The following is a 235,094-nucleotide window of genomic DNA, read 5'->3' as shown; positions in this document are numbered from 1 at the left end:
GAAGCTGGATCACCCTGTGGTCTTCCTGCATGGTTATAGACGGCAATCCTTCCATGAGGTCTCTTGTATACAAGGTGATCGTTTGGCTGTAGCATCCATGAATGCTGTTTCCAATCACATATCTCCCATGATTAGAAGAGTAACTGTAAATTACCTCTGCCTGGGGCAGAAAAGGAAGGCTATTTTTACAGCCAGGGTTACCCAAACCACCTATACAACAAGGTCTGAAAAAAAGACCTAGACTTGATTCAAAGGACAGCAATTATGTTCTAGCAATTATGTTGGTTAGCTTTAAACTGACAGACACTGTTAGTAAAATCTGTGGTCAGCTATTTAGAGTAGAGGATTGAGCAATTTAGTCTTGCTTCACCATCAACAAATCCAATTATTTATTACGGTGACTCTTGTCAGGAATGAACTTATCGTAGCTTGCACTGGACTGTAAGCAATATGCACATGATGAACAGAGTATGATACCTTTCTTCTCTAACAGTTCTATTGATAATTTTTGGTTTAACATAGATTGCCAACATGGAAATTTTATTTTAAATAACTTATTTTCAAAGGAAAGCAAAAATTCTTTAAAATTAAAAAATCCACCCAAATATTTTGTCAAGTCAGGTTTTTTTAAAGCATGATAAATGTTAGTCCTTGTTGCTGTAAATTAATATACAAACAAACTACATGGAAGAGGAACCCATTAAGTAGATATAAAGAAGGTCTACAAATTTAAGCAGACAAAAGACAGGTCTATGAATTGCATGTATAAAAGAGCTGGTACTAATCCCACTTAAGATATAAAAAGTACTCGAACAGGTCAAAGCCCTACATAAACTAAGATATGCCACTTCTCATTTTGAGTTCTGAATAATAGAAACAATATTGCATATGGAAAGAACAAGGAGACGTTCTGAAACAAATGAACAGCAAACGAAAGCATGCGAGAAAACCAGAAGGACACCATTTTAAAGACTGTGGGAGTTCAAAGCAAATCAAGTCTCAGAAGTCAGGCCTAGGGGTCGGTTTGATTGAGAAGGAAAAAGTCAAAGGGTGAAATTCTGGGCCTATCAACTTCAGGAATTCACCTCTCCCTGGTGCCTTATTTTTCATGAAACCCTCTCAGAAGATTATAAAGTTTAATAAAACATAACGCATCTGTTCATGACTCTGATGTCTGACATCCTCAAAACCAATCTACAGTCATAGCATGGAGAGAGTTTCAAACTACTAAGAAAGCCAGACTAACAGCCCACTCTAGAATTCAAACCATTTGAATTGTGCTAGCACTGCTTTGCTTTAATTTATACTCTTTCCTTGGTTTTACAAAATTTGCTCATTACGGATGTATAATAAAAATAGAACTGTTAAAATCTTTGTTGAATACCAATTATTAAGTCCATCTGGCTTGACACAATAACTTTCACCTGGAACTGTCAAAAGTACTATGGGAGAAAGAAGGAAATTTTCATTTTGAGAAAAGGAAACAGTTTATCATTTAGAAACTTCAAAAATCCTAAGCTAAACTGTATCACCTTTCCTTTATCACTTCCTGGCACTGGTGTCACTTGAACAAATTCAGTGGATCGAAGTCAAAACCTACCAACATCAACAGAGATCCTCCTACTGACTTCAGCTGCTTCTAGATCAGCCCCAGGGGTTGACAGATGCCACAGCAAACTCCTTCACCATAATAGTACAGAAAAAATCTTGTAGCCATCTTCTTCAAAAAATAAATGTGGCACTGATCAGAAAGATAAAATTAGGAGGGAGGCAGGGTTCCCTATCCTTAGTTCAAAATTTAACAGCAGTGTCTAAGAAATTTTGAATAAAATTCAACATTTTCAATTTTATCACTGACTCTTGTTAGTAGAAAGACATGCTCTGCTGTGTTTTAACCTTCCTCAACTCTTCAAGTCACATTTATCAACTTGGATTCTGGATGACTATGTAACATCTGTGAAACTTATTTTATACATTGGTCATAGACAGAAATATGTTGGTGAGCAACTATAAAGAGAAAAGTAAAAATGCTCTTTGCAACTAAGAGTCATGTTTGAAACAGGGGCTATTGAACTGCCACTGCCTCCTAAGATGTTAGATAAAAAGCTGCATCTAACATTAGAGTTTCTATAATGAAAAATGATTTAAAAACTAAGTGGCAATCTTGTCAGGATTAAGTTAATTACTATCATCTAGAAGTAAGTTATTCACAGTCATCCAGAAATATGTTTCTGATGTGTCTGTAAATCAGTGCTACAATTTCTGTTACTCCAAAAAGATCAGCAATTTCATACTGCTGTCCTTCCAGTCTTCTGGTTAGTTATTACATATGCTGCCTACCATGCTCTCGGGTATTCACTCTCTACAACAGGTTCATTAAATGGATAAAGGCATTCACAGGAAAACTCTTCCCATGCCTAATTATTCAAGATCTGCATTATCTTCACCTCTCTCTTGTTTGTTTTGTATGCAGCTGCAGCCAGTTGTTTGTCAGGGACTCAGACTCCAGCAAACAATTCCCTCCAAGTCCACTTTTTGCCCATTAGGCTCATAATGAGCAACAACTCAAAACTCCTGCCAGCTGAGCTGCCAAGGGATTCCCTGCTGTTTCAAGGGTAAAGGTCAGATGAGCACGGCTTTGCTGATCAGCAGCAGCATGCCCACTGATTGGAGTGCAGGGTTTGGAGTCGACAATTGCTCGACCCTGATCCTCCCTTTATTTCTGAAAGCAAGCCTTAATAATATCAGTGGTCCAGCCCTCTGTGGGTTTTCCTGCCATAATGACCTTTCATTGCTCCTTTGCACAGGGCTGCTCCCTGGAATGACATCTGAAGCAACGTTAACTATACAGCAACCTGCAAATTTCTTATCCCAGTGACCAGGTCCATCAGAAAAAAAGCAACTGACAAGGTGATCATAATACCTACACCATCCCCAGCACCACGCTGTGCCTAGGTTAATCAGACCAGAAAAACAGGACATTATATTTTTCATGCATTTACATCTAACAGGATAAAACAGATGGACTTATTTTCCTGGATGTGATTATTATTTTCCTAATTATTATTTTCCTAATGTGATGCCAGTTGGAAAGAAATATCCCAAAACACACTAGACCCGGTAGGATTCACCTTCCATACATAGCTGTAACTAGTTGGAACACAAAGACCCAGTCCCTCTCTAAATGATGTTTCTTAAATAAATCCACTTTCTCTAAAAATCTATTGAAAGATTAAACTGAGCTTTAAAGAAGTAGGCTGCAATATAGCTGATTTGAAAGGCTAAAACTTTTCCCAACTGTTTCAAGTATGAGAAAATCCAACAGCACTCCATTTGCGATTCAAGCACTTGGTAAACATACTCCACAACTGTACCATGGCTGTGTGCCAACAAAATGGTGAGTCAGCAGGCAGGGTAGGGAATCAAGTGTCAAGAATGCATTTAACCCTCGCTCCAGAGAACACTTTTCATATGAACAGAATGAAAACGCTCCATAAAAAGAAAAAATTACTGGCATTTTTTCTCCATTAGTACATGCAACCATCTCAATTTTCCTCCAGCTTACAGAAGCTCTCAAATTTTAAATTAGGACAAACGCTTAAGAAAATAGCAGTCAGCAAACTGATGAAAAAGAGGCTCATAAACACATATCAGTCCAGTCCTATGGTCCTTACTCTGACAAAAATCCCACTGATAATCCTGGCATGGCTGAGTGCAGAAGGGTTTCATGAGAGCATAAGAATCGATAATACTAAGTACTTGCACAGATATAAAAAGGAGTACATTTTCCTAATGAAAATACAGTTCAAATGATCTGTCATATTCCCAAAGGAGTATCTGTGCATGCTACTTTGCTTCACAGTGTTCTTGTGGAGTGTTTGATGAAATCATGAGATTTCCTAAATCATTTTTAAATTAATCCCTCTTCAGAAATTCCCCACTGAAGCATCACTTTGCATGATCACCCTAGATATACTATTCAGGATAGCAAAAAAGGATTAAAAGATTGAAGGTTAAAAAGATTAAAAAAGATTTGAAAGAGGACCCAATCTTCCACCTGAAAATTTGAACACTCATTTACAAGGTTGTTAAACACTGCCAAACCAGAATGGCAGCATTTTATACCTACTTTCTTACTCACTCTTCACAGGTGTAAATAACCACATTGGACACCTGTGGAGGAGGGGAAAGGGGGAAAAAAAAAAAAAACAAACCAAAAAAACAACCCTCTAGTTATTACCTTCACAGTGTTAGTTAAGGGTAATTATAGATCAGCCGTGAACTTGTAGCTTACCCCTATTAATGAACAGATAGAGCTTCCAGTTAAAGGCTGAGAACAGCTAGCTCTGCCATACCTCACGCTGCTCAATCCTACAAACGCCTACACAAATGAGTAATTTTTTTCACACATCTTGCCCCACTGAACTCCGCAGCCAGAGCCATCTTCTACAGGAACTCAACTCACAGCCAGTAATGTCCATTTAATGTTGTTGTTTGTCCTGCCCTGGATTAAGTCCGGGTTGTGAAACAACAGAGATAAGAATTAGTTTGTACAGACATCTAATGTATGATGACCAGGGTGGAAATACTCATAGTTAGTTTCCCTGCACAGATCTATGAAAGAATTTTTCTCCCATCTAACAGTCCTTGTAAAGCCTAAGCCCAAAGTTTAGACAAAACCATCACTTACAGCATTAAGAGACAAGCCCTGCTAAACCCTGCTGGAGTGGTTGGAAAGACTTTTACCCCAGCCTTCAGCTCTGTCCTCCTGCCAGATGTTAGCAACTGTAGCAGGGGCTGCAGATTAGACAGCTGCATCTGCACCAAAGAAGGTAAATTTGAGCTATGAACTCAAATGGCTGACAAAAATCTAGGACGCTTGAAAGATGGCAACCTCCCACAGAGGAACACAGCAGCAGGAAGGAGGTTATTTCTTCAAACACCACATTCCCCTCCACCATGATCTTACAGACTGGAAATACAGAAGTATGACCGAAGAGTAACTTTGATGAGAAACCAATGTCACTCACTGTGAATGGTTCTGTCATGGCTCGCACTTGGCTTACACAAGTGTGAGAACAGAATCAAGTTCTGCAGAACTTCAGTTCTGAAAGCAAATTCCCCATGTATGCTGCTAGATTTCTCCATCTGAAATTCATAAAGAAAGACAAATGTAAAAGATTGTCAGCTTGCAGTATTAAGCTTGCAGTTTATGGAAGGAAATCATGACACATCTTTCCTGTATGCAGAAAGCTCTAAGTAATCTTCCATCATTATCCCAGTACTAATTCCCAGAAATCCTGCAGAGCTCCAGAACTCTCTAGAGCACTATTTCATATACCCAGCACTCCTCCATCAAAAACTGTCTAAAAAAAAAAAAAAAATCCAGTTACAAATAGAAAATTATTTGCCCATTTTTGCACTCCCATACCCAAACACTTTCTGGTCTTCTGTGTACATACCCAGGAAATGCTAACATCTACAGGTTATACCAGTTTACACTTCTTGCAACATTCTGAACAAATCAGGAGAGTAAGAGACCAAATGAAATGACACATGCAGTGGCACCACAAGACTAACACAATTGTTGATTTAGCAGCAGAAGAATCTGAATGCTTTACAGCTTGGTGGCTTGTTGTATGAAGGCTCTTCACCCAGATAAGAATGTGAATTATTGTTGAGAATTTTTTTTTATATAGTCTCTGCAATTTTTATGCAGAAAGTATAAACAAAGAGTGTTTTAAATCATTTCAGATACTCAGCACTAAATAAGTGGCTCACTTTCAAGAAACAACCAAGAAAAAACATTTCACAGCATGTCATATATTCCTTCAAATGGGAGTTACATTTCATCAGGATGGATGCTTAAGTGGAGTAAGTCTCAGTATGACTGTTTTCAGCAATAGTTATTAATTAAGTAGTAAAGTACTAATAAAATGTTTAGTCAGGTTGCATTTAAATAGCACTATTATGATATGCCATTACTAAAAAAGAGTGCAAAAACCATTCTGCAATAGACTGTATTCAGTTTTCATGCGCTGTGCAAATCATTTAAAACCAGAAAGGATTCCAATGTCCACTGTGCAGTGGCCAGCATACAAGCAAGCTATGAAACTTAGGCTCTAAGTCACAGAGGAGGGGCTTTTACTTAAAAGCGCGCTTTAAGTTTCTCTAACAGGAGCTACAGAAGTTAAAAGAAAAAAATTTTGAAAAATAATTTGAAATATCCAAAGTACTAAAAAAGACCACTACAAGCACAAAGACATGCCACCATAAATGGACTGAAATTACATCATAAATGAAAAAATAAATATTCATATTCTTAACACATACAGGAATAAATAAACACACAGCAGCAGTGAGGCCAGCAGCTCTTCTGCAGTGTCATAATGAAAAACCAGCACGAAAACAAGGAAGAGCCTGTCAGGAAGCACACAATACACACTGAACACACCATGGGTGACACAGCAGAAATCTGTCCCCAACAGTACACAGCAAAGGGTTAGGCATTCAATTCAAAACTGAACTTGGTTATCAAGAGGCACCAAAATGTTTTGCTGTGGCTGGGTACGGTGAGATAGGTATAATTCTGTGTGTGTAAGCAAAAAGTGCAGTAGGCAAAAGAAACTCAGCACAGCCAGGATGAATTTCAACCAAAAGAAAATTCAAATATTTAAAACTGAAAAATATGTCAACAAAGATGAAGGCACAGGGGAAGAAAGCATAAGGCTGAAGTTGAAATGCAGTCCCACAAAACTGCATCATAGCAGAAATTAAATAAAATGTACTGGAGAGAAAAATGTGTATAACTCAGGTATAATTTATATCATTATCTTTAGAAGATAACAACCAATAACACCAAGTACAGAGAAATTTTGATTTTCTAACAGCTCCTCTTCCTGATTACAGTAGTTCTGTTGTAGTTCTGTAGACTTGTGGTATAAATGCAGTAAGCAGCTGACGATCTAACATGTCCAAAGTTGCTTGCAGAATCTTTATATTATTATTATTATTCCTCAATAATAGCCATTGGTGTCTTTTAGTCTAAGTAACGATAGGCTGCTGCGAACATAAGCCCCAGTTCCAGAAAAGGTACTGTTTGTTCTTAAATCAAATCTAAGTAACATTCATATCATTACTATGATGACAAATAGTTTATAAATATACATAATAATTTTGAAAACTTAATTTTATTTTTACTCTGTATTAAACTAAAGCTTGGCAGGCCCTTCCAACCAAAATTATTTTATGATTTGCAAACTGACATGGTACATCTCTGCACCATTAAAACCCTCAGATTTCCTGAGGCCACAGTTCCACTTGTTTTTAAGGCAACCTGTGGAATGACTGTACTACACATCATGGCAGCAACGGGGCTCCTTCCAAGTCAAAGAAAACAGGGCATCTCTTCATGGGATTTTTTCAAAATTTGCAACAATGTAAATTAGGTACCAAATTTACATAGCTGCTTTTGAGAACCTGTCTTTTGTGTCTTCGCTGGCAGGCTTTCACTCAGTGTTTAGGCAAAGTCTTTGTTCACTTAGAATTGTGCCAATAATCCCTTTCAAAATACAAAAGTACCTGCTTTTGTGAGCACTGGCTGACTCCAGTATGTCCACTGAGGTAGCATTTTGAGCATGCGCTCAGTAACGTAGCTTTCAGACAGTCATATTCTTAACACATGTGTAACCGCCATATGTTTAAAAACATTTTCTTGAAAATAAGTCTTCATATCACCTTACAAAACAGAGGTGGGCTGAAATACTGGATTTGTGGAGGCTTGGATTATTTTTGCCTGTGTATTACTTGCATATGATCTACAAAAACACTAAATCACGGTTTTGGTTTTTTAATTAAAGCAGCTGACCACAGGTTATATGCATGAAAATAACTGTCTTTTTAATACAGGAGGAAGGTCTTGTTCATTTGACAAGAATGGTACATTTTTTAGAGATTCAAATTGTACCACGAGAAATATAGGTCATCTTCAACTGATATAAAAAGAATTATAACCAACCAAGAACAAAAAGCCAAACCCACATGCTTGGGGTGAGGTTCTCACCCTGTAAGTCAATTAATGCTCTAAAATGTTCTCATTTCTATTCTGCGAGACCTCCCAATTTTCACTGTGTAAAACCTGTGCTTTGAACATTAAGGAAGATGACATTTATATTATGGGAGTATGATTTGCAGCGGGTTAATGTTCTACTTTGTGAACAGATTACCAAGAAAGAACCTTCCCTTGTCATAAAAGGCACTTTTTTTCTTTGGATTCAGAAAGCTGATTTCACCATGTAACTGAGTCATTAAGGAGACTGCTGAGCAGCAGCACCAGCCAAGAAATAAAGATTAGATTGCATCTGTTGCCGCTCAATTCTGTACCTTGCTGTTGCTCAAACCCATTTGTACTTAGTTACCACACTCTATTCAGGACTCCCCTTGTACAGTATACACAGGAGCTTGTTTTCCAGATGCTGTGTTGATCCACAAAGCGACGCTGCTGAAGCAGAACAGGAACCTGATTCCCACCCTCCCAGACAAGTGCCCTGACCAGTAAATCACAGCAATATGCTTGCTCTCTCTCACTGGCCTACTGAACATTTAACTGCTCTTTGCAAAGTAGAACAGTTTCAATGGGAGGCACTGAGAAATCCCTCCTTCACTTCTAAGTATCCTGTTCATCATTCGGGATATACTTTTGGATGTTGCAGGAGGTAGATTCAAATCCATAAAGTAGATGAGGGCATTAAAACTACACCTCCCACGTTACATATTCTGGAAAAAAGCTATGATACTTGATAGAAGTAGAGAATATCTCTTCATTGGCCTTCTTATGTTTTTCTTGAGTTTTCCAGCTTAGTTATGGATCCTCTGTTCTAATCCACTTAGATACCTCGGCACCTAACTTACTGTGGATCACGTAAACCTAAAGATTCAGGCATTGCAATGCTGGCCAACATAAGATCTAAATTAACTATGCGTACATTTAGTCCACAGACTCAGTTCTTCAAGTTTTAAAGAAGGAAGCTTTGATTTGAGAGATTGTTGCAAGACAGGCCCCTAGAATCCTGAAGTTCATTTTCTGCAGAATTCTATGTTATATTTTTAGGAGAATTATGTCTTCCTTTATTTCATGTGGCATTATATATCCACTGCTTAGCGACAAAGCAGGATGTTACATGTCATGCAGCAGTGTAAGTTAAATTCAAGGAACCTTCCCAGACTCATCAGTAAATAACAATAAGTTATGTAATTAAAACCAAAACAGTAGGAGCATTACGATACTGCATTGTCACTACAAACTGACAAAAGGATCGTGATAATATGCATACACGCAGTCAGATATCAGACACAGTGCTCATACATATGTAGTATAGCCAAGCAAAACGGAAAACTTCTCTCACTTAAGAATTCATAAAACTGAACATAGAGTGGGCAAATTCACTGGTTCCAATGCGGGAGCAAGGTGATCAGTAACACCCAAATCCGTTTCCTTTATCTTTTTCTTTCCCAGTCTTTGATGTTGGTATTACAATAGAGATGAGATCCCAAACCCAGATTTGGCTCAGTTGCCAAGATGCTGTGGTAACACAGACAAAGACATAGCTCCTGTCCCAGCAGGAGGAAAATTCACCATCAGAAATGCAGAGTTATAAATACAGATACAATTAAATTTAATATTGACCTTGCTGTACTAAAATCAATGAGAGATTTTTCACCAACTTGAATGGAAATAGGATCAAGCCCAGAGATAGGAGATATGCCAGTTCTGCTCATCAGACTCTACCTAGCCTTTGCACAGTCTCATTTATTACAATCATCACATTAGAGGGAGGTCTTCAGGATCAATACAAAGCAGAAAGAGACACAGTAAGTTTGTATGAGATTTAAAAATAGGTTTTGAGGCTGGGGATCAAGAGACGATGAGACAAAAGACAAGTAGGAAGAGGCACAGGTTAGCAGCTGATACAAATCATTACAACTCCAAGAGAACTGTGAAACAACTTCATGAACACGGGGCTTAGAAACTAGCAGGGTAAGCACAAAAAATGAACAAGTTGAAAATGGGGCTTTACTAGAAGAAAAAAGCATGGCTGAATGCATTTTTTTATAAAGGTAATTAGGGGAAATAAAATGTTTCTCAAAATTGAGACTTGGAATTATTCAATGCATCTATGGATTTGTCGTCAGCCTGAATAGTGAAAGGTATTAGATAAGAGAGCTTTTAGTGATTTGAAGGGAAGTAGGAACTAGCCTAAACATGAGGGATGGAGTAATGCACTGATTAATTTACATAGTATTTCGAAGTCTGTAAACAACAATTGTTAAAATAACCACAGAAATGTAAGGATACTGAGAATTGAGTGTTCTCAGAGTGCACAATGACATTAACAAGCAAACAAGCAGTTAGTGGGTATCACATGATTGATTTTCGAGTTCATTGTTATGAACAACATATGATTCAAAAAATATAGATACTTCCACCATGACTGATAGCAAGACAAATGAATTAGAGACTGCAAGCCAAAGAGTCTATTTTATCTCCAGAGAAGGGTTGCTTAGTCATCTCTAGTCAACAGCCCCTTTTAAAAATACTGAAAGTCATTTTAAAACCCCAAGGAATGATGGAATTTAAATGATTTGTGAGGGTGGAAGACTGAGAGGTTTTCGTACAGGACCAGTCATTTACCAGAAAAATATCAGATGCTCTGCTGCATTGTTTAATCATATTTACAAGAAGTTTATTTTTTCCCCCAGATTAAACTCCAGCCAATACAGCTGAACTCAGACACATCACAGCAGATCATATTTGCTCTCCCTTCTTTGCAATATACGTTTGTTGCAATCTACTATTTACTTTTCTCATGGTCATATGTGCATTTCTAAATGAATCATTACATTAAAATCATTCAAATGAATCAGTTCGTACTTCAAATGAAGTTCAAATGAATTCAGATGAATCAGCCAGCTCATAGAGAGAAAACAAGTAGGTAGGTTAAGGTAGTAGGTTTCGCTATACAAAATCCAGGTTCAATTCTCTGCTGCAGCAAAACATTCAGTGACAGATGAACTGCTTTTGGTCTCAATCTGCAAAGGTATGTCAGTACTTTTCACTGAACTAGCCTAAACCAGATTGTATCAATGAAGCACCTCACTTCACCATCAGTTACCCCTCCCATCCACATTATCACACTAAACTCCAAAACGGCTCAACTGATCAAGTGAGACAATAAAAACATGGTTTTTTAAAAGCTCAGATACAAGAGGGGAATGGAGACATATTTTTGTTCTCTAAATGCGCACCACTCTATAGTTAAGTGTCTTTTTCTGAGATACTAAGGTTCCTCTGAAAAATAATCATCACCACACAGACTAACCATTCATCCACACGAGATAAACTCAAATTTCCAGCTGCACAGTTAAGTAAATGCAAAATAAAGTGACTAAGAAATTAGTCACTGAACAAGTATATTTGTAAATAAATAATACATATCACATGAATGGTGTCAACAAATCTCTCTTTGGAAATGGCATAACTCTATATGGACTGAGACCAGTGATAAAACATAGGCTAATTTCCACAGGTCAGGATTAGAGCCTTGGATATGCTACTGAGAACCTAGACATCTTAACTTGCACTGGACCAGACCCTCAGCACATATCAGTCATCTAATCTCTACAGGAAAACTACCAAGGATATACAGAAAGAAAAATTAAAAAGAAGTCCCAAAAGTCCTTTACTGTAAAGTCAGATACTATTTGTGGATGGTGGGTGAACCTCAGCATTTAGCTCCAATATAAGGCAGATAGCTGCAAGGGAGTACATATTTCCATCTGGGCACAACTCCAATTTTATATTAATAAACTGGCTCTTTTTTTTGTAAACAGAATCAATATCCTGTTTAAAAGTGATTCTCAGAAGAGCAGGAAATTAGAAAATATTAGTATTAAATTAATCAAAATTCTGTTCCTGAAATATTGTTACTGTTAGTGGATAAATTTCTTTTTGTTTTTTCAATGTATATATGCATGTACATTGAAAACATTACCGCAAACATATGAACTATGTGCTCATTTGAGATATACAAAAGCTACATATTTTCTTCTTAATGGTGATTCCATGAACACTAAATGAGTCCGATTTCTACTTTCAGGGATTATGAATTTAAAATATGATACAATTTTTTAGGTTGAATCATACAGAGTAAGTTTACTTTTGCTCTTTGGTATTTCTCAACAATATTGGATGTGCCTCTAAAAGTAAGGAGAAAGAAAAAGCATACGGGCAAGCAGAGATTTCCTAAAACATTTTATTATTGGCATGCCAAGTCCCCGTTTCCCTGTCCTTGTCAGGAAACTCCAGAGAATCAAATGACATCAGTTACATCACTGAAGGCATTCTAGACCTTGGCTTGCATTTTTACATAGCTAAGGAATTTCTAAGCTCTCTACAGTTTTAATTTTTGCAGAAGAGTAAAAACAGTTCCTAGTTTAGAAGAACTGTATCCAAGACAGAGAGACCCCTCCCTGGGGAAAGAACAAGGAAAGCAGGAACAAGGAGGGAGGCCACAAGAGTGAAAGGGGGTGAAGTTTTGGGGAACAAAATGTCCAAAGAGATCAGTAATGTTGTTTGGCTTGTGACCCTGATGAATATTAAAAACACTCAGAAATTATATGGTCTGAATGTAGATAAGAAGCTTGGACAGAAGAGACAAAAAGAAAGATGTTGCAGTCTTTCTCATAATCTAAAATCATACAAAATCATCTTTTAAGATGAGAAAAAAATCTGCTGAAAATAAGTTTATGAAACAGGCTTACTGTGCAAGTCTAAAGTTAACTACAGCATTCATTACCAAACACGCTTTAAAATACATCACACCCGGGGAAGGTTACTTTTAGAAGAAATAACTTACTCCATCTAGACTGTCATTCTAAACCTCAAAACTTCACTTCTTGCTGCATCAAGCTACTTTAACTTTTGAACTGAAGAGCTTCAGGTTTTTTGGTATGACCTATGAGGGAAGTTACATTTGAGAAGAACATACCTGAAAATCATCAATTGCATAAACCAAGCACTGAGTATCTCCAGAATTACTTGCAAGGCTGAAGTGCCATTTTATTTACTGAGCCTTTTCCCTTTTGTGTTTGCACATTCATGAACAGTAACTTTTTATGAGGTCTAATGGAATCCCAGTGTGAGAGTGCACAGTGACGCCTTTGAAGCAATAGGCAAACATTTTTAACTGTGAGCGTGCTAGATTAGCTGTAAACTTCACATCTACTGCCCTGCAGCTGAGATCACTGCTAACGGTCCGTAACTGTGGATTCCACAAGCTGGTGAGTGGGAGAGAGATATGACAGTTCATTCAATTACTCATTCATCCCAACGTACACTTGGTCTTTTCTTACAACATACATAATTCACATGGGGGAAAGAAAGTAAAGCTATTAACAGCCTTCAACATTTCTACGCTTCCAGTAACATATATTTCAACAACTTCAAATCATCCCTCTTCTCTCTGATACCTTTAAAAGCTTCAGGTGTTCATACCATCAAAACTGCATATATGTCTTCAAAACTGGGCACACGAATCTCCAAGTTTTAGTTTGCAGCTCCCAGCTTATACATGCAAGCAGAAATGTCCACAAATTAAAACATAAGGACTACAGATGCTCAACTGTACTTGCACATTTTGCAAGTGCACAAGTAAATGCAATTTGTTCCAGAAAAGGGAAACACACACTACAGACTGTCTGTTGAATATACGGCAAAGAAAACCATGGATCATGGACAAGGTTCTCTTCGATTGTATTCTACCTTTCATAAGTGTTTTAAAATAAACACTAAATAGTTCTTGCTTAATGCACCTTAAATATGCCTTTGGGATGCTCTGTGGACAACTGCGGAAAGTCACTAGTGCCACAATATACTCAATACCTTTGAAATATTAACTTCCATTAAAATATCATTATTTTCTATTGTTACATCTGTCAGCAATAATTGCCAAAGGACATTTGTATAGAAAAATTCCCTCCTCTGTGTCACTGAGGAGGCTTTAATACAGCTCTTCCATCAATGCTATACAGTGGCCACAGATACACTGTATTTTTTTTCTACAATCACAATCTACAGTAAAACTTCTGAGTGGGTAGAGAACTTGATGTTAAATAATAAAATGATAGGATGCCTGGTTATTCTTATGCACTGAAGAAAGTAGAGGGATATAAGCATAGTCAAAGCTTAAACTACACTGTCTTATTTTTTACACATATGCGGAGTCAACATGGTAGCATGTTTTATGTATGAGACTATGTACAACAACATATAACCACACAGATTTGGCAGTGAAGACTGGATTTTTCACATCCTGAAACAAAAATCAAACTTGCCTTCTACACTCCAAGCTAAAAGCACCTTTGTTTAAGCAGTTAAATGTTCTTGTTCCAGGGCCAGCTGCTAGAACGAGGCATGATCTCACAGAGCAAGCCTGCCTATTAAAGAGGTTTTATCACAAAAAGTAGTAAGAGGTTACACACGGTTACTCTGATTCCATTTAGGAACAGTACTCAGCCTGATTATTTGCTTTATACTTTAAGTCAACAAATCATTACACATGAATCCTAACAAAGCCTCTCTCACAAAAACATGCTTGGGTATTGCACGGCAGCAGCTCAGTAAGCTATAGCTATGCTACAGAAATCCTCCTGGCCTTGCAGCCCTACCAAGGTAAAGCCTAGCACGGCACCTCTACTTTCAGTCGATAATGTCTTTGCCAGACTTTAAACATTCATGCCAGTAGTCTGTCTAGATGGAGGAGAGCAGCAGATAAATAGGGAAGAGAACTAAAACACATTTGGCAGGATAAGACTTTGCAGGGGGAAGGGAAAGGAAAGAACTTGAGAGGTGCTACGCAAGGTGCCAGCAGAATCAGTATTTGGGGAAACATCCCATACATTATGTAGTATCATATGGCCCTAGATTATGTAATTCTGTATTATTCTTTTCCACACTCCCTACTGCTCAGGACAGATACATGCTGGGCTTGGTTTGTTTAGAGAAAAGGGCTCCCATGTTATTGCTGAAGTTCACAAGCACATTTGAAACAGAATGGCAGGCAGTGGGAAGAGACAGGCACGCAAAAAGAAGACAGTCTCATGTTAAGACACCTGAACATTGCATAGTGGAATGGGATTTAATCCCCATTTCTGCATTTCAACTTTCTCAGAGTTGGAAAATCTTTTGAATCAAACTTGTTCCACAGTTTCAGAGCTTCTGACTGGAGATCCTTGGGTACGACATTTCTCAATACCAACTAGCTGCAATGGAAGCTGTTCCCTGATCACGGAGTGTATGTGGTTGAAAGAAAGGTAACTTAGGTGCTAGGTGTCTCAATTTAGGCAACCAGCATTAGTATAAACTGTCATTCATTTTCCTTTGCTACAGTTCATTACCTGTAAAATGGAGATAGTACTCACACATCTCTCAGACTGTTTTGAAAAAAAATCATGATTACAGAACAAATATATTATACAAGAAAGCCTCTGAGGGAATTAATCTTCTTGTCTACATGGTTGAGTGTGAATGTTATGCATGAGTCACCTGGAAAATCAGAAAAGAACAAAATACCAAGCTTCTGGCCATTTTAACGTACAGGAAGTTCGTTCATGAATTTCACTCTTGAAATTGCTACCTTTCTAACAAATCTGACAATGTACTTTCAGCAATTTGCATAAGACATTTATGGAAGGGATACTGTACATTAAACTCAGCTGACATATAAACCTTCAATAAACTGGAAACAGGCAATCAAAGGTTCAGCTTTTTGATGGAGGCATGCACATACTGAAATTCACTTATTTTCTGAGCACAGCAAAATACGCTGCAGAGTATCTTACATAGCAGATCTTCTTCAGTGACACCACTTTTCTTAACAGAGCTTATTTTACTATTCCTCTCACTCCGGTACATGTGGAGCAAGAACTACAGATGAATTCTTGCTGTTACAGAGAAGAAATTAACCATGAAGCAACACTAAAAACTCAAAAAATAACTTGCTCTTTTTGAATTCCAGGTACTTTAGAAAACACACACACTACCGGATAAGCATGTATTTATTGCTGAAAGCCCTAGCTTCCTTACTACAGTCTTCATACATGGGCATTACCAGCATCTGCAAGAACAGTTCTGCTGAAAGGAGGAAGAAGACGCACAACATAGAACAGAAAAAGTACGCGCACTGCTTATGTACGTTAAAAAAACAGCTGTGAATGCATGCATTCATGTGCAAGGATTACTGTAGCAAAGCCTACAACCACAGATAAAATTAAACTGATTTTTTTTTAGCTTCCGTAGTCCTCATGTAATATAAGATTTTTACTTTCTCTTTCTGACATGCCCTAAAGCTTCCTGTATTCCAATCTCATAGTCTTTTCAGCAGTACTTAGAATGAACCCAGAGCCTCTTGTTACAGTCAGTTGCACTTCATCAGATCTACTAGGAGGCACCAATAGTCAAACAGATATACTGAGAAGAACCTGAGCTGTTTGTAGCATTTGCAAGATCACAAATGCAGCTCAGTTTACATTTCACTTATTTCGTTCTTTACTTTTTACTTCAGAATTTGAGAGGTGGGGTAGATGAGAATGATGTTACAGAAGATAGTTTATTTGAGAGTAACTACAGTACTTTGTCATAAAATTTTTTATACAACAAAAGCCAAAGCACATCTTATAAAAAAAATTTTTTTGTTTCTTACAGTAAGAAACAATACTAGATTTTTACCAGTCTGTATCACCTGCCAAAACCAACACTAATCTATCCAAGCACATTGACACTCAATATCCTTTTCCAGGTGTGAGTGAACACAGCAGGAAGCTGAGATCGCATCAATTTCTCAGACTAGGTGTCTTAGTTTTAAAACCAATACATGAGCCCAGCTAAGACTTTGTCATTTTCATGGCATGAACAAAGCACGAAGCTCAAATACAATACTTGGATTGGCTATTTCTCCTCTCACAAACTGTTCAAATAACATTTTTCTGGTTGGATGTTTTTTTAATGTAGATATTTGCAAGTTGTTTAGTTTATCATGGCTGCAAGAAAGACAGATGTATTCATGGCATCAAATATTGTAAGGAATATTATTCAGAACAAGATCCCCAAGCTGTACATTATATACCATGATCTACTAAAATCAATGGAGCTGTGATAATCTCCATCCATGGAGAATCCTGCTCATTATAAACTTGTACTGAAATATTTTTTCCTGGTCATGATACAAATATCAAATCTAGGATGCTTTCACTTTGAAGGTCCTCTAGTGTGCACTACACTGTGGAAGGTACTGAACCCTACAAAAAACAAAGCAGCCAGATGAAATAGCGTCTCTAATTTCAGAACACGCAGCTGATTTTTATCACATTTCAATAACGCTTCTAATCTCCCATCATAAAATACAAACCAGCTCTCTGAAAGGCTAAATAACCAACTTCAGCTGCTATGATCTGCAGAAAAAACTCCGCTTTAGTAAAAGATACTTGCTTCCATAATTTTTAATACATCAGTTTCTGCTGTACTAGATAGTACTTTATCCAAGTTTTAATTTCCAAGCTCTGTGCTGTTGACATTTTACAGTATTTTCTGAAAAAGAAAATCAAGAACAAAACAATGACAACAAAGAGGATGATGAAGATCAAGATCTAAGAAAATCTATAAATTTTTTTACCTGCCTTAAGTGTGTTTTATGTTGTGTGTACTGAACTCTTGCAATGACAGTTTTCATAAGAATTTTCATAACAGACTGGCTACTGGTTTGCCATCTAACAGGATCAAGCATTCAAAGTTTAAGAAATACACGCTATACACCTACAGCCCATAAAGCATAAAGGAACATGCTTCATTTATTACTGTTTAAGGACGTTGCTCCTAATCTTTAAAAATGGAACAAGTTTGCTCTGCGTGAAACTGTCACAGGTCTGATGGGGATGCCCAGACAGCTGTTGAACAACTGCCACTCCAGAGCAGAGGCAAACAGTAGCTTCACTTAGCTTCTGGTTGAATGGTGTGAGCACTGTGGAGAGACTTAGCATTCATCCATATCCAGGTTTCCTCCAAAACCTCGTGTGGGAGGACTGGATAAAAAGAAATAAGAGCTTATGCTTTGTTATAATTTGAATTCACCTTTCCTGTCAAAACAATCCCATGGATTCTTAATCAATGCCTGATTAAAAATTAAGGACACTCTATTGGCAATACCACAAAACACAACCTCTGCTACCAGCTCTTCTCTGCTTTATCTTACTGCAGATCCTCAGTAGCCTTGATCAAGAGATGGGAAGAAAAGGAAGTTGGGGCTAATAATTCCTGTAGAAATCAGTCATTCAACTAAAGGGAAAAAAGAAAATAAAGAGCAATATAGTCTCAAAATTTTCTTGCAACTATGAAGTAAGATCTCTGCCAATCCCTTAACTGACAGTATGTTCAAGTATATTTTCCTGAGACATGTCATAGCAAAACTTCCTTGTGCTTTGTATTCCAATGAACTAAAATAGTGTATCTGCCAAACAGGAACAGATAAGAGATAATAAGAAATTAACATGTAGAGCTTTCAGCACCAAATGGATATCTAAGGGTTTTGCATGCAGCCATCTATTTTACTAGATTCTTATTTCAACTCTGCAGAGAGAAGAAATTAAGGGTGTGGACAAACACCCACCTTGCAAGTAGTTGTGTTGGTGGAAAAGGTTTATCCTCAGATGTCCATCACCAACTCAGATGTAGAGGAACTGCCCCTTCAGAGCAGCTCCTAGCTCTTCACTTTAACTGGTACCAAAACCACTTCAGCCAAAACAAACTAGATTAGCATAGACCTGCCTCTTAATACTGTTAGAAAAATTTAGACTGATGAGAGCTGGCAATGCATCCCCTGCCCTTCCCCCTCCCATCCACTTATCCTCTCCCTCATGCAAGCAACAGCACTTAACTGACCCCTTTAGGCATCACAGGATGCTAAATAGACAAATAATGACTTTTTATTGAACGGGGGAAAAACTGGGGGAAGGGGGAAAGCAGGAAGGCCCTCTTCAGCTGCAATCTTGGTGTATCCTAGATTAAAGTAACCAGGAAGCCATGGCTTTATCTTTAGTATATAAATGGGAGACAGAAGGAAGGTTAATTTATTTCACTTGATGAGAAATACGATGTTTCCTCTTCAACAGATAACATACAGAAGTAATGGCCCAGAAAAAAGTAAACTAAGTATGTTGCAATACAGTTTTAAACCATCCCACGTCTTCCTCTCTTTTAGGATCCAGATCTCCTATCCTTCTCATGAAAAGAAAATCTTTTACTGTGCAACCATTTAGAAAGACTATTCAGATTGTTTTACTTTACGTTTTCCAAACCTGAAACACCAGAATGAATAATTACAAGAGTGTTCACCCTTGCCATTAGTTTTAGAGCCCTCTAGGGCAAGCTGTTTAATTCTTGTCTTCAAGGCTAAAAACTATTTTTCCTTCTCAAGAAGCAGTTCAGAGAATGGCATGGGTTTGATCAAGAAAGATTTGAAATACAGAATAAAAAGAATCCTTCATTATGGGCAGATGCTAGGAATCTCTTCCCCCCACCTCTTTTTTCTGTCTTTGAGGAAGACAAATTGCTAAAAGTTTAGACATATAAAAAAATAACAGCAGCATCAATTTTGAGGCAATGTATATTTCAGCAGACAGCACATCAGTCAGTTTGGTTTATAGAACCTGAGAAATGATGTTTTAACTTTTACTATTGCTTCTGTCAGTGTAGAAAAAATGTAGTTTCTCTGCTTTGGAGTACAACAGATAATACTGTCATGTTCAAAATTATACTTATTGCTCATGTATATAATAACTACAACATTTGTCCTGAATTTAATTTAATGTCTGTGTTCCAGTGTTTGCTTGGTTAAAAAAAAAAAGAAAAAAAAACATTGTGAGAGTGCATGTGTGTTCATGTATGTAAGAGCATTTTTTAATGTGCAGTGTCTAATTTGTGGAAGCAAAACAACAAAAAAAGGTAAAACTGCTGCGTATTTTAGGGAAGGTAATTCAACAGCACTATAATATTAACCTAAAAGCCAATTACACCTTAGCTATGGCAACTGCGTTTCTGCAACACAATGGCAACAAGCTCAGACCAAAACTTTCAGAACTCTTCAACTTCCTCCTGCCCACTGCTTGGATAACAATCTCACCAAGCAGCATTGGTCTTTTTTCGCAAAATTAACATGGTTTAATGCATTCTGAGTAAATCTTGCAATGATGAATTTAACCCATTCACTAAAACTGCTCTGCACAGAACACTCCAAGATTATCTTTTCTTACAGAAGATAACGCCTGAGCAATCATCTTTGTAACAGTCCACGATGGCAAAAACATCAGGTGTGACACAAGTAGTACTGATGTGAACCAAGAAGGGATGGCTGACCACTTCCATGTCGTGGTTTAACCCCAGCCAGCAACTAAACACCACGCAGCCGCTCACTCACTCCCCCCCACCCAGTGGGATGGGGGAGAAAATCGGGAGAAGAAGCAAAACCCGTGGGTTGAGATAAGAACGGTTTAATAGAACAGAAAAGAAGAAACTAATAATGATAATGATAACACTAATAAAATGACAACAGCAATAATGAAAGGATTGGAATGTACAAATGATACGCAGTGCAATTGCTCACCACCCGCCGACCGACACCCAGCCAGTCCCCCGAGCGGCGAATCCCTGCCCCCCACTTCCCCGTTTCTGTACTGGATGGGACGTCACATGGTATGGAATACACCGTTGGCCAGTTTGGGTCAGGTGCCCTGGCTGTGTCCTGTGCCAACTTCTTGTGCCCCTCCAGCTTTCTCACTGGCTGGGCATGAGAAGCTGAAAAATCCTTGACATTAGTCTAAACACTACTGAGCAACAACTGAAAACATCAGTGTTATCAACATTCTTCGCTCTGAACTCAAAACATAGCACTGTACCAGCTACTAGGAAGACAGTTAACTCTATCCCAGCTGAAACCAGGACAGTATCCACCCCTTATTCTATACCATTGACGTCATGCACAGTTCCCATACCTTTAGTTACATCCTGATCAATCATCACTTTTCCATCCCTTTAAGACATATGAGCAATGATATATATATATATGTATACACACACAGAGATATCATTCCTTTAGTTCATGGGTCATGTTCATAAAATGTTCATTGAGTTCATTTAGTTTCCGACTCTGGGCTCCATCTGTCATACCAGTCTTTCTGGGCAGGAGGGATGGTGCAAAGTCCTCTCAGTCGGTAGAGCAGAATTGGGCTTCAGTGCAGTGTGACAAGCAGGTGACATTTGGCGCAGCAGGAGGATGGTGTGCACCGTTGGATTGTTGCATGCTGGAGTCAGTTCTGGTTCCATCACTACTGCGCTTTGCTCAGTTTTATCACAGTTCTTTTCTTGCTTGATCTAAGTGATTCTTACTATAGTACTATGGATATAGCACATAATTATAGTAAGGATAATATACAGTAGCAGGGTTATATAGCAACTAATATACAGTTTAATTCTGGCTGTTCTCACCTAAAATTAAATCCCCTTGAGGCACACATCGGACTTCCCCATCTTTTCGCATCACCCACCAAGTGCACCCAGGCCCTTGAGCAAAAGCAATCCCACGAATGGGTTTACCTTTGCCTGAGGCAGGAGTAACCCAGACTGTCTTCCCTAACATATTTTTTATGTGCACTACAGGGACTTTATCCCCTTCTACAGTATGTAAAAATTCCGACTGGGCAGGGCCACCCCGATTGGCAGATCCTCTGGTGTTGACTAACCAGGTGGCTTTTGCTAAATGTGTATCCCAATGTTTGAAAGTTCCACCCCCCATTGCTCTCAATGTAGTCTTTAACAGTCCATTGTATCGCTCAATTTTCCCAGAGGCTGGTGCATGATAGGGGATATGATACACCCACTCAATGCCATGCTCTTTGGCCCAGGTGTCTATGAGGTTGTTTCGGAAATGAGTCCCGTTGTCTGACTCAATTCGTTCTGGGGTGCCATGTCGCCACAAGACTTGCTTTTCTAGGCCCAGGATAGTGTTCCGGGCGGTGGCATGGGGCACAGAATATGTTTCCAGCCATCCAGTGGTTGCTTCCACCATCGTGAGCACATAGCGCTTGCCTTGGCGAGTTTGTGGGAGTGTGATATAGTCAATCTGCCAGGCTTCTCCATATTTATATTTCAGCCATCGCCCTCCATACCACAGGGGCTTTAACCGCTTGGCTTGCTTAATTGCAGCACATGTTTCACATTCATGGATAACCTGTGCAATAGTGTCCATGGTCAAGTCCACCCCTCGGTCACGAGCCCATCTATATGTTGCATCTCTTCCCTGATGGCCTGAAGCATCATGGGCCCACCGAGCCATAAATAGCTCACCCTTATGTTGCCAGTCCAGGTCCACCTGAGCCACTTCAATCTTGGCAGCCTGATCCACCTGTTGGTTGTTTTGATGTTCTTCAGTGGCCCGACTCTTGGGTATGTGAGCATCTACGTGACGTACTTTTACAACCAGATTCTCTAGCCGGGATGCAATATCTTGCCACAGTGCGGCAGCCCAGATGGGTTTACCTCTGCGCTGCCAGTTGCTCTGCTTCCATTGCTGTAGCCAGCCCCACAGGGCATTTGCCACCATCCATGAGTCAGTATAGAGATAGAGCACTGGCCACTTTTCTCTTTCAGCAATATCTAATGCTAGCTGGATGGCTTTCACCTCTGCAAACTGACTCGATTCACCTTCTCCTTCAGCAGTTTCTGCAACTTGTCGTGTAGGACTCCATACGGCAGCTTTCCACCTCCGATGCTTTCCCACGATGCGACAGGATCCGTCAGTGAACAGGGCATATTGCCTCTCATTTTCTGGCAGTTTATTATACAGCGGGGCCTCTTCAGCACGTGCCACCTCCTCCTCTGGCGACATTCCAAAATCTTTGCCTTCTGGCCAGTCCGTGATCACTTCCAAAATTCCTGGGCGACTGGGGTTTCCTATGCGAGCCCGTTGTGTGATCAGTGCAATCCACTTACTCCACGTGGCATCAGTCGCGTGATGTGTAGAGGAGACCCTCCCTTTGAACATCCAGCCCAGCACTGGCAGTCGGGGTGCTAAGAGGAGCTGTGTTTCAGTACCAACAACTTCTGAGGCAGCTTGAACTCCTTCATATGCTGCCAATATCTCCTTTTCAGTTGGAGTATAGCGAGCCTCGGATCCTCTGTATCCCCGACTCCAAAAGCCCAGGGGTCGGCCTCGGGTCTCCCCAGGTGCTTTCTGCCAGAGGCTCCAGGTAGGGCCATTCTCCCCAGCTGCAGTATAGAGCACATTTTTAACATCTTGTCCTGTCCGGACTGGTCCAAGGGCTACTGCGTGAACAATCTCCCGTTTAATTTGTTCAAAGGCTTGTTGTTGCTCAGGGCCCCATTGAAAATCATTCTTCTTTCGGGTCACTTGATAGAGAGGGCTTACAATCAGACTGTAATTTGGAATATGCATTCTCCAAAACCCCACGACACCTAAGAAGGCCTGTGTTTCCTTTTTATTAGTTGGTGGAGACATAGCTGCTATTTTGTTAATCACATCCATTGGGATCTGACGACGCCCATCTTGCCATTTTATTCCTAAAAACTGGATCTCCCGTGCAGGTCCCTTGACCTTACCTTCTTTTATGGCAAAACCGGCTTTCAGAAGGATTTGGATTATTTTCTTCCCTTTCTCAAAGACTTCTTCTGCCGTGTTGCCCCATACGATGATGTCATCAATGTATTGCAGGTGTTCCGGAGCTTCACCTTTTTCCAGTGCAGTCTGGATTAGTCCATGGCAAATGGTGGGGCTGTGTTTCCACCCCTGGGGCAGTCGATTCCAAGTGTACTGGACACCCCTCCAAGTAAAGGCAAATTGTGGACGACACTCTGCTGCCAGAGGGATTGAGAAAAACGCATTAGCAATGTCAATTGTAGCATACCACTTGGCTGCCTTTGACTCTAGTTCGTATTGAAGTTCTAGCATATCTGGAACGGCAGCACTCAGCGGTGGCGTAACTTCATTCAGGCCGCGATAGTCAACTGTTAGTCTCCACTCCCCATTAGACTTTCGCACGGGCCATATGGGACTATTAAAAGGTGAGCGAGTTTTGCTGATCACTCCTTGGCTCTCCAGTTGGCGAATCAACTTGTGGATGGGAATCAGAGAGTCTCGGTTGGTGCGATATTGCCGCCGGTGCACCGTCGTGGTAGCAATTGGTACTTGTTGTTCTTCAACCCTCAGCAACCCCACAATCGAAGGGTCTTGAGAGAGACCAGGCAGGGTAGACAGCTGTTCCGTGCCCTCCGTCTCCAAGGCAGCTATACCAAAAGCCCATCGATACCCCTTTGGGTCCTTAAAATACCCTCTCCTGAGATAGTCTATGCCAAGGATGCACGGAGCCTCTGGACCAGTCACAATGGGGTGTTTCTGCCATTCATTCCCAGTTAGGCTTACTTCAGCTTCCAATACAGTTAACTCTTGGGATCCCCCTGTCACACCAGAAATAGAAATGGGTTCTGCCCCTTCATAACTTGATGGCATTAAAGTACACTGTGCGCCGGTGTCTACTAGAGCCTTATACTCCTGTGGGTCTAACGTGCCAGGCCATCGAATCCACACAGTCCAATAGACCCGGTTATCCCTTTCCTCCACCTGGCTGGAGGCAGGGCCCCTCTAATTCTGGTCAGAGTATCCAGTATTCACTTCTCGTAAAATTGGCTCAGAAGTCCCTTCAAGAGGATCAGAAATAAGATCAGCCCTTCTACTCTGTTTGGAAACCGGAGCGGCATTTTTCCTGGTAGAATCCCCTTTTGTGGTGTTTTTTCCTCGCAGCTCACGTACCCGTGCATTTAGGACCGAGGTAGGTTTTCCATCCCATTTCCTCATGTCCTCTCCATGATCACATAAGTAAAACCACAGGGCACCTCGCGGTGTGTACCTTCTATATTCTTTCTCTTGGGCAGAGGAGCGCTCACTCCTAATAGCTGAGACATTGGTCCTTACAGGTGGGCAACAGGACATCTCCTCTTTGAATTGCTGGAAATCCTCGGACAGCTTCTCCACAGCCAAAATGCAGGCTTGTAGGGAGGAGGAGAGATTCTCTTCGTATTGACGGAGTTGGCGAGCCACTTCATCCACTGTCGGTGCCTCTTCGTCTTTCCAGGTCATTATTGCCAGTGAGTTGGCATAGGACGATGGTGCGCTCCGTACAAACTTCCGCCACATGGGTCGTGTGCATTGGACTTCGTCTGGATCTTTGGGTAATTGTGGGTTGTCCGGATCATGATGAATTGTCTCTAGCACAGCTAATTCCCTCAGATATTGGATACCTTTTTCCATGGTTGTCCACTTGCTTGATTGACATATAACATCTTCCTTAAAGGGGTACCTTTCCTTCACACTTGACAGGAGTCGCCTCCAGAGGCTGATGGCTTGTGTCCCTTTTCCAATTGCCTTGTCAATGCCACCTTCCCTGGCAAGCGATCCCAGCTGCTTGGCTTCCCTACCTTCTAATTCCAAGCTATTAGCCCCATTGTCCCAGCATCGGAGGAGCCAGGTGATAATATGCTCACCTATACGGTGGCCAAAATCTTTTCGCATATCCCGCAGCTCACTCAAGGATAGGGACCGGGTTATTACCTCTGGTTCTGCCTCTTCCTCCTGTTCCCGTGATGACCCTGGTTCGCCTTCATCCTTCGCTAAGCGAACTGATTTTTTTGTATATTTCTTTTTCTGTACGGGGGCAACTGATACTGGTGCAGGTTGGTCCACTGGTTCAGTTGCAGTACCGCTCGCCGGGTCTTGGATAACCGCAGTGTCTGTTGCCAAGGTTTGGGTAGCTGCTGTGCTCGTTGCTGGGGCTGGAGGGACCTCAGTGCCCGTTGCCGAGGTTTGGGTAGCTGCCGTGCTCATTGCCGAGGCTGGAGGGGCTGCAGTGCCTGTCGCTGAGGTTTGGATAGCCACAGTGCTCATCGTTTTGTTGTTAGGTCCAGAGACCTTCTCTTCCCCTTGAGGGTACTGAGTGGTGTCGAACAGGGCTCGATAGGCATGGGCCAGGCCCCAGCACGTTGCAGTAATTTGTATCTCTCTGGAGCTGCCGGGGTGACAGCATACCTTTTCCAAATATTTTACTAGTTCTTCTGGATTCTGCACTTGTTCAGGGGTGAATTTCCAAAACACTGGAGGTGCCCACTTTTCTAGGTACTTGCCCATACTACCCCACACACCCTGCCACTCATAATTATCCAGCCTTGGGGCAGATCTCTGGGTGATTTTCTTAAATAGTTGTTTAACCTTAAATGAGAGCTGAACCACATTCAGAAGCATGCTAATTCCTAGCAGTAGGGCTAGGACCGTGCTGGTCCCAACATCCCAAGAGTATTCAAATTTTTCAAAATTCTCAAACATCATTGTAACTGGACTGAAGGAGAAAGGAGAGGGGAAGAAAGGTATCCCACCCATAGACTGGTTTTCCAAGGAGGAAAGGTAAATGGTATAATTATTAATAGTTTCCCACAGATGGCTTCCACAGTATAAAGGTGACAATGCTGGGTGCAAGTACCGGATTAATCCCACAGCCGACGACTTTATCATACCATAAACCAGTGTTATACAATACATCAAAGCGAAAACCTTAATCCACCTCCCACGGATGATAAGCAGCAGAAGAGGGACTACATACAGCAAGCGAGGTGATACATAACAGAACTTTAAAAACCAGAGCAACAACTCTAAGAACACATAAATCAACATAATGACCAGCAACTATTAGACCGATATAATGAATGCTTATAACAAATTTGTTTTAACAAGCTCTGGTCAGGTTTGTCGTTATCTCAACCCTTCGTGCCCCACGTTGGGCGCCAAAAAGGACTGTCGTGGTTTAACCCCAGCCAGCAACTAAACACCACGCAGCCGCTCACTCACTCCCCCCCACCCAGTGGGATGGGGGAGAAAATCGGGAGAAGAAGCAAAACCCGTGGGTTGAGATAAGAACGGTTTAATAGAACAGAAAAGAAGAAACTAATAATGATAATGATAACACTAATAAAATGACAACAGCAATAATGAAAGGATTGGAATGTACAAATGATACGCAGTGCAATTGCTCACCACCCGCCGACCGACACCCAGCCAGTCCCCCGAGCGGCGAATCCCTGCCCCCCACTTCCCCGTTTCTGTACTGGATGGGACGTCACATGGTATGGAATACACCGTTGGCCAGTTTGGGTCAGGTGCCCTGGCTGTGTCCTGTGCCAACTTCTTGTGCCCCTCCAGCTTTCTCACTGGCTGGGCATGAGAAGCTGAAAAATCCTTGACATTAGTCTAAACACTACTGAGCAACAACTGAAAACATCAGTGTTATCAACATTCTTCGCTCTGAACTCAAAACATAGCACTGTACCAGCTACTAGGAAGACAGTTAACTCTATCCCAGCTGAAACCAGGACATTCCACAATAAAATGGTATGTGGAGGTGAATCCTCCATACAGGCCATCCTCGTCAGCCTCTTGTATAGCTGTGGCAATTTAGACTAGCAAATAAAGCATTGTATGAGGTCTGTCATGCAGTGTGGTCTACACACAGTGCAAGACAGTACTTTCCCTCCCACCGTACCTGGAATCCAAGCTCTTCTTATTCCAGCACGAACATTAACCTTTTCCTGTGGGACCACATACCCGGAAAGCTTAACTCTGTGTCCTAACTCCTAATTTACCATTCCAGAAACGTTACTTCATTCCCACTCTTTGAAAGTTGGCTAGCTAATAAAATATTGTGACAAAATATTATTATTAAGCCAGAAATACATTATTCAGCCAGACTAACAATACCTTGAAAGAACATGTACAAATAGCAGTACAGCAGGATCAATAACATCCAGAGGACAAGAGGAGAACAAATCCCTGAGGGTTAGTCTGTTCGAGCTAACTGACAATCAACAGAGACTAGATACAACATGTATCCCTGGCAGACTAGGCACTTCACAAATACAGTGCACTGGAACAACATACTCTTTGACCTTAATGGAAGTAACCCCCTTTAAACAACACTCACTGCCCCAAAAATCCCTGCTGTAGACAGTCTCACAAATTATCGACCCTATTCCATCTGTTTGAAAAATTATAAAAAATACTCATATTTTCACATGCTTCCTTATTCCTCTGCCTTGTCTACTTTATTGTAAGCTCTTCAGGGCAGAAGCTAGGTTTTTTAATGCTGCAATAAAAAGTACTAATCCAAATATGGCTTTGAGCACTACTTTAGTTTCAAAACAGTAAAGGTCTTCATCCAAACATTGCTTGCTTCATCAAGAAAAAAATGCAGTATCTAGAAGCTACTCCTTTTCTGCTTCTTTGCTGTAAGATTACTAAATCTTTCACTGGGTTCATCACTAAAACATGTATCTGATGAAAAGAGGACCCCTAATAAGACTTCTTCAAGATGCTACTCTTTCCTACACTTCTATCACTTTCTGTTGCTGACTCTTCCTTGCTTTGCTGACTCCTCCTAATTTCCTTCTGTGTGTGTGCATGCTTACATGTGCATGTGCACATTTCCTCCTCTACTCTTGAGTTCTTCAAAGCCACTGGTGTTTACACCAGAGCAAGTACAGTGCTCATGATCAACACACAAAAGCAATAAGGGAAACAAGACAGACAATCTGACTTAGACTGGCTGTGAAATGATATCAGTTCAGTGGTTCAAATCAGCATCAGCCATTCTCAGTCACTGGCCCCTGCCAGCAGTGAGAGTCGTACTGTAGTTCTACAGAACAAATCAATCCCTTCCCCCTCTGCAAGATATCCCTCCCTGGCCTCCAGCTGCCAGATGGAAGTGACAGCCAAGGGTCAGATCTTCCTTTGTTACCAAGATGCAGTTATTGATCTGTGTCCCCCCAAAGCACAGAACTCCAGCTCAACCTCAGCTCTCGGACCACAAGCTGTTATACGTCCTGGGGCAAACAAAACATTGAAGCGTCATAACTGAGACCACAGTGCACAATATTCCCTTTCTCTTTACTCCCCCAGCTGGTTTCTTACATTTACTAATGGATAACTCTGCACAGGAGCCTTTATACCATGGCTGTGAGATTCAGACCAAGCCGAGAGGAGGCAAGATGTGAGATGATAAGGTGGCAAGGCATTTCTTCATTTCTTTAGCTCTCCCAGGCCCCTTATTATTGCTGGGACGTAACATTATCTCTCTTCATATCGTGGCTGGTCCTGATCTTATATTTTAACACCAAAACTCTCAAATTCTGCACTACTGTCCCAAAGAACAGGCAACTATAGAGAACAGCAGAGAAGAAAGAGCCTGGGCTAAATAGTACAAATGAGAAAAAACACTGAAAGTGCCTGTATCCTCATTCTGATCTGCTTTTCCTGCTTCTCCATGATTATGGGCCACATTCTTTGTTGGTGTGAACCAACACAGGTTACAACTGCTTACACAGGGGTGGCATCACAAACCTTGTAAACACCCATGTCCCTAGAAGGAATCTGCATCCTCCAACACAATGCCATTGCCACCATCTCCTCAGATATGCTGTGTGAGCACTGCCCAAATGTTTCAGCCAAATCTGAGAGGCACAAGAAACAGCTGTGGAAGAGTTCTCTAATTTGACAGAAACAGGTTGCAGAGCAGCTCCACTGGCAGGGTTGGAAGATGTCTACAAACTACTGGAAACCACAGAGAGACATCTTTGCCAGATTCAGCTGTAGTCTGCACCCATCTCTACCTTCCCATCATTATCCACCAGGTCAGTACCCTCCAGCAAAGGCAGATTAACACCATTAGTAGAATTGCTTAGGGAGCATTCGCACAGCTTCTGTTGCAATACAGAAACCTCTCGCAGAGATAAGTTTCTGGGGGCAGCAGACTCTCCCACCAGCTCAGCGATCTGCAAAAATGAGCTTCAGTTTATGGCCCAAGAACCTCTGAAGTACATGACATGATATAAAAGTGGAAACAGCTGTAGTGTGGATGGAGGAATTACACAGCTGCTCTTGCCTATGTGATGAGGTTGTGGGATAGCATATCAGGCAATGCAAACTAGAGGCAGAGGCAACCCTCTTAGCCCTTCACCCCATCTCAATAAATCTGTCCCTGTGAAAGCAACCTTTCTGATTTAGTGACATTCTACCTGTACTTTGCACAGGTACAAACTGCTGGACAACTAATTAACGAAGGCCTTTAACTGCAGCCTGAGCAAGCGCTACTGGTGCCATGACTCAGTGCCATTCTCTGCCATTTCTTGAAACTGCCTAGTCACAAAAGCAGTCCCTGTGTCCCAAAACCTGCCTGGATCAGCAGTTATTCTTCTGATTGGATGAGTTATAATGAGAAAGGGTATTTTCAGAACAGTTTTAAGTACGCATACGTGCTAACCACTGCCAGTAAGAAAAATCATAAAAACCTTGAAGAATGGTACAGACTTTCCAGGCATGTAATATCCAGTTGTCTCTATGAGGCAACAACAGCTACAGCAGTGAATGCTGAGAAGCCTCCACTGTCATTTCAAATATTGTCTTATTTTAATACAATCTTGCTTTTATTTTCACACAGAATCCAGCCTCTTTCCTGCACCAGTAATTTTATGCCTTCTAGAATGCAGTACTGTAAGAAACACTCAACGTTGTGATGAGCACAAGCCCTATTTCAAAGAACTGGTGATGACATGATATTGTCAGCACCAGTTTTAATATCCATTTAGCTTGGATGCTGAACAGAGCAGGGGACCTTCCCCACAGATGTACAGAAATAAAAGGCCTCTGTCCTCTCCAGTAACAATACCAACATACATATTAAAAGAGTTTAAAAGAAAAAGTAAGCTGTATTTCAGAAAAGTCTATGCAAATGGAAAATCAGGTACATTGTTATAAGTATCAGGTAGCCTTTTACACGGTATGACAGAAGATGCTGGTGTGTCCAAGTCACTCTGATTCCCATCTTTTGTGCATGTTCCATGCAGGCAAGCCACTGCCTTGCAGTCCCACTGTCTTCCACATGAATTCACAGGAATCTGATGACACAGAAAAGTTTGCAGCTGGTTTTGGTGGTAAACTCCCTCCCTGAACATCCACATACAACACTCCATGCACATGCTCCTCAATGCTGTCCACAGTGACCCTCCCCCCAGGAGCATTCAAATCTAAAAGCTGCATGGCAGAACAGTAGCATAGCATGAGGTGAGACAGTAAATGTGATTCTTGCCAGCATTCAGTAACACACCAAGTGGAATCATTTGCTTCAGCAGCTTTTAGATTCAACCTAGTTAAATTCATAATATTTAAGTGCACAAGCCTCTCTCCGTTTTCCTTTTTAAGACTAGAAAATGAGGTTATAGTGGACAGCTTAGGTATCTTGTGTCTGCAGATGAAGTGGATGCTTCTGTGCGGTTTGCACTACCAATTAACTTTCCCAAGTAATGAGGTATGATCCCCCCTGAGAAAGCCTGCTTCATCTGTGATATACTCCCTGCAGAAATGTAGAAACCTACCAGCCTAAGTTCAGATTCATGAGATTTTTTTTTTTTTTTTAAATATTCTTTGAGAAGCTACAGGAATGAAAATTTGACATGGGAGCCCTTCTATTGTTTTCCTCTCTGGGACAAATACTATATAATCAGTGAAGAGTATTTTAACACTAAGAAAGGTAACAATATTTTATAATCAGTGCCCATATAAAGCTATGTGTATTAAAAAAATTCAGCCAATCTCTGTAGAAAACAATGAAGATAAATGACTGTTGTGAATTAGTTTAGGGCTGCTACTATAAGACGTCTCAGTTTCTCAAATATTATAGGTGGTGAAATTTATGATTTACTCTGGCTTTTATTCACTGCCACTGTAATAAAAAACCCCAACGATTTGGCAGCAATATAAATGGTTTCCCATCAACATGAATAGTGTCAGTCTGTGGACCTGTATCTGTTTTCACTTGAGCTCAAGTAAATCAGAAGTTAACCACTTAACATGAATTACACTGATACAAGTTTAAGAATGAAGGAATCAGACCTAGACATTGATTCTGCGTGCCCTTTGCTAATGAAACCAGCTCTGCTATTGTTTATACCCTAACTGAATGCTATCACAATCATTTGGATACAATAAACAGCTCTTGCAGATGGCTGACTGCTAAAGAGGAGAAAAAAAAAGAGGTGTACTAAAAGGCTTTGATAACAACACATCAACTTCATAAACTTGTGTCCTGCAGTAATACAAATGAACATTCAGCAGACCACAAGCAACAAAGGAAAACGTGGATGACTTCATCAGCCATTAAGTCTGCTGTGCCTTGATCTAACAGCATGATTCAAAATTAAAATCAAGGAAATTTGTCAACATGCATTTCCTCAGCTCAGAAGAATCCTCAATTGTGGTGGCTTTTACTCTGCATCCATGTGGGAGTGTCAAACAAACCATGAATGGGGAGGATACTGAGCAGAGTGTGGCTGTATTTTACCAATTCCAAGTCAATAAAACCAGTCCTTTTGTGGCAGAGGCTTAGTCCATATCAGTTTTACTTTATGCTAGGGCCTGGAACTGATACATGCCATCACACTCTAGGGCAGAAAGGAAAATAAGCAGTTTCATCTCTTCCTCCTGCACCCAGACCTTCCAGGCTTGTTCAAAACACAGCAGAGCAAGGCCCTGCGAATCTAAGTCACAGTGGTCCTGAGGAGTGAAATTCAGAGTGCCTTTCTGTGGCTGTGGAAAGTTGTTCTTCAGCAATGGGAGTTACATGGAGAACCAAGAACAGATTAGATGAATATTCATTATTCAAAAGTAGGATTAAGAATAAAATGATGGTTTGAGGATGTAATTTATGAGACAGAATGACACAATCCCATACCATTTAAAGAGTGCCTTCTCAAACTGCCCCCGTACTTTCACACCCACACTTTTTCCCTTCCCTTAAATGTTAAAGAGCTGGGGAAGAGGCCTAGTGCACAGAAACTGCATATGGATACATACCCATTTTTTCATGTATTTGTGAAAAAAAGCTGAGCTCTGGAATATGCAGAAAAAAAATTGCACACAGAAAAAAATATTTCAAGGCATATTTTACTCCTCTAGTCAATAAGTATTTCTAAGTCATACACGGGGCAACATTTAATTTTTCTGCTCTGGAATCTTCTCATATAAATACAGAGCCAGTTTTCAATACTGATAAGGGTACTTCACACCCCTCTTTACTAGCTTCACATTTTGCTTTATCAATGAATTTACTTTTCAGTAATTAATGTGTTGAAATGTTATTTTTAAAAACTTCTGATTTTAATCTTATGAACTGCAACATACCCCAAGATCTTTTTTCTACTTCCATCCTCAAAAAATCTACTTTTTGGCAGGTGTTAAGGCAGCAAGTGTTTCTATAAACTGCAAGTGCAAATACGTCTCATAAAATGTGTTGCAAACAGAGAATTGAGGGGACATTTAAGAAAACACAACAGAACAAAGCAGTGACATGGATTACAGGGAAGATTTGTTTTACACATCAGTATTTAAAAACAGTTTCTTTCTGGCCAAAACACTATTTTTTCAGAGCGCTCTGCTGAATAGTGTAAGAGGGAAGTCTCTTTGTACTCACAGTTTTCTGGCTTTTATGGGTCTCAGTTTAACAGAAAATTTAAGGATTTAAAAAAAAAAAATAATCGACAAACAGAGAAGCGAAGAAAGAAACCAAATGAAAGCATGTGAAGTAACTCAAAGCACTCTACCCATGGCTGGTAATCCCCACTTTATAGATATGGGAAAAGATGCAAAGAAATGGAGTTAGCCTGCCTAAACTCACATCCAAAGTCAGTGGGACAGTCAGGAACAGAACCCTATTTCTACCTCCTAGCTTAAGCACCAAGCTACAGTTCTTAGAAATGGAAAAAAAATATTCACAAAAAGCATAGTCCTATAAAAGAGAGGGTAGGAGAGAACCGTCTCATTGAGGTAAATACTTGTTTGTGGAGATTACTGCCTGTCTCACCAACACCCTAGTGACCACCCTGTCTGCACCCCTAATTAGGGCAAGCCCCTCTGTAGCTGCATGAGGTCATGTTTTTCTTTCAAGCAGCAGTAAATTACCATGCTCGTTATCACTCCTCTACACAGATTCCCTCAAAAATTAGATTATCTCCAGGGCATCCTTTGCTATTTTGTCATTTTCAGTATCACTCTCACTATAGCAGGAAAAAAAGCCAAAAAAAAAAGAAAAAGAAAATCAGCATTTAGGGTTTGAGAAACAAAGATATTCATGTATTGGGCGGGGGGGGGGGGAAGAGTGAAAGAAGCAGATCATCCTGGAACTGCCAATTTTCTGTATCCTTTGAGGATTAGATCCAAGCTTATAATTTCAGTGAGCAATTATCTAAATAGAAATGCTCTAATTGCACTAGGATTGTGTTTTCTCTGGAGTGTTATTTCTTTCAAGTATCCTGCTGTTTATTTATATTCAGCTAAATAAAAGGTATGCTGAGCTACCCAGCGATTTACACTGCAGTAGGGATGTTACCATTGGTACACAGGAGATTGCTGGTATAACACAGAAAACCCTCTAGGCTGTTCTAACTTACTAGAACTAAGCCCATTCCAGTCTCTGTCTTATAAACTCACAGTTTAATAAAGAAAACAAAGCAATTCTTCCTGGATGATTGTCAATGAACTGCTTTGTTGCCTCTGGAATCACTGCCAGCTCAGGGAGAAGTAAGGAAAAAATTAGGCATGATGCACAACTACCCAAGGAAAACAGCTTACCCAGCTTGGTACCCCACGTGTCTGGAAGCAGCAAATGTATTACGGGAGAGACTGTCATGGAGGCAAAACACAGCCACACACATTGTTCTTTCAGTACTGATAGTAGTTTACGCTGATGATTTCAACATGCCTTGACGGCTGCTAGAATCAATATTACAGATACACTGGGAAGGAGAACAGCACTAAGACAAACAGCCAAGACACAAAAGACCTAACACTTGCTTATTAAAGTTTCGTACCCAGTAAGAGCAGAAAGGTTATAGGGGTTGGCCTGTATCATTATGCACCTTACGCACCATTGCACAAGAAAAGTTCTGTCTATCTTAAAGGTTAATAAGTCTGTAAGATGTGCACACATTTGAGGGGAATGCAAAAACTCTCCTTCACAGGGAATTGTGATTGTCTAAAGAGGGTTCCTATTCCTCCTTTTCCAAAATTATAGCAAAATGTCAGAAGGAAAAGCAGCAAGAGGAAACTCAAAGATAGCTGCATTCTGCTTGAAAAACAAAATGGATCACATTAGTCTAGAAAGTCTTAGTGGCAACATCGCAATGTGGTATATAATTCTTAAAGAGTCAGGCAACAGAGGAAGTTTGCTATTGCACATATTCACATCAAAAGCTACTTAATATGTGTTTATTTATTTTTATATACAGTAATGGAGATACAGGAAAAGGGGAAAGAGCCAAAACTAAGACAGTTTAGAAAAGGATAAAATTCAGGAGAATGCATGAAAATTATACATTTCAGGGACACTAAGTATCAAATCAGGAATAATTCCCTAGAAACGTCACTGCTTTTTCCAAATTCCAATCAAAAGTAACTGCTTTATGTTAACAGTAAAGAAACAATGAATAGTATGTTCCTCCTCTTCTTAATGTGCCATCATTAATGGAGAACTTGACAGGAGCAGTTAAGTGAAGAGGATCTTTATCTGCTTTAATTTTATTTCTGTGTGGAATAAATTGTACAATTCAGTTTAACTATTTTCAAAAAGGACGACAACTTCTCGAATCATGGCTCAGTTCTCATTTCAAACCCAAAAAGCATGACAAATAGGAGTTTGTGTACAAGCCTAACTTTTGTACCAAATTTTACCATGCAAAACATGCACAGAGTACCTGTTGGTGAGCCACAGGCATCTGTGACACAGGTCTCAAGAATAAAACACAAAAATATGGTAACTAGCAACTGAAACCATAACAGCCAATAAATTCCAATCCCTGACAGGGGCTGAAAAACACACATTTCAGAAATACACCTACTTAAAGCTAATTTTCTATGCTGCCATGAACATTACCAGCAGAGAAACAGTATCTACTCGCCTGTCCTTTAACAATGAGGATAATGACTGGGAGGAAAATAAACATGATAATTTCTTGTCCAAAGCTGTCACTCAAATTGATGTAGCAACTGAATTTTTCCACAGCTGAATTAAAGTAGACGTATACCTGTTAATTTTATTGCTTTTCTCTACTTATCCAACTGAAGTGAGAACCTTTAGAGCCTGGGACATCCAACAACAGAACAGAAAAGTCCTACTTATGTATATGCAAAACATGAATTAGCGGCAAAAAAAGGGTCTGCAGAAATAGACCAGATTCAGAACTACTCTTGAGGGAAAAGTCTTACTTAACCAACTGGAAGTTTTTCTGGAGCAGTGGCTTTTTATCCTTTAAGTCCATGCTTCACTTCAGTCACTTAAGAAATATTATTGCCTCCCAATATTACAAAATTTTCACACATAAAATTTTCTAAGAAGGACAAATAAGTCTTTGCTGCCTTCTCGTTCAAGTTTACTCCCTCAGAGCCATGAGCTCAAGGATGCAAGATCTCCATGCAGAAGCAGAAATCCACAATATTAATTACATTTTTTTTCTCCCCAAAAGGGTCTAAAGAGTGGAAAAAGAGCAAGGGAGTGCCATGCAGATTATAAAGGGTCCTGGACAGCAGAGGACTCAAGAATCCCAGACCAGTCTCCAGCTCTTCCATGCCCCACTTCAGCTGAAAGGGCAAGAATGTGCCAGCGAAGAACTCGGTGTTTAGAACAACACACAGATTTTGGGGGCTACCTTTTGCAAGTCCTGCCTGTTCACCATTGTTTTTGTTCTTGCTCCAGAGGAGTTCCAAAACAGTACTCAAAACCAATGCTTTCATGGCATTTTAATGACACTGGGATCCCCAGTCCTTTGAAGAAAACCAGGTTCTCTTTATGTGCTCAGAGGTTCATGCATGTCTGTCTTCATGTACTGATCTTTTATTATTTTTATACAGGTATCATGATATTCAGTGGTGGAAAGAAAGCTTTTCTGAAATGTAAATTCATACCTTGTTCTGTCTTCCACAAAATGAATTTTTTTACCACCTAGTTTGCAAAATGTGATTACACAATTGCTCTTGCAAATTACAGCAATCATTCAGATTTCCAGAACCCAAGTCTATTCAGGAAAACCAGATTTAGAATTGAAAACCTGAAGGATACACAATATAGCAGCACCTTAAATTCTAAACAAAGTTGGTAGCAAACCATAAAATTCTAGCAATATTTTTCATCATTTATTCCTACCATATAGCAAAGACAAAGGACAACTTTTATTTGATCACAAAGGCCTCAGTATTTATTATTTATTCTCTATTCTCTATTAAATTCAATTATGTTGCTATCACTGCCAGTAAGTCTTTCTCTGGTAGATTCATTCAGTTAGCCACACTGTGTTTCAGCAGAGCAAGGATTTTAGGACTGCTTTATTAACTGAATCTGTGAATTGAATGTGTCCTGGCATCATCTTACAGTTGGCTACTAAGCTGTTTGTTAATATACTATTGAAATGATTGGAATGGTAATAACCTATCATAGACATAATACTGCCAAGTTACCTGATTTCAAGATAAGCTTCTTGACCCACTAGTTTCATTGAATAAAAGTTAGAAATTTTCTGGCTAGGATGGGAAATAAGTTTTGAGATTCCTGATTTTAAGACAAAATATGAAGAACAGTTTTCTCCGCAATTCAAGGAAGAGGCAGTATCTTGAAGGCTCTCAGTTTCCAAGATACTTAACGAACAACCTCTGGATTCTGAAGCCACAGGTTGTATCTCACGCTTAAATTCTACTTCATCTCTGGTTCATTATCTCCAGCTCAGTGGAAGACAGTTACATAGCTTTCTGTGTTATTACTGGTTGCAGTAGCATTGTATTTCTATTTATTATTAGCATAGTATTCTCTCACCACACATTCTTTTCTAGCTGCTTCAATGCTGCTGACTTTCTTAAATATATTCTTTGAACTGTGCTCCCAATTTCCTGTGAATAAGACTTTCTCTTATTTGCAGCTGTCTCCTAAGATAGCCTTCTCTTTCTCATACATATTCAAATATCAAATGGAATTTGTATTTTTCCTGTATCTTATTAATTTTTTGGATACTAATAAAAAAAATCAAGATTTTTAAAGCAAAAACCGAAGCAGTGTTCCAGTCATATTCCTCACATATACCAGAAACAGTGGATCAGCTGCCTTCCTGGTGGCATTTCACCTAGAGTTTAATTTGATAACACTGGTTAATACAACCCAACAGACAGGCACCAGCCCCTTTTCACACAGAACAAACCCAATCTATTCTGTTAGTGTCCAAGAAACAGACAAGCTTGAATAGTTATACCATCATAAGAAATTATTCATCATCTGTGTTTATAAATACTCCCTCTACTTATGGACAAATATTTTCAAGCCCATTCAGTGCACTAGCTACCTTAATGAATCAAAGATACAGGGATGCAAACTGTTCTCACAACCTTTTTTTCACTATCGGTCATGACCTTTCATCCACAGCAGGCCGAATGCATGTGTGCAAAAGCAAGCAGTGTATTCCCATTTTATTGTCACATTTTATGCTCTACAGCAATAGTAGTTTTTCATTTAATTCAAAGAAAATATCTGAAGCCATCACTGGCTCCATGAACTGTTCTTCTCTAACATAAATGAATGTAATTATCATGCTGTCTCTGAATTCCATGTTTTTCATATTACTTTTCTCCTGTCTTAACCCACTCTCTAAGTGAAGATGTTTAATTGCAAATGCAGACGTAGCTATACTCAGTTGGCACTTAAGGCTTTAGAAACAAGTAAAGCACCAGGTTTGAAAACGTTACCAGTTTGGAACTGTTTGCAAAGTTTATGAAAAGCACGCCAAAAAGAGATACAGAAATTCACAGAAATAATTGAAAGGCTATACTAAATGTATGCACTGTGTACCACAAAGCCAAGAAGACAGTATCAAATGGGTTTGCATTAAACAAGGGGGAAGAAAAAACTTCAGGAAAAACAGAACAACAATGGCATCATTTAGCATACTTGTACTTGGGTCAGCTCCAGCTGATTGTTTTGGAAAGGATTCTGCTCAAAGTGAAAGGTGAATGGAGGAAGGGAGATCAGGAAGGAGGGGGGCGTTTGTCATTAAAAAAAAAAAAATAGGAGAATGCCATGAGTAGTGAATGTATTATGTTGCAGTAAACACTCCAAATATTCAAAAAAATACTATAGCAGTATCTTCATTCCCTTGATTGTTATTAAGTAGAAAGCAAACAAATGCTTCTTTGCAGAAACGGAGTTTGGAGCTCTGCCAGCAATGGTCACATCTAACACACATTATTTATGACTGTATAAAGTGCAAGAATATTAGTCATTTAATGAACAGCTGGAGGATGTCTGTTACAAGACATGAAATGATCATAACTTGTTAAAGGTAAAGAAGGTTAAAAATGGGAATTTCTTCACTCAGGAAGCTGTTGTGAGTGCAGAACTGTCTCCACCTCAGGTCTACAGAAATGCATTTTTTACCTTCTGCTAAAACAGCTGTCACAGACATCACTGATGGACTTTTTAAATTCAGGACCTAACATTGTCTTCTTATCATCTCTTACAAACCCCCATCAAAATCTTTGACATCACAAATTACCCATCTCTCACTAAAACTTCAGTTTGGTGCAAAGTTGTATACCCAGTGGGCTTCCTCCCTGCCTTTCTTCTCAGAGCTACATTCAGTAGTCTCCTCTTCCTCCTCCTCCCTTCATACACTGTGGACATTTTCCAAGGGGCTCTTCTCACCCTACTACTTTTTCACGTTTTCTATTTTTACCCTTCTGTTGACCTCATTCACTCATGGGGCTCTCCTCAAGCAGCGACTGACAACCCTCAAATACTCCTCTTTTGCATATCTCTACCCTGCCACCTTTCTCTTCTCTCACAGATTCTGCAATACTAAATATAACAATAGAATTACACGTTTATCCCACCTAACCTCATTCCAACCATTGCCTTTCTCTCCAAAAGGAATCTTTTACCCAACTGCCGATGAAGATTTTGAGACAGAGCAGCCATAAGATATATATTTTTCCTTTATTTATACCTCACTTATTTTTCTTTTTTTATCATTTATTCTGATATTTAAAAATGCATGTTAAAGGGAAAAAAAGAGCTCTCCGAGAAGGAGAAATTATCTTTGGATCTGTATTCAAATAAGGAGATGAAACAGGACACAAAGAAACATTATCTTTTTCATTGTTGTTCAGAAGATACCTGAAATTTCATGAAATATGGAGCTATTTATATATGGAATTTAATTACATAAAGTGTTCCATACCTCTGCCACTGAATTTTGTGAAGCAGCATGGGTTACAGGGTTTGTCACTTCTTTTTTTTAAATGGTTTTACATTATTTTTGCCTCTTTGAAAGCAGCTCCCCATTTTCCTAAAGAACGGCTGTTTCTAGCCATCAGACTCTGTTACAACAAACTGACCATGCCTGGCTAACTACTTGCTCAATCTATTTATTCAGTTTCCAACACAACACAGCCCAGCCCAGCACAGTATATCTGGCATCACGTATCATACATATCGTGCAAAAATTTCTCTCAAGCATAATCATGGGTCTTAAAACTGAAACTTTGCCACACAATGACAAGGTCTCCACATTACCAGAATTACATTCCCTCCTCCTCCACCCCCATCCAACTCCTCATCAGTCTCTAGCATGACTCAACCCAGTTGAAAGGCAGTAGGCTTACAAGTTATTTCATTTCTTTCAAGCGAGATACATCATATGGAGGAAATAAATAAAATGTTTTACAAAAGTTATTTTCAGTGCCTGGTCCCTGGTGGATAATAGGGTCTACCTGGTTTCATCAGCTACTTCTAACTGGGAATTTTTCTACATTAGTTTTGGCTTACCCACAATGATATGTTACCATTTTGAAGCCAACCCTATGATGGCAGCAGAACCATGCCCAGTAGAACATCAACATTTCCTTCTAACTCTTTAAGCTGACAAACATATTTTGGAACTATTCCTGTTGTTACAATTACTGCCTTATCTCCAAGTCTGCGGACAGGATAAAAACTGCCTTTGCACAAATGCATTTTCCTAAGGTCCTGTGCTGAGGGCCATCTTTTACTCACCAAAACCCCAGACTTCAGCTAGACTCTGAGGTTTTCAACACATTTTTAACAATTTCACTTCCAAATAGTAGGCAGCTTATTGGCTAGCCATGAGATGTTTATGTATATGCTCTTCTTTGTATCCCTCTCACTGGCCTATTGTTAGTGTGGTAAACTGTGTTAAAATTTATACAAAACAAAAGGGGGAAAAAAACAAAATTACTGTCATGTATCATCCTGAGGAAAATGAAGTTAAAGTATCTTATTTTCAGTAGTCATGAAGGATTGAAACCAGAAGCAAACATTTATCTGGATGTTGCAGAAACTGATACATCATTATGATTGCAGCTTCTTTTTTTTTTTTTTCCAAGAGTTCCATGGTGTTAAAATTTTAAGGATGAATTATGCCAAGTTTTGAGTATCCCCTGCTAGCTGCTACTTGACCTTACTTCTAGTCAAATTACTTGAACTGATAGCTGTCAGCACTGTGCAGAATTAAGAGCCCTCTTGGAAAAGCATCCCCAAACCTATGAAAATAACTGCAAAAGAATCAAATGGGGCAGGTGTGAAAAAAGAGCAATGAGGGCTAACAGAGGAGAAATGGTTCATTCAACTGAAAGGGGCCAGGTAGTAGCTGAAATTTCAGTATTATAAATAGGACATTATGTAGCTGAACTAAAAATAGGAGGTTTATTTTTACTTAATGTTCCTCACTGCTGGCTGCTGACCTAGAGAAAGAGGACTCAGAAAGGAGAATTAAACAATTCCCCACAACCATGCAAAACAAAACTGCTAGCCTGGCTACAGTGTCTATTTGTAAACTAAGAATACCATTCTTTAAGCCAATTTCAAAAGATATCTAATTGAAAGAACTCCCTAATGTTGCTGTGAAAAGAATGTAATAGAATACAACAATTTCTGCAGAAAACCAATGGCAATTACAAATTCCCTGTCTACATACTTGCTTATAACAGAAAATCGCTAGTGTATCTAATCTGATTCCTTCATGCACTTTATATGTATGCAACTGTTGTCCTATGCTGTAAGCAGTCTCTGCTCAACAGTAATAATATGTTATCATTCCAGTACTCGGTTTCAAGTCAAGACTGAGGGGCCCAGCATAGGTTTGGAGGAAAATGCTCTGCCAACCTGCCACCTGTCAACCGTCTCGGGGTAGCATCTTGTGTTCTTCCCTTTCCTAAGGACCAATTTTACACTTAAACTGAGAATCCTAATTTAGCTATGGTAAAATGGCAGCTTATATGGCCAGCTGCTAAGGTGGCATTCATACTTTGTTTCGTTAAAAAAAAAAAAAGATGAAACTAGCACAAGCCTAAACCACCAAATTTGGATTTAGTTTCAAGCCCACACATCTAATCCTCAGGACAAAACAGACTTGAAACCATGGTTTTGGTTCTGCTTACAAAGATAAGAGGAAGCTGTAAAATAAAAACAGATCTGAATCTGAACTTAAATTCACAGATGTTTAAGTCCATGGCTTTTTTTTTTGGCCCATCACTAGCTAAAATCTAAGTGTCTCAATAGACTTGAGGTTTCCCCAGGCTATTTTTGGCTATATCTGCTAAATACTGGATCTTTGTAATGTACCGTCGACCCCGAGGGGCTATGTTGAAGCATTTATTCATCACCACTTTCGCAGGAAGCTGAAACGAAGATGAGAATATGGTGATTTAACTTTGGAGAGTAAGCTGTAATTACTTAAAAGTTTATGGCAACAACAAAAATAACTTGCATTACTTGTCATTGCTGGTCAAGCTGAAATAAAGGTATTTATTATAAAAAATTATTACCATTATTTAAGGAAAAATACTTAGCATCTGTGTAATCTGTATGCAAATCTGCTAGCCAGTCATGCTTTCTCTTGGGCTGAAAAATGGCAAATTCCTTATTTTTATAAATTTCCTGTATTTGTACACCATTCGCATCCTTCATTAGTATTAGGAATCTGATTTGTTTGACTCAGAACATAATTCTGCACTTAGCTTAAATAATTCTAAAATGCAGGTTAGCAGAGAGGCAGATGATAATTCAAAACTTCTTGCTGCTTCTAAGCTGTTTTAGCTTCTCTCACTGTAAAAGCCAAGTCAAACACACCTAAATTAAAATACCTACTTGCAGTGTCTCAAAAGACAACAGAAAGATTAATGTATTTTGTTTTCCCTCTTGATTTTAGGTAATATTTTTTCACTTTTCATATGCTGAATCAAAACCCCCAAATAAAAGTAAACGCCATCACTAAGGTTGCACTGTTCTCTTACTGCTAGATACTTTCAATACAGCAGGCAGCTTCAGAGGAAAACAAGAACCATACACCTTCCATATTTGAAATGTTGGCTAAATTTGCCATTTCCTTTCTTTCACTGTTGTACTAATTTTTATACATTTATACATAAATATATATATGCACGTACACACACAACACCACTTCAAATGTAGCTTTGGATGCTACTAATAGTTTCAACAAACCCACATTGCTGCCTTTACTTTCTCCTCCTCCCCTTCCCTACTAACTCGCTCACATAAAGCAGACAAGAATTGCTATGCAACCTCTGGACCCCTCTTGGCTCTAAATGGAAGGCAACACAACAACTAAGGAAAGGACACACCAGGTTCACATGACCTGCGCTTGCCAGGCATGACCTACATCTCTTAAGCACCATTTCTGGTGTAAGGATGTGAGGAAACTTCAACTTAGGAGCACCAGAATACACTAAAACTGGCCTGTTGATCTATAACCACAAACAATGCAAGCCCCGTCAAGCCACAAATAAAAGTCCCTATGAATAATGTCCAAAGTTCTTCCCCAGATATTCAACATATTAAACCAGAGATATTTTCATGTGGACAAGGTTCCCTGCCTGCCATTCTGCTCAAAGGGAGAATTCTCACTTTATTTGCCAGTATGGCCTTTCTGCTTCCCAGTGTAACTTATAGTACACAACTTCTGTATGCAGTATCTTCTAACACATGGTAAGACCAAACAAACAATTTGAGATAACATTACAGCATCTCCAGCGAGTATTGGACACTAGAATTGGTTTCCACTTGATGCACCACTCCCTGCCATAATATGCAACTTCCCAACTAGGAGATTTAGTTCAACTATGTCATTTTCTCCCTCACGTTGAACATAGCCCCAAGCACAGAAACAGAAGCCCTTGAACATAAGCCCAGCACAGAAAAATTCGAGGGAGAATGTTTTGCCCTTGTTATAACTAGAAGATGATTTAAGAGTTTCCATTTTGAATACCAAGAAGCTCCAGAGGAAAGTTTCACGTTTCGTTGTTGCTACCCCTCTTTATCCTTCATGCTATCTATTCTTGGCCATCCTGCAAAACAGAACCAACAGCAGCACAGCTGCATCAGACTAAGGGCAAATTGGCTTTCTGAAGAAACTTCTAGTATTTAAATCTTTTCCTCACACCGAATATCGTAACTCCAACCAGCCTCTTCTATTTTCCTAGTCAAAATAAACAAACTCTCTTATCACAAAACAGCATCTCAAAACCCATTCTCCATAGCTGCCATCTGCTAGCTGTATGACAGTGAACAGGGACCAAGTTTTGGATGGTTTGCTGTCACATATCACACACTTGTATAGCCACCTAAATGAAGCCACCGTGGACCAATTATGAAAGATCTGTTATTCCATTTGGAATTACTCATTTGGGGATTTGATTTTTGATTTGTTTTCCTCTGAGGTTTTTTGGAAGCACTAGTGGGATGAAGTTTAAATTAAATTGGGACCATCAGCATCCCAAAGACAACTATTCAGTAGCACACATTTAATATTGATTTAATATGATTATGTGGGCTGCTTGTAACCGCAGCTAACTAACACCACTTATACGCAAAATACTTTATATATTCATTACCAGCAATGTTAGAATATAAAGCAACCCAAAATACAGCAAAATAATCCACACAAATATTTAGCTCTGAAAGCTACAGAAAAGTGTAAGAATTAAAAGCTGGAGTTTTCAATTCACAAAGACAGCTCAGGTGGATTGTTTCGTGAATCACGCACACAAATCTGAGGTACCACTGGATAAATACGGTATTATAGAATATACAAAGCAAGTGACAAACCAACCACTACGCTACCCAAAATGAATCACTAATAAAATAAACTGCAACAATGCCAGTTGTCTTTGAGGATGACCTTATATTCCTGGCTGCTTCCAGAGCCAGGTGCATCAGCCAGTTCAAATATCCTGCTGAAATTTGGAAAACAGGAATGCCTGTATTAGGGCACATCATTGCTGTTTCTAAAATACCTATTACAGCTATAACTACAAATCCACGGGGTGCAAAAGAGTGAGGTGTAGTCTTCTAATCCTACCAAACATCGCAGAGAGGATTGTTGACAGTATCAGTGCCGTTCCCTGCTGTGAGTTGTGGTCACACGTGAGGCCCTGTGCTAGGGCCCTGCTCAAAGCTGCACACAGCAAAGTCCAACCAAGTTTGCTTATTTCAACAGTGCTGTCCTGAGTACATCGACTTAATTAAAAAAAAAAAAAAAAAAATTGGGCGATAAATAAAGTAGGACTGCGCAAGAGAATTTGGCATCGGCAAGTGATCGATAGCATCCCTAGAGTGTTCCAGGGCACGGGGACCGTCTGTGAGAACTTTGGGCCCGAAGGACCCACCGCGGGAAGAGCGCGTGGGTGTCATTTTACCTGAGGCGCAGACCATGGTTGGGCCACGCAGCCTCCAGGGAGCGACGGCCACCACGCCAGCACCCAGCCCTTCTGAGGACTGAGGCCGTTCCTCAGCCCAGCGCCCAGCACCTGGGCACAGCCGGGTTGCCACGGTGGCCAACGGCCAGGAAAAGGGAGAGGGGGCCAGCACCCCCTCAGGGCCCCTCCAAGATGGCGGCCCGTCCGCACGGAGCTCCTCCCGCGCTCGGCGGGAAGGCCGCTGCCTCCCGGCGGGACGGCGCGGCCGCTGGGCGGCGCTGGCGGCGGGGAGCGGGGAGCGGGGAGCGGGAAGCGGGGCGGGCGCCACAGGAGGCCGGACCGGTCCGGGGGCCGTTCCCGTGGCCGCGGAGCCTGGCGAGGTTCCCGGCTGCCGGGCGGCGAAGGGGAGGCGGCGCTGCCGGCCGAGGCGGTGAGCGAGCAGCGCCGAGCACTGGCGGCTCGCCCTGAAGCGGTGCCAGGAGGCGGGGAAGGCCGCCCTGTGGAGCTCTGTACCGAGCGGCGGCCGCTGGGAGACCCGGCCGGTGGGGGTTGTTAGCGTGACAGCGAGCAGTTCGGCGAGGGCGCAGGGAAGATACCTAAAAAATTCCCAATATTCCTCCTTAGGCGCTGGGAAGGGAGGGTTTACCCGCGGCGTGGCCGTGTGCTGCCGCCCGCCTGGGAGGAACAGCGGTCGTCGCTGGGGTTCGCAGTGCGAAAGATCGCTTTGGAAATAACGGCGTAATTTAACAAAAAACAACAAAAAAAGAGCCCATGATCCAAGCGTGGGGAATAACCACTTCTGCCTAGTGCTGGAGGAGAAATTAGCTTAATGCTTCACGTATTTACTTACAGTCAAAATAATCTAGCCCTAGGTTGCTGGCAGCAAAGGTCAAGACCAGTTTTTCATCAAGGGTTTTGTAAAATTACAGTATTGCCATTAGACCACTGATTTCTTGCTAACGACACACAGATTTTGTAACCTGTTCTTTCAGCACCTTAATGTTGGGGAAGAGATGGTCGTATCTGGGTTCCTTTAATGTAACTTAGTTACACACATCTGTATTCTTTACAGCGTTTGACGTTTTTCCCAAGCCCAAACAAATCACCAGACTCTGGATGGCTGATGTCTGTACTGGGGATGAGTTCTGTCAAGCCATCAGTAAGATCTTTTCCAGGTAATGAATGCCCCAAAAGATCTTTCTGCACGGTTACCTTTTTGAAATGTAGCTTGTTTTATCTAGGGGTCTACATAAAAAATAATAAAAGTCTCACCGGTTAAAGTGATAGCTCCATATCAAAGTTCCCAGCCTTTAAAATGTCACTAAATCATTCAAAAGAGTAATTTTAAAGCATGACAGTTCACAAGAACCATTTTTAGGCTAAATATCTATTTTGTTCCCATTGATACATTTTTTGGTGCACAGCAATTTAAACAGGTTTGGGGAACCTCATGTGAATTTAGTTTTCACTTTGAAAGTTTTTATTGGTACACCATTTACCACAAAGCAGGTTCTGTTGATTAGCAGCATGGTTACCACTGAGCCTCAGTTATACCAAATATCTGTTTACCTTGAGTGATGCAAACACCCCTACAAAACAGGCCAGACTATTAACTTCATCAGGTTCCTCCTGTTATGCCAAGCAGAATTAGAATCGGCAAATTACAAGTGAAAGGCTCTGTAAAATAAACAGAGAATCTAATGGGACCACTAAGATTTGCTATGATACTCCATTTTAGTGAATGTTAATAAAATTGAATGTGTAACTTAAGTCTACACCCCTGAAATCCATTATGTTGTCCAGGTAGAGAATCCCCTTTGCTTAAGCACAAGTGTTAATAATTCATTTTTAATTAAACTGTCAGAGTCTGATATCATAGTTTTCCTCTTGTTCATGTCATTTTAGGTATTCCACAGAAATGTGTTTTCACTTATATTAGAAAGATTTTATGTTAGATGTCATGCACTCTTTTAAAGCCCAGGCAGTGGCAATATTAAGAAATGCCTGACTGTTGAAGGCACTTTACTTCTGTGGTGGTGATGTGGTTTAACCTGGCAGGCAGCTGAACACCACACAGCCATTTACTCTCTCCCCCGCAGTGGGATGGGGGAGAGAATTGGAAAAAAGGTAAAATTCGTGGGCTGAGATAAAGACAGTTTAGCAGGACAGAAAAGGAAGGGAAACTAATAATGATAAAAGAATATACAAAACAAGCGGGCTGCCACTCCCCAGCCAACTCCCCCCAGCTTTATATGCTGAGCATGACATCATATGGTCTGGAATATCCCTTGGGTCAGTTTGGGTCAGCTGTCCTGGTTGTGTCCCCTCCCAGCTTCTTGTGCCCCCCCAGCCTACTCGCTGGTGGGGTGAGAAGCAGAAAAGGCCTTGGCTCTGTGTAAGCACTGCCCAGCAACAACTAAAACATCAGTGTGTTATCAACATTATTCTCATCCTAAATCCAAAACACAGCACTGTACCAGCTACTAGGAAGAAAATTAACTCTATCCCAGCGGAAACCAGGACAGGCGTAGAGCTTTAGCAAAGTGTATAACACATCGGCAATATTCATTACAATGATTCACAATTACAGTAGGCATAACTAAATTTTCAGCTGCATATTTTACCAGTAGTTATTCATATTAATCATTCCTGTGGAGGAATGTACCAAGACTACATTTCTTACAGGTTTTTTTTTGAGTACACCCTGATATTCAGGAAGTTATGCACGCCTATAAAAATTCACAGTCAGCTTATCCCTGTGTTTGTGAGCAATTACTGCAACTGTTTGAATAAGCAGCGTATCAGCTGAGAATCAGATGGGAAAAAATAAGTGGCTAGAACACTCACAGGACTAGAGTCCTCACCCAAATTGTACAAATAGTCAGCTCAATTGAATCGAGGTTTTACTGCAAGGTCTAGAAACAACACGTAGACTGTATCTGCAACAAATGCCTCTGCTATAATTCCTTTAGGGTGTTACCAACTAGAGTGTATGTAGTGGGTTGACCCTGGCTGGACACCAGGTGCCCACCAAAGCCGCTCTGTCACTCTCCCCACCCCCCATCAGCTGGACAGGGGAGAGAAAATAAAATGAAAGGCTCATGGGTCGAGATAAGGACAGGGAGAGATCACTCAACCAATTACCATCACAGGCAAAACAGACTCGACATGGGGAAATTAGCTTAATTTATTACCAATCAAATCAGAGTAGGATAATGAGAAATAAAAACTAAATCTTAAAAACACCTTCTTCCTGGCCTCAACTTTACTCCCGATTTTCTCTCCTTCCTCCCCCCCAGCAGCACAGGAGGACAGGGAATGGGGGTTGGGGTCAGTTTATCACACCTTGTCTCTGCCGCTCCTTCCTCCTCAGGGGCAGGACTCCTCACACTCTTCCCCTGCTCCAGCATGGGGTCCCTTCCATGGGAGACAGTCCTCCATGACCTTCTCCAACATGGGTCCTTCCCCGGGCTGCAGTCCTTCAGGCACAGACTGCTCCAGCGTGGGTCCCCCGTGGGGTCACAAGTCGTGCCAGGAACCTGCTCCAGCGCGGGCTTCCCACGGGGCCACAGCCTCCTTCAGGCATCCCCCTGCTCCGGCGTGGGGTCCTCCCAGGGCTGCAGGTGGAGATCTGCTCCACTGTGGACCTCCCTGGGCTGCAGGGGGACAGCCTGCCATCTCACCATGGTCTTCCCCACGGGCTGCAGGGGAATCTCTGCTCTGGCGCCTGGAGCACCTCCTTCCCCTCCTTCTTCACTGACCTGGGGGTCTGCAGGGCTGTTTCTCTCACATACTCTCACTCCTCTCTCCAGCTGCAGTTTTTTTGTTCCACAGCAACTTTTTCCTCTTCTTAAATCTGTTATCCCAGACATGCTACCACCATCACTGATGGACTTGGGCTTGGCCTTGGCCAGTGGCGGGTCCATCTTGGAGCCGGCTGCCATTGGCTCTGTCAGACACTGGGGAAGCTTCTAGCAGCTTCTCACAGAAGCCACCCCTGTAGCCGCCCAGCTACCAAAACCTTGCCCACAAACCCAATACAGTGTAACAGGGAAAGACAAAGAGTATATTCATAGTATATTAACACTCAGCGCTGTAGCTTAACAGCAATACCAGATTCAAATCCTATATAAAGAACCATGCAGATATGGCATGTTTTGGCCTGTTGATGCCCAAAAGTCCAAAAACGAGGCAAAAGAGATGCAGGCCATTCATGAGATGAGACATAAAATAGTATTAAAAAAATAGTACATGAAAGCCAGTCATAGCTTTTTATCAACTTAATTATTAAACTAACTGCAAGAAAGTACAGATGAAGGTGAAATTGGATAAAGACTAGACAGCGGTTTCTGACGATACTGAATTCTTACCTCCCTCAGTGTGGAGCGCACAAACACACATGCAATAGCTGCAGCTTATGCTCTGGTATTGTGCTTGTGGGGCAAAGCTATGTTGCACCAGGGCACTCACTGCAGCTTAAGGGTGTCCTAGGTTAATTTATGGAAAGCAGCCACTGAGCAGTCACTGGAATATATTTCTCAGTAATTTCCCCTGACAGACAACTAATGTTTCGAACTATTCCTAGTAGAATTGAGCACCAGTACAAGTGATCTTTGCAGGCAGAGCTTAACACCAGAGCAAGAACTAGCCCTGCTGTACTTACATTACACTGCCGCTATTCAGCAGAATATCTTTCCTTCTACTGAAAAAAAAAAAAAAAAAAAAAAAAAGGAAAACAAGATTGCAGCATTTCATTTTCCAGCAAGAGAAGGTACACGACCGATAGTGTTACCAGGTGTTTCTGGTAGAGCTGGAGGGATTTTGCTGGGTAGTTATCACTCCCTTGCTCTGTACTCCTCCTGTCCGTGTACTCTAGACTTTTGTTGCACTTGAATACGGAAAAACCTCACTGCTATGGCTAGGTCTGTAATATAGCTGCCATTTGCCCTTTTTGTTATTTCCCCCTTCTTCACCTTTCCCACATGAAGTGCCCAAGAGCTTCTCTCACATGATGCAAGACAAAATTCCATCAAATTTCTTTTTTTCTTCTCTCTCAAACCTGCTCTTTCAGAAAGAACAATGGGAAAAATGCTTTTATACACAAATGACATTACAATAAAGTGTCTTCAAAGTCCTTATAGACAAGGTTTATTTCACCCAACGTCCCCTACTCACCACTCAGCTCACTTCAGTAAACAAAAAAATGCATTTACCATTTCACCCTTACTTTCTTTTTCTGTCAGATAAATCGTAAGTATTATTACCCTAGTGTTTCTCAGCTTCAAATTAGCAACATAACCCCTCTCAAAAAAAAAAAGGAACAAAACCACAGGAATCAATGGGTGATCTCATATCCCACTACTGGCGGGCAATTAGCAAAGAGAAACAGAAGGATGAACATGATCATACTTTCACTAGGTAAACAAAGTATCTGTAAAATAGATTTATTGCTAAACGTAGTTCAAAGTATCCATAGAAATTGTGCATGCCATTTGGTCTTTCATTCATTAAGCACACTGATCTTTGAAAACATGATTCTGACTAATGAGCTGTGTTAAGTGGCTCTTGGATTCTTATTTTGTTGCTATTCTAGTGAAAGATCTGGACTCACAGAAGCTGTTGAAAGAAAGAAAAGCTTCAGTGCTTCTGTACTCAGATAACAGCTTCTCAACCTAATCTCTAGGACAATTCTCTATTTATTTATTTACTTAAAGATTACAAGCATCACCAAATCCTATTTAAGAGCTTGCCTGAAGTAGATTTTGTCATCACAAATTGAAGGAGGATCAAGGATGCAGAGTTCCCAGCTAGGGAACTTCACTACAAAGTACTTCAAAAGTATTCTGAAGAGTAACAATAAAAAGACTGCACCACTTCCAACCACTCAAGTATTTAATTCAAATAATACATAATTTCCTTGTTCTAAGAAAGCAGACAGCATGTCAAAAGATGCAGAAACAATTGCTTCAGTTTTTCTTGGAACTTTCACTGAAAACATTTGTGGTTAAGTTTTAGCAATTTAACTGGGTCCATCCAGCTATTGAAAAATAAGTAAAATTATTCTATATAATTAATCTTTCAAAATAGATCACAAAATACAGCTGTCTTCCAAAACCAGGTGCATGTATTAATTTCAAGATTGAGTGTCAACAATGGTTCTTAAAACAAACTGTAGAATTCATTGTAGAATAGGCACCCTCTTTTTCAAAAGGTTTCAAGATACTTAGTATATTTGGCTCAATAAAATTTATTTTTTTAAAATAGTCTTTTGTTGCTAGGCAGAACAGAAAAGTCATTTAAAAATAAGCTGCATCCAGCAGACACCCAGAGAAGCAGCTCCATCACTGCACAAACCAACATATGTTTTAATATCAAATCTTCTGAATTCAGAGACTTGTTGAGGACTTTCTGCAGTTTGATAGCAAATAAACAGCTCTTGTAGGCTAACGAGGCAACTTGGCTAATACAATACTAGTTGACTTGCCTAACTGAAAGTCAAGTTATACTTTATTTCACTTCAATGTGAGTTTTCCTTCAAGAGCAATAGTCATAACTTGACTTCATGTTTGTACCAGAATTCGTGGAAGAACTACTTAGCTTGTATTTTTCACAGCACTCGTCTTCTAAAAATCACTCAGCACACATTGATTGTGCTCAACAAAAATCAAGGCAAAGCTTTGTAAATCCCTGGAAATGTTCCATTCTGAATTTCTAAAGCCACTTGCTTTGGGTATGATGAACAAATTGTCTTACAACAGTCTACACTGTACATATGGTTGGCAGGAAGGATTTTTAATCTTCTCAGTGGAAGATGGTAGTTTCATCATTTTTGCTCCAATAAAAATACTAGAACTCCCATTATTACTTGATAGGCAATTTCCAATTTCAAGCCACATCTGTTTAAAATTTCTTTTTGTTAATTCATTTAAGCAGTGTTATCACAACATTACAGAGAGTGATGGAAAAAGTCATTCAGTGTTTTGCGAGAAAAAGAACAAAACCAAAAAAACCCAAGATATGAAAGAGAAACTGCTAAACACAAAGAAATACATGCAACTCAACACAAGATAGGGAATATAGCAGCCTTGAATACATAATACTCCACACACACTGACTCCTCATTACTTAACAATCATAACAAAACTATGCCAGAACAAAGACCTGCCACAAGAGTTTTCTTTTAGAGGTCAAAAATTAAGTTGTGAGTGATCATTTATTATTTTTTTTTTTTCCCCACACTGTTTGCCTTGCTGGGAATGAGTATGTATGTATTAGGTGTGTTTATTTTTTCACGATTTCACAAACCACAGGCTGAGCATTGGTGATGGGAAAGAAGTAGTCTGTCAGCTTTCAGCAGCTGAGTGTCCCTATTGAGATGCAGCTGTCCAACTACAGCACAGCTCACTTCTCTGAGTTTTTGTGAGCATCGATTAGCCTCCGTCGCATCGCCCGGTTCCTGGCCCTGTTTTCTTCATACTGGAAGACAGATAAGGAAATTAATAGATCAACTGTTATCATTAAATGGATAAGTCAAATTTAAAAGCGTAGAGCATTTATTACTCAGAAACAGAAACAGTATCTTTGACAGATGCATTAGAAATACAGTTCTTGTTAATATCTATATATTGGTTCATTTTTACTTTGAAATTAACATTTATTTGATTAAAATACATGTTTCCAAGTTTGAGGTTATTAAGCTAAAGAGTATTAGAACATTCTAATAAAGAAGATTCAGTTAATCTTATGGAGAAACTTAATTATACAGCCATCTTACGTACGACAGCTACACTTCACACATGAGCTACGAAAAATATTGCATTGGTGCTATTCTAGAGCACAGGTCAGGCTCTTTTCCTTTTAAAAGATACTGATTAATGTAAGCGTGTCTGCCTTCTGAAACATGAATTTGTCATCACAGACTTGGTCTATTTTTGATCCTGGTCATTAATTATGTGCACAGATAAAGTAATATACCAAGATGAAAGGAACAAAGGCAAATTTGGGTTTAATAAGGGTAAGGCATTTTAGGGTTTTTTATGGTTTAAAAAAGAAACACAACAGAGATGGGACTCCAGTGTAAAATGGAATCAAGAAAGCCTTCACAGTTTAGATAACATGCATAAGACAACCGTGCTTTCAAGTATGCCCCTGCACTAGCAAAAGCCTGAAGACTGAAGAGCCTGTCTTTCATTGCAGCCAAAAAGGAAACCTTTTCATGGCTAAAAGAAATGAAAAATTAAAAATAAAGTATGATTTGATATATATTTCATGAGAAGCAACTTATTCTTGGCCTTAAGTTAGCCCATATATTTGTTCATTTTTTTAGTAATTCATATCAAGAATAAAACCCAAGTAACACACAAATACTCAAATCTCTATATAATATAATAAACTGTTAAGGAGATTGATTTTGGAAAGGATTTGCATTTTTCACTCATTGTACTGATTGGTCTATAACTGAAATAATGGCCCAAAACATTATTTAACATTTACAGAATGCTTAACTTTTTCCCATGCCAATATTTATTTTTTCAATAACCCATCCATGTTTTTACTTAGAACGAGAACAACGGATCTTCAAAAGCTACATCTGTACCTATTCCATACTTGTGAACAGTCTTTCAGGGGCTTCCTAGTAATGGCATATCAATGTAGCCATATTTTAAGAAGGCAAACAAATATAGCCATCAAGAACTCCTTTTAATGTAAAGGCTTCAATGAAACAAAGAAAAATAAGATTACCTGGAAAGAAACTTTCCTTCATTATTTTCCAGATCTGTGCTACAGTTTTTACAAGGGGAAAAAAAAAAAAAGGTATTTGGCACAAGCAGATGAAATTAATTCCCATAGACTGACAGAGGGAAAAGAGGGGGCCCAAACTGTTCTGGCTATCATGCACTTCCAAGTTTCCATTTTTAGACCCAATTGTGAAATTTATGTCAAAATTAATAAGTACAATTTCAAGTTAAAAGATGTGTGAAAAGTTCATTTATGTGTTCTGTCATGTAGGCATAACAACCACAAATATAAAGACCAGTTGATACTCTTCTGAAAATGTGCCCGCTAGCTAGTTAATCTACTTAAACTCCGAGAGTCTTCCATTCCTTCATATCTGCAGATGTAGTACAGCAATGAGTAGGTCCTAAGCAGCAATATTTTCATTTAGGGCCTAACTCAGCAACTCATCAAGTAGTTTCAGTCAGTATAACTGACTTTAGTAATAAGTGTTACTCATGCAGAAGTGACCATTACTACTTTATAGTCTATTCTCTGTGAACACCACTACTTAAAAAAAAAATTAAGAAAAAATCAGAAGCAATCTGTGAAATGTCAGTTCCTATTTGCAATATTTGTTTGGTTAAAATGTGTTTGCCTATTTTTGTATATCCAAAAATAGACTATGCCATTTGTTAAAGCCAGATTTTACCTCACAAATCTATCAAAAAAAGTTTAAATTTGGTATCAAATGCCCACTCCAGAATGTGCTTATATTTCAAGGCCTATTTATTGATTTGTACTACTTAATAAAAAGCAACTCTGTTTCTGTCCTATGGACTTTTTTTTAATTAAGCATTTAACTCGTAGTAAATTTGTTTCTTACCTCTTTCTTTAAGCACTTCCGCATCTCACGGTCAATATCATTGCAATGGCCAAAAAATTTCAAAATGTTGTGCTGGTTAAGTTAGGGAGAGAAAAAAAAATTTACAATTCAAAGGTTTCTTCCTTGGAAGCTCTAAATTTCTTAGAAGTCACTTGCATTTTGCAACATATCCTGGTCTTCTTTTCCTTTTCTCTTTTTGTGAAAAATGATACTTTGTAACTTTTTCACTGAGTAGGTAGAAGTTAGAGCTACTCCTGAACCTCATTTGAACCACCCCTGCCTTGCTGAAAGTTGAAGGTACTCACCATGTCATATAATCAGACTAAAATAGGATACCTAAGCTGAAGCTATGAAGTCAAAATGTAGAACATTTTCTTGATCTAGGAAATCGGTTTTACAAATTTCACTCACGCTAGCTTGAGTCATGTACAAAAAATGAATATTCTGAACTCCAGTTTGTGATATAGAAAGATGTAGGGAGATCTACGGGCATCCTGGAGGCAATGTCTTCTGTGCTTTAGTTTTCATTATTTCTTCATGACCTAGAGAGGCAAAGGACTTGATGCTCCATCATCCCTACCACATGAAGAATGAGTTGTTGGTCCAGAAGATGCAGGCACTAAGCTTAAGTGACTGAAATGTTAGAACCAGTATAAAAAATGGGCGATTAAGTTTCTCCAGATCTTGAGGTTAATAAATAAGATGCATTTACCATCTTTATGACACAGCTCAACTATGGGCTTTATGCATTCTTAAGTGTTACTTAGTTTCTGAAAAACTGCAGGCATTGTCCTCAGGAAGGCATTCCCCACCTAACCTGATGACATCCACCATAAAAATCTGTCCTTTTAGCCAGGATTTCCTGAAGTGATTTCATATTATCAGCCATCAAATCACTCTCAGAATGCATTCTTCTAAAAGGACTACTTTTTCAGAGTGATGCTTGTTACCATGGGACAGAATCTCATAGCAGAATCTGGTAGCAGAGTATCCAAGCAATTCAGAAGACCTGAAGGTGTGGAGCTTTTAGTAGATATTTACAGCTATCCAATCAATAGAGACAATTCGATCAATCTTTTAGAGAACTAATGAATTTAAAAAAAAAAAGACCATGAAGAACAAAACAAGCAAAACAGATGAAAATGAAGTCACTTCCGTATTTCAGAGGGAAACCTATGCGCATTTCTGTAGCTGATGAGCAGCCAGATGGATTTATACAAGTAATACAGGAACACTATTAAAAATTCAAACAGTGGACAAGATTTCAACCAATAGAACATTACTGAATGTAGGAGTGGGTTAATAAAGATTATGACAATTAACTATAGCAGTGCTACAATTAGCTTGTTTATACCTCTCTGCTTTATAAAGGGCATCAGATGACACTCTGAAGCAGTTTCATGCGATAAATGGTCACTTTACTGCAAGCTTATCTTGCTTTTACAACACTTTCATTTTAGCTAATACAGATTTAGTTTTGTATTCTATGCCCATACCCGCATGTTAAACTTCAAAGTGAGCGCTCACATTTCAAACTCCACTCTTACTACTGCATACAGTGAGTTGAATCTATATTTCTTTAGCCAGATTCCTAAGCTGTCAACTTTTTGGTTCAGATTATGAGAAAAAAAGAATCAGTTTCTCAAAAATAGCTATTATGCCTATTACAGTGATATCGTTGCAAGACAACGCGCATTTCTTTCAGCTGCCACCTATGAAAATAAGTCTTTTTAAAACACACACTTGGCACCACAAGTGGAGTTGTTAAAAAAAAAAAAAAAAAAAAATCAAAATAATGACACCAAATAGGAATCCCATTAACCTCTCCTCACCAGATGCAAAACTTGATATAATGAGCAGGTTCTAGATTAGGAATAAAGTAAATCAAACTGACTTTTGTGAAAATGCACACACAGGACACCCAATTAAAAAATAATGCTTTTCATCCCTCAGGAATATTAATTTAAATTGTAGATGAAGGTTCTTAGAACATTTTGGCATTATAACAAAACAGCAGGTAGTCACTGATAACTGATAAAGATCACCAACTTTTCAGATTTCAGTGACTTCAATTTTAAAAGAGTATTTCAGTACATTCCCCTTGAATTTTAAATGAAAAGGTATTGCTTCCTTTCAGCTGAGCGTGAAAGAAGCCATCCTCACCCTTTCTGCTCTGAGACTGCTAGCACAAATACCATCTCATCGTTGCACAAGACAGACAAAAGTAATTCCTCTTCATGTAAACATCAACTTCAAACAAAACCAAGAGAATATAATCCTGTGCATGACTGTATTATTGCTGCTCCTAGTCCCTTCGTAAGTCAAATAAGCAACAGAGTCCTTTGAATCACTTGCTGCCAAGGAATTCAAGTACACCTTTTAGTTCCAGTTCCCTCTCAAACTCAAGGTAGTCTAATAAGCTACATTATACAAAAAGCCTATGATATGTGTATATTAACATTCATTTTTATTAAAAAAAACCCAACCAAACAAAAAACACAGACACCCCAAAAATACAGTCAACCATTACTTTCAAGTAGTAAATGAGTATTTCTGGATTCTCTAGTCAAAGCATAGAAAGCCCAACTATGTATGTACCAAAAAGCAGGACAAATCTGAGTGTATTTTCTTTCCTGATTGGATTTGTTTTCACAATTATGAAAAACTAATGACAACATTTTAATTTTATATTGCCTATAGAAGTTTTGTTCTTCTCTTAACTGATAGTCATTTTATTTGGCAATCCTTTTGATACTATAGTAGTTAATGTACAAGGAGAGTCTTCTCACTTAATTCTAGCTACTGAATACTTTAATTCTAGCTACAGTACCACATTAAAGTTGTTTAAAAAAAAGTCAACTAACAAAAAAAAAAAGAAAGTCTCTACAATCTCTCAAATTACCTAAAGCATTTTTAAGCAAATTAAAATTTTAGAACTCAGAAGAAATGCGTAACTCTTGCACTTAACACAACTTTTAATTTTGAAGCTTGGGGATGTTCTGCACAAGAACTTTGTATCTTAGGTTTAAAAAATTTAGACAGTGCATAGGAACAGACAGGCAATGGTATGGGAAGTACCACCTATGAGATGGCATCAACAGATTCCAGTGGGCTTACATTTCAAGATATTGCACTACAAGTGCCAACAAAAACCAATTAAATGTTGCTGAACAAACCCAGTACAGTGTACTCATTGAAAGTGAATTTTAGTATTAAAACTCTGCTCCCTTCATTGTTGTAATTTAGAAATCATAAGAAAGTGTGGTACCGCAAAAGTTTTTTTATATGTTAGTTTAGCTACTTTAAAATCTGCAAAAATGTTGTTATATCTCTTTCATGCAAAATGTCTTCTCACACATTTTGTGTATTATCAGCCTTGTTTTTCTTTCTGTAGTGACTTTTGCAAAGAAAAATTTAGAATTCTGCTCAAAACTGTAAAGCTAACATATGTATTGTCTTAGAATTTATGTGTAACTAACTGCATTGCAAAAAAAGTATAAACAACACATCTGAACATGGAGGTGAAAATATTGTAGATTGCATGTAATGGTGTAAACCATTGTTTTCACATTCATATTCAACATTTAAATATATTTTTGTCTCAGTGGAAACTACGAAATTGAACTTTTTATGCACTAATACAGAAATATATCTGTACAGAACATCTACTTAGAGTATACAAGAGAACTGGGAAAATAATTCACAATATTACAACAATGCTGCAGATAGCTTTCATTGCAGGGGCTGACTCTTGTACATCTAGAGGTTTACTACAGAGCAAATTGAAAAAAAGACTTTTAAATGAATGACATGAAGATTCCATCTTCCTGAAGCAATGAAGAGCCTTGAGAAGCCTGAAGACAATTTGGCATTTCACATTCTTGGGTAGGTGCCTATTAAGAACATGGAAGTCAAACAGCAATGCACATTTAGCTCTCCAAGCATTGAATGTAAGGCATGCTGCATGTCCGGATCCCCATCAACACATCTGCTTATAAACAGACTGAAGCATCTGCCCAGTGGACAGCTGGAATATGGAAATGCTGTGAGCATACAAAAGAGGGCATTTGAAGTTGCTTTTTTTATTGTTTTTTGAGGGGCACACAGTACTAAAAGGTGCAGAATTTATTTCAGTTCTTAAAATAGGTCCATTCTTGTCCAGATGTAGCACAGGAAATTTTAAGGCATGTTTTATTTCGTAAAGAAATCACTGGCAAAATTTTACACACAGTCATCAGATACCTCTTCAGTGAAAACGTACTAGCTACATGTCATGGCTGCTCTGCCTAGAGGAGGTTTTTCTCTCTATGATCATATAATATTCTCACTAATTTATCTGACACTCATTCCCCCAAACCACCCACTCTTTACTCTGCTCAAAACTCCTTACCTCCTTGTGACACTTCTTGAGCAGACTGATAACTAGGTTACACTCTTCGGTGTGCAGATGCGGAGACAGGTCTGGATGCATCTTTAGTTAGGGATAATTTTAGTAGTACAAGGACAAGAGTCTCAGAAAACTTCCACCTGCCAACATTAAAATATGAAAGTATAACTAGAAAGTTTGAGTTATCCACTTAAGATATTATCACACAATATTGTTTTAATAAAAAATATTTTAGATCAAAATGCAGATTAGTATGTATAAGTTATATTACACAGTTAAAGTAATTAAAACCAGCACATGTCTGTTCTTCTACACAGCCCAAATGTTAAAAGTTAACTAGAAGTTTATATTTTTTGCTATCATGGACATAGGCATGCATCTGAGATTTTAATTTTCAGGGACTCCCTAGTAGCATTAATCTTTCTTGAACTGCAGATTATCTTTTCACCTTCCTACTTCGGTTTTCTTCTTTCTAGCTTTAAAAAAGCTAAGTATATGTAATTTTCTTTCTACCTTCTACAAAGATGGATCAGAACAGGAAGCACAATGATATTTCATTATAGCACTCTGAGAATGGACAACTTTTTTAGTTACCTACATGCTTTTTAAAAAATCCTGATCCAAAGCATTGATGATGCTTTAAAAACCAGTAGTTAATCAGAACAGTAATGATTTTTTTTAATTTTGCCCAATTGGAATGTCCCTTCTTGCAACTTCACATTGTTGCCTCTTTCACTTTCACTGTGCTCCTCTGAAAAGCATCTGGATCTGTCTTCACGAATCACCTACTCCCTCAGATAGTGGAAGACAGCATTTTAGGTTTCCCTCGAGTCTTCTCTTTTGACCGCTAAAGCAGCCTAGCTCCCTTCACCTTGCTGCATATGCCAGCTGTTCCACCCTTATTTTCTCCTTTGCTGGACTCGTTTTTTTATCATCTCTGTTAGACTGTGGGACCCAAAGATGAACATAGTATTTCAGATGTGGCCTCAAGACTGCCAAGAAGAGAGGAGTAATAATAACTTCCCTTAACCTGCTAGCTACACTTCTAACGCAACCCAGTATGCTGTTAGCCTTTGTTGCCGCAAGGGTGCGCTGCTAAATCACGTTTTAACTTCATGTCAACCAAGAGCCCCAGGTCCTTTTCTGCAGGATTCGTGGGGCAGGAGCAAGCTTCATTCTAGAGGTAATTTCTTATATTGCCTCCCATTTGAAAAAGCAATATTCCCAGAAGTAATTTTCAAGATCTTTTCTTGAAAAGGAAGAAAGCATCATATGACAGAGGCTGAAATAAGATGACATATTTGCTGTTGAAGATCACTTCACCAGGGAGGGAAGAAGAAAAGTCCAGTTCATACCAAGACAAATGGTCTCATCTTGACAAAATTCTACTTATATGACCCATACTGCCACTGAATTAAAGAGATGCCTTTGTTTGTTTGTTTACTTACTATTTTCTCATTGCCCCTCCTCCCAAAGAGATGACCTTTCTAGCTGCAATAGATCAGGCAAATACCACTACAACTTGTACTGAGTAGCCATCACTGTTTTAACGCTCCAGCTAAATAGACAAGCTAAATACTAGCAGCCAGTGGTCAGATTTTACAATTGCAAAATCCCAATATTCAGCTGCAGTGCTGGCAGCTATAATCTATACTGCTATTCCTAGAATACTGTATTGGGTTTGTGTGGCAAGGTTTTGGTAGTGGGGGGCGGCCACAGGGGTGGCTTCTGTGAGAAGCTGATAGAATCTTCCCCAGTGTCTGACAGAGCCAATGCCAGCCGGCTCCAAGATGGACCCGCCGCTGGCCAAGGCCAAGCCCATCAGCGACAGTGGTAGTGCCTCTGGGATAACAGATTTAAGAAGAGGAAAAAGTTGCTGTGGAACAAAAAAACTGCAGCTGGAGAGAGGAGTGAGAGTATGTGAGAGAAACAGCCCTGCAGACCCCCAGGTCAGTGAAGAAGGAGGGGAAGGAGGTGCTCCAGGCACCAGAGCAGAGATTCCCCTGCAACCCGTGGGGAAGACCATGGTGAGACAGGCTGTCTCCCTGCAGCCCATGGAGGTCCATGGTGGAGCAGATCTCCACCTGCAGCCCATGGAGGATCCCATGCCGGCGCAGTTGGATGCCCCCGAATATGGCTGTGATGCCATGGGAAAGCCCGTGCTGGAGCAGTCTGTGCCTGAAGGACTGCAGCCTGTGGGAAGGACTCACGCTGGAGAAGTTCGTGGAGGACTGTCTCCCATGGGAGGGACCCCAAGCTGGAGCAGGGGAAAAGTGTGAGGAGTCCTCCCTTGAGGAGGAAGGAGTGGCAGAAACAATGCGTGATGAACTGACTGCAACGCCCATTCCCCGTCCTCCTGTGCTGCTGGGGGGGAAGAGGGAGAGAAAATCGGGAGTAAAGTTGAGCCCAAGAAGAAGGCAGGGGTGGGGGGAAGGTATTTTTAAGATTTAGTTTTTATTTCTCATTATCCTACTCTGATTTGATAGAAAATATATTAAATTAATTTTTTTCCCCCCAAGTTGAATCTGCTTTGCCTGTGACAAACAGTAATTGGCGAGTGATCTCTCCCTGTCCTTATCTCGACCCACGAGCCTTTCGTTATATTTTCTCTCCCCTGTCCAGCTGCTAGTGGGGAGAGTGATAGAGCAGCTTTGGTGGGCACCTGGCATCCAGCCAGGGTCCACCCAGCACAAATACTCAAGTAATATATTTGGCTTGAAGAGGTATGTACACTAATTTACCCAATATTTCCCATCATGTGTTCAGCTTAACAAGAGTTAAATTCCCACAAGCAAACTTAATTTTAAAAATCTAAACAGATTTAAAAGCCTCTCAAGACCCATGAGAATATGTTCCACATAGTGTTGCAAACATATGTAGTAATTTCTTTCAAAAATCTTCCCCCATACTATCTGGTAGTCTAATATTACACTACATATACTCTAAGCACAGAAGTTGGAAACTGTACAAGTTGCTTAAGCATTCTATTCAACAAATTAACAAATGAACCTTTAGAAATATGACAGCAGGAGCACGACTGTAACAGCAAAGTGATTAAGAACCCTGCTGTGTTATTGCCACCAGCTTTTGATTGCATGCCACACAAAGTCAACGTTTTGAATTTATCAGTAGATTTTTGATAGCACTAGAGTTAGTGTTCCCTTGAGAGAGTGACGTGCTCAATGACTGTGCATTACTTTAACATGTGTGAACCCAGCTGATTATTAAATCTCTTCATCATTCAGCCTCCGACTGCTCTTCTAAAACTGTCATCTGAGCTGGCTGTCTTGCTTTCTCCTTCCGAGACCAGTGCCTTAGTGAAATAGGTAGCATGCACATCAGCACAGGCCAGAAAGTCAAAGGGAGCTATTCAAGGAAAGATTCATTATTTCTAAACTAAGATTAGTAATCACTGCCATTGTTTACAAAATTATTCTCATATAAAGTGGATGAAAGCTACCAATGCCACAAATAGATAGGTGACAGTGCATTTCATCAATTAAAAGCCTTCTAACAACTCAAATGAATTTTGCAATGGCACCTCTTGCAGGACAGATGCTACAAATCAGAGGTCCTAACTGTCACACCAGTTCATAGATCAGTACTCCTGAAATTCATTTTCAAATAACATTGAATATTAAAATCTTTCAAGTTCAGTTACCAGATACGGTACTCAGTTCATACAGGCTACGATGGATTAAAGTAACAAAACATCTTACAGTGGTCATGGAAGGCTTAACTAGAGCCTTTAAGTACTTTCGATGTTCATGACTGAACAGTGTTATCAGTGCTCAATATTATATTTATGCTTAGGAGCGTCAGTGATCTATACATTAGCAGAGAAAGCTAAAATATTTTTGCTGGAGGGGAATGACTCTGACAGATGAAAGTTTCAAGAGTAACAAAAACATGTATGAAAAAAGGATAGGATGGTTTCCTTAGTTTCCTTTTAATAATGTTCCAATCTAAAATAAAGATAGCAAGTTACCATCTCACCAGAATTTAAGTCCGCAGTGACAGAATTCTATATAGGTGGTGGCTCATAAGGAATCTAAGTATGAAAATATACTGGGGGGGGGGGGGGGGAATCACAGAAAAAAATTGGGAATAAGCAATATAAATTGCTCTGAGAAAACTACTAACAGAAATGCTGGATAAAGAACATCAAGGTAAACATGCAATTGCTGTATAAAAAATACTAGCAGTAAAGTAGAAGAACAGTACCAAGAAAATACAGGAATTGCTTTAGGAGGAAAAATGGACTGCAAAATCCTAAGCAAACATTAATATCTGAAATGAATATTTAGAGAGAAGTATTTAGATGAACTCTTTACATACAGGCACTGACATTTCACTGGGTTGCATAAAAATGGTCTGCCCTTTAATGTGTTTTATATGAGATTTTGAATTATGCGCAGTTTTTCCTTCCTTGTTAAAAATTACACTACATATATATCTAAATGATTTGGTTGAAATGCCTTAAGAACTAACTGCAAATTTCTATAAACTGTTAGCCTCTGAAGGTCAAAGACATGGATAAAGATGATTGATCTTTCAACTTCCTTAACTAGTTTCTAAATCTACGCTATCATTCAGGGAAAAGAAGAATTAAGAAATTGTCTCATTTGAGTATCATGTTCTGTGTAGTTTATCTTAAGGTGGGGAAAATAGGGGATGTTCTAGCTTTATGGTTTCCAATATAAACCTTTTTTTTTTTTTAAATCAAAAGCCTAAACTTAGCAATTCTCTGACAATAATACTGAATTTCCAACACTAATATTTCAGTTTAGAAAAATAATACTTGTAAGATAATTCCTTGCATAAGCAATCCTGAACACTAAGCATATCAAATTGCTAAAGGTTTCCTAACAGGAATCAACATATAAGTTATCGAAAAGTGATACTCATTCCTAATCTAAAAGCTGATCTATACACGTTCAATACATTAAATATTTAATATTAATGCGCAAAAGGAACCTACACATATGATGGAATTCACAATAAAACTGCAGATACCTAGCAAGTACACAGAAACCAAAAGGCTGTCCCAAAAGAGCAGACAAGAACACTATGCATTTCCTTCACACTCCTGCTAGACACCAAAATCTAGGATAAGGTGCTTGTTTCTCTCCATGTGCTAGTCTCTCCTCCTGACAACCTTATGGCAAATAGCAGTAAAAGGACCTAGCTCTGTGGAGAAATAAGTGGTTTGGTACATTCCCACTTCTTTCCCAAAGGAAGCATGAGATCAGCATGTCAGGAATCGAGGGAATTTCCTTTCTTCTTTTCTCAAAATCTCCCATAAATATGAACTAACCAGTTCCCTGATGCAGAAGGAAAACTAAATTAGGTTGCTTTAGTCTCACTGATTAGCTTAATGCTTAATATTTCCATGTTTGGGGGACAACAATGAAAGAAAGATTTAAATCTAGGTAATTGTTTTCCTAAGATGCTTTTTCCATATTTCATTAAAACATGTCAGAAGACTATTTCTTAGACCAAGTTTTGCTATTTTTTTCATTTTAAAAGTTGCACACAAAAGTAATTCAATTTTTTCAAGTTTCTAAAGTCAATAGTTAAAAAAAAAATTCACAGATTGCTCAGAAAAATGACTTCTTAAAGCAAAATGCAAATCCTTGTGTACCAACCCTGAAGATGAAAAATTGCATCTGAGCATCTACATTGCTAATCATTAAGCTCCTTAACCAGAAACACAGAGCTTTCTACAGTACAGAACACACACATTTGCTGCAAACACTCAAACAAGGCGGCAGCATGACCGTGCAAACGAGAACATGTACTAACAGCGGGGGAAGGGCGAACAGAGCTGCAAATTCCTATAAAGCCACTGTATCACTTCACCACGTGTAACATCTAGTTTTGCACTTCATTTCACTGTCTAATCTGAGTAAGACCAGACATTTTGGTTTTAAGTTCTCAGTTACATAGTATTGTTCTGTTTGGCTTTGGAGAAAAACACTTACAAACCAACCAGCTCTTTGTTTACTCAAATCATGGGTGTTTTCTGTAACATAATACAAAGTTTTAGCATAAAAAGAGATTCAGCTCCACACCTAACTGGTAGGTGTTACCTAAAGATATCATTCATGTCACTTCAGCAGAACTTCTGCATTCCTAGTATTATCTTTCATACATAATTTATAAATATTTCTGATAACAGCTTAGAATACTCAGAAGATCAGTCGTTCAGTGAAATGAGAAATCACAGTTGATGAAGGCCATTTAAAAAACCTAGGGAACTCTGAACGAAGGACTCTGTTTCTAGCTTTCAGCAACATGGTTAACATCTTCCAGATCAGGATATTAAAGTATCATTCTATGCTGCTGTCCTTGAGGTTGTGATTAGGCACACTGAGAATGACCCCTCGCTTCCCAATGTTTCCAAGAAATTTAGCCAGACACCTTCACTTCAATAAACCAAGTTTAGCTAAATCTTATAAAAATTAGTCACAACCTCTTGAATCTCAGTCTTCAAAACTATGCATTACTTTTCCAATATTACATATTACAATGGGAAGGAAATAATTTAGATACATATCTATGAAGACTTGTAAATAATAAGGAAGCACAAAGGGGGAGAAGGGGGGAGATTATGTCTACTTTTAAAATGTTTTTATATTATATATATTTTATTTACTTTCCCTGAAGCTAAATAATAACAATTAAAAAAACCCTTTGATAAATAAGATTCATACTGATTTTAACTGTCTTTTTACATGACTACTTTCTACCAGCAATTCAACATCCCTCACATCAGCAGAATGAGTTCTCACCTGCTACTTTTAGGACTAAGTATCTGATAACACTACATCAAGCCTGATTTCATACTTAGTAAAGCAAGCTAACAAGGTGTTAGTCCTAACGAATAAAGCGAGTTGAACACCAACTTGAATATCAAGCAATTTCTACAGTTTTACTTCTGGCTAAAATAAATGATCAGCTGAAGCACAATAGGGCATTTTCAACTCCTGGCAATTACTTAAGGTCGTACTCATACAACAAACATCAGCATAGTTACAGGGCAATTACTGGAATATTTTTATTATAATATGCAGCAAGTCACACTGCACAATATAGCATTTTATCACAAAAGATTATTGAAGCAATCTCTTTCTATTTCTGCTGTGTCTATGAAGATGAGAATATACAGTCAAGAATGGGAAGACCCAAGCCAGTATAAAAGTAAAGCATGCTGAAGATAAGGTTCTGTCGCCAAATTCCTGTTTTGCAAGCTGCTCTCGTACTTCAGCTGCATCCACCAGACCAGGCTTCATTTCATTACTATTGCATTCATTTCCCAATCTATCAGATAAGAAGACTATAAATTTAGTACTGCCAGCAGAATTTTCTTGCTTACTGTAGAACAGCTTTCCACCTTCTGAGAGAAAGGGATCAAGAGGATCACGCTCCCCTGATGGAAAAGACAGGACCTCATCCCTTCAGCAGCAAGCACCCCTCAAGAAAGGCACATAGCACTTGGCTGAAAGTAAATATTGTTAGTGTGACAGCTTTGCTGTCAGGTGAAAGGGGATGCTACACTGTTATCAACAGTTAGGGCAGGAGAAGAGGCCCACTGAACTAATCCAGACTGTTTTCAGTCTGTAGTTTCTCAGTGCTGCCAGGAGTCCTTAAAATAGTGATGGGAAACACACAGACCCAAGGAGAAGCAAGCTTACGACCGTCGCAATGGAAAGCCCCACGTTGCCACTCAGAACAGCCCTTCTGAAAGCCCTCCCTGAGCCCTGAAGGAGGGTGCGAGGTGAGCAGAGGGTCCCAGAAGCCGGCCCCGAGCTCAGGCAGGGCAGGGCACGGCTCCCCCAAAGCCAGGCGGCGGGCCGGGAAGGGAGGGCAGCTGGGAGGGCATCTCCCCCACATGCCCCTCTTTTCGTTCAGAGCTAAAAAGGAGCAACGCTGCCCACTCGGGTCCGGCCAAAGCCTCCCCTCTCAGCCATCCTCGCACTTACTCCAGTCCCCAGAGGACGAGCCCGGCCAGGCGAGGCAGGCACCGTGACCGACACGCCAGCCGCGCAGGGTCGGGAGGAGGCGCGGGTGACCCGGCCAGGCCCGACCGGAAGCCACCTCAGCGCACCCGGCAGCGGCGGGAAGAGCCCTCACGGAGCCGGAGCCAATGCGCTGCGGGGCGGGAGGCGGGGCGCCTTGTGATTGGGCGGCTCGGGCACCGTGCGGCACCTGACTGGTCGCTTCGAAAGGCGAGCGGTGGTTGGCGTGGCGCGTGACGGGTGGGGGCTGCTGCTGCTGCGGTTGCTGCGGTGTGAGGTGGGCACGGAGGGTTGCGGCTGCTCCGCTCGGCTACGCGGTTCTTTTCGTGTTCCCGTCCGCTCTCTGAGGCCTGCTGGACACCCATCGGACCGGATAGGACAGGTAGTAACAGCCCTGGTTGTGCGCCAGCGCTCTATCCCTCTCCGGAAGGTCGCGCTGAGGCCTCGGTCAGTGAGGGAAACTTCTGAGGGCTTGAGGAAAAATGGTTGTAGAAAGCGTTTTAACTCGCCGTCGTTGCTGTCCGCCGAAATCTGTGGTGGTGCCGCGCTTAGGACTGATGCCAGTGTTCTGCTAGTCGTGCCTAGATGCAGCTTTGTACACCTTAGTAAGGGAGCTAATCTCCTGAGCCTGCCTGTGCTTTGGTCTTAACTTCTTTAACGTTTCAGCTTTTCAGGTGGCTTCATCATGGATGAAACTGTTGCTGAGTATATCCGAAGAACTGTACTAAAAATCCCACGAGATGAAATCAAGACAATGCTACAGAAATGGGGCTTGCTTTCTGAGACACAGCTGCAAACCATAAACTTCCGTCAAATAAAGGAGAACATTTCTCAAGATGTTGTTCAACTCTGTGAGGTAATCATTGAAGCACCATCAAAAAAAACCCCCATTCTTATGAAGAAATGGATTTTCTTTGGCCATACCACAGCATCAAATGGCAGTTTGTAGTCTGGAAAATGTAAAGCTGAGGTGGTAATAACATCAATTTTGTCTGATTGATAGGAGAGCAGGACTGACCGTTACTGAGTATGGCAGTATGTGTTTTGAGCTCATAAGTTGCACAAGGTAGATAAAAGCTCAGTGTGTTAAACCTTTAAGAAACAGGTGTATTTCTAAACTGTAAAATAAAGGCATTGATTGAGATGCTTACTCATTACATAGTGCTAATCTAAATCTATTTAGTATGGGTATTGATAGCACTAGTTTATATCTTTTAGACTTTTCAGACTTTTTTTGAAAAATTTCCTTGGCCAGAACTACTTCTGTTCTGCTTAATATAAGCAAAAAAAGTTTTCTGATCTCCTACTTACATTATCTAATTTTGGTGTATCAGGAATCTTTATATGTACCAGGAGTCTTTATATATAGTATCATAACCCAGATAGATACAGTTATTACTGATATCTCTTAAATTCTATAGCTTTTTTTTATCATTCCCTTTGAATTTCATACTCAAAGATTCATTACATTGGGTGTAGATCAAACCACGGGCAAGAAACTGTTAAGTTATTCTTGTAAGGTAGCACATGTCATATTTTAAAATAGCATTTGCTTCTGAAACATTCTTATCTGTAACAGGTAGTGTCATGAAGGTTCTTAAAAATCTTTTCGTGCCATAAAGGTTAAATGAGGAACCAAGCATATTAAAATACCTGACAATGAAATACTGATCAGTGTTACATAATGTCATGAATGCCCATTAATTTTACTTTCTAATTGCTTGTACATCATGTGATAAGGACAACGTTCTCATTGCTGCCTCTGCAGAAACACTTAAACCTTGCTGAAATAGCTTTCGTTATTGATTTCTCAAAACTTTATTGTGTGCACATTGGGACCAGGTGTGGTGTCGCTGAGGAGAGTGTACATGCTGTGGACTTAAGTGTAATGTCATTTAAACTACCAATACTGAGATTTTTCACTTACTAAATAGTGTGATAGAGCATTCTGGACCTGCAGTTCACCATGCACTGTTATTCTTCTTTCCAGGAAAATTCTGCAGACATAAAGCAAGCAGCTGTCCTAGACATAATTTGTAAGTAAAAAATGAATAAAAATAACATCTTCATATTTTTTTCTGAGTAACTTGATAACGCCCTTAATTACATACCAATTGCCCTAGTGAGGTACAGGTGCACTTGGTGTAAACAGATTACGTTTTAGGTGATTAATCTTACTGGATCTGACCTTTTTAAAAAAAAAGAAAAATCAAAAGCTCAAAATTGACAAAAGTATGTTTGCTTCTTCTGAGGTCTGAATAGATGTAAACTATGGTAAGCCACATCCAGCACGCAGTTATGAATGTAGAGAGATATGTTTGTCTTTGGTATGCACCGAACCCTAAGATTGGTAATATCGCTCTCCAATAGGGAGTGACATAGGCAAAATTAACAGCAAATACTCCAGGTGGAACTCTAACTCCAATATTAGTTCACAACTTGATTATATAATAGTTTAAATCTCAAGGTTTCTTTTAACAGCCTACACTTCTTAGTTTGAGTTTAGACTGAGTTTTGGTCATTTTAGGTAAAATCCTTTTTTAAATATTGAACCTCAGAGATACCCTTTCTTAGTTGCTTAACTGAATTTAAAAAGATTTTCCTATCTCTTCTAATAAAAACTATTTTGCTTTTAGGTTTACTGTAAGTGGTAGCTTAATGCAATATAATTTGTTCAGCATTCTTATCAGAAGTAATCTTTTTGAAATAACCTGGTCATAAAAGTATTGTAAAATTATTTGTTCCTTTAATTACCATTTGATAATACACTATGTTATTGAGCAATTCCTATTTTTCTTAGACAACCATGTCTACCCAAACAAAAGAGTGTGGAGTGTTTACCAGATGAAGAAAACAGGTAAAATGCCTTTCCTTGCCGTAATCTCGCAGTTCTCAGCAGTTTACTGCAGTGCTGCCTCATATCATACGTTTTAAATACCAATATAGTCTAGTATGGATTTTTCAATAGGGTTATCTTTAATGTTTTTAGAATACTTTTTATTAACTTCTCAAGCAATTTTTAGAAATTGGTAACTACTAATTAAGTATTAACCTTTATATAGCAATAATGAGGCTCAAATTTAATATACAGCTTTTTGTATAAGGCTATGCAGCTTCAGCTTTTTCTGCTTAATTTTGTTTCAGCAAAACTGTAAAAACATCTCTGAACTAGTTCTTGTAAACACAATTCTTGTTTCTTTTTTTTTCTTGTGTAACAGGGGAAGAAACAGAATTTTTTGACTTAACAGATTTCAAAAAAAAATTTAAAAGGCGGCTTCGGTCAGCCTTGAAAAATGTAAGTATAAATCCATTCTAAATTTGTTAGCTCTGGTGACAATAGATTGTTTTCATAACTTTAGGAAGGTATTTTGTTTTCTTACAGTCTGCATCAAAAATTAAATGGAATTATTCATTTGGGAATGGTAAGAACTGCATTTGAAATAGGAAAAATGTGTTGCATACCTGTTCTAGCAACTTTACAATTATGCTGGAGTGAAATAAAATGTAAGTCTGCCTTAAAATATGACAGACTTCAAGAAAGGCAGTATGTTTATGTTTTCTATCAAATCTTTGCCCTGTTTGAGTGTACATGTTGCCTGGGTAAGTTGATATTGCTTTGTCCTGTTACCCAATAACAATACCGAAGCAACAAAAATTTGAATCAGAGTATAAAGGGGGAATCTGAAGTAGCCAGTAAGCAGGACAAGGAGGTTCAGTTACTATGACTTAGATTAGTAGCGAAATTGTATCCATGTCCTTTTAGTTCTGGTTTTGAAATTATATTTTGTGATGGCTGTGAGAACTTGGCCCTGGTATTTCATTACATTATTAATGACTGAAAGACCACTGTCCGTAGCAAGAAGCAGTTTCTAGACTACAGAAATGAGCATAGTAAGAAAAAATGGAAGGGAAATACTGTCATCTCACTTTTTTACTGAGCAATTTGCAGAAGCCTTTTCTTGCTTTAGCTCATCAGCTTCATTTAAGCAAGGTAATAGAAAATGCCTGTTACCTGTGTCACTTCTTGATGCACAAAGGATTCCCACTGACAACAGTAGAGGGCAACAAATACAAATCAGACTAACAGATAATTAGCTGCAGTTCATATAACTCTTTTCATAGAGTTTTGCAATATATTTTTTTTAAATTCCACAAAAACTTTGAGAAGTGATGTTGGTCCAGCAATTTAAACAGTTTATGACTTAGCTGGACTAAAAGCTTGGCTGTGTGTGCCTCAGTCAAAGGGAGGGTTTTGGTTTTTTAAAGGAAGTTTTCCCACTACTCTTAAGTCACCCAGAGTGAGTCAAGGTAAAAAGAAGTAATCGAGGAGGAAACCTACAAGAACAGGAAAGGGAATCTTCTTCAAATTTCTAATTGTGTATTCTGAAGCAGTGATAAATATTATATTCAGGTCTAAAATCACAAGTTGATCAAAAGTTTAGTTTCTCAAAAATTGGACATACTGGAAATATTGCCACTAGCCCTCCATCTAAACAGACACCTTTTTGTTGTGTTGTTATTTTCCCAAAAGAGAAATCAAGGCTTTTGTAATAAGCTATTTTTATTTTTACCCTTCAGAAGAAAATGTACGTCAACAGGAACAAAAGTCGTATTAGAGTTTGAAAGGGGATTCTTTCTTTTTTTTTCTTTTTTTTTTTCAGTTTGTGAGGTTATCGTTTTTCTGTGGAAATTTGATTTAAATACAGTCCTGAACACACTGGTGGGATTTGTTTCTTATTCAAGCAGTGGCATACTAAATTACGTTTGGGTCTTGTGAACACAGGGTTAAGAGATAACAAAATCATTATGGACACCTGAATGTGCTGGTAAATCAAAGCTTTTCTTTTTCTGTTAGGTCACCATCAACTTTAGAGAATATGAGGATAATGCAATCTGGATTAGAATTGCCTGGGGAACACCGTATACAAAACCAAACCAGTACAAACCCAGTTATGTTGTATACCATTCACAGACTCCCTATGTCTTCGTTTCTGCCTCAGTGCTTAAGAGCAACTTGCCTCTGCTGTGTCAGGTACAGAATAAAACTGTGTAGACCCTGGCTTCACCACAGTCATGTAGAGCTATAATTGTATTAGCTTTTAAGAGGATGGGTAAAGATTTGTCACTTTATGTAATTTATGTAATAGTCATTTTTTTCCTTTAATTCGTGGTAAATATGGGGCAAAAAACAATCTCTGTGACCTTTGGAATGGTGCATTGTGAATAAATTCAGTTTATTGGGATTTTTGCTGACCTTGAATTGTTCTAATTTCTTAACCAAGCGTTAGGCAATATTCAGTTAAATTGTCTCATAGAAGTTGAAGAGTATTATGTCAACACAGTTAACTTTAAGAACTAAATGTATGAGCTGATCAGGGAATGCTATTAATCAGTTTTAAAAGACCTTTTCTGTCAACTTGTGGTGATCAGCATTGGTAGTCTTTATTTTTTGTATCTGTTTAGCAGACTTCCATACTAGTAATTTAATTTTTAATCTGTTTTATTTATTTATTTTTTTAGTTGATAAGGCTATAGGCTTATCTGGTTAATCCTGTGAATGCTTTTAAATATTAACCTAACCTTAATAACAGTCTATTCAGCATTTTTTCAGACATGAGAATCCTGCTAGTTAAAGGGCAGTTGCTTACCTTGAAACAAAACATCGCAATGTCTAGAAATGCTATATTTTTTCCATATTATAAACACAGTGATGATTAAGACTGATGTTAAAACAATTTCAATTTTTATTTAAAGGCCCTGGTTCTTGCTTCTAATTACCATGACATCCGTGAAATGGAACTTCGAAGTCATTCTTTAAACTCCCTTAAAGATATTGTGTTTAAGAGATATAGCCAGGTGAGCCACTTTACAAGTACAGCCTAAGATAAGTCTTGCTTTTTGTTTCAGGCCTAGTTCTCACCCCCTAGCAGGGGGGAAAATTTACCTCTTCCAAGAGACCATCAAGTTAAAATAATATTGAACTACTGAGGTGGACAGCCTTTCATTAAGGTAACATTACAATGGGGATGTAATTACTTGGTATCCCACCTGCTCTTTATTATTGTTTTTCCTGATGGTTAAACTCAGTATAAAAATTGTATCACCAGTTCAGTCCTAGGACTTCTTAGCATCATTTCACGAGGCTTCCTAGAGCAATGATTTGGAGGCTATTAGAACGGGCACTTACTCTGCTCATCCATGTAACACTTGTAAGTAGGGAAATGTTCACAAATATCATAGGACAGACATTCTTTTCTCAAAATAAAGCTGGGCTTTCTGACTTCTAGTAATTGTCAAAGATTAGAAGAACACTCACTTTCAGAATGAGAAGTAAAAAGAAACTGGAAAGTTCTTTTCAGCTACAGGCTCTAAAAGTGGAAGTGGACTAAAATTTTTTCTTTTCCCCCTCCGATTTAGAACTTCCAAACTTATTATCCGAGACCTCTACAAGAAAGGAATGTAGCACCCGAAAGTGGTATGTATATTTCAAATTAAACGGCAGTTTGAATGTCATTACTGCTGGCTTATGAAATCAGATTCATTCTAGGAAATGTACATATGTTACATTCATGTTATATTATCCATACCTGGTGGGGTGCTATAATATGGGCTGTCACTAGGACAGGTAAATATTTCCCCATGACTGTCACTGGACACAGTTATGAAACCAAAACCACTCAAGGCCCATTATCTCCTTTCATATTAGCTTGGTTTTTTCTCTTGGTAAGAACTGAAAATATAAATGATGGAGACAATTAGCTTATGGGGGGGGAGGGGGGGGAAATTGTGATGAATTCTTTAAAATTGTTATTTTCAGATTTTCACTGGAGTAATTACCTGATCAGAAAAACAGTATTGTATCAGCTGACAAAGTTCTTTCTGGATTTTTTCTTCTTCTTTTCCCTACTCTTTTCCCCTGCAGCAGATTTAAGGATAATTCAGGAAAACAGAAGTGAGAAAGAAAGAATAGAGAGAGTGAATCGGGAAGTTTTTGGTGATGGTCCCCAACCAAAACTCGAATTTGCACAATATAAGGTAGTAAAAGCAATAAATTTTCTTTTTTTATAATTTTAATATAGTGGTAGCTACATTAAATTGCAAGTCAAGAAAAATCTAGTATTTCTTCAAACTTTAGAGAGGACATATTTTAAAATAAATTAGTTAAAAGTATCTTTAAGAAATGGATTTGCATTGAGATTTGGTCAGACTACTAGATCATGTTTCAGTCTTTCAGCCTTGTGAACTAAGCATTTTGACTTATTTTTGTAATAAAGGTAGACTTACACCAGCAGTGTGGTGAAGCATGGGAAGTGAGGGTTATTTGAAATCCATACAAAGCTCATGCTACATATAACACCATAATTTAACTTCTTGGATGATGCACAGATTTTGACTGATGAACAGATATATTGGAAATTCTAAGAGATAATTAATGTTTTGCAATATTACTGAACAAGCTGCCTCTTTCAGCAGAAAACTGTTTACCACGTGGTGGCACCCTCTGATTTTATTAAAATATTCCTCCAGCTGGAATCATGTTAACATTAGAAATAATAGACAAATAAGATACAGCCTTACTACATATTACATTTTTAATGTAATGTTTAAATCATAACATATAAATAAAATATATTCATTGCTTATACTCCCTGGTTAAATTTTGTGTTAACAGCTTGAGACAATGTTTAAAAGTGATCCTCAAATGGATGTTTTGGATAAAAAAGAACCATTCAGATGTCTGGTCAAGTTTTCTAGTCCACATCTTTTGGAATCACTGAAATCCTTGGCACCAGCAGGTAAGTGTTCCAACTCTACAAAATGGAGGAGAAATCCACAGTTAAATATTCTGGTCATCTTACATTATGCTTCTATCTTGCATAAGGGAGAACCTTCACAGTTTGTTTAGATATAGATAGAAATTTAGTAGAATAAAAATCTTGTCACTATAAAAACTTAGGTCTAAATACATAGCAGTTTGTTCTTAGAATTACTGGCTTGTACATAGATACTCAAGCTGTGTTTTTAGCTTTATAACAGTTATGAAAGGTAAATACTGGTTGAGTTAAGCTATAATTATCTCTCTCTCTCTCTCTCTCTCTCTCCAGGTATGGCTGATGCACCAATTTCACCACTACTTACATGTATACCACAAAAAGCTAGGAATTATTTTAAAATTAGAGAGAGAAAACACTTCTTTCCGGGAAGCTTTGTAAGCCCTTAATTTAAAACTGATTCATAGAGAAATATATAACTCATTTATTACTGGTATTAATCTAAATCATAATAAACTTCAAAACAGATTTTTAAAAAATAACTTATTCTTTCATAATCCCCTAAAGTATTTTTTCCAAATTATGGCAGCTTTGCATTTTTTTTCCACGTTTGTCTTTAACAGAAGAGCTAACTCTTCCCTGAAGTGATAAAAAACCATTAGTTGCAAAGTTTAAACAGTGATTGTGGTTATTTTAAATTTAAATGTGATGACTGCTCTTAACTGTATTTTTCATAGTATTTGTGAAGTTAAAGATAGCTAAAGCTTAATACAACAGAATACAATAAGACAGCTGTAGCTATTCAGTTTGCTATCATAGCTGTAGATGGCCAAGATATTCCAGGTGGCCTTATTTCGGCTCCAGTTCAGCAGCATAACAGAACATGTGCCCCATTTTGAACATGTCAATAGTCCCATTCAAATAAGTGGGACTACCTGTCTGCGGGTCAGGCATGTTTTTATCTTAGTAGATGAAGATTATATTCAAAGACCATTACAGCGCATGGGGAAGAAGGGCCTCTTAAAATATAGATGTCCGTAAGAAGTTTCCATGCAGCTTTAATGGCTATTAGTTCAGATCCAGAGTTTTTACTCACCAAGGGCAACAGCCAATAACAAATACTTCAAAAAAAAAAAAAACCTGTTTATTGGTATTAATGTCTTACAAAATTTTACCTTAGAGGAATACAATGAAACAGGCAATAATTTTCCTTTAAGGAAGTCCATGGTTTAGAATATTTTAATTAAGATTTGATCCTTCTGCAACCCTTGCACATTTCTACTTTTTTGTGCTTGGTGACATCAAGATTGCAGAATCAAGATGGCAACATTCATTAATGCAAGCAACAGCTTTGCACTGGGGTTCTGTAGAGTTCGTAAATTGTAATTGGTAATGATATAGATATTTTTATGTAACTTGCTGCATTATTTTTAATTTGAGATGGATTTGATCTGAAGATTCAGTTATAGTGTACAAGTGTTTCTTTTTTAATTGTTACCTGGAAACTTTGTGTGTATGGAATTTCCTATTTGCTTTAGGTATGTCAATGTGCAGAGACAGTCTTCATAAATTCCTGGCACAGTGTAAATATTTTGAGAGGTTGTATGGTAGTGTTTTTGTTTTTCACACTGTAAATAAATGTGTAAATTAAGTCTTCTCATAGAAGTTTGTTTGGCCTGACTTAGAAACATGTCTTAACATCTACTGATTTTTTTGTTTTGTTTTTCAGCATCTCTGTATAACTCACACATAAAAAGAAGTTAGTTATAGAACTATCTGCTAGTGATATGTTTTTAGGACTTCCACCTGTGTAATTTAAATGTTAGTTTGACAAAATACTTAACATAGTGTTAGGATTCTGAAACCACGCCAGGTTTCATGTGATAGACATTGCGAGTTGGCTCGTGATGTCTCTCACTTGTACCCTCGCAGAGCCTTCTAGGAGTCAGGCCCATTATGATTCCAGTATGTGTTTCACTCTAGGCAACTTTTTCTTCCTAATGCTCTCTACCTTAATGCCTGACATGATGATGATTTACCATAAAGTTCCAAAACACTAAAACATGGCAAGTACCTGGCCTACTGCCTGTTTCTGCCTCTTGTTTCTGGCAAAGGCAGTCTCTATCCCCTTTTTAACAACCAAAAAGTTGGTCGCTCTGATTTTCAGGTACACATTTCATCTCTAACTTGCTGTAACCAAGGCTATTATGGGAACCACACACCACTTCTGGGCACCTTACAGGCAGGAGCAGGCGTGCGGACGAGAGGAAGGATAGGGGCTGTACAATGAACGCGGGGTCGCCGCGCATCCTGGGAGCTACACAGTCGTGTTACTCTTCCCCAGTTGAGGGTGGGCTCCGTACCGGTAACGTACATCTTTAACTGACCAAGCCGTAGGGGAAAAAAACTCCTGTGTATCGTGTCACTGGTTCTTTAAAACGTGATTCTACATCAGTAAATAAAGGCAAAAACACCCGGCGTGCAGCGGAGAGGCCGCGGCTCCATCTGCCCGTGGCGGGTGACGGGCGAAGGCAGGCACAAGCACTTTCTGTCAGGCTCTAGCTCCACGTATTCGCTAACGCAGACGCCGTTATTCTCTTTTTTTTTTTTTTCTTTTTTTCAGTTTCCTGGCTTGGACCCCTCCCCTCGCTGTTGGGGGGGCGGGGCCGCGCCACGCGCCTGCTGAATATTCAACAGCGGCGCTGACTGTTGGCTGCCGCCCCCGGAAGTGGAGGGCCGAGCAGCTGACAGCAACATGGCGGCGGCGGCGGCGGCAGCAGCCGGGCGGCGTGGCGGTGGGTTGGGGCGGCCCCCGGCGCCGGCCGCCGTGCCCGTGGGGGACCTGCCGCCCGCCGGGGAGCTGGTACGGCCCTCGGTGACAGAGCTGTCCCAAGTGAGGACCAACATCCTGTGCACGGTGCCCGGTTGCGGCAAGGTCCTGCCCAACAGCCCGGCCCTCAACATGCACCTGAGCAAGGCCCACCCGGTCCAGGTACCGCCGCCGCCCGGACTCGGCCCCGCCGCGCGGTGAGGCGAGGCCCGGCCCCGACGCCTCCCTCCTGCGAGGCCCGACGGGGGGGGCTGCTGAGGGGGCTTGGCGGGGGGTGGTGGGGGAGAGGCGGCCCGCCCCTCACCTTGGTCAGTGGGGCTCTGTAATGGCGCAGCTCCTTCTTCCGCCGCGGGGGCCTGCCGGAGGGCTCCGGCCGGGCCCTGGCGCCTGGGCCTCCTCGCCCGCCTTTGCCCCGCTGCGAGGCCTCGGCCCGGTGCGGCGGGTGAGGGGATCCGTTCCTGCTCGGCGGGAAGGCGAGGCCCCTCGGGGGCCTGCGGCCGCGTACGGGCCCGGGGGGCGGCTGCAGTGTTCGGCTCTGCTGGGGTTTGCTTTGTGGAGCCCAGTAAGGGGGGGCGGGGGACGGTATTCCCAATGGGAACAAGGAAGCGCTTCTCTTGTTTAAATCTCCCCCGCGTGAAAAGCCTGTGCAGGTATGCCTGTAAAGGCACGAGTGCGTGCCTGTGCGCGGTCTGGCCAGTCGTATTGAGAATTCCTGTAAAATTACTTCGAGAAAATAACCGGGTTTGTACCAGCGTTAAACGTGACTAAGGCGGTTAAAAGTTCTTTGGGACTCAGTTACTGTTATTTCACTTGCTTATTGCTTATCTTTCTGTAGTGAGGCATTATAGCCCTACTTGTGAGGTGCTATGCAAACATACTGTGTTTCCTACCCTTAGCAGTTGGCAAGCCATCGTAATCCAAATGCTGAGTGCTGTTGTGCTGGGGTTTTTGTTTGTTTTTTTAAAATGTCTGTGAGCCAAAAAAAACCTAGATGGATGCCATTTTGGAAACAAGCCCTCATTGCCATAGTACTGCTGAGAAAACTGCAGCGTGTACTGGGGGGCGGGCGTTCAGCAAGCATGCATTTGAACGTGGGCCTTTCAGAAAGATATCCTTACTTTTCTCAAAATGATCATGCCAAGTGTGTGAGGTCAAATCCTATTCCTGGAAAACTTCAAGCGCAGCATTTGTAGCTGCATGCTGAAAATGCTGCCCCAGTGGGCAAACAATAAACATCTTTTGTGAAATGGTTACTTACAGGTAATCATTTGTGATGAACAAGAGGCAATAGTCTCAAGCATACTTGCAGTCTCCTGTCTCCGATTGTTTAATTTCCTAATATGCGCTAACAACTTTTCTGTGTGTTGTGTGTTATATCTCGCGTGTACGTAGGAGTGGAGGTACGACAGAAGTTGAAAACGTTCACTCGGGTTCAGCAGACAGTCGTTTCAGCTGTGAGCTTCTGCTCTGAGCGTACGCAGCAGCCAGCGAGGACTGCAGCTAGTGGGTTATATAACTGCTGTTCGGGGTATGATGGGTGAGGAAATGTTGCTTTCTCACCAGTTGCCTAGATAGCTGTTAACTATTGATGCCTTGTAGAACTATAACACATTTCATACACCTAATTACTAAATCTTGTGAGAGCTTGGATAAATACTGAAGTATGGATGGATGGAGATTTTCAGGAACATCTGACTTATTGCAAGGGCGTTGTAATTGAGAGTAAAATGTTATCAAGGCTTAAGGGAGGCTAATTTTTCTGTACTATGTCTTAGATAAAATATCTACAGTATTATGCATGGCTTGAGAATGCATCTTGAATGAAAGGAGAAAGATACGAAGGTAAAGGAGATAAATCTAGGTGGTGTTCCTCTGTTTCTCCAGGAAGAGATGGACTTGGACTAATACTTTAGTATTAGTATTTCCTTTTAAGAGATAACTTCCCCAGACAAAACGAATTTAGTAGGCTGCATTTGTTAGTGAAACATGAGGAATTAGTGAAGAAGAAGCTTTGCAAATGAGTTGGTAAGAAGCTGTAGGGGAAGGAGAGAACGTTGTAGTGCTGAAGAGAAGGGAGGTTGAATTGTTTAATTTTCATTAATAAAAGTAGCACCAGTAGGATCTTTTGATACCAAAAACTGTGAGGTATTGTTGCTGCAGAGGAAGGACATTTACATAGGAAAGCAAGATTACCCTGTAAAAACAGAGTTAAGTGCCACAGTATGAGGTTATAGTCTTGTGAAGTGATGATAAAAAATTTGATCAGTCCTTGTTTGTAACAGAAATAACAGCGATGGGAAACACTTGCAAAAGCTATTTGGTCATATGTGTATGACCATTTAGGTAATGCTGCTGTGAGAAGGGCAATCCTAAAATATGTCAGAAGGATATTCTCTCACTGCTGTAGGGTAGGAATCTGATTCAAATAAGCTAAAAGGAACCCAGAAGAGGTGTAGAAAAGGGCTGTTAAGAGTAGTGAATGGCAAGTGTGTCTGACAAAGGGAAATTAGAAGAATTTGGCTTGTTTGGCCTAACAAAAGAAGATATGATGAAGTGTTGGTATATAAACATTTGTTTTCTGGCTCCTTAGCTTAACTAAGCTAATAAAAAATGAGAACAGTGGGTATAAACTGGCACTTTAATATATTAGGCTTGAAATTTTTTTTAATTCTTTGGTCTTTTGTCTGTATTATTTTGTGGGAAGAAGGGGAAGACTTCCGTGTAGTTCAAAAATGAAGCTAGAGGAGTTCATGTAAAGGAGAGGATTCTGTGGATTCCTATGATAGCAGGGAGGCTGTAGTCAGTGGTGAGCTGGAAAGGGTAGCTTACCCCTGGGGTCGGTTACCCAAATGCAAATATTAACTACCGCAATAGTTGCTGTAATAAGAATAAATGCCCTTCTCTCTGTATTGGGTTTGTGTGGCAAGGTTTTGGTAGTGGGGGGTCTACAGGGGTGGCTTCTGTGAGAAGCTGCTAGAAGCTTCCCCTGTGTCCAACAGAGCCAATGGCAGCCGGCTCCAAGACGGACCTGCCACTGCCCAAGCCTGTCAGCGACGGTGGTAGCTCCTCTGGGATAACAGGTTTAAAAAGAGGAAAAAAAAGTTGCTGTGGCACAGAAACTACAGCCGGAGAGAGGAGTGAGAACACGTGAGAGAAACAACTTTGCAGACCCCCAGGTCAGCGAAGAAGGAGGGGCAGGAGATGCTCCAGACGCCAGAGCAGAGATTCCCCTGCAACCCGTGGGGAAGACCATGGCATGGTGAGGCAGGCTGTCCCCCTGCAGCCCGTGGAGGTCCACAGTGGAGCAGATATCCACCTGCAGCCCATGGAGGACCCCACACCAGAGCAGGTGGGTGCATCTCCCGTGGGAGGGACCCCACTCTGGGGCAGGGGAAGAGTGTGAGGAGTCCTGCTCCTGAGGAGGAAGGAGCGGCAGAGACAATGTGTGATGAACTGATCGTAACCCCCATTCCCCGTCCCCCTGTGCTGCTGGGGTGGGGTTAGGTAGAGAATCCAGGAGTGAAGCTGTGCCTGGGAAGAAGGGAGGGGTAGGGGCAAGGTGTTTTAAGATTTAGTTTTATTTGTCATTACCCTGCTCTGGTTTGATTGCCAATAAATTAAGTTAATTTTCCCTAAGTTACGTCTGTTTTGCCCATGGCGGTAATTGGTTGAGTGATCTCTCCATGTCCTTATCTCGACCCACAAGCCTTTTGTTATATTTTCTCTCCCCTGTCCAGTTGAGGAGGGGGAGTGATAGACTGGCTTTGATGGGCACCTGGCATCCACCCAGGGTCACCCCACCACACTCTCCATGCTATTTAGTAAAGAAATGCATGATTTTCTGCTGCAAAAAAATGTTTTAAATAGTTGGCTACAGTCTACTTTAACTTAATGTTTTAAATTAATCCTTTGGAGTAAGCCTTTCTGTTACAGGAAAGCAAGACATCAGTAAGTTCACCTTGACTAAATCAGTAGCAAGGATTGTTACTTTCCGTTTTCCAGGTTGTTGCCAGAAGCCCTGTCCAAATGTCAGTATTCCTTAGAATATGAGTGTCTGTGTTGTGAGAAGTTAATTGAACAAATACCTACCAATAATTGTGGTGGGTGGCTATTGTAGAACCATGGGAAGTAAAATCAGACATACAAGGAAAGGACTTGTGAGAACGTCTAAAATACTGGTTTTTGAGAAGATGTAAGATCAACCATTTAGAGCCAGGAGGACTTTGAAGACGGTCAAAACAAGGTTATTCTCTGGATGGGGTTACTTATATGTGTAGAGTATCTCTCAACTTGTCACAACAAATTTGTTGTGATCTGTGCCTTGAAAGTCTATGTTCCACCTGTTAAAAAAGGGTCTTATTTGTGTTTATATAGCTTTTAAACACTTGATGTTACACTGTACCCTAGCACTTAAGTAGTTTTAAATAACCTGGCTATGGTTTACCTGTTAAGTGCCTGGACTTATTTACCATATTGCCCTGTCATTTGTTGGGTTGTGACATTAAATATAACACACTTTGAATAACTTCTTACTTAGGAATAAGTAACTCCAATTGTCGCTCACTAAGCATATTGATTTCATCTGCAGTGGGAGAGACCAAATGTAGTTTTGACTTAAAGGCAAATCTTTTTTTTTCTCCTGAAGACTTTGAGACTGGCATCTGGTCAGAGTGTGTCTGGGTAAACTCAGGGTTAAAAAGTGTAATTGGGGGTAGTGGGGCTGGAATAAGTAGATTTTGAGTCATGTTTTGGGCAGTGGCTCTAGGAGGTGCAAAAATAATCACAGTAATTATTCAGCAGAGATAAAACAGGCCTGTTTATGAGTGGTTTGTCCATGTGGACTGCTTTATATAAAGATGCTTAGAAGGTTAAAACGTTACATGAAAAGTCTCTTTTTAGAGAATTATTCCAGGTTTTCTTGATGAAATGGCGGCTGATCATTTTGGTCGAGAGGCTCTAAACTTTGCTTCTTTGAGTATAGTATGTCATTAACAAAAATGAACGTGCGGCAACGTCAGCAAGTAGCAGTGCTGAGTGTGTGGAAACATAACTGAAATACTCCTTGAAGGGATTACATTTTACACAGAGTATCTTAGATTGAGAGATGATTTGAGGAAAGAGTCATCGAAGTGTCCCACTCATCTGCTTCATGGTATTCCTGAAGTGCAAATGAAATTGATACTTCAAAAGCAAGGCATGAGTAGCTCAGAACACAGAGTTGTTGGGTTGTGACTAACTGTAGCTAGGTAAGAAGCAAGGGTGTGAGCACGAACCCCTTTGTGTTCTGGCAGCTGAGTACATACTTTCTGTTTGCTTCACATGGGACAACAGTTGCACTTTGGATACTTTATGTTTGGTCTAACCTGTGTAAACATGAAGCAGCTGGAGATCTGCCAACCTGTGTAAACATGAAGCAGCTGGAGATCTGCCAGAAGAAGGTAGTTGGGGAGTGACTGGTGTAAAATCAACATTCCGCCACTTACTATGCTGTCACTGTCATAATGCTAAGGAAAATCAGGTGCAAAGCTCAAACAGGGCATGCTCTGGTAATTCTTCCCTGAATAATAATCCTGGGGATGCCATTGTGGACTGCTGTAACTGGCTCTGGGGACTTGGTTGGCTTCCTACTCAGTCTCAGGATGTAAGGAGACTCGCAGCTACTCTTAGCATCAGATTTTTAATAGTTCACTTTTGATTTTTTGCTTAGATACAGATGCCTGATGTTTCCACTGAGACTCTTTCAGATAGGATATGTCTAGAGGGATACATCTTGTCTGGTTTCCACGGCTGTGTCCTCAGCAGAAATAGGTTCTATATGGTTGAACAATCCCACTAGTGTGTCCTTTTCATATGTATTTTTGAGGTCCTCTTTGAGCAAGTTATGTTGCTCTCTTCTATTGTGTACATGTGATGGTCAGTGAGGCAGATCACATGGAAAAGCGCAGATACGCCAGTCACTTAATGTTCGGAGGTTCATAATTAGCATACCAGTTGTTAGTTTCATAGACTTAAGTGAGATTTGGTTTATGATCTGAATTAAGTGGCAGAGTGTACTTGGCATTTTTCATTTTATTACAGGTAAACTCTAGTGCCAACAGAATTCCAACATCAGGGAAGTGTTGTGTTACACAGTGTGTGACTAATTTTAATGGAGCTTCAAGTAGACCGTGCTACAAAAAAGTAAAACCACGTTGAGTCGGCAGTGCAGTGTAGTACCTGTAGAGAAAGCTTTTTGGCTCAAATAACACAAAAGGTGGTTATAATTGGCTTGGGGCAGCGAGTATCTTGGTAAAAGTAGATAGTATAGTACCACTACTCTGTAGAGCTTGTTGTAATTTCACTTGGTAATTTTGATGATATATTTGCAAAGTAGCATGCACATAGGTGAAAAACTCCATTTGAACTTTCAAAACACTTAGGAAGGTGCCTTCAGCTCATTGAGGTGTGTAAACTCAGTGAGCCAAAGTTGATGTGTATTCTGAATGTTGTCTTTAATATGCAAACCTGTAGAATTGTCAACTTCTTAATTGGTTCTTTTTCAGGATGGAAAACTTAATGCACCAGTAAGGAAGGGTTTGAAAACTTCACAGAAATTCTACTGCTGTCCTATTGAAGGCTGCCCTAGAGGACCAAACAGACCATTTTCCCAATTTTCTCTTGTAAAACAGGTATTCTTATTTCCTAAAGTATTTTTGTACTGATTAGTCCTGACTCTCTGTACTCCAGAGAGTGTACACTATTGCATTCAGTGATGAGCAAAGCCTCTCAGCACGTATCCAGAAGTTGGAGAACTGCATGCAGAAGCTCCACATGGGCATATGGTTAATGAATTTGCATGTTTGCATGTTGATATTAGAGGACTTGAACCTTTTGATCAGGCAGATGCCAGTATGTTCTGACAGCTTCTCTCCACAAATTAAAAAGATGGGGAAAGATCAAAGAGTGGCAGGGGGGAAGATCACAGCAGCAACCAATAAAGGTTTAAAATGTGGCTGATGCTTTTAAACTGCTTTTTCAAGTGGTCAAGAATTAAGAGGTTTTCTCTGCTTAGTATCAAAATGCATGTTTACTAGTTACCTGTTTAAGAAAACACGTAAGACTTGTTTCTGCATGCGTGAGTATAAAAAGCACTCTTCTGCTGTCGGTTACCTGTGATAAGCTGGGGACACCACAGGAGATGAGTGGCTAGAACTTGGTGCTGTAAATGAAAAGCAAAAATCTGGTGTTTGCTCTGAAGTTGACCTGTTTGACTTGAGACTATTAGCTCAGTTGTAGATCTTCAGGAGTGTGCACATGTTGCAACATATACTTACTATGCTCTTTGGCAAGATTCATCTATAGATTTATTAATGTCCATAGGAAACCTCCAAGAGCATTAGGACACATAAATGTTTATCTGTGTTTTAATATGCACATAGCACAAGCAGATTTGCAAACTTTAAATTCTTTCTGTTGGTTTCTTTAAGCTTGTAACTTACTCCTCCTAATAAGACCTTTAAAAAATTCTTAATTCTACTCTTCAATGCTATTTAACAGTAACAACAAAAAGCAAATATGACTGTCTCCCCTAAACATGATTTTCTCTTTTTATCTTAGCTGAAGGCTAATGTTTACTTTTCATTGTGTATTCTAGCACTTTATGAAAATGCATGCTGAAAAGAAGCACAAATGTGATAAATGTAGTAACTCCTATGGTACAGAATGGTATTTGAAACGGCATATAGAGGTCTGTGGCAAGACTTTCCAGTGTACTTGTGGGTGCCCTTATGCCAGCAGAACAGCATTACTGTCTCATATTTACAGAACTGGCCATGAAATTCCTGCAGAACACAGGTAAAAGTGAAGCAGTTAAGTAACGATACTTACATTCATCACCAATTCCGCTGTCTCCTATGTACTGGCTTTTTGTCTCCTTTCTGTTGATTAGATTGGAAATAGGCTCACGTTGTTTTAGCTGTAAAGCAGTTTGCAGTTTCTTTGTTCAGTTGCTTTTAGTAATTTCTGTTTTGTTGAAGGCAGTGATGATTGTCTAATTAATAAGATGAGGCTTCCCCACATACAAAACAAAAAGTACTGATGACACTGCACTGCATGGCATAAATGCTAGTGATTCTTGTTGCATCTGCAACAGGTTTTTTTTTTTTACAGTTCTGTGAGAGTAGAGATGATTTGGAAATGTTTATAGCTCGTAACTGGTGTGGAATGCAGTTCAGTTTATTTTCTTTTATAATAAGTCTAGTCATCTTTGCAAGTATTAGTGGATTCTTTTTTTTTAAAATGCCTATATATGCATGTTTAGATTTATAGTTGTCTTAAATGTGTACATATATTTCATAATGGGTAATCTGTTTCCTGAGGCCTAGCCTGTCTGTCTTGGAGGTTCAACTGCTGCAAAATTAAGTTTTGTGTGAAGGAGTGCTAATTGTATCTTCAGTTTCCATGAGAGACCTTTACCTGTACACTAATTTTAAGAGCGCTGTCCCTTCAGTGCTCAGTCTGAGTTAGCATCAAAATAACAAATTAAACATGCCTTCAAATCAGAGTGCTTAATGTATAAGGGGCAAGAAACCATTTAAACTTCTACCTCCATTTAGGAATAGGTCTCCATAAAAGAGGTAACCTTTTTTTCTTTTTTTAAAGAAAAAGGGTGAGGAGTGAAATTTTGCAAAACTGAAATTCATGGAGTCTTTTTATGTTTTAATCAGGATTAGTTGTCTTCTCATATCCAACCTCATCTGTGACTTCAGTTTATATTTTCAATGCAATGACTCAAAAGAATGGAAGGCAGATGTTTTGTGCTTGGAAAGAGTATAAATTATTGATCTCATGTTCACAGGGATCCTCCTAGTAAGAAAAGGAAAATGGAAACCTCTGTACATAATCAGCAGTTGGCAGAGAAAGCAAATGAAGCATTCATCAATACACACAATAATAACCCTGGCACTCAGGAATTGGAGTCCTCTGAAGTGAAACTAGTGGCCTCTCTTGATGGCTCCTGCAGTTCTAACTTCACGAACCAAATGCAGCCAAAATGTACACCGAAGATGCTTTTACCAAAGCCCAAGGTGGCTTTGGTTAAACTTCCAGTGATGCAGCTTGCTCACCTGCCTATATATGTATCTGCAACAGACTCTTCTGTCAAACCTGCTGTAGTGGCTGTTGATAATCAAGGTTCAGTTCTAAGTACTGTTCATTTATTGCCTCAATCTATAGGAATTCTGATTCCAGCACTGGAGGCAGAAACACTTGTATTTAAAGATAGTATGCCTGTTTCAAAAGTGACAAATTCCGGTGATCGTGAACCAGTAAGTACTGGTGTACAAGTTGAGTTGGATACAGTTGCATCAAATAACACAGGGCAAGAGCTGGGGAATGTTTGTCAGAAGAATAAAATTTCTTCAATAAATATACAGACTGACTTATCTTATATTTCACAGAACTTTGTACCAGCTGCAGCCTGGACTCCCAATTCTTCTGTATCCTCTTGCTCTCAGACAGATCTGTCATTCAGTTCACAGGTTTCGTTACCTATCAGTGTACAAACACAGACGCTGCTGCCTGCTTCCAAACTGACTTCATCCATAGCTGCTCAGACTGATGCTTTTAGTCAGGTTTGTTTTCCAGCATGTGGCATTTCTAGAGAGACTCAAACCAGTAGGACACAGGACTCTATTGATGGAAGAGTGCAAATGGACCAGGCTGTAATGTGCAGTGACATCTTTGACAACGTTCATTCATCATATAATGTTTCTACTCCCATTCAACTTCCAGAAAACAATTTAATGCCTGCAAATATAGATCAAACCTTGCTGCAAAGGAGTAATGGCAAGAGCCTGAATCAAGATACGGTGAAGTCTGAATCCCTTATCAGCTTCAACACACAGACTAATATACTTCCACCTCAAAATACGACGGATAATCAAACCCAGACAATGGACCTACTAAGTGATTTGGAAAACATCTTTTCAGGAAACATGTCTGGCCAGACACTGGATAATCGTGGCCTTTTGTCTGAGACAAGTTCTAATGCTGACACGCATCTGCCATCTGGTCCATCACAGAGCACAGGAATAGACTTTGACATTGAAGAGTTCTTTTCAGCATCCAATATCCAAACTCAGACTGAAGAGAGTGAGCTTGGTACCCTAAACTCTGAGCCAGTTTTGGAGTCACTGGACATTGAAACTCAGACTGATTTCTTATTTTCAGATAGTGCCACTCAATCATATAGCTGCCGAGGAAATTCTAACTTCCTAGGTTTGGAGATGTTTGATACACAGACACAAACAGACTTGAATTTCTTTTTGGACAGTAATACCCATCTGCCTTTAGGAAGTATTCTGAAGCAGTCTAGTTTCTCCATGAGTACTGACTCCTCTGATACAGAAACCCAGACAGAAGTATATCCGGCTACTAAAAATATACCTACTCAGAATATTGAAAGCAAAGTCCAGCTCAGTAGCGCTGAAACACAGACTATGGATAGCTGCTTTGAGAATCTAGGGAATTTATTCCTTACCAGCAATGAGACACAGACAGCAATGGATGACTTTCTTCTGGCTGACTTAGCCTGGAATACAATGGAGTCCCAGTTCAGTTCAGTAGAAACACAGACCTGTGAAGAGCTGTGCTCCTTGTTTCAGAGCTCTGACAAGCCCAGCCATTGAGTACTACATAACATAACTGTTTTCTGTGGTCTGAAATTAAGTTATTGGGGTGGGAGAGATGGCTTGACCAAGTTATCCACTTTGCTTTATTGAATGTAGTTATCGTGAGCAGTTGGCCTAAGAGACTTTTCATGCTGAAGGTACTCTACTCAGTATGTAATGCTACATAAGCTATGTGTGTATAAATGGTGGGGAAGGGGGGGCTGTAACATGTTAATGTGCATTTGAACCTTAAAAAAAAAAAAAAATTGTGGTGCCTATGTTTTTTCCTCAAACTTCTTTACACAGCTGATACTGCTTTCATTGAAACAGAAGAACTTTTAAAGTTGTTCTATATATATCTCTATCTATCTATCTATCTATTCCTGGCTTACGTATGGGGTTCCAATGCGCTGGACCAAAACCCTGACCTGTCCAATTCAGATGCTTCCCTGAACTTACAGGGGAGGATTCTATTAGTGTAAGCTACTTCTGTTTACTTTTTTTAGTAGCTTGTATTTTAAATCCAGCATGAACATAATAAGCTGTATTGTCTTGTTTTACTTTATGCCTTCACAGCTCTTTCTCCTTCATAAGTTGGTATTTTCCAAATACCAGTCCAACACACTAGACACATATAGACTCTTGAATTGTTGAATATATTTATTATTTAAAATATGTGGAAAGCAGTACTTTATTTTTTTTCCCTGAGTGGCACTGGTGCCCTTTTAAGAGTAAGAAGAGAACTTGGAATACGTAATTATAGGGAAAATTAGTATGTCATCCTTTTAGCTAGTGTAATGAATGGGACTAACATTTTTAGAGTCTTCAGGAGGGATTTACTTAAATTATTTCTGTCTGTAAGATGCAAATGTTACAATGTGTGTGCCTCAAAGACTGGAATAATTTCGCTGAAATTCTCCTAGCTTTATTAAGATATAAGTTGAGAAATGTTACAGTGGTTTATACCTCTATTACCTTAACAGAAATCTTTAGAAATGGAAAATTAAATTCTCTAAAATGCTCACTCACCTAGACTCATGGTTTTGGACTTTCTGCTTCCAAAAACAATTGGAATCTGTACAACAGAGCTGGGAGATCAGCTCACAGAAGCCCTTTCAGAACAGCTGTATCTTGCTTTTGCGCATTGATCTGCAGCCTTCAGTTCCTGCAACTTTTAGATAGTTTTTCTGAGTATAGTCAAATTCAAACTGATTTTTCAGAGAAGAAACGTGGGACCTGTTGGAATTTTTTTTTAATGTTCATCTTGCCCCTCATACCATTGTTCGCAGTATTTTTCATTTGCATAAGAAAAAAATGAAGCCAGCTGTGAATGTATGTTGGAATTTGGCCTTAACTAATTTTTATCTCTTACTATAATACCTGCAAAACATAGGCCTCTGGTTTTGTCCTGGACAGGTTTTAGTTTCTGTTACCTTAAATGAAAAGAGAAACCTCTTCATGTCAAGTTCCTGGGCATGTAACAGACTTTACTCCTCCCTTGTGAGAGGAGAAGTATTGGCTGCATATTTACTAGGCAGCCCGTCAGTAAATGTATGTCTAAGCCTTAGTTTTTGAAGACTCGCTATGCTTTGTGCTTCATATCCTCAACTCAAGGACGTGGGAGTTGTTACTCATACACTGCAGGCAGCTTGTTTTGTTGAAAATGAGCAGTACCTTTTTCTTTTTTTTTTTTTTTTTTTTTGTCTCTTCCTACCACTCTCTAATGCTGTAGTTAACACACTGATATGGTAAGCATCTCCACTTTTACTGGAAATAATCTCTAGATTAACCCTGAAACTCATCTTTTCCTCCTAAAAAAACTCCTGAAACCACAGCTGTGTTGCCTGTTTTAACTTTTCAACATTTCTAGGTGCGAATTCAGACACTTCCAGTCTTTGGCTGAAGAGACTGCAGAAAGGAATCTTGCAGTTCCCCCCAGGAGTACAGTAATTCTGCTTTGGGGAAAGTCCCCGCAGGTTTCACAATGCCTAGAGTTCTTATCTTAAAGGTGGGATATATTAAAAAAAGGCAGGCATCGCTTGTAATTCTGTTCTTCTGAAGATATGACTGATTCCTATTTACCTGCCTACTTTGAAATTGGGAAATAAATGACAAAATTGGGTTAGTTTATTCTATTGCAGTATTTTTCCAGTAACGCTGCATCTTCAGATTTTAAAGTTTTTCCTTCTCCTTTCTTCCCCTTCGCTGAAATACCAGACAACATTTCTTCATATGTGGGCTTCTGTGTTTCCCATGTGCAAGTTGTCTGTACTGATGCAGCAAAGAGAAGCAGTTGCTATAAATCTGGTTGGGGAAAACTGCATTCTCCGCAGCTGTAGGAGGCAGAAGTGAGAAACTGTTCATTACCTATGAATTTAGAAAGTCAGTCTTTTTTCTGCAAGAGAAGGAATCTTAGGTGATGAGGAGCAGAATTACAGAAGGCTTTGAATTGCAGCCATCTGAGAGACCAGTCAGCATTTAAAGAACTTTGAAACTAATTTACAAATCAGAATGAGAATTGCCATGTTCTTACGGTGTAAGCCAAAGCTCTTAACATCAGTGACTATCAGAAAAAAACTAAGGCATGGATGCAATCTTACAATGTAATGGCTATTTATTGTACCTTGTAATTAAAAGTATTTGAGCTCTGTGTGTTTTATTAGAACATGCAAATACCATTCCCTTCCCTCATCCTATGGGTTTAAAATAGTTTGAACTTTAATTAGGCAAACACAGTACTACAACATGAAATTATTTATTGAAAGTGCAGCATTAAGAAATTATTAAATATGTCTGCATTGTCTTGGGGAAGTGTCTCATTCTGACCAAAATTAACTTCTTTCTTCACAAATTTGATTCTCCCTAAATTATTCCTGAAAGTCAGAAACAGGTTTGTATCCTATGTTGCTGGCATATGTCACTCAGTTTGACTTTATTAAGTATTTTTGTGAAAATGTGAAGACTGCAACCAGTCTTCATAGTTTGTTGAATCCCACAGTAAACCTAAGGAAACCTGATCAGAAATACTGTTGCTGAATATTACAAATTCTTCACATTTGAACAAGTTCTTTAAAATGGCTAATTTTCTGTTTTGGCTGTTGTTTTAAAAATAAACTTCAGTCAGAACTATTTCTTGGTAGTACTAAAGTTATACTTATCTCCCTTTTTCTGCAGTTTGATTTGATTTTCAAGGCACTGTCTCTATTGTAAGTATTGGTCAGCAGTGACTTACTCCTTTGCTTACTCTCTTTTGTATCCTCTACTGCCATTAGAACTGCTATACGAAAAGTAACATCAGATTCTCTATAGCCTCTTAGCACAAATTTTTATCTGGAAGTGATACTAATGTTACTTGTACTTGCTCTTTGCATTTCGTGCTTAATTCTGTTATGCTGTGATTGCTGGATCGTGATCTGGATGCCTGTGTAATGCTACTCTAAAATCGAATTAGTGGTTTTCTAGTTTCACTTGAGCTTTTCTTTAGTATATAAAAAATCAAAAAAATGAAACATAGCAAATTTGGGACACATGTTCTATGAGAACATAAGCACAAAACAGCTGAAAACTGAGAGGTCTGTCTTGTTGCCTTCCGTGTTTGTTTGTCACAATGCTAAAAATTTGTACGACAGTACCATGTAAGTTTCTTCTACTTTTGGCTTTATTTGCATCTATTTCCACTAATACCCTTGTAAATACTTCTTTTGGCTTTGGGTAGGGAGGGAATCGTCCCCGAACTCTTCATGGCAGCCTAGAGAAATTGGTAGTTTAAAGGCAGAGTTTACTAATGCTACGTATTCTTAGCTATGCAAAGCTGCTTGTGTCTAGAAAATTTTCACTCCAAAGGATATGAGATCTTAAAAAAATACATACATACTTGCAGCTGTAAATTAAACAGCTCTAAAACAAGCCTTGTGAGACCTCGTCTAGTTTTGAACAATTCAATCAGTGTCTGTAACTTAATGTATGTGACTAACTCTTTTTACAAATTTCCATTCCAAGGCGCGTATGCAGTCATTTTTTCTGTAGAAAACAAAAGGCTGAATTTCCCTGTTAGTCATATGTACCTTGATTGTGTAGAGGCAACAGAACAAAGAAGGATGACTGCCTTCCAGTGTTTTAAATCCTTATCCTGCTAACACATGCTCGTGTGCTTAGTCAGGTCAGAATTGATTTTTTTTGTGAGGCTGGGCAGAGATGTAAGTGTTGGCAGGATTGGGATCTTAGGGGGTTTTTAATAGCCTTTCAAATATAGGGTAAGTCAATAGGACTAACACATACTGAATCAACATAGGGTGCTCAACTTGCAAAAGAGTATGTTACTGAAATGACAACTATGAGGTGAACCAAATGTACTTGCCTTTATCATTAAGGCTGTACAGCTTCCTTTGCTTTAATATGTTTCTGACGTATTACTTTTTTAAACATGATCTTAATATACAATTTCCTGTTCCAAACACATTCACACCAAAATGTGGTTAACATTCTGGGTCTTGCAAGCTTTTTCATTCATGTTTGGTTTAAGGTGCTGCTATGCTTGTGTTCCTAGTAGAATAGGCCTACTGTAAACAGACTTCCATTAATAACTTTATATGAACACTATGAGGATAGGGTTGTATAATGGTAGCAACCTTCAATGCATGGTGCAAACATGCATCTTCTGTTTCTTTTGCTGTTGTTTTTTTAACAGTTGATGTGAATTTAAATGTGTGCTAGAAGGATCTGCTGCTTAGAGCATGACTGAATTTTCTTGTTTAAAATGCCATTGCTATGCAATGAACAGAATCAAGGAACTACATCATTCAACTCTGCATTGCCTCGCAGTCAGGTTGAGGGTATGTTTGTACTTGCGCGCGTGACTCTTCCGCTTCACTGAAAATGTAACTGGACAGCCTGAAACAGTGGAAACTCCTGAAGGAACTGCTGAGTTAAATAACAGAAGTCCTTTACTTCTGATTCTTTTTCATGTACTGGCTTTACAGCAGTATCATCAACATAACTAGCAATGGAATATAATAGATGACTTGTGATGATGTAAACTGTACATTTCACAACAACTAATGCTTTACATGTATGTTTCAGGCACTTGCATGCAGAGCTAGATTGACAGTACTTCTATCTACAGATGTTTGCAAGTGCATCTATGATAAAGCTCGATATGAAAGCCATATTTTTTTCAGCTTACAGAATTCAACACCTGATTATGATCTAATTTAAACTTGTAACTATTTGGAATGGATGAGTAATAAACCTCATGGGCGAGCCTTTCCCAAAGCATGTGTGAGTTAATCTTAATAAGGCTGAGAAATGTCCTTAAAATATTTTTCTTCTCATCACTGGTGGGATTTTGATCTAGTGGACAAATTTAGTTTTCAAAGGATGTCCATGTTTAATTCTTGCTATTTAAGCCAGTAAACTTGCAATGAGCAGACAAAGGCAAGCATTCATTTCTTAGGCCTATTTTACAAGTGACAATCCCAAAGAAGGAATGTTGTCCTAGTAATTGTGAAACTTTTAAGTATATTAATGCATGCAGAAAAAACCTTGTGCCAAAATACTGTTTCATATTTCCCTCTGTTGGAAACTGAAGTGTTACACAAAGCTACTAGTAAGTTATTCACAAGTATTGAAAATGAAGCACTTATTTAGTCCTGTAAATTATACATATTTTGGAATAAAGTTAACTTCAATCAACTTTTGCCTTCTGTTTTAATGGCTGTGATCTCCTCCCTGCAGAAGCATGGGTGGGGTATTCAGTGCCTATTGGCAAGTACCAGCTTAACATCTTACCTCTTGACAGCTAGGTGTCTTTTGAATTGGTAGAGATTTTGTATATTAAAACTATCTTACAATGTCAGTCCTTGATCTCCAGAGGTGGCAAAAGTTTTCCAGTGTAGTCCTACTTTTCAGTGAATCCTAGGAAGCTTAAACTTGCAACACAAATGTAATCAGAATGTCAAGGTGCTACATTTCATAAAAGTGAAACAAATTTATTTGAGAGGTTCTCTGCTGTAAGTGAATCTATGCATAGACTTGCACGCGGAATCTGATGCATACAGGCAGTGCCGGATTCTTCTGACCAGCAGCATCCAGGCTGGCTGCACTAGTGGTGCTCCATCTCAAACCTCTCAGCAGTGCATGCAAAATTTAATCTTTAATTACCTTGTATGCACAATGGAAAACCTCTGCAGTTTCAGCTCACTGACAGATGCCTTTCTTCTACAACAGACTCAGGACAGAAGGATTACTTCGCATTCTTCCTCTACCTTACCATCCACCCCTCCCATAATTTTCAAGATCTCTAGAGTCATAAGTAACATCAAGCAGAAATTCAACTGTATTATGATGATTAGCTTTCAAAGTATTCTACCAGAAAATTACAGTCCTCTCTAACAGCTTATATTATTTTGCAATATATTTTATAAAACTGAGAAAATAATTTTTGCCACTATGAATATTTAAAAAAAAAAAAGCTACAGTAGGTTGATTTGGAATATGGATCATGCTTTGTCCCTTTTCTTGCTGTAGAGTTCCCATGCTTGGTAATGTTCCCACTATTTTCTGTTAGTTGTAGGATAAAACGTTCATTTCTCCTGTTACCTGTATATCTTGTATATGTAATTCAGAGTAGGTAACGAGCAGATGCTCCTTGACTGAAAGTTCATCTGTACTATTACATCAGGTATAGTCACCAGTGACGCATTCTTTGACTATCGTCATACTCTGAGGTAAGTATGCAGAAGGCAGCATTAGCCCTAGTGCTAGCAAAATATGGAAGGTATTTCCAGAGGGCAGTATGTCATAAGTATCTAGAAACTAAATATCTGTTCAGAGCATTTAAAATTATGAAAGAGTCAAATATATAAGATGCTGACTGTCCTTTTAGGAATAATAGCCCTATTCCTGTCGTAGGCATGATTCTGCTTAGTTTAGGCTGTTATTTCAGGCTTTTCTTTATTCAGAACAGATTTGGCCCATGGACAAAGTCAGATACTTTGACAGACTGATCCTCGTGAAGCTTTCACAAATGGTAGACAGTCTAAAAGGCAGGAAAAACTTTAACTCTTGATTGAGAACAGATTGAGAAGATGATAATGGCTGGTTGGAGATCAGGGAAGCCTCATGTATTTTTGAACTACTTGCTTGTTTGCTGTTGCTGAGAATTCATTTATTCTGCTGGCAGTGAAAGCATCCGTGACTGGTTTGTGTTTAGTTCCTGAATTTCCTTCACTTGAAGAAATTGCATGCTGGCACAAGTTGGTTGTTTTCTGTCAAAACAATGGAATTAGAGGCAGATTTTCTTTCTGGCTCCAGGATTTGACAGCGAGTACTCTGGAATCAGTACTTTGGAAGTTTGGACCTAAAACAAAAGGGGGAAAATGTTGATTTAACTTTCAGGTGTTCCCTCATTGTATTTTTATGATGTTGTCAACAATTCCCCTTTCGCTTGTTTTGTTTTGGCACCTTGAATACAGGAAGCACTTCTAGCTGATCTAGCCCTTAAGTTTATTTCCTTTCCTTGAACGGGAATGGCTTTATTCTTGAGAGAATTTACACGTAAACAAGAAGCTGCTGGTTCCTGTGCTAGAAGAACCCAGTGTATTCAAGGGCACATAACTTGATTAAGCTTACAATGGCTTAAGTGTTGTGTATTCGTTTCTTTGTGTTCTAGGCCTTTAGTTAGCAGCTTTTCTGGTTTTGTGCTACAGGTCTTGTAGCAATAATCTGCGAGTGTGGTTCTTAGAAATATTATCTGTATCAGGTTGTAGTAAAACCTCTGTTTAATCTGTCTGATTTGACAGTTTCAAAAACCTCAGCAAAAATCTTATCTGGCGTGGAACATTGTAAAGTGTGGAAATAAAGTTTATAGTTTTCCCTGCAACTTCAAACATTTTTTTTCTGTAGTCCTAAAGAATCTACTACCTGTCTGCAATGGCTGCAACTTATAATTACTATAACAAACATGTTTGGCTTAACTTACTGTTAATTGGTAATGCAGTTCATTTTTCAGTTTTCTCATTGAAGCAGCAGTGTTTTCAGTTGTCTGAATAGGAGAGACTATCTTCTCTCCTTCTAGACTATGGAAAATGTTACTAGTTTCACAAATACATAGATGTTGGAATTTTCTACTTAGTGGAAAATGGGACTGAAATAAGTATATATGGATTTATTTATCTTGGGGCTATTTGTGAAGGATGCTTCTTTTGTAGAGCTTGCATTTTGTATCTAAATATGAAAAACAGGATTAGAAAATACATTACCATGGGGGAAGGGTACAAAGAAGGGAAGAAAATGGTGTGTTAGAGGGTGTGTCTGTTTTGTCAGAATGATACTGCACTTGTGTAACTCTAGCACCATAATTGAAAAGCAGTTAGGACACGTTACTACAACAAAAAAACCTATGTTTCCTGGAAATTAATGACCAAGATAGAGCTTGACTCCAGATAGTCATTGGCTGAGATTTTCAGATATCCAGAGTACTGAAAGAGATAAAAGATGCATATAGGTCATCATATCAACTACAATGACCTGGTTTTTAATAGATCTTTATAACTTTTTAATAGGTTCTTTATGACTTTCCCTCTTGACTTGCAACAAAATACCAAACAGGTACAAAAAACTACTGCCATTTCAGACTGAAATGTTTAGCTTTTGTTATTCAGGAGGAGCGAAGGAATGCAGAAGACCATAATACTGTCAGCAGCCTTGTGCTGTTTCTGGCATAGGTGCTTATTTTGTTCGCCGTTCAGTAGGTGGCACTCCTCTCTCCAATACAGAGGTACTGTCACTTGAAAAATCAAATTTGCTACCAGAAAAATGGTGGTCCTGTTTGAACCTCCAGTGCAACAACTCTCATACTCAAACTCATATCAAGCTGATATGCTGCTCGACTTAAAGATATGCTTCTTAAAGAATCGTAACATACTTTCTATACAAATTAGTGTTCTAAAAGATTTCCAGATTTCCCTAAGCAATTCCCAGGAAAAATTGTACTAGGAGACAAAGCAAACTGCTTGGAGCTGTTATTTAACAGTAGCACTCAGCTCCTACGTTCTTCTCTAGAGGTCATTTCACGTGAGTATTCAGTGAAAAGATGAAGCTGTGTCATCCTTCTATTTTTAAAGGAATAAACACATTATTATTTAGATACACAGAATACATATCACCTATTTTACTGAAACTATGCCTCTAGAAGGTGATAATTCTTTAGCTCTAATGTTGAGATACCTGAAGATGAACACAATTAACAAATTGATGCCAGAAAACAACTAAAACCTACGTTTATGCACATGTTTATTAGTAAAGAAAGAAATGTTAAAAAGACATTGAATCTGTTTTAAATTGGAAAACATATGCTGTTGGAAGCCTTGCACTGGTACTGTCTTTCCCTACTCCAAATTTTTATCAAAGCATCAGAAGAGGGGAAGGGTGAGTTGCAATGCATCTCTGTCCTGAATGCTGAATTGAATTGCAGTTATCTTTGTATCTATGGAAAAAATGCTATTTTACCTTGGGTTTTGTTTAACACAAAAGCAAAGAGAACTTGATCTAGAAGTCCCTCGTTCAGTGTGAGATGAAACAAGAATAAGTGAATACCAGAATGCACAGAATACATATGAAACAGAAACAAGCAAAGAACACATTAACAGGATTAACAAAATGAATCTACTTACAACAAGTAAGAAAAAATAATTGTAAATAACTGTCAGTCCCACCACTGTCTGCTTTCCAGGTCATTTCCATTTCTTTTAGGTGCCAAATTAGCAAGGAATGTATGCAAATGTTTGTCTGTGAAGCTCAATAGGATTTAGCACTGTTTAAGTTAAGAATATTATTAAATGCCTTGCAGAATAGGCATGGATTTAAGAATGTTCCTAAAGTTGGGCATTGCTTCAGTGCTCAGCAGCATCAAATACCTAGTTACTGTGCTAGGCTACTGTAGTCATTCAGAGTGAATCTAAAGGAAGAGGTTGCACTTCATCCCCAGAATAAGCTATTTAAGGCTCTAATGAATCTGTCTTATGGTCAGGAAGAAACTAAACCTATGTCAAAGTAATTGGCATTCATCAGCTTATAATTCTATTAATAGCATCTACAAAAACTACAAATATCCACATTGCTCACAAGGAAATTCTAGTTCTTTCTCACAGTCTAACACGCTTTTAAAAAAGCATGAAATTACAATATAGAAATGTTAGGTCAGTCTAGATGACACTGCAGCTCCCGCAATGTGGCTGACTGATAAGGAAGGTAGTCCAGAAAGCAGTGGAACCTCCTGCATTTTTCATTCATTTCCTTCCTTGACCTCAACATACCTGTTCCTGACATCATTGGTTAAAGAGCCCTGGGTGTCATCGTGTTTTGTATATTGGTTTTGGTTTGTATGTGGAATTTTCATACAGGCATGACAACTGTTCTTTTTAAAAGCAGTAGGATTAGAAACAGTTGCAATACTCTTGTCTGATGTAAGAGCACAGTGCCAGTGTAACTGCTCAGGATCTTCTTGCAGGAGTGAGACCTTTGTATGGCTTGAGATAAACGACGATTCATTAATTTCTATTTTTTGTCCCCTTACTTTATAATTCACAATGATGAAGTTCCTTTTTCACCCTTCTGCTCTGTTGCTCTGGCATCGTGACTGCAGGAAGCAATCTCAGCTGAAGTACCATTGAGCATCTTCTGAAAGATAACGGCTTTTGTATTCTTCCAGGAAGGGTCTGAAGTATCCTTGGGAGTGGCATCTTTCACAGGTGGAAGTACTTGTGAAGACTTAAAGATTCAGAGCCATTTGGATCAAGCACATCAGGCACATTAATCTCTTTATGCCTTACAGCTTCTGCATTTGTCGCATCTTCCAGATTCTGCGTACACTGTTCTTTTTATTGGCGGGTTCTTCATTTCACCTTGGAATGTTTGAACAGTGTAACTTGTTCCGTAGTTCCATTTTAATGTTGTATGTTGTAGGACAACAGTTAGACTTACTAGAATGGGTTGGAATCTCTTCCTTTTCTGAAGCTGTGTCAGCTACGGCATGTACACTTAACTCGCCTTCTGATTTTGATTGATTCCTTGTGGTCTTGGCTTCTTGACCTATACTGTTGTCAAGAGATTGCAACGTGTCTAAGCAGAACTGGCAATTGTTGGAAGTTTCGTTTGCCTTGTGTTTCTTGGCTTGTTTTTGCAGCTGGAAGCAGGCAAGTGGATCCCTTCGGCCCCAGCCTTGCACCTGGTAATAGGGAAACATGTTAAATCTGAGACAAACCAGAGCATTGTTACGAAGGAAAACGTCGAAGAAATGGTATTTGCTGATGTAACTGAAGACTCACGCTCTTTGCGTTTTCTTCCGACTACAAAATAACAAGTAACTGTAATTCCTCGCCGGTCCTGTTTTGTAATGTTGGGTAGCGAAAGACCTCCTGAACTGAAAGGAGGAACCGCGGCGTTGGCAGTCCCTCCCGGGGCGGGGGGGAGGTCGGTTTTATCCCGAGAGAGAAGAGGTGAATCTCACCTCTGACGCAGTGTGAACGCTGCTCCCTCCTTCGGGATCGGGGACGACGCTTTCCTTCACCGTAGGTGTAAAAGTGATGGTGAAAAAAAAAAAAAAAAAAAAAAAGCCCCCGATCTCTAGAAAACGATTTCAAAGCGGTCAAGCCTGACGTTCGCTGAGGCGCCGCTCCCCGGTTACCGCGGCAACGCGGGGGGCGCGCGGCGGCGGCGGGGTCTGTGTGGAAATGGCGGGTCTCCTCTGTGAGGGCCGTTCGTGCGGGGGGGCGAAGGCCGTACTGGCCGTGTGAGAGCTGCCCGGTCAGCGGGACGCTGCGGGGGGAGATCCTGAGGTCCCTCCCGACCTCAAATCATCCCGTGGGTCCTGCGATTCGGACGGACGTGGCAGAGCCTCGTAACCGGCAGCTGGCCTGAGGTGGTTGGAAGATGGCGGGTGGGGAAGGACTCTGGAGGCTAATGACAGGCGTCAGCCCGAGAATGGCAAACGGGAGAAAGGACAGAACCGGGCTGCTTGGAAGGAAAAAACGAGGGGAGTGCTGAAAGGGGCCGAAGGAGGGAGAGAGCCTATACGGGGGTTTAAAAACATAGAATAGGAAGAGAGTAGTGCGTGTGAGAAAAATGGATGTGAAATGACCAAATAGGACGAAAAGGAGAGAAAAACTGTGAGAAGGGTGAAGAAAAGAACAAATAAAAACATGAGGAGACAAACTGATCTTACAATAGAAGGAATCTAAATAAGCACAGTGAATCACTGCCTGACCAATAGATCTTCAAATATGAAAAAATATAAAAATTAAAATCGAGTGTACAATGAGCGTATTTTTATGTCTAAAATCATTAACTAGCACTACTGAGACCACCTGCAGTTGCTAGAAAGTCCTGTGGTTATTTTTTAACATGGCGTGAAGACTGAGTCGCAAGCAGTCTTAGCAGAAGATGGGATTTGGGGACGTCCTGAAGTGCATTTATTCAGATATTTGCGTGAAGATCTATGTTAAAAGTTCTAGGACTGAAAAAGTCCCAGTCCTGCTAGCTGTTACTTAATCCTTGTTAAAAACATTCAATCCTTTTAAAAACAGCAGAACTATTTATATAAGAAAGATACTTTAAATGCTCTTTATTATCTTCTCCACAAAATGAGATATATCTGGGTTTGGGTTTTTTTCTTTTCCACTGTAGTCTTAATTGGGGCTTTTTTTAGATTACGCTCTCTCCAGAAGTCTTAAGCCAATCACTTAAGAGTCAACAGAGATGGTTAATGCTTAACTAATAAAATTGTGTGTGAGCTTCATCATACAGTAAGGCAGATTCACAAGGTCATGAACTGAGGTAAACTCTTACAATTCTATTGTCTTGTTAATATTGTATCTTCATTTGGATCCTGATATTTAAAAAAAAACCACAAAACCACAAAACAAAACCAAAAACCAACCACAAAGCAACCTTTCCAAGTGTCACATCTGTGTTTAGCAGAACGTACAGCCCTTTGGAAATTATCCACTGATATTTGTTTGATATCAAATGTCCTTGATACAACTCTGTGACTCACACAACTTTCGTCTCAATACATAAAGACTGCATATCCTGGTTAGGCGAAGATAATACTTGGTATAGAAGAAAAGTACCATTGTTCTTTAACATCATACTTAATTTTTTATATATATATACCCTAGGCATATTACCTAATTCTAATCTGGCACTTCTCTGAGATGTCACTAAGATATTTTCTCAGGGAAATAAATAAATTCTGACTTAATCATTAATGTGAAACGGTGTGGGAAGGTATTTTTAAAGTGTAAACATGCAGAACGAGTGTATCATGTGGGGCTTACAAACTGTCAGTGTAAATACCGTTGTAAGATTCATGTAGTCATATAAGATTATTAAACTCTCGGGTGATATTCTAGTGTAACACCACCTACATAGTTCATCAGCTTCAGAAGAGCTGCACAGATACAAATGAGAGTAGAAGCTGACCTTTCCAATTCACATACTGAGTCACAACTTCATCTCGAAAGCTGATGTAATCGTAATGCACTTCACCTTTACATCCATTTTATCTTCCTACAATTCTCATTACTAAAAATAAACCTCTTCTGGAAAGTTAAAGTGGACATGTGACAGCGGCCACTTTGGATAAGCCCCAGCACTCAGACACTCCTCCCTATTAATGGTTCCATTGTAGTTCTGCCTAATGCTCCCCAGCACCAGCATCTGCTTTCTCTTAGATTACCTGGAGTCAAAACAATTGATAAATGCAGCAGAAGAAAGCTCCCAGTTTATTGCCCGCATTGTTTTTGCCTTTGGGAGTCATTTAAATATTAACAAAAGAGGGGACCAAACGTCTCAGTTTGGTTAGTTGGAAATTCTCAGGCATCAGATGGATTTTAAATGCAGTTTGGCAAGGCAGAAATGTCAGGGTCACTCAGTGCTACATCGGCAGGACAAGAGGCTGTCTTTAAAATTTTTTCTGTCAGCTGGAAGATGCAGAGACGGGTCGACAAAAAGTTATTAGGACAATGTTATTAGCACAGACTTTTTATCCTATGACCATGCTATTTAAATCTGCAAAGGGAGAGGAATCTCTAGGAATGAAAACAATGCCCGAGTGCCATTTCCTAGGTCTGTCAACACCAACTGTAATGTAAGACCTTCTGCTTTTCTTACCACATAATAGAGCAACACTGTATAGGTCTAGAGTTTACATTATGACTGCTCTATTCCTGCTGGCACCTTCAAAATTATCTTGTCATAAAAATACTATTTTCCAGTGAAAAGATAAAAGGTATTTCTTTAAAGTGGCTAGCTAGGTCAGTACTAATGATTTCTTTATCAGCTTGTTGTTGATGGTATTATTTAGAAAAGAGCCTTGGATAATGGTCTTAATATAGCACTGTAAACGAACAGACAGATTAGACTTTTAAACGTACATGTTCAAAATTTTGTGAACTAAATTGAGATAGAGTGTGGGTGGTGTATGGATGCCTACCACTGCATATATTAAGCCATGGTTTCTGTATGTGCGGTAGTTCTCGTTTGCTTCTAAGGATTGAAGCATTTGCTGTGTACAGATATTTAGAGTAGGCAAAACCAAAAGAACTTCCTTTTACAAATGGTGTCCGATGCTTCCCATTTTGAACTCGTACCAGTGTCCGCATCACAGAATGATGCACGAGGCTGCAGGCTATCTGAGGGAATGTCTGTGTGTATGTTTGTTAAACTTCAGTGCTCGAAACTTTCATTCACCATGTCTGTCTTAAACTCGTCGGATGAGGAAGACCAGCCTAGTAATAAGGACGCCCTCAGAAGTGAAAGATGTGGGTAAGAGTTCCCGCAGCTTCACCCTTAGCAAGTGAGCAAGAGAGTAAAAAGAAAGCTGCACCACACCTCCCACAGTAGATTCAGTGAGTCATGTTGGGAATGTTCAGATTAAGAGAAAAATGTGAGAAATACCTTTGTTATGGATTCTGGTGGAGTTTACATGGTGACAGTGCTCAACAGGGACAAGGCTGAGGTGCCCCCATGCATGCCAGAACTTGAGGTGTCTGGGGGAAATTGCAGGTGAAAATGTGAGCACCTCCAGGATTAGCTGGCAAGTTGATGTTTTGATGATTTAAGTACCATTTAATTCTGATTTTTTAAAAGCCTGTAAACGGCTTTCTTCTACCCTACTCCATGAGGATCGCCTGTGAAATTATTTACAGTGGGCGTGCATTTATATCAAGTCTCTTTCTACCCTGTTCTCCACTACCCACATGCCCGTACAGTATTCTCATTCTCTCCCAAGGCTACAGAACCATCAGGTTTTACCTGATGACAACAAGAGCTGAACTCAACTGAAATTTCTGAACTGTGTTCTCATCACGTCAATCAGTTTATATGGGTGTTCATCTGCATCTCATGTTGCCTTGACCAGGCTAGTCCAAAGCTTATTGTGGTGTTTGGGGTTTTTTTTCCTTTCTTATCACAGGATTTTCTCTTTTTTTTTATGCCAGTCTTTGGTTTGCTAACTTTGGGGAATCTGTATTTTCAAGCTGGTTACATGAAGTACATTGCCTACAATCACCAGTGAAGAAAGGAGTTGGCTGGGGTTTTTTTGTTGTTGTTCTGTGAAATATTACTAAGGTTGTGGGAGAAAAGAGGCCTGAAAAAGCCAAAAAACAAGAGTATTACACAAGTTTATGATAAGAAGAAGTTAGGCAACTAAAATTACCAGAAGAGAGGAAGTCGAACTCTACTAAGGCACCCCGATTGTGTAAAGTACAGCAGAAGCTGAATTACTGCAAACAGCCATGTTCCCCGTGTATACCACAAGGACATATCCAAAACTCACTGAATGTGTAATCACGTTTAAGCCAATTTAGTTTATTAGTTCTGATAGTTTCACAATACTTTAAAAAAGGCAAAGACTTTGCATATTAATGTAAAAAATAGTTATTCCTGTTTGCTGGATTTAAAGTGAAATTAATGTCAGCAAAACCAAATGTTAATTCCTTAGAAAATGTTAATTACAACAGTTAGAAATCACTAAAAAAATAATTTAAAAGAACGTAGTCTTAAAGCCTGTTTGAACAATTCTTTGGGTCTGTTCTTTTTCTCCCCCAAATTAGTACGAGTAGACGAAAACCAAACATGAGTTCATGTAGTTTTCCTGAAATACTCATTTTTGGGAGGGAGGCATGGGAAAGAGGCCTAACGAATCTTTCCTGTAGCGTGCATTAAAGGACAAGTGAGACAATTTTAAGATCCTGGGCTAATGAATTCAGATGTAATCCTTTATGTTATTATTATTTGATTTTTCAAAACCTATGATTCTCCTTGTGAGTGCAAGACAATGACACAACAAAGCATTGGGAAGCATAGTGGTCTCAAATTTAACACTGCTGGGCATATTTCTTCATTCCCTACTTATGAACCATCTGTCGTTAAAAAGATTTGGAACCCAGCAGCAATAACCTAGGAATTATTTTCATGCTTATTAATAAAGGAATTAAAGGTGATAGTATGAAACAGTGGGGAGCTTTCCCCCGTGTTCTGGTGGCTCTTTTTTTTTTTTTTTTTTTTTCTTTTAAACTCTTGGCCCTTATCGGTTTACTTGTCCCATTCTTAATCTCATCAGCTGCATTTCCACTGCCTAGACTTTCAAAGGAACACCAAGTGCTGCAGATAAAATGATGAAGGTGTAAAACCTCCCGCTCAGAATCTAAATCAGAATCACATGTCAACACAGTTCAGGCTCAGTCTCTGGCAGGATCATTGTTTTTAATGCAATTTACTAATTAAAAATGAGTACCAGATTACGGAAAGTCTGGAAAGAAGCGGCTTGCTAAAATAGTATTTTAGCTCCTTGAACTGCCCGCACCAGAGTCTGCCTTTCATTAAAGTATAATTCGTTTGAATATGGCTCGGCAATTACCGGATGCTCTTCTGAAAAGAACAAACGCGGTTTCTGTTTCATCATCAGCCCTCCGTGTTTAGACTGGAGCTGCTTTTACTACAGATGGAAATGTGTGGCAGGGCTGCGGCAGGTGTATTTTATTCAGCAGATGTACCGTAAACGCATTACAGCAGATTAGCTGGATTTCTTCCTTTAAATGTACACTGCGAGATCCAACTTGCAAGCCAGCTGTTTCTTACCGGCCCGTTTAATCTCCCAGAGCCCGGCTTTGCTTCTTCCTTTAGCAGCTATTTCTGTAGCGGATCGGGCGAGGGAGAGCGCCGCTATGAATTTTAATGCTTCCACCGGGGAATCCCTCCCGCCTCCTCTTTTTTGGATGAGATCCTCGAGGAAAGACCCAGAACACAGCGAGGAGGAGGAGGAGAAGAGGAGGAGGAGAGGGATGGCGTAGCCGCGGTATCGGGGAAAGCGGGAAGGGGGAGCCGCCGGGAGAGGGGGGCCGGCAGCCGGCGGGGTGTAATTAGGGAAGGTGGCGAGGACGACACCGAGGCGGGCAGAGGGGCGGGTGGGGAGCGCGGAGCCATGGGGGAGGAAGGAGGATGACTCGGGGCCTATTTCGCTGCCAGACCCCGGCACGTCAGCAGCAGCAGCAGCAGCAGCAGCGGCGGCAGCCGGAGCTCCGCGGTCCCGCCGCCGCCGCCCGCGGACACATGCGCCCGCCGGCATCCCCCCGGGCCGGCCGCGACGGGGACGACGCCGAGGCGATCCCGCTGCCCCTGGGTCCCGGCGAGAGGCAGAGCCCGCGGCCCGGGCGCTAGCCCGCCTCGCCATCCGCACGCCGCGGCCCCAGAGGCCGGCCGGGACGGCGCTGGGCGGCGGGGGGCCCCCCCCTCCGGGTCGTGCGCTAGCCCGCCGCTCCAACGCCGGCCGCCCCATGGATAAGGCGGGCTCGCTGCACACCTCGGTGCCCACGCCGCCGCCCCGGCTCTACCTGCCGCGCAACTTCAGCTGCAGCGCTTGCCTCTATGGCAGCCTGGCCGAGCAGTGCAAGGGGGGCTGCAGCCCCGACGGCGACGCCGCGCCCCCGCCCGTGGTGCGCGAAGCGGCGGGCGAGAAGCCGCCGCCGCCGCCCCGCGGCCGGGAGCCCTCGCTGCCCGCCGTGCCCCCCAGCCCCACGCAGCGCCGCCGCGCCAAGTCGCTGCCCACGCCCGGCGACCGCAGCCTGCGCCCGGCGCCGCAGCAGAGCCCGTCTCGCCGCAAGACGGTGCGGTTCGCCGACTCCCTCGGCCTGGAGCTCACCTCCGTGCGCCACTTCTGCGAGGCCGACCTGCCGCAGGTGCCGCTGCCCGCCCCGCCGCCGCCGCCGCGCACCGCCGACCTCTTCAAGACCAGGAAGCCGCCGGCGCTGGGCGACCTGGAGCCGGTGCTGTTCGGGCCGCCGCCGCCGCTGCTGGAGCCGCTCTTCCCGCCGCAGCCCGGCGCCAGCCCCGGCTTCGCGGAGCGGGTGCGGCGGCACAAGGTGAGGCTGGAGTGGGTGCGGGCCGAGCCGGCGGGGCTGCGCGGCGCCGTGCGCGTCCTCAACCTGGCCTACGAGAAGGCCGTGTCGGTGCGCTACACGCTCAACGCCTGGGCCAGCTGCGCCGAGGTGCCCGCCGCCTACCAGCCGGCCGGGCCGGCGGACGGCCTCACCGACCGCTTCGCCTTCCTCCTGCCCCTGGGCGCCGCCGCCGCCGAGGCCGCCCTGGAGTTCGCCGTCCGCTACCGCGTCGCCGGCGCCGAGTACTGGGACAACAACGAGGGCAAGAACTACCGGCTGCGGGGCCGGCAGCGCGTCCCGCCCGCCGCCGGTCCCCCGCAGGACCCCGACAGCACCGCCTGGATCCACTTCATCTGATGAGGCGCGGGGCGGCGGCCGCCTCCTCCTGAGTGGGGGGGGGGGGGGAAGCCGCCGTCTCAGCGCCGAGGGGCAGCGCGGAGCCCCGCGGGGCCGGCGGGCCGGTCCTGCCCCCGCCGAGGGCTGAGGAGGGCCGCGGCGGGAGCCCGGAGGGCTCGGCACCCCTCCGGCCTCGCCGGCGGGTCCGCGGCCCAGCGCAGGCCTCGTTTCCAGCCGCCCCTCTGTTAAGCGGCCGGAAGCTATTTTCCCGAATGCTGTTTACAGGTGGATAATTTGTATTTTCTGTGGCCCCGGCCATGTCGAGGGGAAACCTCGCGGGCTGTCGGCGGGGAGGCCGGGGGCACGGCGTGCGGCCCACGCACGGTCTCTGCCTCGGTTCTCCCGCGGCTACCGGCAAAGCAGCTGCCCGGCCAGGCTCCGGAGCCAGGGGCCGCAGGAATTTCCTAGTCAGGACCGGGACCCACAGGTGCAAAGACGTGCTCCCGGGTGCCGGAGGTCAGGACCAGCAGGGTCAGGGCTCTGGAAGCGCGGAGGGCAGTGTCATAGGGCAGCCGTCCAGCCATCCTGTTTGCCTAATCCTGCTTAAGCAAAGCCCGGCTCCGGCGAGGTGCTGGATCTGTGCTTGGAGCCTCGCTGACCCACTCGTGGTCATTGCCCTGCGGGGTTAAGGGCCCGACAGGGCAGGGTTAAGGGACAGACTGCGGTTTTGAACCCAAAAAGGCAAGAGTACGGATGCCCCCGGGTGTAGCTGTGTTTCATCGCGCTGTAAAAGCAACCGATCGGTTTAAAGCAAAGATATACTTATTTTTTTAATTTTGAACCCTGTTTCATGTGTTTAAGCATATTCAGAGAAGAGAAATAACGCCACATACCAATTGAAATGCAACCCACTGAGAGATTTTAAAAAGCAAGTGTTTCGTTTTCAGGTTCACGTGGCATGTTGTAAAGGTGTGTCAGGATCTGATGTTTGTTTCAGTAGGATTGGTCCCATAAAGCTGCTTGTGTTCAGGTCAGCAGGAAAGTCGTGGAACTGCACCAAAGGAACTAGAGGTGGCAGGAGTTGAATCCGTAATTTTAGTCTGCATCCCAAGCAACACTTTCAGTTGTATTCCTGTTAACAGTTTAACTGAACTTCTTATGCTGAGCTGTCTGTGCGGGAGCCTGCTTTCTGAAAAACAAAATGCTCCAAATTTTTCATAATTTCAGCAAGTGACAGATTTCACAAAACTGGCTAAATTTAGTCAGACAAATTGAAGAAAGTCATATCTTGCCATATAAAAATATATCAATAAAAATTACAGAGCATGCTGACTTCTGCCTTCAAAGATAGGTTTTAAATTATATTAGCGGTAAACATAGTATTTTCCTTTTAAAACTTGCTTTTTCAGGAGTTCAGCTGAATGCAAGTTGTGCCGGTGCCAAATCTGGGTGCTAATTTTCCAGGATTTAGGCGTGTATGTGTTTGCAGGAGAGGGACCTCTAGAAATGCGACTTCCGAGAGTAGTAAAACTGATGTCAGTGTGATCTTCTGATTATGAAGGGCTGTAAGATCAGGCCTTTAATGTTTTGGATCTTCTGTAGATTGTTTAGGAACGAAATGTGATTTTTAACTGCGTTTTTGTGTTCCTCAAAAGAGTTAAGTGTCCCAAACGGCTTGAGTAATGTTGAGTTCTCATAGAACCTTTTGACTTTGGTGGGAAATGAGAGTACTTTTGTCTCCTGAGGGTCTGGTTTAGTCAGAATAATTGAACTTATAAATTCGGGGGGGGGGGGGAGGTCTGTTAACTTGAATGGGAAGAGTATTTCATTTAATTTCTCCAGATCACTGTTTCTGATTCAGACTACTTTCTGGAGTATTGGTAGCTTTGTTTTAATTTCCCAGTTGGTTTTCTAATCCCTGTGTTTTTAATAGAAACAGAATATAAAATAAATGTACTGTCGACAGCTACTGAGTATTTCACATTTTAGAATATTAAGGGCCCCGGTCTTGTAATACAGTAATCCTATATATTGCTAGTACACATTTATAAAGCTGGAATTGCAGAACTAGGGTCTTAAAGTGGTCATGATTAAAGCATATTAAGTGGTATATTTGATAAAGAAAGCCCAAGTGTCTTTTAGTTAAACTTATCTTTCTTTATAAGAGCCTTAATACTGGAGAGAAGGAAAAGGACTTGTCTCCATTTGGAAGCACTTTGAAATCTGGTGGAAATATAGCCAAACATATTTTTATTTATGTGTTCTAGCTTTCCAGAACGTTTTTTGCTTGGCCTTTTTTACCCAAATAGTGAACCGACAACTGTTATGTAGATTGATGAAAACGCTTGGAGAAAAAAATAGTTTCTATGCATTTTAGATTAACTGATGCTGCAACTTGCTTGCTTATAAAGCAACTGATGCTGCTTGCTTATAAAGATTTAACAAGATTTCCTGTTTACTGTTTTAATGGCTTTAGAAACACGAGCAGTCCTAAAACCCTTTTTAACAGTGAATAACTCTTAATTCTACAACTTCAAAATTATTTTCCAGCGAATGGCAGTTTTCATTGTCGTTTGACTTATGCAGCATCTGCAGGTCTCTAATCGTTTAAAAATCTCCTTATAGCAACTGTGGCTTGTAAACTCTTTAAATTCGGAATACCTAAATGGATGTACATGCATCAAGTAAACTAGCAAGCTGTTATATTACCATTTTTTTTCAGCATGACTGAGGTGAAATGACTGTTGCTCTCGGTTGAACTTTTGTAGGCGGAATTGGGCTATGGCTTTACAGTACTGTTCAGATATTAATGCTCTTTTATTTATGGCCCCCTTTGTCAAACACAAATCTGAATATTAAACCTTTTGAGGATGTAGCATACCAGAAGAATGTTTTGCAAAACAGAGTCTCCTGAGCTTTCAAGCAGTTAAGCCTGTCCTCAACACTGAATTTTGTGAGTAACTTTATGGGCTTGAACTGGAATCAGACATTATTGATGATATATGTGCAAGTCCAGTAAAAGACATGGTCTGCTAGAAGCATTTATAAACACCTACTTTTTAAAGCCTGGAAAGGTGAGGTTGCACCCAGTCAGCTTTGACCAGACAATGCTGTTGATGAAGTCTGTGGAAGAAGTTCGAGGTGTTTTAATAGAAATTTATCAGTGGTATATGCCAAAGCTGCACTACTTTGATTACACATTTTCACTTCTATCACATGAATTTATTTCCAAGCAAGATTTATTCAGATTTCCAAAAACACGTTCAGTTGCAATGACCATGAGTACTTTTTCCACTGCCAGCTGTCATGTACAGTTTCCAGTCCTTTAGATTTCAATCTGTTGCTATCTATGTGTGGCTTGCTAGAAGCATTGTGATAAATGGAGATGAAATAAAAATCCCAAATAATAATTATATAATATTCACATAAATTATGACTTTGAGGAGGAAAACCTGTGTTGAAGAGCATAATTTTCAAGTTGGCGGGACATCAATCATTTTAACGGGAACAGGAGCAAAACTTTTTAAAATCACATTTCTAAAGAATATAGTTCCACAAAATGAACTTTCACAGGCAAAGTAAAATATTGGAAAATTTTCAAGCCAGCCTTTTTCTGGAAAAAATGTCAGCTCTTTGTATTTTCATTTGCATGAATACAGCCCATGCCACCTTCCTTTCCAAGTGACACTAGAACGGTTTAGGCAAGGGCATAATCCTTAGGTCACGTACTTCACTTTTAAGTAAATTATACATTGCTTATGTCTCTGCAGATGTAAAAATGTGTTTGTCATTTATTGTGCAAAGTTGTAGCTTTATGAAATGTGCCACGTTATTTTATGTGCAATATAGCGATACTTTATACAGTGAGTCAAATTGTACTGTATGTCTGGTATACATTGATGTTTGCTGCTTCACACTTAAACTGGTAGATTTTTTGCATGTGATTCTATGCCTTTCATGGCAATATTTCTGAAATCTACCCTAATTCTTAGAAATCCTAAAAGGAATCAGAACTATTAAGTGACTGTAAATGGAATTTTAGCTAGCTAAACGTATTACTGTTTATTAGCATAAAATCAGTAACTGAAACCGTCCTACTCATTTTCAACAAATGTACATAATTTCAGGTAAATTAATTTTCTTTCTCCTTTTATCGTTTGCAAGCAACTTTCTGATGTGAATGTGTGTGCCTCGGTATCTCAGTAAACAACAGAATAAGTGCACACTCTTTGTCGTTTCAGCATATGTGAGGGGAAAATGTATCACTTGAATGAACAAATGCCTGTTCATGCATAAGCATGATCTCCTTACAGATACATGAAACGTTTTTCCATAGCGCCAACAGGCAAACATCTGCTAATTCTATATTTTAATGTAAAGTAACCTACAGAAATACTCAGAATCTGCTTTTCAACATATTATTAAATATATATTGAAATTTTTATGTGCCTTTCAACATTTCCTATGAAGAAATCTCATGTGTTCCTTAGCTCTCTCACCAAAAGTCCAATAATGGCTTTGTCATTAAAGTGAAATTTACACTAAAAACATAATAATCAGTTCTAATTCCTGATACATTTTCAGCTGTGCCAGAAATCCTGTATCTGTAGCAGCCAGAAGAATTTGATAATATTTTCCCATATTACAGTGAAAGGAATTACAGTCAGAAATATGTCTTCCTGGTAAACCTCTACGATTATGTAGTTAAGTAAAAAACCAAAACAACTGTGACTATAGTTAATATAACAAAATACATTTATTGTGTATATTCACCTCTTACACAGATATTCTAAAAGTATATTCTATCTGAAACCAGAAGTTCTAGTTTTTTATGAAATTTATTTGTGGAGACATGGTGTTTTCAGCTTTTACTGTTATTTATCTGATGCTGCATAATGCATATCGTTAAAACTTTGGATGGATTTAATCTGTCTGCACAGTTTATATCATGAGATAAAAGTGCTCACTGTAAGGAATACCTGAAGAAAATGACTTTTACCTTCCAATTATACTGCATGGCTTTTTGGCAAATCATCAGTAATTGTTTCCTGTATGCACTTCATGTGTACATGTTCTGAATATATGAAAGGATTACTTACTGAAATGAAAATATTTTTGAGCACTGAAATTAAGGTTTTTCAAACATAAATAGTTTAAGGTAAATATAGTCAATTTTGCTGTAAAATAAAAAACCCTAGCCTTACGTAGAGCTGATCAGGTTTTGTTTTTTTTAAATGGAAGATGGTGACATTTTTCAAAATGAAACACGTTCAGGGAAACTTACCTGTTTCAATAGGAAGGTTTTCTCAGGTTCAGCTTATATGAGAGAATTGCCCTAAAACAGTTAAGTGGTGAGAGTACTTCCTTAAATCAGTGTATGGACTTGAATGTAGGTCTTCCGTGATCAAAGTGAATACTGAGCTATGAAACCATTGGCTATTCATTGGACTCTTTCTTTATCCAACTTATAAATACGGCTTTTAAATTATTTTACAGAGAGGTTTTTTGACCCTGGATTTCCTCATGTTGTATGAATATCCTCTTTATTCAGCTATCCTGGCTTTTGTTTGAGCTTTCTGTTGTTGAGAAAGGTCTGATTTTATTTTTATGCAACATAGGAAGATTATTTTACATTATATTTTTGGGGCGAAGGCAGGAAAACTGTTTTCCTTTCAATTTTATTTTTTTAACATTAAACAATAGCATTGCTTGAAATAACACATGCACTAGCGATTCCAAAGAATATAGCTAAGAAAAATGTCAAATGTGAGATGTGCTTTTTTAAAAACATATGTGCTTCGATTTAGTAAGGCAGAGAGAAAGTCCTAGTCTCCAGTGCAAGCGTATTAATACCAGGGATTTCTTTCTATGCAATATTGTGGTGCAACTGGGTTTTTTAGGGATTAACTTGATTGGTGAGTGTATTGGTGTGTGTGTATAGAATATTCTGTTAAAAGTGTCATTAAGGAAACTGTATGTCTTAAATAGTCTTATATCTTTAGGCTCTTTTTTGTCCAGTCTGACTTCACAAAATCATAATAATACTCCTTTGAGTAACAGTAACAAGACAATATTTCACAAAATTGCATAATGAAGTGTCACGCATTGTACTTTACTCTCTATCGCCTTCTAGGGCAAAAAGTTGTGTTACTGTTGTAAGTTTTAAAATTTTTGTATTTCTGTATCTTAAAAATAAGCCAAATTGTATTATACTTTTAAACTCAAAGAGCTAATATATATGTTTTTAAAGCTGATCAAAAATAGTAAAATTAAAATTGGTTGGGATTACTTGTAAATCCAGTTTCTAAACAGTGGCGTAACAAATGTTTGTGTACATCCTGTAACTGGGTTCATGGAGGTGCACCCTGACAAGAAGTTCATGCATTTTAAGGTTGATACAAAATGAGCTCTATCTGGGTGCAAAACCTGCCTACATCTGGACATGAATCCATGTTGTAATGCAGGAAAATTGACTGCTGTGACAGAAAATTACTGTTCTTGGAATGGTTTAAACAAACCTAACTCCTCCCTTATAGTGTTACACAAATTATTTCTCTTTGTAATGGAGATGCTGTCTGTTGAAGACAGTGTTTAACATGCAAGTTTTTATTACTGTTTCTTTGATTTAACTTGGCTTTGTTTAAAAAAAGAAGTTAAAAAAAGGTTGTTCCTTAACTATGTACTTAACGAGTACCTTACTTTTGGTTGTGGTTTCTTCTGCAATGTTTATATTTCACCAAGTAATGTTTGTTTCTAATGTTTGTAAAAGTAATGTAATATCACCCAAAGTTCAAAATCAGTGTTTTCTAATAATGCCTTGTAATTTACCTAGCCTTACAGTATTTCAGATGATTTTCCACCAAAACCGCATCTAGTCACTGGTTGTCACAATTATGAAAAATATATATTTATAAACCTGTAGCTTCTAGCTGTCATTAAAGATTAATGATACAAATTGTGAGCATGTGGTGAATATAAACCTTTTCTTTTTAACTGACAAACCACGAGTTCTTTTTTGTGGAGGATCTGGAACAGTTATGTTCCAGTTCATCCATACTGCATGTATGAAGACATGTTGTGATGTACCTGCACGTCTGAAGACAAATATCTAATATTTGGGCCAGATTTTCCAGCCAACTTGTCTTCAGGCAGTCTCCATTAAGAGTGTTCTCTATGAAAGCTGCAGTATACTGAGTTATGTTGGTAATCTGGTCTTCTGACGTGTAACCACCTTTCAAGAAGGTGGGATGAGATTGTCGGTGGGCGTAAACGTATGTAGCGGTCTTTATAGCCTTGTATCGTTACCAGCATTTCAGACACAGTTTAGCAGTCTGTAGTTCAGAAAGGGATGCCTGTACTTCAGCTGTTTGTGGCTTTACTCCTTCCCGGCTGTGCATCCTTACGGTCACTAGTAACAGTTGAAACATTCTCGAGTGCAGTTCAACATTTAGCTGCCAAAAGCCTGTGCTAGGTGCTAGAAAGTATAGAAACACCAGTCTTTCAGGAGAGGAGGGAGTGGCTTTCATAGAGGGAAGATATGAGATATGTGAAAAGAGCTGTGATTTTTATTTTTAAAAAACCAATAGTTTAAATTTTTCAGTGCTGAAGGACTAGGAGGAAGGTTTCTAAGCCCATATATATTCAGCAGTAACTGCAGTCAAGCTGTTTCTTTAACCAGCACATGCCTTTTCCTCCAGTGGTGATGCAGAATTGAGGCTACCTAGGTAATAGCTAAATGAATTGTAAGGACTCTTCCAAATATTCTTTCTCTGTTAATTGCTGAGTGCAAAATATTTGTTTCCTGAATTGTTATAATGCGCTAGTTTTCACAGTCTTTCACTGTAGACAGCATCTTATCTTACAATGCCAAGAACGATTCTCGGCTTTTCTTTAACCAACACTTTTTAAGCCTTCTTTAGAGTACAGATAAAAGCCATATAGCCATAAGGAGAAAAAATGTTACATGTTTGTTCTCATGTAATTAGTACAACTTATTTTTCTATACTCTTTCAGAAGCATCTGCTTAGCTGTCTCATTATTATTATTAATAATAATAATATTTTTATGTGTTTCTTTGAAGGGCAAAGTAATTAAAATGTAGCTCCAGATTTCACTTTTTTTCCAGAGGGAATGTTTTCTGATTTAACATCTATCTAATCTTGTTGTTCAAGTAAAAATGAACTCTTAGCTCACATAAATTACAGAACCCAGAACTGTTTTCTTAAGATGCCATTATATAAATATTAGACTGTAATAATTAGAATAATAGAGTGTAATTTCTCTTTTCTTTTTGGTAAGGCATATGCTTTGAATTTAAAACTGTTGTTATGCTTGAGTGATCCTGAAGTAATGAGAGTACAGCTCTGGGTGAAGATGATGATGAAGTCACGGTGCTCTAAAATGAAAAAAAAAAAAAAGTAGTTTTACATTGTTCTTCAGTCGGCTTAATTTTTCTTTTCTTTCACTCTTACGTGGGACAAAATATGACTACGGTAATTCATCTGACTATTAATCAGAATTACATATAGTAGATAGAGTCATTAATAACAAGTGTTAAAATGTATGCAGTATTCATATAGTACTACTACTAATAATGATAATAACAATCCCTATTTCTTAATGTCCCTCTCTGGGTGCTTCTTGGAATCTACCAACAATTTTTGGTCTGACTGATGAGTTGAATTGGCTCAGGGGACGTACTGAGTGCCATGGCGCTCTCAAATGGGGGAGTCCCTGGGACTGGCAGAGGTGGCAAGAGCGAGGAGGATCAGGTACAGAGAGAAGGGAGAGGCCAAAGAGGAGGGAGAGGGAGCAAGAGCCTGCTCTTTCAGCGGCAGGGAGCTGCAAGATCAGCTCAGGTTCTCCTACAACCTTATCCCAAAAGCTTGTGCTGTTGTCATGATCTAGAGCCATGGTTCTCAACTTTTTTTTGACCTCAGGATGACTGCCTCTTCTTCCTTGCAACTCTCCATGTGTACAGGGACAGGTAGAAAGGAGAAATAGGGGTTGTCTGTGCTGCCCCTAAAGAGTGGCCCTTTGCAAGGCTGTGTTAGATTCCCTGCTAGAAATACTACTTTAGATCACATAGAAGCGGGGGCATGCATTAAAGGACCATGATTCAGTTAGTCTTTAAACCTATGGAAGATACGGGAAGTAGACAAAAAAATTCCTATCAAGGTTTTGAATGGCTGAATTTTGTTCTTTGTTGTCTAACATGTTTACCAGGCCAACCTGATGCAAGAAATGCCCCTTAGACTAATAGAAAGCTGCAAAGATGTTTCAGTTGTAGATGAGGATGATACAGAGCAGAAAAAGAGCTGTGCAATGATGGTATGACACCAGTTTTATCACTGGCTTTGCCTTACCACTTGTGGCACAAGTGAGGGGTTGTCAGAACAGACAGGAGTTGCCCACAGTACTTAATTTTCTGTCATTTTCTCTTGATCCACACAATACTTAATTTTCTGTCATTTTCTCTTGATCCAGTCCCATGCAGTGAAGAAGGGAGAGGGGTGATGGCTGACAAACAGAAATACCCGAGTCCCAAGAAGTGCAGACTCATCCTTATATCTTGTAGATTGATTTTCGTGGTTAGAGAAGGGTACAAGTGCTGTACCTCCATTAAAATACATCGCTAAGCAAAATAGATTCAATAGCATAAATAATTAAACACTATAAACAAATGACAAATAAAACAGCCTAATAGCAGAGGCTGTAGGACACTTGTACCACATTAAAATAGATCAGGTCTGAAGTGACTGAATTATGCTTTGTCAGGAAGAGAGGGATGTCAATATTTTGAGGCAAACTCTAATCAATCCAGATACCCCAGACTAAATTTTCCTGCCAAGCACTGTTCCTCTAAGACTGTGTCTCAAGTAATGTGGGGAAAATTCCATTGAGGACACTCCTAAGCTGCTCTCAAAAATTGTCTGGGCCATCTGCAGCATATCTTGCTGGTAATTTACACTGATGCACATTGCTCAAGTCTTTTAATATTGTCTTACATCTGTGAGGTCGTATTCCCTGGAAATGCCTTGCCAAAGGATGTTCAGTTTTCCATCAGTCCAGTCACATTTCACCACGTTAAAACATGTTTGTCTGTAGAAATGGCGCTGTGTTATGTAGATGACTTTTGCAGTCTCTCTAAGACTGATGCAGCTTCATTAATGTAAAAGCAGTTTCACCTGTGACTTCGGTGGAAGAATGTTTTTCCGAAAGCTCCCAGTCAATCTCTGCTCTGTTATTGAAAGGCTCCTGTTGACTTAATGGCTGGCATCATGTTTGGAACTTGGTAAAATGTTAGACTGTCCATGCACACCCCTTCCCCACCAGGCCAAATTTTAGGCGTGCTGCAAGAAGGGGAAAGAGGAGATTGGGGGAGAAGAAAGCTGATAAGATGATGGGTACAATAAAACGAGGTTTAAGTTAATTCCTTTGTTACACATAGTGCTGTGAAGAGTGTTTTGTAAACGTTTTCAATGAAGCAGGATGTGCTTAATATTTTTTCTGATCTTGAGGTTGACCTAGGAAATTACCTGACACTGCAGTAGTACCTTTTAGAGACTAAGCAGGTGAACTAGAAAACCAGGCTGACCACACTTCCCTACTTCGCCCCCTCGGTAACGTTTTGAGTGCCACCGCGTGGTGAAATCATGCAATAATTTCTTTTTAAACTTGCAATTATTTAAATCGGCGCGTGGCACCGTTTGACAACCTGGAGCATCCCACCCACTGGTGAACTCGTGTTATTAATTAATTGTGCACTATTCTTAGGTTTGCTTTCTCTTCTCCACAATACGCAGTGCAGGTGGTGCGATCTCCCTGTCTCTTGCTGTGTCATGTCTCCCAGCATCGCAACAGAAGAGCCTCACGCTCAGTTGAGGAGCCGAGGATCACTCTTGATTTGATTTATTGGTGCAGTTCTGCTTATTCACATGACTAGGCTGACGTGAAGATAAATCTTATGTATGTCCTTTATGTGTCAGTTTGGCATATTAGAACTCTGTGATGGGAGCCATTACTACAGGAAGATTGTAAATTCCCCATCTATCAGTATGAAGAAAAAGGAAAAGAGGATCCTTTTCCACAGGACATCAACTGTCTGGAGGCACCAGTTAAGGGGAGCATTAGAAACTGAGATCAGCTGCACTTCTAATCATCAGAGCTGCTTAGCTAATTGTCTTACTGCTAATTTAATGACAGTGAAATTGATATTGCCCTTATTTTATGCTCATCGAAACACCACCAAGAGTTATTATTTATGTATTTTTGTTCTCTTAGCTTTAGACCATTGATTTTTTTCCCTCTGGTGAGAAGTAACAATTACATGATTTGTATTCACATACATGATGGGTCAAGATTCACAGGGAGAGGCAGCACTTTATTGGTTGAAAACCACAAAATGTTAGGTATGCAATCTTTTCAGGAATGATGTGGATAAAAATCTTAGAAAACTAAATACGATTGAAAAAATTAGTTCCAAGTTTAGCTTATATTATTCAGTTATGTAATTTGAGAGAGAAAGGGGTTGGTTGGTACTTGTGGAACAGAAAGGAAGTGTTGGCAAGAAGAAAGGTGATGATATAATTAACCCCTAGGAGATACAGAGACAGAATTATTGGTTGTGGGAGAAGTATGGAAATCAAAATTTACCATAAAACCAATCTCTCTACTGAGTCAATGATGTTTACTAGCCAGTAATTATAAGTGTTAAGTTCTTAAGCTCAGGATCCAGACTTAAAGAGGTCACAAATAAAGTGGTTATTTTGTAAAAAATCATCTCCTTTATTCATTTTCTGTAGGAGCACACACTGGTGAACAAGTTCAATGTTTTCCCCTATGATTTATACAAAAGCATTGCGTCATAGACCAAAGCTAATACACATTCACTCCATCTTTTTATTTTGATGAAAGGCATTCATTACAGATTCATGTTGGCAAGTTTTGCATTCATGCTCTTGCAGCGTCTGGCTCCAGCCAGCGCATGGTGGTCTGCCTGAGGCTTCCTGCTGCTGCTGGATGCAGTGAAGTTATGGGATTATTTGAAAGCTAGGAGCTCTGCTTGGGTAGCATACATCAAAGAAGGAAGAATACATTCTTTTGGCAGCACAATTCAGATAGTTGAGTGGATTATAGAAAGATATAAAAATATTTGCTGAAATAGACATCCTTTGGCCTAAATAACTGCAGAACACCAGAGCTCTTGGCATAAACCACACACAAAAAGCACCTAAGTATTATGGTTCCCATTGTAAGAGGAATTGGGAAATTTAATAAATCACTTTAAGGTCATATAAAACCCTAAAAGAACTAGGGATAGGGAGGTTCCCAGTCCTCCTCTTTAAGCAAAAGAATGTCCAGTCTCCAACTGTACACCATGAAAGGAAGGTTGAATTCTGTTTCAGATGGTTTCTTCAGAAAGTTGTCATCCATATTCATGTGTAACCTTAAAAACACTGCTAATACACAGATGAGGGCAAAGCTTGAGGAAAAGGTTGGATATGCCAGTTTTTACTACTCCCCAGGTTCCTTAGGGGATTACAGAAATTACTATTTCATTGATCAAAAGGAAAAAATACAAACATTTTAAGGAAAAAATTGTATAAAAATGCATTACAGTGCTCTGGACTAAGCTTTAAAGGGAGATCCACAAGGGTCATATATTACATGGCTATGAATGAAGGGCCTATTACTCTCTAGTAAAGTTGGGAAAAACAAGGTGGAAGAAACAGTAACAAATTGAAACATTTGCATGCATTCCTATCACCGTTTGCCTGCACTCATTCTAATTTGAGACAAACTTTCTCTTTCCTTTCGGAAAGTGCACAGGGAGGTCAGAGATCCAAACAGATGCAGGGAATCTGTAAGAGGCCAGGATCAAGCTCCCAGCTCTCTGGGCCCTGAATGTTGTCACAATAAATACTGCATGATACTGTGAATAATGGATAAGTACTGACAGTTTTTAAAGCATTTATGCTAGGTTTACTGGAGCCTTTTGTTTATCAACCACTGCCAAGTTCGGAGTCCTGTGGAACAGTCAAACCCACTCTTACCTCTTAGAGACTTTGCAGTTTAACTCCTATGGAGAAGATAGTTTTATCTTAAATACACAGTGGAGTCTCTCTTGGCAGGGCTTTTATCTATGACTGGTGTAGGAAAAATTAGCTTCTAGGATTTCAAAAAAACCACCAATTACTTTGACATCCCTTCAGATTGTAAAAGAAAGCCCTACATTTTTGTACATTAGAAAGGTTTCTGTATAACCTGCAGTGTATTTCTGCCCTTTAGAAGGGCTGTGCTTCTGAAAGGAGCTTCCAAAGGAATATGAATTTCACCTTCGTCATCTTATACGGATTAAACATTCCCCTGCTGCTTCTTAGATCAACTCACAGATACTTGGTTTGCGTTCCTGTTTTGTGCTTAGCTTCTAATCACTATTTTAAAATTGTGGAAAAAAGTTTTAGACCAAAACTCTGCTGTACTATTATGTTTTCCTAAAGTACAGGTCTGTACAACTCAACCTTACCCTTAGATGTCACGTCAACTTTGAGTGCACATTTGTGGATTCATTAAATATTAAGTCTAATGGAATCAGCTGCTTTAGTTTACTGGTTTGCAAAGTAAAAGTTTTAGTTTCATTCCTGTGATGCCATTACAGCAGTGTGCCTACTTGATATGAAAGACAGACACACATGGATACATTATATGTCAAACTATTACCGATCACACAATTTTCACAAGTACCTACTCTTCCAAAATCACCACAATTGCTAGGCAGAAGAAGTAGAATTCCTTAATTACTTGTGACATAGGTAGTGTTTACTAGACAAAAAATACAGCCTAAACAATCTACTCTAGAACCTTGATAAACTATCATTGCATGAGTTTTGCATATTAAAAAAAGCATATAAATCAGAAGACAAGGACCATACCTTCTGCCTCAAAGGCAGAACTACTTGATTACATAGTAAAATTAAGAAGGAAAACAAAGATTAATAAATTCTGTAAAGAAGTAAAAATCATGCAAAGAGGTAGTTGATATGGCTTCTTTTTTGGTATCATCTTTGCAACTATAATTAGGAAAAATATCAGGAGGTTAGGGAGACACTGCTTTTCAATATCTTGGGAGCAATGGAAAAGTATTTCAGGGAAAGGTGTAGTCCAGGTTAGGACACACAGTCGTGTGCCTACTACAGAATTACCATATTAAGGCTGTTGTTGCTAAATTTGATTGTCAAATGAATCTTGGAAAGTATATATTTTAGCAAATAAATTTTGTTTCCCAAAATACTATAGATAACATTCTGAAGTTACATAAATCAGACAATAGAATAAGAACCCTTGTTAAACATTTTTTATCACTGCAATTATTTATGGCCTTGTATATATGATCACAAGTGGTATTTTTCAGGTTGCCAAAACTGGATATTCTGTACTTCACTGATTGATGACAAACTACACTGAAATATTTTATATGGATTTATTTCATTATTCCAGCTCAGTCCTCAATGGATTTTATGTATTTCTCATAGGCATCTTCATTCATCAGTTCATCAAGTTCAGCAGGGTTTTCCACAGTCATCTTGATAAGCCAACCTGTAGTTAGGAAATTAAAAAGAAAAACAGTTGCTAATATCCTACAAGAAAGATTCATTCATGTTACTGCCTTAGAAAAGTATTCCCAGGAGCTATACAAGCCCTGTAACACTGGTAGAATCAACAGGATTTCCTGTGCAAGCAAAACAGTGTTTCAATATTTTAAAAAATGAACAAACAAACAACCTGTCATAAGAAATGGCCTTTTGAGTCAGACCAGTTGTCTAATTTAGTACTGTCTCTGACAGTGGCATTAAGGAGACGCTGAAGTAAAAGTGCCTGACCTCTCAGTATCATGAGCTATTACAAGACCAAAACCAAGAAACGCAATCAAGGGAAACAGATTTAAATTCAACCACAGTCTATGTCTGAAAAGGACACATTGTAAACCAGCTGTCAGCAAAGACGAGACTACAATAATACTTTCACGTTAAATTTTATTGGGCTTGAACTATATTCAATATATTCAATTTAAGCCTCCACATCATTAAACTGGAAGAACTAGGAACTGCAGAGCCATTTGTGATAGCAAGAAGCCATGTGGTATTCATTATTGAAAGATAAAAATGACATCTTACCATCTTGGTAACAAGATTTATTGACAAGCCCTGGATTATCTGCAAGGGCAGCATTAATTTCAGTCACTTCTCCCGAGAGAGGAGAGTAGAGTTCACTAGCAGCTTTCACACTTTCCAAAGCTCCAAACTCATCTGAAACACAGAATACGATTCAACACTTCTAAGAGGAAAATACAAAGCGCTTTAGTTTTTTTAGTCAGACATTCTGGTGATGACCTAGCCATTGAAGAAGTGCCTTGATCTTGAGCAAGGAAAACTGTCAAAGAGATTGAAGTCACCAACTTTATGACAATGATCAGCAGTATTAAATTTGATGTTTATGCTCCTGAATTATTCTGGGGAATTTGCATAACACTAGCTAGCTGGCTTCTATAGAAGGGACAGGAATCTCTTACATTTGGCTGATCCTTTGGCTAAAGCCCTACAACATACCATATGATACTGGGTTACAAGGAACCACATCCAGCTCTTGCTGCAAGAGACCCAAATATGCCTTTTATCTAGAATTTAAACCTTTTTATACATAATTTGGTTACAAAATAGACACAGCCACAATTTCAGGAATCCCATTTTTTCTTCAGAAACACTATCAAGCATTACATTTGCACGCACTGGAACACACACATTAGTATTCAGAAGTACCACACTGGAATCACCCAGCCACTCTTCCCTTTTTTCTGTTTTGTAGGCAGTTATGGAAATGGTGCCTGGGGCAATATTAGTCCAGAGTAACTCTAAGCCACAAGCAAACAAGACAGAGGCTGGAGGAACATGGAGCTGTCAGAAGAATAGATAGGCATCAGCACAAGGAATCAGAGAACATGTTCTGGGAAAGCTTGGAATTAGACTAAGGCCAGAATGGGTAGAAAAGAGAAGAACTAAATGGAAATGAAATTCCTTCAGATAAAACAAACTACAAGTTGGTTAATGAAAACCCTAAACAGAAGGACCTTTTGTCCAACATTCACCATTCAATGCGATGTAACAGATTTGGCCAAAACAGTTCGATATGGACCTATTCCACAAGAAAGATGGCAAAAGAAAGGCCTGCTACTTTACCTCAGTAAATCTACATTCTTGTTCTGCAATGTCTGAAGCTAATGACAATCTTTTCTTCATATACTAGTGAGACAACTCTCCATGTAAATATAGGAATAGGCTTTTCCTTTTTACCTCTTAATGCTCACTCTTCTTTAACATGGAAAATTACATAACTGAATGATTAAGAATGTAACAATTTGTATGTCACTAATGAGCAAAAACCTATGATTACAGTTGATACCCCAAAATTACTGAGTCCCTATATTCATAGCAAAATTAGAGCTTGATATCAATTAGATGTTTCACATCATGCAACTCATGAAATGCACAACTGCAGAATTACAAATAAGCCAGCCTAAACACTAGCAAGTCCAAATCAAAGCATAAATATTTTAAAAACAGAGTACAGATAAAATTATTACAAAAAATATTTCAAATATTTGATTTTTGAATAAATGTCTTCACAGTTTAATAAGCAGGTAATTTCTGCTACCATGCATAGTCTGACAGTGAAAAATTGAAATTAAAGCTGTCTGTTACAGAAATACCTGAATTTATTTTGCATCCAGAATATTTATAATGGTGTTAATGAACATAAAGATTACTTCATAAAATTCATCTTTGCAAAGGGAGAGTGGAATGAGTAGAGTAATTACTTCATTAGAAATTAGAGCTGAAACTTACCATCTTTACGCAATTTTGTCCCAATTTCTGGAAGACTACAGTAAACAACATCTCCTAATGCTTCCTTAAAAGAAAAACAAAACCATCAAAGCTTACATTAAAGAAACTATAGATAGGAGAGATCTGATACAGTAACTCTAAAATCACTGTGTATCATAGAATCATGGAATGGTTTGGGTTGGAAGGGACCTTAAAGATCATCTAGTTCCAACCCCCCTGCCAGGGGCAGGGACACCTTCCACTAGACCAGGTTGCTCAAAGCCCCATCCGACCTGGCCTTGAACACCTCCAGGGATGGGGCATCCACAGCCTCTCTGGGAAACCTGTGCCCATGCCTCACCACCCTCACAGTGAAGAACTTCTTCCTTACATCTAATCTAAATCTACCTTCTTTCAGTTTAAAGCCATTACCCCTTGTCCTGTCACTACATGCCCTTGTAAAAAGTCCCTCTCTGGCTTTCTTGTAGGCCCCCTTTAGGTACTGGAAGGATAGAAGTAATCTCTGTCTCTAAATTTAGTTCTCATTCTTTTAAGGACTGCATATTTTTCACTTTTTCTTCTAACAATTAACTTGAAAAAAATGTTTTGCTATCATGCCCCAAATGCCAAATTATTTATCTATTACAGTGTTAGTAACCCTCAAGCTGAGTTACAAGGTTTACATATAGATTTCTTCAGGCAGAAAGAGAAATTAACATCTGCCAGTCGTCTTAGTGTCAGCTACAATAACAACTGTTTTACAAAGTTTCCAATGATCTGAGGGAATTGCCTTTTTGTTACAAAGCACAGAGGATTTACTTCTGGTGCAATTTGAAAGAAAATGCAGAGCCAGAGATGTGGACAACTGGAGAGCTGTTAGCATACTTATGTACATACATATGTACGTCCTTACTGACTTAAGAAAGAGCCTTACCACCATAAGAATCACCTCAACCAGAATAGGGTTCTGTCTCTTCACTGACAAGTATACCCTATCTCACAAAAGACTAGGGATCTTACAGAGTATTAGTGTTATTTACAGAAAACTGAGGTTATGGGAAATGCTGCTTGTCCTAAGAAACATTAATTCCACTTCACTGATAGCTTCTCACATTAGATTTTCTTAAGTTTCACATACAGCGAATCTCTATCCTGAATTTGCCTGTGACTATTCCAAATCAAGTACTTGCACAAGAACAAAGCAAAAAAATCCAAAGGAATTCCTATCCTAGAGTAAGAAACATATGCCATGTTGTACTTATATTCACAATTGTTCTTTAGCCAGAGGGATTGCACCATATTTGTGTTCAAGGGAGATTTGGCCTAAAAGGTGCACGATATCCTCTTCACATAGCCACAAACTCCTGAGGCCTATAAGAACTGAAGTAATAAAGGAGGTTTTAAATTCTGCTGAACCATTAAGTTTCTCATCAAGTTCAGCTCTCCATAGGCTCAATCTGAAGCGATTAAGAATTCATCAGAACGCTGAAACAGCATTCACTTCACAAATAATGTGATAGATCCAAGTCCAAAAATCACGCTCATTGTATTAGGCACATGCAATTAGAACAATAAAAAACAGTAACTGTCCAAAGAGCAAGGACAAGAGCAGGTATGCATAAATAAATATTGCAGACTTGGGTAAGGGGGGAGGGATCAATACCTGTGCAAAATTGCTGATTCCTACTGTTCCAATGCCATTTTCAACGGATATCCATTCATGCTTGTCTGTGAATTTGCGGGCTAAAATGAAACAAACTTGGTTTTTCAGAAACAAGTGACATGTTGCTCACTTAAATACAGTAACGCATTTACAGGCTTACACTGTGGGGGATTTTTACTGAGGTTAGTTTTGTTCGTTTTTCTTGGAAAGTATTTTAAACAGCAAATACAATTTACAGAAACATTTTGTTCTGCTAATGACATGCTTAGTGACAGGGTAGAAGCTCACTAGGTATTCTGCTGAGAGTATTACTAGTTCCTGTGCAATCATCTAGAGGCTGATAAAGTACAGGAGCAAAAGGAGTAGTTCTACTTCAAACAAAAGTATGAATCTAAAACATATATGTGTACTTTACTCATAGTTATGCATTTCTATGATAGCACAGTAGCTTTTCAAGCATATTTAGTGTTTGTTTCTGACAAGCGCTTTAGTCAGCGTTACAGCATCTCGTTCAAGGTACTTAAATAGAGCCATCAGTTGCAGTAAAAAAGTTGCAACCTAGCTAGCAAAGTGGCTAATTCCCGGCTCCCCCCCCACCCCCCGACATTACCTATAGAGTCTATTTCTCCCTGTTGAATATTGTCACAGTAAATACATATCTATGTAAAATTAAGGCAAATGAATACAGGGCAAATTAATAAGGCAACCCATACAGGCAACTGTTACTTAAGAGAATTTGCTCTCTGTTAATAATATTACCATGAGAAAAACACAGTAGTTATTTTGTGTAGTTTTAAAATAAGCATATTCAAGACCCTGTTAGGACTTTTCACAGCAATCTTGCAATTCTACATATACTTTAGATCTGTAAGATTCAGGGCAGCTTGTACTAGCTTTTATTAGAAGCAATTCTTTTTATAAAGTCATATGGAGAAACTTCAAAAGAAGTAATTGAAATGGGTAACATTTTTCTTGCTAACATTTTACCTGCTTTGTCTGTTTTCTCACTTCCAGAGTTTCCCCATAGATACTTTCTCTTTCCCACCTGCCCCCCCACCCCCCCTTTTTTTTTTAAAACTAATTTATTTTTAATTTTCACTTGTAGCACCTATTCAATCAGGCAAGGGATGTTCCAGAAGCTGGAGAAAATTACTTTTTAAACAGAGCTCCCTGTGTGATTAGTGCCAGAGTAGTACCGCTGGACCTTCCTTTTGAGTTAAAAATTCTCCTCTCAGGCTCTTCCTCTAGGCTGGACTCCTTATACCCGCTAGAGAAACTACACTTCTGCAAATCCTTGTGTATTTTCTAAACTTGTACATGAAGGAGAACAGAAGTTTTTGCTGTAGACCTGCTAAAATCTTTCCACTGTAAGTCAGTCATATTTTAAGCTGTTTCAATTGTTGTGATCCTCTTATTTATGTCTGAACACGTGTAAGAGAAGCAAGTCTCAGATAAAATGGTTTGTCTTTGAAGATGGCCTAAGTTTTATAGACCTCAGTAGAGCAATACATGTTTTTGCAAGTACAGTACACAAAAAATTTTGAGTAAAACGCAAATATGAAGTATTTTCCCATGAATTATCACTCAAAAACCCTAGATAATTTCAGCTAGCATTATTTATACCTACAAAAATCTCTCAGGACATGTTCTAATGAACGGAAGAAATCAAATGTCTGAAATCATTTTAGGTCAAGACATTAAACCCATAGGAATTTCATTGGAAATGAGTAATGAACCATAAGAACAGAGAATGACACAGAAACTCAAACCCAAGCTGAGCATTTGTGACATTACACATGTCACAAAGAAGCCAACCAATATCTTTTTATGTAGGATAATAATACTGTATAAGATTTGTTTATAAAGCAAGGTTAAAAAAACCAGAAGAATTCCATGATCAGTTTGGAACACGGCAGTAAAATGTTCTCAGCAGAAGAGCACATAAGCTTCTCGTAGAACAAAAAAAAAAGTGAAAAATGAAAAATTCTAACCATGCAACGAAAAACATTGCAAATAACGTAAAGGTCAAATTAAAAACAGTTAATAAGTAATCTCAAAATTCGAACTTTGAGCTTACGTGATCAGCCCATTAAATAAATCAAATTAAACGAATATGGAATGTCAAAGCATACCAAATCTCTTCTGTGAGCATTCTTTTTCAGAAGAGCAGCTAAATTTATTCTAGCTTCATTCATTTCAACCTGACTTTGGTATCAGCTTAACTACCACATTCTGGATTCAGATCTTCATTTAGTTTAGCCTGCCTCAATTAAGTGTTTCATAAATATATACCTGAAGAGTGAAGGAAAACCTCACACCTCCACAAAGAGGCATACAAAATTTTTCCTCTCTGCCTAAAACAAAAGCATAATTTATGTTATTCCTTCAGGTTATATCTAGAGAAAAATAATGGATACAATAAACAATTAGAACAGTGAAAAAAGCTTAGATCTTGACCCGCTTAATTTGCAAGTAATGACTAATAAATGTTATTTCTTTCACTTGCAGCGGAAGGCAGTTAAACAGATAGGTTAAAAGACTATCTGGAAAGAAATTTATGACCTCTTCTTAGTGGCAGTCATTACTTTTATAGCATGTTCTCCTCCTCTCCTAACGTTTCTGTTGCTAGAGTACCACAGATTCTAGTTTTCAGACTTCTGTGGCTAACTTTCATTCAAAGAGAACTTCAACAGCAGCAGATACTCTCAGAGTTAACCACATTAAGTGCAAAATCACACCAAGCACCGATGTGCAAGTCCAACTCCTGCCTTACCACTTCTGTAGCTGCACCGCACAGGAGCTGGTGAGAGGGACAGAATCAAACTTCTTTAGCCCCAACAGGCCCAAGGCCCCGAAAATCTGGCTCAGGTTTCCTGGCAGCCCACACCAACCTAACTGCTGCAGGCCTGCCTCCTCCATCCACCCATTTTTGCCCCTTTCTTGTGCTGTTGCTGATGCTCCTTGCAGCTATGAACAAGCTGTCTCGGCACGACGATCCCCGTAAAAGCTATCCGCTTTTTTTTTTTGCCAAGTTCGTGCCCTCCACGCTCGGCGCGCTCAGTGAAGCCTGCGGCTGGGGCCGGGGCCACTTTGCTAAAAAACCTGCGGCGTGGAGAGGAGGTTAAAAGTTTTCTGCCAACTAAGGGAGGTGAACCAGCTCCTCCCGGGAGGAGGAACGGGGAGAGCGTCAGCACCAGGACGAGGGACAGGTTGAAATGAAACCCCCGCTGCCAAAAGCGGGGAGGCACTAACCTCCCCCTGCGGCTACGAGCCCTTGCACGGCTTCAGCCATTTTGCGAGGCTTCTCCCCGCATTCCCGGTGCGGACACCCCCGCACCAGCGGGCGGAGGTGACCCGTCCCAGACCAGGGCAGCCCGGGGGACGCCGCCGCATCATCATCATCACCATCATCATCACCATCATCACCATCATCCCGCTCCAGCCGGCCGCCCTCGTACCCTACCACACGGGACGCGCCTCACGGCGAAGCGCTTCGGCACAGCGGGCGCTGGCAGGCGGAGGAGACGCGACGCGGGTTTCGGGGCAAGGCAGGTCCCTTCAAGCCCCCACCGGCCGCCTCAGGGACGGGGCGGGTGCAGCCCGGGAGGCGAGGTCCGCCCCGGCGGCGGCAGCCCACCCTCCCCTCCGGGGAAGCCCTGACGGAGGGGGAGCGACGGCTCCTGACAGACCCGGGCCGCTCTCCCGCCGGCCACCCTCTTCTCCTTCCCTCCCTCCCGCCGCCGACCACTCACCGGACAGCACCAGCGAGCTGGTGGCCAACCTCCGGGCCGCGGGCACCCGCGGCGATAGTGGCAGCGGCGGCGCGAAGCGCGGGCAACGGAGCGCCAGGACCGGCCCGACCCGCCGCAGCGCTCGCCACGCCATCTTTGCCGGGGGCGGGCGGGCGGAGGGCGGAGCTCCCGCCTGGCGGGGGAGGCGCCAGGGGCGGCCGTTAGCGGCGGCCGTTAGGGCGCGCGGGAGGGGGTGAGCCGTCGCCCGTTCGCCTCAGCGGGCGGCGGAGGCTGCAGAGGGGGGATAGAGCGGTGTCCGAGGAGCCGTCCGGTCAGGCGGGGAGCGAAGCTGCTTCGTGCCCCGCCGGCAGGCCGCGGTGCCGCCGTCCCGCCGTCCCTGGGGCGGGAGCGGGGGAGCGGGAGCAGGAGCAGGCCGTCGGGCAGCCCGGCGGGGCAGGGGCGAGGAGGGCGGTGCGAGGGGGTCGCCATCTTTCCGTGGCGCTTGCTTGGCGGAAAGAGAGTGGTTTTAGCCAGACGGTGCAACAAACGCTCGGTGTTTATTAAATACAGAGGCTAAGACTACAGGAGGTGCGCGTGGGACGCTTCATCTTAGGTTTAGCGTTATCTCTTAGCTAATAACTCCAAAATAACATGTCAGCAACAGCTTACTGGTTGAACGCCACAGCGTTTTCGTCGGGAGCCACAATAACCTAAGTCTAGCCACTGCAGCTGATAGTTAAAAAGTAAATCTTTCACCCACGAAGTGACTTGTTGTTGTGGTTGTCATTTAATCGTTGACAGGTTATTTCAGTTGAGCATTAGTGACTGGCTTCTCTTCCTTCTTGCATTTAATGCCGAAGAAACTGAAAAGTTTCATTAGCATTAGATCAACAATCTCTTCTTCTTCTGAAGCCTAAAATAACAACGAGAAGTAAGTTACTCGGATGCATGGACCAGAAGCAGATACAGTCTCTGCTGAAGCCAGAGAAGGTCACAAGAGAAAATCTCTAGTTGAGGTGAAATAGGCCAACTTTCACTCTAAGCAGATCATGAGTAACTGCCAAAGCAAAACATCACACCAATATTTTTGTCAAGACAAAAGTCCCGGATGAGCGTGGGTGAGCATGGACGTTACAGGTGAAATTTTGGCTCTGTCAAAGCCCATGGAAATCTTGCAGCAGGAGCCTGCCATACAGCTAGTGGCATATACAATGAGCCGTCCACCATTTCTAGATGAAGTAAATGAGAAAAACTAAATATATCTTGTTTTCTATTGACCATATCATTTGTTTTCATCTCCCTTGACTTTATTTAAAACATAGAGGAATTTGGGACGGTACTGGAGTACTAAGCTGGATTTCACACCATGCTATCAATAGCTCGAATGGGTCAGGCACTCACAGTGACATTTTTAAAAGATCTGTCCCTTAGTAGCAGTTTTGGCACTGATTTCAATGGAGCTGGGGCACAAGTCTAAGGCTTTTGCTGGATTTAGTATGTGAACAGAAGGCTACAAATCAGATCTTGTACTAAATCTGAACAGGGACTCGTCCGAACAGGAATGGAGAGCGTAAATCTGGAAAATCTGAAGTGTGCTTTATGAGGAAATGTTGAATTCTTAAGAGTTGGACTGAGTTTACATGGGTTTCATCTGAGGGTGGAATACCTAAATCATGAGTAAGCACTGCACAATAAATGTTAAAAAGGGCAGGAGAGCTTGGATGAACACACCTGGTAGTGCTTCTGCTCCTCACTAAAAGCAACCAGAATCACCGAAATGAACAGATTCAGTACCACAAATGTCATGAAAATTATGCAGGATCCAATTAAGAAGGAGCCTAAAATTGGATTGTAGTCCAAGACCTGTAGTATTCATAAGGTAAGACATCATATTTTGATTGTAAAAACAAACAAACAAAAAGACCGTACATACAAGCAGTTAAGACACAATAAGGAGTTTGTCTCTGAAAATCCTTGTGGCTAATAAACTATGCTACATGTATTATACATATGTATATAAATTTTCTCTTTTAGTCACTTTCCTATGTTGATATGATATAGGACAAAGATAATAGAATATTTTATATATATGATATATGAATATGGGCAATCTTTGGGGTTTTTAAGTGTTTGCATTTGATTGTAAGGGTATGGAAGTTTCATGTGAAAGTTGACAAGCCTGGAGATCTGTTTATCCACAGAACAGCTGAAGCTCCATCATGCCTCAGCTTTCAAAGTGTAGATGAAATCTCTGTATGCTTTTATTTAGTAGTGTCTTTACAAAGAAGCCCAGTCAGACTGTCATGGACCCATCAGCGAAGGGTGGTGTAAAAATCCCAAACCCTCATTTTCATGTAAGCTATAACACAGGAATATATTTTCGTGATTAACAACATGGGTGGGATGTAGAGGTGAAAAACTTTGTGCCCAATTACTGATCTTCAAAGCTACCCATACCCTGTTGGGTCCACGGTCTAAAAACATCCACCAAGGAGGACTTCACAGTCAGAGATGTCCCAGAACTAGCTTAATCCACAAAGAGCTGTTCAAACGATATTGTAATATTTGAAAGAACTTAATGAAAAAGTCAAGAATAATAAGAAATCTAACGTAAAGTTCCCTTGTGGAAAGCCTTGCCTTTCTTGAGAAGCTGATGGGTGTGTTCAGAACATGTGCAGGGCACATTTCTGTCTGTAGCTTTCTAAGCAAATTGCTCAAAACTTTCTGTAGTCAATAAGTAACATATCTAGTTAAAATGTGAGCACCTTTCTCAATGAAACATTCATTATGAGTCTACTGATGGTCAAAATGGGATGTGAGATATATTTCACTTGGTGTCTTTTTCCTGTCTTGATGAGAAAAGGTGGCTGCTTTAGGAGCCTGTGGAGCTTGCAAAATTAGATTAATGTCTAGCACTAATTGAAAGTCTTTCTATTTGATGGTTCAAAGCATATTTGATAGCTGAGCTGCTAATTACATAGTGATAAACTTCTCAAAATCAGGGGTGGTACCTCCTCATAGTTGAAGATTCCCAGCTGAAGACTGACCATGGTCTCTGCTGCATCAAAGAGAGTTTTGTAAGAGTAGAGCTTCCAGCCAAATATCAAGTTTGTCTGCAGAGGAAAGAAGGCATATATTGTGTGATGATCAGAATCCTTGCTGCAAAATCAGCTAATGATTGCTGTGTTCAGAGAAAGCTCTCTGAGCTTGTCATCAGAGCCATGAAGCTTTTTTTGTGTTTTGAGGGTTTTTTGTTCACAGACAGGGCAAACACCAGACAAGGTCACAGAAGAAGACTAACCTAAAGCCAAGAACTCAATTCACACTTTCTGAATGTGTTTAGCTGTAAGACCTTTTATCCTAGATATGAGAATATCTTATACCTGCTCAGCTTGCCACTAGATAATGTAAAAAACCTTCAAATACATGACAAAATCAGGAAAGTAATTTAGACCACCTCTAAGTAACAGATTTATCCCTGCATAATTGACTGAATTAATCATTAACATTTGCCTTTCAGTGCACAGATCCCTTCCCAACAACAGGCAACCTCCTTGTTTGCACTCAGTGACCAAGGTGCTATTTTCTTCATTTATATCTTGTGGGCATACTGTGTCTGATTTAAATGGGTGCTGCTGCAGTCTCACCTTTTTCTCCATCCCTACATGCATATTCCTGCCTCTTTCTTTCACAACTCCAGCACTTGCATGATGTGACAGCAGGCTGGGTCATGGAACTGATCTCATCACTTATTTTGCCTATTAAGTTTGTGGCTGTACCAGTGCCTAAAGCTACTCATTTGCTAGGGTGTCAGTGCTGGAGGAAGGGAAAGATGAGGACTGTGAAATCCAGCAGCGTGAGACTGCAGCAGGTCCCATTTATCACAGGACTGCCCTTTACAGGTTTGGATTTGGCTCAGATGGTTTCCACTTTTTCAGTGATTTTGCAATTGAGATGTGCTGAATTTCCTGCATTACTCTGCCAGAAGATTTACACAAAGCATTTCAGCTAAAACAGTAAATAAAAAGTTGCAATCTAATAATTCTTTAATCTCATTAGAATGAAAATATAATTTTATTTGCATAATAAGTATTCCTATAATAGGCAGAAAAATAATTATTTCCCACTTAAAAACTAGCCAAACAGAAAATGGCCCTTGCTGCACTCTTCCCAATTTAAGTTTTATCCAGAAAATTATTTTTCCTGTATTTTGTACTTTGTCACACCTGTTACACACAGAGAATGCATTTTTTCATCTCACCATTTGATTTTTGTACTAGATTTCAGTTTGCAAAGAACAGACAAGTGGATATTTTAACTTCTCTTTCACTTATACTGAAGAATCGGGCTCCAAGCTGCTAACCTAAGATTCAGATAGGCAGCTTTATTCAGTTTTATATTTCAAAGCTATGTTGCTCTCAGCATTCAGAAATAATTCATTTAACCTGACTGTACCTGGATGCAGACTGAAGACAACAGAAACCGCAGTGGTACTCACAGCAATGGAATAGGCGAGGAACATGATTGCAATAACAGTGATGAATCCAGAGATATCACCCCATGCCCTCCTGAGAGTTGAAGTGATCATGTTTAGTTTAGGGTTGAGCCTTAGGAGGTGCCACAGTTTCACTGTGGAGAGAAGCACTAGGAATGCAATCAGGTAGCCAAGAACTGCATCAGCTCTTGCTGTTTCATTAAAGCTCACACAGCTGTTAGAAAAAAAAGAGAAGATGTAATAGACCGTGCACACAGAAGCCTCTGAAGTGCATAAATGAGTATGCTGGAAAAGCCAGTCACTCTGTCCTTGTTTTCAATGGAGAGCTAACTTGAGTTCTTGCTTGAATGTTCCCACCTGGTCTTCCGGCTGTGTGCGCACAAAAAGCTCAGTTGTACATGACAGTTTTTTTATCAGCATTATCTAGAGCTGAGAGAGGGTCTAGGCTGTAGCGCAAAGGCTGCTCATTTTTAGCAAGTCACAGTTTAAAGGCAGCTAATGCAAACTTACTATCAAATTCTGACACTCAGGAAGGAAGACAGGTCCTTCTATGCATGTGTAGCTGAGAGGATGGGGTTACTGGTGCTGTACAGCTAGCAGGATGCACTAGCTGTGACAGGATGACCTAATTTCCAACAGGCTGTGTGAGAAGGTACTGTAAGGAATGAAGTAAAAGGTTGGAGGTCAGAACTGTGATATGACTGAGTCAAGTCAAGTCTTAATGTTAGCTGAAAAAGATTTGGTAATACTTATATTTACCATTTATAAAGGTAGCACATTGTTTGTACTTATGATTTTGTTTACAACAGAGGTGATGACAAAAAGCTTTTATAAATTGTGTATGCTGATATAGCACATGACATATACCTACACGATATATGCATGCTGCATTAGCAAATATGTAGCTGTCACGTTAAAGGAAGTGTTTGTTCTTTCCTCTCATTCAGCACTTGCGAGGTTGCATCTGGAATACTGAGTCCAGTTTGGGGCTTCCCAGTGCAAGGAGGACATTGAGTCCAATGGAAGGCCACTGAGATGGTTGGGAGTCGGGGTACAGGATGTATGAGAGAAGGATGTAGGAGCTGAGTTTCTTCAGCCTGGAGAAAAGAAAGCTAAGGAGGCCTCTGATTGCTGTCTCCAACTACCTAGTCGGTGGTTATAGAGAGGATGTAGTAAGACACTTCCTGGAGGTGCACAATGAAAGGACAGGAGACAACAGCCACAAGCTGCAGCAAGAGGAATTCCAGCTGGACATGAAAAAAACTCCATTTTTTCTCCCACAGTGAGAGTGGTTCAGCACTGGAACAAAGGTCCAGGGAGGCTGTGGGACCTCTGTCCTCAGAGATACTCAAAATTCAGCCAAACAAGGCCCAGAGCAACCTGATCTAACACCAAAGCAGGATATTGGAGCAGAGACCTCCAGAGGTCCTTTCCTTCCCAAATTATTCTGTGATTCTATGACCTCTTTCCTGTGTGACCATTTTTTAACAGATGTTATCGTTTTCCATTCTGTATAAAATAAGCCATTATTGTCCTCTAACCAATGGCTTTTTACAACAAAGAATGAGGCAGATTATGTACTATCTGGATGGATGTCCTGTAGCAGAAAGGCTTGTTGATTCAGAAGAGGGCGATGCAGACAAGGAACTAGCAGCTAGGCTAGGGAACTTGGTGCTCAAGTCTGCTGGATTTTATTAGAGCAATATCAGAGGAAAATCCTATTGCTGACACACATCTAGGCCCTGAAATACTTACATGCTTCATGAATATAGCCATATAGGGTAGCATTATCTATCACAGACAAGCTGCTGTCTGGAAAGAGGAAAAATAGATATGTGTCTGCATAAGTAGCACCGACAAAGGATGCACTAAGTAGCATTACTACTTACTCCTCTTTGTGTTCCTGGTAGTAGCTGATGTCTTGGGTCCCAAGGATTGTCCGCTTCACAAACACTGACAGGGCACTCCAGCTAATCAATATAATGGCTATCTCCAGGAGATTCCACTTACTGTGGAAGTATCTCCATCTCAGAGTCTTCATCAGTTTTCCCTGTGAAAGGAGGAGTTTTACTGTTTGTCTCCTGACTCCGTATCATACAATACTCCTCTAAAGATTAGGGCTAGCCTCTCCGCAATAAAGCAGACTACTGCACATTGATAAAACTACATTGTGCACTAATATCTCATTATCTTTCTCAAAAGAAGCATCCCAGTCAAATAAAATGTCACCTTCATATTACTTAATACAGATATAGTATCTGATTCAATCTTTCATTGGTGCAAGCCAGCAGCAGCACTACCGAAATCAAGTACAGTCCTAAATCAAAACCAGACACAAGGTGATGCTGTCAGCCAAACTTTCCATTGGGTCTCACCTGTACTATCATGTAGTACACAATAAAGAGGAAATAAATTACTTCAGCTGCAACAACAAAGATGTGGAGACTGTTGGTGTATGGGTAAAGCCGGACACTTTGCAGCTCTGCGCTTGTGAAGAAGGCCCCTAAAAAACAAACAATGTTCACCTCTAGTGCTCTAATAATTATATCTTTCTGTTTTCATTCAAACAGTTTAGTTAACCAGTAAGACTTCTGTACGCGCATTCACACCAATGTGAGACTGAATCCAACGTGAGTAGCCTTATAAGTGTTCTTTGAAATTTTCCTCAAATAGGAATTTCAGGCAGTTGATGGCTTTTAGAGTGCTAGTGCTCTCTTGTATGATAGTATGATATTAATCCCAGCAGGGCTGAGTTTGGATTGGACTATAAATGCGGAAATGTAGCAGGAGGACCTGGAGATGTAAATCTGAATCTCATTCTGAGAAGAAAAAGAGTTCAGTTTGGTGGTCTGGTTTGGGTATTTTCCAATACTAGGACAGACCTGAGGGAGGCTACTGCTCAGATTAAATGTTTTTCTATGGCCTTCAAACCAGAATCTAGTTACACTATTTTCTTTGTTGTGTCCAGATTATGTATTATATGACTACATGGCTGTATATTAGAATTCTTCTGGAACAAAAAAGACAGACTCTGTTATTTGTACTTTTTGTCTTAATATTGTATTGATTAGCTGAAATGATTAGGAAACATAATTTTTCGTGTTGCTGTTGTGTAAATTCTGGAGATTAAGTTTCAGTACCATGTTTTCTTCATCAGCAGATGACTACAGCATAAGCAAACATAAGATAATCCATTATGGTCTGTGTTACTGTGATGCAACATTTTTCCTAAATGGTTTATAAATTTTGCATTGATTCTGTCATGATTAGATTTATTAAAACACTTATGTTTACTGACTAAAGAACTAGGTAAACATTGACAGCATGTAAATCTACCCTCTGTAGGTGCACTGCATGCTGTCTTCAGAAATGTGTAACTTAAAAAGGGTTCTCACCTAAAGCATTGGTTTCAAACATCAGGCTTATAATGCAGAACAGGTTCACGTTGGCATTGTAGACTGTAAATTCAACAAACACTGCTCTTGTGAAGGTGTCTAGCCAGACGTTGTTGAAAAGGTACTGGAGAATTCTGCCAAAAAATGTATAGCCGGTGATCTAACTCATACAGGAAAGATAGAGTATCACATGGAGGATAGGAGTATTTGGATATTATCATAGAGAAAGAGTAAACCAGAGGTAAGATGTTCAAGAGGACATCTGCTCTGTCAAGTCTGGGCGTAGGGGATATTTGTACTATTAGTCTAGGTGGTAAGTTTCTTTTTGGCTGCTCTGGAGAAGCAGATACCAGATATTGACCAGTGCTAAACCTGAGATGCCTCAGGTATCTGATCATTTACTTCATATATGTTAGGAGAAAAAGGTTCTAATTTTGGATTCTGGTTGTTACCTAGCATGGAGCAAGATGATAGGAACACAAACTACAACAATGGCACCACAGTAACATCTACAATATTCAGCAAAATGCACAGCAGGAAAACTTGGGATGCAATCTAAAATGAATCTTAAATTGGGTAAAGAGCATCACTGACGCCACACTAATAATTTACAAGAATACAAGTGGTACCTGGAGGCATTCTTAGGATCAGTTCCCAGGTGAATCACATATCCCCCTCCCCTGTAGATGGCAAGTTTGCCCCAGCTGGCGTGCCCTCTCAGTTTGGACTGACTCTGATACTGCCATGCTGAGCTCAAGTCAGAGGAGTTATCAAAGACTGAAGTATTCCAGTGTTCCCCATAAACTGATGTATCTTCTGTTTGCAGGGAATATGGAGCATGGCATTCCTGAACCACACGCTGGAGTTTGGGAGAAATAGGGCAGGTGTTTCCTTTCACTCTTACTTGGCGAATTCGAGCACCACCCACCAGCTTGGAATTGCCATCTGTAATGAATCCTAAACAGGAGATGGAAAAGAGCAGCACTGGCAATATGACAGAACTACTAATAATATTTCCTCATTTAATTTAATTTATGATTCACTGATGCATTAATATTATGCTATGGATTCTTTTCTCAAAAACACTGTAAGCAAAATAGCCATGAAAAGAGAGCGTTCATGTTGATTTGAACTGAGTTCTTAGATAACATCCATAGATAACAGAGTTCAGTATCACTACCTATCTGTATTTTATACAGAAGGAAACTGAGGCCTGGAGGAGAAAAGTGACTTGAAGCAAGTCACACAGCAGAGTTGCTGTATGCTGTGTTCATTTGGCCACAGTTGGTCAGTGCCTGTCATGTCCAATTAACAACTCTGCTAATGTATTTCAACATTTTAGTTTAGTCTTAAATGTGAGCTGGGAAATGGGTCATATTTGTTACTGGATATGGCTAGATAGAAACATGGTGATATTGCATAATTAGCCTTCGCATTGACCTAAGTCATGATGGAAACAGAGCTCTCCTCAGGAGAAGCTTTATAGTGCCACCTATCTGCCATTCTTTTTTTGAATTCCAGAAACTCACTCATGTGAAACTGAGACATATGTCTGAATTAAGTAATGTAAAATGTGAAAAATGTAACATTACAGTGCAGAACTTTTGTTTTATATTAAACATAAGGAAAATATCAGGGCACATTAAACTCGGGGTCAAGCTGTGGGGGTTTTGTTATCCACTAGTATTCGTATTATAAGAATCCATACTAGCCTTTTACACTCACAGTTTTTCTCCAGTCAAATATGCATATGCAAGTTAGGGATATGTATAAAAGATAATGTTTCATAATCTGGCAAGCTGAAGTGAAACAATGTGACTCTGCACCTTTATATGATCCATAAAGATTTTTGACTAAGGTAGTGTTTGCCCACGTGAAAAAATCCTGGTAACTGTAAACATCGTGGAATCCATCTGTAAAGCTGTTCTCAATGTGTTTGTTTAAGTAGTAGGAATTGGGATCTCTCTGCCCATAGGCAACCAGTAACAGCATCCATAAAAATCCCAGATAGGCTGGAATAAACCAAGAAGAGACAGCACTTGAGCTCAGAGTTAACATTGCTATTCAAAACAGATTGCATGAATGATTACTGCTGTCATCATTTAGTAGGTTAAGGAGATGCGTTACTAGACTCTGACTGACCAGTGCTAATGAATTTACACAAGCTACTTCAATGTGCTGCAGTTTAAGCATACCACGTTTGGAATACAAGTGGCTGTGGAGAAAATAAGTGGGAAGGCTGGCTGAACACCAATAGTCGTGACAGCTCTAAATAAAACGAGTAGTCTAACTTTGTTCCAAGTGAAATTGAGGTAATTTTTTCCATTGTTTTTAGAGGAAATAAAACTGGGGTATAAATCATTATCTATAGATACCATCTGCTTTTAGAAAGATGGCCTCCATCTGTTCTTTTGATTTCAACTTCATTTGCCTGTTGACCTCCTCCTTTTACCCTTTCTAACTTTAACCTCTCATGTCTGTAATGTGTTTCTTTACCATAAAATCAAGCCTTAGCCACACTTTTATCTCCACCTAACATTCCCACCTCCTTTCACCTCCAACTGCCACTGAACAGCCTGTCTCTACGCCGTAATGTCTGGCAGAAAGCTAAAGATATGCCAAAACTTTTTCACCCAAGAGAACAATATTTTCACTGATGTAAAAATACTGATGAATACTACTGAATAAAACAAGATAATCTACGTATGGATAATACCCAGGATTTCTCTGATGAGGGCAAATGCTTTCTGCTCCTTCATGCAACTGATTTTCATTTTCTCCACATCAGCAGCAGGAGGTGGCTGGTAAATATTGCTTCTACTGTCCCGTCGGGCTCCAAAGAGAGGATTTGAATCACCTGTGAGTGAGAGCAGTAAACCCTGGAATTAGTCAACAGATCATCTATGTCCTGCTTTTTGTTTCTTTGGACTTTATAAGGAAACATTTCTATTTAATGCTTTCCCTTAGGAAGACAGGGGATGTGATTTGAACAATTAGTATAGTAAGGCACATAGTGGGGAGGGAAGGAGCTCACAAACACAGTGTGTTAGGTTTAGGACCAGGTGTTGTCCAGGTGTCTCTCTCTAGGCTGAGCATCTCAGAAGGTGGTGTATTCAGAACCTGAGGCTGATTAGGAAGGAAGCTGTAGATCAGGATTCTTTGCTATGCCCTAGGACTCCTGTCTGCTGGTGTCAGCTTCTTTTAGACATGATTGTGATTGCAGAAGCTGCTGTTTGGTTTATGGGAGTAATACAGATAATTGTGGTTGTGGAAAAGTATGTGAACTGAGAACTTTCATGTAAGACTTAAAGGAGGTGGGAAATTTCCTTGAGAGAGAGTTTTAGATATGCTTGTCAGATAAAGATCTACCAATCCAGATGAAGAGTGCATTTTGCGGTGGGTCACGTGTTTATTTTTGCTAGGTTTTGGAATAGTTACAGGTTTTGTTGCAAGCCATGCCATGAATACTGAGATGTCTGCACAGAGCTAAAACAAGCCTGCTTGTATAGTTGATTTTTCTTATGTCTGACGTGAGAGCTAAAATATTTAAGCATGGTTACTGCATACTAATAGCACTGATCCATTAATTTTGATTATAACGGCTTCAGTCAGTTTGCCACATTTCATTATTTTCTTTTCTAGATGTTCCTTGAATGTTGATGTACTGAAAAGTCATTCACTATCCACTTGTACAATTCTTGATCTAGTATGAATCAATATAGGAGAATACTTCTTTTTTCCTGACATAGGCAAGCCAGGGATGGAGGGAAGGAAGGAGCCAAATATCAGTATCCTGGCAGCAAGTAGACCCTCCAGTAACAGGGGCAATCTTACAACAGGGCTAGGGGAGATTGTGCATGTATATATCTTTGCAGTGGTAAAAAGATAAAAAAGGAGACATTATTATTTTGATCCAGAACTTCTTCTGTTATATCTTTTTGACCTTATGGTCTCTTTCATTAAGTGTTCTGCAAGATTTATCCAACCTAAACATACAGTGGCCATTATATTTTCTCCAAGTGGCACAAAATCAGTTATTTAGGCTTGTTTCTACTTCCACCTTGGTCTTGGGAATGCTAATGGGTAGGCACATAGTCACAGCACCTGTGGATTTAGTGATTTCTGCTAACCTTGTCAGCTAAGATTCAGGTATATAAAGATAACCAGTGAAGTTCTCAGCTGAGTCACATATTTGTGCATAAAGCACTCCAAAGGCTTGGAGAACACTTCACTTTCTTTAATAATTTCTCACTTTATGGGCAGTTACCTGGTGCAGATAAAGGCCCATCAATAGCTGTGTTTTCTTCATCCTCATGTTCCACCTTCTTCAGAACCAGAGCAAAGAAAGCAGCAAATCCCAGCACCTGGAAAGAATTAGCTATAGACTCACCATATACCCATTTCATATAAACAAGCTCAGGCTTTGACCTGGGTCCCTTTGGATCCAGACACTGCAAGAGAACAACTGGGCTTTGGCTTTGTTGAACTCATGCAGCTGAAGCTCATAAACAAGAGAACAGTGCAGTGCTGGGGTCCATCCAGCTAAACTGATTTTGCCATATGACACATCTTCCCTGGTCAGAAACCTCATTGCCTATTATTAAACTCTGACAAAACAAGGGAGATGAAACTAATGGAGTTAATGTCAGCAAAAGACAACAGAACTCTGTAAACCACCTGCCAGCTCTTGTTTTAAGGGCAAAGACTTCTCATTTTACATGTTAAATCCTGTGATTCTTTAGAACACATTACATTGTCTTCCTGAAATGATAGTAGAATGAGTTGATATTGGCCAGTGGTTGTATTTCTGAAGATCTCACCTTTAAGGGCTGTGTGATGAAAAGACTTTCCAAGAAGGAGATGGCCATGGAGATCAGCCACTTGATGGAGTTCTCCTTGCCGTAATGCAGCCCATAGAGCATGGTAAAGAACCCAGCTACACCACTGGTGACTGCAACAAGGAACCAAGCGATGAACACAAACCACCAGGGCAGCCCTTTGGAAGAACTTTTTTTGCCGTCACAGGAGAAGCCTGGAGTAAGGGACCACCTTGAGAGTCAACAAGAAGAGAAAAAATCAGTCTGCAGTGGAACAGAAGCCAAAATCACAGCCTTCAGGTTCAGTGGGGATAGGCAACATCTTATGATTTAAAATCTCAATCAAAATATTCTAAATTCTTCTAACTAATGCACCTATATAGGATATATGGACAGCAAAAAGTACAGTGAGGAAAAATACGAGGAAGTGTGCAGAGATCAGCTAAAATCAAAACAAGTATGATGGGTTTATTTACTCCTCAGTTCATGCATAATTGAACCTCCAGTAGAAATACTGACAAATAAAACCACGAGTGCGTTTTAGCTGCTGGATACATCTCTTATGATCAAAGCCTCAAGATCTTGTGAGGCCAGAGAGATAATTAGTGCTATTGTTTTCAATACTTCCAACTTAATTATCATATTTCACTGAAATATTTTTGTCTGCTTATTAATTTTTCTTTATCCATACATTTGAAGAGACTTCTGAGACTTTGGAGCTCAGTGATTATCCCAGCCCTTTACTATCATGTGGCATTGTATTGTAACATTCAATTTTGGAGGCAAAAATGACAAAGACTGATGATCTGTCATTATTGCTTTTGTATGCTGTTCACAGTGCATTGAAATTTCTTTGTTGCTCCTACAATAGTATAATAGTAAAACGTGTTTCTACAGCTATAATAATGGTTATCTAGCACATATTAAGCAGTAACTATTTGGGGTCCATCATCCTGACCAGTTTTGAATTCATGAACTGAATTTACTTATACTGAGAATGAGAAGAGAACTAGGTTACCTCTCACTGATGGACGCTGATGAGCAGATCCGGTTCTCCAGGAGGTTCTTCATATGCTGAACCTGACGAACAGCTTGTGTGTAACTCTGAGGCATCTGAAATGTATGGGGCTCCAGTAATTCCAGTTCCATCTCTACATGCTGGAGTTGCATGTACAAGCAGCGATTGTAATCACTGTATTTCAGTCGCTCACACATTCCCTTCTCTGGAGTTGGGCTTCTTGTTTTTTCTGCAGGCAAAGAATTATTTATTTATTTTTGAATAAAATCAGCATAGCTATTCCTAGATTAAAATACTGTTCAGCACAAAGGGTAGCAGAACTGGAGCTCAAGATTGTGAATATGACAAAGTAAAGAGTAACATTTGAAGGGACATGTAAAAGCAGCTTTAGTACTAGGGCTTAATACTCTTCTGCTGGAATGGGCTGGAATTGTTGCCAGAAGGCAATTTAGTTAGAAAGAGGTCCTAAAATCTTAATAGAGAAGTCAGATAAGATCAAGTGTTAATTTATTCATAGTTTACCTGTGCAATTAGTAGCTTGGTACACTCATCAGAAAAGCTGAATGTGAGTCTTAATGAAATCAGTGGGATTGTTTACTCATATATTCTCATTTAATTGAAAATAAATAAATGCTGAAGTTAAGAGTCAGACTGAAAGGAACAGCAGCACAAGGCCAAGAAGAAAAAAAGGACAGGACAAAAAGACTGAAACAACTGATATTTGTGAGCCTTTATGCTATTAGATACTGATCCTGCTCCCAAGCCAGGCTGGTAGCTAACATTGAATTCTACAGCATAAAAAATAGAGATTTCACAGTGTCTTTACTCAGTTGGGTGCTCAGTGGTGCACAGTGAAAGGACAAGAGGCAATGGGCACAAATTAAAGCATGGGAAATTCTGTCTGAACATAAGGAAAAACTTCTGTATTGTGAGGGCTGTTGGACACCGGAACAGGTTGCTCAGAGAATTTGTGGAGTCTCCACCCTTGGAGATACTCAACATCCGACTGGACGTGATCTTGGGCAACCTGCTCCAGCTGACCCTGCTCCGAGCAGGGTGGTGGACTAGACAATCTCCAGAGATCCCTTCCAACCTTAACGATTCTCTGATTCTGTAACTGCCTTTAAGTCAGAATGTAAGAAGAACTTGGGTCATCACATCCAGCGTTACCATCATTTTCACTACAAAGGTTTCAGCAGGCATGTCACATTGTGTTGTTTACCTTGTATATCCATAGCACCTAGTGTGACAATTATAGGGTCATCCTTCTTCTTGCTCTCATCATAAAACTCTTGCCCAGCTCTGTTCTGCTGGCAAATGATGTCCTCAATCAATGCCAAAAGTGTGTTGATGTTAGTTGATTTTCCAAGATCTGATACTGAAGTGAGAGATGGAGTCTTCAGGGCTTTAAAGAGTGAGTTGGCAATTCTTCTTATATCCTAGAAAAGACAGCAGCAGCATCACAGCAGTGACTCTAGCTGCAGTTGACTTAAGCTGATGTGATCTGAAGGCACCACTGGCTGGGAGCTGCACCAATTGCTAAAATCTCCTGAACAGATAGGGATAGCACGTCCTACAGTGCTGGATGTGACAGGCAGATTTCAATGAGTTCAGCGAGACAGCTTTCAGGATTCAAAAATACAGCTTACCTGCCTGAGGACCTAAGCTGAGAAAGACGGGGTCTATGATACCTTTTATCTTCACTGTCTTGCTTAATGTTTGCTTTAACCCCTGAACGCGGTGACTTTGGTCGCACATAATAGTCGTGCTAGGGCTGGGATGTACACAGGCAGATCTTAATGAAGTCGGGGATTCCATGTAGATGGGTAAATGAGAGCTTTGCACCAGTGTGTAACTGGCTTTTCGCTTTTGCTGTTAAACTGGGGATGTCGGGTAGTGCATGGCAGCAGAGGGCAGTGGGGAGCAGCCACAGGGACTTGCCTTTACCACTGCCTCCGGAGTGAGTGAGACAGCCTGGGTGACCTGTGGGGTGGGAGGTAGGCTTGGGGACACTCGACCATTCTTTCCCGGCTTCTTCTCTCTCCCTTGCGTGGCTGGCCGGGATCGTATGTTCCTGAAGATCTGCACAATGATCAGGTTGATGGGGAACATGAGGAGGGAGCTCTCAAAGCCAATCATCACTTCTTGCCATGTGAACTCAATCTTACCTGTCAAGATCAAACAGAAGGGAGGAGTAAAAAATAATCCCAGCAACAATCAGATCTCTCTCTTGTGAAAAAGCCTATCATCTGTTCAACCGTCCTGCTTCTAGATTCTGCTGTCTCTCTATTTCCCTGCCCAAGCGATGGTGAGGATTGTTACCCAAATCCATTTTCTGCTCAGCTGGATCCTTTGGCACTCCCCAAAACATGATGCTGGTCATCATGGTGCAGAGAAGCAGTGAGAAGCAACATGACACACGCTGGGCTCGTGTGAAGGAGCTTCGTGGGGAGCGGCTGAAAACCGAGTACCAGATGTGCCCATCCTGGAAACCCTTGGAGGTCTTCATGAAAAACAGATTGCTGGGAAGGAGAAGAGGGAAATCAAATGGATACTTAGAAAGGAGAGGGAAGAATAAAGTTGTAGTTCAGGGTCCTGACCTGTTCATGCTTCTAGGCACTATCAGAGCAAATAACTGTGAAAAATTACCAAATATCATGGCTTGATTTGCATGGAATGGTCATAGCCACTTATGTCCTTTCCTTCTGGCCACACCATGGAGAGAAAGCTAATCATAAGCAGTTTCTGTATAAATTGTTAGGGAAATTACACATAAGAGAAGATGCTTGGGTTTCTGTAGGTCTTGTCAGGCTATCCTTCTTTAATACCAGTATTTCCAGTATGGTATTACTGTTAGGGTAACGATTAGACTTACTTAACCATCCTTCCTCTTTTCCTTGTTCAGAGCCCTTTGAGGCCAATAGAAGGACCTCCCTTGTTTTCATTTTTGTGTAGGCGTTTGATCTTTTTTGCATAGTTGCTTTTCTAGACTGATTGCTATCGAGTAAAAAAGTCCATAAAATAGAAGGTACCTGAACTGCTTCATGTCCTGTTCTGTAGCTACTGGGAACACTTTATCTAGGACACATTCTCCAATATCAATGGCTAGCCAAGAGTTACAGAGGAAGTACCATTTCTGATCCCATGCCAGATCATGGACCAATACTCGATTCACGTACCTGTCGGAAAAACATACAGGGCACATTCACATGTAACTGAGTGATATGAAATTCAGGACTCCACAAGACTATGGAGGACAAACTCTGGCATTTGGCTTCTTATGTTGTGTCTAAACTGTAAGGCACAGAACACATCCCATCCTATACTGGACACAGGATATGGGAAGCATATGCTCCTGCAATTTAGATTATGATTTGATCTATTCATCTGCAAAAATGAGAAACTAACGCTTCTTTCCTTTCTAGAAGTGTAGAAAGGAAAATTTTCAAGTGCTAGAAAAGGAAAACTGTTATCATTGTTAAAAAATATTTGTGGATCTTTACTTCCCATGATCTCCAGATCTCCCCTTACCAGGATGGACTGTCCCCTGAATTATCATGCCACAGTCTAATACTCTGCAGTTCCCCGAGAGGGAAGAAGGTACAGAGTAGGAAAACGTCGACTCCTCCACGTTCAAAGACTGGTGTATCAGGATCAGTTAGATGGTGTGGCTCACTCTCTCCTTCCAGTCCATAGAGGGTGAGAGTCACCTGGAGAATAAGATGGCAAAATGAAGACTTGCACGTCTCGATCCTATGTATGATTATTCCTCTGGCATACTCTTCCTGCTTTCATCAAATCTAAGGACCTTCTGGCTTAAACATTGCATTTGAGCTGTCCTGTTTAATAGCCTCAGGTGCTCCATTATTCATCCAGTTCTCTAAATGAGCACATAAACTGTCTTACCACACAGTGCCACTGATACCTTGGAGGTTGTGGCTGCCCCACGGCGGTGTCCTGTAAAAACTGTCACAAGATAACGATACTGAGCAAAGGGGTCATTGTCTTCCAGTACTGTGATTTTCACCTGCAGAGTGACACAATACAAGCAGTGTGTTAGCTGTTCTGTAGGTATGGATTCCTTCAAGCTGTGGATAGGAGTTTGTCATCTTGTGAACAATGCATATACTTACCAGTAAACAGAGAGTAACCGGGAAGGGAGTAGGATTGGTTGAAGATTCCCTATTAAAACAGGCTAGGCAAAGTGGGAATTGGCCTAAATACATTCAGTCTTAATTAGCTGAAGACTTACTTTGGCATCATCCTGGATGTCTTTCCTTCGAGCCCAAATAACTACAAGCACATACATCAGAAAGATGCAGCCTACAGTTGTCACCACCACAGGGTTGTCCACAAATGTACTAAATAGCTGTGCAGTTTTGCTAACATCTATGGCATTGGGTATGACGAAGAAGGAGCTCCCAAAGAAGGTCAGATGGTTGCAGAGGCACTGTGTGCTTCTAGGATTTGTTTTTGGTCCTACCTGAAAACCAGAAAAATTTCCTGATAAAACATTTGGCTTCAAAGTATTAGATAACTTACCAAGCAAATGAAAAGACAGTGCTGAGATTGGTAAGTTAGTGTGGAGAACTGCTATGCAGAAAAGAATTGTTCATGTTCCAATAAGGAATATTAATTCTAATGTCTAGCCGGAAACAGGTGTTATAATATAATACAGCCTTGTCAGAATGTTTCCATTTCTTCTCATATAGAGGCCCATCCCAAGAAATTGAAGTGGAGATGTCATTTGAAGCTTACTCCATATGACTAAACTTCTTCAGTTTCTTAAAAATGTCTCAATGATCTTGGTTTATGGTGTGAGTTCAGTGCTATCATTTCACTGCAAGATGGTGGTTATAAGCGCTGGCTTTGAAGTATATAATATAACCATTGTTTTGTTTTGCTCTACTTACATGACATCCATAGCTGTTCCAGTTCCCCTGGTGCTCATCCCAAAATACACAGCGGGATGCAAAGCAAGTGACTGCTATAGTTAGCCTGTCATAGACTGCGGAATCCATTCCCATATCTTGTAAAACCATGAAGTAGTAGGTTCCCTCTCCAAAAATGAGTTCTTCTGGGCTAAGAACCCAGGTGTTTGTCTCACCTTGAACATAAATATTTTAGTTTCAATGTATATATAGAAATGCTAATCCAGAATTATGCAGCTGTATTGCATATAATCAAATAAACAAACTGAAGAAACAGTTATGAAATAATTTTTAGCAACTCATTGTTCAAAGCATCCCACTCTTTGCTACTGTTAGTAAACTCTGTATATTAGAGATTGAAACCCTGAAGCATGACAGATTGAAACTCCTTTGAGAGGTTTCTTTCCAGTCAGACATCTGAACTCATGGTCAAGGCTCATTCTGCAAATATATGCATGTGCTGTTAAGTTGTGGATGAGCATTCCCCATACTGACTGCACTTAACTTGCCGTGGGTGGTGAAAGTCTTTTGGTTACATCAGCCCAGAATGCACAAGTTCATGGGTCACTAACAAGGTAGCTTACCTCCAGTAGTTTTCTTATAGAACAGATGATTTTTCATATCATAGTTAGTTTCATTTGGGCGATAACCGTACCCTAAGTAGAGTATTAGTGGAATGTCATGTTCAGATTCCAGGTAGATCACTATAGATGTGTTTTCTGAGGTAACATTGACATGGAAAGTGCTAAAATTGCCCAGATTCAACATAATCTTATCTTCCTGAGTTGCTGAAAGCCTTGGTAACATTATCTGTTTTTAAACAGAAAGACATAGCTTTAAATACAGCAAAGTATCTTTCTTCTGTTACCTGTAAGCACAACATAGCCACATGCTATATGATAATCTTTTTTCATAACATAGGGAAAGTACGGCCAGCAAAAATACTGGCTTCAAAGTAATTTTCTTGACACTGTCAGCTAACTTCTGAAAAGTTCATTTGAAACCTGTGTAGACGCATCACAAAGTCTATGACCCTTGGTGCATTTCTGAACTAAAAGCTGAGATTATGACTGAAACACTGGCTACATGAAGTACACATATGAATGATTTAGATGCCAGTTTATACATCGGCTGGGAAGCCCAAACAGTAGTAATATGAACATACAGTTGTTGGATGATGAAATCAGACCCTACATTGTGTTTTGGGATGACTGTAATCTAAAGTCTGTTTCCACAACCATGAGCATTCTCACATACATTTAAATGAAGAACAAGATACCTCCTTTTTAAGAAAAGACAGAAATATTTGTTACTTCATTCGTCACATCACAGAAATCCCTCCATCACAAATGCAGACACCATGATCCCATTATATAATGTAAAGAATACTACCACCATTTGCAGTCACCTCGCAGAAGATGGTTTACACAAATGACAGTTCATTAACAGAGAAAGGAAAAAATGGGAAAAGAGGGAGAGGGATAGAAAATAGTGGGTTTACCTCAATGTTCTCTTTGAGATTGCTGACTGGTATGATCAAGCCATCCAGACCAGTAAGACTTAGACCTCCCACTGTTCCACTGATGTCAAAACTGGTGTCACTGGAGAAAAAGGGATTCACGGCAAAGCTCACCATCTATTAGCAAGACATTAACAATCAGACAATTGAGCTATTGTCCATGTTTCATTATATTTACACTCTAAATTGCTGAATAGTGAAAGCTTGAGCTCAGACCCAAACAGTACTGGACTTAAAAGAAGCCTGCATCCGGATTTGAATAAGAAGCTGCCTTATGCCTATGGTAGGTCAAGCACAAACCTTGAAAGTGATTTTGATTCTGAAATGTGATATGTGTACAACAATGTTTATTTAGTTTTCATTCATTGTAACCCTTTTGCCTTTTAGACACCAGATATCAAAATGCAATTGCATAAGCCGCTTTCAAAGTAACTCTACCAAAGCTAGGCTGTGGCACCCCTCTTGGAATTAGGAGCAGAAGTATATTTCTACTATGATAGCAATGCACAGAAGAGTGTGTTAGAGTCGTCAGTCCAATGAGAGGATTCAGGAGCCTCTCCTAATGCTCAGGTAAGACAACAGATGTGTTTCCACCGGTTTCAGTGGGCTCTGGACATTTTCAGCAGAGCTAGAAAAGACACATTGAAAAAAAAATGTTTTGCAGGTATTGTAGGGGTTTCCTGAGAGTGTCAAATCAACCAGAGGGACCTTTAGAAAGTTTATTGTAAAAATATGGCAATAATATGCAATCTATGGTTTTGAGGGAGAAAACACCATATCCTAATTCAGATGAGGGATGTGTTATCATCAGGACATTCGCAGGCCTTTTGTGTCCTGCAGGATCTGAGTGCCTCAAACTCATGTATTTCTAGCTGCTATGAAGCAGGACTGCTGCAGGTTCGCTTTAATGGTGATATGGACTCTGAACTGTTGCATCTTCCTCAGAGCATAAGATGTAAACACACAGCAAATAGATTTATAGGTATTGATTAATTCCATTGCCTTCTCTAGCCATGCAAGTATGAATCAGAAGTGTATGTGAGGGGCTGATGGGATGGGCAATTTAAGGTTTCAGTCCTCCTCAGCTTGCTGAGACAATCTCATGCAATTACGATAAATGAAGGCTTCTTTGACCAAAAATATTTCAAATTATTTTCTTGGCATGACAGGAGGGATGACTTGTGTGCTTGTGTATTCATTGTAAAAGGAGAAAAGATTCTAAAAGCGCTAGATCAAGAATGTAAGTTGTATATCAGATTGAGTCAGATAAAAGCTGTTTACTTGCCCTTATATCCACTGTTTCATCATCAACTCCTGAAACACTGAGTGAGGAAGCAGGTGGGAGAGTAAAGCTGGCAGAGCTGGAACTGGAGATGTTAATGGATGTGCCATCCATGTTTTCTGTTTGTAATCTGTCCAGTTAGGGTTGGACACAAGCAAAACAGAATAAAAGAGAAATAGGAAAACAAACAAACAAAAAACAAACCAGAAAAAAAACATCAATAGCGTGGACTTCATATCTAGAGAAAAAGCTTTCTCACTTCACAAGTATAACTCTGTTGCAAAACTATTTCTAACTCTGCCTGTAAATACTTTCTACATTAATCTGTCCCTGACGTAGTACTCCATACAATGCTACCTTAGAATCATCAAAAAAGGGGTGGAATTGGCGTATCTGGATAGGAAGTTGTACCCAGCTAGGTGTACTCATGTGAAAGATATACCTGGTTTCTGTGTGAACATGCTCTTGATTTGAATGCACAGTTAAGTGTGGATGAAAACCAGGCTCTCGGGGAACAATTTAGGGATGATTATAGGGAATGGAGAATCCTTGTCAGGCCCCTCATGATTACATTTGTTTCTGCCAAGCTGGCTACAATTCTATATAACATGTCATTACTGGCAACTTGGAAAAGAAAAAAACCCCTTAACTGGCATGACATGAGTTTTCCACATAATTTCAAAGGTAAGCGGCTACTGCCTCGTCCAGGAAATAGTAGTAAATTCTCCGCTGGTCAAAGAAGACACAGCATGAGAATTTCTAAGGCAGCGTTATTGAAGCTAATTGGAGTCCAAGCTGTTCTTACTATCAGTTAGTAATGACAGCCTCATTGCACTGTTGAAGTTGTCATTATGCTACAATATGTACTTGGGTCGTTCCATTTAAGGACAATGTAATGAATATTTGGGGCAAATTTGATTAACTATCAGGAGCCTAGATGGGAGGCACTGTTACTGTTACCTGTGTATATACATTGTGGCAGAAGGAGTGGTAAGGACTGTTGGTTCATTATCAGGTTCTTTCCCAAACAGAAGGGCACTCTGTAGATTTTCAACTGTATTCAGGAGCTGGTGCGACATTGAACTCTGGAAAAGGATTAGAGGAGGAAACTTGCAACAAAGCTCCTCAGAATCATCAAGGTGCACATTATTTGCCTTTATTTCCTTTTAGGAACAAATACTAATTTTTAGTGTCTTACAAAGCTGGCAAACTTGGTGATGTGCTTCTTAATCTCAGAGAAAGTTATTGTAATCAGCAATTCAATTTCTGTAATTCTCATTGAAACGTTGCAGACAGCAAATAAATATCTTACAGCTTTTACTTTTATGTACTATTATTTATAACATCTACAAATTGAAATTTGAAGCACTACAAACATGACATCAATTTAATGCAATATATTCATGCACTTCTGTACATTAATGCCCTTTAGCTGCACACTTTAGTGTTTAGTTACTTGCAAAAGCAAGACATAATTTTTTATTAATTGGGTGTTATTAGTGTGTTATCCTGGGGGAGTTCAAACAGTTCATAACCTTTTCTCTCAGGTTAGATTTATTTCATGCCCTACTCCCTTGCAGTGATGAAAGTTAAAGTATGTTCAGCCCAGGAAGCACACAAAGGCAACTGTGACAATTCGCATATAGATAGGAAAGGATAGGACAAAATAAACACGTTGCATAATTCTGAATAGAAGATCAGAGTGGGCTTTCTGAAAAAGTGTAAGCAGCAACCGGAGCTGATTCGCATCATGAATATTGAATACCTGTGGCTTCCTTGAATTATGGGGCAAAAGGAGGGGATAGAATCAAATCTGATAAAAATCTCTGTGTGCTTGTCATCCATTAGAGGTCTGTCCTGGTTTCAGCTGGGATAGAGTTCATTTTCTTTCTAGTAGCTGGTATAGTGTTATGTTTTGGATTCAGTATGAGAAGAATGTTAATAACACACTGATGTTTTCAGCTGTTGCTAAGTAGTGTTTATACTAAGTCAAGGATTTTTCAGCTTCTCATGCCCAACCAGCAAGAAGGCTGGAGGGGCACAAGAAGCTGGGAGGGGACACAGCCAGGGCAGCTGACCCAAACTGGCCAAAGGGGTATTCCATACCATGTGACATCATGCCCAGTATATAAATTGGGGGGAGTTGGCCTGGGGGGGATCACTGCTCAGGAGCTAACTGGGCATCGGTCGGCAAGTGGTGAGCAGTTGCATTGTGCATCACCTGTTTTGTATATTCCAATCCTTTTATTATTATTGTCATTTTATTATTGTTACTATTATCATTATTATTTTCTTCTTTTCTGTTCTACTAAACTGTTCTTATCTCAACCCATGAGTTCTACCTTTTTTTTCCCAATTTTCTCCCCCATCCCACTGGGTGGGGGGGAAGTGAGTTAGTGGCTGCATGGTGCTTAGCTGCTGGCTGGGGTTAAACCACAACAAGGTCATGCACTGATGCTGTGTTCTCCAGTGCTCTGTCCTGTTCAGCTTTAAACGTAACAAATCTTAAGAGACTTCTATCATCTTCATTAGCAGACTGTTCAGTCTAACAGGTCTAACTGGGGAGAAGTTTCCTTTGATATTCAAGTCCATCATAGTGTCACAATGAACCCTACCCAATGCCCATTTAAATATATGAGAGGCAGCAGAACTTTTAAAAACCTTCCAAAGCAAGCAAATGTTCACACACAGTCCACTACAAACTGGACAAAATCAAAATTACCTGTTCTGCCTCTGGCACTGAAGTGTTCGCAGCTCTGATTTCTACAGAAGCTTTAAGAACATTGCTCACTGCATTAAATAGATAGTTGGCTGCATCCTTTAGCTTCTGATCATCTCTGCTGTCCTCTGTGTTTACAGTGAGCAAGGAAGCACTGACATCTTTTAAAGTGTTGCTAGCTTCCACCTGCATGGGAAACAAGGGGATAAGTTTATATGTGTTGGTACTACAAATGACAGAAGTGACACTTGTGTCATTTACTGAATATTGCAACATAAGTAATCTCATGGGACTATTTGTGCCTAACTCTATTTTTACTATAATTATTTGTGCTGGGGTAATACCTCAAACGCCAATAAAGATGGTATACTAGATGGTATACTAACATGTAATACAGACCTGAAAAATGTAGCCTGCTTCTACAGATTTAATCCATAAAAAAGATGAATAACATCTGAAGGAAGCTTGTCTGTCAAACACTGGGCAAGGATACAGTTTAGATGTACAGTAATGTAGTAAATTAGGTTATAATTTTGGGTGGTGTGTCCAAAAAATACCACCATATTGTCAAGTGCACGAGCATTTCAATCTTAATTTCCACAAACCCTATTGGATTAACAGCAAGTAATAGCTTTGGCCTTGTGCTGTGCTAAGTGCCAAAGGAGAATTACTTTTACAATTTTTATTTTGTGCCCAAATGCAGCCAGTGATTGCTTTGTGATTGTAAAAGCACTGGCCAGCTTTCAGCCCAGGGTGGTGAGGGAGCCAAGCAAGTTCACTGCAAGCTTGGACATATCTATTCCCACAGTGTGCAAACGCTTAGCAGCCTTACTGTAGGGTGAGCGCTGAAGCTGAGCTATGTTATTGTCTTGCCAAAGTTAACCACATACTGCTGAAATGCTCCCAAGACATTGTCTGGCTGCAACTGTATAATACATTAGAAATCAGGACAGCTCTATTTATTGCCAGCATATTTGGGAAACTTCCCCAGTGACAGTTTGTTCTGTCATCCCATGTGCTCACTCCTTATGCATAAATAGCATCATCTACTAATAATGTCATGTTGCCAGATAAGATTCAATAAATACTTTTGTGAGGCCAATCTGAATATTTGTGCCCAGTTCCTCTGGGTGCTGTCATGTTCCTGCCTCACTGACTGCTTGCCTACGTGCATTTTGTGACAGTGTATGGATCAGGGACTAATGGATCTGGGCAATTCTAGAAAAACCCTCTTGGGCTCTTTTTCTTCAGGATTCTGAGAGTGCTTTACAAGATAAAATATAGATCCTAATATGCCTCTGACTAAAAGTTAAGGTTTGCATCTTGAAGATGTATCATAAAATGTAACTGGCCAGACAGTCATAGCCTGGATTGTAGTGGTTGCTGAGACAATGTCTGGGAGTCCTAATTCGCTTACTCTAAACAGCAAAATGTATTCCCTTCTGGTCAAAATACACATGCTGGTACAGTTGAAAAAATGGATAAAGAACACATAACTGTAAGGCAGCAAAACTCTTCCAAGATCAGTGGGGTGCAATTGAGTCTGTACTATTAGTGTGAGGAGATATAAGATGCATTGTTTCTTACCTGTGCTGAGACAGACAGCTCTTCACTCCTGTAAGTGATTTCTTTCAGTACTTCTGACATCTTAAGAGCAGTCTGCACTGATGTTACGTTAACAGCAGAGAGAGTTGTCAGCATCAGCCCTCGGAGCTTGGGATGAAAAGGGATAATTAGGCAAAGGAATAAGATGCTAATTAGCACTGTGCAAGTAGTGCTGTATATTGACAGCTAGGCTTGCTGTAAATCATGTGGTAGAGTAAGACTCCACAACAAGGATCATTTGAACTGATATTAGGTCTACTGACAAGATGCCACTTGCCTTAGTAAATGTATAATCACAAGTTTTATGTTACCTCCCAGCACAGAGAATTTATGCACTTAACATCCATTAATAGCAAGGAGAGTTACTTGTGAGAATTTGTACTAATGTATGTGAATTACTGTATAAATGCTACTTCCAGAGAAAGCAGAGCCATGTATGATTGATGTTACTTAAACAATGAATCGTAATTGAAGGATACATTGCATTTTTCTAGATCTTTTAATCTGAGGCACTCAAAGCACTGTACAAATATAAGCTTATAACTGAAACATAAGCTGGTAGCTGAAAGGAACATACTAAAATTACCTGCCATCTAGTACTTTTGGGGAAAATTAGATAGGATATTTCTCCCACAGTAGAGGCCATTTTGTTAATATTTAAATTGTTTGTGGAAAATCAGGTTGATTTTAAGTTTAAAAAGACCATCTGAATTAGTTTAAGTTAATGTAATAACAGTTGAGAATTAATTCTTTTACTGATGGACGATAAAACAAATTATTTAGGTGGGCAAATAGTGAAAAATAGCTGAAACCTGTGCCAAACACTGAGACAGATACTAGAAACTTGAAACCTCCATTGATTTCAGGGGGTGATATATAAGCTTTTTATTACTTAAGAGCTGACAAAGAATATGAAGAGTCCATTATATTGCATTGTACTGCAAGAAAACAAGTGTCTGGCTGACCTCTTTTCGTGTGTCTGTCTGTAAAGATATGTTAAAGCTTTCCTCTTGCATGTCCTGATTAAGGACTGATGTCACTGACTTATACAGCTGGAAAAGACTCATGCTGTTGTTCCCATCTTTTAGGATGGTGTTTGCCTTCTCAGATACAATAGCCTGCAGGGTCAGGTTCCCATCGATCATATCTGCATGTCCAACCTGATGAAGAAATCAGATATGCTCTTAACGTTGCTAACGCTATTATAGTTATCTTTGAACCACTTCCACGATGATCTTATTGACAGCCTAGCTAGAATGAGACAGAAAACTTTGTGTTCCCCATTTTTAATGTTTTCTTTTTAGTGGCCTGATAAGGATCTCCGCACTGTGGAAGAAGCAGTTTTCTGGGGCCTACATAGAGTAACTCCAGACTCACTAAATACAGCTTATGCTGCTCAATGTCCAAATAGATCATCTTTTAAACTTCTTTCCTAGAGAAAGGACAGTGGAAGATTGTTTTGACTACCTTGAGTCCACAGAGAATAGTCTCTGTTAGATAGGAAAATGGTGATTATGGCACATTCAAAGGGAACTAATAAGTATGAAATGGGAAGAAGCTCCAAAAGTGAATCGCAGGTTACGTATCAACTTGAGAGATCTTGAAATAAAATAATTCTTCTGTGTACCTTCACCGAAGCGTTAGTTTGAACTGTATCACCATAACTGTTGCTAACAGTAATTGTCATATGTAAAATGAAATTATTTTCCTCTTCTCCAAGTGGAAGATAAACTGGGAAGAGTTCAGGATCCGGGCCACAGTGCAGGAGAGAATCTGAAACAGGAAAGAGGGGGTCACCTACCAGACGCCACACAGACACCTCCTATTCTCTAAGAAGAGGGGACTCCGGGCTTGCTCTGTGCAGGCCTGATTAACTCAGTCTCCCTGGGGAGCAGAAGCAGGTTGTGCCTTTGCTCTTGTTAGCAACAGTAAAAGCGTTTGCTAGAAACACGGAGAAGCAGTTAGCCAAACAGTTCACCTCAGGACTTACTTGATCTCAGATAGAAGCAGTATGTGAGCTGGCTGTTATGTCCAGATTGGCATGAATCTGCCAAGCAAGGAGCACTGCAGGAGACTGTGAATGTGGTGAGCACTGATCCCTGCTTGGGAGACACGGCACAACTGGGGATCTCGGGCGGAGGCACGGTGCTGACAAGGTATGTTTCCTCCCCATAGCCACGCTGAGTCATTGCTGGGAGTGGAGGGAGCAGAACGTCAGCAGTAATCATGCCCCGGCAGCACTGATCTTCAGACATAAATCTTTCCTATTTAGCAATGAAGCTGTTTGTTCAGGCACCAGAAACATCAGGGTAGGCCTAATCAGAAATGAAATCCCGCTACTGAACAAGCCATAAGAGGAAAAGAACTATTAAAAACATGGTGGTGTTTGCATTATAAAGCAAAGCTGTATTATTTGATCAAGCATTTAGCATAACTTCATTTCCAGATGAGCCTTAACAAAGTTATGAACAGCTTGGAGTAAGATAACTGAATTTGTCCTGCTGTGCAACAGCTGAGAGCAAAGTTAGCTCTTAATTATTTCAAAGAACCCACATATAAAGTAACAGCTCTCAACTTGTGGACTAATTTAACTTCATATTTGTCAGCGAGGCTATGTGTGTGTAACGTCAGTGTGATGTCATGACGGCAGGCTATCTCAAAGGAGTCTGAAAACCCCTGCTTGCCCCTACCTGTTACTTTAATCTGAAAAGCTTCTCCCTGTGTCTGCAAGAAGGAGCTGTTCATTTTTAACACGGATGTGTTGCTTTGAAGCAAATTCAAAGAGTTCTGCCGGAAACCAGTCAGGCCACAGGCTAGAGGGAGGGTCAGAGACTGGAAAATCAGACAGAAAAGAAAACATGACAGTAGAGGCTCTTTGCTGTGATTTCTGTTGTGATTTATCAGGAGCAGGGGCGCAGTTTGGTGCCCTTCATTATAACCCCTCCCAAACCAGGCACCCCCTTGTCTCGGCCTTCACCATTATTTCTAAAGCGTCCCGTGGCTTTCCCTCAGGATGGATGTTTATTTTTTTGTGTGCAGTATTTCTGATGAATCTGATGCTCTCACCTTGGTTTGGAACGTGTTATCTAAATACCAGTTATAATATATGGCCTGGGAGTCCTTCTGTTCAGAGACACTCAAAACAGCTTCATCACTAGCATTCACTGGCTTGCAGTTTGCCTCACATCTGTAAGGAATTAAGATGGTAGTTACAGGTAGTAACTGTATGAGATGTCACAGTCCTTGATGTTGATGGGTTTACTCTCATTTGATGAAAATCTGCAAAAGCCCTGCAACGTGAAACAGGTGACACATGACTCACAAATAGTGAAATACTTAATTTTAAAGCAAGAGATTTAGGAACCTTCATCTCCATTTTGAACATGACTGAGGCCCAGAACCTGCAAACTATTTATATTGCAAAACTGATTCAGGCTCTCAAATGAAGCCTGCCTCTATTTAAGCTCCTGATATGATTACATTAATAGGTCATCGAAATGCCACTGCTCTTTAATGAGGCACTAGACTCTTGAAGAACAGATTTTTTTAAGGCAGTAATGTGTATCTGGGTGTCTAGTAGAAATTTCAGACATATCTTACGGCATTTTATTCCCATTGTTTCAATGAGATGTGCATATGGAAATCTCCAACATTGAAAGGATGTAGGGGGTTCAAAATCCCTAAATGGTTTTGGGAAGAATATTATTCAGTTTATAAAAAGATTATGTTCAGAAATGTGGATTGGAAAATGCAGCAAGACCCGTCTTGTCTGTAATTCCTATGATGGTAAGGTATAAATAGATTTACAACAATAAGTACATTATTACTTTATTTTCATTATTTTTGGTAACTGTGGCCTTACACTATGTTTGTGCAGTAATAATATTAACCAGTGAATACTAGGGTTTAAAAACAGACCTGATTTTCAGTTGCAGTTCTTGTTTCGCCGTCACATAGAGACATTGCTCGTCCTGCCTCTCTTCATTGCCATGGTTTCGGACTGTAACCCTGACAGTCACTGCTGACTTTGGAGGAGGAAGGCAGGAAGGTGGGATTTGCACCTCAGTTTGGTTGGTTAGGATTATCTGTTGCTGCACACATTCATTCCACGCAGGCCAGCAAGCTCCTGCACAAACATTTCCTCTATAATTAGAATAGTCATAACATCCCTGTCTCTTGTAAAGGACTTTCCTGCCATAGAGCAAACAAGTTTTCTGAACCCAATTTAAAGAGTGGGTAATCAGAGTACAGCCTGACTTCTTCCAAATAATGTATGAGGTCAGGGATAAATATGGGGACAAACACAGATGTCCTGAATCTCAATCCAGTTTTGAGCCATAAATGTTTTTGCATCATGTTTAATGCTAATTATCGCTGTTCTGTTGAGACACATGTATCTTGAAAATGCCTAACTATGTAAGTCACTTGGGACTAGTTCTTGGCTATGAGAGTGAGGGCTTAGGACAGGCACATCTTGAAAAATTGAAACCTTTGGGAAAAGACAAAACTGAGTATTATGCCATATTATATACCATAATTAGTTTGGTGTTAAAAACAGGGTAAGGTAGAAGGACATTCTTCATGTACAGTGAGTGGCAAACTTTAAAGCCAGAGAGTATACCATCCTTTAGTCAGATTTCACCACTTGATCTGACATGGCAGTGAGTTTGTTACTGATCAAATAGAATTTGGTGGGAAAAGTTCAGGAAATGCACATACCACAGGACCAGAGAAAACTGGAATTATTGTTGTTGTCTGGCCAACCAAGAGTAACAGTTGTGAAGGGATCCACATGGCGACTCGGTTTAATATATATTTTGTTTTTTCTTTTGTGATCCTAAATAATAAGTAGACATATCAGTTAGGACAGGAGCATGTATAAACACATACATATCTTGCTTCTTGATAATGAAAAAGGCCTGAAAGTTTAGACCCCAAATCACTGTATGCAGATCTGTAGTTTAAATGATCTTTCCTTGATGAGTGGTAGTATGGAAGTAGAAGCAGATGGCACAGAGAAATTGTGTGGCAAAATACTCCCAAACGTGTAAGTAGCTTAGGAGCCCAGCTCCCATTTTCAAAAGTAATGCAGGTACTTAGGAAACTAATTCCTATTAATTTTCCACTTCTGGACCAGGACTTTTAACCCTTGGACAATCATTTGTCTTCTAGTACATCTTCTAGGACATTCCTTTTTCATCTGAATTAGATACTTACAGCCATAGATAAAGAGAAGGAGGAGGTAGCTGAATTTGTCTTTCTGTGCAACAAACTGATAAACTTAGTTTTGAATTAGATTTATATTCCTCTGATGCAATATATTCTTACAGGCAATCTGTAAAGCATGATGCCTTCTTGTGATGCAGCATATCTCCTATAGCAGACATCTGTCTGCCACTGTTATAGTTAAAAACTAGACCTTTAAGATGATAATAGAATTTTCTATCTGGCAATTTTACTATTTAAATTTGTGCAGCTGCTAGCAATTCATTTGCCATAAACTGGAAATTTCTTCTTTGCAAAGTAACTTAAACATTCCAATACAGAAGCAGAAAACACTTAGAAATAATATAAAAATATATTAAACTCTGCTTGAAGGATAACCCCTCAAAGAGAGGTTTGCATTAGTCAAGTAGATAAATTAAAAATTCATCTAAGCACATTTCAACTTCCAAAACTGAATCATTGTGAAGAGTTCATTTTCTCTAACCTTGTAATTGTTACTTGCAGGCTTTTATGAATTGTAGATCAAATGCCTGTAAACACATTTGTCTCAGAGAGTTTTGGTGTAGATTTTATGTGAAACCATATGGGGCACAGAAAATCTAGTCTATAATCTACTATGCTACAAATATGTCTTTTCAGTATCTTATGCAGCACTTCTACTGGTAAGAAAAATTTCTAAGCATTTCAATTTTAAAGAAAGATCCTTAAATAATACTTACATTTGTCTTTTGGGTATTTGTTTTGGAGCTGCCTTCTTCCTTAGCAGAATCTGTTTAATACAAAAAAGAGCAGAATATTTTAGTGCTATCTGTGAAGCTTTCAGGCATACTCAGTGAATATGACTTAAATATACAGGATTTGACTACCGACAGTCTGAAAGATAGGGCTATAAGAATCAGACTCTAGAACTGTGATAAACAGTCTATTTATGATAGGTAAAATAGTAACAACAAGCTAGTCACATACTATAAAGAAGATCCTGATTCTTCAAACATAATGGTGTAAATCAAAATAAATTCACAGAAAGTGATGGAGTTTCATTGATGTACAAAGAAAAATTGAGGGAAAGCACTGGAAAAGCCTGAATAGGATTAGTACTAAGTCACTTTATTCCTGGTATAATCTGCACTTGTAAATGTAAGGACGAGCCATCTAGAAGCATTTACTGACAGCAATTTATGAGACTGCTGTGATGCAAATGTTTCCTGGTTTCAGAGCTATGTCCCAAGCCATAAACTTCACTAATTATTTCTAGGACAAATAGCTAATGTGCAATGTGTAACATACACAGAGTGATGCTAATTTATGACTACTTCAAAGCCAGGGAATCTGCCTTCATCAGGAAGAAGCATCCACAAAAGTTTTCAGCACTGTTGCTGGAAGGAAAGCAATTACTAGATGCAAACCATAAACACTCCATGAAATGCTCTGATTGCAAAAAGACACTTATGTGGTCAAAACCAGCACTGCCAGAATAATGCAATTACCTTTTTTATGAGAACTGTTTGCCAACACCGTGATGAACCCAAGATCCAGACTCATGTTTGAGAAGGTATTCATGGCCACCACTTTCACTAGGAAAGTACCTAGAGAAGACAAATGGCCAGTTAAGAATAGCAGTGGGACCAGTCCAGCTTGTTTGGAATATAAAATCCAATTCGTGAAGAAAATCCTTTTCTCTTAAGAGCTTTGGGGGTTTTCTGATGAGTTTCCACTGCTCAAAGGCTTTTCAAGGAATGTTCTTCCCCTTTATCTCAGCTTTTTAATAACTCAGCTGCCTTTGTCCTAGCACTTTCAATGCTATTCTTTGTCAGCTGGCTATGATATTACCACAGGGGAAACTAGAGGTATGCAAGTACTGGAGTCCAAATGAGTTTAGGCATCTTGAGAGAGCAGCTGTCTTGTTTGAAAATTTCTGCCTGAAGGGAAGGGATGTTCAAATGGGTATAGGGAGACCCAATAAAACTTTTAATTTTTAATAATTTTAATACATAAAATGAAATCATAATTAGCTTCTAGTGCTCCAGCTTTGGCATGGGATTTGACTAGTTCATTAGAGGAGGAAACTTTTTTATCTTCTGCCACTGAATTAACTCTTAAGGACAATCTCCCAAATCCCACATTTTAAAGGCTTTGATTTCTTAATAATGGAAAGAAAAAATTACTAAAAAGCTCATTCATAAGTAAGTCCAACAAAAACTACGTGTTGGAGACCAACACACAGAAAAGTTCCCCTTTCCTTTGTCATCTCTACTGAGAACTCCTCAGATTATTAATTACTGCAGTGTAAAATGCAGAGGAGTGTAAACTTTAGAAGTTATATATATGAACAAATAGGAGGAAAACACTTAGTGATTCAGGAAAATGTCATCATTTGTACTTGAATCAGATTGTGTCATGAAAAAATAAACCCTGTTTCACTATGTCTTCTGTATGCAAAAATCAGGTGAAGCCTTCATTTCAGTCTCCATATGGAGACCCATTTGCCAGTTTGATTTTTTTAGCTCACTCACAAGTCAACAAGACTGTACTGCAGACCAAGTTTGAGCAGTTAGAAAAGCTACCAAATTCAGCTGTACGTTATTGTCCCCTACCCCAGGGTGCTGTGACTGCTTATGTGAACTCCTCTACTCAGCTGTGAGTGTCTTGGAAATACAGAAGATGTCAGCATGCTGTACCTTCAGAGTGCACGGGAATGATGTACGTTCGAGGTTCCCCATGAGGGCCATCTTCTTTGTGAGCATGAGTTTCATTAGGTCCAATCACCTCAAACTTCAGCTTATCTGGGGCACCATGAGACACAGAGACATTAATCTCCAAATTCTCCCCTAGCTGCAAAGTGTGAGAAGCTAATGCAGCCTGAAGACCAGATACTGGCTCAATTAACTGAACAGCAATACTCTCAGAGATATCCGATGCAGTTGTGTTGCTGGATGCTCGGATTTCCAGCTGATGTATCCCTGGGCCTAGCAGCTCTTGAGAGGCACTGTCGAGTGTCAGATTGTGAGGGATAATTCCTTCCTTTGCTCTGGATTCAGTGAGTGTCATGTTATCTGCTAATATAATGTAGGTCACTCCATTGCCTGCAAAAAAACAGTTCAAAATTTCTCACAGCTTGTGTAATAGGCCATCCGATTCTACCTGCTTTGTGCAGCATTCAGGTATTTATAAAGGACTCATAAGAACACTGCAGAAATGCAATCATTTTTAATAAAGTCACTTCAGGTGCTTTTGTGCCCCTCTAGACTCCCTGTGGAAGTCTATCGTGTTTTCTGGTGGGAGTGTTAGGGCAGTCAAGAGAATTCAAACATACGCTACTGAATTTTATTTATTAAGCATATATGTGGATTCCAGGAACTTGAAGTGAGAACGAAATATACACCAGCAAATGTGACCAGCTCAGTGTGGAATCCTCTTACGCTCAATCAGAGAAGCATTTCTGTGGATTCCTAACTTCAAATATGAAAATATTCTTATTGTCTTCATGTGGTGTCGTGGTTTAACCCCAGCCAGCAACTAAACACCACGCAGCCGCTCACTCACTCCCCCCCACTCAGTGGGATGGGGGAGAAAATCGGGAAAAGAAGCAAAACCCGTGGGTTGAGATAAGAACGGTTTAATAGAACAGAAAAGAAGAAACTAATAATGATAATGATAACACTAATAAAATGACAACAGCAATAATGAAAGGATTGGAATGTACAAATGATGCGCAGTGCAATTGCTCACCACCCGCCGACCGACACCCAGCCAGTCCCCGAGCGGTGAATCCCTGCCCCCCCCCACTTCCCCGTTCCTAAACTGGATGGGACGTCACATGGTATGGAATACACCGTTGGCCAGTTTGGGTCAGGTGCCCTGGCTGTGTCCTGTGCCAACTTCTTGTGCCCCTCCAGCTTTCTCACTGGCTGGGCATGAGAAGCTGAAAAATCCTTGACATTAGTCTAAACACTACTGAGCAACAACTGAAAACATCAGTGTTATCAACATTCTTCACATACTGAACTCAAAACATAGCACTGTACCAGCTACTAGGAAGACAGTTAACTCTATCCCAGCTGAAACCAGGACATGTGGATTCGTGTGACTGAAGTTATGCTCATGCTTTGTCAACATTGCGTAGAGGGAAAAACGGTTTATACTTATGTTTGAGATGGTGTAATAGCTCTGAGAAAGAACCCCTCCAATGGAGCTGAGAGCATTCAGTTGCAGGAATGCAACAATTCGAGGGAAAGCATTCACTAAAAAGAAGTATTGTTTTGCATAATGAAAACCCTGCTTCTATCCCATGGGTGGCATAATATTTAGCCTGCCATTTAAATCATGTAGAGTAATTACCCTCACCTCCATTGAGTTCAACCTGAATCCACAGCAACTCCCCATACAGTGTACGGCAGTGAGAGCTGTTCCCAGATTCATACTGGCTATAGCACCCAGTAATGCTTAGTTGATCCATCTTATCTTGAACAGTCACCCGCTTCTGTGCCGTCACATGCCATTCACTGGTGGTGCATTCCACAAAAACAGTAAACTCTCCAGGAGATGAATATCTATATGTGACATTGCTGACCAGTCTAGAATAGAAAGAGAACAAGCTGCTTGTTGTGGAAGACTGTCCTGGGAAGTCCTTAGCCCTATGTGGTAACAGTGACCATAGTTCCCAAATTTCTGACCTGACTCAGCTCTCCTGCAATCACTGTAATCCCTCGTTTATTTACATAGAATTTTTAGGGTTGAAGTTCCTTTGTTCCAGCTACGGTGTCATTAAGGATGTATATCAGCAGTGGTCATTCTCAAAGCATATCTATAAGGGTGGAAACATTTTGCTGTAAAGTAGGTAGATTACATTTCAATAACATGCAGCATTAGATCTGGTTTGTGACTTGTTGGCTCTGAGCACAGACATGTGACTATGCACATTAGAACATCTAACAGTGCTCTTAATTCTCTATTCTTTATTTTATTCCCAATTTACCATCTCTTAGATATATCAGTGGAATCTGAGGCTGCTCAGCATTTTGTCAGAGCACTCCCTTGCTCTTTTTTTTTTTTTTTTTTTATGTCAGCTGCTTCTATACTTGCCCATGCTAGCAAAAATGTCTCTTCACTCATGGGTTTGGTGCAGCTCTGGTCATGATAGCGATAGGAAATTAACGGATATGAAGAAGTCTGTGGTAGTTGCTGTTATTACTAACAAGCATAAGGAGATGGTGAAAAGAACCTAAGGATATCCTTCTTGAATGATATACACCATGGAAGGCAAATAAGTAATATTCCTGACACTATTCTCTCTGAACTCTTTATATTCTTATCATGGTACCACCTAGCAAATGCAAAGACCAGGACATATCATCCTTGATAATGCATATTTTTCATTAGTTGTTTTAATGAAGAAAAAGGTTTCATTCTAACTGGACTTCAAAAACATGCAAATGACAAGATCAGAACAGAAAAGGCAATTCCTATAAGAGTGGATATCAAACTGGACACAGAAAACAGATAAGCATGACTGCAAGCCATTTAGTAGCTGAAGTAAAAGGGCTTCCCATAAAAACAGCAAGCCTCTGCTTACAGCTGGCAAATACATTTTACTTAAAGGTTCACTATCAAAGATTTTTCTTCAGGTTCTTTACAGCTATAGGCCTGTATCTGTAGTTCTGAAAGAATGTTTACTGTTTCTAGTACATTACTACTTTTTTGTTTTCATTCTTCTACTTATTTTTCTAGCTGACTCAAGTAGGATTCCATTAGTAGACAAATAAATTTCTAGAGCCATTCCCTGTCATTCCTAGCATTACAACAAAATCTGATTTTTAAATCCAGCAGAAAAATGTTTGATCTTTTAAAGACACAATTTTTACGCAATTAAACAAAAGAAAAACTCCAGAATGCCATTGTATTATTTTAAATTTTATCAAAAAATACTCTTTAATCTTAAGAAAATAACGCTTGCCTGTTTCTTTGGCAATTACTGACATGTTTTCAGTAATTTTGTGTCTTAGGATCTAGAATAAATTCTCTTAGTAAGAAATAGGAATCACTTGTCATATTAAGCAGAAGAATGATTGTGGTTGGCAGCTTGACTTAAAATTTTGTATTAATATCAAAACAAGTTTCTGCAGAACCCAAGTGTCTTGTATGTATGGTCTATTATTAATCTACTTAATTTTTAACATCTCATTTAAGAGACTTGAAGCGTTCAATAAAATGCAAGCAGTGAAATCTACTGGTTGTCTGATGATACATGAAGGATTTATCTTACGTTAGAGGGTAGTAAGGATCAATAGTGTGGCCATCTCCAGTGCTAATGATACAGGAAAGATTGCCAGAGTATGGAAAGAGCAGCCAGTTCAAAGTGACCATGATATTTTCAAAGGCAAAGCATACATCTGTTACAACCAGCTGCAGACCTGTGAAACATAATGACAGAATTCAATGTCATTGTTTGTCTACATTTCTTACATAATTCAATTAATTTCCATGTATTGAGAGCAGGCCTTCTCCAAAACAGATTTGATACAACTGCTAATTTGAGTACATTGGTGGCATGACAGAGAGCTGATTCTTCTCCATACCTACTGGTCAAGATTCTTGTTGGAACATAATTTCATTCAAGTGTATTTTATGTGTCTGAATTTCCTGGCTTCGTATCCTATCAAAAACCTTCAGTTAGGTCAGCGAAGCTACATTTTTATGCCTTCAATATTTTCAGTGGTCACTGCTCTTCCAGGCTCTTCCTTGAGGATGGAGCAGTAGTTTTTAAGATAAATACCAATGGTCATGGTGTTACAGCAAAGAGCAGAACAGGTTTTTGGTGTTGACAGCCCCCTCCCACTTACCTTCCTTGCAGTGGTACTGAATAGACAAATAGCTTCCAGAAGCTGGACAAGGATCTCCAAAGAAAGTGCCATCTGCTGCCACCTGGCAGGCCTGAAGACCATGACACTGGCCTGGAGAGAAGGACCGTTTCATATGAACTAGTGGGTTTTGTCTTTGACTGTTGTAACAGCGCAGATGAGACATGATTACAGAAACAAAAAGGGGAGGGGGAGCAATATCATGTCACTGATTTCTAGACAAACTCCTACATCACTTTGACTTTGGTGTGTTGCTTGTTGCCTGGTATTTCTTAGCACCGTTCGGCTTTATTGGAATAAAGCTGAGTTAGAGAGGGTTAAAAAAAAAGAAGTTATGTTTTGTTTAATTTGGGCTGGATGCCTAAAGAATCACCGTAGGGACAGGCCTTAGTCACTGTTTAGTCTGGCAAGCAGTGGAGCCCTGTATCTCCAGCAGGCTGTGTACTTGACAAATGGCAGGCAGCAGCAGATCCCTCCTGCTCCCATGTCCCCATGGGTGCCAGCCTTTTCACCCCTCCTGGTTTGGAGTTAGGTTTGTATGGATGTGTTCTCTTCCATCTCTGTCAAACCTAGGGTCTCCCATTGAGTTAATCAGGGGTCAGTGTGTTCACATGTTTTCTTCACACAGCGAGAGGAACCAGGTACGCCCTTGTTCTCCATTTGCTCCCCCTCTCCTTCTTTGAATCTTTGCTCCTCACAAAGTCCCTCCTTTCCATCCAGCCCCCTGTGGGAACCTCCTCCACATCAGAAGTTCTCTGTGATTCCCTTCATTTTAGGAATAATCCACTTTCCCATTCACTAACTCTACTGAAATACAAGATAAAGTATTTTAGGGACCAAGAACTTTGGCACATACTCTATGCTTCTGACAAGCAATGTTGTAAGATGCTACCTGCTACTTCGTCTTTGACACTGATCCAGCTACAGTCTTCATCTGTATCATACTGGAGAGGAGTCTCTGATACACAGTAGTGAGGAGTCTTCCGTCCATAGAAGCTCTCTCCAATTTGAATAACTTCTCCTGATCCACACTGTACAGTGGCATTGTAATTATCACAAGCAATGCTCTGGCCAGATTCTAATAGAAGAAAAAAAATCAGATTTAACTTCTTGAATTTCTGAAAAATCCTGCTACAATTCTCCTGCATATCCCTTTTTTGGTTTCTCTTTTCTTCCCTTTTCTCCCTTCTAAGCGAAACAATTAATAAAATAAAATAAAAAAAGAACAAACAATAAAATATTTTTCCTTTTTTAAAATCCAAAGTAATAGATTTATGGGTTTTACTGCCTTAAACAAAAATTTGAGAACATATTTAATAAACTAAAATATTTTAATTAAAAAACTCTCATATTTTTGTGGAAAACACTTAGCATTTGTTTGACCTGCAGTACTGGAAGGTTTAGTGTTACTCCTTACTTCCGCAAGAGCCTTGTGGCAGTGTATGATTTGCATGATATTCAGGTAATTGCTCTGGAGAATAGTTTGCATATTAAGTATGGGACCTGATCCCATTTCTGCTACAGAGACACCTTTGTTCCTGTGTGATATTCGACTGACTTCATTCGGCAGGACTGCTCAAATGAGTAAGGTCATATCTCTAAATGTGTACACCTCATTCTTTGATTAATCTGGGACAGTTAATTATCTTTCAGAATTCTTAGCATCCTGTAGTAATCAGGATACTTAGTACCCTCAAGAGGAGCATGCGAAAGACTGCTTTCATATGGGGGTGTTGCAAAATAATGTTTTTGTTTCAGCTGTCTCAGCTGAAATACATTGTCCTCCAGTTGCTGTTTTGATCATCCCCCTTAAGTACCTTGATTAACAGTGCCAATGTGTGCACACTGCAGTAATTGTGTGCTATTGTTATTTAAAGTCTAAATCTAAGCCTGGCTGTAACTATAGCAACATGATCAGTTTACAGATTAGAGCTCTCTAAATAAGCCTGAAAAATAATTTGCTGTTAAATTCTGATAATTCTAATCTCGTGCATTGTTTTGTTCTTTACTTTGTATAGAGAGTTCCCATAGTGTTTGCTGTCTCAGCAGCTTTTACACGGAAAGATGGACAGAACCTGGTTTGTGTTCCTGTGTAGAAACCCTGGTTCAATTCAAGTATTTTTACTACAACAAATTGCTAACCTACAGAGCACCAAATAGTAGAATAGAAATAATAAGAAATAATAATACGGAAAGTTTTCTACTTATGTTGAGAAACACAAATAATGCTAGGATTGATGGCCAAAGAAAGGATGAAGACAATACACTGTCTGCTTAGTTGTTTGTACACATATACCTAGCTCAGATGATCAAGTAGACAAGTTATCAGGAATCAGAGATATTAAATTCAAATAGTGGTACCATTTGGAGCTACCTATATGTTTCATTTGAAGTTTCAAAGTCAATATTAATGTGAATCGAGCTTCATAGTAGCTGCGCGTGAAGGTGTTGAGTATCACTATGCCTGTTTCACAGAGACAAACTGAAGCACTGTTGCGGGAACTTCCAAACATTGAACACCCAGAGAAACTAATTAAAATATTGTCCCTATTTCTTTGGGATATTGGATCTAATTCCTTGCATGCAAAGCTGGCAAAAGAGGAGTCTAATCTGTTACTGAAATATGTATGTGTATTAATGGACATGGGCTGTAAATACTGAAAATAAGGTTATAATTGCCTCAATCTGTTCTCGGTTTGTGGGTAATGGAATGATGGATGTAGTGTAGGACATTGTTGCTCAATAATGCAAACACTCTTTGAATTTAATGGGCTTTAAGTCAGGTCCTATGGTAACAGATGATAGTTTCCTTACAAACAGACAGTTGTCTGCCGTGGTTGTAATGGAAAAATAATTTTAGTCTGTCTTTGCAAGGAAAATAAGCTTAAGGGATTGTGCTGTCTGCCAATTTCCTCTCCCCCAATCATTTTTAATGTTAGTCATCTTCAGCCAAACCTGATGTATAGATATAAACCTCAAAACACCCTAAAATTTCATGAAAATCAATAGCTAGGTAGAAGAGAAAGAGCTACATTAGTGCCTCTATTAGAAGTAGGGGTTCTTACTAAACCCAATGTTTATCTGTTCCACAATATGGGATTCAACTAGCCAGCACATACAGCTGGAGCTCTGGAGCAGCTGCAGAACTGCAGAGGAGGGAGCTGAGGGAGTCAAAAGTATTTACAGAGGTGGGATGTGCTGGGGATATGGGAGTGAACTGGGAGTGCTGAGGAGGAGAGTAGGGAGGGGATGTGGAACAGAAAATCAGGACTGGAAACAATACTTTATTAGTTTTGCTGATTGTGGAACGACTTGTTAATTATGCCAGAAGTAGTACAGTACTGGACCAGAATTGCAGTAGCAATTCTACGGCTGTGGAAACCTGTGCTTGCATACTGGATTCAAAAACTTTTTATGTTAGTGAACCTACAGCCAGACTGTCCTTCCAGTGCTTATAACCTTAGTTCTAGTTGCAGTTTAAAATGCTTGGCTTATGTGCAAAGTGCGAGGAACACAAGTTCCCCTCATATCTGTATGTCGAATGGGATGATATTGCTGGCATTCCTTTCCAGGACTGTTTGTTCCAAGTCACAATTTAAGGGACACAATGTCTGTAGATTTTCAGTCTGAGCACTCAAATGCCACCAGGAAGTACAGGTTCCTGCCTGGGGAAGCCCTCAAACTTTACCTACGGAAGGGTCTGAGAAGAAACAAGAAGAACTTGCTTTCACTTTTGCTTACTCCAGGCTGCTAGGAGTGGTGTCTCTGGAAGCCTGGCCGTATTTTTGCTTCAGTTACAAATTGAAATTATTGTGGCACATATTTATTATTTATGATGAAGAGTATTTTTACAGGGCATTCATACAGGTCCCACCTAGCTCAGGTGCTATGGTGTTGTGGGAGTTTATTCTTGCTACCATGCTGTTATACACTACTTAAATTGGCTTTAAACTAGCTAGCTTATGTCCACCGTAGACATGGACTGCTACACACTTAGATTCACTCTCAGATTAATTTCTATTTTACTAGCCCTCTATTGGAAACCTGGATCTTAATGGCTAGTTGCCAAGTACCTACATCTTCCAGTGATTGCAGGGTATTCCTTTCTTTGGATCAGATCTTACATCAGCACACTGCAAAAAGAGCACCTGCTGGGGTTATATGGCTTTTTGCTTGTTCATTTTTAGTAAGCTCGATTAAGTTATTGTGCAGTCACTTTGAAAGCAACAGGGCCATTTATGCACAGTTGTGAACACAGCATGCTCACTTCTCAGTTCCAGCTGTTGTGTATCTTACCAAACTCGCAAATGAAGTCAAATTCCTGGCTGCAATTTTCAGTCACACCCCACTGATACTTGGCGTTCTTCAGGATGTACCCACATGTGGATGAGAAGGGAGATGGCTGATCCTTGTACCAGTTACTGTAGCTTATATTTGAAGTGTCCAGCCAAATCATTGACCCTGTGAATAAAGTAATGTTGTCCTGAATGTTTATTTTCCTCAGTAATACAATTACAATTGCCTGCAGAGCAAGACAGTAGCCCTCTTCCTACTGAAGCAGAGGTGATTTAGGGATCTTCAATTACATTTTATATTTAACCTGATATAATCATTAAAAGAGACACCGCCACTTCCCCCTGTGCTCCCAGCCTCAAGATTCCACGATTTTTCTTGCATCAGATCTTGCAGCACTTCCTAGTGTGATGAATTAGCTCAGCTTGCTCTTCCACTGGAGACCTAACCCAGCACATTTTTTTCACTGGGTCAGCAAGTTGATCTAATTCACCATGTGTTCACACAGCCACAAGATCCAATGGAAAGGGTGACCACATGCAACAGGGAAGTGAAGCAGGCAGTTAAAACATCTTAATATAAATCTGAAGTTACAGCAACAAGACAGTGGCCTTTCAGCAGATGTCTACAGAGGGACAAATTGCATTTGTTACTATGTTAATTAAGCATCATGGGCTGGTACAGTTTTAAAGAAGACATGATTTCAAAACCACCTACCGTCAGTAGTTCCATTCAGCAAGGAGTTTGAGATCAGTCCTATCCACCATTCCTGATCCTCATCAATATGTTTTTGCAGGAACTCTTGAGTTTCCTCATTTTCAATAAAGACAAGGTGCCCTCCTCCTCTCTCACACCAGCTCTGGGCACTTGTGAAGGTATGCTGGAGTCTAACAAACTCATAGCATGAATGGTTGAAAGCTAGCTGGTACTTTGAGCAAGGGGTTCCTTCATCAATGGTTGCTTCCTCCACAGCCAAACACACAGCAAGAGGAATTAGAACTGCGATCCCAAGCCACATTCTCAGCTCAGTGCCCTGTGTGGCACTCGTCTTGCTTATCACATCACCACTCTTTTTGCTGCCTTCTTCAAAAGCTTGAGATGTCATCATTGTCGTGTCATCAGCATTTCTCCTTCCTCTTTGCTGCTTGCAACAACAGCAGCAATAGAACATGGAACAGATTGTTTCTAATATATAATGGTGATTGTGTCTGAGGATACACACAACAAGTGTTGATGCAAAGTCACTGCAATGGCCATTGTGAGGCCTATTGTATAAATGTCTCATTCCATATGAAGTCAGTTTGAAGAGAAGACATTAGAGTATTGCGTTTCTCATGAGCAGAGAAGATAAAGTTGATATATGCTGCTGTTGGACACGTGGGAAAGTGAGATAAAGCTCCTACATCAAAGGCATCATTGTGTGAACATTAAAGCTGGAGGTCTTTACAACAACAACAAAGAGATACAACAGTAAGAATAAGAGGAGAATGAGGAAAATGAGAAACACAAGGAGTTATGAGATGGGAAAGCACACAGTGCTCCTCTAGATACATTTAATTATTTTGGATTGCTTTATTTTTAATAATTATTATTTGAGGTGCTTCTTTTGGATGCTAATTATTTGAGGTGCTTCTTTTGGATGCTAATGCAATGTCTATAATTATTGTATCATATTTATCCTGCCCACCTGTTTACACATGCACAGGCTAATCTCAGCTGTCCCAAGTAAGCTTCATTTTGAAGTGTTGTGTCTGTTTAGAATTCCACACCCCAAGTGAAGTGCTTCCATCATCCCTTAAAAGCTAGGCTGCTTACCCATATAGAGCTACAGTATTTATACCTGCTAGGAGGTGGAAGAGAAGGCCAGAAGTTAAAGCAGTGATTTAGAAAAGATGAAAGTATTGCCTTAATCATCAGAACTACTTGGGAGCCCTATGTGCACATTCCAAAGGCTGCTGATGGACTTTGGGAAGCCAGCCCAACAACATTTAGGAGCTGAAATCCCTAAGTGCTTCTGAACTTCCTTACAAAAGACACCCATCAGGTTTACAAGGCCACTGGATTAGCAGAAATACAGTACAAATAAGGATCTTTAGCTATTGTGATCCTCCTGTCCTTGGCATTAACTGCATTGAATTTGATGCAATTATTATTAATTTATACCACCATAATCTGACACTGAAAGAACATGCACTTATATTTACAGATGGATCAGTGATCCAGTTACGGCATCACAGAGATGCAGGAAGCAGTGATGTTTGGTTGAATTCCCACGTTACAGAAATGCCACCTGCATTGCACTGTTGAGCTGAAGGTAATGCACATTATCGCACACTATGCCACTCCAGCTCTAACTCTAAAGCTTTCTTGCAAAGTGAAGTATGTGTGCTGCATCCAGTAAGCATTTAAGAGTGACCTTCAATCCCAAGACCTTTCTGGACCTCCAGTCCATAGTCACCTTGCTCAGCTGGATAAAGCAGGACTATGATCAGGGGTTTCAAGGTAAAGTTCATGGAAAAGTGTTTAATGGGTAGGATGATTGTGGGGTTGGAGAGGAAAGAGGAAGAAAATGCACTGTGATGGACGGGTAGACACTATGCTGGATGTCTCCTTTCCCACCGCACTTGAAAATCAAGACTTACCTCAGCTGTGGAACCCTTGGAGTAGATCCCACATTAATATCTGACTGATTAATAGGGAGGGCTTATGGAGCAGCTGAGATGTGAATATTCGTACTGGGTTTCCCAGCTCTGGAGAAGGCCAATCCATATTCTAATTAGCTGATGGATCTGGCCCAGCCAGTGCCCAGACACCCATCACCTTCCTAGAAGAGACCATATAACTATGATTATCAGCTGGTTCTGTTGAGGATGTCTGCAAATTAGGAGTCCCTTTTGGGCTGCATACGAAACTTCATAGGCTTCAGTTTGGGAATGCCCAACCCAACTGTTTTATATTCAAGCTATTGCAGAAGTCAGAGCTGAGGGCAGCTGCTGTTCAGTTAGTTGGCCACTGTATATTTTCACGGCATTTCCTTCAGAGTCCTTGCTTCTTCTTGGGCCGTGCTGGCTTGCCAGGCTTTGCAGAAGCTGGCAGCCAGCCCTCCCATTTTGTCCTTTTAGATATGAGAAACACAGCCTGTTTCTGAAAACATAGGTATGACAAAGGAGACTGTGCTTAAATGTATCTGGTTCAGTGATACAGACCATGCATTTCCAGTAGGTGCCATTGAATCACATTTGTGATGAATGGATTCTGTAGCATCATCCAGTTCTCTCTCTGCAACTGGAAATTTGACCACGTGAACGTACTGCTAAAAATGCCAGAGCTGGAGGTGCCACAGGCTATCCTCTCTGAATCTGCTCCAAAGCCATTGAAATTAATGGAAGTCTTGTCTCTGGCTTTGACGGATTTTGAAACAGGCCCTAAAAAAGAACAAATAATGTTTGGAAATGTCTACAAATAAAGCCAAGCTCTCCAAGTGAGTCTACTGTTGGCAATTTCTACAGCAGTGTGAATTTTTTTCCTAATCTACGGTTGCTATAAGTAACTCTTCAGCTGCCTGCAGCAGATGGGGAATGGAAGAAAGACAGTTTCCCTCTTTTGCAGTTTGTTGACTTCATATATTTTAGCGCCAGTAAAGCAGTCTGTCAGTTTATTCTGTTTACCACAAGGAAGAGAAAAGCATTTACAGAGAAGAAGATACTGCTTTAAAAGCATCAACATTAGCAACTAGGGTCCTCAGGAAGGGAGAAAATTCCTGAAAGCCCTTTTCACTCATAAGTAAAAAATGGCTTGATTTCAAATAAACAGTGCTCCTTGAATTTACCATTTTGTAGGAAACATGCCTTTTGCATTCTTCCTCAACAGAAAGACATTTTTTAAAAATAGTTTTCTTATGCCAGAAGTCTGCATGGAAGCTTCACAGTATAATGTTGCTTTGGTTTTTTGTTTTGTTTTGGGGTTGTTTTGGGGTTTTTTTTTGCTATTTACTTTTGTATAGCTTGCTGAATTTAAATAATTTAAATAGTTCAAGAAGTTACTTAAATAGTCACATATGCTAGCGTGCAAGAGACAAAATGGTGCACCTTGTGGTATAATCTTATCTTGCATGTTTCAAAAGGCAGTCATGGAAGTGCTTAATTAAAGCTCTGTCATTGTGTCAAGGGTGCGGCTGGCACTTAAAATAAGTTGTCCTCTTCTGGCTGCCCATGGGAGTGTAACTGACCCCTAACAGGTATTGTAAAGCCACACCAGTAACTTCAGGGAAGTCTCAAGTGTAAAGTCAGCTGTATAGATTTTGGATACGCCAAAACAATTCACTTGCTGTTTTTTGTTTGCCTTTTTCATGGTTCTGAAGAACTGGGGCAGACTCACAAAAGAAAAGTCTGTACATAAACATTATTTTTAAGGACCTATGAGCCCTTTGCATATAGCCAAGCTTGTTAATCCTTGTTCAGTTATAGCTGTCTGCCTGAAAGGCTGATGTAGCAACCACCCTTACAGCACGTGTTATGTACCAGTGACTTCAACTAAAACGTATTCACCAGCTAAATAAGGCTTGCAAAGCAATTGTGTTTTGCAAGCTTTGACTAGAAATTAGTGACAAAGCTTTCTCAATATTTTCACACCCTCACTCCAAGCTGCGATAAAGCTATGAATAACTCCTTTGTTTGTGATCTCTCTTGCGTCTGTTGGAATAAGTCTTTCATTTTCCTCAGAAATGTTTTAGGGGGCCCTGCAGATCTCTTACGGAGTCCTAACTTGCCCTTATGAGTTACACCAGATGGTGGCCATCAAGAGAAACTTTCTTCAGAAAAGCAGTGTGCTATACAAAACATCACAAAAGGCAGTGATGAATGATTTATTCCTGGTTTTCAAATGGATCCTTCAAGGTTTATTAATTTGTTGTTGTTGTTGTTGTAAGTAGAAGCTGTTGAGGTGAAAGAAATCTGAAGCATATTTTATTTATGATGCTGAAAAAGTTAATAGGTGTTAAAAAAAATAATGGTGGCCTACACTGAGATTCTGTAAGGGAACCCTCTAGGGGGTGTTCACCACTACTAAAAATTGAACCCCTTAAAACCAACTCAGTTTTGTAGCCAAATCTCAAAGTATTCATAATCACTAAGTAATTTTTTTTTTTTAATCTAAGCTTATATATGTAAATTATATGCCATTTGGAAAGTTTATCTTTATATGCCTAAATTCTTACAGAACAGGAGATGAGCACACACAATGCTTATCTAACATATGTAGGTGTGGTAGGCTTACCTTGACACCTTTGCAAATCAGCCTTGGTGCCCCAAATTAGGCACCAAGCACTGGATTGCAGTTTTTGAAAAATACAAGCCTGAGTTCTTGTTCAACGTAATCAATAGCTCTATAGTTCAGGGCACCCTGAATCCAACTGCAAATTTCTCCATGACCAACTCCTGCTATTAGGAGAACACGGCTTATTCATAAGACTTTTCTATTTCTGAACTTTGGTGTCCCAGACCTGAGAAAAAGCAGTTCCAGGGTTTCACTGGGCTATTGGAGAGCTGGGTGCGCAGACAAGGAGGAGAGGTATGGTGCCGCCACTGACTTCAGGGTGGTCCTGATTTGTGCCCTAGTGCAGATTACAGCTGCATCATGACAGCCTAAGAACGTCCTGTGATTCAAAAGGGCATTGCAGCACAGCAGAATAGCTTGACGATCCTTTAATAGAGGCCAGAAAATATTAGATTTGAAGAGTTAAGGAAGTGAAGAGCTGCCAATGGGAAGGAATAAATCACACCCCCGTTCATTTTGGCTGTTGTTCATTTGCCTTGAGGGAAAGCAAGTAAATTTACTCTCTATAGGAGGATATTACCATCTTTACATTCCTGAATATTACTGAATGTAATGTATAGATTTTATCAGGAATAGAAATATATCTCTCTTCTATGAACTGAATAATTATATAAATGAAAATGATTTATATTACTTTGGCTTTGAGGTAGAAAAAAGATTATTTTCAGGTATCATTAACTTGAGACAAGATCATGAGTGGTCTGTTTTAGTGTGTCACGTACACTTCTGCAGTGTGCAGAACTGCCTATTGAAAAGATGTTTCATTATTACCCAAATAGGTAGGAAGTACTGAGTACTGAGCAGACTGTCCAGAAAGGGATGGAGAAAAGCCCCTAGGTACACCTACATCTTCCATCTCTCCAGCTGGCTTTAAAAAAGCCCATCTGCCAATTAGTTTAAGAAGGTGGGTCACAGTCACGCTTCCTTCCTTGCTGCTCTCCTGGGCTGCTTGTCCTGATAGTGAGACCCAGTTATTTGCTGACTGAAAAGGGTTTGTTTTTATTGTTGCTCTACTGTCTAATTTTCCATGTGGCAACACAGTGAACTTACCAGTGAGCCCTGCCAATTTGCAATTTTGATGTTATCTTGTTTAGAAAAACAGGGAGAACAATTCTTATCTTTACAGGGTGCAATAATTAAATTAGACATTCTTGCCTGGCATGATGGGGTCAGGATAAAGATAAGTAGGAGTACATTCAGCAGTTGCTGGGTTGGACATAATTTCTGTTTATAGGATGTGTATGGTTACCTTCTGGCACAAATGTTGCTTGGATAAGTGCCCAAGGATCTTCTCCTAGGAACTGTCCCTTCGGAAGCATCTAGTACTGCCTTTGGGCTTGCAGCTTGACTTTCCTCACCTGCCATACAGTTGATGCCCCAATACCTCCCTCTTTCCCAGCTAGTTCCTATGTTTTATTGCCTTCCACAGCAGAACTTCGACTATTGGGAAGAAGAGGATGAGTGTGCCCCGTAAGAATGTTAATCGAGCTGGGGTTACTGATGGCTAAGGTTAGCCTTGAATTCACATAGAAAGTAGCAGAACTATCATCTGAAGCATCTGCTGACACCTCGTGTTCTTGTGATCATGACTGACTAAGTGGCACAATTTAGATGTGCTATTGCCTTAATATCTTAACAAGAGAACTGTTCTAAGGATTAAAGGTACCCTCTTTGGGTAAAACATTAACTGGTAGATACAAATAGACTGAACTTTTCCTAGCACATGCAGAGAGGCAAAAAAAATTGCTTGGATCTGAATCTACAGCCACCACAACTACGCTGGTGTCTCTGCAGTCACTCCAGATTTCCATGAGTGTAAGACTGGCCAGATTTCTAAGCTAGTCCAGCTTCCACCTCTTGATTGTTTTACTTAATTTTGTTACATATTTTTCTTCTGTTTGGTATGAGCTCTTTCTGAACTTAGATGACATGAAAACAGAAAGAAAAAGCTGTGTTACAAGTTGTTTTCATTAATAACGTCTCTCATCAGTAGATATCCAACACTTTACAAAAGAGATCAGCTTCACAATCCCCATAATGAGAAGACAGGCTGTCTAGCAGTCTCCCTGTTCAGGAACACTGCTTTTGTGTTAAGCACTCTACACTCAGATGCCACCTGACTAAAACCAGAAACCAGTTCTTTTTAGTTTTTCTTTTATGTTCTCCCAAAGATGTACAGTAGGCTAAAAGGTAGGACAATGTGTAGCAGCATTAACTTCTGTCACTGTAAATGTCTGTAACACCATTTCTACACCTTCAGTCATGGAAGTGAATGCCAACCTTCATGCTGTCATTCTGCCCACCTGAAAACACATTACTGAACTGTATAACATATTAAATATTAAAACATTTAAATAGTCTTGGAATGTTGAAAGGTGCAGATAAAGTTATAAAAGCCTTACAGTAGGAATTTGATGTGGGCACTGGGCAGTCTCAGTCTGGTTTCATACTAGTATGGGTAGGCTAGCAGTTCTATGCCTCAGCACTTGAAGAGTTTTAATACTAAGTTACATTATATTTTTATTTAATTGAACAAATCAGTATTTCTGGTGATATGCATTAAAAATATGACTGTATAAAAGAAAATAGTATTTTCGTTTATCACAAAAAACAGTGAAAACCCACAAAAATCTCACAAAAAATTAAAATCTTGCAAAAATAGTTATTTTGATCCAAACAATACTGATCCAAACAGTATTTGATCAAAAATGTTTTGATCCAAACAAAACTTGATCAAATAATATATGGCAACTATTGTTATTTAAATTTGAACAAACTATATTAGTAGTTTGTGTTTGCAATTATACTTGGATAGTGCAAGAGAAGTATTCCTGGGTAGTGCTGGTGGTATTTTTTTTAAATGAGATCATGTCAATAAGACAGTATTTAGCAAAGATAAGAGCTTATATCTGGCACAGTGAGATAGCAATCAGTGTGATTTCAGCAAGAACAACTCTTAAATTCATATCAGTTTTACTACTGGAGTCTTTATTTGGTAATAATAGATAACAGCTGATAGTTGAAAGTTCTTAGCACAGCTTAAAGTCATGATCAGGTAATTTGACCTTTGTTAATGTGCTTTAATTAGAACTCAGATTTTATAAGAGAAGGGTTGAGATTAAAGTAAATTAAGTACTTGTATTTCAATATAGAGATAAGGAATAATATTGGTCTCTCTCTGATTTATAAGGCAATTATTTGCTTCTTGTGTAAGTAAACCAAAAGTACAAAAAGGCAGATGCATGGCAATGACATTATTGTTATACTAGAAATTTAGTTAACCAGCTCCTCTGCCTTGGGAAATTTTGTTTTGATTGACCACAGAGATCACATCCTAAATGTCACCCCCAGCCTTGCATGGCCACAGGGTACAACCAGACCAATGCTGGGCAGGGTAATGCTTTGCTTCAAAGATGTCTTCATGGCCCTTTTTAAGTTTGGGAGAGAAGCTCAAGGCACCCAGAGACTGGAGGGGAGCGAAAGCCAGAAAGAACCCAAGAGGAAACAGCTTGTAGCCTTCACAATTGTTTAAAGCAGAAAAAAATACAGTGAAGAAAACCTGCCTGTGGTGGGGAGCTGGTGACTTCAAAAATGTTGTCATGAGGGATGAACAGAGAGAGGAAACTGTGGGGAGAAATGCTAGATTTGGTTGGGGGAAGATTTATATTTGAAGGATTCTGCAACTGGATAGTGTTTGTAAATAAGGTCAAGCATCAGGAGAGGCTATTCAAACCAGGGGATTGCATCATTTGCATTAAGGATCATGTTTTCAATATTCTGTACTGGGAAGAGTAAGACAGCACAGTCTCCCTGAGTTTATAATGTTTTGGTATGAGTTACAATGTGTCTGGTAAAGCTAAGATCAAAGAGCTGCTGGTAGTCTCTCCAGAGAGGGTTTTATTTCCTCTATGTTCTCTAGAACACGGAGTTCTATAACCTTCCCCATTCCCTCCCATCAAATGTGTTTTTACAAAGGGGGAAGAAACGGTGTGAAATAATAACATTAGAAAAGTCACCTAATCCACATCTACTTCCATTGTTAATTACACATTATAATTGTAAATCAATACTTTGATATTTCTCCATTTCAATGTAAAAGGGAGAAAATTACACAGCAAGAAAAATCATCTCTCCATACCTCACTAAACTGCTTATTTGTCATTAGCATGATGAAAACAACAACAACAAAGTGTTTCACTGGTAAATGAATGATTTTTCACTGACAAGCAGAAAAAATGAACTTTGAAAGGCCTCCTTATTTAAGTTGTACAAAATATGGGACAAAACTTTCAGGCACAGACACCTGAAATTAGCTACCAAAACACATTTAGGTTGATTTCAAAAGTTGTTGGATGTCTGCAGCTCCTTGTTCTTCCATTCAAACAACTTTTAACAAGGTTTCCAATTATCTCATCTTGGCTGAACCTTAAACTAGATGAATAGTCATGGTGGAGAAGGGCAAAAGTGGTTTGATTTAATCTTTTTTATTGCTTGCTTGCTCTATGAAAACCTTCTAAGTACTGCTACAGATTAGACCACTCACAGGTCAGATAATTAAACCTGCAGCATTAAGAGACGTGGCCATGTAAATGGATGAGGATACACTGAAGAGAATATATTAAAGCAAAGCAGAACATCATGGACAGAGAAAATGTAGAGTTAGACAGCCTTGCTTTTCTGCTAGATCCTTTTCAGTCTCTAACATTGCTGAAGAATCCTTTACTTGGCTTTATGTGTACAAATAAGTCTACATCTCTCTCTCTCACATAGATGCATATATACATACACATGCACATATAGTGTATGTATCTGTTTACGTATATATATCTGCATATGTGTATGTATGTGGACTTTGATACCCTTCATCTACTATAGCCTTCTGGTTCAATCCTGCTGTTTATTAATACTGCTGATTCCAACAAAGCCCATATATTTTCTTTTTTTAATCTGGCTTCTTATTTTGTTATCACCTGCGTCTGTCAGTGCTTTCCAAACAGAGACAGAGGTGTGCTGTCTTGATGATCCGAAGTGAAGATAATCAAACAGACAATAGGTTAGGAAGAGAGAGGCAATGTATAAGAAGTGTGTCAGAGCAGGCTGTAGCACAAATTTTGTTTTAAATAAAATAAATATGTATATTTATAAAAGACCCGTCAGCCTTAAGAGGTGATGTTAAAACATTTTGGGAACAATGGTGATTTAGCTGAAAAAATCGGATTTTAGGGTAACCTCATATGAAATTGCATAATATATAATTGTGCAAAGAATCTTTTTATCCTTCATGTTCAATGGACCCTATGATTTGCTCTGCAATCACATGCTTTATATTGAAATAATTCTTTTCCCAGAGGATTTAAAATTAACAGCATTGAACTCAGTTAAGTACCTTATCTTGAAACAAAAGCGTAAAGTTAAAAATCCCTCTTATTTTTAGTGATTCCTGCCATACTTTCACAAAGTGGATTCAGGTCACATATGGGAGAATATGTTAGAGTGATTATTTGTGAAAAGATGTTTAATTCAAAGATGTGCCACTCAGTTCGCTCTGGAACAGCTTGTATATAAAGAAATACAGCACATGACTGTTCAGTAATGATATTTTGTTAATTAATAGAATGGCTCAGTTTAAACTTCACAGAATGGAAAGAAAAGGATGACACTCTGCTCTGAAAGGTCTGTCACTCCCAAGGAGCCAAATGCAGAACAGTGGGTAGAGATTTCTTTTCTTTTTCTCTGCCTACCTGCCAAATAGGGCAAGCACCCCTAAGCAGTGTCTAAAGTTTTGTCTGAAATGCTGAAGGGGACGTTTCAGAGTCATTCTACCTGACTCCTGGGTGTGCCTGGCTGCTTCAGGTAAGGAGCAAACAGGCGAGTTATGTTTATCTTACTTCTCCTTCGAATCAGTGAAAGAGTTAATTTTAATGCGAATGTGCAAGAATTATAGTGTATGTGCTAGGGATTAAAGATCAGCTATTACAAATTGTCAATCTATAAGCCACCAGCCACTAGCTCGCATTGCACTTTGACCTTATCTTTATATGTAACAGGAAAAGAGCTGTTCTGAGCCCAGACAGGAAGGGAGCACTGCGCCTGCAGGAGCGGCTGGCTAGAGGACACAGGAACCGTTGAGTACATGAGAGATGGATATGTTATTTGGTAGAAATAAAGAAGAACACCCGGACCCCATAAAAGCTGAGGTGCAAGGTAAGTGCAAGAAAATCTGTTCTAATACGTGCAGTTACTTTGGTGTTTTCAAATGTGTCAACGCTGAAACACTTGTTCACCCAGGCAACACTGAAAAGGGAAACTGAGAAAGCGAGAAACAACGTTGAGTGGATTTTGTTTAAAGGACTGATCTCAGATAACATTTGTGTCCCGACTGTGGGGTTTTTCTCACTTTATGGGCATTTCTGTGTACTTTTCCAAAAAGTCTGTTTGAACAGGAATCACTGAAGTTGGTGGCGAGGGACGAAGTCCCAGGATTTAATCTGGTGACATCCCCTCCCCCATGGCTCTGCTCAGCCTTTCCGTTTCTGCTTCCGTGACTCTTCCCTACCCCTCCCTCTGCCTGTTCACGCTCTTCCTTGCCTCCTGGGGAGGGTCACTAAAACTGAGACTCTTCAACAACAGCGTTTCTGAACAGAGAAGCAGTGGGAACGGGTGCCACCGAGTACCGTTAAAAAGAGGGTTCCGAAGTTAATACAGTAAAAACTGCAGAGTAGCCTTCAGAGACATAGTTTAAAGTGGCTCTCTAGGGATGAACACGTGATCAATCTATTATTCTTACTACTTTTTTTACTTTACAGAAGAGTTTTTTTGCTACAGCTACAGGAGAGGTTTGTTGCTGAGAACCCCCATGTAGTAAATATATGCTGCATTTTTTGTAATATGTAGTCCAAGAAATGGTAGGCATCTAATACCAATTTTAAAGTCACTTCCCAAGTACGACACTTAAAAAGATGACAATTAAAACTTGCATGACTTTGTTGTTGTTGTTCAGTTTGGTGGCTGAATTGGAAAAGGGTTTTTTTTCAACTCAAAGTGCTTTGTTATAATTTGCCATGGGTTTATGCCTTCCTTTTTACTTTCCTCAAGATAAAAACTTATTATTGAAACATTTGAAGTTGTTTGCAAACAAACCACTTATCAGACCTGATCTGTATTATGGAATGGTTTATTTGAACAAAGACTGCATATTTCAGTAAATAAAATTATGTATACAAAATATTCTTTCATTGGCAATGCTGATTCAGTATTTACCAATTGGGAACTAAAGAGAACCTTCACCTCTTTAAATATTTTGCTACCCCTGAGGTCTGCCACTATTTTGGCTCCTTGTTACTCAATACGTACACTGTAAATATGACCCCATACTTCTAACATCAGCCATAATTTAACCCATGCTCTCCTAAACACTGTACAGCCATGTGATTGTACACAACTTTGTTGCTATGATAGTTAATAAACTTCCAAATATTTGGACATTATACTGTGTCACTTTTGTGTCCTCACATGGTACAGAACAGTATTGTTATCTCCACTTCAGATAAAAGTCCGAAGCAAAAAAGATAAAAGGTCCAGATTTTTAAAGCAATTTAAGCACTTCAGGATGCTGATTGGTACCTGGTGTGATTTACAGAAATTCTTAATTCTGACTAAGATGAATTTTCATCTGCAAACCTCACTAGATGACCCTTTGCTCCATGCTTTTTATACTGGAATTATGCCAGAAACTACACTGAATTACTCCAGAAGTTTCAGAAGCTGCATCAAGCCCACAGTGCCTTAAACAGAAGATCACCTTTTTTCCCTGTTTATCTATTCCAGTGAAATTATTTTATTGTCCTGGAACATTTTGAGTATCATTATTCTGATCTAGAGAAATAATCTCTAAACAAAATTTTTAGCCTTAGGAGCTGCAAGATCTTCACTGAATTGCAGAAATATCTGCTTTTCTTGAATGATAAGCCCCAAAGCAGAAGATAGTTTTACTGGGTCAAAAACCCACAAGACCTCATATGCAGCAGAAGCATTACATTTTCACCACAGGGAAAGAAGGACTGGTTGCAGCAAGACCACGTGCAGTCAGCACAACTCAGTGTTAGCAAAAAGTTTGTTGGGCCATGACTAGCAGCTCATGCTCATTGCACAGATTTACAATCATAAATGGCATTGGTGTGAGGGTAGGAGCACAAAAGACTACACTCACTACACTGCAGTTGCCCATAATACTGGAGAAATAGCAGAGCCTACAGTCTTCTATTGCCAAAACCAGAAAACTGTAGAAAGGGAAGTGGCAAGAAAAGAAACACTTACATTTTAGGCATGTAAGAAGACTAAGCTTGTTCAGCAATTAATGTTCAGTAGTCAGCCAAACAAAAATTATGTATCTATTTTGAATATATACTTTCTTAAGATCATTATCCTATTCTTTCTGAAGGATTCTTTGCTTCCGCTAACTTGTGATTTCCTCACTATCTTCTCAACAACTATTTTTAGTTACTCAAGTTTTGTGCAATTATCTGTATTAAAGGTTAAACCTTGTTCATCTTATACAAAAAAGTGCTATAATTATTGCATTGGAACTTCTTGTATTAGAAAGGCAAGTATGGTTTGGTTTTCAAGGCTCTTCTAGAATGCAGTAGTAGTAGTAGTAGTAGTAGTAGTAGTAATAATAATAATAATAGTACTAATAATAATAATGAAAGTCCATCCATTGTGTCAACAATTTTTTATCTTCCTCATGTATTCCAGAACTGTAACCCTAATGAAGTTGTGTGAGCATTGTGGCATACAATATTAGTTGGTTAGCCTGACTGAGAATGTATTTTAGGTAAAGCTGACATTTACTCCATATCCTCTCTTTGCATTTGGATGCTTTTTCCTTGTGTCCTTAATGTCATTTGTTTGAAGAAACGGCAAATGTCCTTGTCTCCCTTACCTAAAAAGGGCAAAATTCAGGAAATATTCTCTCAGAAAGTATCCAAAGTCCCGTTAGGATCTCAGAAGGTCTTACAGCAAAACAATTGTTACCTCTTTGCAACAGCATAAGCTTTGACAAAATTGAGTATTTCCATGGGAGGACATTTCTATCTGTTGTAAAGGGAGTATTAATAAGAAAGTGTGTCAACATAATCAACATGAGGTCACAAACTAAATGATAAGGAGAATTAAAAGTTCTGAATAGCTTTTTATGCAGAGACAATGTTCAGTGCAGGAATTGTGTGGAAAAGTAGTAAGTGATCTTAAGTATTCCCTCAGGAGGCATACACACAAAGAAGCAAGTGAAGCTTTTAATTTAATATCTGATATGCTTTTGTTCAGCTCTTTAACCCTAATGACATTCTTTAATTGTTGTTATTCTGTGTGTCAAATAGTAGGTAATGTATTTCTTGCAGGGGTTTGATAAGGAAAATTTCATATTCAAACCTCAACAGTATTTATATATTTTCAGTATAAAATTCCTACGCTTTATTTGCATTCAAAACACCAACATTCTGACTAGTGTCACAAAAGCACTCCCAAAATGACACTACATTATGCTGTGTAGTTTAATTAATGAATTTTTTACTGGAGTTCTTTTAGCCTGAAGTTTAAATTGATGTACTGAAGGCCAATGCAAGTCATATAACCTATAAAATATGCTTATTTCTGATAAGCGCTAGCTTTCCTGGCATGAGTAAAATGCATCACTTCAAAATCTGAGTGCAGGAAAGAAAGGTCCAGCTTTATTTAATTCCTGATATTTAGCAAATTACATTCCAGCAATCTCATCTTCTTATAGTAATCTCGTATAGCAATATTCATGCAGAATATTACTAGCGCCACATTGTTGAGCAGGTCATATTTTTTTTAACCAAAACTCCAACATCATTATATGCTATTGCAAATCTAGACTTACACCCTTAGTCTGTCTGCCTATATGAAGCCTATGCCCTAAGGAAAATTGTCCTGTAACATGCCCCTCACCTAACGAATGGATACTGGTATGTCCTTTTTGTTTATAGGTCAGTTGCCCACTTGGTTGAAAGGGATACTTCTCCGAAATGGCCCAGGGATGCACACAATAGGGGACACTAAGTATAACCACTGGTTTGATGGCTTGGCTCTGCTGCATAGCTTTACATTTAAAAATGGTAAGTTGTTGCACATCAGATTAAAAAAAGCTCAACAACCCAAATCTTGGTGCCTTATGTTGCTCATTCTGTTCTGACTTTGATTAGCGTTAGAACGGTGCAGGTTTCGTCTGCAGAGCGGCATGTCTGGTGAGGTCACAACTGCTTCGGGGAAAGTCTCTCCAAACATACACTCACACCTCACTTGCCACAGCAGCAGCAGGAGTATCTCTGCAGGACTGTTATCGGAGGCAGATCATGTTGTCCTTTTTTCTGGAGTGCCAACGTTCAGTATTGTCTGCATTGCAGGATAGCCTGCAACCAGCTCTGAGCAGGTTACTGCAGGGCAGCCTTTGCCTTCCACCCAGAGCAAGAAAACCTCTATTGTTTCAAACCGGATCAACCAAAAATACTGTAATATCCGGAGGTTTTTCTGTTGTGGATGAACAACCTAGTTTCAGGGAAGACTAACATTCCCCTTTTGGGATTTGGTTGCAGCTATAACAGCTGCCAGGAGAGAAACTGGGCCACTGTGTCACTTCACATAGCAAACCTCACTTATGTATACTTGACACCCCTACAAGCAGTCCTCCTACTTGTAATCCTTACGGAGGGAAAACAGGCAGCTCCTCTATCCAAAACAATTTCATTTTTTGTTTTCAGTTAAAGCATTTTTTATCAGTTCAGCTGTTCTACAGTGAGAGGCAGGATGTTTTACACCTAGATTCTTGCTGCAAAAGTAGGTACCTGTTCAAGAACTGGGTTTTTCTCCTGTCATCCTCCATTCCTAGTGTTTACTTTTTAGTTCCTGTTTCTGTGATTGGAGGCATTTAATGTAACTGCAGGACCTCCTTTCCTGTCCAGCTCTACATCCTTAACAAAATAACCTATAAAGAAATGACCAGTGTTTTTTAAATTGCCAGTATATTTTACTTGCCTAACGCAAACAGAGCTCATTTAGTTCAAGTATAGTGGTCCACTAAGTTGGTCAGGATAGACATTGATTCCTTCAAGCAATTTGTTACTCTCTCATAACTAAATTTTGCCAATACAGGAGATTTATCACCACCCACACATTGATGTCTAATTACTGATTTTACACAGATTGTTTTGGTTTATTGGAAGAGTTTATCCAAATCCCGCCTTTCCTCTCTCCAGTCCCCCAGTGTTGTCCAACTGTGTTGGGAATCAAGGAAGCTAGACAAACTGTTACCAATCTCAGCAGCCACAAGAACAGTCCTGGGTTCCTTAGAGAGCTGAAAAAGCATTCCAAAACAGAGATTGAGGGGCATTGTCGGTTTCATTGCAAACTTTTCTTAGCTAAAGGACATCTGCTTGAGAAACTCTTTCCCTGACTTCAACTATGCTAATTTTCTAAAGAACTCAGTATGAAATGTAATTGAAACCTGTTTGGCCTTTGTCAGGTGAAGTTTACTACAGAAGTAAGTATCTCCGAAGTGACACGTACAACTGCAATGTGGAAGCAAACCGAATCGTGGTGTCTGAATTTGGAACTATGGCTTATCCAGATCCATGCAAAAATATATTTGCCAAGTAAGCAATGCTTTTTCCAACAAGATTCTTCTATCTACTTCTCTCTCCAGCACAGATGTCTGTCTACCATTGACATATTTACAAATACAAAATTTGTTTTGTAAATTTACAATTGCTAAATATTAAAAAGGCCAAGAGATATATCCGGCACTGTATTCTCCATGTGTTATTCTAAGGCAAATATTTTAAATTCATTTTATCAGCAATATTGGCTGTTTTATTCACTATTGCAAGTAGATTTTGTTGTAATTTTGAAAAAACAAATATTTTCTTTTTCAAGTGCTTCACAGAAATGTATAAAAATGATACTCTAAGGGGAGAAGCAGCAAAAAAGGAAAAGATGAAGAGATGTGGAATGAGTTAATGCAAAGTTTATTCAACAAAAAGAAGAAAAGCATCAATCACTTCAAAAAAATCAGAAAAACCTCTGGATTAAAGACCACTTTTAATAAAAAAAAAAAGAAAGTGATAAAAAATTTCCATTGTTTCTTGAGTCAAATGCAGTGCTTTGAAGGATGGCACCCATAGGCCTGAGCTAATCTTATGTTCAAAATCAGAACCACTTGGGATCACTGCAATGGCTGCTTTCATACTGTTAGAAAGGATGATAGGCTGTATATGAGAGGCAAGGTGTAAGCCATCATGTTATTACCTGTCTTGTAAAATTGGCTGTGGATATTCTCTGACAAATGCAAGTAGCCTACCCATCTCTTCTTCCTGTCTGAACTACCTCTAATGACCTTGAATTTGATATTTGATAAGAGCACATGCATGGATAGTTATTGCAAAATAGTTGATATGTTGTAAGTTGTTACCCTGAGATAAGATGCTTTTCTTTCCTCTTCCAGCACATAGGGTAACACTTCCATTTTAAGTTTGAAAGGGATATAAGCAAATTTGCCTTGGCTTCAAGTGAGTATGATAAAATCCTACACTAATAAGGAAAACTGTCAAGCCCACATGTGAAGTTGGATCTTCTTTGAAATCATAATTGTGATACAGGATAACACCAGGAACAAAAATATTCTGTCAGGGAGTATATGAATCCATCTATTTTATGAAGGCATACCCTGAAAAACCTACCAGCTTTTAGGTAGGAAGTGTTAGGCCAAATTCTCAGCAGGAATGCCCAGGAGAGTGTGTAATTAGCCCATCCTGATAAACCAGTGCACGTTACAGCTGACAGCAGGACTGGACCTGGATGCCCATTTGTGTATGGAAAAACAGTTGCATGTATGTCCTTAACCCTCGCCCTGGCCAAGGGCGTTGGAGAAGCCCATCTCCTCTGTTTTTCCACCCTTTCCACCCAGGCAGTGGAGGAGCTGCCAGAAGAGGGCACAGCAGGGGAGAGACTGGCACAGCCTGCACTGCTCTGGTGACTTCTGCTTTGTAGGGGGTAAAAGCTGGGACAGCTTCTGCTGCTCTAATGAACTGATAGGAAATTTCCCTCTCCGCAGGGCGTTCTCATATCTGTCTCACACCATTCCTGAGTTCACCGATAACTGCCTGATCAACATTATGAAAACTGGGGATGATTTTTATGCTACCAGTGAGACTAACTTCATCAGGAAAATTAATCCGCAGACTCTGGAGACATTAGAGAAGGTATAAACAACTGTCTGTCATTCTGGTTCCTCATCTGCTAATGAATAAAGTTTCAGGCTGACTCATAAGGATCCTTTAACACGTGCAGAACACAAAACTGGAAAGATACTTTTCTTATTCTACTATTCCCTTACTTTTGAAATCATGCTAAAGTGAAATAGTGAAGATACCAGATCTTTTAAGAACTCATGAGTTCAAAATTAAGTCCCAGTTAGTTTGGGAAAAGCTGAGCTTTGAGCAATTTCACTTGTACATAATCTAGCAAGGTTGCAGGAATAATACCACGTATCATGCTTGTGACGTAATTATTTTGGATGATTTCCACTATTATGCATCTGTAGTTACCAAGTAATTTACAGAATTAACAATTCAGTAGGTCAGTTATATGACTACTTTTCAAGTACTTTATGCAAGATATTACTTAATTCTGAAAATGAAATCTTGACATATTGAAATATACAATGAGTTTTTTCTAGCATGCAGTACAGTTTGAGTACAATTTCCATGATTTAAATCAAATAGAAATCTTTTTGCTCCAGAAGATTGCCAGACTCATAGCCCTATTAAATAAACTATTTTCAGGATGAAATGGGCATTGGCAGGGGAACTTCTTTAGACAATCCTCCCATTGTGTTATGTGGCTGTAAGGGAGAGGTGAATGTAATTCAGATTCTGTAACTTGTTTTAGCCTTGAATTAGGAAATCATTTGAGTACCTACATAAATCATTTGGCTTAATTGTTTAAATTTCAAGGCCTTTGGAAAATGGAGTACCAATAAAAGGCTGCCAGTGCTAAAAAGCTGGTGGATTTGTGGTGTTAGCTGACATAAATTTTAATTCTCTTACACATCTCTAAAATCTCCTGTTGCATCATTTTCCAGGTTGACTACAGCAAATATGTAGCTGTAAATGTGGCAACTTCTCACCCGCACTATGACAGTGCTGGAAATATTCTCAACATGGGTACTTCAATAGTTGATAAAGGGAAGACAAAATACATTCTATTTAAGATTCCTCCTTCTGTGCCAGGTAAGATATGCCTTTTACCAGTATTTTCTAGAAACTTGTTAGCAATTTCTTTTCTTCCGAGGTTAAGGGGTGGTGATACAGCTCTTCTAGAAACCGATGGTGTTCATTTTCTTAATTTTAACTTATTGTGAACTTAATGCTAACTGCTTAACCTGTCTGGGCATGTGCTATTACAAAGGTTCATCTTGAATACGGTGTGAACAGGGTATTTCAGTATGAAGAACCTTGCTTTTAGAGGAATTTGCTTTTAGAAGAATTCTACTTTGAATATTACTAGAGTGAACTAACTCTTTTAGAAGAATTTCCATTCCCGGTATTGTGATGTGTAGAGGGAGGATGAACAGAAACAATCTATAGGGCAGTATATATAATTTGAAGTTGTAGATTTTAATTTTCTTCATAAATGAAAATGCTCTTAAAATGCTGATGCTGTGATTATAGGGAAGCATAATACCAAATAATACCTAATGGAGAGTTAATTCCTCTCTAACCTGGCCTACACTAGGCCTTGCTGAAATACTGTCCTTTGTTCACAGAGCAAATCACTTGCTCTTTTTCCTTCAAGACAATGTTTTTTTTTGTGGTGGTGTTTAAAATCAGCTGCTAGTGTGATGTGTGTCCTCTTGGTTGAACAATTAAGAGGCCTTCCACAGGTGAAAGATAAGTTTGTAATTCCTAGCTGGGGCTCAGTCAGTATAGATCAAACAGGAACATCTCCTTAGAAGTTCAAAAATATGGGGGCATTTGAACCCCCTTGTAAAGCTGCCAATTTAATTGTACATCTTTCTCCGCTGTGCTGGAACTTCTGAAGACAGTAACCAGTGGAATCAAATACTAAGATGAGGGGCCTCTGTCTAAATGGATCCAGCATTGTGATATTACTGCATTGCTTCACTCAGATGCAAACTTCTATGTTAATTCTGCAGGAGGAAACAAACCACTTTCTTAACAAACAGGAAAATACAAATAAAACTGAGAGGAACCTGTTCTTTCCTACTTCATACATGGGAGAAATCCAAGCACACGATTGGATTGGAATTTATTATAAATATAATTTTTTTTTATTATTATTTATGTTCAGAAAAAGAAAAGAAGAAATCTCGTTTTAAACATCTGGAAGTGGTATGCTCCATCCCTTCTCGGTCTCTGCTCAACCCAAGCTACTACCATAGCTTTGGAATCACAGAAAATTACATTGTCTTCATAGAGCAGCCATTCAAACTGGATATTGTCAAAATGGCAACTGCTTACATCCGAGGTGTGAACTGGGCTTCCTGCCTTGCCTATCATAAGGAAGATAAGGTATTTTTCCTAATGCTGAGCAATGGAGTCAGCCAGGCCAGTGACCTCTTCCACACTGTTCTGTTTTTCATCTGGTTCATTAATTTCAGTAATCCCTCTTTTTTTTTCAACCCTTGACTTTCATGTTGCACTTTTTTTTAAAAAGCTGTATTTTTTTGAATACTATCTGCCATCTCCAGAAATTTCACAAATAAATAAATATCTGATGCTGAAGTGCTTGAGAAAGAAGATAGTTTGGCATTGTTAGAAATATTGTGTGATAGCAGAGAAATTCAAAACCTCACTAGCATCCCAGACACATACAGTTGCTCCTGGTCCAAACAAAATACTGTATATTGTGGATGAGATCTGCTCTAGATCCATTGCATCAGACAGGAGAGCCAGACTGGTGGAAAAGCCTGCATCCGACAAAAGGAGAGCCTTTCATCATGGCAACTGAGGAAAAAACCTGTTTTCTGAGGACCTTATTTCCACATGCTCTGGCCATCAATAAGTGGGGCATGCTGGAGTAGAGCGCACCAGCACAGAGCACTACAGAGACTCTGGACTAAGGCAGATTTATTTAACTTAAAAATAGAGCAGGGGATTTTCCAGGTTTTACCAGAAAACTTAAATCCTCAGCCTAGCCCAAATAGTAATTTGCAACAGTAAAATGAGTTTAAAGCACTTCTTTTACTCCTGCATGTTTTGATCTTCAGGTTGGAACCTCTTGTCTCCTAGTAGCAAATCCTGAGTTCTTAATATGCTTCAGTAGAAACAGACAATACATTAGAATGTTGATGGCTACCATTAGAAAACAGTTTCCTAAATAACTATTTGCTGAACATTAATGGTTTTAAATAACATCTCCTATCTTTCAGACTTGGTTTCACTTTGTAGACAAGAAGACTAAAAAAGAAGTATCCACCAAATTTTATACTGATGCTATGGTGCTTTTTCACCATATAAATGCTTATGAAGAGGATGGCCACATTATTTTTGATATTATTGCCCATACAGACAATAGCTTATATGATATGTTCTATTTAAAAAACCTGAGTAAAGACATTGGAGAGAAGAGCAAGCTTACCTCCATACCAACCTGCAAACGATTTGTTGTTCCTCTGCAGTATGACAAGGTAGAAAGAAAATGGCTTTTTAATCTGTTCTTTGATCAGTAATTTAAAATACATCGGTGTGAATGATGGGTGAATTATTAGTTGCCAGCCTTTATGTGCAAATTTCTGATTCTTTAAAAATAACATATACACAAAGTGTGCAGGAGTTTTGTTTCGTGTATGCATTATGAGAAATGGCAATGAGCACCTGGACATACAGTTACATGGATCTAGGTTCTGATACCATCCGTCATGGAGAACAAGGCTATTGAGCATATGTAATTTCCTTACCAGTGCAATTATTTGTAAAGTGCTATCAAATACAAGCAGATATATCAACTTGGCTGTTTACTGGAAGGGCATGCATGAGGTTTTGCACAACCTGTTTCTTCCACTTTACTGGAAGCCTATATATAATATACGCATGGTCCCAACTGTTGCAATGGTTTTATTAAAATTAGAAGATTTCATTTACGTGTGAGATTTGCCAGGAAGAGGAAAGATTTTATCTTTCAGTTTAATTTAAAACATCATTTTACATCATTGTTTGCAGGGAAGATTTTATATTGCCCAGCAACTTGGGCAAGTTTCTGCCTGATACATTTGGAATGGATAATACTTTTTCTTTTTACGTCCTAGAATCTTGCTGCTTTGTTCATGTCTCAAAAACAGTTATGCAGCAATGACAAAGGATGTGTTGGATCACACCAGCTATCCAAACTACCCTGCAATCTTAAGAATTCAGCAACAGCATATTAAAAACAAGAGTGCATTACATCTGTTTTTGCACTTGATTTATAGCAGGTGCAAAAAAACCTAACCCTGGCGACTTTTAGTGGGAATTTGATACCTAATTCCTTGAAACCCATCTTCATTAATTAAAATCACAAACTATATGTAATCCATTTATTGTGCTTCTGGAACACAGCCATGTCTATCTAAACCTTTCTAAAGACTCGGTGTCATTCAAAATGATTACTCTATGATATATTAAAATCCTCTGAGTATAACAAGATTTCTAATGAAAAGGTCAGAATCTAATGTTACAAGATAAACACCATAAGAAGGAACTTCTTGAAGCTAGATTATTTGTTTAATCCCCAAATTTTCTATATTAATATCAAACCTGATGGAAGATCTAAATTAGAAGCATATTCTTAGAGACACATTACTTTTTCAGCATATGTCTCTTTCAGGATGCCGAAGTAGGTTCTAATTTAGTCACTCTTCCATCTACCGCAACTGCTGTAAAAGAGAAAGATGGCAGCCTCTATTGCCACCCTGAAATACTATGTGAAGGTGAGACATATCCATTATACAAATCTCAAATATGTTCTCTTACACACACAGAGGTGCATTCTAATAATGCCTAATAGCTGTTCATATATGTAAGATCTTTATAAAGCTAAGAGAAACAAAACTTTTAATTAATATGTTTAGTGTAAATGTTGACTATCTTTCTCTTCTTCACTTCCCTCCTCTGGGTCTATCCAGTAATATATGACCCTGAACCTCTCAGATATATATTTATCAAGAGTCTTAAATGTCTGACGTTACATCAGTTTTATATTAATATAGGATCCCAAGTCTGATCTTACAACTATTAATATGGCTTGCAAATCTACCTATTAGAAAAGTAATTTGGGTTAAATAGGTCTTTTATAAATAGTAACTTCAGTTATTGCTGTATTTTATAAAGATTGCATTTGAAAGTGGATTTTTAAACTTTTTTCAGGGGATAATTACAGGAATATGTAAAAAGCATATACTTACCTAAGGCGAAAGCAATTTCTTAGAATGGTAGCCTCCAATTATATCTCAGATGTTCACATCTCATGTATTTATGAAGAAAGAAAAAAAAGACAAATGAAAAAACCCCCTCATAAGTTCCAGTATAATGAATCCCTAAGAATGAAAAATTGTCATTTTTGAGCTAACAACCCTGGCGTAATTATGTTGTGTTAATGTCCATTTTCAGCTTTTTAGAAATTCAGACATACAAAATCTATGCAACACCTGTTTTAAATACTGTCAAGGTTTTTCATGGGGCAAAACTTCCTGAAGATTGGCATATGTAAGTGTACATTTGAGTTATTTTTCTTCTCTTGTTCCTAAGTCTTGAACTTTATTTTACCCAGGAATAGAACTGCCTCGCATCAACTATGACTATAATGGCAAAAAATACAACTATGTCTTTGCAACAGAAGTCCAGTGGAGTCCAGTTCCTACAAAGGTATGACTAACATTTACAAAGTCGGAAGTTGTATTTATAGAACACAAATCAGATTTAAGCAGTTATAAGTAGACCAAGGCTTACTAGTTTGACCCAAAATATAGCCTAATCTGCATTCATACATGCAAATTCAAAGTGTGTGGTTCTGAGGCCAGAAACTGAACTCTTTTTTTCAATGTCAGGTTAAAGCTTTTAAGTGATGACACTGCAGTTGGGTACTGCGTTCATAAACTTCAGCACTTGAAAGCAGGGAGATGAAAAGCTGGACATATATGTTAACTTACTTGTATAATTAAAAGAGCCTCACTGGGCCAAACTATGGAAACAATGTATCTTCATTTTAAAAGTTGAAAACCTGGAACATTATTATCAGCTGTTAAAAGCATGTGGTTCCATATGCAGCAGAACAAATGCTTTCTTACAGATGTGCCTGTGATTGGATTCTCAAGTATTCAATACTGTATATGTTTCTGTTAAAACTTTTTCCTAATGGTGGGTCATTCACATGCAAAGAAACATGAAATGCCTGAATTCTTATGAGTAGGCTCATGTTGTACCATTTCCCTCATAAAGTATTAATAAACTCATGCTTCTTTATCTAGCTTTATATTTCCACAAAGTCTCTTGAACACAGTAGTTACCGAGACCCTCATTTTTCTGCTAAATTGGGCCGAACTTCTGTAATGTGCCAAGAGCTACAAAGGAGAGAGTAGGAAAAAGAAGTACTAGACAGACATACATCTGTAATATTTTTTCCCTCTAGGAAACCTAAAAAAAAAAAAAGTTATTGCAACAGTACCTATAATATTTAATTAAGTACCTAATATTTAAAAATATTAAAACAATATCTAATTTTTCAGAAAGCTTTATCTTTTGCTAGCTAGTTCTGTATTAGAGGGTAGCAAATCCTTCGTTTGTGTATGCATGATGCCAACTTTTCAGGAGACAGCCTAGAGTACCAATAGATTAAGATGAAAAGTATTAATAGTTGAAGATAAGAGTATTGTACAGACAAACTCACTCTTTATAATTCTTGTTCTGTGACTATAAGGCAGTGCAAATTGAGTTCGCTGTTGTTTCTTGTATATAATTACCGCAACTGATTACAAAATAAAGCTGGATTTCTGCATGATGCAAGAAAATTTATTGCAGCACATCTGACAGTAGCTCAAACAAATCTGCAAGTTTGTGATTTCCAAAGTAGATAATCCCTGCTTGACTTAAATATAATAAAAAATGCTGTTAGAAGATTTTTTTTCACATCAGTTGCTCTTTAATGAATGCAGACACAACCACCATGCATAATCCTTAGGTAAAGTCTGTCAGTGAAATTGCTGTCATCTTGGTTAGAAGGGAGAATTCTTCCAAATTCTTCCTCCAGTAATTTGAATAGTTTCATTTTTTTGTAGACATATTTTTTGACTAAAAGGTCAAAGGCAAAAGAATATAACTGCATCTGTATGGGTAGAGAAAAGGCCTTAACAGAATTGAACTGAAAATGCCATGTATCCCCACTGGTGATTGGTTTGGTTAGGCACTTGACCCATTAATGAGATGAAAATCTATACTCTGTTCTGTCAATAAATACCAGTATCTGTGTGGAATTCTTGCCCCATTGGTTTAATCTTTACACATCACTATTAATAGCCTTTGTTCTGGCATATATATCCTGCTTAACAATAGAAGGCACTGAGAAATATTGAGGTCACAATAAAAGGAAAATAATTCACAAAATTAGAAAACGGAAGGTTTAAATCCTGTTTCCAGCTTTACTACAGAATCGCAGTGATTTGGTGCAAGTCACTTAAATGTTCTGGGCCTTAGACTTTTCCTCTGTATAGTGAGGGCATTATTTACAGTGAAGGTTCTCTCATGATCTGTTAGTATTTGTAAAATACTTAAAGCCCATAAATGAAAGGTGTAATTGTAAATCTAATGAAATGAAATTAAAAGAACATTGTGTGGTTATGCAGCCACTAAATGTGACTCCAAAGTTTAACGTTTTCCAGGTGTGTCCTTCTCGTGGTGACACATGCCTTGTTGCCCCTTAACTCTTAGCATTGGTCCCCCACGCCAGCAGTCTGTTCACGTTGTACCTTTGGAATAAACCACTGTCTGGGTCACTGACATTCTTCTTTTCTGGTCACAACAATTTAGATTGTAAAGTTTAATATCCAAACAAAGGAAATGCTCTACTGGGGAGAGGATCACTCCTGGCCATCTGAGCCCGTTTTTGTTCCCAGCCCTGATGCAAGAGAAGAGGATGATGGTAAAATAATGATAACATTCTGAAAGCTGGGTTTACATGAGTTTTGCATTAAATCTTACAAGTTTCGTTGTTCTTAGTCAAGAAAGCTGGGTTGATGCTTCCACTGTGAGACTAAAATTAGCACCAGCTATTTTACTTCTGCAGACAAAAACCCAAAGCACCAATAGACCAAAATCAGCTTGTGTAGTGTCCCAAGGTAGCCATAAACAGTAAAACTGATGCTTAGGACTTTACAGAGAGCCACTTGGAGCTGGATTTATCAATAGTTTGGAGGAGCTGAAGCTGTGGGAAGTCCGTGTTGTTACAGAGGAGAACATGAAGTGGTACTGCAAGTATCACTGTAATCTCGATCCAGTTCTGTTCTCAGGTGACTCCTTGCAAAGGCAAATGGCAAATAGCTGAAAGGATGAGTCCCAAAACTGTCAGGCACACAATTCAGTGTTGGTTTGCCTTTTTTCTTCCCAATGAACTTCAGGCAGATCAGAAAAAAGCACGGAAGAGAAGCAGTCATTAGTTCTTTAGCACTCTCAGTAAACTTCTTGATCTAGTAAGCACTTTCAGTTTGTGTCCTAAAATTCTTAGGAAACAAGAATTATTTCCTGACAGTGTTATCTTTTCTGCTTGGTGTAACTAGTATGTGCTTCTAATTCTTCATTTGTATGTCACAGGCATTGTTCTGACCTGTGTTGTGAGGTCTGATCCAAAGGAAGCACCCTTCCTACTTGTCTTGGATGCTAAAACATTCAAAGAATTGGGCCGAGCCATAGTAGATGTAGAAATGCCTGTGGACCTGCATGGAATGTTTATACCAGAGAAAGATTTGAAGGCTGAGACTGAGTAAAATGCTGTTTATCCTATTACACAGACTGAGACAACCTTCTACTGAATGTGGGGTAGTATCATTCAGGAACAACCTTATCACAATAAATGACTAAATTTAGTCTTTTCAATAACTACATATAAACTCTTATAAGACATAGCAATAACTTTTATTACAAATAATTATATCCACAACTGGTACGTAACTATTCCAAAAGAAGAATGATCCGTATTAAGTGCTAATGTTGTACACAACTTGTGGGGCAGGGAATAGGAGACAAAGGTAACATGAAATGTTTTGAGTAGAATGTAGCTTTCTGAACCAATGAAGTACTGTATTTATAGGGTGATGCATGGCATGAGTCACATACGTCTGCAAGTCATGTAACTTTCATGGACTGTTTCAACACTGCAGCTCATGATGCAAATTATCTTCTGCCAGAAAACCTCATGTTGAACTATCTGCTATGATACTAATAATTCATGGCAATGCATTCTCTTGGTGCTTGATTTCTTAAACTCCACCATAACCAAAGTATTACATTAAGGTGCTACAACTTTCTAATTTAGAACCTAAAAAAACCTGCTTTGCTAATAATTTCATGGTGTATTTTCCCTTTTATATTGACAAAACCAAGTAACTTGAAATGGAATATATGGTTTTATGTAGCATTCAATTATACTTTAGTGTTATTCAGTCTTAAGTGCTTTGTATTTAAATCATTTTTCCTTGAGGAGAATATCTGACATGACATTTCATATAATTAGATGATTACATTGTGTAAAAGATAAACAGAAATGTAGTATTTATTAATATTGCTACTAGTCTGTTAAGAACAGTATGTATATGAATGAGAGCAGTATATTTCTAGCAGAACTCAGATGCACATGTTCAATAAACTGTTCAGGCAAAAGAGTGAAAGACCTAATTTAGTCCTCATCTGAACTATACAGTAGCTGAAACTACAAGCTGTTGTTGCTATAGCTAAGCATTTGCTTTATTGTCTGCTTAGGAGCATCCACGTTCTGACATGGGTTTGTCATCGCCTGTAACAGATGCTTCCCAATAAAAGTATACAACTCTCATTCATAGTCACAATTAAAAAGCATGTTTCAACATAGAGTTCAAATGCCAAGTATACTGTTTTTTTGTTATAGGAATGGCATTTCCTAATCCCCTGAGTGTATTTCTGTTTTCTGATTTGGGGCATTGATTTTTCTTGAAATGAGAGCTTTTTTCTTTGAATTGTATTTTCCTATTGTAGCTACCTTTACTGTTGGAGGCATCTTTACTGATGGAGAAAACTAGGTGTACATCCATCCATTTTAGATGTTCATCTGGTCTGTATGTATCACCACACTACTCAGGTCTCTCTCACTCTTTTATATACGCACTCTCACAGTGTCTCTGCCGCTCACTGTGTTTTACAGGTAGGAAACAGAATGAAATCATTGTCATTTACTGTCTCCCCATCACATGAGAATCTGGGCTTTGGTGACTTGTTCGTGATTACGTCAGATGTTTACGGCAGAGCAGGAATTGAACCAACATCATCCACGGTTCTTGTTTGCTCTGTAACAACTAGACCTCCCTTTCTCTGCTTAAGCCTTTGCAGTTTGTAAGTATAAAGAATATACAGGCTATTTTTAATGTAAAAAAAGTCACTGTGGTCAGATCTAGAGTTAAAATATGCAGTTTGGGGCATTCAAATGTTTATATATTCCATAAAATGGAAGTAAATACTTCAGTAAGGTGTGTCTGCAGAAATAGTCATCTTTTTAGTGTTTTCAAGGCATATTACCACAACTATTTAAGAGAACTTTATCTTCTAAAGAAGAAATTGAATTCCATTTTTGTAAGTAATATGGAACCAGTACTGGAATGGAAGACTGGCTTCTGATGTTGGCAAAGGACACCAGCTGTGGGGTGGTTTCTTTTAATCTGAAAAAGTTTGGATTTAACAAGTCTCCACAAATATTTCTGGAATTATAAGGTGGTAATGAATCAAAAGCCTAACCATTATTACAGATCTCCTTTTAAGAGTTTGTTTCCAGAATTTCTTCTGTAGAATTCATAGTGTTATGTTTTTGGATGATCACGAGTTTGGATATAGGAGTTACTTCTAGGGAGCTAATTCTTACCGGCAGAGATGACATGACAGGGGAATATTCATCATAAAAACGAATCAGATTTGTTATCTGCAGTCCAGGAAAGCAAATGTATTATTTATGTTCATGTATACTGCAGAAAATAAATTATAAAAACTTGTCATGGGTTTGATTTTTTTAAATGAAGTGTGCCATATTCCCTTGGTCAGTATTACACAGGATTTGATTAGCATCAAGTTTGTAGTCAACCTGAAGAGAAAAACAGGGATGTAAATCTGGATTTGCCAATCCCAGTATCCTGCTGTGGCAGAGACAATGTGGATAAAACCATATGGCTAATCACAAATTTGTTCAAGAATGTTTTTAGCAGGTGCAATAGTAATCTGATGAAACATTTACCCTGAATATGGTAATGTGCTCTATCATTTCCAGGCTGGCAATAACAAGGGGGAATGCATATACGCTTTGCCAAGTGGCTGCAAGGCTTGTGGGTTTTCTTTGTTGTGGTAACATGGCATACGGTAATGAGTCTGTCGTTTGGTTTGCTTGTCTGACATAATTTGCTATGAATGAAATCTTGAGGGACAGAAAGGTTTGATTCTTCTTTTGCACCAATTTAAGTCTAGATTTAGTGACTGCAAATAAAAATAGTAAGGATAGATAGCTCCATTAAAGGAAAAAACCATAGTCGAGCAAGAGAATCAGGCCATGGGTATGCATACATATAATTACTTCAAAGATGTTACAAATGGGCCTCTAGTTGGTAGAGTGGTTTGGTTTGTTTCTTTGGGTTTTTTGTGTTTGTTTTTTTTTTAATCAACGGGTTTCATTAAATGGAACAAATAACAAAGCATAATAATTAATTTGTTCTGTGGAAGTGGATATTATCTGTTACACCTTGTCCCATTGCCCCACATACGCAGCAGGAGGAAGCAGAAACACTGTTTACTGGGCTGAGTTAAAGACCAGAAATACAACTGTGTTTTCCTACATAACAATCTATGCAGGAGGTGCAGAAACAAACCAGTGTTTTTAAATAACCAGGCCACTCAATGACAGCTTTCGCAATAGTTTAAACCACTGTTCCCTTGGGTATGCAATTACCAAAGTATTAATAACAAGCAAAGTACATCTTTCACCCGCAGTCAGGATGCAGAGTGCTCTCTGCTTTCATTACCCTCAAAGAGAGCTGGGGATGTGTCCTCTGGATCTATTGTTCTCTTCCTCATTCTACACTTTGACAGCCTGGATAATTATACCCAAGCCAGAAGAAGTGGCCTTGTAATATTTTTAAATGGGTATGTTATAACAATAAGTGATGCAAAGTTGCTGGTGTTTCATGCAGATTAGTATGTTTTTAGGCCGTCCATCATACCAGGATGAGAAACACATCCTCTGCTGCTTCTACAACTCTTGTTCAAAGCTGCACAACAAACCTAGAGCAGGGTACTCCTCTCTGTGAGCCCTCTCCAGTCAGAAAGCACTCAAGTGAGGGTTGAACTGTAAACGCTGGCTTAAATGGGGCTATTCACACTCTTGACAAGCAAGGACTTGGTGCAGTGTTTTGACTGCTGGGGTCTACATGTGCAGATGTCCCAGCTGAAACCTCCATCTGGAAAACAAAACAGCATTGTGTCTAGCTTGGAAAGCACAGTGTTGCCTTTGTAAAGTCATTCATTTCTCTTTCCTATGGGGACATTTCCAGAACCCTTTGTTCTATTTTTATCTAGTGGTAAAATGATTTGGAGACACCATCGAGCTGAACTAGGATGAATTACGAAATAAAATTTTAAGTTGTCCACGTCTCAAAGATAGGTATTTTTAAATGTGACGACTGACATCACTGATTCAAAGAAATGCAAATAATAAAAGCGCCACAGCTTACTAGATCAGGCCCTCAGAAAATTTTATTCTCCCAGTGGAGAAACAGAAAGCGTGATGTCCTTTTGGGTGTTTCACAGCCTAAGAAGTCCAAGGCTGCTTTTGACTGACGGAGCAGGGGCCGCGGCAAGCTACTGCGTTTGCCCGCTCCTGGCAGCACGGACTGAATTGTCGGTAAAGCAGATCACAGTTTTTGAAACACTTTCACTCGGTGCAAATAGAGTTTCACTACTTAAACTGGATGCTGTTAAAGACAGCAGCAGCAGATGGAATCAAGCCGTCTCTTCACGTGCAATTAAGCACGTTAAATATATGGCCTAAAACCTTGTGAACGGTCCTGAAGAAAATCTTTTTTGCCTGAAAAGGGCATTATTTCCAGCTGGCAGCTGCGGAAAGCGGCCCTATCGGAACGAGTCTCGCTGTATTTCATTCTCGTTCTCTTGCTTTTTCTCATGCCGACGCCTATCATTTTCCCCTCCAGCTCATGCGAGGGCAGTAAATAAATGAATAACCAAAAGGCTGGACTTAGCCACATTTTAAAGCCGGGGGGGGGGGGAGAGATGGTTTCGCAGGCGATGCGGAGTTCGGGGTCGCCGGGCCGGGCCGGGCCGGGCCGGTCGGGGTGAGTCAGGCCGCCGGCGGTGCCGGGGCAGCCGGGGCCGCCCCCGCTCCCGCCCCGCAGGGGGAGGCGGGCGGGCGGGGCGGCGCAGGGAGATGATGTCAGCGGCGGGCTGGCAGCCATGGTGTGAGGGCAGCGACTGAGGCGGCCGGCCCGGCGCGGCGCGGCTCGGCGGAGCCCGGCAGCATGTCGGGGCCGAGCGCCGTGTCCGACCCCCAGCACCCGGCGCGGCTGCTGCGGGCCCTCAGCTCCTTCCGCGAGGAGAGCCGCTTCTGCGACGCGCACCTGGTGCTGGAGGGGGAGGAGATCCCGGTGCAGAAGAACATCCTGGCGGCCGCCAGCCCCTACATCAGGTACGGCTGGGAGGGGGGGCCGAGGCCGAGGCCGGGCCCGCAGCACACAGCGCGGCGTGAGGCGGCCGGGGGTGGCCGTTGCGGGCCGTTACGGTTACGTAAGGAGCGGGCACGGCGGCTTCTCTTAAGGACGGAGGAGTGAGGGGAGGCCGGGGAGGGGGGAACGGGCCTGCGCTCCCCGCCGGGGCTGCGCGCCCGGCCCCGGAGTTTGCCCGGGCGGGTCCCTGCGGAGGAGCGGTCGCGTCCTCCGCATTAAAACTGCCGCTTTTGGGTTTGTTTTTTTTTTCGGGTTTGAAAGGCCGCTTAACCCGCTGGGGAGTGGGGTGGGGGGAAACCCGCCACCGAGCGCCTGGCGTAGGCGAGCGACCCAGAGAAACCCCCCAACGCGTACCGGCTGCGGGAGGGGGTCGCTGGGCCGCAGGGCAGCTGCGGTCCTCCGGCTGCACCGAGTCAGCACTTCAGGATCCTTTCTGGTTGGTTTGGTTTTTTTTTTCCCCCTTCTTAATGTCTTTTAGCAAGACAGGGCTCCAGGAGGTGGTTATGGATTCTGAAGTACGTCAGCTTTTAGATTAAAATAAAAAATCGTTTTTTCTCCCCACCTCCTGTTCCCTCGTGCCCGTACAGTACCCGAGAACAGAACTCGGAAATTGCCAGAGGTGTCAAAGCCCGGCCGAGCCGGGAGAGCCGCCCGCTCCTGGCAGCGGGTGCCAGCAGCATGTGCAGTCACAACTGTACCGTTGGACGGTGAGCGCTGGGGAGGACCCGCTGCGTTAGCACAGTCATGGTTTCGGAGGTGGCCCGGCAAACAGTTTATCCTGGACCGTGTTTTCGGTGAAACCCATTTCATGAAAGGTCCTGCTGCAGCCACTGACAGCGGTTTGAACTTTTCCGTCACACGAGGCCGATGACATCAAGTGAAAAGAATATACCCGCCATAAGTTTTTTATAGTACACATCTGCGCATCATAGAGGGCAAACGAAACGTACAAGCAGTTAATTCCAAAGGGTTTTTATTTTTAAGTCCTGTCATTCGCCGGTAATAAAGACGTTAGTTTTGTCTTTGTAAAGTGGGAGCAGACCTTTCAGTATCACTTAAACACAGGATTACCGTAAGTCTGTAGCAGACTTTTTGTAATGGTCGGGCATTCCTTCTAGTTGTAGCTTCCTGGGAAATTGTCATAAAATCTGCATCTTTGCACTGGGTGGGGATGGGGAGTCTGTGTGCTACTCTCCAAAAAAATGCAACCTGCTTCAGTGTTGTATTGTCTGCTTTTAGGCAACATGGTATTTTGGGTGACCATTGCAGTACAACTTCGACGTTCTCAAGTACACAAATAAACTAAAAATAAATAGAGTATGAACTTGGTGATTAACTTTTAAATGGGTGTTGATTGTGGACAGACTTAAAGAAACAGTTTTCCGCACCGGTTGAGCTAGCAGAGCTGAGATACGAAATGAAATAAAATTCACAGAGAAGGAAGATCAGCAAGAATTTGCAAAGAAGACACCACGGAGCCTATGTACTAATAATAATGTTTTTCACTGCTTGTCTTGAGAAGCAGTTTTGGAAGACTGTGGTGAAAGACAAATCAAAGACGTGAAATTGAAATGAGCCATTGATCCAATACTCTTCAAAACGCCTGAATGCTTTTTAGGTTGTTGGTCATCATATTTTAGATGACCGAATGACATATCTGAAATTAAGGTTCAGAAGGGTTGCTCTAGGTGGGAAGAGGTCATATTCTTGGGAAAACTGCTGTTCTACTGTAACAGCAAGATGAGTTTACAGGAAACATCCAATTTTTTATGGTGAAAAAGACTGCTTAATTAAAAGATATTGTAAATTTTTCTGTGGAGAAGCACCCTTTCACAGAATTTCATCTTTAAGCATTGCATTTTGTTAATCTCTGAGAAATGTACTGGGGAAACATGAGTTAAGCGTGTGTGAGGAGTAAGAGTGCCAGACAGAACTACATGAGCAACAAAACTTGTAGTCATTAGAGTTGTGGTTTTTTTAAACTCAAAATTGTTCAGGTTCAAATCCCATGAAGGAACTCATTAACTATGTGTGAAAGTAGGTTACATGCATTAATATATAAATATGATTAAGTTTGTTGGGTTTTGGGTGGTTTTTTTTTTTTTAAGCTTACTCATCTTTTCTCCTCGGGCTTGCAAGATGTAAAGAACCAAAATACATGTACCTAGTTCTTGTATGGCACATTAAGAAACACATTTATATTGCTTGCCTTTGCAGAGCCTAATTTTTACCTGCTGCATATCTCTCTTCTTTTCATCACTCCAGGATCTGTCTCTTAGTCCAGCTGGTCTTCACATTGGGTAGAATTGGTCAGGTAGGTTGCCAGTGTTGGAGCATTACGTTTCCCGCCAAAAGTAACATTTCAGCGGCTCTCTTTGGAGATAATCTCCAGCCTGTACCTAGTCTATGGAAGTCCCATTTATTTTGAGTGTTGGTTTTTCAAATAAAATGATCGGCTTAGGTTTCTATATAAAGAGTTACTGCAGGAGACTCAATGCTTTTATGTCCTTGTATTTTAAGGGTAGGTGATTCCAAAGTGTGCTCCGGTACCAGAGGTTGTTACGGTCTCCAAATGCCAATTGATTTCGGTTGCTCTCATTTGAAAAATTCCAGTATAAAGCTCAGAAAAATCCATTAATTAATTTCAGAAGTAAAACTTGGAAGAAAAATGAGTGGATACGTGAAACAGACTTAGCAGTGAAGCAGTGGAAGTATGAGTTGGCGTGGTGTTTTCTGTATCTGGCTGTGTCATTATGTATTGTGGCTGTGGGCAAGTCGGTGGGCGAGTTCAGAAGCTGTGTAGGGTTTGCATGAATGCTTAGTTTAGGGTGTGAGTAGGAAAATAAGTAGGCATGGACTTTCTGAGGGGGTGGTTGGGTGTGAGCAGAGTCTGTGTGTGCTGAAGGATTTGTGCAGCCACAGAGAGAGGAGCGTTACCTGTTTTTTAGTTTTGCATGGAAGCTGTTTGGCTGACTGGTTATGAGCAGGACACTTGTAAATTATAGTGATGTGGCTTCCCTCTAGTTAGTTGGCAACTGGATTATCCATGCAGCTCAAAAATGGCAGCTTCAGCGGGCAGAGGACAAAAGACGTGAAGGGCACGCAGAAACACACGGAAGTGTTACTGGTGTCGCGGGTCCCATCTGCCTTTCTTGCCCGTAGGCTAGCTTCTGCAAGTACAGAAAAAAAAATAAATGCCTGTTTCACGAATAAATTTCAGTCTGTGGGACCAGTAAGACTTCTAATTTTTGCGGTAGTTTGATTCTTGAGGTCTTGCCTCAACTTCTTAATGCCAAGTTGCTTGTAGCTCGCTGAGAGCAGTGAGGTCTGGGGTGGTTGTGTGAATTCCTACAGAATTGCCGTATATGTACAGGTTTATGTAATCCCTCTGTGTGCCCCTGGAGCAAATCCTGTCTTTTACAAAACACAGAAGTCTTCCTGCATATCTCTAACATCTTGTGGTATGTTCCTGAGCCTGAGAAAAGGAGGATTCCTTAGGAAGACACTGCCATAGGACAGAGCGTGGTTTGGCTCAAAGTGATGTTGCTGTGCATCCCAGAGAAGTTAAATTCGAGCCAGGTTAGCTCTTGGTTTTCTCTTCGGTAACAAATCAGCCAGAAGCCTGCACTTTTTTTTTTAGCACTTTTTGTCCTGGTAATTGCCCTAATGTAGGTACAATTCTATTGGCCTGGTTTATTTTATTTAGTTTGTGGGCCTAGTGTAAATTATGGTGGCATAAGAGTGCTCTTGCCAGAATAAACCATGCTTGCACTAGTAAGTTTGGTGTAAGTTGTAGCATATATCCGCAGACCTTTTAGAGGATAGATTTGGTCCAAGTATTCCTGGTATCCTCAGCAGTAGCAGCAGATGTTCTCATCTGAACAGACCTGTCACTGTCTGGCATGAGTTGTTCCTGGCCAGCTGAAACTTGCAACTCTTAATATTTGGCTAGTTTACTGTCTGCTTGCCTGTATCGCAGGGAGCATGTGGGAACTACCTTAACAAAGAGGATATTTAAGCTCAAATTCTTAGATGAACTTAATATTGTTACACAGGGATTGTGCCGCTGTATTAGAAATTAAATTAAGACATTCTTGTTATCTCAACAAGTTTTGTCTTTGGTTTTCACGCATCTGCGTGAACAGATTACAGATAGGTGTGTGTACTCTATACTGTTCCCCAAGGCTTTTCTAACTTAGTAATGGACCAGTAACCATATTTTCATCTTTTTCCAGATGAGCATAATATAGCTAAACAAAAATAAAAATGTAAAATTAAACTCGCGTTATTTTCCGTTTACTTGTATTTACAAGCTGTAAATGGATTTTGGTCAGAAATAACCTGACACTATTTGCATCTTCTCACTTGCGCTGTTCAACATTCTGACATCCCTAAAACATTGCAGGCCTTGTAAGAGCCTTGCACAGCCACAGAAACATAACCTCTCTGCCAGTGCCAAAACAGACTTCCATGGAGATGTGGTGGGATGTGTCCCCCATCACTGAACTCCTGTCCTTTCCTCTGTGTGCTGGCACTTGGAGCATTTGGAGTTGTCGTGAAAGCGTGAGAAGGCAGTCTGCTGAGACATTGTCCTTGTGTAAGTGTGTCTGTGAGCATCCCTAAGTGCTGGTGCAAAAAGTGGGACGGGACGTCCGTTCTGCAGCGCACTGAAAAGGTGTGTCTTGACAGTTTTCGTTACACTCGTTAAACAATAAATACTGTAGAGAAGGCGAGGTGGAAGCCAACGTGTGCCAGTAGCTTCTGCTGCTTATTTCCTGATAGCTGTTTGTTTTTTACTGACATTTATAGAGACCTTTTATAGTGTTTTAAAACTTTTTTCTGTTTGGGACTAGTACTGAAGTCATGAATACAAGCCATTGCTGAAGCTGGGAGGTACTTGGTTGTCAGGACTCTGTGCTCTCAAGTTCTGGTTTAGCCAAATCACGCTGTGCTTGTGCCAGGGCTTGTTCCCTCTTCACTGGGCGTGCAGGGCAGCGTTGTGGTAACAGCTCTATCAAGGAGGGCTCTGAAGCCGCGTCGTCTTCGAGGTTTCTTACGAGAAGTTTGTTTCTGGCAGTCTCCTGGGAACTTTACAGGATGCCCTGGCAGTAGGAAGTCAGGAACAAATCAGGCCAGAATTTGCTTCCAGACTTTTAAGGCTGTTTTTTAAATTGGCTAAGGTTTTGTTTTGGTTTTGTTTTTTAAAAAAATGAAACTAAAATGTCACCTGTGATGTTTTAGTGATAACTGAGTTGTAAAGTCTCTGTAACTTTGAGAAGCGATAAATCAAAATAGTTGCCTTGTCCAGAAACTCTCTACCTGGCATAACTCAGAAGTGCCTGAAGGCATGTTATGTTAGGATAAGTAGTTGAGGGGCAACAATGATAAAGGTATGTTGAAAGCTTATGGTTTAAAAAGGGATTTAAAAATCACTATACCAGGCTTGAGTGGGGAGTTGTTAATTGTATTCCTGCTCCAACAAGCCCCTGAAGATGGCCTGAAGCGAGGAAGCAATAAGGCTCTTATCCAGCTCAAAATAGTAAGAAAGTACAGTTGGGCTGCTCCTACACGTCAGGCAAAGGGAGAACTGGAAATCAGAGCATCTTGTTTACGCAGGAGAGCTTGAGATGAAATTTCTTCTCCTTTCTTTGTATCTGAAGACGTGTGGTTCATCTGGGTGCCTGATGTAAGAGGCGAGTTGGGGTGGAAGGAGGTGTGGCAGGATGGAGCTGCTTGGGATGTCTGGGTAATTTATACTCTGTAGGTTGCCTTTACACCTGTATTAATTGCCTTGTTTGGCAAAACTTTTTATTGAAAGAACCTGTTTTATTAATAATTTTTCTTCCATGCTTTAAAATGTATTTTGTGGCTGGAACGGGGCTGCTCTGAAGGTGCTCATGTGTCTGGGGAAAGATCTGGTGTTGATGAGTCTGGACTTCTTGATTTGTGTCTTGGTTTTTGGTTTTTTTTTTTCTTTGAACCTGTTTTGTTTGCATTGGTCTCAGCTGCAGTTACTAAAGGAACTTCTTCCTCGTGTGGACCGACAAATACGAAAAGTAACTAATGGTTTTAAAGAATTTGTTTCTTCACTGGCTGTTCAGACTTCTTATTTCATATATTGTACAAAGCTTTCTCTCTGTCCTGGTACTGAGTACCAGTGTAGCGTTACCTATACATAGGGGAGTCTCCAGTCTCATATTTGTCTCCTGTATTGTATCTATGCTGCTGTTTAATATTTCCAAGAAAACAAAAAAAAATCACTGGTATGGACAGTTCCGAAATTGCTTGTTGCCTATCGAGGAAATACGTTCTTAATACCATGTGGTTAGTGGCTGCTTTATGTCCTCAGGCATGTTGGTTGTTGGTTTACATCTCCTGAAAGACTTTAAGCTGCCTAGTACAGCTGTTGTTATTGTTTATGGACATGGTTAGTACTCTGAATTGCAGACTCTTGGCTCTTCCTTCTTGTGCTGGTGAAATCCACGCTCCTGGTTCCTTTTTCCTCTTGGCTGTGCCATCGCTTTCTGTGATAGTCTTGCAGATCTCCATTTTCCAGCTCCTGGCATGTCCGGAGTTCTGGTGCCTCTCTCGGTTGGATTCCCAAAGAAACACAACGCTTGCCACATCTTCCAGCAGTCCCACGATACTACTGGTGCGCTTGTAATCCTGTCCATTTGACTTCATACTTACCAGCAATTATCAAAATCTTTTCTGACTCCGATGCTTATTTCTCCCATGTGCTATCACGATAAGTGAGGTAGAAAAACCTGATTAAACCAAGTTTTCTCAGGAGGTTCGTTGGTGTTTTCCAAATAATGATTTTAGTAAGTCACAGGAATGTTTGGATTATTAGAGACAGGCTACACAGCATTGCATTTCTTAAATGTATTTAATGGTAAGTTTAACAGCATGGTATGGTACTGTACTTGTTCCTTCTAAAAAAGCATTTTTAACAAGTTTAAGAGCAGATTTAATTTGAAAGAAGATGTATTTTCAAGTAAGATACAGTTCATTTCTTGGTTTAAAACTGTATTCCAGAAATGTCTTCCTTTGCTTTTCCAAGGAAGTCCTAGTTCCAGAAATCTACCTAATAGGTGTAACACTGCTGTTTAGCAGAAGGCTAAATTTTCAACGGATGTGGGCTGGAAATCTCATGAATTGTCTATTTAGTGAGTGAACTTGAGTGTCATGTGTAGCACAAAAATGGCATAAGTATGATACAGATTTAGTTACTTAAGGAGATGCTTGGATGAGTGTTCCATGCCAGCTAGCCTGCTGCCCATAGAGGAACAGGGATTAGGTATTTTTTTCCCAGCTTTTAAAGACAAAGAAAGAAAAAAAGTCCAAAGCACCTTTCTAAATCCAATGGCAGGTATTTCTAATACAGGAAGGTACTAAATAGATCTGTGCTTCATGTGGGAAGAGCTGAACAGCCGGCTGCTGAACCAGCTCTACTTGACTACCTTCATAGATCAGGCTGAGCTCTGCTTCATGCTGCCTACAAGGTGCATGGCACGAACCATTGGTGCCCAGCAGCCAGCTCATCTGCATTGCTTGTGTTTGACTTGTTTGTAAGCTCAGCTGGTATGGTTGGTTGGTTTTGAAGTTGGCTAAAAAACCCTCCAAAGTAAAATGAAATGGCAGGTACTTACTGCTGCTGAGAAGCTCCAAGGGTCCATTCTTGGGGACTGTGTTCATCAAGTGTGTGTTCCGTCTACTTAGGGCTAACTCGCATGTTTAGGCAAGACATGCTGGTTAAGGGTAGATTTCCAATTTAGATTACGATCTAGCTCTGGATGAGCTCAGTGTAGTCAGTAACTTCAGATTTTCAGAGTAAACAAGCTCTTCATTGAGCGAAGCCTTTGAGCCTTGTACGTGTCCCCTGCGCTGCTGCTGAAGGAATTGCTTTGTTCTCTTTCTTATGGGGGGGGGCAGAAAGCCTTACATTTTTGCCTGACTTGAACTTTCCAACAGATGAAAAAATTAAGTTATTCCTAGTTGTTGTTTCTCTTAAACCAAGGAAAGCAACTTCTGCAGGTTTTTGTGCTGAGCTGTTAGGTGGACTACTTTGCCTTGAGACCTGAAGTTGCAGTTACAGATAATCGTAAGAAGAGAGACGTACGAGAGGCATAGCCAAAATCCTCTGAGAGCTGGCACCCTTTGCAGGGTGTGGTGATGACTGTCTTTTATGTGTGGTGCTAAAGGCCAGGGTGCGACCTCAAAGAAAACCTTCTGATTTGGTTGTAAAATATCCTTTTGGAGGATGGCAGTGGGTGGAGTGAACTGCTGCATCATGTTTTTGTGTCTGACCGGTTTAATAATGTGACTATTAAGGTTTTTTGCATGCAGAAAGACCAGTCTTCATGGGAGAAAATGTTGCAGGGATGAAGGCAGACAAATGAAAAAACTTCACCATTAAAATGGTCAGTCCTAAGTAGGACTTAATTAGATTTAACATGGAAAGCTTGTATTTGAAAGACTCAAACCTACATAAGGAAGCCCAGATCAGGAGAAGACTAAATTGACCTTATGCTTTTGCATCAAAAGCAGAATTTTCAAGTTTTCTCCTTACTGGTGCAAAATCTCAAAGTACTTGCTTGTCGTTTTTGGGACTGAGTCATCCTTGTGAGCGTGTTTTAGGTTTGGTGCATGTCTTTGCTGGAAACGTTTGTTGGAGGTGTAACTTCATTTTAAAATGCTAATGCTCTCTGGAGAAGGCCAAAACACTGGTGCAGGTAAAGGATATATCATCAAACCCCAATTTTATTACTCTCTGGTTTGGAAAGATGGCTTTGCTACTCTAATACTAAGGTTTGCTAGTGTGGCAATATTGGCAAAGCTTGTGTAGGCTAGCCCTTATGGTTAATCTGGAGCAAAGTCATTAATTTGGAAAGACACCTCCTTTCAAAAAGACAAGTGTTTCCCTCGTCTCCTGCAGTTTGGTTCCTGACAGCCTGCTGTGGCTGTGTAAGTAGGTCAGCAAACTGCGTTGTTTGCAGTGTGATGACGTGAGAGCAGGTAAAAGTTTTGTGTTGCAAAGCGTCAAAACCAAAGCATCTGTCTTCTGTTTCCCAGATTTTTCGACTGTTGTTCACTGTAAATATCGTAAACCTGCTTGAGGTGAATGTGGTCTAGAGCATTCTCATTTACAAAGGTGCGTTCTTGGCAGACAGATGTTTTCTTTACCTGTTTAGGTGCCAATATACCAGCAGTCTAAGGATTAAAGCATTCCAAGAGTTATGCTGCTGTTCTCCTTATAATTTATGTCACTATTGTAGAAACACATCAGTTATCTTTTCATAACAGTTTATAAATAAGGCAAAGGTTTTTAAAGATAAAAATATTCCCACAGAATTATGTCTGACTCAGGAAAGCAAGTGATACTGGTGACGGCTGAATTCTTTGTTTTGGTTTTCATTTTGTTTGTTGTTTTGTTTGGTTGGGATTTCAAAATTACTGTTCCCCCTCCTGTAAACTGTCAACTGTAAAAGGTAGGAAAACCAAGTTTTCAGACACATGGACCCTTTCTCAATGTGCTTCTCATGCATCTTAACTGTTCCACAACGGTGCTCTCACAGGGACTTGGCTGTAACGTTGGAAGTATGACTATGTGTTTTTCTTTGTTTCGCTCTTTTAAAATGAGAGGTAAGTTGGAAGACCCATCTTGATTTTAACAAGAACTATGGACAGTCTCAAATTTATCTGTTGGTTTGGGGTTTTTTTTGTTTTGTTTTTTTTTAATTATTTGAATCTGGTTTATGCCATTAGATGTGAATTGTGACTCCTAGCAATATCAACGTTTGTTCTTAAGCCCTTATTTTCATTTTAACAATATACCTTGCTTATATTGTTGCTTACCTATACAGAAGAGGTATGGAAATTTTTTTCCTCATTCTGCCTTCTGTAGTGTCATTTGAGATGACTCACTAGGATTTATATTCCTTAAGTGATGTGGAAGAGCAGATTCTAAATTTGTCACACAGACACACGGCATCTAAACACAACATAAACCCAGTTGTTCTTATGCCACTATCTCAAGGTGTAGTATGCGCCAAGCAATTTTCTTGATGAGGTACGAGAGGTTGGGGTGGATGTTACACATTTGTGGAACACTATTTATGTTACTGGAAGCAATTTCAACTTACAGTGATGATCATCTTAATTAAAAAATGCAAAACATTGTTTTAAAACGTGTGGAGTCAAGCTGCTCAAAATTAAATTAGTTAAGAAAACAGGACGAAGAAGTTGCCTTGTTTTGTTTCCCCCAGCTCTGTATGTGTCTCAGCTGTGCTCCGCTCCCAGCTAATGGGTTTTCTGGTTGGCTGTGGGGGTTTTATTTCCTTCTACATCTTGATGTTCTGGCCTTTCATCTGAATTAAGGAAGACTGAGGCAGCCTTTTCTGCTGTGGTTTGGCAGCTTAGGGTGCTTTTAAAGTAATTAGAAATGTTGTCCGGAGTAGGAAGTTCTCACATGCATGTGTTAGAAGCAGCCATGCTGCAGCTGGGCACATCTCTGCACCTTGGGTTGCTGATTGCCACTTCCAGCTTTCAGCCACACAAATCGTGGGCTGAATAAATTGCCATGGGGAAGAGCATGGTGGAAAGCATCCTCCTTCCTGGGAATCTGACAGATTGGAAAACCTCTGCTTAAGCATAGCTAGAAACGTCTTTTTTTCTCTAAAGTGAAATTTGGTAGAGGACCAGGGTTAAATGTTTCACTGCGTGCTGTCCGCTCTGTCTTTCTGAACTGGGAACAAACATGTTTTGAAATTTTCTCATTCTGTCTGTTGCATATGTTATGATGACAGGGATGCCCAGACCTCAGTTTGCTAGCGAGGTGTGGGCGCGGGTAAGAGCTGATGCTGGGTGATGCAAGAGGAGGCATGGCTCCTTGCCTTCCACTTACATACCTCCTACTTTTTTCTCCTCCTTCAGCTTGCTTTCCACATTAGACTCACAGTTTTCTATCTTAAACTTTTCCAGCTCCAAACCTGGTTATACTATGTCCTTGCATAATTTTTTTTCCTCCCCCCTTCCCAACAGCCAGTAGCTGTCCTGCTTGACGTGATACACAAGTACCTCCAGCTGCCGTTTGGGAATGGTTCTCGTGTCATAGCTCGGAAATCTTTGTACCAAAATAAATAACCTAGTAGTTTATTAACGAACAAATCAAAGTTGTGTGACAGATGGATAACTACAGCTTCTCAGGACAGATGCTAGGAACAAAGCTTAGTCTGAACTGGGATGCATTTGCATAAGGTGAATGTTTGCCTACATACAAGTATCTATAACTTTGAAATGAATTGATTTGTTCTCAAGGTTATTTTTCTGCTTTGAGTTTGTGTTTTTGGCTTGCATCAGTGGCTGGTTTGTTTCTTTTCAGGTTAACAGCTGTTGATGCCTGAAAAAGTACACAGTAATTAGAACATCTAGCCTGATAAGACCCCAAAACTCTGAACAACAATTTCTTGTTACCAGGAGGCGTCAGTGTAAAGTCCTTGCAATGAGGTGATTTAGCCTGGGTGTGTACAGGTGATGCTAAGATGAAAGTTAGTGATAAATAGCACTAGTCCTTCCCCTAATCTCCCCATTAGTGGTGTCATGCAACATGTTTATTATATGCCTTGCATCTGTTTTAAGCCCCACAATGTGTTGGACTACCCAGGTTCTGTCTAGATCCTGCTGTGTATTTGACCGTACCAGCTACTCGTAGGTACCTGATAGGTATGAGATCCAGATACACTCTGTCTGCCTCTCTTTTCTGGTGCTGGAAGCCAGATGCCACAAACCTTGGTACATTTTATGTTAAATGAAAAGAAAACACCATTTCATCCCAGGAAACAAGATGCAGCTTTCATTACAAACCAAGAAACCCAAAACTTGAGCATAGTCGGCGTAATTAAAATTGCGGTAGTTTGGATAGATTTGAAAATGTGTGTAAAGAAGCCTTGGCACTGTGTTAGAGTTGAAAATGCCTGTTTCTATGTGTGTATATGCTCTTTCATTTGTTTGGAGCTTGTAGGCATGAAAAATGCACATTCCATATGGGCTAGGGTGGCATGATTTGAGATACATGTTGTATGGTATTGCTTGAGATGTATATTCAGTTTAGAAGTTTTCAGCTGACGCGTTGCAAATCAATGTCTGCTATTGCAGCATGTGCTTTACTGATAGTCACATAGACTTCTGTTTAGAGAACAGGCTTAATTTTTCTAATCTCTTTCCAAGTGTTAGGAAATAAACAATTTCCTAATCCGTATTATATTGTTGTTGTTACTATTTGTATTAGAACTTGCGCTAGGTGCTGTACAAACACGGAGTGAAGCAGCTTAGCTTCAGACCTCGTATAGTCGTACGTATGCATTAGAGTAGCCTTACCTGCCAGGGTGTTCTGCTCGCTGGCGATGGGTTTCTTGCAGTGTAGAAAAGCAATGTGAAAACAAGACCACAAATATGATTAACTTCAGGGCTAAAATTACCATCCTTATTCACACCTAAATATAGCTCCTTGTAGACTAGGATTTTATTTGACGCGAATTATACCTTATTTTATGAGAAACTAATCTATTCTGTTATGAGTAAGTAAAGCAGAATCTGCCCTTAGCTAAGTCCTATTTATGTATTTACTTAGTATGAGTGTGGATAGTGGAAGACTGTGACAGACTAGACACTTTCAGCTTAGCAAAGCCACAGCTTTTCACATTAAGAAACTAATTCTATCTAACAATATATTCAAATGAATATAAAAATGTTTTTAAGGCTTTTATTTTCATGTGCTGTGATATAGATGTAGTTACCTATATGTACACAGAGGTAGTGAAACAAGTTTTCTGGTCTTTATATAATGTATTCTTCATTGCCTAAAGGGTGGAAAAAAGATGTTCAAAATGATCTTTTATTAGCTCTTGTGGCTGTTTTCACTAGGCTGGTGGACACTGCTCCCTTTTGAACACTTAAAGTTGTCTTTCCTGGAAAAGGTGTTTACGCTAATGGATCATGGAAAGCAAAGCTCTCTGCTGTATTATTATTATTTCCTAATCTTTCCCCCCAGACCCCTTCCATTCTATTCAAAGGCACATCAAACTGTTCCTGGTATTTTTAAAGAAATTGCTCATAAGTGAAGAGTCCACTGATGTAGATGATTATTTAAAGCTCAGCTGAGCAGCACATGGGCTGTTTCCTCCAACTGTGAGCATGCAGTTTGGTTACAGCCAGGCATAGCATTAGGCCGATAACATCATAAACTACACAAAATGGTAATGCAATCTAAATATTTGTGCTGCCAGTGTATATTCGGATCACATCTGCTCACTGTAATTGTTTTTTTCTTGGTAAAGTGATTTTGTTTTGGTTTGGGTTTTTTTTCCACCTTTATCAAAGCAAATTCTTATGTTTCATCTGTCAGCAGAGCTGCTGTTCTGTTTGAAGTTCTGAGTGAAGTTTTTGAATGCTTCTGATGAATGAGCTGGGAAAAAATTACTTTGGCGCTCTGATGCCATGGGTAGTTTGCAAGGCTAACTTATTTGTTCAGTTTGGAAATGTGATGAGCAATATTAGAGACCATACATGCATCCTTTTCATGCTAATTCAAGAGAGACAAATTTCAAATCCTGTTGTAAGATTTTAACATCTCTGTTAGAGCTAAAGTGATCCATAGCTAGCATTTATTTCTTCAGAAAACTGAGAGCAAGCAATGCCCAGGTTGTGAGCTTTTTTTTTTTCCCTCTTTTTTTCCTCTCTTAGAACGAAATTGAATTATAATCCTCCAAAGGATGATGGCTCAACATACAAGATTGAACTTGAAGGGATATCTGTTGATATCATGAAAGAGATACTAGATTACATCTTCAGTGGGCAGGTATGGTATTAAAAATGCTAGATGGAAATTTAATTATTTGGCAAAATAACCTGGGTTTTAACAGTGCTATCCTGAAAGATAAACTTATCAAGGTTTAAAGCTTTGTGGTAAAACTTCCACAAAGTGGTATATCACACTGGGGCTGTGCATGTGAAGCAGAGGCAGTAGACTCTGCAGGAGTTGTCTCTGCTCTTCTCATGCCGTGAGGGAGGACTCTTTTAGAGTCATATCCAATGCTTGTATTAAAATTTGTGGGTACTTTCAGTAACCTGCTCTAAAACACACAGTCTTTTAGAGCTGTAAAAGAGAACTGGACTTGATAGCAATAGAGATTGAGACTCCATCACTGAACATAACAGTACATCAGGCATCCTCCCTGACTGGCCCTCATGCCCACCTCTCTGGCCTCTTGTTGCTGACAGCATGCCCCTTCAGATCTTTGTGCCAGTAGCCTTAGCAGGAATTAACATTGGTGTGTCCAGTTTATTTGGAACCAGATGGAGATTGCTGAACGAGTTTTAACTTTTCAGCAGAAAAAGAAAAGGGAGATGTGGCTTGAAATTCTCTTCTGGACATGCATTTAAAAAAATTATTTATTAATTGCAGCAAAATTCATTCTAGGTTCTCAGATTAGATGAGCAATTTCATGGTTCCCTTCAGGCGCAAAATTCTGCTTGACACCTTCTGTCAAGCAAATGCCTTTCCATCCCTGTATTAACTTATAAACGTGTAGTAGTCGTATCAATTTCTCGTAATTTTTACACTGGCATTAATACTCCATTTTTCAGCCACTGAGAATGAGTGTAATGAATGTGGACATGTCATGAAACAAATGAGTGATAGTAGCTATAACTTCTAAATTAATTCTTGCAGATCAGGCTAAATGAAGAAACTATCCAAGATGTGGTACAGGCAGCTGATCTCCTGCTGCTTACAGACTTAAAAACTCTCTGCTGTGAGTTTTTAGAAGGTTGCATAGCTGCTGAGAACTGTATTGGTATTCGGGACTTTGCACTGCACTATTGTTTGCATCATGTTCACTACCTTGCCTCAGAGTATCTGGAAACTCACTTTCGAGATGTCAGCAGCACAGAGGAATTCTTGGAACTGACTCCTCAAAAACTGAAAGAAGTGCTGTCGATGGAAAAGCTCAATGTTGGAAATGAAAGATACGTCTTTGAAGCGGTGATTAGGTGGATTTCTCATGATTCAGAGTCAAGAAAGGTCAGGACATCAAAATGTTTATATTTTGATTGGGATCCAAATCGGTGTGTTTATTCTAATTGGTCGGAGCTTAAAGTGGATACATTTCTTTTGGGGCTAATCTTGCATTTATAGAATTAGTTGCATTTTGCCTGAAATGCAGACAGTGGTGTTGCAGTAAAAGGGTGAAAGTTGTATTGATGATAAATCATCTGCTCTCTTTATTATTTAATAGGCACGAAGGAAAGAATGTACATTTTTGGCATTTGATGATACGCTCTTGTTGTTGTAGAGAGAAAGCAAGTAGCACATTTGTAGTGAAACTTTAAAGGCTTGATGCATTTTCTTAACAAAATCTACAACATAATGTTATTATTACTTCCAAATATCAAAAATACTCTTTCAAGGTTTTGATAAATGTAGAAGCATCTGTATGTACAAGTGCCTTAGTGCTGTTCTGTAAAATTCGGGGGGATTTTCTGGCACTTATCTCTTTCTGTAGGTTCACATGAAGGATGTCATGTCAGCAGTGTGGGTTTCGGGCTTAGATGCAGCGTATTTACGTGAGCAGATGATGAGCGAACCACTGGTACGGGAGATCGTCAAAGAATGCAACAATATTCCCCTCACGCCGCCCCAGCAGGGAGAGGCGATGCTGGCCTCCTTCAAGCCCCGGGGTTACTCGGAGTGTATAGTGACTGTTGGTGGAGAAGAACGAGTGTAAGTATGAAGTGGCATCACAGGTTGTCACAGCTGGTAAAAATACAAGTGTCTCGCATTCACGGCACATCTGAAAACAGTGTGGAGAGAATATGTGCACCTAATGGGCTTATTACTCTATCATTTGAGTTTGTTTTTAAGTTGGTCAGACACACCAAAAATACCTTTGTGAATGATTCAGCAATAAATAGTTCTTTTCTGACAATTTTCTGATGTTTAGCATTAGAGTAAGGCATGTTGTTTCTTCAGTAGTGTTGGCTGGTTTTGTTTTTAAACTGCGTAGACTTTACTAAAAATAAGCACAGAACGTTGGAGAAACTTTTCTAATGATCTGAAAAGCATCTATAATAAATCTTAAAAATAATGAACACATGCTTTAACTGTTTTGTTTATAATAGCTGGGTTTCCAAAAAAAAGTCAGTACGGGTGCATCTGAGATGCCAGGTGAAAATTCCTGTTCCACACAATAATCCCTTTCTTTTCTTGAGTACCCCCTGTGGTAGAGGGGAGGGTTTTGTCCTCTTTAAATAAGTTTAGCACTTAGATGTTTGCTCTTTATAAAAGTGTAATTACTCAAATAATATTTTGCACATCAGTTTGTGGATCGCTTTACTCGGACATTACTAATACTCCGTATCAGTTCTTTTTAGTTTGTTCAAAGTTCCTTCATAAAAACTATTACAGGCAGCTATAGTGCGAATGAAGTACATCTGCTTGTTATGTCTCCAGTCTGTACAAAACTCAATTTACACACGTTTGGTTTGGGGGTCTTCTTACCAGGGAAATACCACGCTTTATGAATATATATTAAAACATGAACAAGCAAGCTTTGGACACAAGTTGTTAACAGTGAACTTGTAAAACTCTGTCTTGTCTTTCTGTTTTTGTTTGTTCCCTCCCCACCCTGTGTTCAGATCACGGAAACCAACCTCAGTGATGCGGTGTATGTGTCCTCTTTATGATCCCAATAGACAGCTCTGGATTGAACTTGCTCCTATGAGTATTCCAAGGATCAATCATGGAGTATTGTCAGCAGGTAAAGGGGAACTTTGTATTTGTAAAGTCAATATTATGAAAACTTACCAGTGCCTCAAAAATTGAGATACAGCTTATAATAATATTTTTTCTTTAAGATTGACTGCACTGGGGTTATTTCATGCTTCCCCTTTGTCTGCCCAAAACATTACTTGATTCTGTGAAAATCCCTGTCATCTGAGTGTCTTTAAATCACTATTCCTACAACATCTTGTGGGAATCTGCTACATCTGTCTCTCCAGGAATATTTCGTGTTTTAAGTAAATTCTAGTTGCTGCATCACTGAATATGTTGAAGAGTATCTGCAGGGGTAGACTTGAGTCCAGATATAAGTACGTGCTTTACCTTCTCCAGTCCAGAGTTTGACCTGTGACTGGTCTGAAGCTCTTAGTGAGTTCCAGGATACAGCTCACCAGTCACATTGTCTTGCTCAGTGTACAGGTGTGAGTCCTGTTTTTAAGATCATGTTACATTTTGTTTTACAGAAGGATTTTTATTTGTGCTTGGTGGTCAGGATGAAAACAAGGGAACGCTAAGCTCTGGAGAGAAATATGATCCAGATACCAATTCATGGAGTTCCTTACCACCAATGAATGAGGCAAGATCACTATCTAACTGTTGGGATTTGAGTTTTGACTTTGGCAAAATGTTCCATTTCTCCTGCAAAATTTTATTCTGAATCTCCAGTCACTTGCATCTTACACATTCAAAATCATGCTACAGACTGACTTCTGTTTATATCCTGTTGTTATACTTGTGGTCTGATACTGACTGCTGGATCTGGAAAAACTAAACAATTAGTGAAGAACTAGCTGTAAAGATGAACTACAAAGTTTCAGGAATTTCATAATGAATCAGTCATATAGTATACCTAATGTTCTGCATATACTGGCCTTCTAAAACGAGAACTCTTAAATGGACAAAGGGATCGGACTGTGCAGAAAAGATGGACAGAGGACGGGCCAACATACAGAACTTGGCTTGCACAGACATATTTAGGTTTGGTTTGAGTTAATGCTTCCTTCATATTTGCATTCCATCGAAAAGTAACAGTATTATTTGTAAACATATATCCTTAATACACCTGTGTTTTTATCTTCTTAAATCAGCGTAGGTTGTTTACTAAGAAATTGTTGTTTGCCACAGGATTTTCCTCATTACAGTCTCTGGTTGGCAAAGGCTGTAGTTTTGGCCACATTTGTAGTTACAGTGCTTTAAGTTTCCTGCTTACTATGCGTAAGACTTTACGATACATTATGTTTCCTGTTGACTGTGAGACTGAGGATAGCTGTGCTCCTACATAAAAAACAGAAGAGCTGCCTTTATCACAGATAATGGGTCTGAGTTTTGCTGCTGTAGAGACCTGAAAGCAACAGCTTCATCATGGAGACTACTACTATGCAAACCGAAATACGGCCAAGCTCTGTTCTTAGATTTCTGTGCAGTCTCTTTGGCTTTTGTTGCTCTGTCTTCTTTGAATACCCTTCGTTTTGTTTAGTTGAATGAATTAATAATCTTATTCTGGAGTTTAGGACTTCACCATTTACAAAAAAATCAAACCAGAAAACAGGCATGATACCAATATCACTTTGCAGACAGATATGCTGAAAAAAGATTGTATTGATTTATTCACAATGGCAGTTATGTTTTACAATGTTGTCTTTATTGATATTCCTTAGGCACGACATAATTTTGGTGTGGTAGAGATTGATGGAATTCTATATATTCTGGGAGGTGAGGATGGTGAAAGGGAGCTAATCTCTATGGAAAGCTATGATATTTATAGCCGGACCTGGACCAAGCAGCCAGACTTGACCATGGTTAGAAAGGTAAGAACTACATCGTATGTTATTGCATTACTTACTGTTAAATACTTAATGCCAACATATATATATGTATATATTTTTCAACCTTTTGCTTCAAGTAGATGCTGTAACAAACAGTCACAAAATGAAATGAGGGAGAGCAGCTTCTTTCTTTATATACCAAAACAAAACTGTGGCTGAGAACTTTTATGCATGGCATTGTTTGACAGGTCGTACAGGCAACCCAAATACATATGTGTTTGTGTATATAGTTAGTTTTGAGCTCTCGATACCGTGCATTTGTGTGTAATTTTAGACGTACTTTTTCTTTTTTCCACAAGATTGGCTGCTATGCAGCTATGAAGAAGAAAATCTATGCAATGGGTGGAGGCTCCTATGGAAAACTCTTTGAATCTGTTGAGTGTTATGACCCTAGGACTCAGCAGTGGACAGCAATCTGTCCTCTGAAAGAGAGAAGGTGAGTGAAAATGGAAGGGGGGAACTACATTGCTGTGTACAGCCGCCTTTAACATTCTGATGAGAGGAAGTTGTCCTTTCTTTGATGGATCCCTGAAGATGGCTGTCAGAGGCCTTACGAATTTCACAATGTGTCTTTTTGAATTGTGGTGGCCTGTAGTTAACATGTGGCTGAATAAAGATAAGCATCCAAGCAATAAGTATGGATTTTGTAGAAATACACTCCTCATGTTACAATTAATACTATCCTGATGCAAAATGAAAACCAGAAATTGTAGTTCAATTGGAACTTCAGATTTTGACCAGAGATACTTTGCTGTTTTGTTCTTTTACATGGTCTGAATTAAGTGCTTACAATTCATGTTCATGACTCATCTTACCTTGTTGAACATATGTGTGTATATAAATAAAAATAATTGTAAAAAATGGAGAAAGTTCAGAAGGATATGTGAAATGGTTTTGGTATGTTGCATTTATTTTTTTTTTTTTTTCTTATTTGGATTCTCAGATTTGGGGCAGTGGCCTGTGGAGTTGCCTCTGAACTTTATGTATTTGGCGGGGTCAGGAGTCGTGATGACAGTCAAGCCAGTGAAATGGTGACGTGCAAATCTGAATTTTATCATGATGAGTTTAAAAGGTAATTAGCTGCAGCTATAAACACAGAAAACACGTATCTTACACACTTGCCTGTCTGTTCCCCTGCCCTTGCTCCAGCACTTCAAAGCATATTAGATCTGTGCCATGCATTTCTGTTGCTCATTTTACCTTTTACGATCCAGTATGGCTGTTACTGAAGGTCCATCTGCTTCAGTGGCTTGTCCCTCTAAGATACCAAGCCTAAAGCCCTGGGCCACTATGTCAGTCTTGAGTGCCCCTGAACAGGAGAAGCACCTTGGTCATACAGGTGGTTTTCCTGGTTCTTCCCCTGCACTCTGCAGTTTCCCCAAGTGCTGGGGTCTGCTGCCTCCCACCCGGACTCATGCCCTAGGCTCCTTGTGAGTGCTAACGGAGGAGTGTAACTGTGTACACGGATACTTGCTTCTCCATGATCCAGTCCTATCTCCAGGGATTTGCAGCTTAGGGAATTCCTAAGCTAGAGATAAGAAATTTCATGCATTTTTGTTCCAAGCATTTGTAGCTGATTGCTTTTTGAACCCATGTAGGCTTTTGCCATAGTAAAGACACTATGGATGTGTAACATTCCACAGACACACTGTGCATGGCTAATCTTTTGTTTGTTTTGAATCTGCTTCTAATGACTTCATTTGTTATCTCTTGGCTCTGGTATTGGAATCCACCTTACTACATGTGGTAACTATTCAAAATGTTACGTCAGACAGAATTTTGTGTATAGTCACCTTATTCTCCGGTCATAACTGACAAGCTTTGTTTCCTCCAGTGTTTTTTTTTCTTGGAAATAACTATAAATTGGATGATTCTCTTTTTTATAAACTAAATTGAAAAAAAGACTTTGTGGTCAGATGTTTCAAGGCTTGTTGACAGTGGAGGAGATTAACATGTCTGTATTACAAGATCAAGACTGATTTATAACTGTGACCTGTATAAAAGCACACAAAAATGGAATAGTAGATGTAAGTTCATTATATAATTTTCTTGCAAGATGTGGATGTAAAGAGACTTTAATTTCTGTATGAATAGGTCTTCTGTGTTGTTCAAACTGATGTCTAAACTAGCTGTAATCAAATGAAGCTGGAGAAAAAGCATTCTTCAGAGTGATTATAGGAAGCAGACAGATGAGAAAGGCTATTGCTGCTGATGCTCTCTAGCATTTTCTAGCCCAATTGGGAGTGTGGGGAAATGCTAGAAGCTGATGAACTTTTTGGCAAGAGGCCTCTGAAAAGGAAAGAATTCTGGAAGTAAGCGCGCCTTTATCTCTTACTTGCTATGTTTAGTTATTTGCTTGAAATATTTCCAGGCTGATTCTGTTCTTTAAAAGGTGGTATATAGTAGCTTGTGATTCCTCAACAGCCACTGTAAACCTGTTTCACTGGTTGATACAGATTTGAGGTTTCATAAAGTGGAGTTTGAAAAATTTCGGAGGTTCTGGGCTAGGTGCTGCGGGTGAGTCCTTGGTGCCACCTGCTGACTGCAGCACAGCCGCCTGCCTGGCAGTATTTCCAGCGGGTGTATTTGTGTCTTTGCTTGGTGGCATCCCAGAGGTGTTACAGGATTCGAGTGAAACTGTAATAAAAATCCAGTTGCTTCAGGTCTTGTTCTAGCACCCCACGTACTGTGCTCGTGGCACGAGGGCTGTGCTGGCACAGAGGAAGGTGAGGCAGCAGCAACTCATCCGAGTCTCGAGTTGCTGGAGGAGGCGTGCGTTGAGGGCTGCTGAGATACTCGGACTTCGCCTTTCTGCTCTGCCACTGCACAGAATTTGAGCTTAGAAATTCAACTCGGCGTAAATTTGTGCTTGCACTGCAGGCGGTTCACAGGCAGTGTGTTTTCCTTTGGAAATGGAGGGCCAGCGAAGACCGGGACGATGGCCACTTCTGCTTCTAGTGCTGCTAACTGGGGTGTGTGCCTCTGCTCTCCGTTTGGGAAGGTCCCCCCGGTTCCAGCCCCAGGAGGCAGAAGGGGTGTTACTGGCCAGAAGAGGGTGCAGTGTTACTGCGTTATTGTGTTGTGGCACTCCAGCTCGTGGGGGTCTCAGAGTTACCCCGAATTTTGGTACCCTCGGAGTGCTGCACGGGACGGATGGCTTTCGGGGTGGCTGTGGCAGTGACTGTGAGACCTGAGCAGTTGTACCTATGTGGAAAAGAGAGAAAATAGCCATAAAGGGACTTCCCTTCAAAATGCAGTTAGCAAATATTTCTGCCTGCCGAATACCGAGACAAATACTTTGTTGTCTGGTACTCCTCTTTGATGTAGGATTGAATGTGGAAAACTATTGTAATTTCATTATAATAGTGTTTCACAAATATCAAATGAATACCAAATGAAGGCAAGTTGACTCTCTGGAAAACATAAGGGTATTATTTCCTGGGCTGATTCAGAAATAGCAGAAAACAAATCTAAATCACTTTATTTTGAGTGAAGGATGAAAGCTTAAATAATATGCTTCTCTGAAGTCTGTGGAAAACCTTATGCTAAATACCAATGTGTGTGTTTGATTAGTTAAACAATTCCACTTGCACTGGGTATCATATGCTCTGCTGTGCATCAGTACTCAAGAGTAAAGCATAAGTGATGCTACAGATTTTACCACAGGTGGACAATATCTCAGTTCCTTAGTGCATAGTTTATGTCATATATACAGAGACTGATTCTTCATCTTAAACATTATGCAGTTGCTACAAGGTGATTAATTTAATATTGAAAAGTGCATTTATTTCCTCAGCATAGTTTCTGAGACAAATAAAGGTAATTAGTCCCCTTCAAACCAACAGCTTCAAAAAGTCATCATGAAGGGTAGATATAAGCACCTTCAGACTCCACAGCGCATATTCTTTTTGCAGTTACAGTGAAGGAATAATACTGGAACTGTGAAAGCTAAAATATCACATTGATAGCGTATGTGTATATTATTGACAGAAGTCCAGAAGTGTTGGGTTAAGGGAGGTTTGTGGAAAGGAGGAATATGTTTGCAAGATCATTTAGCAGCAGTGGGTCAAAAGCACAGCGTATAAATTCTAGCAGTCTCAAACCAAAATTCATAGTGTTTTTTTAATAGTTACGTATTGGTATTGCATACTTCATAATGAGCTACAGACTTTTCCAGCTGTTTTTAAGTAAGTGCAGAACTCCATCATGTTCACTTTCTTTTTGAATGGAAAGAATTTTTTGTACTGTGAGTTCAGCCATCAGATATTGTTGGTTTACAGTGATGTGTAGCAATGCACATGTGTGTGATCTGCATCATTTTTCATATATGCCTCAGCTCTCATTACCTGAGAATACAGGGTCTAGCATCATCCTAGGCATCCAGAGTCCATGAGGATCTGAGTTACAGGTTTTACTTCATGTATATGTCTAAGTATGTACTTACATCAGTATACAAACTGGCATAATTCTGGCTTGAATTGGATTAAAGGACTGAAGCTTAACTTGTTTAATATTGCTTACTTTGACAGTAACTTACTCCAGAATAACTCACAGTGCAGAGTCTTTCAAAATTGTTATTCTTAACCATGACGCAGACTTTTCTAAAGACTAGGGATATGCTGAGAACTTCACACTAGCAAAAAAGTAAACATTGAGACTCCTGTTAATCTATACTGTATAAACAAGTAATAAAATAAATGAAGTGAGACAGAATACTAGCATACACATGAAATGTGGACAGGATAATGTAGAAAATAATTCTCATATTTGAAGTACTTCTGTAACAGATTTTTCAATTAATAAATGTTTTGTCAGCCTGTTTTTAGATTCGTGTGTATGAGTGAATTTAAGTGAACCACGGATAGAAAATACGCATGTCAGACTGCAGTTTTTTTCAGGATGTAGATTTTTTTTTTCAAAGGCTATAGATTGAGCTTTGTGTACATCCTGTTTTTAAAATATCAATCAAGCTAAAAATAGACTTGAAAAACCGTGAAAGTGGGAGATGGGAGGTGTAAGGGTATCCTTCGCTCAATAATCCAGTGTTGGTCTACTCCATAAAAAGCAGGAAATCTTAACTATGTAGTAAAGACCTTAATGGGTCAGTCTTTCCTTCTGCCAGGGTTCATAATTTATAATATGCATTTTTGCATCATGTAGGTGTGTGGAGAATTGGGTGATGTCTGTACACAGTGGTGTTTTTTTTTCTTTTCAGTGTGGATATTTGGAAATATTTAATAAAGCACAAATTAGCTTTAGGTTTCTTTGCAAGAGCTGCTGGTGGAGCTCTGTCCTTGTGTATAGCCACTCCTGCCTTTCCCTGGTGGTCTGTAAGTGGGGTAGGCTTTCTTCCTTCTTTTCATGAGCTCCTGGTTCAAAAGCGTTATCAAAATTCACAGGTATTGAGGAGGATAAAAGTGAGAGATACTTGTTCAGAAGCAATACTTGGTAAAAACTCCTTTAAAATATTCTTTTTGCTACTGGAACATTGTGAAAATAAGGAAATGCTTTCAGCAGTAAGTAGTAAACTAAATAATCTTGTAACATAGTATGTGTAATTAGGAAGATTCTCCCATTCAGTGTGCAGGAATTTCATTAAAAGAAAGTGCTTATGCAAATGTAATGAGAAAACTAACTGGCTGACTGATAGCACAGAGAAGATTTGGATTCAGTTGTAGGCTTCCTTTCACAGCTGGTGTGAGCTTGAACTGACATGTCGTGTCTGGAATATGTTGTTTCTGTATCGCATCTTTATTTACTTCCCACTTGGAAGTAAAAGTTACCATCCTGCTTGTTAATTACAGCAGTGTGGATGGATTATTTTGTTTATATCACTTTCAGACTGAAAAAACCCAGGATTCCTTCCTCTCTTTTTATTTTGAGTGGAAGCATATTTCTGTTTCAGAGCCATCACCTCTGTCTCTGGTTACAGAGGTACATGCCTTTCCCCCTGCTACTCTGGGATTTGGTTTGAGTAGAGCCATCCCAGGGAAGTACGCAAGAGTTATGTTCCAAGGAGTGTTTTCAAATTGAAAGATGGTGAATTTTTTGTCATTGTTTTTTTTCCATACTGTTCAAACAGCAGGCACAACCCACATAAAGCTGGAGCTTAGTCAAATTCTGATGAAATGTGACCCCTTGCCCTTCCTGTCTTTGTTCCTTCCTAGTTTTAACTGCTAAAGCTGCTGTAAGCATTCCTGAAAAGTTGTGCCTGTTTTTTAAAGTATATGCGTTGAGAAAGGTTAAGAATGAATTTTCACAAGCAACTACAGATACTTTAATATTGTCCTTTTGTGGTATGCAGTAGAAAAATGCTTGGGCCTCACACTGTTGTGGGTTTTTTTTTTTATTTCAGCTCTGAAACCCTGAGTATGTAGTGCAGATAAACCCCTGAAGTTCACATATTTTCCAAGCCCAAACTTGATCAGTAGCTAGACTAAACCCATCTAATCGGTTTTTGCCCTTCCTTAACATGATCCTGTATTTACTATTTAAAAAAAAAAAAATTGCAGTCTTCCTCCTGCATTTCTCTGCTACTTATTCAGTTTTCATAATTCTAGGTAACTTGGTGCTAAAAAGCAGTGAAAATACTGACTGTGCCCTCTTCCCACAAGAAGGAAAAGAAGCTAATGAAATATGGTGCAAGGTGTTTTGCTCTGTAACAGAGTTTTTGAATCAGTGTAGACGACTTCTCCTTTTCTCTGTTCTCAGTTCCTCTGTTGTCCTCTGTGACAGCTACAAACCATACCCTTGCTTTCTCCAGAATCTTAATCCTTCAGTGTATAGCACAGACAAAATAATGGACAGCTAGTCCTTTTGTTTGGCCTTTAAAAATTGATCTCTCTCTCCAAGATAATTGATATGTAGCAGCCTCTCCTTCAGTGCCAGAAGAGAGGCTTACTTATGAATCATGAGTTAAGATAATGCAGAATTTTCAAAGTCAGCAGTATCCACAAGGATATTTCCCAACTTTTTCCATCAAATTAACCAGGTATGGCCATGAAAATACATGGGATGCTTTTCAAAGGTTTTTCAAACTTTCCTGTTCTCTGTAAATTTTATTTAATTTATTTTATTTAATAAAAGATTTAGGAGCAGTCACCTAAAATAGCATTGATTTGTATGTCTTCAGGGTCTATAAACAGTAACTGTGACAGCATCTGCAGAAGTGCAGCAGCATTTTGTAGAAATTTGTTTCAGAACCATAGAGAGGATGCTGACGACTCTAGATAAATGGGACATCTTTATAAGCCAGCGTCCCATGTGGGTGATGAGTACGTACTTACCTGGTTTCCAAAGGCTTCAACATGGAAAACTACTTTTCACTTGGTAGAACGATCAGGCTGATGTAGTGTTGAAATGAGAATATGCTTAAAGTGAACATAGGGGACTTGCAAGATTATAGTGGGAGCTAGAACGTGATTGAAAAGAGCCTGATACATGATCGGGAAGGTCTGTTTCAATTGAGGTAATGGACATTTCTTTCCCCAAATCCCCTACCATTTTGATTTCCCGTCTTCTATCCCTTGTTTAAAGTTAAGCATTGCCAAGTGCTGCATTCTTCTTACTGGACTGGGGATTTCTTGCTGCTGATGAAGTGCAATTAAAGAAGTTAGGGAATTATATGGGGGAAGACACTGCTTAATAACAAGGCCTTGCTATATAGCAATTTGTTATTTCCCCTAACATGGACTATTAAGACTTACATGCTTTTATGACTCTACTGATTTTAAGACAAAGCTGCCTAAAATTTTCTCTGTAGGGAAAATTGACTGGCATAGCTGTTGTAGAAGAGGCTCTCTTACATGCCTGCTCTCTTCCAGAAGGTCACACTGGGTGGCTGCAAGAAGATAGATTACACAGATGACTGGAGCAGTTCTGAAATAAAGTAACTTCAGGATAAAGTATCCCAAGCTTCCCAAAGAGCAGTACCAATTGCTTTTCCTGGCTAGGAAAAGCCAAACCTGTCCTGAGCTAGACAATGTTCCCAACAGTTTTTACATAACAAATTGACTTGTACACTCTGCTTTGGAGCCAAAGATGGTAGTTGGAAAAAGAACCTGGAATTCTTTTAATGTGCTCAATAAGAATTGCATACCATTTTTTTTAATTATTATTTTTACAGGTGGATTTATCTAAATGACCAGAACCTATGTATCCCAACTAGTTCTTCCTTCGTGTATGGAGCTGTGCCCATTGGAGCCAGCATATATGTGATTGGAGATCTCGATACAGGTCAGAATTAGAACTAATAACCTCCTGTTGCTTGTCTTCTTCCAGTCTTTTAAATAAGTGGCACTAATGAGACTGAATTTTTTTAAATAGACTGGGACTGTGTTCTGTTAATTTACTGTTGGCTTTATGGGAATTATGCTGGACTTACAGAAATGTGCAGGTTGGTTTTGTACCTTGGAGCTCTTCAAAGAAACAAATTCAGTCCTATAAGCATTTGGTTGATTAGCAGTTTGAAGGTCAGAAGAGATCAAGACTAAGAGTATGTTACTGCGTTTGTCTGAACGTAAGAAAAAATGTTGGTGCCTGAGGTTGTTTCTCTCATCTTTGCAGCAGTAAGCAGGTGCTTCTGCATTTTGGGGACATTGTCCGGTGGTTCATATGGATGCGATAGTGGCTCTTGGCTCTAAATCCCACCCAAATAAATATGTACTAACAAACATATTCAATACTCAGCTTTTAGCATCTGGCCACATACTGTAAAAAACATTTGGAAGACTACATGCTTTCATGGCCATAGGTATATATATGAGTGTGTAACAGGGCTTTCTACAAAATATAAAAGAGCAAAATTCCAAATGTGGTGGGTTTAAGTAGATAAGAAATGTCATAGTAGTTTCCTTTTGACAATAGTTTCAACCATATCTCCAGAAATTGATTTGTGTTTCTGTGCATGCTCTCGTTCACATATTTGCCCTATTAGAGGTTAAATGTGGTGATAGCTACAGTATGTTTTAAGCATTTTATCTTTTTTTGTGAATGTGTGAATTCAGGTACAAATTATGACTATGTTAGAGAATTTAAAAGAAGCACGGGAACCTGGCAGCGCACTAAACCACTATTTCCATCGGACCTCCGCCGTACTGGCTGTGCAGCTTTGCGGATCGCAAACTGCAAGCTCTTTCGACTGCAGCTTCAACAAGGATTATTCCGCATTCGCGTACCTTCTCCGTGATCCGTATGCTGACAGTGGAGGAGACTGGAAGAATTCTGCGCAGTCCACCATAATATAGCTCTATATAAAGGAAAAGCTGAGAAATTACAGCTGAAACTTACACTGTATGCTGTGCTTTGGTATGGTAACTGTTTTTGTTTTAAATGCTTAAAAAGCTTGAGTCTCAGTTCTTGTTTCGGGAACAAATAACTTAAGTATACATTAAAAAGAAGAGAGGGGGGAAAATAAAAGGGGGGATCAAGGAAACACCTTCAGTCGTAATCATTTGGAGTTTAAACCGTATTATTGAAGGAGGTATTTTGTGTCTGAAACTGGTGGGAATTGGTATTCCTTTGGTGAAGTTTATTGAAAAGCAAAAAAGATTTAAGATGCGTTTCCCCTGAGGGGAACTGATAAGAATAAATGCGCTATCTTGGACTGGATAGCTATAATACACAGAAGCTATATGATAACCAACCTCCCTGGTGCACTGCAAAGACTGTTGTTTGACCGTAATGCCATAGGAGATGTTGGTTGTTGCACCTTTTATTTCTAGTCCTTCCTCAAAAGTTAAGGTCTGTGCCTAAAAATGGTGGAGGTGTGTACATATGGTTTTTCATTCATTTGCAATGTTTTCATTCTTACAAATATTTTTAATATATTTAAAATGGACTAATCTGAAATGGATACGGTATACTACAGAGAAGTAAACTGTTTTTTCTATGCTGTCATTTGAATAGCCTGATGAACTGGTGTACGGATGGGTGGCGTGCGTTTCTGTGTGGGCTTTGGTGGCTTTTCTTGAAGTAAAAAGGGAAACGGTGTTTGGAACGGTTAATGATGATTGCTGCTTTTGGTAAAAGACAACAAAACTTGAAAAATTAAAGAAAATAGATTGTGTTCCTTTTTACTTCAGATCACTTGCAAACTAAATGGTTTTTAAGACTGAGGATTATAGAAAGGTGAATTTTATCTCTGTTAGAACAAAGGTGAAATATGACAAGGATATATTTGTTTTGCAGAAAACATGATTTTTGGACTGAGTTAAGGAAAATTTATACAGCGACTTTAAATTGGGATCAAAAGTTGGTTTACTAATGATTTCCGTGCTAAGGTACAGTCTTGTTTACTACTGTCTGACTTTGAAAGCTAGGTTTTATGGTGTGGTTATAGTGAAGAATTTAGTATCTTGCGTTTTATTTCTTACTAAATCTTGTTCACATCAGTAGCGATATTTAATTGACTTTTGTTCATAGTCAAGATCAGCTGGTAGAACACTTTTACCTCAATTTTTGATTTCATTATTGTTGTGATGGGTGGGACGTAACCTGTATTTATTTAAAAGTAACAAAATGAGAGAGAGGGAAATAGAAATAAGATCTCCTGCCCTTCAGAAAAAGAGACTTTGTATAACCAGTATTATAACTACATACAATACTTTCCACTCTGCAACTTTGTGGACCTCAGACAAGCCAATCTCTGCCCTCGGTTGTGTTAGTGTAAACCTTTGTCATCTTTATTGAATCATCTTAGATATGCTGAAATACAATCCCAAACTAGTACAAAATGGTTATATTTCACTAAATATCCCTTGAAGAGACATTCTGAAACTTACTTGTGCTCAGTCCTTCCATAGCGCTGATGTGTGGTTGGAATTACTCTGATTCTGAGCAAAGGGGTGGGGGAAAAAAAAAAAAAAAGGGCAGCAGCCAATCCATTGACCATTATTTATTTTTTTTATTTTTTACAATGCTGAAGTGCTGCAAAACTTGAACTATATACATCAATTTTCTGACCTATATTAGTTGGCATATTAAAAAATTTATATATTTATGCATTGCAGTAAACGTGGTATGTGTGTGTGTGTATATATATATATGTCTTTAGATTTTAAATTTATATATAATGCTTTACTACAGAAATGTGAACCACTATTTCCATCCTTGGCTGTCTTGTGAAATAAATCAAGTGCTGTTAGTTTATCTGTAAAACTTCCCTTTTTTGAAAATCTTACATTGTTCAATTTTTTTTATTAGACAAAGTGCCAAGATCCCATGTTCAAAAGTGATGAATGTTCCTAAGTATCTATTTCACTTTTGAACTCAGTTTTCTAAGTGGCTTAGAAAACTTTCGAAAATGTTGTTCAGAATATTGCAGGCTGCTATCTCTTGAGTCCCTGTAGCTTCCCAGTATACTTGAGGGCATTCAGCATCCAGAAAACCTAAGTAATAAATGCACATAAAAATCCAAGTCATATATACTCTAGCAGTGTTTCGCAGTTAAAGTTACTGAACCAAATGTTTACACTTAAAGTAGGATTAACAGTAGGTAGTCTTACTTTTTTCTTTTTTAATAAATAAAACAAATCTGCTGGTAATTGGGGTATGTTGCGAATGCACTCGGTGAGATTTGACCAAGAAGTTTAAGCCTTTTCACCTGAAACAGTTACAAACTTAATTTCTTAGCACACGTGTACT

General features: G+C 39.8%; 8 protein-coding genes across 11 annotated transcripts; 5 read left to right on the top strand and 3 right to left on the bottom strand.

The window, feature by feature from the left end:
• Positions 1-51,089: 51,089 nt before the first annotated feature.
• Positions 51,090-68,071, bottom strand: CMC2 (C-X9-C motif containing 2). The gene is made up of 4 exons (XM_052797194.1): positions 67,942-68,071; positions 59,960-60,096; positions 55,570-55,641; positions 51,090-53,444 (listed from the first exon to the last, which is right to left on the bottom strand). Exons 2-4 carry the CDS (start codon positions 60,038-60,040, stop codon positions 53,370-53,372), a joined length of 228 nt encoding a protein of 75 aa, XP_052653154.1. The 5' UTR covers positions 60,041-60,096; positions 67,942-68,071; the 3' UTR covers positions 51,090-53,369.
• A 122-nt stretch (positions 68,072-68,193) lies between these two features.
• CENPN (centromere protein N) lies at positions 68,194-77,413 on the top strand. 2 transcript variants are annotated; one of them, XM_052797830.1, is made up of 11 exons: positions 68,194-68,359; positions 68,644-68,833; positions 69,968-70,013; positions 70,778-70,834; positions 71,196-71,272; positions 72,833-73,009; positions 73,732-73,833; positions 74,395-74,452; positions 74,903-75,012; positions 75,650-75,773; positions 76,083-77,413. In XM_052797830.1, the coding sequence occupies exons 2-11, from the start codon at positions 68,663-68,665 to the stop codon at positions 76,196-76,198; spliced, it is 1,038 nt and encodes a 345-aa protein (XP_052653790.1). In that variant the 5' UTR covers positions 68,194-68,359; positions 68,644-68,662; the 3' UTR covers positions 76,199-77,413. The 2 variants fall into 2 exon arrangements, with proteins under 2 accessions (XP_052653790.1, XP_052653789.1); XM_052797829.1 differs by having other exon boundaries at positions 74,900-75,012.
• A 1,075-nt stretch (positions 77,414-78,488) lies between these two features.
• On the top strand, positions 78,489-94,919 carry ATMIN (ATM interactor). Its single transcript, XM_052795505.1, has 4 exons — positions 78,489-78,741; positions 85,122-85,247; positions 86,213-86,412; positions 87,416-94,919. Exons 1-4 carry the CDS (start codon positions 78,505-78,507, stop codon positions 89,244-89,246), a joined length of 2,394 nt encoding a protein of 797 aa, XP_052651465.1. The 5' UTR covers positions 78,489-78,504; the 3' UTR covers positions 89,247-94,919.
• Positions 94,920-106,312: 11,393 nt separating this feature from the next.
• Positions 106,313-109,853, top strand: LOC128145441 (protein phosphatase 1 regulatory subunit 3E-like). The gene has a single exon (XM_052795506.1). It carries the CDS (start codon positions 107,063-107,065, stop codon positions 108,020-108,022), a length of 960 nt encoding a protein of 319 aa, XP_052651466.1. The 5' UTR covers positions 106,313-107,062; the 3' UTR covers positions 108,023-109,853.
• Positions 109,854-122,469: 12,616 nt separating this feature from the next.
• Positions 122,470-130,456, bottom strand: GCSH (glycine cleavage system protein H). The gene is made up of 5 exons (XM_052796335.1): positions 130,297-130,456; positions 126,545-126,624; positions 124,903-124,966; positions 123,178-123,309; positions 122,470-122,599 (listed from the first exon to the last, which is right to left on the bottom strand). The coding sequence occupies exons 1-5, from the start codon at positions 130,427-130,429 to the stop codon at positions 122,502-122,504; spliced, it is 507 nt and encodes a 168-aa protein (XP_052652295.1). The 5' UTR covers positions 130,430-130,456; the 3' UTR covers positions 122,470-122,501.
• Positions 130,457-130,772: 316 nt separating this feature from the next.
• Positions 130,773-173,603, bottom strand: PKD1L2 (polycystin 1 like 2). The gene is made up of 43 exons (XM_052797991.1): positions 173,150-173,603; positions 172,436-172,600; positions 169,032-169,217; positions 168,122-168,232; positions 167,545-167,692; positions 165,627-165,856; positions 163,961-164,365; positions 162,770-162,868; positions 162,002-162,051; positions 160,776-160,893; positions 159,975-160,182; positions 159,123-159,243; positions 158,747-158,888; positions 158,047-158,247; positions 157,684-157,829; positions 157,022-157,216; positions 156,039-156,164; positions 154,455-154,637; positions 152,693-152,817; positions 151,736-151,862; positions 150,433-150,567; positions 149,516-149,741; positions 148,914-149,107; positions 148,253-148,483; positions 147,926-148,027; positions 147,532-147,710; positions 147,033-147,179; positions 146,323-146,522; positions 145,942-146,168; positions 145,223-145,439; positions 144,001-144,229; positions 142,986-143,214; positions 142,433-142,529; positions 140,882-141,022; positions 139,992-140,177; positions 138,795-139,122; positions 138,166-138,299; positions 137,146-137,273; positions 136,660-136,820; positions 134,774-134,984; positions 133,287-133,388; positions 132,007-132,138; positions 130,773-131,188 (listed from the first exon to the last, which is right to left on the bottom strand). The coding sequence occupies exons 1-43, from the start codon at positions 173,601-173,603 to the stop codon at positions 131,078-131,080; spliced, it is 7,587 nt and encodes a 2,528-aa protein (XP_052653951.1). The 3' UTR covers positions 130,773-131,077.
• Positions 173,604-183,656: 10,053 nt separating this feature from the next.
• On the top strand, positions 183,657-202,059 carry BCO1 (beta-carotene oxygenase 1). The gene is made up of 11 exons (XM_052797361.1): positions 183,657-183,970; positions 187,774-187,902; positions 189,306-189,435; positions 190,893-191,040; positions 191,922-192,069; positions 193,151-193,371; positions 194,232-194,489; positions 195,665-195,767; positions 196,607-196,701; positions 198,859-198,970; positions 199,639-202,059. Exons 1-11 carry the CDS (start codon positions 183,907-183,909, stop codon positions 199,809-199,811), a joined length of 1,581 nt encoding a protein of 526 aa, XP_052653321.1. The 5' UTR covers positions 183,657-183,906; the 3' UTR covers positions 199,812-202,059.
• Positions 202,060-204,508: 2,449 nt separating this feature from the next.
• On the top strand, positions 204,509-234,594 carry GAN (gigaxonin). 3 transcript variants are annotated; one of them, XR_008236686.1, is made up of 12 exons: positions 204,509-204,751; positions 218,532-218,646; positions 219,520-219,870; positions 220,352-220,569; positions 221,484-221,605; positions 222,090-222,202; positions 223,284-223,433; positions 223,751-223,887; positions 224,395-224,523; positions 231,577-231,686; positions 232,457-232,757; positions 233,640-234,594. XR_008236686.1 is itself a non-coding variant. In XM_052797276.1 (11 exons), exons 1-11 carry the CDS (start codon positions 204,585-204,587, stop codon positions 232,636-232,638), a joined length of 1,794 nt encoding a protein of 597 aa, XP_052653236.1. In that variant the 5' UTR covers positions 204,509-204,584; the 3' UTR covers positions 232,639-234,594. The 3 variants fall into 3 exon arrangements, 2 of the variants coding, with proteins under 2 accessions (XP_052653236.1, XP_052653237.1); XM_052797276.1 differs by having other exon boundaries at positions 232,457-234,594; XM_052797277.1 differs by lacking the exon at positions 204,509-204,751 and adding an exon at positions 215,991-216,047 and having other exon boundaries at positions 232,457-234,594.
• The last annotated feature ends 500 nt before the right edge of the window (positions 234,595-235,094 follow it).

The sequence above is a fragment of the Harpia harpyja genome, chromosome 9, assembly GCF_026419915.1.
Source record: "Harpia harpyja isolate bHarHar1 chromosome 9, bHarHar1 primary haplotype, whole genome shotgun sequence".
In the NCBI taxonomy this organism is placed as follows: Eukaryota; Metazoa; Chordata; class Aves; order Accipitriformes; family Accipitridae; genus Harpia; species Harpia harpyja.
Note: the sequence above shows the minus strand (reverse complement) of the source record. Positions and strands in the feature narration are given on the sequence as shown.

Coding starts and splice junctions, on each gene's coding strand:
- CMC2 (XM_052797194.1), bottom strand. CDS start 60,040: ATGCATCCAGACCTGTCTCCGCATCTGCACACCGAAGAGTGTAACCTA. Junction 55,642..59,959: donor TCAAGAAGTGTCACAAGGAG/GTAAGGAGTTTT, acceptor TAACTTAACCAG/CACAACATTTTGAAATTTTT. Junction 53,445..55,569: donor GGAAGTGCTTAAAGAAAGAG/GTAAGAAACAAA, acceptor TCTGTCTTCCAG/TATGAAGAAAACAGGGCCAG.
- CENPN (XM_052797829.1), top strand. CDS start 68,663: ATGGATGAAACTGTTGCTGAGTATATCCGAAGAACTGTACTAAAAATC. Junction 71,273..72,832: donor TTCGGTCAGCCTTGAAAAAT/GTAAGTATAAAT, acceptor TTTTTCTGTTAG/GTCACCATCAACTTTAGAGA. Junction 73,834..74,394: donor TGTTTAAGAGATATAGCCAG/GTGAGCCACTTT, acceptor CCTCCGATTTAG/AACTTCCAAACTTATTATCC.
- ATMIN (XM_052795505.1), top strand. CDS start 78,505: ATGGCGGCGGCGGCGGCGGCAGCAGCCGGGCGGCGTGGCGGTGGGTTG. Junction 78,742..85,121: donor GCAAGGCCCACCCGGTCCAG/GTACCGCCGCCG, acceptor GTTCTTTTTCAG/GATGGAAAACTTAATGCACC. Junction 85,248..86,212: donor AATTTTCTCTTGTAAAACAG/GTATTCTTATTT, acceptor TGTGTATTCTAG/CACTTTATGAAAATGCATGC.
- LOC128145441 (XM_052795506.1), top strand. CDS start 107,063: ATGGATAAGGCGGGCTCGCTGCACACCTCGGTGCCCACGCCGCCGCCC.
- GCSH (XM_052796335.1), bottom strand. CDS start 130,429: ATGGCGTGGCGAGCGCTGCGGCGGGTCGGGCCGGTCCTGGCGCTCCGT. Junction 124,967..126,544: donor GAATCAGCAATTTTGCACAG/GTATTGATCCCT, acceptor TTTTCTTTTAAG/GAAGCATTAGGAGATGTTGT. Junction 123,310..124,902: donor GACAAAATTGCGTAAAGATG/GTAAGTTTCAGC, acceptor TCTGTGTTTCAG/ATGAGTTTGGAGCTTTGGAA.
- PKD1L2 (XM_052797991.1), bottom strand. CDS start 173,603: ATGTTCTATTGCTGCTGTTGTTGCAAGCAGCAAAGAGGAAGGAGAAAT. Junction 150,568..151,735: donor ATGAAACAGTGGATATAAGG/GCAAGTAAACAG, acceptor TCTTGCTAATAG/ATGGTGAGCTTTGCCGTGAA. Junction 145,440..145,941: donor CTCCGGAGGCAGTGGTAAAG/GCAAGTCCCTGT, acceptor TGTCTTTTCTAG/GATATAAGAAGAATTGCCAA.
- BCO1 (XM_052797361.1), top strand. CDS start 183,907: ATGGATATGTTATTTGGTAGAAATAAAGAAGAACACCCGGACCCCATA. Junction 192,070..193,150: donor GATTCCTCCTTCTGTGCCAG/GTAAGATATGCC, acceptor ATTTATGTTCAG/AAAAAGAAAAGAAGAAATCT. Junction 195,768..196,606: donor CCCTGAAATACTATGTGAAG/GTGAGACATATC, acceptor TATTTTACCCAG/GAATAGAACTGCCTCGCATC.
- GAN (XM_052797276.1), top strand. CDS start 204,585: ATGTCGGGGCCGAGCGCCGTGTCCGACCCCCAGCACCCGGCGCGGCTG. Junction 204,752..218,531: donor GCCGCCAGCCCCTACATCAG/GTACGGCTGGGA, acceptor TTCCTCTCTTAG/AACGAAATTGAATTATAATC. Junction 218,647..219,519: donor ATTACATCTTCAGTGGGCAG/GTATGGTATTAA, acceptor TAATTCTTGCAG/ATCAGGCTAAATGAAGAAAC.